Source organism: Microtus pennsylvanicus, chromosome 3, assembly GCF_037038515.1.
Source record: "Microtus pennsylvanicus isolate mMicPen1 chromosome 3, mMicPen1.hap1, whole genome shotgun sequence".
Classification (NCBI taxonomy): Eukaryota; Metazoa; Chordata; class Mammalia; order Rodentia; family Cricetidae; genus Microtus; species Microtus pennsylvanicus.
Window position 1 is genome coordinate 69790302 of NC_134581.1, and position 254699 is coordinate 70045000.

General features: G+C 41.8%; 3 protein-coding genes across 14 annotated transcripts in view; 1 reads left to right on the forward strand and 2 right to left on the reverse strand.

Annotated features, from left to right (window-relative positions):
• Positions 1-44833: 44833 nt before the first annotated feature.
• Positions 44834-154304, forward strand: Sik2 (salt inducible kinase 2). 5 transcript variants are annotated; one of them, XR_012910024.1, is made up of 17 exons: positions 44834-45113; positions 57669-57785; positions 61180-61243; positions 114361-114522; positions 126289-126413; positions 126813-126936; positions 128335-128555; positions 130285-130437; positions 135072-135236; positions 143886-144114; positions 144863-145147; positions 145280-145443; positions 146277-146387; positions 146999-147090; positions 147836-148444; positions 149757-149880; positions 150380-150513. XR_012910024.1 is itself a non-coding variant. In XM_075965924.1 (16 exons), the coding sequence occupies exons 1-16, from the start codon at positions 44979-44981 to the stop codon at positions 149779-149781; spliced, it is 2781 nt and encodes a 926-aa protein (XP_075822039.1). In that variant the 5' UTR covers positions 44834-44978; the 3' UTR covers positions 149782-154304. The 5 variants fall into 5 exon arrangements, 4 of the variants coding, with proteins under 4 accessions (XP_075822039.1, XP_075822038.1, XP_075822041.1 ...); XM_075965924.1 differs by having other exon boundaries at positions 149757-154304; XM_075965923.1 differs by lacking the exon at positions 149757-149880 and having other exon boundaries at positions 150380-154304.
• Positions 151110-188839, reverse strand: Ppp2r1b (protein phosphatase 2 scaffold subunit Abeta). 7 transcript variants are annotated; one of them, XM_075965933.1, is made up of 17 exons: positions 188680-188838; positions 187870-187960; positions 187414-187514; positions 183962-184194; positions 183239-183386; positions 179446-179601; positions 178860-178974; positions 178341-178411; positions 177947-178081; positions 176129-176302; positions 169971-170031; positions 166298-166452; positions 165610-165752; positions 164610-164701; positions 160435-160559; positions 152160-152240; positions 151110-151202 (listed from the first exon to the last, which is right to left on the reverse strand). In XM_075965933.1, exons 1-17 carry the CDS (start codon positions 188791-188793, stop codon positions 151110-151112), a joined length of 2088 nt encoding a protein of 695 aa, XP_075822048.1. In that variant the 5' UTR covers positions 188794-188838. The 7 variants fall into 7 exon arrangements, with proteins under 7 accessions (XP_075822048.1, XP_075822042.1, XP_075822049.1 ...); XM_075965927.1 differs by lacking the exon at positions 152160-152240 and having other exon boundaries at positions 188680-188837; XM_075965934.1 differs by lacking the exon at positions 151110-151202 and having other exon boundaries at positions 152195-152260; positions 188680-188837.
• A 15053-nt stretch (positions 188840-203892) lies between these two features.
• Positions 203893-254699, reverse strand: part of Alg9 (ALG9 alpha-1,2-mannosyltransferase) — a 57596-nt gene continuing 6789 nt past the window's right edge. The window contains exons 4-16 of one of the 2 annotated variants that reach the window (XM_075965938.1): positions 251896-251966; positions 246292-246380; positions 244396-244531; positions 242642-242729; positions 242385-242490; positions 237664-237786; positions 235557-235711; positions 232660-232789; positions 231747-231894; positions 229261-229390; positions 220927-221057; positions 204569-204687; positions 203893-204307 (exon numbers count right to left, since the gene is read on the reverse strand). In XM_075965938.1, the coding sequence (XP_075822053.1) occupies positions 204261-204307; positions 204569-204687; positions 220927-221057; positions 229261-229390; positions 231747-231894; positions 232660-232789; positions 235557-235711; positions 237664-237786; positions 242385-242490; positions 242642-242729; positions 244396-244531; positions 246292-246380; positions 251896-251966 (1473 nt within the window). In that variant the 3' untranslated portion in view covers positions 203893-204260. Of the gene's footprint in view, positions 204308-204467; positions 204688-220703; positions 220809-220926; positions 221058-229260; positions 229391-231746; positions 231895-232659; positions 232790-235556; positions 235712-237663; positions 237787-242384; positions 242491-242641; positions 242730-244395; positions 244532-246291; positions 246381-251895; positions 251967-254699 lie in introns of those variants that run through there. The other variant, XR_012910025.1, reaches the window with a different exon arrangement.

Below are 254699 nucleotides of genomic sequence, written 5' to 3' on the forward strand. Positions count from 1 at the left end.
GTCACTTTGGGGCTTTCCATATTGGGGACACATACAGATACACATATTCTCCACTAAAGTGAGCCAGGACTCCGTGAAGTTGGACAACTCCGGGACAAATGCAGAAAAACAATAAGAGTTACTTGAGTAATGAAAAGTACCCAAACATAGGTAGAATTAACAGGTCTATTGTTCTACAGGAACAGCAGTGGCCTGCACAACACAATAGCTTATCACATAATGATAAATAACTACAAGAAAGGAGTTCAAGGGCAGCAAACACAAAGTCATGATAAGGCTATGAGGATATGTATTGCCCTGGTTAATCAGTACACATTGTATGTATGCCGATAAGTCACACTACTGTTAAAATTTTTATATTTAAAGAGATTGGGAATGAGAGTGGTTATTTGGAAAACTACACCACCACCAAGAAAGAATGAGTGGGAATCTGCAGATTACAGAATTCAGTTTATGATGGCCCACCTCTGGTAACATGTGGGGGTAATCTGAATATCAAAATCATTACCAGTAAAAGCAACAAGAGAGTGTGACCATTAGATAAAACAAATAAATTGGTGTGTTCTGATACAAAATAAATGAATAAACAAACTTTGATGAGGAACGAGATATTTACATGATTTCAAGTCCCTCACCCACAAAATCATCATTAATTACAAAAGTGTCACATAATGCAGCGTACCGAGAGTAGAGACCGCACTGTGTGCAGTGAGAACACAGCCTCTCATCTGTGCTTTCCAGTCTATGTGGACAAGCTGATCATAAGGACGCCTTACTCACAAACAAGTTAACAGACAACCTGCGAAATAACTGGACTGCAAACTTGAAGTCTGATGATAGTGAAAGCGAAAGCAAGCCGGGAAGCTCAGTTAGAGGGCAGTGAGAGAGGAGACAGCTCAAAGCACTGCTTGATTCGGAAACAGATCCCTTCTTCCCTGCAAAGGAAAATATGGGAACACACTTGCATGAAGTCGGAGGAGTAAATGGCAATCACGTGTTAGTGCTAACTTCCTGATTTTTATGCTGCACTGAGGATATGCCCTGACAGGGGGAATGTCATTGTCGAAAATTAAAGTAATAAAGGGTGAAGGACCTCAGGTTGACAACTCTCTCTCTCTCTCATGCGCTTTGGGGATGGAGGAATGCTCTGTGCACTGTACTTGCTGTGTCTCCTCTTGGTTAGAAATTATTTAAGGAAAAGCACTTACAAATGTCAGCACTATAATTATTGATTACATTACTTCCATGGTGCCGTCCATGTATCTGAGCTCAGCACACATGCTGTGGCTCAGAGCATCTAACAGTCTTTGATCCAAGACAAAACCAAATGAAGCTCCGACAGCCATCATCAGAACCCAGGTTCTGGCCCATCGCACAGATGGCCCTCCTTAAAGGCAGCAGGGAGCTGTAATGAAGCACTTGACCCACCCCGTCAATTTAGAGACTCCTTTTCTCCAAGATTCCTTCTCTCCCATTTGGAAATGAAAATAAGTTGTGTGATCTAGGAATAAATAAACATTAACTCTAAACATTCAACTCTAAAATTATTTTATTTCAAAGTGATATTTTTCCTAACTTACTGAGTATAAGACAGACTTCTGAACTTGTAGTAAGAACATGCATAATGGCAGAGACAGATACAAATATGAGGTTATGGGGACTTGCACCCTAAGAGGTGAAACCATTCTGTATAGACCTTTGTTTCTTTCTAACGAAGATCAGTAAATGGTTACTAACTGCTAAGTAATCTTAAGTTATCAAAGAGTCCTGAGTTTGAAGATCAGAAAAGGTGACCGAAACGAGTTATCAGATCAAGGACATTAGGAGAAACAGTCTCCCAAAATATAGTAAGGGCAATTAAAAGTTTCCTAGAAAAATTGAATAATAACCTGAATAAGTACTTGAACATTTTCTAGCACTTAAACATTCTAATCAGAAAATTATTCTACATTAAGGAGCTAACGTTAGGACTGTACTGTAAATATCTGTCCTCACAAGTCCAAATAGACTTATAACTGCTTGGCTATAGTTGTAGGAAAAGTCAGTACACTAAGGACCTTGCCAGAAAACTTGCCAGAAAGCTTTAATTTTTTATACCACTAGGTGGCAGCATTAAGATGCCATAGAAATTTTGCCCACTACTAATCTTCAGTTTGTGTCAAATTCCTCCATCTAAAGCGAGAAGAGGGTCGGGTAAGCATAGAAGGTAAGGTAACACAGTAAAACAAAGTCGATAAGAACGTGGGCTCTGGGGTCAGGTGTCTAGGCTCCCAGTCTTCCTTCTGCCGCTCACTAGCTGTGCCATCTTAAATAAACTGCCTCATCATTGAAGCCTCCATTTCTCCATCTCCAAAGTAAGGATAATAGGGTCTGAGGTGATTATTTAGCCTGCGACATACTCGCCATACAAACATGAGTTCAGATCACAGGCACCCACATAAAAAGCAGGACCTAGAATGCTCCCTATCACAGGGAGACAGAGACAGGGTGATCCCCAGGGTTCACTGGCCAGCCAGACTAGCTGAACCAGCTCCAGGCTCAACCAGAGACCTTGTCTCAAAAAATTAAGGTGGAGATCAATAGAAGAAGACATTCAACTTCAAGCTCTGGCTTCTACACAAGTACACAGGAGCACATACATAAACACAGACACACACAGTACACTTGGTATATCTTAAGGGTTGGTTTGTGTATCGCTCTTAAGTTTCTCACATATTGAAAGTCCTAACCCATTTAAGAGGCCCCTAGAAGTGGGGAGGTGGACATCAAGTCCCACTCCTCACTCAGGAGCTCTTGGCACTTGATGGCTGCTTTGAGAAGGAGATTCAGTTTCTTAACATTTAACAAAGTGACTCCTAGTAGATTAACCACTCTTTAGAGCAGGGCCCACGCCCAAGGGTATTTGGGCTACATACATTGGAATCAACAGGTCTGGTGTGGTAGATCCAAAAGGAGATGGGGGGGGGGGGCGGGGAGAAATACAATCAAAATACATTATATGAAATTCTTTAAAAACTAATAAGAATTTAAAAAATCATAATAATTATCTAAGTACATAAAAGAAACATCTTTTAAGAGGCACTGAAGGTCTTAGTTGAGAGGGGGATCATTAAGATAGCTCACTAATTCCAGTGGCTAACATCGTCATAAAAAGGGCCATTTGGAAATGGCTGTGTGCATGAGAAGAACATGATGAGATGGTGAAGGCAAAGCAAAGTGATGCTTCTACAAGGAATACCAAAGATTGCTAACTAACCACCAGAAACCAGGTGAGAGTTATGCATAAGTGTGTCCTTTGCAAGTATCGGAAGGAACCAACCCTGCCATTGCCTTGATCCTGAACTTCTAAACTCCAAAATTGTGAGAGAGAAAAAAAATATATTTCTTTTGCTCAATCCATACCCAGGCTGTGATATTTGCTTCTGGGAGTCTAAACCCTAAGATAGCACATGATACGAGCTCATTAACAGCAGCTAATACCAGCCCTGTACACCTTTACTTGCACAAGACAATACAGTTTTTTCTTAACTGCTATAAACATTTTACCCTACACCACACACCTCCTGGCTGCGCCAGCCTAGCCTTAACCCCCAAGGCAATGCTTAGGCAGAGTAAATACGCTGTGCTTGAATAAGCACAACTGCACAGCGCTCCAAATCCTCCTTCCTGTTAGTCACACTGCCGGGCTGTCGGCAGCGGTGTGGATTCAGAGCTTCCTGCTCTGTGTGCACCGTACAGAGACTGTGAGGGAGTGTTACCTCCCAGGGTGGCCTCAAATGCTCAAAGGGTCCATACAAACTGCCTCAGGGACAGACACCACCCTTAGCTCACAGAAGAGAAAGAAAAAGAGAGAGAGAGAGCACAGGAACACATTAGCCCCTGGTTAGAACTTGGACTAAAAGGAATCATTAGTGTGTTATCCTCGACTAAGTCTCGACTTGAATGAATTTATCAGAAAAAAAAAAAGACATGTCAAAACAATTGGGGAAAGCTGAACATAGAATAACAAAATTAAACATTTATTTATTTTCCCACTAAGAGTGGTGTTTTGTTTAAAGAAAAGATCTTACTGGCTAAAGGTCTATCTAGGGGCTGGTGAGATAGTCCAGTGGGCAAAGGTGCTTCCTGCACAAGCCTTACCACATGAGTTGCTTGATCCCTGGAAGCTGCATGAAAGTGGAAGGAGAGAACCAACCCCACTAAGTTGTCTTTTGACCTCTACACATGTGTCATGGTATGGGAGCCTATACACACACACACACACACACACACACACATCATTTGTGCACATACACATACACAGAGAGGCAATTATTATTTACTTACTTTTTAAATTTTAAACATCTGAAGGATGCATATGGTAAAATGATTCAATTTTTGACATATCTTTTAAAACATGCTAGCAAGAACAATGACAGGCAGAGGAGTGAGGCAGGACCGGAGGACTGGTGGCCGTTCCGCAGAATAACAGGTACACGGTGGTTCCTTGTATTAATCTCCTGGCACTTACGTGCTTGAGAGTTTCCGTTAGAGTGAGTGTGTGGATGTCATGAAAGTAGAAAATGAACCGCGGGGAGCAGAAGATCTTCCGGGGGCAGTAGCAGCAAGAGAGGGTGATAGAATATATATGATCCAACATGACAGCATAAGGAAAGACTATTTGTGGGGGCAGAAAAGGACCAACAAGAGAGGCCGAAGAGAGGGTAGTAGCAGATGCAAAAGAACAAAGTATAAAGAAATACATGCATGGAATACCATAAAGAGGCATTTTTCTATTTATTTTAAAAGGTTTCCACTGGAAAGTTTTAAAAACAAAAATGGGGATGGGGGGGGAATCACAGGCCTTCCTCTTGCTGGGGGAAGTTCTACATTGGGTAAGGTAGAAAGTTCAGAAATCCCTACGAGTTTCTTCTCCTCACGGGAAGTAATCATGAGTGGTGTAGCGTTGAACGCTGGTGTTTTGTCAGGTTTTTGCCTAACATCTGCTCTCTCCCAGAGCTGAGCTATGATGAACAAGAAGATACCAATTCCCAGAGAGATGCCTCCATGCTAAGTTCCTTTTCAGCCATCGCCTCTTAATCCTCACAGTACTGCAAGGAAGAGAATACCTTTATCAAGGATCAATGGGCTAACCAGTAGGGGGTTTTACTTTTTTTGCCTGTTCCATAAATCATCCCATATACTAATGTGGTTGCAACCGGAATGTCATTGTTCTTTTAAATATATATAACTTTGCTGTTACAGAAGCACAAATGAAAATCACTTGCATTTTTTTTCAGGCAATGCCCCTACTGTTTTTCTCATTGACGTTTGTAACTTAAATACCTTCTGTGTTTCCAACCCTGTAAACACAAAGATAAATATGGCCCTACCCTAAAGTGTCCACAGTCTACCTGTAAATAAGCAAAGGTCACTGTGTATTGCATGCTGCCTTTGAAGTACATCAAAGAGGCAATTGTAGCTCAGGGAGGAGCCTGACGTAGTCTACTTTTCATAAACCCAATAGCCTTCCCAAGTCCCACCTGCCTGTGCAAGCTTCCCGGACTTCCATACAGATCAGTAAGTCACCCTGTTGCCCACAGCCTGAACATATGCTTCATCACAGCATCCCTCACAGCCACAGATAAATCATGCATCCTTCACAGTGAGTCACCCTTGAATTCACCGTTCCTGTGAGCCACCCTACTCGACTCAGCTGTCTTGCAGGACCCTCCCACAACTCTTAGAGCACTGCTTTCCACGTTACTGGTTAGGCGTGTGTTCATGTAAAATGAAAAGGCAACTACAACAGGCTTAATGTTCCACTCTCCCAGTTGCCCTTTCAATTGTGTATTTCCCTTATTTTCCTACGAGAAAAAAGTCACTCAAGAATCTCTTAGCAGATGTGAATGTCTTTTTAATAGATATAAAATCATTATTGGGGGGCTGGAGAAATGGCTCAGAGGTTGAGAGCACTGACTGCTCTTCCAGAGGTCTTGAGTTCAATTCCCAGCAACCACATGGTGGTTCACAACCATCTGTACTGAGATCTGGCGCCCTCCTCCGGCATGCGGGCAGAATGTTGTATACATAATAAATAAATAAATCTAAAAAAAAAAGAATGTCTTCTTTTTAGAAGAGATTTCCTTTCCTTCCCCCCTTTTAGATCAAGAATAGAGCTTTCTAGAATTGGCTCTTCCCTCTGATCTAGAACCACATAAAAATTGTCATAATCAACAATGGAATCATTTCTGTCAAACTTTAGTAAAATGGAGTCAGGAGGCCTTGATGAGAGGGCTCTGGTGTATACCTACTTATCGTAAGAACCGCGGCAAGGACTCTCTGAACAGCACAATCTCACCCAAAGGTCACCACCACATCTCTGGGAAGACATCTGCCCAACAAATCTCTCTTCAACCTTGGACTCGTGTACTCCTTGTTGATCTTTGTAGTCAAGGATAATGGCTTCAAAACAACTTGCTCAGCCCTCTTCACTCTACCTCTGAAAACCTTCGCTTTCCTTCGCCTGCTCTGAAACTCCTACATCCCTAACAGCACTTATTTCAGAGTTGCAAATTCCCTACTTAACCTCCCCCCAAAATCATTTCTTTCGAGTTGCGCCCCTTATTTTTTTGGACTGTCAGAGTCTACAGAATCCAGTGAAAATTCTTCAGCTCAGCGTCCAATGGCTTATGCAGTTTGTCAGCTGCCATGTCTGACTCACCATGACTTTTCCCAATTATAGTCAAGACTTGCTGCTCCGGTACACACTTGCCTATTGCTGACTTTGCTCCTTTTCTTTCCTTGGGCAAGAATGCTCTTTCCCTACATCTTTATGTGACAAGTCTTACCACAAGTCAAACTTCAGTTAAGTGTTACACACTCCTCGAAGCCTCTCTCTTCTTATAATGTTCTTTAGCTATTTCTCTTTATCTACTTTTCTCCTGGTTCTCAGTACTTTTTGCCTATAGCAAACGGAATAGCAGCAGAGAAAAAGACCCAGAAATAAAGAGGTTAATCAAGAAAAAAATCAACCTGTACCTGGATAGTGACTTGTAACTGGGGAAAACAGTTTTCAAGAGGGATGGAAAGATGGCTCAGTGGTTAAGAGCACTGTCTGTTCTTCCAGAGGACCGGGGTTAGATCTCCAGGACCCACACGCCTGCTAACAGCTGTCTGAAACTCCAGTTCAAGGGGATCTGATTTCTTCTGCCACATCTGCACACACATAGTACACAGACATACATGCAAGCAAAACATCCACTCACATACAATAAAAGCTGAAAAAAATTGGATGTTTCCAGAACATGTGATCTACACTGACCCAGTCTGACTATAGATCTATAGGTTCTGAAGAGTAAATGGTATTAATGTATTTATTCAATGGATCAACAAACCAGTATTGATCACCAGTTCTATATATGACAACTACTCTGTTAGACACTGGGGATGTGAACTGTAGAATACAGTCTCTAAGCTCAGAGTGGTGGTAGTCTAGGAAGGAGCCAGGTGACGGTCAATAAAGTATACTGTGAGAATGAATGAGGCATGAGTGCAGGGTCCAGCATCACTGAGCTCGGGATGCTGGGTAAACCAGAGCTCCTTAGACTTTTCTGCTTGCAACCCCTTTTATTTTACACAATCATAGGTATTTAGGTATAGAAAATAGCTATAGAAACCAAACCTCTGCTGGCAATGCATTATTAAAAAATTGGTTTTAAAACATTTCTTTGACATGTATATAATTTTACTACTTATTGAAGGTGAAAGCAAATTTGCATACTAATATATGAATGTGCTTGTTAACTTTTACATGAATATTAAACTTTGGCTGAACACTTGAAACTGTAGGATATAGAGCATCTTCAGGTGATTGACATTGTGATTTTATGGCCATCGATGCTAAGAATAGCATTCACATAAATATCGACTACACAGTGGCCTAAGTATATTTGGGGTCATTTCAAAAACTGTTAGAAACTCTGTCTTAACCCCAAGACAAGATTCACTTTTTTATTTCAAAAATGGTTACTTTATTAAACTGTTACATTAATAAATTCCTAGCAAATAAAATATTAATAAATTTAACTAAAGCAAACGTTCTTGGAGAGGCTTTCAATTTTATAGAGTCAAAATAACCTATAATCAAAAATTTGGAAACCATACTGCAGGATGACATTTTGACTTGCCAAAAAAAAACTGTTTTGAATGAAAGTTAGCAATGCAAACAGAAATTTTTAAAAAGCAAACATTCTAACACAATATAATGCAAAGATACACTAATATGATTCATGCTAAGGAATTAAAAATATTAAGTTGTTGTTTTCTGTAATTAAACCATTACGTAAAACTTTGTATGTGGAGTAAAAACACGGCAATTCAGAGCATAAAAAATCTCCATGTGAGCTGAGGCATTTCAGACAGCGTTTGTTGGAACAGTGTGGTGTGACAGCATGCACAGTGTAAAGTACACATATTGTGTGTTCAGACCAAGACTACAGTGAAGCCATTGATCAGACAAAGTAAGCACTGCCAAACGCACCTCGGGTTCATTATGTACTGGGTTTTGAACTAATTTCTGGTCATTGCACATTCAGAAACCTTTTACTGTTGTCAAGTTTTTCATGATCCCCAAAGTCAGTTACATAACTCCATATGGAATCTCATCCCACAATGTAAAAAGCTGTGGCATAGCAATTGAGGAGAACAAGACTAAAAAGATAGAAATAGTTCATAAATGGAGCCATGAGCCTTGCTGTATAATTTGAACTTTGGCCCTGTGCTGAGGATTTTTCTTTAGCCATATCAACACATCCCCATCCACATCCATTTTCTACCTCCCCTTTGTTGTCCTGTCCCCAGCATACTGCACTCCCAACTCCCTTACCATCTGTTTTCCCATATGATAGGGGAATGGGAGCTTGAGCAGGCCATCTGTGAGCAGGCAGGCAGGTAGTCATAGTATTTCTTCCCCCATTCCCTTCATATGGATAGCTGCAGCTGCCTCCCTGTGACTAAAGCTCCAGCCATTGACTCTCCTCCAGTTGATGCTAACTCATTCTCTTAGTTAGCTTCCAGCCGTCAACCTGACATACCAAAAGTTATTATTCACAACTGAAGGACTGGCCTATGGGCATAACTATGGGCATTTTCTTGAATGTTGTGAGAGAGCACAGCCCATTCAGGGTGGTGCCACACCAGAACATCTGGTGCTGGGTTCTATAGGAAAGACAGCTAAGCACAAGCCAGAGAGATCAAGCCAGTAAGCAGCGTTCTGCCATGGCTCCTGCCTCTGCTACTGCTGGAATTCCTGCCCTGACTTCCCTCAGTGAGGGACTGTGATCGGGAAGTGTGAGCCAAACAAACCACTTTCTCCCCAAGTTGCTTTTGTGCATGGGGCTTATCGCAGCAACAGAAAGCAAACTAAGACACCCAGTAACTGTTTCTTTTTCTTCTCTCCTCAGCTCTAACAGCTCCCCAGCTAGAATCTGGACACCTCCCTACGCACGATTGACTTCTCTAGTAGTCCATACATCTACACATTATATATTGCATAGATGAAAGTCTCTTCCTTTGAACCATGTGAGATAAATCGTATCACGTGTCAAGACCCCAACTGATATAATCCCAAAAGCTATGCAGAGGCACGTGGGTTTTAAGAAAAGTATCTCACGATTAGGTATGTACATTAGGAAGATCTTCATTTCCATAGTGCGAAGAGAGTGGAGGAAAGCAAAGGTGGGGGAAGGGTACAGCCACTTAAGAAGTTATTTCATACTGCAGACAAGAGATTGACGGCAGTAAAAATGAAAAGAAATGACAGACTAACAAGAGCTTAAGGAAGTAGAATTACAGGACTTAGGGATCAACTAGATATATAAAAATGAAAAGTAGCAATCAAAAGCAAATGGCTAGCACTAAAAACAGTCAAAAATCTGGTGATCAGTGTGTGCCTCCGAGAAACAAAGCCCTATTTTAGCCTCTTTCCCTCCATACTGCAGAGAGACAGCTAAGAGACTGGAAATCATATCCCGGGAGCCTCTGGATCACACACCTTGCCCCCAGTTCTGATGCCAGAATGTGAAGCAGCCCTCTCACATAGCTCTAATAACAAGGGAGGAAATACTCAGGCTGTCTAGGCATTCTGGTCTACAGGATGTTCATTTTGTTACAGATTAACAAGTTGCTATTTGGGTTTGTGTACAGTCTACTCATACTCTGGAATGATCAGGTCTCTGCAATAGTAAAGAAACTAGAAGTAGGCTTGTCCCCTACCCCACCAACCCTTCTCGCACCACAAGATCTCAATGTGCTTGCTACACACTCTTCTTTAAGTCTACACTCTTCCTCCTCCTCCGACTTTGTCTGGCTAACTCTGGATGGTCCTTTACAATGCAGGTTCAAGGTGTTGCCTCATAAGGCCTTCTATAGATCCTGTATTGCCTGGCTTAATGATGTGCAGAAACACGAAGTCAGGGAGTTTGTTCAGAGCTGCTACATTTGCTTCCTAGCACCTAGCTTAATGTCTGGACCACAGCTGTCTTCTTTATTAAACTGAAAGTAATTGAGTTGAGAGCATGTGCTTGACCCAACTTTATATCATTCTAGAATGATTAGAATATTTTGTGCACTGTAGATTAATAAGTATTTGTTAAGTACCTAAAGGGCAATGTATAATGTATGTCCTTTCTTTCTATAGTTAAAAGGAACATACAATAAATGAGGACAATCATGACAACAAAGCCAAGGAAAGTCTAAGGGAACCGCCCAGGAAGCAATCTTGTTTCCCCAAAGGGTTTATAGAGTAAGTTAACATGTGATTAAGAAAGAAAGGAGGGAGGGATGGAAGGAGAGAAAAGGAGAGAAAAGAAAAAAAGTGCTGTAGGACCTTGTTGTGAAATAGATCTGCCAATATCGATGCTGTAAAAGCCAATTCTGAAGTTGTATACCAACATCTGTTTCTCAAGCACTGATTAAAATAAATATTTTTCCGTTGCTATGGTTTTGGTGGGCCTATTTTTGACATGGACACCAAATGCAGCAAACAATATAGAAACTCTAGTTCACTTCATTGGCATTTGACATTGAGGATTCTAATCTCAGTAGTAAGGTCAAAAAACACCAGCCTCATGACCACAAAAGATAACTTTCCTCGGTCCTCAGCAGCAAACAGCAGAACTTTGCCATTTATACTGGCTGCCTGGGCTTTCAAAACAGAACAGCCTCAGAAAGTCCTAAGGACATGTCTTTGAAACTTTGTAGAGCAACCTCCCCACCCCCACCCCATTGCAGTTTTAGTTTTTATTAAGGGACATTAAGAACATATACAAAAACAGGAAGAAGAGCAAGTGGGACTGAAGCACCTACCACACAGCTTCAGTAGTTACCCAGAGTGAAAAGACAAACACACACTGAGGCATTAATAATTTTTGCTTTTACTATTTTTCACACTTCAGAACAACTGGACAATCCAAGGAAGACAACATCCTTTTAGGGGAAAACCTGAGACATTACAGAGACTAACCAGCTCGTCCTCATGTTGTTATAGCTATGAAGTCATTGCCTAGTCATCAGTATCACAGAGACCAGGAACGTGGGCCAGGAGATGGCTCTGCAGGTGACTCTTCATGCCCCACATGACAGAAGGAGAGAAATAACTCATAAATTTAGAAAATGTAATTTAAAACTTTTTTAAAACCAGGAATAAAATTGTTTGTATTAGGTTATGAGCAGCCTGTTTGAAAGCTTTTTTGTTTTCTTAACAATTCCAGGTGTTCGCTGGGCACAGTGGCACACCCCTCTAATCCTAGAATTTGGAAAGCAGCGGCAAGAGGATCACTGTGAGCTTGAGGCCAGCCCAGGTCTACACAATGAGATCCTGTCTCAAAAGAACAACAAAGATGCCCAGCGTCTGTGGGTCGGCTTCAGTTTCTTGTTGCTTTGCTGTTGTTTCACCACTGTAGTGCATACTGTGCACAGACAATGGCAGGTGGGCTTAGCCACATAGGGTTTTTAGAAATTTTCCGACACATCATGGACTATATGAGTTTTTCTACCCATCCAGTTCATTTGCAGATTCTACAAGAAGCATCAACAAAACTTGAAGATATCTTTTCTCTTGTGCTTTCCAGGTTAAAGCCTGGAGCTCTTGCCTGAAGGAACTCTGTAAAGTTCCTAGTCATACTTTGGTCACGGCAGTGTTGCAGGTGTGTTTGAATTGCTATTCTCAATTAGTTTTCCCTTCCTAGGCTAGAAGACTGGGCACCTACGTGCTGCTACCAAACTTTTCTTCATTGACTAATAACTAAAGGATACTCACCCTCTGCAACGCCTGACAGCTCCTGCTGCAGGAAGTGGTGTTGTATTGTTGCTGCTAATTTTAAGAATGTATCAGACATGGATCAGGTACAAGGCAGCTTCCTGGGGAGATTCTGCAGCACCATTTCCACTATGAAACACAGTTCAGTAAGTAGGCCAGACTAACTGAAACACACTGTGTAGCCCAGTTGGCCTCAACCAATGTACATATATTTCTAATTTTTAACCAAAGTAACCAACATCTCTCTCAAATTCCCAGATAAAGTTAAATATAACTGAGCCTGGGCTATTTTGCACAGACACCATGGCAGAGAAAGAAGGCCCAGTGAAGGCTATTTGTGACACAGACTTATTACATGTCTATTCTTCATTTTTTTTAAATGGCAATAATAATAGATAAACTAACACACGACTGATTTTTTCTTTTCTTACAACACATGGCTAGCATTCAACCTTAATCCCTCCACTGCCAACTCTCCAGTAGGTTATTATAAAGCATATCTCAGATACTACACCATCCCATTTGTAAATATTTTGATTTCTATCTGTAAAAGGTAAAGGTTCTCATTACTCTTTAAACATCAATGGGCACAGTGGTACACTTCTACAATCCTAGTACTAAGGAAGCTGTGGGGATATATTGTTTGTGCTCTAACAAATAAAGCTTGCCTGAAGACCAGAGGGTAAAGTTAGCCACCAGTTAACCACAGAGTAGCACACACTATGGTTAGTGGTGGCACACACTTTTAATTCCAGCACTTAGGAGGTAGAATCAGGAAGATTAGGAATTCAAGGTCACCCTGGGCTGTGTAAAAGAGAAACAGAGTTCACACCTTTAATCCCAGCACTAGGAAGGTGGAGACGGGAGTGATTTGGCTGAGCAAAGAGGGAAATTATAGGGCGGGAGGAGAGAGGCGCTCAGGCTTTCAGTCTGAGGATTTCACAGAGGTAAGAACTTTAGGGACTGACTGCTTTACCTCTCTGATCTTTCAGTCTTCACCCCCTAATATCTGACTCTGGGTTTTTATTATTCAGACTAATTAGATTTGTGCTACAGGAAACAGAAGCAGATGAATTACCATAAGCTCAAGGCTAGCCTAATCTACAACATAGCAAGTTCGAAGATAGACGACATTATACAGTGAAACCATATCTCAAAAAAAGAAACAAAAGCAAGCATAGCCATGATAAAATTCTCATGCAATAATTACCAGCAATATCTTAGCACCATCAGCTACCTAATCCATGTTGAAATTTCCCAATTCTCTTGTTAATATTTCCAGCTTCTTTAAACCAGAATCCAAATAAAGTACACTACAACTGAGCAGTATATGTCTTTAATTCTACTTCATCTTTTCATCTGTAGGTTTTAATCTGCAGGTTTCACTGAAGTCTCCCTTTCCTCACTGCAATCTTTTTTGTTGTTAAAAACAGCAGGTCATCAGCATCACAGACACTGAGAGAAACAATTAATAAATGGGACCTCCTGAAACTGAAAAGCTTCTGTAAAGCAAAGGAGACAAAACGACAACCTACAAAATGGGAAAAGATCTTCACTAACCCCATATCAGACTGAGGTCTGATCTCCAAAATATACAAAGAACTCAAGAAATTGGTCATCAAAAGAACAAATAATCCAGTAAAAAAAAAATGGAATCCATACCTAAACAGAGAACTCTCAACAAAGGAATCTAAAATGGCTGAATGACACTTAAGGAAATGTTCAACATCCTTAGTTATCAGAGAACTGCAAACCAAAACAACTCTGAGGTTCCATCTTACACCTGTAAAAATGGCCAAGATCAAAAACACTGATGACAACTTATGCTGAAGAAGTTGTGGGGAAAAGGGAACACTCCTGCATTGCCGGTGGGAATGCAAGCTTGTACAGCCTCTTTGGATGTCAGTGTGGCAATTTCTCAGAAAATCAGGAAACAACCTTCCTCAAGACCCAGTAATACCACTTTTGGGTATATATCCAAAGGATGCTCAATCATGCCACAATGGCATGTGCTCAACTATGTTCATAGCAGCGTTGCTTGTCATAGCCAAAACCTAGAAACAACCTAAATGTCCTTTGCCTGAAGAATAGATAAGGAAAATGTGGTACATTTACACAATGGAGTACTACACAGCAGAAAAAAATCATAAATCTTGCATGCAAATGAATGGAGCCAGAAAACATCATTTTGAGTGAGGTAACCCAGACCCAGAAAGACAATTATCATATGTACTCACTCATAAATGGTTTTTAAACATAAAGCAAAAAAAAAAAACAGCCCACAAATCACAATCCCAGAGAACATAGACAACAATGAAGACCCTAAGGGAGACATACATAAATCTAATCTATATGAGAAGTAGAAAAAAGACAAGATCTCCTGAGTAAATTGGGAGCATGGGGACCTTGGGAGAGGGTTGAAGGGGGGAAGAGATAGGGAAGGGAGGAGGGGAATAGAGAAAAATATAGAGCTCAGTAAAAATAATTTTTAAAAAAAGAAAAAAACCAGCAGGTCAGCTCAGCGGTGGTGACACACACCTTTAATCCCAGCCCTGGGGAGGCAGAGGCAGAGGATCTCTGTGAGTTTGAGGCCAGCCTGCTCTACAAGAGCTAGTTCCAGGACAGGCACCAAAGCTACAGAAATACCCTGTCTCAAAAAACAAACAAACAAACAAACAAACAAAAACAGCAGGTCAATTGGTGTATATTTTCCTACAAACTGAATTTACTACAGTATCATATCAACACATTCTCTTTTCCAAGTTTCCATAGATTATTAATTGGATCTAAAGGTGTAATCACATCCAGGTTCAATGTCTTGCTCTCTGGGAGTCAAACCCAGGATTTTGTACATACTAAGAACTCTATTTACTGAGGTATCTTCCAGCATCAGATTTAGCATCTTTTATTTTGCAAGATATGTGACAAAGAACTTAATTGTGCCCCCAAAGAGATCTGGCCTTTGACTTTAATTCTGAGAAATAAATTCAAAATTCTTTGAATACCACAACTGATCAGGATGTTCTGATTGCTGGGAGCCAGTGAATAAAGCTAGGTGGCACCATATAGTCAACCTGATTTTTATGGGGTCTGGAGACCTAGTCATATGTGTAATTGATCAACTAGAGTAATCAGTGGGGAAGTTCAGATGCGCTTCACCATATATATATATATATATATATATACAACAAGCTGTATATACTGTACACATCAAATATCAGAGAGAGGTAGGGTCCACAAATGCATAGAGAAAAGACACCTGGAACATCCAAATTGAAAATTTACCTTTCTTTAGTCCATCTTTTAGCTCCAATAAATCAAAACAATTAGTATGTCAGTGGGTTCTATGAGCCATTCTAGCAAATAATCAAAAACTAAAGGGGTTGTGGGGATCCTCCAACTGGCAGTGTATGTCTGAAGAGGGCACTCTTAGGAGCCTCCCTAAACTTCCCACAAGGCCATTATACTGTGATGGTGTCCATCGGCAGGGTAACATAATGATCTGGCTACTCCTTTGATGATTTAGCAGCCATTCTGATTATTGCAGAAAGCTAATTCTCAGGGACTACCAAGTAGTGACACTCTGCTTCTCTCATGTCTTCCTTATTAACATGAACTGGGCTCCTCATTAACTAATTGGTTATTTGATAGAAATAATATGAGAAAGAGAGGAAAATGCTTAATTCCTTTATCAATTTTCAAAATTAAGAGGTGGTTCTTGCAACCTGCAAAAAAAAAAACAATTTTTTAAACTTTATTTCACAAATTCAAAAACAAATCCACAGAGTTATCACCATTACTTTTGTTCATTTTAACTACCTTTGGCCAACAAAAGCTTATTTGACTCTGAATATTTTTGATAAGACTAACATTTTCGGATAACTTCCTTACTATCTCGTATCACAAATCTTTCTAACCCTAACACAGCATACTTCCTACTTCAGACATGGAATTAATCATTTCCATAAGAATCCCTATGTCACATTTCCCCAGGAAAAAGACGGATTTGAATATTTATTTGTTTGTTTGCGTCAGTGTTTGTGTGTATACATGCCACGTGTGCTGGTGCCCACACCTTTTTTAAAACCTATATCTTTTTTAAATTAGACGGTTTTTCATTGAATGACACAAAAGGAAATTTAAATTATCAATAGTTTATGTGTACGTTTGATTCTAGTTTTAAGGAAAAGTAGAAGAGAAACAGAAACCCTCAGGAAAGCTTTTATGTTATACTCCTGTTTTGTGACTCACTGCTGTTAATACTCCTGGAACCTTCGATTGTCTGTTTCTTTCCCTTGGCAACTCTTATAAAGAAAAACATTTAATTGAGGTGTCTTACAGTTTCAGAGGTTTACTCCGTTGTCATCATGGTGGGACATGGCAGCACACAGGCAGACATGGTGCTGGAGAAGGAGCTGAGAGTCCTACATCTTGATCCACAGGCAACAGGAAGTGAACTGTGTCTACACTGAGCATAACTTGAGCATATGAAACCTCAAAGCCTGCCCCCACAGTGGCACACTTCCTCCAACAAAGCCACACCTCCTAATAGTGCCACTTCCTATGAGCGTATGGGGCCAATAACATTTAAACTACTACACCAATGATGACCTTAAGTTTCTGATTCTCCTGCTTCCACAGGTATGCACCAGCACACCGGGTTTATTGGTACTACATGTTGAACCCAGGGACTTACGCATGATAGGCAGGCATTCTACTGACTGATCTACAGCCTCAGCCTCCTAGTCAGTATTATTTTTGAACTTTTGCCATTAAAGTTTTCCATTTCTTTTATAATCCCTGTAATATGCAAACTTAATGAAATTCAAAGAAGATTAACCATATGGCTTCCAGGAACATTTTGGGGGGGGGGGTGCTTAATGACTTAGCTTCTCTGAACATAGAGCATTTTATCTACACTCTTGGTTTTAAAGTGAAAATGTTGATATAAATGATGTGTATCAAATTTTTTCCTAGTTTTACCCCCTGAAAAGGCCTAAAAATAAAGACTAAACTAGTAACAGCCAGTTATCCTAGCACTTGGGATGGGGTGTTTATGTGTTACTTTTCTCTAAAAATTAGGTGTGTAATGGATGTTTGTAACTTGCCGCTAGATTCCTCTTTTAGGACTGAAGCCTTAAACTCTTATGTTACTGGGAACATCAGTACTGGCTAGTTCTCATCTTGAGACAGGAGAATGCTACTCTCCTTGAGCTACTGCAGAAGCAGTTAAAGTCCTTTGAATTATATCACTATTAAAGTTAAGGGGGCTTTATTATAAGTACCTCTTTTAATATTTATGTGACTGTTAAATAAGCCCAGGTGTTGGGAGCCAGGGCAATTTAGCTCTCTAACTGACAGCTGTTAGGTTTTCCTGTGTTCTGGTTGCCTTGAGTGAAAGCATCAAACACGCAGCCCTCGTGCACCTGGTGCTTTGAAAACCCCACAGACACCTTTCAGAAACACATGATACCTCCAGCTGGTTGCTGCGTAAGAACAAGTCTAGCTCCAGAGAGCTCTGTTAGCTACAATCGTCTCAAAACAGTTTGTATTAAATTTTTGTCATTACAGGTCTCAGTGAATTCTAGATGACCCTGTAGCCATTTCTATCCATTCCAGAGCTTGAATTTCCCTTGTTAGCCCAGCAGGTCTGTGATTGCTGCAATTTGTTTTCAGGAGATTCCTGCAGCTGGAGCAAGCATATTTTCTCATGTGCTATGGTTGGTGTAAACACAGTCCCTTATGAAGGACTGCTATAATTGGTGGGGACACCCCTGCCATAATCACTTTTTTGTCTGTGACTCAGTTTATGAGGTAGCTGGGAGAGGGCGTCCTGTGCTTCTATTTGGTGTGACAACATTAGACCAGTTAAAAGGCTCTTCTCACGTGTTCTTTTCTTGACGATTTTTGAGTTTTATCATTTGTGGGATGATCTGGTAAGATGAACGAAGGGAGGTATGATAACAGTGACAATAGCAGTAGCAAGAAAGTAGCTAAAGAGTTCCAGAGAATTCTGGGGCAGAGATGGTAAAGACAGAGGACTGTGAAGAGCTGAAAATGAGAAATTGGTGGTGCATTGATTGCTGGATGAGTTCTAGGGACCTTCCAAATTGCCAGATGTCTAAGACACACTACGCCTAAGTGGAATACAAACCATTATCAAAGGCTAGAGATATTGATACAATAGACCTGATAGTTGTAATACTTGCCTCTGTATAATGGAAGGTTCTAGTATCTGAGGCCTGTTCAAGAACTGGAACTAGAAGATACCACCGAGTGCTGCTTGCTACTATCTTCTGTCCTTGCTCATTGCTGCTGAAAGGTATGGATTACAATAGCTGCCAAGTGCTTGAGCTCCTGGTGCTTAAAGCCCGGAGAGATGAGTTTGAGTATGCACCACTAGAGTGCATACACACACACACACACACACACACACACACACACACACACACTCACTCACTCACTCACTCACTCACTCACTCACTCACTCATTCTTAGGGCTTATTCACTGGGTTTGCCTTGGGCATGCAAGTGTTTGGGATTGCCAGCAAGGGAAGAGAGTGTCTCCTTGACTACCACGGGAAGAGAGTGTCTCCTTGACTACCAACAGTTTGTTTCAATGTTAGAACAACAAGAACTCACTCAGCTTACTGGTAACAATCTGAGTCACTGCCTTAGTGTTGCCCTAAGTCAAACTTTTCTCAGTTTCTGTACTATTGACATTTTAGATTAGACATTGTTATTGGGATCATTCTGTATGTTAAAAGGTATTTGGCAAAATCTGTAACTTTTTACCTAGTAGATACCAACAGAATCCTACTCCTAGCTTTTACAACCAGGAAGTATCTTCAAACAGTATAAAGTGTCCCCTGGGGGATGATATCTCTCCTATCAGATGACAATAGCTATATCACTCTTAGGATCTTCCCCAAACCCTAGGGCATCTTACACAGAATGACTAATGCTGATTACTTCAAACTCTTTTGCTTCAGGACAGAAAATCTTATAGTATTATTCTGTGGGATTGCTGTTATTATGTTGTGGTTCAATTCTTCTACCCAAACTTATTTTTGTCTTCCCTCAACAGGTGTTGATTCTAGGGGAAGTCCCTAAGAAATTTCATGTGTCTAGATATTCAACTCAGGTCCTGGAGAGATGACTCAGTGGTTGCTACTTTTTCAGAGGTCCCAATTTGGTTCCCAGTACCCATATCCAGCAGCTCACAGCCTGTAACTCCAGCTCTGGAGGGTCTGACATCTACCTCTGATATCGAGGCACTGTTTTAAAAAAGAGTTCCCACTGTCATGGTGTCTCTTCACAGCATTAGAAACCCTAACTAAGACACTCAAGTACATACTAAATTTGAGGTCAGCCTGAGAAACATAAGAGAGTGCCTCAAAAATAACCAGCCAAAAACCTTAACGTTCTTTAGTGACCCAAACTCTTGATCTTCACAAATGAAAGGGAGGCCCAGAAAGATTCAACCAACTTGTTCAAGACCCCGTAGCTATAAGGCACCAGGACCTAACTGTGAATATCACCACTTTTCTCCAGATTCACTGCTCCAATTTTTCTCTCTCTCATACTCTCTCTCATCATGACTGATGATCTTCCTTCCCTCTGCCCATCATAGTTCCCTCCACCTCCCCCTCTCCCCCAGACCCACTCCTACCTCCCACTCCACCCGTTTCCCTCCAGAAAAGAGGAAGCCTCCCAGAGACATCAACCAAACATAGCACAACAAGATACAGTAAGACCAGGCATAAACCTTCACATCAAGGCAGGGCAAGGGAACCCAGTAGGAGGAAAGGTATCCCAAGAGCAGGCAAAAGAGTCAGAGACAACCTCACTACCACTGTCAAGAGTCCCACAAAAACACCAAGATAACAACCATAACATACATGACAAGGACCTGCCACAGGCCCAGCCAGGCTCCCCGATGGCCACTTCAGTCTCTGTTGAGTTGAGCCCCCATGAGATCTGTTTGATTTCGCAGGCCATGCTTTCCCAATATCCTCAACTCCACTGCCTCCCATAATTCCTCCTCCTCCTCTTCTTCAGCATTGGTCTTTTTTTAAAATTTATTTATTTATTAAGGATTTCTGCCTCCTCCCCGCAACCGCCTCCCATTTCCCTCCCCCTCCCCCATCAAGTCCCCCTCCCTCATCAGCTCGAAGAGCAATCAGGGTTCCCTGACCTGTGGGAAGTCCAAGGACCACCCACCTCCATCCAGGTCTAGTAAGGTGAGCATCCAAACTGCCTAGGCTCCCCCAAAGCCAGTACGTGCAGTAGGATCAAAAACCCATTGCCATTGTTCTTGAGTTCTCAGTAATCTTCATTGTCCGCTATGTTCAGCAAGTCCGGTTGTTTGATTTCACAGATCATGCTTTCCCAGTATCCTCAACTCCACTGCCTCCCATAATTCCTCCTCCTCCTCTTCTTCAGCACTGGTCTTGAGTTCAATTCCCAGCAACTACATGGTAGCTCCAACTTTTCTTTATAGCTGCAGGAAAAAACAAACAAGAGTACAGGGGAACGGACAGGGAGATGCAGCTCACACCTAACTTCACAGTATTTTGTAAAACTCAGAACCCAGATTACACAGCTACATGAAGGAAATACTGCTCACTCACTATCACTAGAAATGTTTTTGTTGCTTTCCAAAGAACCACTAAATTGTATTATGCCTTCCATACTTTCTCCTCTATGATTGTTAAAAGCAAAAACAGTTATACACAAAAAAAAAAACCCAGTTATACATTAGGAAATAGGTTGGCTAAGCTGGCATCCTCTCAGTAAAGCAAAATAATTCAATTAACCAGCATACACAAGAACAGAATGAGGATCTTGAACATCTCAGTTGGTGGAGTACTTGCTTACTTTGTTCAAAAACCTGGGTTTGATGCCCAGGACTACATAGAATCAGACTTGGATATGAATATCTGTAATACCAACACCTTGGAGACAGAAGCACCAAGATCAGAAGTTCAGGGTTTATCCTCAGCTATATAACAAATTTGAGACCTGTCTCAAAACCAGCAAATGAACACAACCAGAATGCACCATTTGCTTTCTTCACATTTTACTATCGTATACAAACACATCAATTAAATCAGAAATGTGGCATGTGTCTCATTCCTTTCGAATGGAGGAGTTGTTTTGAAATCTCCTTTCAGGGCCTCCCTAGAAATTCTAATCTGACCTTTCTTGTCCTCAGCAGTTATTATTTTTTTCAGTGTTTCTTAATCTTTTCCACATAAGTACAGGTAGAGAAGAATGCAAGCTGTATACAACACACACACACACACACACACACACACACACACACACGGGTACGGAGAGAGAAGACATGTTCATGTATGTATGTATGTACACACAGACCTGAGGAAGTAACCAAAGGCAATTTTTTTTTTGGTTTTCCAAAGACAGTGTTTCTCTGTGTAGCTTTGGTGCCTATCCTGAAACTATCTCTTATAGGCCAGGCTGGCCTCGAACTCACAGAGATCCATCTGCCTCTGCCTCCCAAGTGCTGGGATTAAAGTGTGCACCACCACTGCCCAGCTACATAGGGTTTCTATGTGTAGCTCTGGCTGTCCTAGAACTTACTCCACTGACCAGGCTGGATTCAAACTCAGAGATCCACCTGCCTCTGCTTCCTGAGTGCCAGAATTAAAGTTATGCACCACTACTGCCTGGACCCAAAAGGAAAATTCTTAAGAAATATATTTTTCCAAATATGTTTTAAATATTTGTTCAAGTTTCACAGCCTGATATTCTTAAGGAAATCCAAGCTTAAAAGGGATGCAGTTTGATGTTTGATGAACATTTTGAGAAATCTTTCCCTCCTGCTAATCATTATCTTTCACATCCCTACTAGAGAAAATTCACTTCCCCAATACATTTCTATTGCTCTGGAGTAGAACCATATTATTAAAGAGAAAACATACTGCTCATTCAACATGTATAGAACATTTAACATCCTTGCTTTTATTTTATCAAAACCAGTAATTAAGAGTTTGATATAATCTGTGTTTTATAAATACTAATGATATAAACTAGTAAAGTGTGGGTGCAGTCAAACTGTATAAAATTTTATATTTTCATCAAAAGTGTAAATTAAACTAAATGTAAGTTATAAGAGTTAATAAGAAGCCTGAGCTAATAGGCCAACCAGTTTATGATTAATGTAGACCTCTGTGTGTTTCTTTGGGACTGAACGGCTGTGGGACTGGGCAGGACACAAATGATGCCAACGTGGACAGCTAAATCCACTTAAAACCTTAAAGAGTTTGGAAAGTAATTCTAGACACAAAAGAGCAGAGTTAAGCACAGCTTCTTGGTAGCAACATTTTCTCGGGTGGACTGTTTGCTAGAGCCAACCATGTCTCATTTAAGAGAGGTTTCCTGACTCAGCTTTAGCTGCAAAAACCTTGCAGCTGTTTTTAGAGGACCTACCAGCAAACACTTAAATGGTGTTTATGAATAGCCAACAGCCTCTTGGTGGTGGCAGAAACCTTGAAACTTCATAGAGTTCTGGCAGTAATCATGGCTCCTGCCAGCACCTCCACCATGAAGACAAACCCAAATATACACATAAAAATAATTTTTTAAATAAAAAATATGAATTATTTAACTTTACAAATTTTTTTAATCACCATGTACAAAAAACAAAAGCAAAAATGTATTAAGTATACCTATTTTTACTGAAAAATGATAGTGAGGGAAAAATCTATTCATTTTTATTGAAAGAAACAATTTGAAAAAATTGTTTAATTTGTTTATCCATCTGTCTAAGCACTTTGATCATTCAAATGCTCTCTACACATCACAGTAATGTGGGACTTATCTCTGCAAATGGTACAATCCACAAACCTTTATAGCACACAGATGTAGCCACTTGCTGAGTTGAAGACATGAAAAAAAGAAATGTGGAAAAATATTCTCCTGAGGCCTAAACAGTGTTACAGAATGGATACTTAAGTTTTATGGCCATGCTGTGCTGATACTGAATGCCTAAACGAGATGGGAGCTCATGTATCCCTTAGCCGTATGTGTGTGTGGAGAGGAGTTTGGGGCATGTGTGCATGTTGTGTGTGATGTGTGAGGCTCTCCAAAGCCCAGTAGGCCTTACCTGTCCCAGTCTGAGAGCTGTCAGAAGTCTGTAGTCTGTGGATGCTCAGTGGAATAGTATGACTAAGAGTGATATCCCAACCTCTCACCACTAAGGGGAGTTGTGCTCCGAGAGGATGGAGGACCAATGAATTTACATCATATGTTTACCCACTGCGCTTGTAAGGAAGGTAGTGGTAATTATTATCTTTTCACAAATAAGGAAACTGAGGCACAAACTAAATTGAGGAACTTAACAATTATTACCTGGCTATAACTGATAGAGACAAGTTGATAATCCAAGACTCCTGAGGAATCCACAAAGCTGCCTCCTTGTCTAGCTTCTTGATGCTCAGAACTGCTGCACAGAATTTTCAGGAGTTTGGGTCAGGTACAGCAAGAGTTGAAAAAAATTTAAAACATTATGTATCCCTCCCTCTTCAGCATTAAACAATTTGAAATTTAGGGGTGGAGGGAAAGGAAAATAGTTTTAATTGATGTTTTCTGAATCTAATTGTTGAACTTGGACATCTTGGAATCAATACTTCCTGCTACATTCCTAGTCATACAATGATTATGGGCACAAGAATAAAATTACTGTATTTGGTCTTCTGGTGCAAGGTCCTTGTGATTTGGATTTCCTTGGGTTACTGAGTGAGGATGTTTGTTGCTCTGATGCAGTAATTTGAGAAGGGTAGCTAAGTAGCATAATTGTTATTTATCATGTGTATGCACTATTTGGGAGTTAGAGTCTGAGCTAACAGAAAATCAAATGTGATTTCTGTCCTCAGAGATCCTCATTTGACTCTGACGAATAGATTTGACTTGTAAACACAGGAAGAAGAGGAGAAAACAATCTTTGGTGGGGGAAGTACAGGGATATGGCCAGTAATCTGTCAGAGTACCAAATGCATTTAATACGATGGTAAGTTGAAGGAAATAGATATTTTTCCTATGAAGCAATGGCTGCCTTTGAAGCTGATTTCTATATTACTACTGTTAGTTCCAAAAAGATGTGTGCAAGTTCAACTATATAGTATCATTTTCAAGCCAGATTCTTGGTGACAATTATTTTACACACACACACACACACACACACACACACACACATGCACGCACACACACACACACACACACACACACACACTCTACAGGTTTCTCTCTCTCTCTGGGAACTAGATAAGGATGGCTAGCAGAGGGGTATGGGCTTCATATTTAGTGTTCTTTAAAGAAGAAACTAGAACCAAGGGTCCTTGGATGAGGTTCCTACACACACAAAAAAAAATTAGGTATATAACAAACCTATAGCCACAATAAGCTTGGGAACATTCTCTGTTTCTGTTTTTGTGGGGACACAGGAAAGAGGCACACTGTGCAGACTTGATAACAAATCACTTCCATCTAACAGTACAGGGCATCTCTTACTTGAGCTCTTACAACTAGATCTTATTACTACTCTTTGTTAAGATGTGATTTTTAATACAGATTTTCCACTGTGCCACAAATATGTAAATTCCTCAACACAATACAACATACTTTGTATAGCAAAAATGTTTCTATGTTCGATAAACCTTTACTTTCACATACCTAAAGATATTGTTTGTTAATAAACAACTGTTCCTGGTGGTTATTTTAGTGAGTAAAATGTGCTCAGTGACTAGATGCCTGATCCAGTTGTGAGAAGCAGACCCTAGACTTAAACAGACCTTAGACTTAAATTGAAATTCTGGATTCTACCATATGCTTGCTTCATTCCCTTAAACAAATTATATTTGTTCACTAAGCTTTGATTCATGTAAAAGGTGGATTACAGTATTAAGCCATAAGAGGATTGCTGGGTAGATCAATGACAGCTGACAGTAAAAATAAAATAGTTATGCTCACAGGCACAGAATTTGAATATCATTGGTTTGTAACAGATATATTCACAGGCTCAATTGTGGTCTATTTTACTCACATATTTATACAGATAAATATCCATGCTTATGCAGTAAATTATGTATCTCCTCACTATTATTAAAATAAGTACCCAATAAAAAATAACCAACCAATATAAAAAAATTGAACATAAAAAATCATTTACATTTACCTCAAAACTTCCCTCTAATCATTCCTCTACCTTTCATTTCTTCTCACATTTATTATTCCATTGCTTTTGAAGCTATAGACTTATCATGTATTTACATTTAAAAACATTATATTGTCTAATTGCATTTGTTTTTAATATTTATTCTTAAAAAGTAGGTCATGAAGCCTGGAGAGATGACTCAGCAGTTAAGGACATTTACTACTCTTTCAGAAAACTGTAGTTTGGTTTCCAGCAACCACATCATATGTGAGTTATGGGATATAGAAACAGCTGACAATAGACAATGCCAACCTTTTCGAAGTGGTTTATCTATAAACACTCTTGAGAACACTGCACAGGACATGCTGCTAATTCAAATTCTCTCCAACACCTTTCTTAACCTTTGCCAACTGACTTGCTATAAAGTCCTATCTTGTGATTTAATTTCACTTCCCAATCAATAATGCAGCTTATCATCTCATTAAAGCAGTATGTATGTATATATGTATTTAAGGTAAGCTTTCATGTGTCCCAGGATGGCCTCAACTTGATATATAGCAGAGAATGATGTTGAATGATTGGTTCTTATGCCTTGACTTACAGGAATTAAGTAACTTGCTGGAATTACAGGCTAGCATTACTATGGCATGCAAGGAATTGAATCTAGGACTTCAAGAACACTTAGCAAACACTCTATTCAGTTATATCCCTAGACTCATATTTTTATAAGTCATAAGTTTTCTGTTAAATTTCTATTAATATTTTATTATTTTATATCATATGGTGCTTTTTGATTTGAAAAAACGCACATAGTCTTGCTATTAATTCTTTGTTGGTGAACTAGGTTATAAACATCCTTCCCCAGCTTGTACTTTCTTATACCTCTTTTAAGGTGTTTGCTATTTTAAACTTCTAAAGATTAATATTTTCAGATTATTCAGAGTTATTAATATTTTTCAAGTTGGTTATGGTATTTGGGAGGTTTTGTTTTGAAACAGTCTCATTATGTAGCCGTGCCAGACCTGGAATTTCTTATGTAGACTATGTTGGCCTCAAAGTCAGAAAGATACACCTAGTTCTGCCTCCCTAATGCTGTGAATAATTATTAGTATTAATTATTTTAGCAATACTAGTCAGGTATTGGTTTTTGTCTGGTTGATTTGTTTGGTTTCTGTGATGGTTCAAATGAGAATGGCCACCATAAAGGATCATATATGTGAGTGTTTGGCCCCTACTGGATGAAACTGTTTGAGAAGGATAGGAAGGTGTGGCCTTGAGGAAGTATGACACTGGGGATGGGCTTTGAGGTTTTAAAAAGCCCATGCCATTCCCAGTTAGCTCCCTCTGCTTCATGCTTCTTGATCAAGATACAAGCTCTCCCCCGGCAATTGAGAGGCAGAGACAGATGAATCTCTGTAAATCCAAGGCCAGCCTGCTCTATAGAGAGTTCCAGGACAGCTAGAGTTATGGAGACACCCTGCTATAAAAAAAATAGTAAGCTCTCAGCTACTGCTTTAACACCATTCCTGCCTGCTGCCATGCTTTGTACTCTAACCCTCCAACCCGCTGGAACTGTAAGCTTCCAGTAAACTCTTTTTTTATTTTATTTTATTTTGTTTTTGTTGATAAAAGGAGAATAAAAAAATTTCCACCTCCTCCGAGCCTCCCATTTCCCTCCCCCTCCTCTCACTCTTCTCCCCCTCCTCCCACCCTTCTCCCCTCCAGTAAACTCTTAAAAGTTGCTTTGGTAGAATTTTTGGGGTCACTTATGTAAACTATCATATCATCTGCAAATAACGAAAGCTTAACTTCTTCCTTTCCAATACAAATCCCCTTGATCTCCTTATGTTGTCTTATTGCTATTGCTAGAACTTCAAGCACTATATTGAAGAGGTATGGAGAGAGTGGACATCCTTGTCGTGTTCCTGATTTTAGTGGGATGGCTTTGAGTTTTTCTCCGTTCAATTTAATGTTAGCTGTTGGCTTGCTGTAAATAGCTTTTATTATATTTAGGTAGGATCTTTGTATCCCTATTCTCTCCAAGACCTTTATCATAAAGGGGTGTTGAATTTTGTCGAATGCTTTTTCAGCATCTAATGAAATGAGAAATCTCAAGGTCCAAATCAGGAGCAGAAGGAGACGGAGCACGAGCAAGGAACTCAGGACCGCGAGGGGTGCACCCACACACTGAGACAATGGGGATGTTCTATCGGGAACTCACCAAGGCCAGCTGGCCTGGGTCTGAAAAAGCATGGGACAAATCCGGACTAGCTGAACATAGAGGACAATGAGGAATACTGAGAACTCAAGAACAATGGCAGTGGGTTTTTGATCCTACTGCATGTACTGGCTTTGGGGGAGCCTAGGCAGTTTGGACGCTCACCTTAGGAGAGCTGGATAGAGGTGGGCGGACCTTGGGCTTCCCACAGGTCAGGGAACCCTGATTGCTCTTCGAGCAGATGAGGGAGGGTGACTTGATCGGGGGAGGGGGAGGGAAATGGGAGGCGGTTGCGGGGAGGAGGCAGAAATCCTTAATAAATAAATAAATTAAAATAAAAAAAATTAAAAACAAAAAAAAGTTGCTTTGGTCAGGGTGTCTTATCACAAGAATAGAAAAGTAACTAAGATAGTTTTAACACTAGGGGGTTGAACCTACAGCTTCATGCATACTAGAGAAGCACTCTCCCACTGAGTTATATCATGAATGATTCTCTTAAAAATTATTAATATTTTTCTTACTTTATGTGTATAGGTGTTTCATCTGCATGTATATCTTTGTATCACTTGCATGCCAGATGCCTAGAGAGACCAGAAGAGGTTATTTGGTCCCTGGAATTGAAGTTATATATAGCTGTGAGCGTCCATATAGATGCTGGAAATTGAACCCTGGTCCTCTGGAAGAATAGCCAGTGCTTTGAACTTCTGAGCCATCTCTCTAACTACAGCCTTTCTTTCTACTATTTTTTTTTCAGTGCTGGGGATGAACCCAGGACTTATCTAAGCACTCAATCACTGAGCTACATTGCCAGTAATAGTTTTTGTGTGCATGTTTTTTTTTGTTTTTTTTTTTTTTTTTTTTTTTTTTTGGTTTTTCGAGACAGGGTTTCTCTGTAGCTTTGGTGCCCGTCCCGGAACTAGCTCTTGTAGACCAGGCTGGCCTCAAACTCACAGAGATCCGCCTGCCTCTGCCACCTAAGTGATTAAAGGCGTGCGCCACCACTGCCCGGCTTCATGACATCTGTCATCTTTTGATGACATCTATCATCTCAGTTGTTGCTTTCATTTGAAGTAGTTGTGCCTTACTTATTCATTTGTTAGTATCTATTTTCTCCGATGGTATCAGCTACAGGTGCCTAATGGGGATGGGAAAAAAAACCCAAATCAGATCCCAATGTGTGTCAAAATCTACAAAGCTCAAGAGGAGAGGAAGGGTGGACACTAGGATAGAAAGCTCCAAGACATAGGCTGCCATAATCAATTGCTCAGGCTAGGTATTAAACCACCACAGCTCTTCAGTATACAGCCCCACCTTTAGAGTTGCTCTTAACCCTAGAATTCCAGACCCAAAGAGAAGCAGTCCATAGGGATGGCACTGCTAGACTATAGATCGCCATTCCTGGGGTGGGGTTAGAAGAACTGGAGCAGTAGAGAGTAAGCACCCATGGTCAGCTAATTCCTACTGGTTTTCCACATCTGATTGTTCTCCTGTGGCAGTCATATCCGTAATCTGAACTTCTGCTCTCAATTTCCACAGAAGTCTCTTGCCACAGGCAATAGAAACACACACACACACACACACACACACACACACCAGTTCCAAACAAGTTCTTCCAAGATTGATCTATTTTGGAAAAATTTGCAATTTTACATAGATTATAATTAGACAAGTTACAAAACAAGTATCCCACAGGGCTTTCTCGGTTGTGCCTTCCTCGTCATCTGTTCCATCCTTGGCTTTCTTTGTATCTGCTATGCTTATTTTTCTTTATTCAAATACCCAATTGACCTGATTGCTACAAACTCAGTGCATGTGTCCCCAGATTCATACGTGAAGCTCTATCTCCCAAGGCTACATTAAGAGATAGGGCCTTTGGAAGAGGACTGGGCCAGGGGGCAAAGCCTTCCTGAATGGGATCAATGAGCTTAGACAGAGCCCAGAAAAATCTCTCTTCCTTCCCCAACTTACAGCCAGAGGACTTGATAAAACAAAGAATGAATCTTCACTAGACACCAGATACGCTGTCAACAGGATCTTAGATTTATAAGCCTCTAAAACTAAAAGTCTCCCCCCCCCTTTTTAAGATATGTTTGCTATAGATCCCAAGCTAGTCTTGAATTAATGATGTGCTTGCCTGCAGCACACAACGCCTGTCTGCGCCCTATGCGCTACCATACAGTTCGCGAGCTTCGGGCAAGGGGCTGGAGGTTGAAACACACAAACACACACACAGAGACAGAGGGACAGGGACACAGACCTCTAGTCACTGATAAGAAGCCCTTTATTCAATAGCACCATGGAGGCTTATATACCCAACACAGTCAGGTGGGCCAACAGGTGAAAACCTTATCCTCTGATCCTCAAGGCCAAGGCAACACATGCTCGGGAAGCAGAACTTGTAAATAACTTTGACACAGCCTTTAGTAACTCAAATCAGAAGGAAAATAAAGATTTCTAGCAGGGAAGAGCATCTGGAGGCCAGGACTCCAAATGGTCCCAACACTTGCCTCTCAGTTCACAGCATTCTAGGATTACAAAAAAATACACCAACATGCCTGGATTAAATTTCTATTTGTTAATTACCTAACCCAAGGCATTTTGCTATGGCCATTCCACTGGGAAAAGTGAATTGCAGAAAGGAAAGAAACTTAGAGCCATCTCCAGGTAACCAACTTTTTAATAGTTTTTAGGTTCTTTCCTTCTTTTGTTTAATTCAAAGGCATAAGGATCATGGACAGGAAGTAGCGGAATGACGGAGGAGATATTTAAGCAAGTATAATCTTCCAGCTTTCAAATCTCACTATGTAGAATCATATACTTATAAAAACGCTGTAGCTCCTACTAAAGCATACCCGCTAACAGAAATTATGTCAACTTTTCCCATTACAATCCTTAGACAAAATGCCCTTCATGACTTAGTACATACTAGACCTCATGTAAGCTGGTTCAGCTGGTTCTTCAGCCCCATGCTTCTTAATCACTCATCAGTAACAGTCTCAGCTTTTTCCTGTCCCAAGATACTTAGAGATGACTGAGTTAGCTCAAGGCAGATAAAGAGTTCAGCATGAACACGGTCCTCCTGGGTTCAGTCCCAAACACCAAAACAAGACAAAAAGGTACACAAAAAAAGTCAGTAAGTATTTCCACACATATTATCCCCTGGCTAGCTCCTACAGATTTTACAAATTTCACTTAACTGTCATTTTCTGAGGAAAATTCCTTGACCTCAAAGTAAATAAGGAATCTCTATTATGCAATGTTGTACTGTGTAGTACTCTTTTTTTTTTCAGAGAATTTGTCTTAATTATAATTAATGGATGAAATGTGTAAGAGAGAAAAAACTGGAAAATACACCAGGAGGCAGAAAGGGAAGCATTATTTACTCAGTGTTTGAACACATATATATTGAGAACCTTCTTCAGGCTTTTGGTAATTACTAATTCAGGCATTAGTAATGGAAAATTGTGGAGAATGAGGCAACTTTCTCCTCCAGTCACTCATTCTTGATGGCATTCCCAAGGTGTTGCCAATACACAGAGCAATTTCTAAGTCAAATATGCCAACACAGAACATGACTCCTCAAAATCTTTCACCACCCACATCTAATTTATTCATTTTCATATTATTATTTCAAGATATTTTATTATTTATGTATCTATGTATGTTGTATATGTATGTGGGGGGCACCCACAGAGGCTAAATGAGGGTGTTGGATTCTCTGTAGCTGGAGTAACAGGCAGCCTAACGTGGCTGCTTGCAGTGGAACACTAGCCTTCTGAAAGGACAAGGGTTTTTTTTTTTTTGGTTGTTGTTTTTGTTTTTGTCTTTTTGTTTTTCAAGACAGGATTTCTCTGTGGCTTTGGAGCCTGTCCTGGAAGTAGCTCTGTAGACCAGGCTGGTCTCGAACTCACAGAGATCCGCCTGCCTCTGCCTCCCGAGTGCTGGGATTAAAGGTGTGCGCCAAGGGTTTTTAACCACTGAGCCATTCCTCTAGCCTCCCTTCACACCAGTCTTTATACAGCCACAGGATAATGTTTTCAGTTCCGTTGCTCCTTTGACATTCTAAAGCACACACCTAGCAAACTCCAACACTGTTTCAGTCAGACGTCTAAGCTATCAAAACTGTTGGGAAACATCCATGACCATATGAACTGACCCTACTAATTCAGTGCTCCCTTGATTCCACTAGATTTTCTTGGACCTTCTTATGGCCCTGAAAGTTTTCTATGGGTCCTAAACAATTTCCTGTCCTGCTATCACAGCAATTTTCAAGTCTGACAACTCATCTAAAGCTTCCTGAATTCCTCCAACCATTGCACTCTGCAGATAATTCACTTTCTGTTTCACAGAAAAAATAAATGCCAAGATTGAACTTCTGCACTAGAAACTACCCAAAACTGTCCTCAGTTCTCTTCCCCACTTGAATCAAAGGTGAATCCTCACCCCTCTTGTCTAGTGTCTTGTGTCTCGTGTTGTTCACACCCTGCCTTCTCCAGGTTATCTCCAGTCACCTCTCTTTCAACCCTCCTCTCTACTGGCTCATTCCAAAGATATTAAACTGTCTCCCGGTTAAGAAGACAGACAAATGATAAAGAGCAAATTTCTTGTTTCACTCTACATCCTTTTCTTAACTTCCATTTTTTAAGGATGAACAGTGTTTCACCGTTGATATTTATTATTTGTGATGCTGGGGCCAGGGAACCCAGGGCTTCATACATGTTAGGCATATTACTATGGAGCCACACCCCAGCTCTACAAAAAGTTTTACATCCATCTACCATCATTTTTTCTACACTACTTTTCACCCAACTTCCAGTTTGGTTTCTGTCTCCACAATTCTGAAGCCTTTTACAATGATCATCAATTATCTCTTTATAACTAAGTCAAATGAATTCCTTTCTATTTTTGTCTTGCTTCAAAGGAGAGAGAGAGAGAAAGACTTCCTTCTTGCACCCCTCCCCCTTTAAGCTCTTTCTCTTCTAGTCTTCAAGGTGCTTCTCTCTCTATCCATCCTTTTATTTCTTCTCTGGTAGAAAACAACAATTTCTTTGATTTGCTCACCCATGAATGCTAAACAAATACTATAGGATTTCTGCCTTGAGACCTTCATTAGCTATGATATCCACAGCCTTGACTTCAACTACCTTTTAACCTCTATATTTCATCCTGGATTTTGCTCCTGACTTCCAGAACACTGTATCTCAAGCTTACAAATGGTCAATACATTTGGTTCCCAGCACAATTAATTTTGCTTCAGACACATCTATTGATTTTTCTAAGCTATTTAATGGTCTTTCATAGTATCCCAATATAAAAGAACTAAGGGACAAATGTATATATATATTTGGAGGGCTTACGACCTTATTTTACTTGTCTCTGTCTATTTAGGGCCCAGAAGGATGAACAGAAAGTAGTAAGTGCTCAGTAATTATTCACTCCTGTCAACAGCAGGGGAGCATCTTCAGCAGTTCCCTGTCTCCCACCCTTCACATCTTGCCATAGAATTCATGGTTATGTCAGTGGCCTCCTCCCAGCCCCAGCTTAGTAACTTCTCTGCAGAGGGTGTAGGAGACACTGTACTGCTAGAATTGAAGGGAATGAGAGAGCTCTCTCTGCATGACCTGTCCCAGGTATCTTTCAGTTTTGTCTGTGGACACGCTCACCACTAAATTTAGCTATTTCTGAACAGAGAGTGTTGTCTAAGCATGTCAGTCTCATGTTACCTTTGGGATTACTGTTGTTTCTCCTCCTCCTCCTCTTTTTTGTGTGTGTGTGTCTACATATGCTCATCCACTGGATTTACATCTGGCTTTACTAGACTTTTATAAATCTACTTTTTAAAAATTCAACCTTATTTACTTATCTATTTATCTGTTCATTCATTGCATGCCTTCCCGTGAACACTAAATAGAACTAAGTGTGTCTCCCATGAGGTCCCCTTAAATTATCTACATATATATCCACCCTTCTCACAATAATCCTCTGAAGTGCTAATTAGCTATGATAAAGGCCGAGGAGAGTAAGCAGTTTCCTGGAAGCTACTCTCTAATACATGGTAGAGCAGCATTCATGCTAGAGCTCTGACTCTGAACCATGCACTCTCAAGGACAGGAATGGTGTCTTCTTTGTGCTTGTGTTCCTGGCATCTAGTATGACTCCAGCATATGAGAATAATGAATATCAAACTAAATGGCATCTGTTGAATTATAAAAAACTTTAGGAATTTCGAAAATTAGTAAGCTATAAGTACCCTCAATGAAGTTTATGACTTGGTAGGGTTGGAAAGATTAGGAAATAGAAAGGGACAAAACAAAGGAGAAAATAACTAAGCATTGAATAACTAATACCAGCTTTAGAAAGCTGAAGATCCTCCTTAAATCTTACACCAGCAGTAAAACACAGCAGCTTCCCAGGGTGTGTGGCATCTGAGAACCAAATCAAGTAAGTGGAAAGCAGTGATCGAAGTTAAAGTGCAAGACATCTGACGTCAAGGTCTGAAGCTGGCCGAGGCCTTGGCCTGTTTGCCTGTTGATCAGCCTACAGTCATAAACATACACGCACCAAGGGTAATAGTCCAAGTTTATTAAGGTTTTTCATACCTCTTTACCGATAAGAATCTCTGTTTATATATATAAGCTTATATATACATATATATTGTGTGTGTGTGTGTGTGTAATAGAACTTAACCCAATATCCTGATTTTAAAAGTTCTATAAAGTACATGTATAACAGTAAGTGGTATTTAGTTAAAAAAAATCTATGTAAGTATTATCTATTATGGGATAAAAAAGACTAATAGCCATGGTAGAGATATGAAAAGTATGCTAGTGGGCTTCAAAAGCAGATCATAAACTAAAGAACAGGGTCACAGGAGCCAGCATTTGGGCTACATGCACATGAACACATGTGAACATGTATCTACACACACATACAAACACAAACACATAACACAAATACACAAATGCAAAGAAAGAAAATGGAAAAAGGTACTATTATGGATGGAAAAGCAAAGAATCAAAATGATTCTATTATATGAAACAGTGAACAAAATCAATAAGATGATATTTTTAACTCAGAATTTTCACTTTAAAATTGATTGCATAAAATTTACAAATGACCCAAGATAATAATTGTTATTTTTAAAAACCTACGGTCTTTAATTATCTCTCGTGTTAACTATAGGATGTTGTGGCTAAAAAGAAAACTAAGCCCGACGGTGGTGGCGCATGCCTTTAATCCCAGCACTTGGGAGGCAGAGGCAGGCGGATCTCTGGGAGTTCGAGGACAGCCTGGTCTACAAGAGCTAGTTCCGGGACGGGCACCAAAGCTACAGAGAAACCCTGTCTCGAAAAACCAAAAAAGAAAAAAGAAAACTAATGGGCTGGGTAGATACCTAGTGAGCAAAGTGCTTTCCTTGCAAGTGTGACGATCCAAGTTTGATCCCCAGCACCCTGTAAAAGTCAGGTAGGGTAGGGATGGGAGACAGGCAGGATCCTTGAGGCTCACTGGCTAGCCAGCCTAACATAATCGGCAAGCCCAAGATCCCAGTGAGAGACCTTGTCGCAAACCACTAAGTAGAAGGCTCCTGAGAAATGACACCGGTTGATCTCTGGCCTCCACTCACATATACACATACACATGTACCTCCTGACACATACTTTTAGACCCTCAAATACATACACATATAAAAGAAAGGGGAAAAATAAAAACATAATCATTAGCTGAATTTAAATGAGTACCAGGAGCAAAGGAAGGACCAGTCAGTGGCCAGTATTCTGCAATGCTAGATATTTCTGGATTCTCTTGTGGACTTTAAAAGAATTTTGTCTGGGGGGCTGGAGAGATGGCTCAGTGGTTAAGAGCACTGACTGCTCTTCCAAAGGTCCTGAGTTCAATTCTCAGCAACCACATGGTAGCCCACAACCATCTGTAATGAGGTCTGGTGCCCTCTTCTGGCCTGCAGGCATACACACAAACTGAATATTGTATACATAATAAGTAAATAAATATATTTTTTTTTAAAAAAAGAATTTTGTCTGTTTGTTTGGTTTGTTTTTTTTTGTTTGTTGTTGTTTGTTTTAGATAGGACCTTGCTATGTAGCTCAGGTGGCTTCAGATTAAAGATCCTCCTGCCTTTACTTCTTGGATACTGCGATTATAGGCCTGGGCACCTGTGTTGACTTTGAGAACAATATTCCAAGAGGGACATTAATAATCTGAAGGCTAGAGCGCACAAGATAAAATAATAAAAGGCTGCAAATATTTCCATTTAGAGAAGAACCATCATAGCTAAAATCAAACGCTGAAATAATGAAAACCACAGCATGGCTACCCATCCTTTAGAAGAGCCAAAGACTCCCCTCTTAGTACTGCTGCGCTGCTTTCCATAGTTTCAGTAGGTTGTGCTTCATCGTCTCTTGTCTCGGATGCTCTCAAACCTCCAACTGCCTTATATCTTTTTATTAAGGTATTTTCTATTCTTGGGGCTGGAGAGATCGCTCAGAAATTAAAAATACTGACTCCTCTTGCAGAGAAACAGGGTTTGCCTCCTGGTACCTATATGGTAGCTCACACCTTTCTGTAACTCCAGTTCCAGGGAGATCTAATGACCTCTTCTGGCTTCTTCACATACTAGATATCCATGTAAAACACATACACATGAGGCAAACACCCATACACATAAAAAATAAATCATCTTAAAAGATATTTTCTAATCTCAACTTTTTTGACCCACTGTTTTCTCAGAAATGTGTTAATTTCCAGATATTTATAAATTTTATAATTTCCTTTTGTTACCGATTTCTAGTTTAATTTCACTGTGCCTAGAAGATATAATTTGCATGCTTCAAACTTCTTTAATGTTTTAAGATTTTTTTATTACTTGAGGTGTGAACTACTTGGGGAATGAACTATGAGTACTTGGGAAGGATATGCATTTGAATAGAATCACAAAGACCCTGGGTCACCAAAACAATATTGAAAAACAAGAAGAAAGTTGGAGGTCTCAAATTTTTTGATTTTTAGAACTATTAAGACAGTACTAATACTGTCATAAAAGCAAATAGAGGTCAACGGAACAAAATAGAGCACCTAAAATAAAATCACAAATGTGTGGTCAAATAATGTTCAATAAAGTGCCCAATAAACACAAAGGCTAATCTTTTCCACAAATGGTATTAGGAGAGCTAGGTAGCAACAGACTGATGTGTGATGCCCCCTCTGTATTCTATGAATATGTTTATTATCACTGGTTAATAAAGAAGCTGATTTGGCCTATAGCAGGGCAGAATATAGATAGCTAGGCAGGAAAGCCAAGCTGAATATAGGGATAAAGAAGGCAGAGTCTAGGGATACGCCAGCATGCCGGAGAAGCAAGATGTGAGGTAACAAACCATGAGCTTCATGGTAAAATATAGAATAATATAAATGGGTTAATTTAAGTTGTAAGAGACAGTTAATAATAAGCCTGAACTAGTAGGCCAAATAGTTTATAATTAATATTAAACCTCAGAGTGGTCATTCAGGAACTGGCAGGTGGTAGAGAAACCTCTAGTTACCACAGACAAAAGACTGAAACTGGATCTTTATCTTATGCTATACACAAAAATCAACTCAGTGTGAACTAAAGATAGGTATAAACCCTGAAAGCATAAAGCCCCAAGAGGGAAACATAGGTGAAATATTCTTGATACCAGTCTTAGCAATGATTTCTTGCATATGACAGCAAAAAGCAACAATCAGAGCAAAAATTGTCAAGTAGTACTACATGAAACTAAAAGTAAAGGAAATAAGAGAATGAAAAAACAAGGTATAGAATAGGAGAAAAAATTGTACCCTATGTATCTGGTAAGAGGTGATTGGTCAAAATATATAAGAAATTCCTACAATTCCATTGCAAGACAAACCAAATAAACTGATCTAAATATAGGAAAATGAGGTGGTGAGGTGTCTCAAAGGGTAGCTAGCCAAGGCTGCTGACCTGAATTTATTCCCAAGACCCATATTGTAACAAAAGAGAGAACACACACACACACACAAACATGCTCTAAGTAAAATAAAATGCAGTAAAAGTATTAATGGGCAAAGGGTGCAAAATGATATTGCACCCAAGATAGAATATAAATAGGCATCATCTAAAAAGGTGCTCAACTTTACTAATCACTGGAAAAAGCAAATCAAAACCTCAATAAGATATCACTTCATACCTGTTCAGGTGCCTGTTAGACACTAAGGAGAAAAAAAAAGATGTACAGAAATTTTAATCCTGATGATTAGCACTGATGATGAGACTATCAGTAATGTAGCTGTTATGGAAAAAAGTATGGGTGTTCAAAAACATAAAATGAGGCGATTCCTGGGCATTTATCTGAAGAACTGAAATCAAGATCTCAAATATCCGCACTCCCAAGTTCACTGAGGCAGAATCCACAATAACCAAGATACAGAAACAACCCAATTATCTACCACCAGATAAAAGAGGGACAGTGAGGTGACTCACCAGGTAAAGGAGCTTGTCCCAAGTCTAGTGACCTGGGTTTCACCTCTGGGACCCACATGGTGGGAGAACTAAGTTCCACAAGTTGTCCTCTCACTTCCACACATCCTGACCTCCACATGAGAGCCTTGGCATATATTGCCATCCCCATAAAAGTATAAAAATATTTCTTACAAAAACAGATGAATGAGAAAGAATGTAATGCATACAGTAATATTACCTCCACCTTGAAAGTGAAGGAAATCCTGCTGTTTGCAGCACAGAAGAACCCAGAAGATACTGTGCTAAGTGAAATATGCTAGTCACAGAAGCACAGATACTATGGGAGCCCATTCATATGAAGTGTCTAAAACAGGTAACCTTACAGAAACAAAAGGCTGGCTGGTGCCTGGCAGGATCTGTGCAGATGGGGAAAGAAGAACTGTGTATGAAGCTCCAGTTACACAGATGAGTAAGTTCTGGAGAGCAGTTGAACACCATACTGAAAATTTTAGACTAGGCCTTAAGACTAGTGTTCTTATTCCTCACACAAATGGGAAGCAGGAAAAAGGTTTGAATATGTAGACACGTTATGAGTTTGATCGTTCTGATGGACTATATCCATATACATACGAATGTGCCCCAAACCACCAAACTCTACATAATAAATATACAGTTTTTAAATAAAAAAGTAATTTTACTTTAATAAAGTTTTAACAAATAGAAATATCAAGCAAGTTTCCTTCCAAAAAAACTCAATCCTCTAGTTTATTCTATAATAGTTTCTTACACATAGTGCTACAAATATTTCTGATTGATTGATGGATGCTTGTTACACAAACATCTTTATTTTATACTAACAACTACTTGGAATTGGCATGGGCTAGAGATTTGGATTTTCTCATGAACTTTCACCATGGTTATAAAAATGTAGTGTTCACTCTACTACTGTAACCCACTCTTTTCTAAGCAAAATCATCTAAACAACTATAATTAATAAACTTTGTTCAGTTTTTACTTGAATGGAATCTAAATCCAATCCTAAGTTATTAACATATTGACCTGCCTTTATTCTTGAGATGATAAAACAGAAAAAAAAATGCAGATGTTCACAATTAAGAACAAATGGTATATAACTTGTTTTCCAAGTACACAAGCTGTTTTACTTCAGCAAAATATGTGTGTCTTGCACAGTGAGCCATGAAGTTGCTTCACCCTCCAATTCATACCAGCTTTCATTAGCTTGTTGCCAACTCCTCTCCTGTCCTGTTTATACATTGACTTTATTCATGCTAACTGAGATGTAGACTTAATTCTTGTTGGTCTCTCTATACTTTTATCACTTCTTTCTCTGTATACTCACATCCTTACACCTTTGGAAGTGTTAACTTATTTTACTCAACTTAATAATAAATATAGTGGACTCACAGCATCATCTGGGAATGCTGCATTTCAAATATCATATAATTAAAAATCTGGTAATTCAATTGTTCTGCTCACTTATACTAAAAGCAGAGCTGAAAAGTTGATTGCCAGAAGTTGATACAGTCTTACAGATCAATGATAATGGTACTTCAGGTGCCTCTAACTAGGCCAGGAGCCCACATACGTATCTTGGTTCTGGAGGTGGGTTCCTTTGGGAATCAATAAAAAAAAAAACCACTTACTTCAGAACCAGAAAGTACACACAAACTCATTAAAATCAACAACTTCCTCTTAAAAGGCCACCTTTTAAACAGAAATTGACTCATTTCTGATTATTTGAATCAGATAATTACGCCAACCACCTACTTGCAGTCTGGGGATAAGATCTGGTTTGAGACCAGAAGGAAAAAAAGGGACTAAGAGAAGGCACCAAAAGAGTTCAGTGTCAGTGTGCCCATGTCTACAGGTTACAGATAGAGAGGTCAGAGGTAGGAAGAAGTGTACCCAAACCAATTTGGCCTATAGAGAAATGCAATGGGTGTGTCATTGAAAATGACTACTAGGTTGTAACCGTCACTCAGAAGGGCTCTGTGTAGCCTAGTTAACGGTTTTTAAACTTTAGACTGATGATTCAGCTTTGGTTCTCTGTTCCAAAAATGTGCTTCCTGTGAACTGTTAGCTATATATATTAGCAATTAATTCCTTTTAATTACATTGAATATTTATTCGTGTATATGTGCTTGTGTGGGGGAGAGCATGCTGTAGCATGCATGTGGAGTACAGCCTGGGGGAGTTGCTTTTCTCCTTCCATCGTGTGAGTCCTGGTGATTGAACTGACATCATCAGGCTTGGCAGCAGGTGCCTTTACCCATAGAACCATCTCTCCTGCTTCAACGTTAGCAGTCATTAATTTCATCTAACTCCTGCTTTCTCCTCCTTCATCTCTCTCCTTTCCTCTTTATATGCGCCCATCTTCAAAGGGTAAAGGTTGAGGGGAAACAAAAAGAAAAAACACCCTGACCCTTACTTGGGAACAGGGATTGAAATCCTGCCAATTCCTGAGGTCCCTGAGCACAAAACTCCACCAATCACAGCTACCCTGGAAATCTTTACCTCCCAAGGAATCCTATATAAGCTCTGTACCCTGTTCCATACGCTGGCACCTGACCCTAGAGACAGTCACCCTCCTGGATTCTTCCTTCCCAATAAATCTCTTGAGTGAGGTTTGTTGTGCATGACATTGTCGCCTGAGTGAAGCTCAGTTGCAACAACTTTCGCTGGAGCAGAGAGCAGAGCTGTAACACTTCCTCTAGTGAGAAGAGTTGTCTCCAGGGGACCTCAGCAGAGCTGTAACACTTTCGCTGGGGAACCGTTCTGCTGCTTTCCATTAAGCAGAGAAGGACAGTAACACTTCACCTGACCTGAGCAGAGCTGTAACAACTTCGCTCAGGAAACCCTCCCCTTCCAAGGCAGAGCTGTGACATTGGGAGAACCTTTCCCTGGAGCAGGGCTGTGAGCTGCTATGCTTATAGTGACTTTGTGGTGTTCCTTGGCTCCTGACTGCCAGGATGCTTTTCTATCCAAGCTGCAATGCTTACATATATAAATACACATATACTAATTATCATTAAAATTAAAGCAACAGAAAAGTTGTAAGAACAACAATTAACTACCCTTTGCCTGGATTAAGTTTAACATTTGACACCTTTGTCATTTTCTATCTTTGCTTAACTATTTGAGAATAAGCGGCCTACTGCTTTAGAATAATTCTTTTGTACACTGTGAAGATGTATTGCTCCTGTTGGTTTGTTAAAGATCCAACTGGCCAATAGCTAGGCAGGAAGAGGTTAGGTGGGAAAGTCAGACTGAGAGAATGCTGGGAAGAAGAAGGGGGTGCCAGTCAAACACAGAGGATGTGTAGATATGTAGAAGATGAGGTCACAGCCATGAGTCAAGTAGCCTCACGAAATTAATAAATATGCGTCAATTTAAGTTGTAAGAGCTAGTTAGTGTTGGTCATAAATATCACCTCAGCTCCTTGTCACACCCCTATATCCAAAGAGTCTGGAATGTAATATTAAGTTGGGGGTGTCACCCAAGCCCTCTAACACCCCTATATCCAAGAAGTCTGGATGAGTGGAGTGCCCTGGGAGTCCGGACTCCACCTCCCAGCCTGCCAAGCACTGACCCCTCCCCCGGGGAGGGTCAGGACCACTCCCACAGGCTATTTAGGCTCACGCTGGAAAAAGGAACACATTGTTTGGGTTTGCGTGGGTTTTTCTCCCTGTCATGCTGTCTCGGTCCACCGAGAGTGATGCATTCATTAAACACAGGCATTTTAATTTGGTCTAATCTGGTTTGATTGGAGTTTCTTGTGTCGGTGGAGAGGCTTTTATTAAGATTAAAGCAAACAGTAACAAGCCTAAGCTATCAGCTGAGAATTTATAATTAGTAATAAGTCTCTGTGTGGTTATTTGGGAGCTGTTGGCAGGACAGAGCTGACTGGCAGGACAGAAAAGTCTGTCGACAGCATACATCACAAACTTTTATCCATAAATACTTCAGTGTGTATCTCTTAATAAGGATACTTTCTTTCATAACACAGTACGATGATTAGAGTCAAGAAACTTAGCATTGAGGTCGAGAGAAATGGCTCAGTAGTTAAAATAGAGTACTGTTCTTGCACAGGCTGTGAGTTCGGTTCCCAGTACCCACAATCAGGTGTCCCAACAGCACCTGTAACTCCGGCTGTAGCGGATCTAATGCCCTTTTCTGAACCCTGTGGGCATCTGCACTCACACATGCATGTAAATAACCCCCCACATACATACATATAACTAAAAGGAAAATAAATCTTTGTTTAAAAACCTGTCTCGAAAAACCAAAAAAAAAAATCAACATTGAAACAATACTTTAATATACAACCCAATTCAGTTTTCAACTACTGCCCCGACAGAATCCTTGGTAACTTGCTTTCCTAGGACCTCATGCTGCCTCAGTGGCACCTCTCCGAAGACTTAAATCTAGAACCCTTCCTCAGCCTTCGTTTCATTACAATGGCATCTTTAAGTGTACAGCTTAGGGGTCAGTTTCCTCAGTTTATGTTTTTCTGACTTGTTTCTTTGTGACAGATTCAGAATACACATTTTTGCAGAGGTATCACTTAAGAGATGTGTCCTGGGTACCCCACATCGGGGGGCTCTTTGTGTCACTTAATTCCAATTGGGAACATGGGTCATTTTCTCAGGAGACTGTCAGATTTCTCCACTGTAAAGGTACCTTTCTTAATCCTTTGTAATGATTTTTAAAATCCAAAGAAACTCTGAGACTTTAAATACCCTATTCTTTAGCCGAATTTCACCCAATGACTTTAATGTCTATTGATAATTCTTCTCTGAACCAATTACTACTAACAGTCATAAAATGGTGATTTCATGATTTCTACATACATCCTCTTCTCACTTCTCCTGTCTTTATATTTACCTAAAAGTTAAGCCTGAGAACATAGCTCAGTGGTACAATATTTGCTTAGCATATGTAAGGGTCTGTGTTTCAGTTTCCTGAACAAAAAGAAAGAAGGAAAAAGGAAGAAAGGAAGGCAGGGCAGGAAGGAGGGAGGAGGGAGGGAGGGAGGGAGGGAGGGAGGGAGGGAGGGGAGGGGAGGAGAAGAAGGAGAGGAGAGGAGAGGAGAGGAGAGGAGAGGAGAGGAGAGGAGAGGAGAGGAGAGGAGAGGAGAGGAGAGGAGAGGAAAGACACTTCGGAAGGCTTATCACATATGCCAAATTTCTATCTCAGCATTCAGGAGACAGATCTTTGTTAAGTATGAGCCAGCCCGTTCTACATATCAAGTCCTAAGTTATCCAGGGCTACATGGTGAGACACTATCTCAAAGCAAGCAAACAACCCCCCAAAATACACACACAATGTAGAGCCCAAGAGATGACAAAGGCACCTGCAGCAAGCCTGACCACTTGAGTTCAATTCCCCATGATATATAGTGGAAATCGAGAACCACCTCCCACAGCCTGTCCTCTGACCTCTAAACAAGATAAATAAAATGTAATACGTGTTGTAATGTATTTCCAAAATGTTCGTTTCTGATGCTCAGTTTGTCTCAGACTGGCAACGGTGGGTCCCTTCAGCTGTGTTCTCTTTTGCCACGTTCTTCTTGCTGTATTTAAGAACTCTCCTTGCTTACTCATGTAAGTTCTTTCAAGAGCATCGTACACTTTCCCCGCCTGCCTTGGACTGAGTCATTACTCCCAACGAACTGGGCTCCTTTTAATAGAGAATGGGTACCCGGGAACCAACGTCGGGATGTATGTAATATATTTCAAGATATTAAAATGTTGCTGTTACTTAGGTCACCATATGGAAGACTGGTGTGATGATTGATAATTAGGATTTTAGCATTACCTGTGTGACGGTGGCAACTCGCTTCATTCTAGCAGCCTGCTACATCATCTGGAAATAAATTGGACGGTTTTTAAGCATTTACAAATTTCCAAATAGTTTGAGGAATTATGACAGAAGATATGGACACCTCTCCCCAGGAACACGCTCAAATAAGTAAAACACTGTGCCTACATTTCAGGGGTTCCAGGCTTCGAAGCCCATGGGCAATTTCGAATTCCGGATTTAAGTCATTTCTAGGGTCTCTTCAGAGCTGACATTATTTTGTGAGTGATGGACTGCTGTGAATAGGGATCCTCACAGACGTCAAAAAGTGCAGAGACGTATATAGTAACAAGAAGGGGGCTAGAAAGAACACAAAGAAACGAGGCTGTGAGCAACGCGTTGCTCAGCCTCTGTGCTCCTCGGATTCCCAGTTTCGCGCAGCAGAGTCCTGCGGGCGAGGTTTTGGCGGGAAAGGCCGCGGGCGGGCTGGGAACGCCAGGCGACCCTACAGGCGACGCGCGGGCGGCACGGTGCACCCTCCGCGCGGCCCACCAGGGCTCGCTCTTGCCCTTCTGCTGTGAGGCAGGCGTTTGGAACGGGGTGGAGCGGACGGCGAACCCGCCCCCGGCCGCCGCGAGGCCGGAGTAGGCTGAGGAAGGCGCCGCGGCCGGAAGCACCGTGCCCGCCCGAGCCGCGCGCCGCCTCTCCCTCCCCGCCGCCGACGTCGGCGCTGCTGCCGTAGCCATGGTGACCGGTGGAGGCCCGCCCCCGCCCCCTGCCCCGGCCCCCTGACGTCGGCGCACGTCAGCGCCGGCGCGCGCCTGGCTGGGCCCTGTGGGGCGGGAGGGAAGCAGCGCCGGAGCGAGAACGGCGGCCGTCGCCCAGAGCCCAGCCGCGCCGCCCGCCGCCCTCCTGCCCGCTCCGCGCCGCTTCACGCCGGCCCGCTCGTTCGCGCTCCAGTTGCCGTGTCCTGCAGCGGGGGCCCAGCATGGTCATGGCGGATGGCCCGAGGCACTTGCAGCGCGGGCCGGTCCGGGTGGGGTTCTACGACATCGAGGGCACGCTGGGCAAGGGCAACTTCGCCGTGGTGAAGCTGGGGCGGCACCGGATCACGAAGACGGAGGTGCGGCACCACCGGGGTTCGGCGGGAGCGTGGCGTGGTTGCGCCCAGGGAGGGGGACGGCGGGCCTGGCACTGCGGGGACGGCGGGGTGCAGGTCGGGGGAGGGGGGTTGTCCCTGGGAAGCCACACAGGCTTCCGTCCCGAGTCTCCCACCCGGGGACCTGGTCTGTGGCCTCGGCTCCCAAGCCCCAAGTTCCGCGTCTTCCCGGCTTTCGGCTGGGGGTGGGGTGGGAGGGGAAGTCTCGGTGCTCCGGGGCCGCGCGGGGACCAACGTCGCCGGCGGGAGAAGGGGACCGGCAGTTCCCAGACTTGGCGGACGCGGAGCGTGGCCCCACCAGGAGTCCCTCGCTGCTGGGCGAGGAGGGGGTGCCGCAGACCCGACCGGTGCGAACGGACCGCTGTCCGTTTTCTCTGCTTTGGGCCCTCAGGGTCTCTGATTCGGTGCCTGCCTGGCTTGATCTCTTGCCGGAGATATATCTAATACTCCAGACAATAGAACTGGTTAAAAATGGTCATCGCGGTTCTGCACAGTCTTCTGGGGTTGTCCCTTTACCAGGTGTGCGTCCTGGCTCCAAAGCACGCATTCCTTAAGCCACATCAGTTTGACTACTCAGAAAGCCCTCAACTGCTCCCTTACCGTGACTCCTGAATCCTCCCTCCATGGTACATCCTAAAGCACCGCACATATTTTCTCCGCAAGTCTCTGTTCTTACCTAGCCCACCCCCTTCCTTCCATTGCCTCAAGCTGCTCTCCTCGGGGTCTCTATTTTAAGACGTGCAAATTAAATACCTTGGGGAAAAACGATCGAAACAAAAACGTTTTTTAGACTACAACCTAGTGGTTTTGACGTACTCGATATTCTGCCTTGTGATTGCCACTGGAGTTTCTCCGGTTTTCAGTTTCTCTCCCCAGATTTCATCTCACCCGGGTTTTTTCCTTAGTACGTTCTTAAGAACATTCTAGCCTTTGAAGGTAGAACTTTTTCCCTCCCAGGATGACTTACATAAGGTGAAGGGCATTTAAAAGCCTGAGTGTTTTCTTCTAAGTTGTACTTAGAAGTTTTTTGCTTCGTGTCCCTTTTCATAATAAGGAGGATATGTCTGACATGTCTTCGCTTTTTGTTCTGCCTCACGGATCCCTCACACACCACCTAAATTTGACTTCTTTTAGGGCATCAGTACCAAGGTCAAAAATTTTCCTTTCACAAATTTGCCATTGTTATGAACCTAGATTGTTTATGATGATAATATGAGTATGTTGACATTACTAAATTTTTGCATAGCTTAATATGATCCTGGTACTTTTTTAATGAATAAAGTTGTCTCGTGCTTGTAAAGAGCTATGGTCAAATTGTTATACCTTTGCTTCTATGATAAATAAAAGGAAACATCTTAAATGGGTATCTTTATGAGTCTTTTTTCCATGACTGTCAAAAGTGGCACATTACAGAGTGTCTGGGAAAGTTTTGGTTATATTGTTGTATAGTTAGATACCAAATCTAACAGTTTATACTATTTTTTCTTATTAGCGATATTTAGTGGTCAGCTGTTATTTGTCAGATGGAGTTTAGTTAAATTGGTATAAGCGAGCTGCTTAAGTGGAGCTCACAGTGACTGCCACTTTCCCTGGAGGGTCACAATTCTGGTGGTGTCCCTTTCAAACTGGTATTTCTTAGGAAGCCTGCTAGGGGTCACTGTGGAGTAACACTGCCGGTGACTGCCAGGTCAGTTACATTTGTGATTGAAGACACCTGTCAGATCATGACCAAGCTTGCAGATCCTAAAGTGTGAGTGTAGTGCGTATGTGTATAAAAATATGTGAAAAGCTAAAAGTTTAGCCTAGAGATCCCTCTTCCCTCGAGCTTTTCTGTTTTACAGTGAGAGAGTATGAGAGTTTTGTGAATTTTGTGATTGCCAGTACTAAGGCACAGAAAGGTCAAAGGATCTAGCAGTTACTATATGGACAAGTCTTTGTGGATGTCAGTTTGAAAAGTGGTTCTGTGAAGTTTTATAGGGAAGTTACATAAAGACTTCTTTAGTAAGAGCAAGGAATCAGTTTCTAAAAGTGTAACATTTGTTTTCAGTGAGTTTTCTTTTTTTTATGGAATAGTTAGTTGATCTTTATTTACTGAATATTTGTATCTTTGATAAATAGAACCACCATGTAAACTACAAATAAAGAAGTGAAAATTTCAACTCTTACATTATTTTAGATTCTGATTGCTTAACATACTACATATAGTTACAGTGAGAACAGTTAATATACTTTAAAGAAAACCATTAGCAAAATATGATTATATTTACTGCTTATGGAAACTATATACTGCATTTTAAAATTGTAGGTTTATGTGTTTTAGAACTTGGAGATCTTTTCTTTAAGTGTGATGCTGAGCCATTTAAAAAGTAGAATCATTTTTATTATGTGTGTATGTGTGCATGAGCATGAGTGTGTTGGTTAAAGGACATCTTGCAGGAACTGGTTCTCTCCTTCACCCAAGTGGGTGCTACAGATCAAACTCTGATAATCAGGGTTGGCAGCAAGTGTCTGTATTTTCTGACAATCTTGACTCCCCCAGACAAATCTTAGGGCTTAGTTTAAACATTCAAGCTATGAATACTTTTATTTTTAATTGGCTTGTCTCCATCTTCTGTTCCATATCACTCATGAAAAATAAGATATATTTTTGTAGTGCTTGGGAGAAGTCTGTTTCCCTTTTAGGAAAAAAATAGTATACAAAAGAGATATTAATTTTGGTCGAATCTATCAAATGGCCTAATACCAAGAAATATAATTACGTCATCTGAAGCAGTATTCATGTGCTAGATCTCTGTGTAAATTTTCCGCATAAAAGGAAAGGCGAGGAGGCAGAATCCAGCTTCCTAACAGAATACTTCATAAACTCTTTGCAGAGCTGGTTTATGAATTACAGAGGCTAATTTTGTAAAATTAACACAATGGGAAAAGAATAACACCATTTAGGCTATTAAACTATTTTGGGTAATAGTGGTTGCTAGTTTTCTGTTCTATGAATGTCCGTGAGTAGTGGTTTATAAATATTTCATTAGGAAGCAACTTTTCCCTTCTTGTTAGCTGCATAGTTAGTTGGGGGGGGGGGGGGTTGTCTAAGTAAAATTCTAGGAGAATTACTTGTGATTGCCCATAAGTGCTCTGTTTCCTATTAAAGAATGTTTAGTACAGCAAATATTAAGAATAAAAGAGAGCATAACACTGAAAGTATGTCGTTTCCCCACAATGGAAATACATTGTTCTTAACATGTCACGTTGCCTTTTGGTATATTTTTAATGCATTGGTTTTTATAGGTGACAGCACACAGTCCTTGTCTGTGCCCACACATTTTGTTTATCGTATATAACTTTATAACAGCATTTTAGTAGGTTAGTATTCTACCTTGTACTTGACCCATTTTACTTATGACTGTTACTGAATATTTTATCATGTCCAGTTTTCAGCAATTGACAGGGAATACAATTGCTTATGTAAGTCTGCACTTTAAGTGTTTTTAGGGAGAAAGAGTTGCTAGTAATTTTCAGAAGAGCAATTACTAAGTGAGAGGGCATAATTTTTACATTTGAGAATTTTTATTACTTTCATGCTTATTATTGAAAAATTTAAAAGTACAGAAAAGTGAAAATAATTACCTATACTATCAGTACCCAGAGATTACCATCATTGTTATTTTCAGATCCCTCTCTATGCAGATAACTTGACATTTCCTCAATACCATACTTTTTGTGTTGCTTACCTTCAGAGTCATATGAAGGGAAGTGTACAGAAACTGTGGAGAAGTTCTGAAAGTGACCTTATTCATGGCCTGTAGAGGTTAGACTGCTTAATCACCGCTGAGAGCACCTGGACTCAGAGGGACTGACAAAGGCTGTATGAAGCTGCTTTTGCGTGCTGAAAAGTTTTCTGTGTGCATGCTGTGGCTGGGATGTTCAGGCTAACATCTCAGAGCACCACCATAAAGTGTAGAATTTCAGTTGCATTTTAAATTTTGCTTGACATTCTACAGCTCTTTACAGTATTTCTTGTGCTGCAGAAATACCCCAGATTTCAAGAAGTAGCTGTACTATGTGCAATAGGAACACCTGTGGCCAAATGTCTTACCCGCTGATATTTGAATCTATGCTTGTATATGATCTTCTCTTGTATATTCAAATAGGACTCTGATTTGTCATTGTACTATTCTCTAGTTTCTTGGCCCTCAGACAGGTAATATTTGGCAAATTGTTTTGCCAAATATTATTAAAATCATATCTTCTTTCAGGGAATGGAAAACATATACATCAAATTTTTAATTTAGTGTGTGCGTGTGTGTGTGATAACTTAGTGTGTGTGTGTGTGTGTGTGTGTGTGTGTGTGTGTGTGTGTGATGTGGAGAGGGACATGTGCATGCTATGGCACTGTAGCACACACGTGGAAACCAAAGGACAAGTTTGTAGATTCAGTTCTCTCCTTCAGCTTTCACCTGGGTCCTTGGACTTGAACTCAGGTCATTGGGCTTATGTAGCAAGCGCCTTTACCCACTGAACTGGCCCTGAGTTGTGTAATTTCTCTGTTCTGTAGAAATATTTAACTTTAACAAAGTTTAGCGTGTTCTGCTTTTAAGTCCTCTAAGGAATTCTATCTTGGCACCAAGGAATTAAGAAAACATTTATTTGGAAATCATGAAACTGGCCTCTTTGAATTCACATGATGACATTTGATTTATGGCCCACTGATTACAGTTTCCGTGGCATCAAATGGGTTACAGAATTCCTTATGATACCTCTTTTTCCTTTTAATAGACCTTTTACCTTTCTTTCCTTCTACATTTTTTAAGTAAGAGATTTCTGTAAACATTTTTCATTTAAATATTCATATAAAATATTTTCTATCCTTCATATCCAGTTACGATAGTTAAAATATTGGAAGATAAAGTAGAATTTCACCAGAAACTTTTCATTTTCTAGTTCCAGGACAGAAACCAAAAAGCTACGGAGAAACCCTGTCTCGAAAATCAAAAAAAAAAAAAATTTAAAGTTCTTTAGACAGATTAAGAGATGCATCTTTAGTAAATTAAACTAGGGACAATCCTACTATGTTTTAAGTTCTTCTTAAAAGTAGACACTATCCAGGCTGGAGAGATGGCTCAGCAGTTAAGAGCACTGACTGTTCTTCCTCTAGTCCAGAGGACCTGGGTTCAGTTCCCAGCACCCACATGGCAACTCACAACTGTCTGTAACTCAAGTTCCAGTGTATCTGACTCCCTCAAACACCAACGCATATAAAAAAATAAAAAAGTAAACAGTTTCCGTATGGTTCTGCCCAGTTACAGAAGTTAGGCCTGCTTATTATAGTCATTGTGGAAAAGCCTGAAGGAGAAACCAAACATTCTCACTTCTGCTCTCACAACTCAGGAGATGGATCAGACCCTCTTAATTCACTTGGATTGTATGTCTGCAGTAAAGTAGGCTCCACTGTAAAACCTGAGCTTTTTAGTTCACTTTTTATTAACATCTCTAACTCTTGAAAAAAACACACTGTTTAAGGCAATGATTCTCAGCCTCTCTAATGCTGTGACCCCTTTTCTATAGCTCCTCATGTTGTGGTGACTCAAGCATAAAATTATTTTTATTTCTACTTCATAACTGTAATTTTGCTACTGTTATGAATTGTAATGTAAATATCTAATGTACAGGATACGTGATATGCAACTCCTGTGAAAGGGGCCCTCAACCCACAAGGGGTCGTGACCTACAGGTTGAGAATCTCTGGTCTGGAGCAGCATTAGGAGGCATCTTACATGTCACTGACCATATTTTATTTAACTGATTCGCTATCACTGAAAATAGAGTTCATTTTTCTCCATTGCAGTACTCTACGTGTTCCAGAGAATATTCTTTTGCATACATTTGCATATCTGATTGTTTCCTCAGAGCAGTTCTATCTCAGTGGAATTCCAGATGGAAGAGTCCATCCAGAGCCTGCAGTAGGGCCTGAGGTGCCACAGTACCTTCTACGAAAGTAGGGCCCGCCAATTACCGTTAGGAAACACTCTAAGGAAGACCACTCTTTGGGGGTCTTTTTTACTTTTATTTTCCAATAGACAAAATTGGTTGCAATTTCTTTGCTTTTTTGATTTGTATTTCTCTGATTACTTTGATTGTAGTATTATGTGATGGTTATTTGCATTTCTCTTGTAAACTGCTTTTTTTGTCTTTTGGCTCTCTTTTAATTGCCTTGTGTTTTGTTTTAGAGTAGTTGAACTTTTTTAAAGTGGGAAGTTATTTTGAATCACTTCTTTTATAGTCTTAAAAATCCTCAGTTCACATAATTATTTTCAACTGTTTGTATTTTTGTTCTTAAGTGATACATTTAATAATTTACACAGAAGTCCTTATCATTAATTCAGATTATTCCAGTTGAGTTCTTTTTCAGCACCAAAGTCCTCAGGCATAGCGGAATACATGTTTTTTAAAGTCCTTTATAAAGACTGTTGAATTGCTTCCTGAGAAAGTTATAATGTATATTTATAATGTATTTATATCCATACCATATTTCTTCAAAAATGGCTATCGCATCAAAACTCAGTTCACGTGGGCATGTGCTTTTCAATCTTTGCTAATATAAAAGTGAAAATGGTAGTTTTTGTTTTAAATTCAGTTTCCTGAGTATTTCTACGGTTGATTAGTCAGCTGCTTTATAGAGGGTTTAGAGTGATAGGAATCTTTCTGATTTCTCATGTATGTCCTCTTACATTAGAGAGGAAACCTTGCTTTTGCTCCTTAGGAGAAGGAATATTACTTTTATTACCTTAAATCCAGTTTGTTTTTAAAAGACTGTGTGTTTAATAAAGAGTTAACTCTAATCTTTAGAGTTAAATGATTCAGTTAACAAAAAAATTAACAGAATCTTTTTGATATTCTGATTTTTCTCTTGCTCATGCAAATTTGTCTCAAGTGTAGAACTATGATGGTATGCAGAGAAGCTAGTACCTTTGAATAAAGTGTTTTGTAAGTTGCAGACTTTCAGTATGCTTTGAGAAATTCCAAAGTTTGTTGTTGTTGTTTTTTAATCAGTTTTATTCACCTCAGTCTCACAGACATGATCATTCCTTGAGCATAGGAATCCCATCTGATTTGTTTCTGTATCCTAGGGAGAGTGTTTGCCATACAATGAATGTGTGATGAGTGAACTTTTAGAGAGGAGACTGAATTTGGAGTTGAAGACCTGATGTTGTTTTTGTGTGTCCCCTCCCCGAGCTTGATTTGCTAGAGCTCTACAACATGTGCAGATTATGTGACTTTTTTCTTTTGGGGGCAGAGCCAATAAAGGTTTTGGAATTTGGACAGAGGGCCTCATACATGCTAATATGTAATGCCTTTTGAATCAGCTCCTATTTGTTCTGCTTCTTTCATTTATTTGACAGAATTGAAAGATAAATTAGATAAAATACATTTAAGTATCTTGTAAAATTAAGAAGTGTTATGCAGTTGGCAAAGCCACTGTCATTATTACTGCATTTCTGAGAAGTTCTTGGCAAAGAGCTCCATCAGGCTCAGCAGAGATCCTTGTGGATCAAAAGCTCCACTATTATGTCTGGGCATTAACTAAGCTGTTTCTGTACCTCTCTTACATTTAGGGCTGGGTATGTGAATGAGTGAGTCCTGCTACCAAAATCTCCCAGGAGGGCCTTTTAGCAGAGCAAACTTGGAAGCCATACCTTGACCATGGGGAAGCCTTTTTGAACCATATATTTCTGCTTGTTGGGGGAAGATATTCATTCATTCCCAGCCACTCCTACCCGAAATAGTCGCACAGAAACTATATTATTTGTGATACTGCGTGGCCACTAGCTTAAGCGTATTTCTAGCTAGTTCTTATATCCTACACTAACCCATCTCCGTTAATCTGTGCATCACCATGAGGTCATGGTCTACTGACAAAGTTTCAGGAAGCTCCAGCGGAGGCATCTATCTCCTTTGGGAGCTATATGGCTTCTCCCTGACTCTGCCTACTCTCTCTATAAATCTTTTCCAGCCTGGCTATATTCTGTTAAGCCATTGGTCAAAAGCAGCTTCTTTATTCATTAACCAATAAAAGCAACACATATACAGAAGGATTTCTCACACCACCGCCCATCTGAGCCTGCTATATGAGCGAGACATAAACTTCTGTTGGGCTTGAATCATTATAGCTGAGCTTGTTAAAGGGGTTAGACTGTCCCTGCTACAAGGATCATGGGGACACTTGCCTTTTTTTTTTAAAAGAGTATAATCATCCTGCAGGTGTCATACATAAGGAGTAATGGTGTACAACTACACTTGTAGTAATAAGAGCGGGGCTGTGTCCCCAGCACCCCAGCCGCCCACATGGCTTATGCCCTGAAATAACAACACACAAACTGTATTCTTTTAAACACTGCTTGGCCCATTTCTATCTAGCCTCTTCTAGGCTAATTCTCGCACCTGGACTAGCCCATATCTAATATCGTTTGTAGCACCCCAAGGTGCGCTTACTGGGAAGATTCTAGCCTACGTCCATCCTGGGTCGGAGCTTCATCACGTGTGTCTGCCCAGGAGCTGGGAGCATGGCATCTCTCTGAGGTGTCTGCTCCCGAGAGGAGAGCTGTGGAGTCTGAGCTCACTTCCTCTTCCTCCCAGCATTCTGTTCTGCTTACTCCACCCACCTATGTTCTAACCTATGAGGGCCAGCCAAGCAGTTTCTTTATTTTTTTAACTAATGACCTTCCTCCATCACTTCCCCTTTTTCTGTTTAAACAAAAAGAAAGGAAGGCTTTAACTTTAACATAGCAAAATTACATATAACAAAACAGTTATCAAGTAAAAATTACAATAATCTTTATCATAACTAAGGAAAACTATAACTAACTATTCTTAACTCCATCAGACTCCAGAAAAATACAATACTACCTAAGCAAACAAGAAAAAAGCAACTTTTAAAACTCTAGAAATGACAGAGACATCTCGCTGCCTGGACAGTCACCCAAAGTTCCTCTGTACCGTTGGGGCATCCATCTTCGGCCTACAGGCCCATAGTTTCCAGCAGACATTTCCACAAAGCAGGAAATTTCAAAGGCAGTCACTATCTGCTTGTCCTGAAGAATGTCTCGCAGACTCTTTCATGAATCAGGAACCCCGAAAGATCATCTCGCCTTTAGGCAAGTTCAGTAGTCCTTTCTCTGTGGGTTCTCTGTGTCCAGTTTATGCAACAGTCCAGGCAAGAGCAGTTTCTTGCCCAAATGGCTATCAAACTCCATAAGGATCCTCTTCGATGCCCATCTTCCTCTCGAAGTAGATTGGTGCCGCCAGGACCAGACATGTCTCATTGTCATGAAAAGTCCTAAGTTATTAAAATATTTTAAATGCCATATTCTGTAGCCTTTGAGAGATATGAAGAATGCCTATCTGAAATATATCTCTATATATCTAGAAAATCTAGGTAACATGACTACAAACTTGACTATTATTTATGATTATCCATCAACAACCTATATTTCCTAATTATACATTACATTTTAAAAATGAACTACACAATCACACCTTATTCAAGATCAAAAATACATATACATATAACAAAATTGACCTTAAAATCCATACCAATGCAAATTCATACCTATATCATATCCCCCTTTAAATGTAAAAGAACATTTATAAACAATATTTTGAGAACATGGGCGCAGTTTTTTCTCTCCAAACTGCTTCCTGCTGAATGGGGGCGTCATTAATTAGGTCTTTCATGGTATAACCTGTGTGCTAGTTTCATCTCAGTTGGCAGTTGAGCGAAGCAATTTTCTGAAGATGTTCACAACAACCTTTCAGGAGGGCGTGGTCTATCATACCAAATTGGAATAGAAGAAATCCAGGGTCTGGTCCTCTGTGAAAACAAAAGAAGACCCACTCCAAAGCATCATATTCTTAGACCCAAATTTTGAAATCATAATACCCTTATATCCATTCTGGTTTAGCTTGGCAGCCCGTGTAATGAAATGTCTCTCTGTACTTAGCTCCTTTACAGTCAAAAATTTTAAAGAAAGCACAGTGTACATAATCCAGACTCTCTGTGAATTTTCCATTTTTACGTGGCTTATTTTTCTTTATTCCTTTTAATCTCTTAATTATCTGTACTCTGTTTCTTTAAAGACTTTACCTTTTTTTTTTAAACCATTAACTTTATTCTCTATATTCTTTTTCTTCCCTCTCTCAAGCCTACGTACATTCATCCAACAGTGTGACTCATTTAGTGGTCTGAATCTGTCCTATTGTGAATCTGCAATTTTTTACTATCCAGGAGTACTTTTGATTTGCGCCTTTAAATCACTAGGCGCTTAAGAATCTAAGCTGTGACATTCCTAGGTCAAAAACAGGTACTGCCTGCTGGCCCCGCCAGTCCAACGTGGCGGAGCCGCTCGTGCCTCTGATCCTTGCACATTGCACCACTAGCATGGCGGAGCTGCTTGCGGCTGAGCCATTGGCACGGTCTCAGAGCACTCTCCTTTCGATCCCAAGCGGGAACACAAACATCGAGTCCCACAAAAGCAGTTGAAATGCTTTAAAGCCAGAGTTTGCACTGGCTGCACAGTCCCAAGTAACCACACTTTAAAATGACACAGCTTTTTTTTCTGCTGCTGTTGCCGAATCAGGAAATCTCTCTACAGCACGCCACCAACAAACAGCAAAATCTGTGTTAAACTCTCACTCCCTTATTTTTAAGCCTTCTCAGGTTTTTAAGTGGATTTAGTCCATCACGTCTGGGCGCCATCTGTTGAAATAGGAGCGGCGGGGCTGCGTCCCCGGCACCCGGCCGCCCCAACGGCTAGCTTTACCCGAAATAATTACACGGAAACTGTATTCTTTTAAACACTGCTTGGCCCATTTCTGTCTAGCCTCTTCTAGGCTAATTCTCGCACCTGGACTAGCCCATATCTAATATCATTTGTAGCACCCCAAGGTGCGCTTACCGGGAAGATTCTAGCCTACGTCCATCCTGGGTCAGAGCTTCATCGCGTGTGTCTGCCCAGGAGCTGGGAGCATGGCGTCTCTCTGAGGCGTCTGCTCCCAAGAGGAGAGCTGTGGAGTCTGAGCTCACTTCCTCTTCCTCCCAGCATTCTGTTCTGCTTACTCCACCCACCTATGTTCTAACCTATGAGGGCCAGCCAAGCAGTTTCTTTATTTTTTTAACCAATGACCTTCCTCCATCATACACTTCCAAGAGATCCAGTGACTTCTGACCTCTGCAGGCACCTGCATTTACATGGTACACATGCATACATTTTAAAAATTAAAGCTTAAGAAAAAGATATATACAAAATTTCTTAATAATTATGCTATTTTTAATGTTATTCCTTTCTCTTAAATTCTGTTATATGGTTTTGACCCATCTCACAATAGAAGCTTCTTGTTGGTGAAAAGGTTTGGAAACTGTAGTAAAAGACATTTCATCGAAACATGATGTCTGTGAAACTGTTACCTTCCTAAAGAAAGTTGAAATTCCAACATTCCCTTGCCTTTTTTTTGGCAGTTTTTATGAAAGTTACCTGAAATAAGTGATAATACTTGTTCTGTCATACTTAGTAAGAATGGGCTCTCTTTAAATAATGTGGGTTAGAGGAGGTTCACTTGCTTCTTCTCATAGTAAACACAGACTATCAACCTAGACTACGCAGTGTTTGGAATTCTCTTGGCTAGAATGTGAAGTGCACTTTAGACTTCCTTTAGAACTTTTAATAGAATTAAAAATGGGGAATTTCCAATTACCAAATACCTTTTTAAAATAAGATTACCTTATTCCAAATCTATGACTTTCTAAAAGTCCTTTTTAGTTACATGGGGGGAAAAAAACCACAATTGTTTCTGAATACCTAATCATTCACCTTCAAAATCACCTTCTTTGGATTCCTATTTAGTTATGACAGTTCCTATTTTGTCATAACAGTTTAATAAATTTTAATTCAATAGATGTTACCTCACATAGATTAGTTTTAAGATTTTACATTTCAGGTTTTTCTTTTTCAAAACTGTACCTCTGTGGGGAGGATCTGGTAGGAGTTGTAACAGGGTAAAGAATATAATCAAAATTATATTGTATGGAAAAATTAGTAAAGATTTTAAAAGGCTTTCAGAGAGCGGAGAAAAGTCTACCTATATATTCCTTGGATCCTGTCACTTTCCTAGAAACTGCCATCGCAGCTGCTTCCCACTTGGCAGATACTTAGTCCATAGGTAATTTACAGTGAGACCATTGATTGAAAAGTGCTAAGACTTTTTCAGTTTAAAGTAACTTTGAAAAGTTGTTTTCCATAACACACTAAAGACTCTGCCAGACAAAAATTTATTGTGCATTGTAAATAGTAGAAGCTTAAGAAACGTGTGTTGCATAAATAAACAAATGATCATTGAATTAATTAAGCTAGCTGTCAGTGTCACAGACACCTACAGCGGCATCTCATCTCAGATAGCATTTGCTAAGTCTTTACTGGAAAATGTTAACAGTTACATACTAATTGTATTTATGTGTGTTTTGGACTATAGGTGGCTATAAAAATAATAGATAAATCTCAGCTGGATGCAGTAAACCTTGAGAAAATCTACCGAGAAGTACAAATAATGAAAATGCTTGACCATCCTCACATAATCAAACTTTATCAGGTATGACTTAGCCTTATTTCTCTTTGTGATTTTCCACATTCAACTGTTTGTTTTCATTGTGATTTTTACTTTTATGCTAGCTTTTCTAGTCTGTAAAAGAAATGTTTTCTTAAGCTAAACGTTAACTCTTTCTATATATTTAAATTTGTAAAAAAAATGGAACTAGGAAGCTACTTAATATTTAACCTTAAGTTGTCTTTAGATTACCTGCATTTTAAAAATTGGCGATTGCACCTGAACTTGCTAGATTTGCAAAGGTGTTGGTACCACAAATAAAAATGCCATACTTTTATTTAGAAAGCTATTGTTTATGTTATAAAATACAAAGGCTAACATAGTATGTATCTTAGAGACAAACTTTGTAATATGTAGATTCATGTCTTTTGTTCTTTTTTTGTTTTTGTTTTTGTTTTTTAGAGACAGGGTTTCTCTGTGACTTTGGAGCCTGTTCTGGAACTAGCTCTTGTAGACCAGGCTGGCCTCGAACTCACAGAGATCTGCCTGCCTCTGCCTCCCGAGTGCTGGGATTAAAGGCATGCGCCACCACCGCCTGGCCAAAATACACCATTTTTAAAAATCAGTTTTATTAAGAAAATTTTTTAAGTAAATTGCATATAAATTTATGCCATGTGTTTTAAAAAGAATGTTTTCTTAGATTTTTTTAAGAGCAGTAATTCATGTTTAATAATCAATAAAATATTTTTTAAAGTTTCTGTTAATTAATGTACCATACCTTTAAATTGAAACTGAAAGGCCCCAGTCTACTGACCTGTGACTTTGATGCCCTGTGATAGTTGTACCCATGGGATGCTGGACTTAATCTGTCCAAGTTTTTAAGATCAACTGATAAGTTTTCAGAAATTTTGTGAGCAGATAAGCTTCACATTAGTAGCTCAAACTCACACATATTTATATCATAGGAACAAAAAACTCGGAGCCCTTTTCTCAGAGGTTCAGTTTGCTTTTACACTACTATTCTCAGGTGGGCTACCTAAATATCCTTGGGATTGTAAGACAATATTAAAGCTTCTAGTTTTATTTATTATGTCCTTGAGTGCATTTTATACTGGGTACACACACATAGATTGTTAGATAGATAGATAGATAGATAGATAGATAGATAGATAGATAGATAGATAGATAGATATTATAGATATTTATACATATTGTACATGTGTACATATATACTTGTAAATAATCGTATTGATTTTATACTGGGTACACACACATAGATTGTTAGATAGATAGATATTCTATATATTTATACATATATGTACATGTGTACATATATACTTGTAAATAATCTTATTGATTTTATACTGGGGTACATATACATAGATTGTTAGATAGATAGATAGATAGATAGATAGATAGATAGATAGATAGATAGATAGATAGATATTCTATATATTTATACATATATGTACATGTGTACATATATACTTGTAAATAATCGTATTGATTTTATACTGGGTACACATACATAGATTGTTAGATAGATAGATAGATAGATAGATAGATAGATAGATAGATAGATAGATAGATAGATAGATAGATAGATATTCTATATATACATATATGTACATGTGTACATATATACTTGTAAATAATCTTATTGATTGAAAATTTCAACTTAAAAAGTTCGAAACCATCAGCTTATGATAATCCTCCCATACATGCAATAATATGTATATTGTACCACTCAAAGTATTTCCTAAAATTCTAAAACTATACAGATTTAAGTCAAATTTGCATCAGATTTTCCCTATAAGCATTTGTTTTACATTTCTGAAGGAGATAGGTCTATAATCATTTTAGAAGGACTAATGAGCCATGTCCTAAACTGATTCCCGTAGGTCACATGGTACAAATACATGTATTTGTAAAGTCAAGTTACTGCCTAATTTTTTTAAATTCCAAATTTTCAACAGCTCTTATTTCTTTACTACCGTACTTATTTACTTATCTGATGAAGCACAGTCCTAAGCCTGTGTGTTAGTGAAAATTAGTTTCAGTAGACGACAATTAAAAGGGTGTTAAAGGGCTTTGAGAAGGTATTTGGCATGCATTCTAGATGACCTCACTTTGGTCCCCAGAACCTACATAAAACTAGGGACTTAATTTGATCTCCAAAACCCATGTAAAAATGACAAGAATAGTGGTCGTACACACTCAAGATTCCAGTAAAGGGAGATGTAAACATGGATCCCTGGGGCTTGCAGGGCGGGTCAGCCTAGCTGAGGAAAACCTGAAGCTGACCTCTACCTTCCACACACTTACACACATGTTCACATAACACACATAAACATACAATGCACCCACACATACATAGGAGCGGCGGGGCTGCGTCCCCAACACCCCAGCCACCTGCTCGGCTAGCTTATGCTCTGAAATAATTACACGGACACTGTATTCTTTTAATCACTGCTTGGCCCTTTAGCTTTTGCCCTTACTGGCTAATTCTGATATACCGATCAACCCATCTCTAATAATCTGTGAGCACCAGTCTTACCGGGAAGATTCTAGGTCGGAGCTTCATCGCGTGTGTCTGCCCGGGAGCGGGGCATGGCGTCTCCCTGAGGCGTCTGCTCCCAAGAGGAGAGCTGTCGAGTCTGAGCTCACTTCCTCTTCCTCCCAACATTCTGTTCTGTTTACTCCACCTGCCTATGTCCTAACCAATAAAATGGGCCAAGGCAGTTCCTTTATTAGCCAATGACCTTCCTCCATCACACACACACACAAAGTATACAGAAAAATAGTTTTAAAATGCTTATCTTGAGTCTGAGTAGTGTTTGTTCATATAGTGGAAAAATCAAATTGGTAACAATGATATACTTTCTTTCTGAATCTAGAAAAGCTAATTTAAATGAAAATATAAAGCAGTAGAGCTATGAAGAAGCAGCTTGCAAGCAATACTTTAAAATTACAAGTACCTTGTAACAATATTAACCAAAGCACAGTAGGAAAGAATATAGATACTACATTGTGCTAGCTCAGTTAAACAGCCTTGATAACATAGCACTCACAGCCTCAAGTGAAGAGTTCATGGAAAGATCTTCAGAACTTCTTTAGCCTGTGTTCACCTCCTTTAACCTGAATAGGAATGCATAGGAATCACTTTTGTTAAATATATATATATATCTCAATTCTAATTCTGCAGTACTGGAATCAGGCTTGAAATTCTGCATTTCTAGCTGAGCTGTGGATCCAGATTTATAACAAGAATCTAATAGTCACAGGAATGATGGGTTGAGTATATGAGGCTTGTAAATACTTCTGACTTCTGAATAGTTCATAACTTACTCTTTCACTAAAAATTTTAATTTATGTAACCCTATAGAATGTGGTAAAGTAATCCTTTCTGTCTGACTAATATAGGACCATTTATCAATAGGTAATGGAGACCAAAAGTATGTTGTACCTTGTGACAGAGTATGCCAAAAATGGAGAAATTTTTGGTAAGTTTTTTCTTTATTTTTATTTTTTTGTAACTTGAAGTCACTAGCCTGCATGAATGTGCTACTTCATATTAATTTTTCTGGTTATTTAGTAATTAACAATATTTCAAGTCTTAAACTATTAAAATTCTAGGTAATTTAAAATATGGAATATAACTTATTTTCTTACATACATGATTTTAAAAATACTTTTTAATTTTCTTATTTGCATTAGAGAGTAGATAGTAAAAGAAAAGGAGAAACTTGTCATCTGATAAGAGACATTTTATTTCTTTTTACTTTTTACCATTTTGTTTATTGAGTCCTGCTATGGCTTAGCTTTGAGGGGATTCATTGGTGGCCTGCGTGTCATCTTATGGCTCTTATGCTTAAGTCAGGTACTCCCTGTAGCTGTAAGACCTCAGCTTCAGTGGGTTTCTTTCAGGCATTTGACTGCTTTCAGTTTGGGCTAAGATATATAGGTTGCTATGGACATTCATGTACAAATCTACCCTGAAGTAACATTTGCCCTGAAACCTAGTGTAAGAATTTTAAGATAATAGACTCCTGCTTTGCCCTGCCTGAACATTATGGTTTTGTCATATTGTGCTTGGATCAGAAGACACCACTTTTACATTTCTCTGTATACGTGAATATTTACACCTTTGTTTCTTTGGGTGGGTACTTAGTTTCATGTAGAGTCATTTTCCTTTGGCCTGAAGGATGCTATTAGTATTTTTTGTAGTGCAGGTGATGAAATCCTTCCATTTTTGTATATCTAAAATAGCCTTTATCCTTTTCTAATATGGAGGATTGAACTGGAGGCAATTTTCACCAATTTTAATAATTTGATTATTTTGTGTGGTTTTCTTCAAGATTCTTTGGATTAGCGTTCACAAGTTGTTTGGATTTGTAAATACAGTGTTTTTATTGAATTTAGAAATTCTTCAGCCATTGTTTTCTTAACTTATTTCTGTCCCACCTCTTTCTCCTCTCTTTAAGAGTCTAGTCCAGTCTTGCCTAGTCTTTTTAAAGAATTTCCTTTTCCTATGTTTCATTTTAAGTAGTTACTCTTCTGTGTCTTCAAGCTCACTAGTTCTTTTATTCTGCAATATCTAATATATTTTTCCTAGTTAAATGTATTTTTCACCTCAGTCAATGAATAGATTACAATCTGATTTGAACCCTTTGCATGTGTATCAGGGGGCTCATGTCTTTACTTGGCTTTTGAACATCTGAGATACAATAAATTTTTACTGTCCATGTCTGCTAATATCCCGTATGTCTGTTCAGCTCTGGATCAGCTTTGATTGGCTACTGTTCTCTTCTGTTTTGCTCATATTTTTCTGCTTCTTTGCATGAAGGATGGAGGGATAGGGTGAAAGACAAATGGTCAAAGAAAACCTCACTGCATGGGTCTATATATATGGAGAAAAGAGGATTATCAGGAGATAGAGAAGAACAAATACAGAGAGTCCTTGAGGCCACAGAGTTCTTGGTATGTCTAAGGATTAGCAAAGAGGCCACCATGATTGGAGAGAAGAAAGCACGAGGGGAACAAGAGGGAGCAAAGAGAAAGACTAATAAGAGAGGCAGTCAGAAAGGTAAACGGGAGGAGGAGTGAGGAGCAGATTTAGGGACTTTGTATCTATTGTAGATACTTTAGCTCCTACTCAGATTTTCAGTAGTGATTCTCATTAAGAGTTAAGCATGGGGCTGTTGAGATAGTTCAGTGGGTAAGACCATTGGCTGCTCTCTCAGAGGACCCAAGTTCAATTCCTAGCACCTACATGACAGCTGGACTGTAACTCCAGTTCCAGGGAATCTGACACCCTCTCTGGCTTCCATGGACACCAGGCACATATGTGATGTACAGACTTTTGTGCAGGCAGAACACCCATACAATAAAATAGACTCAAACAGACGAGTGCCTGGGTCATCGTATTCAAATCATCACTGAGACACACTGCTGTTTTCAAAGTAGATTGTAACCAAAATCTGGTTAGGGGGTTTTGAAGTAGTTAGTGTCAGCTCTGGTTAGAATGTACAGTAATATAGGGAGTCATTGGTGTGTGTGTCTGTCTGACTATCTGTGTTGCACTTGTGTAAATGTGGAGACACAGATTGACATCAAGTGTCTTCTTTAGTCACTCTACACCTTTTGAAATTGGAAGCATGCATGGTCTTACTGAACCTGGAACTTGCTGTTCAGCTATGCTGGCTAGCCAGCCAGCCCCAAAGATCCACTACCCAAGCATTTGGTTTACAGGTGCACACCACCATGCTGGAATTTTACATGGGTACTAGGAACTTAAACTCAGATCCTTTACTGAACCCGTTTTTTATGTAGGTACAGAGGATCTGGATTCAGATCCTAATGCTTGTACAATAAGGGCTTTACTGGCTGAGTCATCTTCTCTTTAGCCCTTCAGTACATATTTTTAAAGTAAAATCAATTTGATTTCTTGTCAGATAGAGACTACTTAAAGTAGTGTGCATAATTATGGGAGTAACTAAGATCTAGTTCCTGAGGCACTTAAATTAAAGAGTTAGGAAAAGAGGAGAAGACAGAAGATGAGACTGGAAAGGAAGAAAACATGGTTTGCTGGAAAACATGTGAACCAAGTAGTCTCAGGAGGATGAGTGAACATCTCTGTCAAGTGATGCTGGTAGATCAAGAACTGAAGAGTGGGCATTGATATCACCGTTTTGAAGTAGCGAGAGCAAATTTGAAGGAGCAGCTGGACCAAAACCTTGATTAAAGGTGTTTAAAGAACAAATAGAAGAAAATGGTGAGTGCAAACAACTTTTCAATGAGAGAAATGGGAAGTAGTTCACAGGATCAGTGAAGTCAAGAGAAGGCTTTATTAGGTCGTTACCCATTTTTAAAGCTTTTTTTTTTTTTGTTTGTTTGGTTTTTTTGTTTTGTTTTTTAAGACAATATTTCTTTGTGTAACAGCCCTGGCTATCCTAGACTGTAGACCAGACTGGCCTTGAACTCAACAGAAATCTGCTTGCCTCTGCCTTCTGAATGCTGGGATTAAAGATGTGTGCCACGGTAACCAGGCTAGATTTTTTTTTTCTTTTTTTTTCGAGGCAGGGTTTCTATGTGTAGATTTTCTTTTTTTTAAACTTTAAGCTGTAGTTTAAACTAGAAATGGTTTTACATGTTAGGTGTTATTTTTATGAAAAGGGGATGGTCTCAACTTTTCTTTTTGTTGAGATCTTTGAAATAAGCTTGAATCACACTCAATTTATATTGAGACACACTTTGTGCATTTTCACATAAAAAGTTTATTCTTAATGTAAATTATCTAGGGTAAATGGTCAGTTTAAATTCTGAAAAGGAGACTTTTTAGATAGAGAAGCTGGACAGAGAGTGTTAGTTAACGTTCCACTTTGGTACAGTTCATTTGAGTACTGAAGCCAATGAGTAATATAATTTAATTTTAAAATATGATGAAATCCTTGGATAATATTTACTGTTTAGAATGGAAGACTCTAGAGGAATCAAAGACCATTTAGTATGATTTATTTTTATTTATTTTGGCTTTGTTATTTATGTGGGTTGTAGCCCAACAGAACTCAATGTGTTTTCTCACAAAAACTATCTCTCTCTCTCTTTCTCCTCCCCCCCCCCCCCTCTCTCTCTCTTAATTTTAACTTGGCTTCATCATGTGCCAAATCTTCTAAGCTGAGATCCTTGGTGTCGGTATTGATTTCATCTCCAGCATCCCTCTTTGGATGATTTGAAATTCTGCCGGTGCTTCCTACATGTCTCTCAAAAAACATGCATCTCTCTATCCTCCTTTCTCCTCTGTCTGTATTATACAGTTGTTAATTGATTTATTTAACAAGGTCTCCAGGATGTTTCTAGAATTATCTGTTTTTTCCTATTCCCTTTCTTTCTCCCTCTCTCTGTTTAAAGCCTCACCGTATAGCACAGGCCTCAAATTTTCAAATCATCAATTCTCCTGCCTCTGCCTCCTTCATAGAGGTAGGATTCAGTAGTGTACCACTAACCATGATCAGGGTGTCTTTCTAAAACACAAGCGTAATCATGTTAGTTGTCCTCATTTTCTAATTTGTTTAATGACCATTAAATAGAGGTGGGTACGGGGGAAGGAGTAGTTTTGAAAGTAAGGTAGTGGCATAAGAACAGTTGTTAGAAAAAGATTAATTTTCATGTAGCTTCTATATGTGATAATATGCAGTTCAAGCAACATCTACCAAATAGTGAAAAATATGTGTAAGATTTCAAATGAATTGAGCCAAAAATGTGTTAAGTCAGCTGGAAATGTAATAAAAAGAACCACATAGAAACAGTAGTGGAGTTTTGTTTTGCTATATTTTAATGTTTTATCTTTTAGACTTAGAACTTCGGAATCACCTTTTACCTTTACAAGTATTGTTTTAGACCTACTCTGTGCTGGGAGGGTGTGGTATTCCTCTTTATTTCATCTTTTTTCGCTCTTTTATTTTTGTATTTAGTTGGCCAGCAAACCATACTATGTTCTTGCAAAATGACTTGAAATTGAATCCTTCTGTTTCTGCAGTCATCACCCTAATCTAGGCTTTCATCACCTCATGTCTCAATTTGTGAAGATCTCAAGTTTTACCATACTCTATTTCTTCGCTAGTTAAGTATATTTCAGTGTACTTAGTCCGATCTTCCTGAAATAGCTTTATTATATTACAACTGTATTAATAGCTTTCATGTATCTCACTGTTGAAAACTAAAACTCTCCAGTCTATAACTAGGTGAACTCCTAGTTGTGCCCAGCTATTCCTTGCATAATTTATTAATAATCGTTAATCTAGACAATCAAATTGCAGATTATACTATCTGCTTTACTTAATAGGTCAACTTTTTTTCTCATTTCCTCCATCCTTTCTTTCACTCTCCTTTTTCTTCTCCCCTTTTCCCCCTCTGTTTTTATATCCAAAATTCTAATTTTTGCAAAAGTATGCTTGCGCTAGTGTAAGGATAAACTAATTTTTTTTTTTTAAGGTTTGTTCTTTTTACCATTCTGCCTTCATTTCTACTGACATATTCTTCTCTTCCTCTAAGGCAATGACATTCACTTTAGCTCAATTAATTTGGATTTATTTCCATTTCCCTTGTGTGCTAGTTCTGTTTCTAATTTTACTTTTAAGAACAATATCTTCAATGCATCATGAATTTTTCCCCTATATGTAAAAGAAGTATGCTAAGGAGGTGTGTAAGGACCAATTGTAGAAGACCTTGTGTGTTAGAATAAAAGGTTAGCATTATTTCTTAGAATGACCATCCTTCAGCCCAAAGGTGCTAGTGTGTAAATGATGTTTCAGGAAGATAACCCAGTGTGGTGTATAGTCTGAAGTTGAGGAGAAGAGGGGAGGAGACACAATTTAAGAGACTGTTTTATTTACATGGGAGGAAAAGTCTGAATTAAAATGTTAGATACCAGGATCACATAAAAATATTTTAAGTATGAAATAATTCCAGTTCTAAAAATAAGACAGTTGATATTTGTTAAGCATGTCCAAGTTAGGTGCTAAAGTATTTAATATGATCATGTAAATCTCAAAAAAAAAATAAATAAAAATAGAAAAACCTTCTAAGGAAGGCTCTGAAAGATTTAGAAATTTGGATTCAGAAATTTGGCTAAAGTCACACAACTGTTAAATGACAGACTAGCCTTGGATGAGTCAGTGAGGCAATCCCAGAGTCAATACTGCCAGTAATTATACTTTACCATCTCCGCAGGAGGTCTTACTGACTCAGGGGTAGGATTTGGAGCAGGTATAAGTGAAGAAAATGCTTATACTATTGGCAACAATACGTAAGTTTGGCTTCAAAGTGGAAAATGATGAATTAGATGTTAATGTGTTAGAGGTAATAACCCGGACATTTAGTTTGATGTAGATAGTTGCCATTTGAAGATATGAGAAAAAATTCAAAAGTGAATTTAGCTGCAACAATAAAAATATAACAGCTTAACAGTATGTAAAATATTGGAACCAGATCCTTCACTGAAAAAAATATTCAACAATATTAGTTATCAGGGACATACTAATAGAAAATCCCAGTAAAGCAACATTCCACATCACCTAAAATGGTTAAAATTAGAGATGGAAGCACTAAATGGAAGAAAGACTGTGAAGCAACTAGAACTCTCATACTACAGGTGGAAGTGTAATTTGTGTAACACTTAGGAAAACAGATAATTTCTTATAATGTTAAACATGCATTTTCCCAATCACAAAAACAAGAAAAGAACAAGTGTTCTTCCAAGTGATTTGCCCAGGGATGTTTATATCAACCCTTTCATAATGCCCAAAAGAGGAGCAATCAAAATCTTCATCAGTGGCTAATGTATCCAAAGCAGTCTATGATATGGTAATGCAAACTAAGATGGCTCTGAAGGCAAAAGGCATACAGTAGCACATAAATAAACCTTATAGGAACCACTGAGCAAGATCACAAGACTACAGTTTATAGCCAGGCATGGTCACGCATGCCTTTAGTTCCAGAACTCAGAAAGTCTAGTCTACAGAGTGAGTTTGGACAGCCAGGGTTACACAGAAAACCTGTTTCGAAATACAAAATAAAGCAAAGGCATGCATTGTATGGTTCCATCTGTGTGCGGTTCTACCACAGGCAACAATGATGGGTGGTTATAGAGGTTGGGAAGTGGTTGTCTTTAGGGACAGGAGACTGTAAGAGCCTTTTTATCACCTCTTGATATACAGTGGGAATCTCATAGCGATATCTGATCATCTGTCACAAGACCCTTCTGATGCTCGTACTGGTTATCAACCACCCAAAGGTTCCTCTGCAATGTTGGGGCATCCACCTTCAGCCCACAGGCCTAGAATATTTAACAGACTTTTCTATGAAGCAGGATTTTTGAAGGATTTTCCTACCTTGTCTTTACAAGGTTTTGCAGCCACTCTCTTTTGTGTCCTGCTTGTCCAATTTGAACAGCACACCATCAAGGGTCAAGGCAATAGAACATACAAATTTCAGATTTGTACTTGTGGTAGGTTGAATGTATGGCCCCCATAAGCTCCTAGGGAGGGGCACTATTAGAAGGTGTGACTTTGTTGAGTAGACATGGCCTTATTAGAAGAAGTATGTCACTGTGGGGGTGAGCTTTAAGATTTCCTATGCTCAAGATATCACCCACTTCTGTAACAAGAGGGCTTGCTTGTTGGGGTTCCTGTCCTGCCCAGTTCCCACAGCCAGCAAGTCCCAAAGAAAATCACACAGAGTTCTCCATAAGTTATAAACTGATTGGTTCCTTAGCTCAGGCTTCTTGTTAACTCTTATAACTTATATTAACTCATTATTCTAGTATATGTTAGCCACATGGCTCGATACCTTTTTCAGCGGGACAAGTCACATCCTGCTTTTTCGGTGTCTGAACAAGACTGCAGAGACAGCTTCCTTCTTCCCAAAATTCTCCTATTCTCATTGTCCCGCCTCTACTTCCTATCTGGTTGTCCCGCCTATACTTCCTGCCTGACTACTGGCCAGTCAGTGTTTATTATTTATTTATTGACAGGATACAGACAATTCTCCCACACCACTTCCCCTTTCTTTCTTTCTTTCTTTCTTTCTTTCTTTCTTTCTTTCTTTCTTTCTTTTTAAACAAAGGAAAATATGCATAGTCCATTTTTTGGGAATGTGGGCGTAGTATTCCAGGCTACTTCCAGCTGGTTGGAGGCACTGATAATCTTATGAGGACCTAAAGAAAATTTAGAGTTATGATCAAGTCCTGACTAGAGTGTCCTAGTCTTGAATCTGTTCTGGATGTAGAACTCAGACATCTGGGCTATCTCTTCCTACTGGAGATTTTTCAGGTGATCTTCCTTGATCAAACCTGATTTTTCTTAACTCAGAATGAATCCACAGCTTCTTATTTCCTGTAGAAACAAAAGCAAAATCTCTTCTCCAAGGTAATATACCTTTTGGCTTCAATTTTGAAGTCAAGTATTTTCAAAATACCTATCTTGAATTAATTCAACAGCATTTATAAGCAAATATCTTTTAGCAGCTGTTGCTCCTTCCACAGCATGCAAACAATTCAAAGAGAGCATAATAACATAAAATATCCAGATTCTCTGTGTATTTTCCATCTTTATGTGGCTTAACTTAACCTGATTCTCTGTATATCTTTGGCTGTCCTGGAACTCCCTCTGTAGACCAGGCTGTCTTTGAACTCACAGAGATCTACCTGCCTCTGCCTCCCAAGTGTTGGGATTAAAGGTGTGTGCCACCACACCCAACTACTCTCTCTTTTTTATTTTAAGGACTTTAACCTTTTTCTTTTCTCTCCCAAACCAGCATATATTTTTAACACACAGTAAACCATTTAGAGGTTTTTGTTTTAATCTTTGAATTTATCTTTACTGTATATCTCTCTCTTTTTCTTACCACATGAGTCTTTAATTTGCTAAGCAGTATGGGTAGGATTAAAGCTGTGGCTTTGATGACTGGTTCCAGCCCATTCCTTGGCTCTCTAAAATTCCAGGCTCATGGCAGAGGTACTGGCCAGAGCCATGTTTATTGCCTCAATTCTATGGCGGTTCAGGGTCCTTGCCAGCAAGCAAGCTGCAACAGTGTGTCCACAAACAACACTCAAATGCTCTCTCTCTGTAGCCAGACCTCCTGCCTCAAAGAGTCAGAGTTTGCACTGGCAGGATAGCCCAAAAAGCCAGCATTTTAAAACTGCACAGCTTTTTTCCTGCTATTGCTGAAAACCAAAAAGCATGCGGTCAGCTTTTTGTCAACACTATTTAAGTGTTTCTTGGCTGGACCTCTTAAAAGAGCTGCAAAGTTTTACAGCTAAAGCTGAGTCAGGAAGCCTCTCTTAAATGAGAGCGCTTGCTTGCCTCTAGCAAGCAGAGCAGACCCGAGAAATTGCTGCTACCAAGAAACCATATGTAATACTGTTATTTTGCGTCTAGAATTACTTCCCAAGCTGTCTCAGGCTGTCTCAGGCTTTATGTGGATGCAGTTGTTCACACGTTGGCGCCATTTGTAACATAAGGACCTGCTTGTTGGGGTTTCTGTCCTGCTCAGTTCCCACAGCCATTTAGGTCCCAAAGAAATCACACAGACTACTGCATTAGTTATAAACTGATTGGCCCATTAGCTCAGGCTTTGTATTAGCTCTTATAACTTACATTAACCCATTATTTTAGTATATGTTGGTCACATGGCTCAGTACCTTTTTCAGCAGGGTAGGTCACATCCTGCTTCTTCGGTGTCTGGACAGGACTGCGGAGACAACTTTCTTCTTCCCATAATTCTCCTGTTCTCATTGCCCTACCTATACTTCCTGCCTGGCTACTGGCCAATCAACGTTTATTTAAAACATGATTGACAGAATACAGACAATTCTCCTGCACCACACCTCCTATTGCCTTCTAATCAAGAAGTAGCCAAGCACTATGTCTGCACACCACCATGCTTACCACCATGATGATAATGGACTGAATCTCTGAAACTGTAATTGTCACCTCAATTAAGTGTTTTCCTTTATAAAGCTGCCATGGTCATGGTGTCTCTTCACAGCAATAGAAACCCTAAATAAGACATTGCTAATGTTGATCTGGAAATCCCATGTTCTCTATATCTTCTAAGCCTCCTTTCCTTCCTTCCTTTTCTTCCTCCCTCCCTCCCTCCTTCCCTCCCTCTCTTCCTTTCTTCCAAACTAATTGAAGTTCTCTCTAATCAAAAGTTCCTCTCAATTAATTATATCCTCATTGATTTCCTTTTAGAAAAACATTCTACATTGTTTAGTATAATTCATATTGATAACTTATCTACAAACTGCTTTTTATTATTCTTAAAGTCTTCATGGCTTTTTGTTGCTATTGTGTTTTTATTGTTTTTGTTTGGGTTTCATGTGTATGGTGTATGTATGTATGTGTGTATACAAGTGGATGCCAGAAGTCAATATTGGGTGTACTCTTGTATTATTCTCCTCCACATTAAAAGATAAATAAAAAAATAAAGCAGGTTCTTATACTGAACCTAGAGGTCAGACCAGTTTTTGGGCTACAGTGGCTATCCAATTGAGTGTCCAGCATCCTACCTGTCTCCACCCCACTGCATGGGGATTGCAGATCAAGGGAATTATTATGTGGAAGTTGGGGATCCTTAGGCTTGCACAGGACATACTTGACTCACTGAACCATCTCTGCCCTGTTTTTTTTTTTTTTTTTTTTTTTGAGAGAAGGTCTCACGTAGCCCAGGTTGTCCTAAAGCCTTGAATTTCTTTGTGCCTTCACCTCCTGGGTGCTTAGGATCAAACCAGGACTTCTTACATGGCAGGCAAGCATTCTACCAACTGAGCTATTTCTAGCACTTCACGTCTACTTTTTCTCTCTAACAGATTGAAGTTCTGATGAGGATTTAGCAAAATAAAAATGATTTTATAAATACCTGTTGAATGAACAATGTAATAGTCTACTGTGGCCTTTATAAGACTTATTTATTCAGGGAAGCCAAAGAGCATGCTGCCAGGTTAAGTAGTCTCAGGCACTTCTTTGTTCAGATTTTGAAAGGAGTGTTTACTCTTGGGGAGATAAACATGAATGAGGAAATACCAACTGCATCAAGGGAGAAATTGGTTTCCTCTAGAATCCTAAGCAGTTTCTGGGTATTTAATGGTAGTTCTACCTTCTACTTAACTTTATTCTGACTTCTACACATCCCTTAAAGTTTCTTTTTTGGAATGTCATGGTAAATGAGAGCATGTGGATTTAATCATGGTAGCTTTTATTTTCTGGTTTTTAAAATACCTGATAGATATAATTTTCTGGGTAGCCTGGAATATATAATAGCAAATAAATTTGCTTTAAAAAACTGGTTTTCTCGTACTGGCTTTGTGGGAGCCTAGGCAGTTTGGATGCTCACCTTACTAGACCTGGATGAAGGTGGGTGGTCCTTGGACTTCCCACAGAGCAGGGAACCCTGATTGCTCTTCGGGCTGATGAGGGAGGGGGACTTGTTTGGGGGAGGGGGAAGGAAATGGGAGGCAGTGGCGGGGAGGAGGCAGAAATCTTAAATAAAAAATAAATAAATAAATAAGACAGTTTAAACTGAGACATTGTTATGTAACATGAAAAAAACTGGTTTTTTTAATTTGGAGTTATAGGTGTGATTAATGAAAGTTATTCATAGTTCTACATTCTTTAGAACTATTTCTTATTTATCCAGGTGGTCACGTGCAATAATAAATGGTGCAAAAATCATAGAGCGGTTGCCTGGGCAGACAATTTGGGTTCTGTTCAAACAATTAAACCGGCAGTCAGCAGATTCCGGCCTGGTAATTAAATTACCCAGAGGCTTTGTTTTCAGATTTCTGCCTCTTGATATGCTGTGTCTTTTCAGGCTGAATTTGTGCCTGAGGTTTATTGATTCATTTCCTGTCTTTCCCTTTCAATGGTAACATACTGGGATGCCAGCTGTGATAATTGAAAAGGGCTTTGTCTAAATCAAAATACCTTTAGACACTTAGTTCCCCAGGGAGTCAGAGACAGTTTCCATGGCTATTGCCTAAAAGTAATGTTAGGAAGGCAGTCCCATTTACTCTCTGACTTTAAGTAAACTCAAAGGTGTTACTCACTTTCCATAACCACTTGACTCTAATTTAACTTTTAGGTTTTGAAAAACTTACTAATTGAGGTCCCAAGGGACAATTACTTAAATTTATCTCCATCTCTCCATTTTCTTCCTTCATCGCTTTAGTTTAGACCGTCATTTCTCATTTTAATTACTTCAACAGACTAGGGTCTCTTTGCCTTTCGACTAGTCCCTCTTGAGTTACGATGTTACTATCAAAATGATTCTTCAATCATTTTGAAGGAGACTGGTAAGTCTCCTCTTTGTCAGTTTTTTGCTTAGACTATTTCTGTACCTCCCATTGAATTAAGTATTAAATAAAAAATTAATGTGATATAATTGCCTATTCCTATCTTTCTTTCCAGTCCTATCCTGGGCACTTGATCTTTTGAGTTTTGTTTTTTTTTTTAATATTTATTTATTATGTATACAATATTCTGTCTGTGTGTATGCCTGACGGCCAGAAGAGGGCACCAGACCCCATTACAGATGGTTGCGAGCCACCATGTGGTTGCTGGAAATTGAACTCAGGACCTTTGGAAGAGCAGGCAATGCTCTTAACCTCTGAGCCATCTCTCCAGCCCCCGATCTTTTGAGTTTTATTGACTGGACTAAATCTGCTGTGCACATAGATCAATGGATAAACGTTGTTCTTGTGCATTTGGTAGATGTCAGTGTGGGAAGACTGAAGGTGTGTGCAAATGTTGAGGTAAAATTAAACTATCCTTAGAAAAATTTGGATGGCTCCCTTTGAATATTTATTAGTTATGTGAAACACTGTTATCTTTGAAGATGTCAGACCTAGTTGAATTATATGTAAATTTAGTCAGCATTTAGAGAAACTAGGAACTACACAAAGCCCCAGCATGGTTCTTGATTCAGTTGTCATTGGCTTTCCCTCCTGCTTTTGTTTAAATTGGGTCACAAACTTAAAATGCCCAGTGAAAGGTCTCTGTGTTCTAGCTTGAGTCCCACCTTTAGCTGCTGATGTAAACATCCTTGGGCAAGCTGCCTGACATCTGTGAACCTCTGTTTCCCTTAGCATGTCAACAAGCAAAAGTTTGAGCTGTTTGAGCTTCCTAAGTGCTCTGTGATTGGCACTGTGCTGGAGATTACAAAACACAAAAGCAGGAGTGGCTTGACCCATCCATTACATTAGAGGAATTTATAGTCGATGGTGTAGGTCTGAAAAACTGTTGTCTGTAAATCCCAGGAAGTAAAGTTTCTAAAGATATATTTGATGAATGGACTAAATTTCACAGTAATGAAATGTTTTGAAACTTCACGTGCTTGGAAACATAAGTCTAATAGACCATAATTGAACAGATGAGTTTCTAAAGAGTAGATTCCTTGTCCTACTGACTCCTGGTTTTATTTCAACTATCTCTTGATAATTCCTGGCAGCCTGCCTTGAGTTCCGGCTAGAGTTGACCTTTGGTTGTGTGACAGGTGAGCTGGGCCGTGTCCAGTGTTTCTAGCTCAACCACCGTGAATGGAGAAAAGCATTGGCCCTGCACTTGGCTGCAGCACAGCCAGCCAGATTCTGGTCATGTGAAAACGACACTGACAGTCTGTTTGTAATTTCTTTTCTGGTTGTTTTTTTTTTGGGTGAATTTCTGTAAAGTGAATTATCGTATTAAGGAATTTGAATCAGGTTGTATTAATTCAGGGGAAGGGACTGTTGTGAAAAGGGAGAATCCTATCTGCTGAGGATGGATTTCCTACTTAAGGTAAAATGAAAAGCTGTGTCTACATAGGGGGTGACCTTTTTAATGCCCTTCAGCAAATATCCTTTCTGCTTCCACAAAGAGTTAAGATTTCTAAAGATGTTGTATTCCTAAAAATAGGATGCTTTGCTTTATTCTTAATGAATAATCTGATTGTGTGGTTTGCATATGTTTTAAAAATTATATCTTACTGATTCAAAGTGATACATTACTTGTGGGAACATTCTAGGTTAGGTAGGTTCTAGGTGTTGAGATTGCATTGGTGAACCAAGTCCCTCACTTCATGAAGGTTCTTGTGAATTAGTTTTGTGTCTTTAAGCTTATAAATTCTTTTCAGCCCAGTGTTCTGAAATGATGGCCTCTGAGTGAGTGTTCGGACTTCTGGTGCTGGGGCTGGCAGTGGATCCTTTCAACCCTGAGCTCTCGTTGGTTCTGGTGAATTGCTTTAAATCCCATTGATGGTTACTTTCAGAACTGGCTTCTGAGACACTGAGCCATCTTCTGGTCTCTCCTATAGCTTCTTTATCTTTTTGCTCAGCCTTCCAGGGCCATTTCTTAAACTTCATCCTTTAATCTTAGTTGCTGTTGTATTTTTAACACTGAAGAGCTTAATTTGTTTGCTGGTTATTCCTTTTAAAAATAGTAAACCTAATGGTTTTACATTATCTTCTGTTAATTCTCTGAGAAAAATTAAATTTTTTTTCTCACTATATAATCTTTCTTTTGCCTCCAGGTTGAATTTTATTTCTGTTTCAGATCTGTTTTCATCTGTGTATTTTTTTTTTACATTGGAGAGGTTTTTTTATGTTTATGTACATATTTAGTTGTTTTTCTCTACATAAAAGCAAGGAACCATAACAATGATTAGAAAGCAAGTCAGTGGGTGGGATTTTTCTACTCTGGGCTTTATTAAGGTGATTGGCTGTATTCTTTTATTTGGGATTCTCAATATTTTTATCTTTACATTTGAAATTATAAGATTCTTTGAGTCTTTTATCTAGACGTTAGAGAGGCTTGGTAACAATAGCTTTCCTGAGTGAAGAAGGCTGGGGCATGTCAGGATCCAACATGTCTGTATCTACTGAATCATTTTTAATGTGACAATATTCTTTCTCCCCATTTGTTCTTGGGGTCCTTATGTCTGGAAGTACTACTTTAGTTTCAAGACTCTAGAATTGTACTGGACTAGAAATCAGTGTACTCACCTAGTTGCATAGGATCAGAGAGGAGATCTGATGAAATTACTTCCTAACCCGTCCTGCAACTGATCATGTTTATTTCACCTTCACCTTGTACTAACCTTTGGAATTTCTTGTGCCAAGCATTCCTGAGTGTTTAGGGGACACTACAGTGTGAATTATTGATCCCTGTTGTTTTTCATTGCTGAGGCTTTGGTTTTCTCAAGTTACAGTTGATATTTTGACATATAAAGTCTTTTCTAGATTCTCTAATTTGCTATTTTTACCGTTTGCTGTTATGGTATGAGTGTGATATAATCTCTCTTCTCTAGGAAGCCTGTCTTAGGTTCCTTTTTCCTCAACACAGTGTCTGCTTTACATCTTTGAGGGTAGTGACAGCAGCTATTGAAATGTCTTCTGGTTGTTCCAGTCTCTTTCTCCTCCTAGGTCAATTTCTGCTGTCGTTTTTTCTCTTGATTATAGGCAGCAGTCTTCCACGCTCTGTTGTCTATGTTGACTGATTTTAATATTGACCATCATGACTTCACATTGTCAAGTTTCTGTATATTTTATTTATTTATTTATTTATTTATTTATTTATTTATTTTTTGGTCTACTTTTAGTGCTCAGATTTGGTAGGGAGTTGTTACTCCTAGCTTAGTTTGATCCTTCTGGGCTTTGTTAGGATGTGAACAACCTTTACTCCGTTGGTTTAGCTTCCCTGCAGAGGCTACCCAACCATGCTTTTCATGGTCTAGGTCTCTGATGGATGTTTTGGTTGACCATTGAAAGCTCTTACTGTGCCTGTTAGCAGTAAATGAGCTCAACCTTGCAGGAGCCCCAAATGTCTTTCAACCAATCTTAAAGAATTTCAGCCTAGTCCTATGTCTTAGTTTTTACAAAGATCTGCTGGTACCTCGGGCAGATTTCTGGCCTTAGTATTTTCCTGCAAATCCAATTCCCTCCAGAACTTTGTCCCACATCTTAGAGAAACCGCAGACTTGGATTCTGAGTTCTATGCCTTCTAATAAGAATAGGAACGTGTTCTGTTTAGCATCCCTATCAAAATTCACCCTCTTCAGAAAAGCCAGGCGATCATAGGCCTCCTTTAATTTTTTTCTTTCCTTTTGGAACCAGAGTCCTTTGTTGCCTTTTATCCAGGGTCTAAGAACAGTAGTTTTGTTTTGTTTAGTTTTTATTTATTCTTTGTATAAGAGTGTTTATTCTGCATGTATGTCTGTGCACCATGTGTATGCCTGGTGCCAAGGAGACTAGAAGAAGAAGACATCAGATTTCCTGGGACCACAGTTATAGATGGAATGAGACACTATGTAGGTGCAGGGAATTGAACCTGGGTCCTCACTGCTGAACTGTCTCATCTCTCTAGCCACTAAGAAGAGTAGTTTTATATATTGATCAATCTTCTAATTTTTCTAAGGATAAATCTAGGTCATGACTACAAATGAAAATCAAGCATTCTTAGTTTAAATCCTATTCCATTTATGTTATAACTTTATTTATGTGGACATTGTCCTCATTTGTTGAATTCATTTTCTATCTAAAGTGGAGTTTAGCATTTCTTAGAAGCGTTTTCATTCTTCCTTTGTGTTTGTACCTTGCCACTGAAATTCCTTGTTACACTCTTTCCTACCTCTGTTAGGCAGCCTCCTTGGGACTAGAGCTTGCTCTAAGACCTAATATGTGTTACTTCCTTCTGTCTGTCCAGGGGAGTATTATCTAGGGTATGAACTTAGACTGATTTGGCTTGATTCTACCTTCTGGGCTATTCCAACCAATATTACTGTTGTGGTGCCTTGGCCTTTTCTAGTCCAAAAGACATTTGGATATTGAACACTGGCAGTGCCATTCCTGATTCTTTTGGTCTGTATTATTATTTAAGTGCCATGATTATTTTAAACTGTGATTTTCCTCTTCAGTTCAGTTGGTCTGTTATAGATTATAAAATATTCTATTTCTAGCCCATCAACTTTCTTTCATGTGACTGACTGCAAATTAAGTAATCAATCTTCTCACATTTCTAGGATTTGATATACAAGGAAACTAGCCATTTCTTAGTCTGCCATCTTAAAACAAGGAAAGCAATTTCTTTTAACCCCATCTGCATTCAGTTATTTTTAAATAGATTTACTTTTTATTAAATGTCAGGGTTTTTGTAAAGATATAAATACCCAACTTTATTGTTAATAAACTAAACATTAAACAGTAAAAAATTTTCTCTTTGTATCTTGATCCCATTGTCAGTCATTCATTTGGCTGTTCATTTTCTAAAAAAAAAAAAACTATATTATTAGATACCTTTGCTAAGCATTTGAGGAAGGGGAGTATTGACCAAAGGAGAATTTAAACATAACTGAAGAGTACTATACCTCATGAGAGGTGCTATAAAAAGTCTGAGAAAAGTTCTTTTAGGAAGTCAGGAGGGGCAGTTACTGAAGTACAGAGAATATTTGCAGGGTGGGTAGTTACAGACTTAGTAACAGTAGTGTGTCTGTTGAAGATCACCAGGGTAGGAGCAAATCTACCTATTTCCTTTTAGTCCTCATTCTTGGTTTACCTTGGCTGCAGCAAACTAAAGCTTAGAAAGCAAAACACACACACACACACACACACACACGCAAAGGCATTCTCTGATGGAAAAAACAGTTCTAGGCACTCTCTCCCTGTGAGAACCTTTGTTCCTAAGGCTTTGCTCCCTTTAGGCATTGATTTTCAAGTCTTTAACTGGAACCTTGAAATTTCCCTGAAGTTCAGATTCTTTCTTGCTGCCATGGTACTTAAAACAGATTACAAACTGAGCCGTTGTCTTCTCTTCCAAATACACTCTTCCTGTGCTTAAAATTTTCTCACTAATTAACCATTTTTCTTAACACAAGGTTATCTTTAACTCATCATTTACTTATTTATTTATTTATTATGTATAAAATATTCTGTCTGCGTGTATGCCTGCAGGTCAAAAGAGGGCACCAGACCTCATTACAGATGGTGGTGAGCCACCATGTGGTTGCTGGGAATTGAACACAGGACCTTTGGAAGAGTAGGCAATGCTCTTAACCGCTGAGCCATCTCTCCAGCCCTAACTCATCTTTCTTTAGTCTATGTCTAGTTAGTTGTCTAGTCTTACAGGTTTTTTTCTATGAGATACTTCTCATTGTCTCTTTGATTTGCCTTATGTTTCCATTGCCATACTCCAATTTAGTCCTTCCTTCATTTACTCCAGTTTATTATTAACATTCAATTAGTCTCTTATCTAATATATTTTCCTCACCAATCTATTTTATGCATGGATGTCCATTTAATATAAAACACCATTTGAATTACTATTTCAGAACCCACATGGTGGAAGGAAAGAACTGATTCCCACAAGTTATCCTCTGACCACCTACATAGAATGCCTACACACGTACATACATACACACACATTCACTAAATAAATATGTGTCTTCTTCCTTGTCATGAATTGGTATAGCAACAGTTAAGATCTCCTGTAGTACAGAGCAAGCCTTTTTGAAGTTCTGGTTCCCATCCTTTCCTTCTGTGTATTATGTGAAAGATCATTATGGGCTTTGGAATCACACATAGCCTTAAACTCTTATCCTAACTCAGCCACAGACTGAATAATGCTGTTTGATTTAAAGCCACCTGTGTATATAACTTGAGTTTGCCCTAACAGTTTCCCTATTCATAGTGAACTGTAACCTAACTTAGATGTATAAACAGACTGTAACTTAGTCTTGTAACAAGAAGTTTGAGTCTCAGCCAATCACAAATAGCCAGCTGTTGAACCCATTTTTACCAAACCAAGCCCATTTTCTTCCCTACAATATATGCCAATCACTGAAACCCCTCAAGTTTCACAAAAGAAAGAGTTTATTCACAAGGCAAGCAAATGTGAAAAGACAGAAGACCCAAGCCTCAGATCTGCCTCCTCAGGTAGGATTTAAGAGTGTTTATGGGACAAGGCAACAAGATGGTCTAGGAGCTGGGGAAACATGATTGGAGAGAGTGGAGAAGAGTAAAGTAATTGCTGATCTATACATACATAATCAAACTAAATGGCTCCTTATTAGACACATATTCAGAAAATGGCATCATTATCCTGATTTCAAGGTAGTGTTTTAGGCATGTGGGGTCAAAAGTTACTCACCGAACACATGTATAGGCCTGGGTGAAGAGTCAGTCATCTTAACCTGGTTTGAGTTAGACAAAAGCAGCCTCCAAGTTCCTGAAAACTAATTTCGGATACTGTTACTATGACCCAGATGTCAGAGGTGCTATCTGTAGTAAAGCTAATGGAAGTGTTGCTGCTTAGCCTTGTCCTGTAAAATTAGTGATAAAGGCAAGTAATTAAAAGCAAGTGAAGCTACAAATTTTATTCAGGCCTTCTGTCCATTCTCCCCTGTTCTAATAAGACGGACTCAAGCTGTAACCATTCAGCTCTCTTATCACCTCTAACTTCTGTAGGTCACTTCCGCTTCTTAGCTATAAATATAACCTGCCCATGTGGTAGCGCAGGAGTTTTCTAAACCATTTTGGATTCAGACTGCTAACCAATTCTAGAATTGCAAATAAAGCTAATTAAGATCTGCAAAGCTAGATTTTTTAATTTGGTCTTTGAACAATAAGTAACTTAGGAAGTTATTTAACTTCTCAAAATCTCAGATTCTTGTTTATATAATGGTTGGTATTTAGAATGAATAAATAACACCACAGAACTTTGTCCTTTTCTTTCCTCAAGTCAATTTGGATGCTCTACTGTTCTCTGTATAAGCACCCTTCTAGCTGGTTTCCACTCCCAGGCCTTCTCTCAGTGCATTGATGAAGTCCCCTCTACACTGCTCAGTTCTCCACCACTAGCTGACTGTCCTTTAGTTTGTCTGCCCAGAAGTGGTTACTATCAGACCCACAGGCTGAAGGGCTTACCCACAAATTTGTCTTCACTTGCAGCACAGTCACAAGTAGTCATTACCCGAACTTCTGTCTGCTTGGCTGCAAGCTCAGGACTTCTCACAAGTCTTTGCATTTTATAATTTGTTAGATTGGCTTATAGAATATGAAAAATAGTTTGCTTATGTTTCCTGGTTTGTTGTAAAGGGAACAATTGATGAACCCAAATGAAAGAGGTGTCTAGAGCCGGATAAGTAAATAGATCGTGTATTATTTCCATGTCCTTTCTGGACATACCACCTCCTGGTGCTAGTGTGTTCACCAACCTACAACCCTCTGGGCACAGTCCTGTGTTTTTAGAGAAGTTCTGTTATGTAAGACAATAGATTAAGTCACTGGCCATTGGTGATTAACTCAATCTCCAACACTCTTCCTTTTTAAGACCTAGAGGTAGGACTGAAATTCTAAACTCCCTAATCTTAGTTGATTCCACAGGCAGGTGGCCTCATTTTAAAGATTTCTAGAAAATGATCAGAGTCCCCTCAGTTAGCATAAATTCTGTATGGTTGAAAGGAAGATACTCCTGTCACACAGGAGCTCCAGGAGTCTTTAGGAGATATGTGTATGGAATTGCACACAGAAACCAAATAGACATATTTATTTTCACAGCTGAAGAGAATCCCCTCAATCCCATCTTACCAGGCAAACCCCCTCATTTTCCATTCACATTTCATTTGATTTTTAAAGCCGCATCTGTCCCTCAGTTAAAGAGGGCTTTCTTCATTCATGTTGTCCTCGTGTCATCCGCTTACAAAGTAAGTTTATGTTTCCTCCCGCACAATGATTTCTCCAGAGCAGGACCAGTCTCACTCTGTGTCCTTGATACCAGTAAGTGTATGCTTTGTAATATGAGCTCAGTGACTGAATGATTAAGTGGAATTGCTTTTGCTGTTTAAGGTTTTATGTTTTAAAATGTAGAGTAGTCAGGCAATCTTTACAAATCTTTGAACATATTATTTCTCAACAATTATCTGAAAGCTGTTAATTTTTAATATTAGTATTTATTGACTTAGGGGATTAGGCAGTATCTTGAAGGTAAAAAGTAGAACACTGTTGGCACTATAGTAAAACAATGTATTTGAGGTCTGCCACACTATAAAATTCAGAAAAATCTCTGTGTTCCCAAAGGAACTTAAAAAAAAATTGTAACATATTGACAGCATGTATCTCATTTTCTAAGTGACTGTTCTCATCATTTCTCCTGCTTAGCTCAAAATCATTTGTAAGGAAGCTAACACCTTCACCTGTTAGTTTGTTTCTAAACATATACATTTAAATGTACAATATGTCTCATGTTGCAGAAGATGAAGACAGGAAAATTAAAAGGCTCAAATTGTCATGAGCTTTTGCTTCCATAGTGTATGAAGAATTTGCTTTGTAAATTTCATGCTTCTTTGTTAACTGATACACTTAAAAGCAATCTAGACTACTATTTTTAACAAAAAATTAAATGAATGAGTGGATAGGAACAAAAATGGAAATGGGCTTTATGGGTTTTAGGATATTTTTAAATTTTAAAGGATAAATGGTTAAGAAATTGAAAAAAAACAGGTTCTAGAATAATAAATAATATATATGGTATAATTGCATTTGTGGTTTAAATATATATTATTAGTATTTAATACAGTTTACTTAAAGCAGTTTATAATTCTTTTGTGCTACATAACTAAATGCCTTGGACTGGCTAGTATAAACAATAGGAATGTATTTCCTCATAGTTCTAGACACTGGTAAATCCAAAATTGAGGTGCCTGTGGTATTGATAAGGGCTGGTATCCTCACAGGCTATCTTTTCAGTGTGTGCTTACATGGTAGAATGGGTGAGGTAGCTCTCTGGTATCTATTTTACATTGGTACTAACCCTTTAATCGTGTTAGAAGTGCCCACTTTCTAATACGTCACATTGGAGACATATAGGAATAGGAGTTTCCACATAGAAATTTCGTTTTGTTGGAAGATATATAAGCCTGTACAATTTAGAATATTTTATACTATAAATATGCTTAAAAATAAAATGTTGAATTTATTTATATATAATTTTTTTTTTGGTTTTTTGAGACAGGGTTTCTCTGTGGCTTTGGAGCCTGTCCTGGAAATAGCTCTGTAGACCAGGCTGGTCTCGAACTCACAGAGATCCGCCTGCCTCTGCCTCCCGAGTGCTGGGATTAAAGGCGTGCGCCACCATTGCCCGGCTATATAAATTTTTCTTATCAACATGGGCCAAAGTTTGGAATCAAGGGCTATAGTTGGTTGTTTGAGCACTGGGATTGAGGAGCCTTTGTTTTTACATTGAGTATTTCTGTACTTAAATTTCTTCATCGTAGGTATTTGTAGCTTTTACTTTTAGAAAAAAAACTAAGGTATTATTTGGGGAAAGTCAGGCAGCTCTCCAGTTTAGTCTAGATATACTTTAGAGTGTAGTTTCTGGGTTTTTTGGGTTTTTTTTTTTTTGGATATAGTCCAAACGGACAGGAGACTGTGGCAACTGTATCTTATTACTGAAATATATGTCTGTTTTCCAATTACGGCCTCCCAGTCAGCATGTTCTTGAATTGTTAACAAAAATGAATACTTTTTTGCTCTTTGCTAAATTGTCAGGCTCTACATATTTTATAATTGATACGTTATGTTGCTTGTCATCCCCACTGTTGTAGCGCCTATTATATTTCAGGCTGGTTAAGGGAGTGTTACATAGCTTCATTCTTCTTCTGCGCATTTGTCTCTCCATCTGTGAGTGCAGCATTTTGTTGATCCTTGCACATATTCCGTGTATCTGTCTATACGCTGACTTTGAATCTGTTAATCAAACACTGTGCACTGGTTGGTGACCATTGTGCTCTAAAAGTGATGTATTGCTATTGCAAGTACATGGTGATTATTTTCCCTAATCATCATCTTGTTTGCAAGTGGACATAACCAAGTAAAACAATAGGAATCCGTGACATTTGTGGTGCTATAGCGGCAGTTACTCAATAAGACCCTGAGGGATCCTTGTAACCATCTCAGTTCACTTATGTGCTTGTGTGCTTGGGATTAATAATACTCATTGGTTGAAATAATGCAACAAGGAATGAGCGTTCTTTCATTCACAAGGATTCTGTAAGACAATGTATGTCAGATTGTGTTATAAATGGTGGTACTTGGTGGAATTGTAGGTCTGTCCTTTTGTCGCTGTGTTCATTGAGAGCACAGATGGTAGTGGCAATGTCATGCTGATGATGGGAACAAAGAAAGACTGTTTCACTACTGCTTTTTTCACCCTTTCTTGAGACTATCATTTCTCCAGAATAACGCTTTCACAGTTTTTTAAGTTATCCCCACAGCAGTCATAGAAGTGTTTGCACATCTATCTACATCTAGGTGATGAAAAGATGCAGAAAGTAACGTGTAGTAATGTGCTAGCAAGCACACGTTGACACAAATGTACTATCTTCCCAACATTGCTAATAGTTCTAAGCCTTTTAATATGATTTTTCAATGTATAGATCATCCCCCAATACAATATTGGATTAATGGTTATATATTCCTTTTGTGACTGTGTTAAAGAGCTAAAATTATAGCTCAATATCCTTAATTTAGTTACATTTCAGATCTTTGCTTTAACAATTAATTATTTTTCCAAGCAATTAATTTTTAATTTGTGACTTGCCTAAACCATCTGTTATAAACTTTCTTTAAAAGAAGAAGAAAACATGGTCTTTAAAGGAAAACACAAATGTAATTGGCAGCAAGTTATAAATTCTGCTGGTTGCTGTTTAAAGCCTAGGAAAGAAAAAAATTTCAGCCTCTTTATTAAAAGTCAGTAAGGAAAAGATTTTGAAAACATCTTTCTGGGCCAGTGAGGTGACTCATCAGGTCGAGGCACCTGCTGCACAAGCCTGGCACCCTGTGTGGACCCTTAGAGCCCATGTGAAGGTGGAAAGGGAGACACAACTCCACGAAGCTGCCCTCTCACTCCACATGCACTCGTGGCAGGAGTGCCCATCCCTCAAATGCATTTCCTCTGAAAAGCACAAATGCTCCTTTGCATTATTTGAATGCTTGCTGTTTATCCATTGCAGAAATAGTGATGGCAAAAATGCTCTAGTGCCGTTATAAAATATTATAACTATTAGTTTGGAGGAAATAAAGGCTGAGCATGTATATCTAAAATTAATACATTCTGTTGCTCTTCTAAGACAGTCATTTTTAGTCTCTTGTATTTTTCCTATCTAGGTGTCTGGTAATTAAACATCAGAATATAATTTTTTGAATAACTGTTGCTTGCTTGTTTTTTCCAAATTAGTATATAATTAAATTGTGAAAACTGATTTTCATAAAATTATGTAGGGTAAATGAAAAAAATTTTAGAAGCCTTGAATCAAGGTAGTAATCAATAGAGGTAAAATCAAAGTGAGATTCACTTTCATGTTTACTCTGAAAGTCCTAATAATATGGCTAGTCTTAGTTCAGCATGAATTTTCTAGATATAGTGTTGTGAGTTTTACTGTAGAGGTAATGTTGTCTTTCTTAACTCTGTGTACATGAAAATAAAGTGATTTTTGCAGCCTTTACTTGGCCTCTTTTGACTTTTAAGAACATTCCAGAATTTAAGTTAGATCTATATTACTCAGTTTCCTTAAGCTGCATATTCTTTTTTTTAATTTTTTTTATATTTATTTATTTATTATGTATACAATAGTCTGTCTGTGTGTATGCCTGAAGGCCAGAAGAGGGCGCCAGACCTCTTTACAGATGGTTGTGAGCCACCATGTGGTTGCTGGGAATTGAACTCAGGACCTTTGGAAGAGCAGGCAATGCTCTTAACCACTGAGCCATCTCTCCAGCCCTAAGCTACATATTCTTAACTGAAATATTTACATGTGTAAGAAAAATATTCTTTGATAAATAAATACAGTTTAAATTTGAGTTGTTTCCATAGTGGTCCTAGTGATATTGATATTATGGGTTCTAATGGAGAACTTGCTTGTATTTAGTTTTAGTGATTTCTTTTCGTTTTGGTAGGGATATGTGGATAGATAAGTACACGTGTATGTATACATATGTGTGTATTTATATGTGGAGAGCTGAGGTCAACTTCAGGAGCTGTCCATCCCCTCCCCCCTTTTTTTAGACAAAGCTCACTGAACCTGGAGTTCACCATATATAGCAGACAAGCCACAGGGATTCACCTGTCCTTGCCTCCACAGCACTGAGATTACAGATGTACACCAGCTTGCCTGGCTTTTTTGTGTGGGTTCTGAGGGTTGACCTTGAGGTTCCCTCACTTGCATGGTGCATTCGCTACTTTTCTGTTGCTGTGGTAAAGCTCCATGGCCACAATTCCTTATCAAAGAAAGAGCTTATTTGGGCTCATGGTTCCAGGAACTTCAAGTCCATAATGTGGGACAGCATGAGCAGGGGCAGAAAGCTGAGAACTCACATCTTGGACCTGAAGCATGGAGCAGAGACAGTGAACCTGAAGTGGCAGGAGACTTTTAATGTCAAAGAGTGCCACTGGTGAAGCACTTTCTCCTGCGTGGCTGCACTACCTAAACTTGCCCAAATGCTGCCACCAACTAGGGACCAAGTGTTCAAATGCCCAACTGTTGGGGACACTTCTCATTCAAACCATCACACATCATACACAAACACTTTACTGCCAGAGCTATCTCTCTAACCCCCAAATTTTAGTGACTTTTTTTTAAAAAGATAAATTAATATGCCTACATGCATATGAAGGTAACCATTGCTTGTACATTTGTTCACTTGTCAAAGATAAACTGGTTGCCTACACTCTGGCAGGGACTTCATTTTCATTAGTTTGCATTAGTATGATGTGAGTTCTGGGATTTTGGTTTTTCTGTTTTGTTTTGTTGTTTATTATTGTTTTTTGCTTTGCCAGTGTCAAATATATTATCCTGGCCAAGATTACTTTTTAGGTTCAATAGCTTTCATTTTTGTGTGTTGATGACCCTGGTGGAAATAATTTTCCATTCCTGAAGCTTTTTACAAATGTATAATGGAGTCAGAGCAGCTCCTTATACTGATATGTGTCCTTCCTAACCACATGGCTAGAGATTCTACATCAGTGTATTTTGTACTTTCTTAGAGAGTTTATCAGATTTATTAAGGGTAACCCCCAAAACATACAGAAGTAAGAGGAATAAATAACACATGTCCTTATGCAAGTGTATATCCATCTGTACATTTGAAAAGTAACATAGTTAATAGTGATTTAAAACAACTTTGTTTGTGTTGTTTGTAACTTTAAATCTTGTTTTTTATATACTGCAGCTGTGGGAAATTAGTGGTTCAGAGTTATGACCAAAGTTGATCGCTTCCGATTTTAAGTCTTTGCATTCTATTGGAACAGTCATAGCATATGTTCATGGGTACGGTGGTGGGTATGGTGTGGTGGAAGTTGGTAGAGCACCAAGATCAAATCATTCAATTGGCAGTTTTGCCAATAGCCCTGGTGATAGACTCTGTGTTGTTAATATCATCTTAGTGTTCCATTTTGACACCACCCCATTTTAAAGCAAGTTATAAAAAATAAGGAACAGTAGATATGAATATAAGTAACATGAACTCATGTAATTGGACATTTGATTAATGTTAATTCTTTAAGAAGCAGAACCTACCAGATTCAGTATGGCCTTAATTAGGAAGTATAATTTTAAAATTGTTGTTAATGATACTAAAAACAGTAAGTAATTGTTTATTGACTAAATACCATGTGCTAGGTTTTATGTGAAATCAGTTTGCATGCCTATTTCATGTAAACCTCTTTCAGGTAGATGTTTTCTTAGTATCCTCATATAGACAAGGGATGGCAAATAAATTGGTTGAGGACATAGCTAATAAATAAAAGTAATTTTAAACAAATGTAGCCAATCCATATTGTTTTTAATAAATAAATAAATGTGCTTTTAACCATTTTGGTAGTGTTTTTCAAAGTGTGTTTTGTAAGTCTCTAAGCACTGAAATTACAATGAGTAACTGAAAAACACCCTAAGTTCCCGTAATAAACCCACTGGCTCAGATTCCTTGGGTATAATAGGATCCAGGGCTCTGCATTTCAAATACTTCCTAGAGTGTTTCTTAAGGACACTGAAATATGAGACCCTTGTACTACGCAACTGCTACCTAATTGAAGTGTCTAAAAGAATGCTAATGGCAGCTGAATAGCAGGATGAAGGTCCTGGGTGTGAGTTAAGTCTCACAGCGGCTGATGATATGTGCATGATTGGATGATATTAGTTGCCATGGAGAGTGGAGAGGCTCTGAAGCTTGTCCCTACTCTGACAGCCTTGTTCACACCTGTAGCATGATGCTGAAACATTTTTCGGCTGCTGCTCTTTCCTTAACTAAATATTGCTATTCTTGTCTGGATATATCATCTCCTAGTCTGTCAGTCTTTAGGACATATAAATCTTTAATAAATAGCCAATTCTCCCTTAAAACTCTTGAATTGAGAAAGGAGGTAGAGTGCTCCCTAGACAGGCTGACAGCCTGGACATCATGGTCCATGTCGTGAACTGTCCTTCCTTCTCAGTATGCCCCCTTCACTTAGAAGTTAACTAAATTTTTATAGTGTGAATATCTCTTTGAAGTTCTTGTGTTCTGTTGTATTTTATTAGCTGGACATTCTGTGGGACTTGTGTGTATGTGACTTAAAATTTGAAAACCAATTTTAAGATGGGATCCATCAGTAAAGATTTGACTAAAAAACTGTGAGGAAAGCAAAAATAGAGGTTGTTTAGGAAGGACATGATTATGGTAAAATTTGTTATTAAATATTTTTATGCTGTATTTCAGCTTTCAGAATAACAGAATTGCATTTGAAGGAGACAGAATGCTCTCAAAGTCTCTATCAAGCTATTCAATCAATTTTACCAACAAACAGAAAAATTCCATAGGGTTTTAGTGACCAATTTTCTTTTCTCTGCAGAGCATTTAATTTAATTTTTATTTGATCTTATTCTTTTTTTTTTCCACTTTAAAACCCTCCAAGACTGGCATGTGGCCAGTGTCAGGTTATTGGGTCAGATAGGTATTAATGACCTGCCTCTTTCCTTTCTTATTTCCAATGATTCAGCTGTGTGGTGACTGAGCAAACGCTAAATGCTTGTAGTTCTCGCTATCTAAATAGCCAGTTATGACATTTCAAATTAGGGTAAATTTTTTAATATGTGCATGGTTTATAAGTACTAGTGACTTTTTAAAGTGTTGCTGTAGAGTTCTAAGACAGGCATGTTAAGTAGCTTTTAATTAGTTTCCCACACATAAATGCAAGTGAGAATTGTGCAGTTTTCTGCTTGTCATCAGCTGCCTCTTCTCCTCAGTCTTCCCCATGTTTCACTCACCATGTCCATCTGTTGTGTCTTATTAAGAATCTGTACATCATCAACGCCATCCTTGTAGAGGAGCCTTGTGTAAACGCTCTGTGTACAATGTGCCTGTTAAACATGAAGTGAGGCCCCAAGGTTGGGACTTGTTTTCTTTTTCACTGGAGATGTGAATAGTTCAGAAGATAATTTGAGTATGAAATCTGATTTCAGAATACATACAGTCATTTCTTGGAGAGAAACCAAGAAATCAGAATATATGAAGCATTATTCTACAATGCATTAATAACATCTGTCAGTGGATCCTTCAAATAGGTAAATGACACTAGAGAATTAATTTTTAACCAAATGTTTCTTGGTTTTCAGACAGCAGAGTCTCACTATGTACCCTAAAATACTTTAATCTGTAGCCGTGAACTTAGTCATCCTTAGCCTCCTAGTGCTAGTGTTACAGACATGCAGCACCAAACTGGCTTAAATTTTATGTTAACTAATGCTCTATGTGGAGAATGTGCTCCATTTTGGCTTCTCTACAATGATGGGGCAGGAGTCAAGATGGTATTGAAGGAATAGCAATAAGAGATTCATTCTATGGTATAATGTTAGCACTCTAGGCTCAGAAGGAACAATGACTGTGAATACGCCCCCCCTTGCTAATGGAGTTCTCATCTCTGTGATCTTATGTCCTATACATGTCTCCAAGCTATACTTGCTGTTACATAAATATATGTTGCAGTTCTAGTTCTCTGCCAAACTGAACTCCTTGGGGCCAAAGAGTATTTCGTTCTTGTAATTTTGTCTTCAGTACCTGGCAGAGTGCTTAGACCACATTGTCTATTAAGTGATTGAGAAATTGAATCTTTAACATTAATAAATACTGATTTGAAGTAAGATAGACTTACTTGACCAAGTCTATCTCATATGTATATTGATTTTTGACTATTTCTCTGTTGCTAATGGCTCTAGAGAGTATGTAATTTCTTTTTTCTTTTTTGTTTCAGAATGTTTTATTTTGTTTTGTTTTTCATGACAATGTTTCTGTTTACCCATGGCTATCCTGGAACTCCCTCTGTAAACCAGGCTGGACTTGAACTCAGAGATCCTCCTACCTCTGCCTTCTGAGGCCTGAGATGAGAGTATGTACTTTCTTAAGTGTCAATGTCCTAAATGTAGTCATATGAAGATAAGTTTGTCCAGATCCCAAGTAAGGCCCTAACGTAAAGGTACTAGTGTCCTGGTTCTTATGTCACTTCAGGCTATACATAGGGACAACACACTAGTTCCTCTGTTAGTACTCTAAAGTACTTGGTAAAAAATCTTTTTAGAGAACCTCACTGAGGTTGGTGGGAAGAAACAGGAGCAGCAGTTCACGTGGTGCAGAATGGCCTGTTCAGTTTGTTTCTGAAGTGCTTTTCTAATTGTGCCGAATTCCCTCTGCATCTTTGTTTCATGTTTTAGTTTACATACAATAAGCATATGATATTTAGTGCCATAGTTACTTTGACATTGCAAATAAATCGTGGTATGAAGTTAAAACTTGAGTTGCTAATAAACTAATTGTGCAATTCTCATTCAATTTTCTAACTTATCTCAGAAACTTTTGTAGTAATATGGGCGGCGGGGCTGCGTCCCCAACACCCCAGCCGCCTGCTCGGCTAGCTTATGCCCGAAATAACAACACACAAACTGTATTCATTTAATCTCTGCTTGGTCCATTTCTATCTAGCCTCTTCTAGGCTAATTCTCACATATTAATTTAGCCCATTTGTAATCATCTGTGTAGCGCCCCTAGGTGCGCTTACTGGGAAGATTCTAGCCTATGTCCATCCTGGGTCGGAGCTTCATTGCTTGCATCTGCCCGGGAGCGGAGCATGGCGTCTCTGCTGAGGCGTCTGCTCCCGAGAGGAGAGCTGTCGAGTCTGAGCTCACTTCCTCTTCCTCCCGGCATTCTGTTCTGTTTACTCCACCTACCTATGTCCTAACCAATAAAATGGGCCAAGGCAGTTCCTTTATTAGCCAATGACCTTCCTCCATCAAACTTTTTTCTTAATAAAATAACACATTTTATTTGTGTTCTCATACACTGTCTCAGTCTGGTTTTGTGCTGTTATAATATCTGAGTGGATAATTTATGAAAATGAGAAATTTATTTCTCACATATCTGGAGGCTGAGGAGTCCAAGATCAGAGCTCACTCAAGAGCACATTTCCTACTCTGGTGGGAAGTAGTTCTGTGTGTTTAAATAATAGAAGGTAGAAAAGGCTACAGACCAAAGGCTATGGGAAGCTTCTTTCCTAGGGTCCGTTACCCCATTCACAAACTAAGGTCCCATCTCCCAGCACCGGCACACTGATAGTAAGTGGCAACCCTTGAATTTCAAATCACAGCACACACTACACTTAAAATTCACCAACACAAATTACACTCTACAGAGTGAAACTCTGTTGATGGAGGCCACTTGCTCATTCCCGGCTGCCCAGACCCAAAATAATCACACTGAAATTATACTATTTGCAATAAATACTGTTTAGCCAATAGCTTAAGGGTATTTCTAGCTTACTCTTTTTTTTTCTAGCTTACTCTTATATCCTAAACTAACCCATCTCCATTAATCTGTGTATTGCCACATGGCTGTGGCTTTAACAGGTAAAGTTCCCGTCTGGTGTCTGTCTCCGGCAGGGCTACATGGCTTCTCTCGACTCTGCCTTCTTTCTCTCTATATATCTCTTCTAGCCTGGCTATTTTCTGTTAAGCCATTGGTCAAAAGCAGCTTCTTTATTAACTAATAAAAGCAACACATGTACAGAAGGACTTCCCACACCAAAACTCCTTGAAAAGAATTTTCTTGGTTTCGTCTGAAGATAGAAAAGGAAACTTCATTGTCCTTTTGTTTTCCAATAGCTTCATAATAAATTTATGAATATGTTTATTGAGCATTTATGACTTATTAGTCATTATTTGTGTTATAAACATCATTTTAAGTAAGATTTTGTTTTGTTGGGTTTTGGGGTTGGGAGTATTTGTTTGTTTGGTGTGGATTTCATTTTCACATATCTTAGAATATCTGAGACTTACTCCTGTCTCAATAAGCAAGCTTAAAGAGCAAGGCAGGATGTTTTGCATAAGATGGCGTTTGATTTGGAACATGAAAGACCGTTGAAAACGTGTTCTGCTTGATGTATAATAGTTGCTTGATATTTGGGTTACTACTGTGTTTTTTGGTAAACTTCTTGTTTTGATAAAGTATTATAGAGAATTTGATGCCTTTTAGGGATTTTTTTCATATTTCTGCTTTTAATCTGTTCATATGTTGATCTTATTAATCAGAATAGTATATATATAGCTGCTTCAAAATTCTACAGCCCCTACTTATGAAAATAGTTTAGATTATGTGCGGTGGGGTGCAGCTTCAGATGAAGGTAAAAATGAACAAACTACAGAAATAGAAAATTATGAGGTTTACCTGGAGAACAAAGCAGTTCAACCTGATTGGGACGCATGGGGGCGGAAGGGTGGGTAGTAGGAGGAGCTGGTAATAGGAGAGTGAGGGCATAGAAGATGGTGAAGCTGGTGATGCAGGCTCTGCATGCTAAATAGACTAAGGAGTAACCTGTGCTTGTTTGATCTCACAGGCAGGAAGAGTTCTTCAGTTTCTAAATGGGGAAATGACATGTTCTGAGCTCTGCTTTAGAAAGACAAATCAGTATTAGAATTGGAAGATCTAAACCATAGTGATACCCTGTCAGGAACCTGAAGGAATTTAATCAAGACTAATATGGGATAGCATTGACAGAGCTTACTTGGAGAGGAAGAAGTGAAGAAAAGAGACACGTGATGGAAAAGCAGTTGCAGAGAGAAGTGTCAGGCTTTGGTGTGACTTTTAAAAGCATAAGAATGAAAGGAAGGTCAAAATATGGGCAGGTAAAGATTTGAAATTCTAATGCTGGTTCAGAAATCTTCCTGTCATGCATGGAACACTTTGACACATGGTGCTTTATTGTCTTTAAAGGTCAGTTTATATTGCACTAATTATGTAAATCTTTTATATTTTTATGTGTATAGTCTTCCTTGTTACATTATAGTGTCATTGAAGCCATTCTTAAATCTTTTGCCTCCCTCAGCTGTTGTTATTTTCCTTTGAAATTTTAGCCTAGTTTTTTTTTCCTTTTCTTGTAACCCCGTGTAGCTTAGCTAAATGATGGAACACTCTTAGCCCAATCCTTTTTATGGGGTGCACAGTACAGATTTATTGAGATGTCTCCTGAGAACTCAGGAGAAAGCAAGGCAGCCTAGCTGAGCTATCTTGGGAATTGGACAGCCAACTGAAATCTCCCCCTAAAGGAATGGCCCTGCTCCTTATAACAGCCTTTTTGTTTCTTGCTACTTACACTCCTCCCTGCCTTTTTCCTGTCTGGTCTTATAAGCTCCCTGTTTATATATACTGTTTCAGTTCAGTTTTTTACAACTAACTGGCCGCCTCCCTCTTTATCTCTCATTTTCCCAAGAGCGAAAATCTGATACAACTCCCTTTTTTTTTTTCTTCCATTTTTCGTTTTTCAAGGCAGGATTTCTCTGTTTTGCCCTGACTTTCCTGAATCTCACTCTGTAGACCAGGCTGGCCTGATTCACCTGATCTCAGAGATCCACCCGCCTCCCAAGTGCAGGGATTAAAGGCCTGTGCCACCACCACCACCACATGCAAAACATTTCAAGCCAGCTCACAGTATCCCTTCTGGTCAAGCAGCTTTTCATTACAAGTACTAAAAACTGAGTCAGACTGCCTGAGGTGTGAGGAAATGTCTTAGCTTCCACAGGACGAAGGACAGCCTTCAGTTAGTTGGTAAGAACCACACATTCTAAACATCCCTCTCTTTGCCATCAGCATCACCTGTGACTTACTGGTAGTACAGCCCCACTAACAGTACTTTGAGCAGAAAGATGTTCCTAAAGCCTACTTAAAAATGAGCATGTTTCCCCCCAGGTTTGTCGGCTGGGTTTGTAGTTAGAAATGTGCCTGAGCTCAAGGGACTGCTGTGAGAGAGTCAACCAAAGCACCGTGGTCCTGAGCCAGCACTGGGGCAGGGTAGTGTAGGATGCCTGAAACCAGCCAGGCCCTTCTGTGTGGAGTCATCACTCTCCTCTAAAATAAATGGAGGCATACCTGGAAAGAGGAAGGGAATAGTAATGGTGTATCTTATCTGTCCTCCCCTCCCCTGTCTCTCTTTCCCTCCTCCCGTTTTGTTCCCTCCTCTTTTCTTCATCCTATCCGCTCTCCTTCTTCCTTTCTCTCCAGGGCCTCATAAAACCTAGGCCAGCCTCACACTTATACTATATAGCCAAAAATAAATCTGACCTCATCATTCTCCTACCTCTACCTCCTGTGCTGGGATCACAGGCAGGTAACCCCACACCTGGCTAATATGCTCTTTTAAAGTGAAAGTCACTGTGAAGTTGCCTGAGAATATTAGAGTGCCCTCAGTATAAAGACAGTGTGCTATAGTTATTATTTGGTCAAGTGTGTGCATAAGTATCATATGCTACATACTTAATACATAAGAATAGCATAATATATGCAGTGCTTCAGATAAGCCTGCCTCAAAGTCCATGTGATAGCAGCCTGGTCCCCAGGGAAGGGTTATTGGGTATCAGTGGAATCATTAGGAGATGGGGCTTTGTGTAGGTCCCAATGTTACTGGGAATGTGCCCTGAAAAGGGATGTTGGGGCACCAGCTCCTTTCTGTTTTTCTTTCACTTGCAGCTGCCACAAGGTGAGCAGCTTCCTCCTCCATGTGCTCCCACCAAGATGTGTCACCTCCTCAAGAAGCTTAAAGCAAGGGGTCACTCAAAACTGGGGTAGAACTGGCCAGAAGTAAGTTATTTCAAAAGTGTTAGAATTTCTTGCAGCTGACTAATGCAGCTTACATGTGGCATAAACCAAGACTGCTTTGAATAGTGAGGCAGGCCTTCCAGAGGATTTGTGGGTCCCCTACAGTATGTCTGGTACATGCCTCTTTAGATCTATCTTCTAAATTTTCTGTTTGTTTGTTTGTTTTAATTTTTTGAGTCTCACTGTGTGGCTGAGTAGCCTAAACCTCTCATTGTGTAGAGCAGAATCAGCCTGCTTCTGCTTTCCAAGTGCTGGTCTTAAAGACTTTTGACACTATTTCTGTCTTATCTTCTACATCCTTGAAGACGCAGTTTTCTTGAAGACACAAAAGATTTTTTTTTCATAGTAAATGGTTTTAGTGAGTAATGCATCTTACTCTTTTACATAAAAATATCAGTCACATAACAATTTTGCAAAATTTGTAATTTATGTAAAACCCTTTGCTCATAATGAGCACACCATACAAGGGAATAGTACCAATAAAGACATAATTTTCTAAAATTTCATCCTAATATATTTAATATCCAAACATGTTATCTAATACAATTTTCAGTTTTAAATTCTCGAAAGGAGAGCCAGTTTCTTCAAGGTCTGTATCATGCTAAGTTTGTGCATGCTGTTTGTTGGGGTGAGTCTAATAGTACTGAGTATCTGCATTTACCCCCATCACTTTGATATAGTGTATAAGCAAAATTTTTAGACTACAACCTCACTGAAGCATAAATCTGTAGAGGAGAGCTAGGTGTAGTGGTGCATGTCTTTACTCCCAGCACTCACGAGGCAGAGGCATGGGGTCTCTGTAGGTTCAAGGCCATCCTCATCCACATAGCAAGATCCAGAGCAACACAGACTCATTCTCAAAACAACAACAACAAAAAAAAACTGTGAAGAAAAACTTCAAAAGGAAAGTTAAAATAGCTTAGAGACTCTCTTTTCAAAGATCTGTAATATATTTCTAATTTGGGCCTGATTTTGTTGTTGTTGTTGTTTTAGGTGGGGAGGTAGGGATTAAATTCAGGACATAGCTCATGCTCAACAAGGCCATTCCTAATTATTTTCTTAGTAGCCTTTGTTGGTAAGAAGGAGAAGCCATAAAATGTAGAGGATTGGGAAGGGCACCAAGATCTTTTTGGGTTCATCTAGAGCCCCAGTGGCTATTTTCTTTCTTTCTTTTTTTTGTTGTCATTGTTATTTTGTTTTGTTTGAAAAAGGATTTCACTTGCATGACCCAAGCTGTACTGTTTGTAACTCTGCTTCTGCTGTCTGAGGACTGGGATTATAATGCTTGTAGCACAGCCAGGTTTGATGATTATTTTTCCTTCTCATTATTCATTCATTTGGAAACAGGGTCTCACTATATAGCACTGGTTGAACTAGAACTCTCAGTGTAAGCCAGGCTTACCTGGAATTGAGAGATCTGCCTGCCTCTGCCTTCCCAGTGCTAGGAATAAAAGTGTGTGCCACCACTCCCAGCTGATGGTCACTTTTGAAAATGACAGATATTTCTGTGAGCTAGTATTTCCTGTGGTGTGTTCCAACATCCTGCCAGTCCTTGACCTGATCCTTGCAAAAGGATTCTATCATCACAAGTAGAGAATCACACTGTATATGGGTAAATTAAAGACTGGAAAATCCCTAGTAATAAAAAAGGATGTCTTTTACCTTGTGTTTTCCAAACTACCTTAATCTCTCAGATCACTTAGGACCTGCTTGGACCAGAGAACAGTGTTCTTGAGCAGAAGAATTACATTATGAAAGCAGTGTGCCAGTTAGAAGAATTTAGTAGCATGTAGGAAAAACAGTAAATAGAAGTAAAAGAGCAGTTGCAATTATATGGTATAAAGAACATGTCCTAGCACAATAACAGCAAATATTTATTCATTAAATAATTCAAGAAATATTCATTGAGCTTTTACTGTATTCCTAGTACTGTTCTAGACTTAAGGAATTAGTGGTTGGGGTGAAACCCAGCTCCCCCAAAAACATTATCCTATTGAAGTTTATGTAGATAGGTAGATACAGAAGAGAAAACAAGGCCAGGTGATGGTAGTACACACTTTTAATCCCAGCACTCGGGAGGCAGAGGGAGGTAGATCTTTGTGAGTTCAAGGCTAACCTGTTCTATAGAGTGAGTTCCAGGACAGCCAGAGCTACACAGAGAAACCCTGTCTCAAAAAAACAAAACAGAAAGAAGGGGGGGGGAAGGAGAGAAAAGAAAAGAAAGCAAACATACAACATGACAAGTGATGAAGAATGCTAACTATAGCCAAGGGAAAAGTAGGATCCTCAGAATGGTGCTTAGAGCAAAATCTTCTTGATGAATGAATTTACAGACTTGAAACTCTAAAGAAGAAAACAGTGTGAGCCTCTAGCTCTCTAAGCACGGAGAGCAACAAGGACTTTGAGATAGGAGCCCAGGATGACACAGTGAATAGGAGTTGCTAAAGAGAGAGGCAGCGAGGACTGGGGATGAGCAGTGGTTAGATCCTGTAGGGTTTAATAGACCATGGTAAGGACTTGAAATTTGATATTGAGTAACTGGAAACCAGTGAAAATTTTTGGTCTAATTAATGACATGATGTGGCACTTAGTTTTCAGTAATCCCTCTGACTTGTGTTTGGAAAACAGTGGAATGGAGACAGAGAGACAGCAGTATTTCTTAACCTTCCTAATGCTGTGACTATTTAATATAATTCCTTATGTTGTGGTGTCCCCAACTATAAAAGTATTTTTGTTGCTACTTCATAATTAATTTTGCTTCTGTTATGAATCGAACAATAAATACCTGTTTTTTGATGGTCTTAGGCAACCCTGTGAAAGGGCCATTCAACACCCCCTTCCACAAGGGGTCTCAACCTACAGGTTGAGAACCACTTTTTAGGGCCATTCCCGAGATTCAAGCATGAAGTATTAATGGCCTGCATTCAGTAAATGGTGATGCAGGGTATAGTAAGCAGTCATCTTCAGGGTAAATTTTGAATGAAAAAGTAAATATATAGTCATTACAGTGTGCACATTTATTTTAAACGTTTAACCCTAACTACTTAATTCTCTATAAAACCTTCTGAAATAATTATCAGTAGTTTGCAGTGGAAACCACAGGACAAGAAAGTAGCCTGCCCATAGTCATACAGCTAACTGGTGATGACAGCTGAATTTGAAACCAGCTGTTTAACTGTGGAGCCTGTGTGCAACCATTATATAAACCCCGTAGCGAGAAAGCAGAGGAAAAGTAAGCCAGGATCAAACCTCCGTTTCTTCGGACAAACACCACGCAACGCTTTTTGCTCTTCTTTCATTTAGTTTGTGCACAAACTCCTGCTCAATTTAGTCCCTGACTAGTTTCATAGCCTTGACCTTTCCTTGTTTCTCTGTGAAACTATTTTTTTGAAAGACTTGCAAAATTTCTTGGAGAAAATTATGTCTTCAGACTATGTCTCATAGGAAAATGTTGGTGCACCATGAACTGGAGTGTGGAAGAGTAAGATAAAGTCAGGAGTTCTTTTGGAGTTGATTCTGACATTTCTTTGATACAGTATTCCACCTTCTACCCCATCCCACCCACATATACACCTCCTATTAGAGAAATGGACTAGAAGCAGGGCACTGCAGCACTGTAGGCTGCCTTTTATCTCTGCTCACAAAGGCCCAGCTGCCTGGATCCAGATGAACAGCTAGGAGAAAGCTGTTACTGCTGTTGATCATACCACCATCATCTTTCCCACTTTTCCTCAGCAGGTGGCCTTTAGTACACTTTCTGGAAGGAAGAACTAGGCCTAAGAATTTATAATTTTATTTTTCCCAATTGCAGAAGCCCTGCAATGCCGATCAAATTGAAGTTAAGCTCTCTTCTAAAACTTATTGAACTCTAAGTCTAAAATAATGGATGTGAGAAATAGTTGGAGTATGAAAAGAATAGATTGGGGTATCTATGGCAGTACACCAGGAGCCCATGAGGCAAATATAAAGCAGGTTGGGTTATAATTGGATGTGAGTCATGAGAATGAAAATGTAGAAATGGCCAGGGACCACTGATTGCCTGTTTGCTGAGGACTTCAGTTATGCTCCTACTGCTTCCTAGGATGCTAGACCACCCTTGGGTGTCAGAACCTTGGAGAGTTCCAAATAGCCTTGTTTAACTGTGACTGTAATTGCCCTCCTGGCAAGAAGCAGCCAGGGCAGAGGCTCTCATGTATGATGCTGAAACAAACCTAGTTATGCTTTCTCAAGGGATCCCCTACATGTACTAGCAACTGGACCACATGAGGACCTTTAGGAAGGGTACCCTGGAGATTTCAGCTTATCTTATGGAACAAATCCAAAGCCATTTTAACTGCCATAGAGTTTCTGATAAACTGTGATGTGACAGAAGGCTGTGGGAGTTTGTTTCAGACATCCCCAAGACCCTGTGTAGAATATGGCTGTGCTCTTTGTTCATGACCTTTTGTAAAAGTTAACCGAAATCTTTGTGGGGTTAGAAAGGGACACTCTTAATTTATTTATTTCGTTGGTTGGTTGATTGATTTTCAGGACAAGGCTACTCTGTGTCATGCTGGCTGTCTTCTTGGAACTGGCTCTGTAACTAGACTGGCCTCAAACTCAAAGAGATCTGCCTGCCTCTGCCTCCTGAGTGCTGAAATTAAAGGTGTGTACCACTACCTCTGACTGGGACACTCTAATTTAAATCGGCTCTTGTATTTTGGTAAATAGGTATGTTTGAAAATAAAAGATTGTGAAAAGATAAGTCATCCTCTGACCTCCACATGCAATATGCAATGTATACATGCACAGAATAAGTAAATAAAAATACAATCTGTTTTCTTAAGAATCTACTTTGTAGCCAAGTGGTAGTGGCACACTCCTTTAATCCCAGCACTCTGTGAACTCTCTGTGAGTTCAAGGCCAACCTGGTCTACAAGAACTAGTTCCAGGGCAAGCTCCAAAGCTACAATAAAACCCTATCTCAAAAAACAAACAAAAAATGAATAGTATATTTGTTTTTTCGTTGTTGTAGGAAACAAAAGCAAAAAACAAAAACCTTGACAAAAGCAACTTAAAGAAGGGTTTATTTTTGGCTCCCAGGTCAAGGGTTCTGCATTGTTGTGGGACAGTCTTGAATGCCTTGCAGAGGAGCTTGGGGCAGCCTGTAACCTTGTAACTGCTGTCCAGAAGCTGAGAGTGATGGGTGTGGTGCACACTTGCTTGCCCCTTGTTATCCTTTTCAAGCCCCAGTCCCTGAGATGGCACTGCTCCATTAAGAGTGAGTTCACACTACAATCATATGAATCTGAATAATCCCCATAGAGGTGCCTAGAAATTCATTTTCATGATGATTATAAATTCTACCAAGTTGACAATCAAGATTAATCTTCACAAATAAGTAACTTGTATGTTGTGTGTAATGGTTAGAGTAACAATGGCTCCCAAGGACGTATATATTTGAATGCTTAGTCACTAGGTAGTGGAATTGTTTGTAAGGATTAGGAGGTGTGGCCTTGTTGGAGGAAATGTGTCATTGGGGGTGGGCTTTGAGGTTTCAAAAATTCACACCAAACCCAGTCTCTCTCTCTCCCTCTCCCTCTCCCTCCCTCTCTCCCTCTCTCCCTCCCCCTCTCCCTCCCTCTCTCCCTCCTCCTCTCCCTCTCTCCCCCTCTCCCTCTTCCTCTGTCCCTCCCTACCCCTTCGTCTCCCTCCTTCACCTCCCTGTCTCTTTTTCTCTTTCCCTTCTTCTCCCTCTCTCTCTCTCACCATCCCCCTCTCTCCCTCTCTCTTTCTGTCTATGGATCAGGATGTAGCTCTCAGTTTCTAGTCTAGTATCTACCTGCTTACTACCAGGCTTTCCACCATGATGATAGTAAACTAACCCTCTGAAACTATAAGTAAGCCACCAGTTAAATACTTTCTTTTATAAGAGTTGCATTTGGTGTTTCTTTGCAGCACTAGAACAATGACTAAGGCAGTTGTTTTAATTATATATTAAAACTATGAAATAACACCTCCTTATTGCAACACATTTCCATATGCTGTTGTTTAAGATTACTGGAAAGGGTCATAGTTCCTTAATCAGTACTAGATGCTGTGGCATACAAATAAATTATATTAGATTCAAAGCAAAACCAGAATAGATACCAAGTGATATGCATAATAAAAATTTCAAGTTAGTTAAAGTGTGTGTGTGTGTGTTTTATGAGGTATTTATTTATTTATTTATTTATTTATTTATTTATTTATTTATTTATTGAGACAGGGTTTCTTTGTGTAGCCTTGATCCTCCTGCCTCTGTTTCCTGAGTGCTGGGATAAAAGGCATGCAGCACTATAACCCAATGTTCACGAGCAAGCATTCATGCATGCATATTACGGGGGTGTGTGTTTATTTTATCCTTTATCCTATCTGACAAACATTTTAAGTAACTGATTCCTAGCAAAGCAGAGGGGTAAACTACTTCTTTAATGAGATGATGTTTTGGGATCAGCTTCTTGAAAGGTGACTAGAAGTTTCTTCAATGAGGAAGGTATTGATTGCAGAAGGAATGGGTACATAAGACGCAGAGGAGAATCCCCCATGGTAATGTATACACATCATGATTTTTAACGGCTTCATGGAATTCTATCATATGCCCTTCCTTTACTGATGGGTTTTTAGAATGTTTCTTGGACTAATGGATTTTTAGAATGCTTTTGGTTTTGATTTTTTTCAAATAATAATCCACTGAACATACTTAGACTCTTACACTTTCAAACTTGTAAATGTAATCCTGCCTTAAAGAGATTGACTTAAGTAATCGCCATTAATATATTTGATACATATCTTTCTGACCTGGAGTTAATCACATTTTGTTATATTAGTATAATCTTGAGAAAGTTTATTTTAAGTAAATCAAAGCTATTTTCAGTGTTGCATCATGTAGAGGCCTTTACTATGATCTACCCGTATGATAAGGTAGTGGGAGAGTGTAAGCCAAAGACTAACAAGATCACTGGGAGGTCGAGGGCAAGCAGCAGTAGGAAAACTAGCTGAGAAATTATTTCAGTAGTTTGGGCAAGGAAATGGTGGCCTGTACTAGAGAAGAACTGATGGAATTAAATAATAATGGCAAAATGTCAAAGTTGAAGTTGAGTGGATTTACTGATAGGATGGATTGAGAAAGAGGAAAAAAAAGTCTAGTGATTAACTTTAGAAATAAAGTAGTGCATGGCTGTGTCAGAAAGAGGAGGGAAGGCACAGGCTTGGGAGTGATGACAGGGAGTTCTGTTGGGGCGTGTTCAGTTTGAAGTGTGCAGAAGATGTCCGTGTGGGCTTAGTGAATACCTGGCAGATTATGCAATTTAGCAGGGTGCCAGTATTAATGAATGAAAAAGAGTGACAGATCTAAAAAGAATATATAAAGTAAAAGCTTGAAAGAGAACAAGGATTGTACTTAATTTCTATTATTATTTATGTTGCGGTGCCAGAAAGCAAATCGGATCTTGTGCCTGCTAGGCAAGAACTCCTCCATTGAGTCTATCTTTTATACTCCTGTATGGGTCATTTCTGTCTGCTTTCTAGCCAAGTCTTATTTTGAGTAATAAAACTAAACTGGCCAGAATTTAAAGCAATAGAAGAAATACATTTGTGTGTGTACATTTCTTTCCCTAAGAATTTACCTGTATCTAAAAATGCTTCTACTACTAATATGTAGAAGCCAGATGCAGTGGTTCATGCCCCTAGTTCCAGAATTTTGAAGGCTGAGGCAGAGAATGACCATGAGTTCAAGGCTAATCTGGACTTAAGAGTGAGAGAGATCCTGTTTCATTAAATGATAAAATATCTATACTATTTATGCGATTTTAAAGAGAGGAAGAGCATGAAGTTAGGGTAGGGAGGTAGGGGGAGTTTTGGAGGAGTTAAAGAAGAAAAAATATGGTTAAAATATATTGGGTTTTGGTGGGGTTTTTTGTTTCTGTTTTGTTTTTTTGGTTTTTTTGTTTTTGTTTTTTTGGTGGTGGTTGTTGTTTTGGTTTGGTTTTGGTTTTTCTCCATATAACAGCTCTGGTTGGCCTGGAACTCAGTTTGTAGACCAGGTTGTCTTCGAAGTCACAAGAGATCCACCTGCCTCTGCCTCCTGAGTACTGAGTTTAAAGGTGTGTGCCACCATCCCTGATAATCAAAATATATTGTATGAAATTCTCAAAATCTAATAAAAAAGAAAAGAACTGCAGAGAAAGGACTAAGATGCCAGGGTAAGGTGACAAACACCTAAAACTGGGCTTTCACAGAAACAGAATAGCTGCACCAATCTCAAGGGCCATCCCATTCCTCAATGACTGACATTTTCCGTGTAGCTTTTTTTAAATTCAAATGTATTTCTTCGCTGGTGCATGTACTCATTCTGAAAAAGAGTGCAGATGTCTACAAAATATACAAAGTGAATTCTGCTGTGCTTCTAGTAGGGGAAAATGGGGAGGACAGAAAAGATTGGTAGAAAGATAAGTCCCAAACTGTTGGAACTGCTGACTAAACAAGGTGTAAAATGCACACAGTGAGACACACTTAAACTGGGTATGCCAAACCTTTGAGCTGTGGACCACATGCATCCCAGGATAGCTATGGATGTGGTCCATCACTTTTGTAGATGACAGCATCATATCACAATGGTCAAAATGCTGACATTCCTATAATTCTGTTGATTCCACTACTATGAGTTTGAACTCTGGCTTTAATAAAACTTAATTAACAAAATTTTTTTTCTAATATTTCAGAATTTTTATTAACAACATAGCATTTATAAGCCACATTTTCCTTCCACAAACAGCTCCCTAACCTATGTTGCATTTATAAAAATACAGAGCTGAACATACTATATACTCTTCTTAACAGAGAAGAAAATAATACTTTAAAAATGGAAAAAAATAAGAGTTACCCCAGTCTCTCAAATTTAAAGCTTTTTGGAAGAAAAGTGATATATTTTGTGTTCAGAGTATAAAAATATTTATATCAATCTTAAATTGAGGTTTTGTGACTGCTCTTCCCTAGTGCTTGGATGTCCTGTAGACACTCTGAGGGTGAAAAGCTGTTGATGGTCTTACCTACACATGAAACTTCTGAATGATAATTCCAACCTTCCAGGAAAGATGTAATTCCATGGCAGTAGTACACCACCTCTTTGTTTTTGATTTGTTGCACAATCCATTGAAGGAATCATTGTATATTCATTCAAAGTTAATGGTGGAGGAGGTTACAGACCTTTGGAATCATTTAATTCTTTTTTTAACCTAAACTGACACAATATGGAATTTCCTCTTAAATACATTTTTCTATTTTTTTAATCTTGTAGGATTATAATGTAATTGCATATTTTCTGCCCTTCCTTTTCCTTCCTCCAAAATCTCCCATGTAACCTTGCTTTCTCACTTTCAAATTTATGGCCTCTTTGTTAATTGATACTAAACACAGTCACATGCACACAGAATGAGAGAAAGAAGAAAGAGATGATAGATAGATAGATAGATAGATAGATAGATAGATAGATAGATAGATAGATAGGCAGACAGATAGATAGATAAATGCAACCTATTCATTATATATAGTGTTACCTGTATGTGTGTTTTATTGACTGTCTATTCAGAAACATAAAACGATCTGCCATGCTCTACCCTGGAGTATACCCTTTCTCCCTTTTTTCATAAACTTTAGTTGCCTATAGTCTTCTGTTTAGGTTTTAGGCCTTTCTGTGATTTATTCCATCTACTTTAGCATGTCTAGAGTCACTGTTCCTTATCATTTCATGTTTAGGTATTTATATTGGTGAGACTTTATGGGGGTAGCTTCTGATATTCCTAAGAGAAACAGTCTCACAGCAAAGCCTCTAATACTTTGATTCATATAATCTTTCTGCCCACAATTCCACAATGACCACTGAGCCTTAGCTACTTACAGTTAATTACCATTATCAAACTTAATCATAATAACCTCTCCTTCCAGTGAACTGTTGTGAATCCAGATATTTATGGCTATATTCATGGCTGAGACTATGTGGTGGTTGAATGTTTATAACTAAAAGAGAGATGTATGCATGTATATCATCTTTTCTAAGACTTGGGTAACATTAAGAAAGAGAAGGTGGGAATAATGTAAGAGTTAGAAGATGGTAGATAGAGTTCAGAAATGCCTTCTTGGCAATAGTCATTATAATCAAAAAATCATCAAGGAATAGAGATAATTGTACTGTCTAAAGAATAATGAGGCCATTAACAGTCAACCATGACTAGCATAGATATCTGGAATTTATCGCCCACAGTTGATGTATTTTTTTTTATTTTATTTTACTAAAAAATTTCCACCTCCTCCCGTTTCCCTCCCCCTCCCCTGCTACCCCTCCCTCTCCAATCCAAAGAGCAATCTGGGTTCCCTAGTTTTAACAAAATTTAAAGATTGCAACAAAAATGTGTTATAGTTGTCCTGTTTCAAACTTTGTTTTAGCAGTACAGGGTAATAGTGTACTTCACTTTCCTCTGAGTGACAATTTGATTAATCTCTTTCCACATTGTAGCACAAGACTAACCATTTGAACCACCTACAGACATCATTTAATGCAGAAGTTAAATTGCAATTCAATTCTATGAAGTCGTGTCCTTTTGCCAACATTAAAATTATAAAGGTTGCAAAAGGAAACCTGTTCAAAATTTTATCTGTTCCTGTAGTCAGGATCATCATCACCAGGAGGTTGCATAAACATGAACAAACAATTTCTTTGCTGTCAAAAGGCGACATTTGTTGAATGACTACAAAGTTCTTTTATTTGGTTGTGTTTCTTTCCCTCCAAACATTGCCAGTAGCTTCATGAGATGCTAGATCTTAGTTTCTGATGCTACCCTGGGTAATAGCACAGTCTCCACTCCTGTGTTAGATTGCCCAAACTGCAGCCATTTTATTTTTTTGGCCTTCCTGTGAACGTCTTTGATCTGTTTTTTTCTAGCTTCTAGCAATGGATCTTTACCATCCAGGATTTTGTCCTCTTAGACCCACTACTTAATTACAAGTGGTTTTAGAGATCCCCAACAATATATTTGATGTTTTCCAGAACTAAATAAAGACCCTGGGGGAAGTTGTACTAGAAATTGTAGGGTACTCAATGAGATATAAACACACCAAGGGAAATTTGCAAACCATGTTTTTTTTTCTTTACAAAGCTAAGATCCATCTAAATATTGATATTGAATTAAAGGTAAACTTGGAGGTTATGCTAGTTAGATATGCTTATATTAACCGAGGTTTTTGTCCCACCCAGTCCCACAGTCATTCAGTCCCAAAGAGGCACACAAAGGTCTACATTAATTATAAACTGATTGGCCTATTAGCTCAGACTTCTTATTAACTCTTTCATAACATCTTATATTAGCCCATTACTCTTGTCTGTGTTAGCCACGTGGCTTGGTACCTTTCTTCAGCAAGGCATTCTCTTCTTGCTTCCTCTCTGTCTGGGTAACAACCGCAGACTGACTCTTTCCTCTTCCCAAAATTCTCCTGTTCTGGTTGCCCCGCCTCTACTTCCTGCCTGGCTACTGGCCAATCAGCGTTTTATTAAAAATAGTACAAGTGACAGGATAAAAGACCATTGTTCCACAGCATGCTTAGAAACTTAAGGTTCCAAAATTTGATTTGTCCAAGAGCTGAGAACATAGCCCAATGTTTTTTAAATTGATTTACAGTGTTTTAGAGATGTCTGTTTAATTACTACTCTGGCTAAGTTAGTTATAAGTAATGTATTTGTGTCTTTTATCTTCCTTCTGAAATTGAATCATACTTTATTCTTCAGAACCTGCCTAATAATTTATGCTCCTTCCCACCATTGAACCTGGAAATAAAGGAAAGCAGAGGATAAATAGCTTGAAAAAACACAGGGCCAGACTTTCTGTTAACTTTTTTACTCAAGAACCCTAATGTACTGTTCTGTTGTCTTGTTTGCAATTGCTTCACTGAAAAACTGTTCCTGCTCTGTCCAGCTCAATCTGTAATCTTAACTTCCTAATGCACATTTCTCAATAAACCAACCCAGCATGGCCTCATCCTTTTAATCCACCTGACCAGTTCAATGATAACTTAAGGATGTGTGTGTGTGGGTGGGTGTGTTGCCCCTTTCTCTATGAGTGAAAAATGACAATGCCTTATATCTGTTAAAAAGTGTATTTTTATATACGGAGATCAAATGTCAAAATAACATCTTTCTTTCATCATTATTTTACTCTCCTGGTTTGACATTTGGATCATAATTCTTGAAATTACGTGATTTGCAAAACCGTAATATTTGAACTACGTTTCTTCCCTTCTTAAGAGATAATTGCATATCAAAATAGCTATCTGAATGTATTTATCTGTGTAAAGAAATGTTGACATGTGACCAGATTGCATTTATAAATATTAGTATAACACTAGCATAAGTTGAGTAAATAGCACACCACATCAGTACAATTTAGAATGACTCATTTATCAGTCCAGTCAAATTCATTACTCAGAAATAATTTATAACAGACTTTGAGGCCCTATAGAGATGATAAAAATAAGTAGGATAAAAAAAATACCTGTTTAGGGGAATTGTCTAGAATGTTGAATACCATTAAGATGACATCATCATCAAATATGAATTGTAGCACTTTCCCACACTATTCAATTACCTTTTAAAAAATAATAACTGCCTAAGACAGTTTGAAATAATGAAACTTTACTGCATAGAATCAGTAAGCATACCCAGTTATTTCTCTGGAATTAATGAGAGTTTACCATGTTTCAGACACTATCTCATCTTGTCTATAAGCCAGCATTGCTTAATGATGGCTCCTCCGTGTTTTTCTTAAAATGGTGAGATTTTTAATATTTAGCCTTCTTTTCTCACATGAGCTATAAATCTGTATGTGTTGGTTACTGAGTTTCCCTATGGTCCCAGATCAGCCATCAAGTTCTGCAGGGCTGCCTACATTTCTTTAACATTTCAAATGTGCAGCTTTTTTGTTTGTTTTTGTATTTCAAGGCAGCATTTCTCTGTGTAACAGCCCTAGCTGTCCTGGAACTAGCTCTTGTAGACCAAACTGGTCTCATTTTCACAGAGATCCACCTGCTTGTCTTGTCTGTTGATTACTGAGAATAAAGGCATGTGCCACCACCTGAGCAGTGGTACATCTTATTTTTTAAAAGAAATGTCTAATTATTTTTCAATTTGTAATATGTAAATCACATTAGATCTCATGCTTACTACTTCAAACCCTCCCATAGTATCCCCATGTTGTAAAATGGCTCCTCCTTAGGCTCGGATGCGTTTTGTGCCATCCCCTTCCTCACTCTTGGTCCACTGCCCCTGGTTCTCCTTTGGTTTCATGTGTCTGCTATCTCATGCTGGCATGCTTGTCTCCCCAGCTGGGATAGGAGCTTCTTAGAGAAATCTCTCCCTATCATTCCAGGGGAGGACACCTCATCTCTGACATTTACCGTACTCTGTAGTTGCCATTTTTATTTGTGTAGTTATTGTCTTCTTTACTGTTGACATAGACGAATAATGAAGATAATGAAGACAAAGTTCCAAGTACTTTGACAAGAGAAGTTATTCAAATATTTGAAAAACAAATAAATGATTATTCTGATTATTCTTACTCTTTAGCTTCATAGTTTAACCTCATAGTGATTCAACTTGCATCTTTAATTTGATTCATGGGGGAGAAGCTATTATATTTTCAGATTGACTTGCTAAAGCAATGTAACTAATTTTTAGAAAATATCTCTGCCATGAGTGTGGGAGAGATCCCCCCCTCCATCAACACCTGAGGGAGATGGGAGAGTTGTCCCTGCCCCTTACCAGCTCTAACACTCCGAAGAGCAGGCCCTACACCTCTTCTGGGCAGCACAGCAGAGCCACCCTCTTGACAGAGGTGTGGGTGAGCCAACTCTGATGGTGTGAGCATGAGAGAGCTGTCCCCATGACTCACCTGTCTTGTTCTTGGCATGGGGAGGAGAGAGATGCCTACCCATCAATGCCTGAGGCAGGTGAGAGAGTTGGCCCTGCCCCTCATCAGCTGCAGCACTGTGGCACCTACACCTAGCCTGGGCAACACAGTAAAGCTGGCCCTGAAGGTGTGGGTGTTGGAGAACCAACCCTGTAGAAGGGAAAGCCAGAGAACTGGCCCCACCCCTTGTTCATTGCTGCAGGGGTTGAACTAGCCAGGATAGTGCTGGAGAGCTCACTCTGGTGGTGAAGACGGTAGAGCTGTCAGGCTGATCAACCCTGCAATTTACCCAGAACCAGGCTTATGTGTTGGCCCACCCCAACATCTACCCCATCTGTGATCTGCTGGCCTGTGGGGTGGCGGTGCTGTCAGTCCTGTAGACCCAGGGCTACAGGATCCCCAAGACAGAGTACAGCAGTGGGATGTCCAGCAAGAGTCCCAATTAAGGCCCAACATCAATGCTTCAGCAGAGACCAGGGACCTCAGACTAGACCAATGATTCTTTGTGATGTACGCTGTATCTAGAAATATATGGATATCCTTTGCCTTATGTCTATTATCTATTTATGAGGAAGTATATATTTCTCTTTCTGTGTCTGAGTTACCTCACTCAGGATGGCTTTTTCTATCTCTAACCATTTGCATACAAATTTCAAGATGTCATTGTCTTTTACCACTGAGTAGTACTCCATTGTGTAAATGTATCATATTTTTATTATCCATTCTTTGGTTTGAGGGGCATCTAGGTTGTTTCCAAGTTTTGGCTATTACCAATAATGCTACTCTGAACATAATTGAGCAAATGTCCTTGTGGTGTGAGTGTGTATTCTTTGGGTATATGCCCAAGAGTGGTATTGCTGGGTCTTGAAGTAGATTGATGCCCAATTTTGTAAGAAACCATTACTGATTTCCAAAGCTTCCAAAGATTTTACTCCCACCAGCAATGGAGGAAGCAAAGGACAACCAGCCTTCAGGCCCCAACCCCAGAGAACCTAGGTAGCAAAGAGGACCCCAAGAGAGACATACATAGATCCTCCTCAGAAGGGGAAAAATATAAGATTTGCTGAGTAAATTGGGGGCATGGAAGGCAGGGGGTGGGTGGAAGGGGAGAGGGAAGTGGGGAAAAAATGTATAGCACATTGGATAGGTCCAAACAATTTAAAATAAGAAGGATTTAAAAATGTATAGATAAGGGGTTTACTGTGTGAACCACTCTGTGCCATACTACAGCTTCCATAAGATTTTCCCCCTTCTTCCTTTTTTATTTATTTTTTCCTTTTTTTTTCTCTTAAAATTGTCTTGTTTTATTTGGGGGTGTATGGATGGGTGGGATCGGGAAGCATGATGTGAAAGACACAGAATTTTTTTTAAAAAGCCAAAAAAAAAAATCTATGCCATGTAGTTGGAAACTGGACCACTGTCATGTTGTCATATTCTTTGTACATTTATCTTTATAGGCCTTCATTTACCATTAAATAGTTCAGAATTGGGATTTTTTTTCCCTAATAAGTATTTTGTAAGGTAATTGCTAGATTCTTGCAATAGAATAAAGTATTGTGTGTAACCAAAATCAACAGAATACATGTGTAATAAAAACCCATTCCCTAAGCTCTTTTCCATTTGGTTAGAATTCATGTGCAGAACAGTTTAACCCTGAGTTTTATCATATTACTAGATAATCCATGGCTAAATAATTTGCCACTGTCACAAAGCCTGGGACATATAGCCAGGACTCAAAATAAGGTATGGCTGACCCTAGAACTTTATTCTATTATATTTAGGGATTTTCTTTTGGTTTTTTGAGACAGGGTTTCTCTGTAGTTTTAGAGCCTGTCCTGGAACTAGCTCTTATAGACCAGGCTGGCCTCGAACTCACAGAGATCCGCCTGCCTCTGCCTCCCGAGTGCTGGGATTAAAGGCATGCGCCACCACTGCCTGTCTAGGTTTTTTTTACTTTAAAAATAGTCATAGAAGTTTATTTTACTCCTGTGTTTTATTGGGAAAAATAAACACTAGAACATGGAAGCCAGTAGTAAATAACCTTTAAAATAAAAAAGTGTATAATTAGATAGGCATGGTAGCACACACATCTTTAATGCCAGCACTCTAGAGGCAGAAGAAGGTAGATCTCTATGAGTTCAAAGCCAGCCTCATCTGCATAATGATTCTAGGGTAGGCAAAGGCAACATACTGAGACCCTGTCTCAAATAAAAAAGTATGTAACTAAAACCTCATTTTACTTCTTAGAAGAGCAGAGTTTCCTTCAGTAGCTCCATGCAAATAGAACTGAGTGAGGAGTAACAGATGTGAACAGCCTAACGGAGGGAAATTGCTGAACACAATTAAACTGCCAGAGTATACCACAGGCAACAATTTCCTTAATTTTTGTCAAACACATAATTTGAAATAATTATGTGCTTACAAAAATAAGCAGAATAAAATGAGGTTTATAATCTGTAGTTTATATTCACAAATGTCTCAGTGTTAAAAGTTGAATGTAATTTGATTTTATAAATTATTTTTAAACCAAATATATAAAATTAAGATAATCTAGACTATTCTATCTCAACACAGGTCCCATACCTAATTTATCTTCTATTAGAAGTCACATGCTATATAGTACATCTAATATGTTAAAATATTTTTTGGGTTTTACTTAATAGACCTTCCTTTCTTGCACTTTATCAAAGATTGGTAAGAACCGGTGAGAACTAAGTTGACAGACTGGTGTCTTGATTTAATAATAATGTGATCTTGTTTTATATAATATTTTAATTCTAATTAAAGGAAATAACTTGGGAAAAATATAAGATCTGATTATAGGAACTGAAAGTAAGGAGGCGATGGCTCAGTTCTCTTACTCTTCTTGCAGAGGAGACCTGAGTTTCGTTCCCATACCCACATCAGGCAGCTAATAATTGCCTGCCACTCCAGCTTCAGGTACCCAGTGCCACCTTCTGAACACCTTGGTTACCTGCACTCCTGCATACTGTGGTACACAAATCCACTTAAGACACATACAAATATATATGTAGTTATAAATAAATCTTTTTTAGAGGAGAAAATAATGGAACTTTAAATTTTTTGAGAAAAAACTTGTCAAAACTTTGGGGTTTATTTCCTCCATATTCCTAAAGCACTGTTTCTCTGCAAATTGAGTCACCAGAAATAGGAAATCTTCGCAGATTTGCTGGTTAAGAACTTCTGATCAATTATCTGTAGCATGAATTCTAAAATCCCAGAGTCAGATATAGGGGTTAATGCTGAAGATCAGCGAAGCAGAGAAGCCAACCACTAGAGAGTTGTTTTACCTCTACCAGTGCTCAGACCGAAGGGGTGATCCTATCCTTAGACTGTATCTCCAGACTCCCATCTGTCTCCACCAAACCTCAGACTGCACTGAGCCCCTGTCTCCTCCCTCATTATATTGCTCTCTCCACCCCACCCAGCCACATCACTCCTGTCTCTACCTCCCTAGTGCTGAATTAAAGGTGTGTGATCCCTAGTGCTGGGATCACCTTTGTGTGATCTCTGTTCCTCTTTTAGACACTTTATGTCACAGCAGCACACATACATGTGGCCTACATACACACACTCATGTAAATAAAAACTAATACAAATAAATCTTCAAAAAACAAAAGACCCGAGGCTGGAGAGATGGCTCAGCAATTAAGAGCTCTGGCTGCTCTTCCAGAGGTCCTCAATTCATTTCCCAGCAACCACATGGTGACTCACAGCCATCTATAATAGGATCTGATGCCCTCTTCTGGCATGCAGACAGAGCACTCATACATTAAATTTTTAATTAATTAATTAGTAAGCCTTGGGGCTAGAGAGATGACTCAGCAGTTAAGAGCACTTGCTGCTTTTGCAGAGAGCCTGGCTTTGGTGTTGCTAGCACCCACATGACATCTCACAGTCATAATTTCAGTTCCAGGTTATTTGATACCTGCTTCTGGCCTCTGTGGGCACACACACAGAAAATAAAAATAAATCTTAAAAAAAATTCCAAAATAGTGTACTAGACTGGGATGAACCTTGAAAACATTGTTTTAAAGAAGGAAGAAAGAGCATTCCCAGCCGTCAGGAGACAGAAACAAGCAGATCTCTGAGGCCTGCCTGGTCTACAGAGCAAGTTCCAGGACAGCCAGGCCTACACAGAGAAAACCTGTCTCAAAAAATCAAAAAGAAAAAAAAAAAGGAGAAGGAAGAAGTGATGACCCAACTAGAATGTAGTAGCTTCTTGTAATTTGAAAAGGAGTAAGAACACATTAGTGAAAGAAATAGAAGACAACCAAGAAATTACAGAACCAATAGAGAGAGGTGTTTAAGTTGGAGATCAGCTAAGTGTTAATATAATTGAAAGGCCTTCAAAGTTGGGAACTGAGAAAGGATAATGGATTTAACCTAGAGGAATTACCCTTGACCTTAAAGCAATTTCAGTGAGGTGTGAAGCATAGAAACCACATCACAAAAGGCAGACGGGTAGAAAAGGGAGGTAGCCTGAATCAACCCTGGTAGTGTAATAGCAACAACAATAGTAAGTTACCGTTGGAGTAATGCTTTTTTTTTTTGAAGACTTCTATACCTATACCATGGTTTTCTCCATTTAAACTGAAAGTTGTTGTTGTTTAATCTTTATAAATAACCTTGTAGGAATTCTCTTATGAGCCCATTTTTGATTAGCAAATGGAGGGTTATCTTTATAAATAACCTTGTAGGAATTCTCTTATGAGCCCATTTTTGATTAGCAAATGGAGGGTTATAGAGATTGCATTTTGTTCAAGATCACATGGTCAGCAACTATGACAGATTTTAAACTCTGGCAGCCTGGCTCCTGAACACGCCACCCCTCATTTTTGAGAAAGTGTTGGTGTGAGGTTGAGACAAGGTCTTATGTAGCTAAGCCTGGCCTTGAAATTATTTCCTGGGGACAGAGATAAATGTCAACTCACCCTGTCTGAGCCCTCAGTTTTACATAATTATATTAAATATGAGAAATGTTTATAATGAACTAAAGGAAAAGAGAAGTTTTTGTGAAGTTTGAAAGGGAAAGTTTGTTTGTTTGTTTGTTTGTTTGTTTATGGGTTCTTATGTAAAAGGTAGGAAAAAGACAATTGTAAGCACATTTTTTATTATTATAAAATGAAACACCAAAAGACACCAAAATCCAAAAAGTTACCTATAGACCGAAGAGGGGAACCAGAATGGAAGACTTCTGATTATGTCATATCATCTAGTTTTAATGTTGACCTCATACTAAGTACCAGGTTGTTTTATATATTCAAAGTAAAATTAGTTGAGATTACTTTTCCAAAGGCAAGAAACTTGGAAAACACATTATTTGTGTTATTAGAACAGTAATTTTTCATTAAATAAACTTTGTCAAAATTTTCTTAAATGCTAATATTGAGGTTATTTTATTTTGGTAAATGATTCTAAATGTTCTCTTTTACAGATTATCTTGCTAATCATGGCCGGTTAAATGAATCTGAAGCCAGGAGAAAATTCTGGCAAATTCTGTCTGCTGTTGATTATTGCCATGGCCGAAAAATTGTGCATCGTGACCTGAAAGCTGAAAATCTCCTGTTGGATAACAACATGAATATCAAAATAGCAGGTAACTGGGGTGCTGTGCCTGGGAAATGACCAGATGAGAGTCTTTGTCTGTGTGGAGAGAGCCCTGCAAGCTGAGTCAGTCTTCAGCAAGAAGATTTTACCTGTGTGTGGCTGTAAAAAAGAAAACGTGTTTACTATTAACGTATACAGGGCAGGACTGTACTAAGGGTCTGATTTCTTGGGAGGTTGTTGGACAAAAGTGAGACTTTTTGGATGGCTGGAGAGGGCCAGAAGTTCTGGTTACTGACTCTAACTGGCTTCTCTTCTAATGCTAATGGCTGTAGTGAGGATGCAAAAGGAAAAGAAAAGGCGATGGAAGCAGATTGAGAACAACACAGAGACATATCACACGCATTTCTGTGGATGTGTGTGCGGTTCTGTTGATGATGGGTGTTTGTTTGTTTATGGGTCTCATCTAGCCCAGACTGGCCTCACACTATGTAGCCCAGGCAATCTTAGGATAGTTGCTTCCCAAGTTCTGAAATTACAAGCATGTACCACTATGCCCAACTCAATTATTAAAAAAAAATTAAATTTCCTAATAGGCGTTTCTTTTTCTTCTTCTTTTATTAATCTTTGCCTTTTGAGATAGTGTCTTACTATGTAGCCTTGGCTGGTCTGGAACTCAGTATGTAGAGCAGTTTGTCCTTGAACTCACAGAGATTTACCAGCCTCTGTCTCCCAAATTCTGGGATTAAAGTTAACAATATGAATTTCTTAATTCATATAGTCAAAACTCACTCATATGTGGTAAAATATATGCCAGGCATTATGCTATGCTAAATATAATGGGATATGTATAAATTATTTCACAGCATATACATATATCAAAATTTCACATTGTGTGAAGTTTTTTGTCAATTATACCTTCAGTTGTACATATACAGAAAAATAGTATGTACAGAGCTGGGGATATATAGAGCTCAGCGAGAGAGCATTTGCTTGACATATGCAAGAACCTGGAATTCAGTTCCCCTGTACCACATACAAAAGTAGCAAGGGTCTAACTATGTACTAACTTGGACAGAAACTTAAGTGATGGAGCATCAGTCAACCTGAAGAGCCAGGGAAGCATCCCAGATTAGGAAGTGTTTGAATTTATGCCTGAAAGAGTTAACTGCTTGCCAGAAATGCAGAAGCAGAAACCATAGTCAGGCAGATGGAGACTGGGATGAAGATCTTAGCTTCATATTCACAAAGGGAGCAGTAGAGGAGGAGCAGCTTAGGAGACAGAGTAGGAATGGTCTTGAATGTCTTGTCAGAGATTTGAGCATCTATTTCATAATTAATGGGAATCAAAGCTATTGAAGTTTAGAGTATGGATAAGTGGGATTAGAATACAAAATTAACTTTGCATATCAGCAAACTCTGGCAATAGCATGGAGATGGTTTGCAAGCATGAGAGCTGAACACAGGAAAATTTAGTGTATGGAATAGTCCTGGAACTGCACTGGTGAAGGGGAGGAGTGTCTTCTGATTTGTAACTTTTTGTTATAAAATTGCAATACATAGTAACAGTGTTTCCATAAGGGGTTGTTGGTTTAAGATCTTAGTTTTTATGTGTTTACTACTTTCATTTCTGGGATTTCCTGCCCCCCCCCCATCATCTTTTATTTTATTTATTTGTTTGTTTGTTTGACTTTCTGTTTGGCCTCATTCATTTTACTTATTTTTGTCAGCCTTCTCTTCTGGATTATTTTTTTTCATTTTCTTCTTAAAAGTATCAGCTGCCTTAAAATTACCTTTTACAGAAAAGCCCTCTGTACAGAAAAGGGGAAGGTGTTGAGACTTTAAGTTTGAACCCTGAGATTTACAAGGTGTTCAAAAAACCTTGTAAATACGAAATACAGACTATTGCTCAAGGTGATAACAAACTTTTGTCTATTTTTACTATAATACTGCCTCACATATAGGTAGGTCAGTGCAGTGTGCCTAATGTTATACAGCATTTAAGTTTGCATTTTGTTGGGGTTTGCTGTTTTTATTTTTGCTTTTAAATAAATATGAACGCTTCAAGGCTTTCTTAATTATATGGAAGATAGGTAAAATGTCAGGTGTCTAGAATTGTTCCCTTTGGTTCAGATAGTGACAATTAACATTGTATTAAGCCCTTGCTATTTTCAGGTGCTCTGCTGAGTTCTTAGTCATTCATTTACACAGCACACTTGGAAGCCGCATAGCTATCACCAGCATTTTTGTTTGTTTGCCTGTCTTGTTTTTTAATGGGAAAACCAAATGCAAGAAGGTCAGATAACTTTCTGAGGCAGCACAGGTAATCAGCAGCAGCTCTACAGTTCCAAGAGAGATCTCTGGCCACTCCTCTGTTCTTTCCAGGCATCATGTGTCAGTCATCAAGTGGAATCCCTGTGTGGGTTTGTGTTCCACAGTCTGAGAACTCCAGACTACTTCAGGCAGCTACAGGCCCCAGCTAGGGAGCTATGCCAAGTACCAGTGAAAACTGATAGGAAAGAACCTGAACTGGTCAGGTTGTTGGTTGGGACAGATCATGAAGGACTCCATGTGTAAAGTTTAGACATATTTTTTAAACAAATTTCTCTCAAGTATTTGTAGGGGTTGTAACTGTTTAAGAATTTCATAATACATATAATGTATCTTGATCAAATCTACCGCTCACATTCCCTCCCAATGTTATGTGTTGCCCCCCTTACTGTGTCCACCTAGTGCTATTTGTGCGTGGGGTCCTCTATTGGAACAAGATAGCCTTTCAGGAGCTATATGTCCCTGAAGAAAACTGTCTCTACCTCCCCAGCAGCCATCAGTTGTGAATAGCTCTTGCTGCTGGGAGTGGAACTTCATGAGTCCCCGCCCCTGTACATGCTGAGATTTTGGCCAGCTTGATCTGTACAGGTCTTGTGCAAGAAGCCATAGCCTCTGTGAATTCATGTGTATAACAGCAAGTACTGTTTTGCTACAGAGATTCACTACCTCTGGCTCTTACATCCCCTCCCCTCCAGGATGATCCTTGAGCCTTGAGGGGAGGGGGTGTGGTATACACGTCTCACTTAGGACTGGACCACAGCAGTCTTATCCTCTGCAGAGGACCAGAGGTGACCTCTGTATTACTCTCTATTGTGAAAAGTTTCTCTGGTAAGGGCTGAGATGTACTGCTCTATCACTGGCAGGAGCTGGGTGGGCCAGAAGGGATAGGTCAAATTAGAAACTTGTCTTTTAAATAATCCCCCACCCAATAATTGCTCTTTATCAAAAGAACTTACAGCTTTAATGGCCCTGCTTACATTTAAGAACATAATCCTTTGATATCTTGGAATTCTTGACTTTTAAAGAAATGTACCACACTTGTTCTGTGGGACTATATGTAAAGAAATCAAAAGAAAAAAATGACAGAATTATTGCTAAATTTATTAACTTTTCCCCTGCTTCTTCTGCTTATTAAGATCTCTATAATTTGCTAAGTGTGATCTTTTAGGCCACATGTGTTAAAGTTCAAAGAGCAAATCAAAATCAAATTTTAATTTAAAATGTGCCTATATTTAAAAGACAGAAATTGAAGTATGAATTCCCCCCCTCCTTTGATTTTTCAAGGTAGGATTTCTCTGTGTTAACAGCCTTGGCTGTCCTGCAACTCATCTGTAGACCAGGCTGGCCTTGAACTCACAGAATCTGCCTGCCTCTGCCTCCCAAGTGCTGGAATTAAAGGTATGAGCCACCACCGCACAGCTTGAAGTATAAATCTTGGTTAGTTTTCATAAATACAGAAGCATGGCTCTGAGATTAATTTTTAGCTTATGCTTCCTGTAATAATAACTCAACAGTGCAGAACCATGGGTTCACCCTCAGCTCTGTTCGGGTTGTCCCAATCATGAGGCCTCCACCCTTCATGAAATAGGAGCTTGGGGCATTTGAGGGGAAAGGCTGAAACAGAGCAACAGGATTTCAGGGATTCTGTACTCGCAGCACTGCTCCTTCCTCGACATCATGGCTAATGATTTTTAATGCATTAAAGTAAGTTATCTTTAGTTTTAGTCTCCAACTTTCACATTTTGAAAGTTTCATAATAATACCTGTGATTCAAATATATTAGTTACTTAGAGGAAGTTTTCAGAAAATAACTACAACTCAGAGCTAGAGAGATGGCTTAGCAGTGAAGAGCTCATGATGTTCTTCCAGGGACGCAAGTTCAGTTCCCAGCACCCACAAAGTGACTTACAACTGTCTGTAACCAGCTCCAAGAGGTCCAGCACACTCTTCTGGACTCTGTACACATACATGTACATATGCACAATAGTTTAAAATAATAAAAATACATCTTTTTTAATTACCATAATTCAGAGACTTTTAGGACTTATCAGTACTTGGGTCCTGAGGTTGGTAACAGGCAATGCCAATACAAACTCTGGTGATGCCATCTGAATCTGTCACCTTGGCTAGGTTAGTTAACCTCTCCAGGCCAGGGCTTCTGTTCTGTTAACTGGAAATTATTATGCTTTTCAGGAACAGTGTATAGAGATTAATAATTACTTAAGAACAGGAGGCAATTCCGTATAGTAGGTAATAAACAGGCCACTTGAGAATGAATCCTGGCGTGCAGCTTACTGGCTTACTGACCTGGAGACATTTTCTCACTACCCGCCCCACCCCCGTTCTCAGTTTCCTTATCTGTAAAGGGGGAATGGCACAAGTTCATATCTCATAGTGGTTGTTACTTGAATTAATATTTGCAGAGTACTTAAGACCAGGGTACATGGTCCTGTTCAAGTGTTTGCAAAATAAATTGTTGGTTAAATTTCTTGGCACCAAGTAAGCACTCAGTAAAAGGAGGCTGCTGCTTGCATTTGAGACATAATTGATTCCATTAAAATAAAGCTGTAAAACTTTGATGGCCAAATAACCTCCTTCAGCACATAAAATAAAGTCCACTGGCCTAGAGCCTTGTCAATGCCGATAATAAAGGAACACAGAAAGTACATCACTTGCATTTGAAAGTATTTGTCTGATACAACATTCCCTCTGAGCAAAACCTTAAATGTAATTAGTAATATAGAATTAGCTAGATTAGTATGACCTGTGTATCAGAAGTCACTTATCTTTAGCTCAAAAACATTTCTTTTCTGACTTGACTGGTAGCCTGTCACCTCTGCCATTGCTTCTACAGCTTTTCACTTACTAGAAGACTTTGTGATAAGGTTTCTGTGTATACAGTTTCAGTCTTCTGCCCTAGAAATTAGAACGGATGGAGGTGAAAAAGGAAATTATTAAGAAATACTTACTGACCTTCCAATTACTATTGGCATTGTTTAAAACTGGCAAGTGGCCTTGCATATGAAAGCCTGATGCCATACGTCCATCAATCAGTCCTGCTTTCCAGCTCAGTTTCTAAAGCTGGGACTGTGGAGGAGTGCTCTAGGCCTCCATTATTTCTGTACCTTCCATCTTGTCTCCACTAAGGCTAAGGATGATCATTTCTTTGTTTCTTAGCTCTTGGACTCCCTGATTGGGCACAGTTCAATGGTTCTAGATGATCATACTGGTCTGAGGATAACATTTCATCCCAGCTCTGGTGCCCTCCTGTTAGACAGAGTGATTGATGTTTGGAGATAAACAAAGCAGCAAGCTTTTTCTTGCTGTTGGGCAACAAAATTTGCATTGAAGTCAGTGTTGGCTAATGCGTTTTCAGTTTGTGCATGGGTTGGCCTGTCACTCTCTACCTTTCATTTGTCAGTGTTCATTTCCTTCTGATTGTTGTCTTCGCTCCTACAGAGATAATTACAAATGTGTTCCCTTTCATCAGGCTAGATAGCCTAATTCTATTGGTCATTTAAGAAAGGTTAAATTTAACCCTTAGGCCATCTGCTTCTCAGCAAGATAATTATTTTTAATTTTTAAAATCATATTGATTGGTATGTGTGTATGTGTTGTATGTTGTATATTGGAAGGGAAGGGTAAGTGTGCCAGTGTGGAGGTCAAAGGACAACTTGGGAGAGTCAGTTCTCAACTCCCACCACATGGGTCGTAGAAATTGAACTTAGGGCATAAGGTGGCATCGGGCATCTTTTCCCACAGAGCCTCCTCATCAAAGGATTTTTGTAAAATTTTAAAATAGACATTATAACACAAAGAGATTAAAAACTGCCCGAGTTGTGGTTTATAGAAATTACTTACTTTTCCTTAGCTTAAAGTAAAGATTTAAAAAAAAATAAATGACTTATGGAGTACTTAAAGATTGAAAAAAAGATTACTGAACAAATTCTTAATTACAAAAAAAGCCTGAATGTTTGGTAATTATTATTTTGCGACAGTAAATATTGACCAACAGTTAGTTGTCTGTTCCTTGATGCTCAAACTCGTGGTGACCCTTCCGAGCTGGCCAGGGGGACAGAAGCTCGGGCCCTGCTCAATCAAAATTTGCATTGTAGCAGTTCCCAGCTGCATACTGCTGTAACAAACAACAGAAGTCACTCCTGTGCTTGGTGTTTCCATTACGCAGTAATCAACAACAGCTGGTTTACTCTTTATCTGGCTCTTTTGTGCCTAAAACACTGGTCTTTCGCTAATGGTGCTTGGGCATTGGTAATTCATGTTATTTATGATGACAGTAATGGTGGTTTTTGTTATCAGAACGATAAAGGTCAGTTATCTTTCAGAACACAGGGCAGAAGTCACTACTAGCCCTAATGTGTGATAACTGGTTACATTCGAGACAGTTCTGTGACTCGGCTTTTGAGGCCTGGTTTGAGACCCAAGAGTGTTAGTGACTTAACTCTGGTTAAAGATTCTAGCCCAAACCCTATCTTTTATAAATACTGAAACCATATATAAACCAAATGAGTGAGTGTGGCTATACTGGGAAATCTTGAAGCTATTGTGAGAGTAAAACTTCAGAGTACATGCCTTAGTGTCACAGGGAGGAAAACATGCATCATCTTGACATAACAAGGACAGGGTTGTCTGCATAGCCCATCATGCACTCTTTATTGGTTTTTAGAGACAGGACTGTATAATCATGGCTGTTCTGGAGCTCACTCTGTAGACCAGATTGGCTTCTAACTCACAGAGATCTGGCTGTCTCTGCCTCCCAAGTGCAGCCAGTGCTACCCAGCATGCACTGCCGCTGCCACCGCCCAGCTCCATCATGCACTCTTAGAATGAATATAGCTTCCGAAAATGAATGTAAGTGTGAATTAAGATAGAGCTCTGTAAACATTCTAACTTCTCATTCACATGGTAAGGTGCTGATAAAAGACCCAGTAGGTCAGCATTGCCTGGCACAGAAATGAATTTAAAATCCTTCTTTTCTGTTTAGTGGTAAAGATTGATCTGGATTTTGGGCAGTCTTACCTCCAATTTTAAGTTATATTAAACTCTGCCTAGTGGCATACTTAGGGCTTTGATGGAACAGTTTAAACAAGCACACCTGACCTGTATTTGAATGCAGTTCTACTCAGTTGTAACTGATGATACTTAGCATATCAGTGTACAGATCTAGGGCCTAATCTAGGTTTATTACTCAACAAAAAGAACCATAGTATCTTGGAGAAGTAGTGGTAGTAAGGGTTTGGGCAAAGAAGATACAAGATGAACTTGGGTAATCTTCTGGTGTCCGAAGATACAGGAGTACTTAAAACTAACTTTATAAAAAAAATGTTAAATGAAGCAGGTTGGAACAGTTGGAATATCAGAATAAATAACAGCAGCATTCTATTGTAGCTCAGAGTCAGGTGTTTACAACAGTGAGTGCACAGCAGTGTGATAAATAAACATCTCTGTAGCAGGGAATTGTAATCAATGAGGTAGTAGACTTAACTTGTGAGATTTGACCATTGGACAATGCAATCATACCAGAATATCACTTTATAGTCCATAAATATGTATTATTCAGTATTTGGCAATTTAAAAGTGAGATTTAGGACCAGCAAGATGGCTCCCCATGGGTAATGGGGTTTGCTGACAAGACTCATGACCTGAGTTGAATCCCTGGAATCCCATGGTAGAAGGAAAGAACTGATCCCAACAGGTTTTCACATGTGGGCCATGGCAGGCACATGCCTCCACACATACATAAACAAGCAAATATTTTTAAATGAAATTTTAAAAGTAGAAATGAGGCCATGCTCGAAAGGAAACATTTCCCCGTTTAATTTTCTCATCCAACATGGCCTGAAACCTAAGTCTAGATTAAAGAAAGGAGTGTCCAACTGATTGTTTCCCTGATCCTTGCCCAAAGTTGGAGATGATGGGGTCTGTAACTATTCTGAGTTGTTTTGAGACTTTGCTCTGGGCTTTGTCCAGTGGCTAACAACACACATACAGCATTCATGTGTATAGTGAAGAGACAAGGATCTGTGCTTCCCACATCCTGGGATTTAATGAAGCACAATTGGAAATACTGCCCATGGGTACTATGTCGATAGGTCCAGGAAGGTTGCATCTCTACTAAACTTGTGCAGCCTTGTTTTTTGGTTTTGTTGGTTTTGTCATTATACACTAAGCAACTATTTAGATTATTAGGTTTCGTACGTAATCCAGATATGATTTAAAGTATGTAGGAGGATGTGTGGGGGTTGTATGCAAATATTGCCCCATTTCATATAAGGGGTCTGAACATCTAGATTTTGGTACCCACTGTGGGTACCAGTCCCCCAGAGATACTGAAGGCCAGTTGTATAGTCAATTCTGTCTTAGTAAATGGTAATCAGAAATCCTGAATATTCCTATTTCATCTACATGCTCACTCCTTACTCGTTTACTGTATGCCATTTACAGAAAGCTATAGGCTGTGAATGAAGAAAATTATCCAAATTTCTATGAAGAAATATAAATGGCCTTTTAAAATGCTTTTCATTGCCATTTCTTTAACCTGACAGTTATTAACTTGGTCACAAATCGCTACGATCACTGTGTCATGGAAAGATGTAAAGGTGTTGTTAAACCTGGTTTTCTGGTCCATGTCTCCAGTGTCATAGCCAGCCACGTCATCTCTCACAAGTGCTTAACTTTCTCTTGAAATCAGTCTTTTACATTGCTTTACTATAGACTCCTCACAGAGCTTAGATTACCACATGACATGCTTGATAAAGCCCCTTTAAAAGGTGTAAAGACTTGGGCTGCACCTGTAGCTTTCCTTGCATGCATGAGGCCCTCGCTGCCATTTGCTCAGTACACAGTATGTCTCAGTGGCATTAGTGCTTTTTCTACTTAACTGTTAAAACACTTACCAGGTTATCACAAATGTAATTTTAGAAGTGCTCTGGTAAAGGTTCTCGGATGTGGGCAGTTATGGTTCTGTGACAATTTAGTGAGTTTGGCTGCCATTCAGTATGGCTCTGATTGTTCTACAGAATCGAATACATAAGTGTCCATAAAGTACCACCTTTTTGTAATGGAACAGGATGCTTTCTCTGCCCAGATATGTACGATTAGATTGGACAGAGCTACCCTACTCACAGTGATTCCTCCTCAGTTCTTGCTGTCTTACTAAGAAATGTACCAATGAGTGACCTCAAGGCTACATGCCAGGCTGTCTTCCTAACAGGCTTGTGTCCTCCCTCCACAGAGTTCAATTCACCTGGTTGTTCAGAAATTCCATTGACTCTTTAAGACATTGAAACTTTTACCATGCTGCTTGGAAAGTATCTTCAGTTTACATAGACCGAAGAACTCATCTTGCTATTGTGGTTTAAAATGCACACATCCCTGTGCCTACTTCAGGTTCTGCAATCAGTCTTCCATTTCAGAGTTGGTTGTATCTCTTCTATAGGAAATTAATATTTTCCTCTTTAAAGTAGACCTGAATATCTAATTCTTAACTCATCCTAGAGTAGTTTTTCTAAAAGATTAGAAACATCTCTATGCATGAGTGATCCGGTGGCAGGAGTAGCTAGTCATTGAGTTCAGATAAAGAAGACAAAGATCTCTGGGGTGGTGTTACATTGTAAAGATAGATGTGGTTGGCACCCCTGACCTCCTATGTCCTCATATACCCCACAGGCATGGGCTGAGGCTTTTTCCCAGATGCACCATCTTTTCTCTCCTGGGCCTTATGCTCCTGCTGGCTTTTCTACTTCTGTGTAGTTCCGTGTGACCTCTTTCTCCCGAAGGCAGTAATGGTAACAGTGGTCTCACAGAAGCAGCACTGACATTTCACATCTGTGTTCTGGGCATTTTACATCGTTAATCATTCATCTTCACTGTATTTTATCTGGGCAGGTTGATTATTCTCACTGGTATAGATTTGGAAACGTAAGCTTCAGAGAAGTAAAAACCTTTCCTATGGCACTAGAGTTAGAAAGAGATAAACTGTAAGTCAGTTCTAGTTCTCCTTAATTTTGTAGTTGTTTTTCTCTTCCATGAAGCAGAGATGAGATGGTTACAGTCATTACTGTGCCTGCTGCCTACCTGTTCTTAGGTCAGCAGGCTGAGAGACTATTTTCCCCAAGTTACTAATGTGTGTTGTCTTAAGGCACAAAGCAGGAGTTTATGTTAGCACATTGGTCCCGCATAACAGCTGCCATCTGGGCATGTTTATGATTGCAACTTTGCAGGTGGGAAAACTAAGGTTCACAGGTGCTGACCCTGTTCCCAAAGCCAGTCTGTCTGACAGTGGAGACTGGATCCACTCTTTGAGTCTTTGCTTAAGCTCCCTGTGCATGCAGTATTGTGCACGTACTAGTGGAGAGCCAGATCCTCTCAGTTTAAGGATTCAAAGCACAAGAGAGTGTGAGCCTAACTTGTACAACAGTAGGAATTCGTTTCTTGAGTCTTAACGAAAGGGCAAACATACATCTAAGACAATGTACACTGAAAACTTGTATGCATGTGCATATTGAAGACTATGAGTACAGTGTTTGCAGAGTGCATTCTGGATATGAAAATTATAGATTCAGTGTGACTAAGATTAGCAATTATTTTGAAGTATAATGCCACTGTATCCAGAAATGAACATAAGTGACAGTGGTGATGGGTGACTTGTGACTAGGCCATATGCTATCATTTGTTAACGAGATAGTCAGGTGTATATCTGCCTATAGTAGGATGTATGAATCAACATTTAAAGAATTAGTATTTATAATTCTTGGTTGACTCAAAACTGGTATATGTTATTACTTAATTGGGTTCTACTCATTCACCTCCTTTGGTTTTTCGAGACAGGGTTTCTCCATGTAGCTCTGGCTGTCCAGGAACTCACCCTGTAGACCAGGCTGGCTTTGAACTTACAGAGATTCACCTGCCTCCCAAGTGCTGGGATTAAAAGTGTGTGCCACCACCACCCAACACTCATTTAACCTCTTATAGACTATACAGAATAAAAAGTAATCATCAAGTAACCAAGTAACTTACATTCTACAATAATCAAATCCACACAAATAGAACTTTCAGAAAAAAAGGGGGGGGGGGGCGCATGGTTTAAGAACTGGGTTTGTTGACTCACGTCTATAGGTAAGCCCAGCACTTGAGAGGCCAAGGCAGGAAACTGATGAGTTCAAAGCTAGCCCAGGCCACACAGTGAGATCCTGTGTCAAAACATCAAGAACCACGGTTTAAAGTAATTTTCTATCTTTCACATGTTCTGTTTGAATAGAAAACTCAGCATATATGCATTCATTCAGCAGTGTTCATTTATTGTTAGTTTATCATTGTGGTAGTTACTAGGGGAATAGTACAAGATAGATGTCATCCTCATCTTTATATATTATGACCATAGTGGTCCCAAATTATAAAATTAATTACTGAGAAATGCAGTGTAGTTTGAGAGCAGAAATGAAAGTAACATTTATTTCCATCCCAATAGATTTCGGTTTTGGAAATTTCTTTAAAACTGGTGAACTGCTGGCAACATGGTGTGGCAGCCCCCCTTATGCAGCCCCAGAGGTCTTTGAAGGGCAGCAATATGAAGGGCCACAGCTGGACATATGGGTATGGCTTTATTTTGACATGTTAATGTATCTATCATGATAATTGATACTCTGACCTATCTTAGAAACTCCTGGTACTCAACAGATGAATAAGATTTTATATTCTCCCCATCCAGTGGACTGTAATTAGTCAGAGCATCTGGAAGTGGGTCCCTAGGAAAGAAATTCTAGAGACAAGTGTTATCATTCTAATATCAGCAATGACATGAAGTAATATGGCAAGCAAAATAACCAAGTTCAGATCATTGGGTATTATTATGCTTACTCTCACCACAGGAGGTGAGAGGGGAACTTCGGAGAGGAAGCCGTCAGTCCATGTGATTTTAAGAGCTGTGGCAGTATGTGGGAAATGAGTGTTTGATGTTCTCTCTGAAAGCGACTGCATCGTTTTCTTCCCTAGAGCATGGGAGTTGTTCTTTATGTCCTTGTCTGTGGAGCTCTACCTTTTGACGGACCAACTCTCCCTATTTTGAGGCAGAGAGTTTTGGAAGGAAGATTCCGGATTCCATATTTCATGTCAGAAGGTAACAAGCTGTTCATCATATTGGTCGTGTGTTACAGAATTTGTGCTGTATGAAGTTCTAGCCAAAGTTAGTTTCCCTGCTGAGAGTTTGGGTGCCAGATAAAATGACTTAGTCATTTTAAAAGCCATGGAGCTCTTCAACAGCCTCTATGTAGACAAGACAAATTCCAGCCTTCCTCCTTGTAACTGAGAACAGAAGCTACCCAGATTAAGAGCAGCAAGTCTTCCCATTCAGCTTAGGTCTATAAATGGCCCAGTTTATTTTAGACTCCATAGATACAGGCTTATAACCATTTTACTCTATATATGAAATATATCTGCAGAATGAAATGTTTTTAAATTCAAAGTCAACTGGTAGAACGTTGGTAAATTCAGTTGAAATGCCATGATCCCTACCTGTCTTGTTTTGGTCTGTCAAAGGGACAACAGTTTGATTTACTCCTTAGTTGTGGTTTTAGTTTTCATCCTTATCTCATATTCCTGAAACAATAGATGTAATTAATGCTCTTGGGAAGGCAAGATCACATAGGCTCTGGCGACAGACTACCTGGTTGGAATCCTGAGTTCACTACTCACCTAACCGGGCAGTTTGGCTCATCAGTGAAGTGGAGTTGACAGTAATTCCTTCCCTAGAGGTGTTGCGAGGATGATGAAACTATTCTGCACAAAGCACGTAGCACAGGGCGTGAGAGATGTGAGTGGCAGGAATCTGAGTTGGAGGAGGGTGGTGAAGAGCTTGCGGTTACTCATAGCTGCAGCTGCAGTGTACATAATGTAATCAGAATCAGAGCTGCATCCATGGTCCTTGGCAACACTGATGAGAAAAGCAGCAGCTCACTGGAAAAAGCACGATACTCTCCCAGCTGCCTTTACTGAACATGCCTTGATACTACTGAGGATCAGTTCATAATCCCTGCTCCGAGAATGCAGCTTAGCCTTGTTTTTCCTGAGTGTGACTAGATAAAATGCGCTCGGAAGGGCTGGAGAGCTGGCTCAGGGGTTAAGAGCATTGCCCGCTCTTCCAAGGGTCCTGAGTTCAATTCCCAGCCACCACATGGTGGCTCACAACCATCTGTAATGGGGTCTGGTGCCCTCTTCTGGCCATCAGGCATACACACAGACAGAATATTGTATACATAATAAATAAATAAATAAATATTTTTTTTTAAAAATGCGCTTGGAAGGCTCTTGTAGTACATAGAGACTTATACTCACGTGTGTTAAAGTATTTGTTTAGCATCTGAGCTTGACCAGTCTATCCCACATGCATTCATTTGCTCATTTGTCCTGCTTTCCAGTGAAGGATTCGAAAATTAGCATTGTTGTGCAAAATCACATGGGCCGTGCTAGTATGCCTGGAGGTAATCTATGCAACTTTTTAACATTGTGTTTTCCACAGATTGTGAACACCTTATTAGAAGGATGTTGGTCCTAGATCCTTCCAAACGGCTAAGCATAGCTCAAATCAAGGAGCACAAGTGGATGCTCATAGAAGTTCCTGTACAGAGACCTATTCTCTATCCACAAGAACAAGAAAATGAGCCATCCATTGGAGAATTTAATGAACAGGTTCTGCGATTGATGCACAGCCTTGGAATTGATCAGCAGAAGACTATTGAGGTAAAGTGATGGAGATATGTCTAGAGATGTTTGAAGGTTGATCGGCATTTGCCTCCTGAAGCTTTATGCTCATACCTGTCTTCCGAGTTTTAGCACATCCATCCCCAGTGCCTGAATGTACTGCCCAGGGTACCCAGATGATTACATAGAGTCTGATTATAATTGCTGTTACTGAATCTCTAAACCCTTCCTTCACCCTCTGCCAAAAAGTCTAAGAAAAGAATTTTTAGAGGATTTGGAAAAGGCCAAGTCTGAAGCTTAAAAATAGAATGTAAGCTGAACATGATGTTGTACACCTTTAATCCCAGCACTCTGAGGCAGGCAGGTCTCTATGAGTTCAAGGACAGTCAGAGGTACATAGTGAGACCCTATCTCCAAAGAATACAAGGTTTTTCTAAAGTGAAATATGAAGTTCCATATTGGTATTAAACTAGTTAATATGGACTACAAATGTATATATATATATGGAACAAGACTGAGTTGAACCAAGAACCAAAAGGAAAACATTAGATTAAAGGAAGCCAGTGGGGTTTAGGAGAACCAGAGAAACTAAACAGGCAGAAGCAAGTGAAGTTATGATTTAGAAACATTAATGGTTATAGAACGAAGAAAGCTTTGAACCTGGAAATTTCCTCTTGGCTTTTCTTTCCTATCTAATAGTTAGCATGCTTGTAGAACATACAAAGCATACACAGGACCTGCACAACAGCCCCTCCCCCAAAGCAGAACAGTGCTTTTATGGAGACTGTTTCTTGTCTCACTTTGTGCCTTGTGCACTCAGTGATGTTTTCCCATGCTTATCCATGGAGTAGATCCTGGATAGTAGCTTCTGTAGGGTGTTTCCCTGAGGATTTCCTGGATCTGTTACCCCCAAACAGCACCCACATGGATTGTCAGGTGGGATTAGAAGCCAAGAGAAGTTTCTCTGTTGGATTGGCATCCCAGAAAAGCTGGCAAGCCAGAGATGTGAAAAATTTGGGAAGCAAGTTTATTTTCAAGGTTTCCAAAGGGTGGGACTGCAAAAACAAGGAAAATATTACCTAAGTACGTAGACACAGTGTCTCTCCATCTAGCATCCAGATGTCATTCTCCAGCCCAGAATAATCACCAGCAAGCTCAGAAAAAACTTGGTTCATTCACTTCAGAGTTTTCAGTGATTGGATCTTTGCCTGAAGTTACAGAGTTAGGACTTTGGGGCACAGGGTGCTGACCAGTCTTAAACCTAGTGCTGGGAGATGGATGTCTACATGGGGCATTGATGGCATTTTTCTCCTAATGCAGGAACATGAATGGATCCTAAAATAAAAAGGACCCAGATAGTTGCTTAAAGATGTCACCATTGATTGAGCAATACTAGAGACCTGAATGTACGCCTTCCTGTCTAAAGTCTAGAAAGGGGTTTGTTGTGAGGTATACTTTGTCACTGGATTTTTTTTAAGTGCCTTAGTATCCAAAATTAAGTGAATGAAAATACAGATCTAAAATCTCAAGCCAAAATTATTGTGGAAATTCATGTGAGTAAATCTGAGAGGGCTCACCCTTAAGCTAAACGTCATGGCAGCAGGAGCACATGTCAAGGGCTGTTCCTCACTTCTTAGAAAACGAGAGCAAGGGGGGGCTTTGTGATTTTATTTTCAGGACACATAGCTTACCCTCCCTTTTAAGAAGGTAACGACCCCCTGGTTGGTTTTTATAGTTCTATGCTTTCAGCACCTGTTTTCTCTTTCAGTCTTTGCAAAACAAGAGCTATAATCACTTTGCTGCCATTTATTTCTTGTTGGTGGAACGTCTGAAATCACATAGGAGCAGTTTTCCCGTGGAGCAGAGACTTGATGGCCGCCAGCGCCGGCCTAGCACCATTGCGGAACAAACAGTTGCCAAGGTAACGACCCATGGAGTCATTAGTCTCAGCTGTGCATGAGGCTTTTTATGTTGGACACATTTTTCATCATTTGGTACAAAAGGTTAGGATCTCATCTTTTTTTTTTCTTCGATCTCATCTTCTGAAGTATTTTTCTAGAAAGTTTCAACCACTGTCATTCACTAGGTTCTCAAAACTTTTAGCACCTTCCTGCTTCTAAGGATTAACTTTATTTTCAGTCCTTTTCTTTAAGAGATGTGTTATCATTTAATCATTTGCTAATCTTGAGAAATAATATAACTAGCCTGTACTTTCAGTTCATTTAACAGAATTTTATTGCAGATTGACCATGTGCAAGCTGCTGTTACTAGGTGCTCTGGGAGTTTGAATGTATGGAATGCCACCATGTTTCTCAGAGCTGTTCGGTAGAAGCAAAATAAGGCCAGAATCACCTGAGGTCTTGGGCAAGGGCAAGAGGCTCATCTGAATAGGGAGAGCTTCCTGGGAGAGATGACATTTAAAACAGATCTTCACGGAGGTGTGAGACTGATAAAGACATCATTCTGACTAGAAGGAGATACACACAAGGTGAACAGAAGTGCTCACATGGCCCACAGTAGGCTTTGTTCCTGTGAATTTAGTCCATTTGAACTGAAGGCTAAGAAAGTAAAAATTTGAAGTGGTAAGTGGAAACCATACTGTGAAGAGCTCTAAATGCCAAGGATGACTTATAAATAAGGAAGCAATAACAATCTTATGAAGGCCATAAGCCAGTTAGTACGGGAGCATTGGATAGGATAGCTTCTTAGGGAAGCGCTGCAGGAGATAGTTGCTTGTTTTGAGACAGAATCTCACTGGCTGGTCTTGAATTTGTTATATAGACCACGCTGGTCTCAAACTTAGAGACATCCACTTGCCTGTGCTTCCCAAGTACTAGGATTAAAGACATGTGCTACCATGCTCAGTCTGGGAAGAGCAGGAACTTCTGAAGAATACTTCTGAGATTCTTATGCTAATATGAGATGCAGGATGCTGAAGACTTATTGTGGTCCTAGTAGAAAGTGAGGGAGGGCTATGAAAGGTGGACCTGAGTGAGCTCAGCACTGACTAGAAAGCTCCCCTTAGTGGTGAAAGCGAGTCCCAGATTCTGTGCCTCACTTTACCTGTTCTAAAACAGGAATGACACTGAATGCTGTGACGAGATGAGCTGCCATCTGTGAAGCAAATGCCAAGTGTCTGTTCCACAGCAGAGTTAGAGTGACATTGTCCTTGAAGGCCTGAGGGCACAGTGAGGACATGGCTCAGTGCTAGGAAAGCAATGTGGTCTGAGAGATCTAGGACTCGTGTAGAGGCTGGGAATGGAGGACTGTCTTCCCATTAAGATGCCGGCCAGCATCTGTAAGTAGCACTCCCTGTTCAACAGAATCATAAACATACAGGAATATAAAATTTTACATTGATTCTACAGAAGATGAAAAATAAGGGAATAAAAGTTCTTGATTATCTAACATATTGTATCTTCTAAATAAAATAATGTATCAATAGAAACGTGAGGGAATAGTATACCAGTATAGCTCCAGATATTTGGATCAGAGTATTTCTGAGCACTTGAGAACTTTTAGAATTGATAACACTGCTTTTAAATAGGTTGGGAAAGGAAAAAGAACTCCTAAGCTGTGTTGATGATACTGAGCTATGGTGAGGCCCTTCCTACATACAAGTGTGGCCGGACAAAAAGATAGGAAGCAGGATGCCCCTAGTGCAGTAACATACTTTCTCAGCTAAGTTTCTTTATTCTTCTTAAATAGTCCACAAGTGGTAGGTGCCTATAATCCCGCACTATGGAGAGGAGACTGTGATGATGTGTGCTTGTAATCCTGCACTATGGAGAGGAGACTGTGATGGTGTGTGCTTGTAATCCTGCACTATGGAGAGGAGACTGTGATGGTGTGTGCTTGTAATCCTGCACTATGGAGAGGAGACTGTGATGGTGTGTGCTTGTAATCCTGCACTATGGAGAGGAGACTGTGATGGTGTGTGCTTGTAATCCTGCACTATGGAGAGGAGACTGTGATGGTGTGTGCTTGTAATCCTGCACTATGGAGAGGAGACTGTGATGATGTGTGCCTGTAATCCTGCACTATGGAGAGGAGACTGTGATGGTGTGTGCTTGTAATCCTGCACTATGGAGAGGAGACTGTGATGGTGTGTGCCTGTAATCCTGCACTATGGAGAGGAGACTGTGATGGTGTGTGCTTGTAATCCTGCACTATGGAGAGGAGACTGTGATGATGTGTGCCTGTAATCCTGCACTATGGAGAGGAGACTGTGATGGTGTGTGCTTGTAATCCTGCACTATGGAGAGGAGACTGTGATGATGTGTGCTTGTAATCCTGCACTATGGAGAGGAGACTCTGTGATTGTGGGTACCTGTAATCCTAGCCCAGTGAAGCCTGAGACGGGAGGATTCAAGGGCCAATGCCAGCTGGAACTCCAGAATAAGACTTTGTCTCCAATAAAAGAAAAAATTGTCAAGGAAAATGTGGTGTGCTTAATCTGATACAACTCAGTCCACCATAGAGAGTCAGAATTCTAGGGAGACAGGACCTTGTGATCAGATGTGGGCATCTCATTTCCAGTACAGTATTTTCAGGTAAGGCTTTGCCCACTCTTAGGTGGAAGGAACAGGTAAGAAACTGGAAAACTAGAAATCATACCTTTCAGTTCACTCTTTGATTGAAAAACTGGTGATGAGGTAAGAATGTACTAAATGTACTTTATTAGGAAATGAAAGTATTGCATGGTAGCCAAGAGATTCAATTGACTAATTGTTGAAAGAGAAAAAAGTACCCAAGACATAAGCCCAAAGAAGGATGGAAGAAAAGCTGCTCCGTTATCGTGCTCAGATGGTCTGTAGCATTATTTGTGGTGTTTCCCATATACTGTTGTTTTGTTCTTTTTTCATGCACTATATATGATGATATTAATATCAGAATATATCCTATATAAAGTATATTTAAGTATATACTTTAATACTTAAAAATTCAATTAAATACTTAAATATTCAAATGTTTGAAATGTACAGTAAGACCATACATACTCCTTCCTACTTAAAAATGACCAATTTAGCTGATCATGGTGTACATATTTAATCCCAGCATTTGGAGACAAAAGCTATTGGATCTCCATGAGTTCCAGGCTGGCCTAGTCTCCATAGCAAGTTCCAGGGCTACATGGATAGACCCTGTCTCAGAAACATACAAAAAAAAAAACCAACAACAAAAATCAGCTTAAAATTCCAACTGGAAGCAATGAAACACCAAAAGTGCATCCATCTTCCTGTCCAGTTGTTTTGTCCTTGGAGTCATTTTAAGACTGGAAGGGAAAGAGAGAATTAACATTGCTAAGCTGAGGGCTTCACATGTTACCTTTTGGTCTTAACTTCACTATGAAGTAGATATTACACTTATTTTTACAAATATAGAAAAGGTTCAGAGAAAGATTGCCTGATTAAAGCCATCGTACAATTAATAAGTGACAGAACCAACAATCAAGCCCACACCTTGAAAAAGAAATAGAATTTCATAGTTTTGTCCCTTTTATTTGTCTGATTTTAAAGTCACCATCCTTTATATCCTTGTAACTGTAGCAGGGCAAACAGAGGCTGTTCCTATTCCTGATATCGTCTGCAGTGACAGTTGTCCCCTTTGATGCTTCAGTGTCTGTTATGTTCAAGATATATCTAAGAAATGATTCTGCCAGTTCTTAAGGGCTGTGGATAGAAGGACCATCCAGGAGCTTCAGCAGTAAAATCCATCATGGCCAATTGTGAAAAGGAAAGGCTCTTTTAAATGATTTTTTAAAGAAGAGTATGATCCTTGTTTATTTAAAGCACTTAACAAAGGAGACAGAAGAATGGATGAACTACCCACAGGAAGCCAAGGGTGGTGGTGGCACCCTATACCCCAGAACTTAAGAGGTAGAAGCAGTAGCCCCAAGTTGATAAGAGAGAAAAGACAGACTAGACCGAGAGCTCTGTGTAGAAGGCTGGTTTCAGGAACAGGATTCTGTAGCAATGAGTGTTTCTTCAGACTGCATCTTTTCAAAGGAAGGGGATCTTCCTGTCACCTGAGTAACTGCTTCTCTCTCCTTCTTTTCATGAGAAGAAATAGGAAAAAAAAAAAAAAGACAGTTACTTCATGTACCTTCTTTATAGCTAGCTGTGGGGCTTGTGTGTATCTGGCCCTGGCTCATTGTTGAGTTCCTTTTTTTTTTTTTAATCTTTCAGTTAGTATATTTAAAGAAAGAAAAAAATAGAACTTTGTTGAATTGACAAAGATAATTCTTTGATTCCTTACAAAGGCTATCTAGATTGTTGCCTGTGTGAAAGGTATATCTCTCATTATGAGATAGGAACAAAATTCTGTACAATTTATTTCCGAATGTCTGATTATTGAGACTTAAATTAGTGCTTACCGTGCATGTGCATGCACACATACATACACACTCACAACCGAGTCTTCTGGAGTTCCAGTGAATAACACTTTATCTTTTAGTCACCTTAAGAAGACTTACTAGTTGTAAGAGACGTGTGCATGTGTATAGAACAAGAAGTAATAATGTTTCCACACTGTCTGTTCTTGCCATATTTTCAGGCACAAACTGTGGGACTCCCAGTGACCTTGCATTCACCGAACGTGAGACTGATGCGATCTACCCTCCTCCCACAGGCATCCAATGTGGAGGCCTTTTCATTCCCAACATCCAGCTGTCAAGCAGAAGCTGCCTTTATGGAGGAAGAGTGTGTCGACACTCCTAAGGTACAGCTGGTGTGCTTGAGATGCAGTGCAGAGTGGCTGGAGACTTGAGTTTGGAGTATAGTGTTGTAGTGTGGTTCTGCTGGATGTGCTTTGGTGAAGAACTCTATTAAAATGTTTAAAGATCAGCTCTCATCAATTCAGTAACAACTCTCAGGCCACAGAAGCCTCTACTTTTCCTTCCCTGACCAGTTCCTCTTCTCTCCCAGATCCTAAGATCTCTCGTAAGTGTTTTGGGTGCATAAGTGGAGGGGTAGGGTATGTTGGTTGATTTTAAAACAAAAGATCACCTTTTCTACTGATCACACTTTGTTATTGTTGCCTCTCTTCAGCGCAGCAAACTGTAAATACAAAGTGATAGGATCTCTTTTTGACTGAGCAGACATCCTTTTCGGTTCAGCTTGGGCATGCCTTAAGGGTTTAGTTTGTATTTGGTGCATTGTATAAAGTTGACTGTTAGGAAATGGAAGATAACTGCTTCTTTCATACAGTGGCTTTTTTCTGACTTCTAATATAAGTGGTATATACTCAGTACCAAGTGCAGTACATATGATCATATTAATAGAAGACTGTCATAAAATAGAGGCCTTGGAGTGTGCTAAACTGCTCTTTACTAAGCTGTGTGAATTTGGACAAGGTTACTCTCTTTCCTCTGTATAAACTAGGATACCCATTTTAGGAGACTGTTAGGAGAATTAAGTAAGATAATCTGTGTAGTTGAGGGTAGATTTTAAATAGTCAACAACTAGTTTTCCCATGTTTTATTTTAGCCTCTTTAGATAATAAAAACATGAATCAGTCATGAACTTGCCTAACAGCCTGCTAGACTGTGGTCTAACAAAAAGGATATTAGATGGAACTGAAACAGCATGCCAGCTGCTTAATAAATTGATAACATTGTCACATAAGTCAGAGTGAACCTCAGAAGAGGCAGAGGATTTAACTTTGTACTTGATCAGGAAAATTGGGGGTAACTCTCAGAGCTGGAGCTGCAGAGTCAAGAGAATCCACAGGTCTGGAAACGAGAATGGGACATCTTCAGTGAAGGGAAGAGCTGTTCAGAAGCAAGTTATAGGTAATCAGGTTCAACCAACTCGAGTAGTTTTTCAGTCTGAAGGAAAGGGCATGTAAAAGAAAACTGTAGAAGTAAAGATGTATGTGTTAGTTTTGAATAGCAAGCAAGCAGTTTAGGTCTCTGGGCAGTGTTCTAGGTGTGGAATGTGGTAAAGTATAGGTGAGTCAGCTGATAGGATAGTCAGCACAACTGAAGATTTCTGAGCAAGGAAACACTACATGCATCCTGTTCTTGGAAATTCTGCCTGAATGGTTCTCTAGCAAGCACAGGCTAGGGGACCAAAAAAAAGGTGGGGGGGGGGGGGTAAGCATGGTTCAGCAGGGCCTGAAATATGGGAATGACCATTGAAATGAGAGAAGAGGGGATGGTAGCAGTGGGGTTGAAAGGATAGAATTCCAAACCTCCAGCAATATTTTGAGCCTAGACAAATAGGAAATGCCATTCAGTTGAGACCTCTGGATGTCAGGCAGACTCCTAAGTTACACAAGCCTAGCTGGAGCACAGTGGCAGTGGCAGCTCCATGCCAGACTGTCAGAGCAGGTGTTAAGCCAAGTTGCTGAACAGGAATAATTACTGTCCAGCTCTAAAGATGAGTCTGCTTCCTCTGGACAGTCTGTTTTCTATGCCCTGTGTTTGCCTAGCATTACACATTAGTGATATATCCATGCTCAGCATTTAGACATAAATTAGGGCAGCATAATTCGTTTTTAAGATCTAATTCTCTTGAAGAAATTAAAATGCAGTGTGTTGAAGTCTTGTCTGTAAGGGCACCAGGCCCAAAACACAGATTGGGCACTGTCTGCTATAATATATAGGGCAAGCTATTTTTAAAGCTTGTGATTGTTACAGTTACTAGGAAACAGACAGGAAATGAATGGTTTTGCAAAAAATATAGACAGTTGCTAGATGGTATATTCTCATTTGTAGGAATAAGAGTGTCAATCTGAAACTGGCTCCCACTCTGGCAATGCCACCATAAATTCATACAAGCCATAAACATCCACAGGACTTACTGTGGATCGTTTATTATGTCCTTCTGGCTGCCTCTTTCTTTGAGGCCCATAATCAAATGCACACGCAAAAGAACCTTTTACTTCTTTTGTTCATATTGCTTCATATACATTCACTATAACCCAGCTGTTTTCTGAAAGAAATATCATAGCTGTATATAATGATAATTCCATTTCTGCTTGCAGTCAAGGACTAGTACTGTACATTTTTTTAAACATCACCTCTCCTTCCCTTAATTGTTAGGAAAATCTCTTAAGGAGTCTGTCTTGAAACTTTGACTTGGGATTTCTGGGGCAGGAGGGGAAGGCATCTTTCTGAGAAGTAACTGAAACCCTAAGGACATAGGGCCCATAGAGGAAAGACAGTTGCACAAACTGTAGAATAAATCTCCCGTGTACACACATTTCAGTCCATGTGGAACACTATTAGAGACTGGAATAAAAAGATTTCCAAGTTCACACCTTCAGTAGCTGGTTGACGAGGAACCCATGAGATAAACCTTGCAAATGCAAGTGTGGTGGAGACATCCTGTGTCTAATTGCACCTTAATACCTACACCATGAAAGTGGGACATATGAGAGAAGACTGGAAAAGTAAACACTCCTGAATCTTATTAGTGTTAACCTCTAGAGGCTTTAGGGGAGAAATTTCACTTTCACTTCTGAATTTAAAATTTCAAATTACAATTTGAAATAAAAATAAATAAAACTAGTCATAATCATGCATGATAATATGAAGAGAATAAAGATAAAATTAATTTAGCTATAATCTCACTACTCAAAGATAACCCATTTGATGTCATACTATAAATTGGTGGGTAAGATGTAAGACTCAGTAAATGGGAAGAGTCTTAAAATTATTCTCTGTTGTGTGTAATTCTATATCTTCTATATCTTATGAGAATTTTTCCATGTCATGAAGTAGTATTTGTAGGCATAAGCTTTAACAATTATGTACTCTGTTGCTTTATACATCTCTTTAGCTGAATGCTTTAGCAGGCTTTTTCTTTTGTGCCACCAACCAACTCCCAAATCATGACATGGAAACTTATTATTAGTTATGAATGCTCGGCATTAGCTTAGGCTCATTTCTTGCTAGTTTTTTAACTTACCCTGTTTCTCTTCATCAACATTTTGTCTCGGGGCTTTTTATCTTTTTCTTTCTTTCTATATGGCTTGTTTTCCTGCTTCTCAAGTCTGACTGGCAGCTGCCTGGCTTCTGACCCTGTGCGTGTTCCTCTCTTTCTCCCTCATTCTCTTCTCTTCCCTCTTTTTATACTTAAGGCTAGAGATCTCCTCTTATTTGTTCTTCCTGCCCACCAACCCCACCTTTTCTGCCTAGCTATTAGCCAATCAGCTTTTTATTAGGCCAATCAGATGCCTTTGGCAGGCAAGGTGAAACAAATGCAACACATATTTACATAATTAAACAAATGCAGCATAAACAAATGTAACACACTTTCACATAGTCAAAGTAATATTCTGTGGTTGGAGGCTGCTCGTTTGTTCCCTGCCACCCAGACCCAAAATAATCACACAGAAACTATATTAATTAAAACACTGCTTGGCCAATCATCACTTAGGCATATTGTTAGCTAGCTCTCATATCTTAAATTAACCCATTTCTATTAATCTGTGCATCACCATGAGGTTGTGGTCTACCGGCAAGGTTCCATCAAGTTCCCATGGGCATTGTTCTCCTTTGACGGCTACATGGCATCTCTCTGACTCCACCTACTTTCTCCAGCATTTAGTTTAGTTTTAAACCTAGCTCTGTTCTGCCCTGCTGTAGGCCCAAGTAGCTTCTTTATTCATTAACCAATAAATTAATAAATTGAATAAATTCATTAACCACTGTAAAAACAAATGTAACACTGATGTAGGAGGGTCTTCTATCTATCTGTTGTTTCATTGGTTAATTAATAAAGAAAACTGCTTGGTCTGATAGGTTAGAACATAGGTGGGTGGAGTAAACAGAACTGAGTGCTGGGAAGAAGGCAATGAGGCAGACGCTATAGCTCTCCTCTCCAAGATGGACGCAGGTTAAGATCCTTCCCGGTAAGCCACCACCTCGTGGTGCAACACAGATTATTAGAAATGGGTTAATCAAGATGTGAGAATTAGCCAGTAAGAGGCTAGAGCTAATGGGCCAAGCAGTGTTTAAAAGAATACAGTTTCTGTGTAATTATTTTGGGTAAAGCTAGCCAGGTGGCAGAACGCAGCCCCCCCCCTTATCACTACATAACACATCTTTGCTTGGTTAACCTAATATTCTACAGCAAAACACCTCTTGTTGAACACAGTTATTTCCTTTATCTTGCAGCCTTAAATAGGTTGATGATAGTTAATTTTAGGTCCAAATCTGTAACTACTCTGCCCTGATACTTAAGTACACATTTCTTTTTTTGTTTGTTTGTTTGGACAAAGTTATTCATTTATTTATTTATTAAAGATTTCTGTCTCTTCCCCACCACCTCCTCCCATTTTCCTCCCCCTCCCCCAATCAAGTCCCACTCCCTCGTCAGCCCAAAGAGCAATCAGGGTTCCCTGCCCTGTGGGAAGTCCAAGGACCACCCACCTCCATCCAGGTCTAGTAAGGTGAGCATCCAAACTGCCTAGGCTCCCACAAAGCCAGTACGTGGGGCACCGGACAGAAATCTCAAGGTCCAAATCAGGAGCAGAAGGAGAGAGAGCACGAGCAAGGAACTCAGGACCGCGAGGGGTGCACCCACACACTGAGACAATGGGAATGTTCTACTGGGAACTCACCAAGGCCAGCTGGCCTGGGTCTGAAAAAGCCTGGGATAAAACCGGACTCGCTGAACATAGCGGACAATGAGGACTACTGAGAACTTAAGTACACATTTCTAAGCCAAGTGTTAGTGCACATATAGCCAGGACTTAGTAGAATGGGGCAAAAGAACAGAAGTACAGAGGCACTTGGGGCTCTATAGCAAAGCACCGGCTTTAAAAAGAATTTTCTAGCATTGTAATTCCTTTCTTTCCTTCTTCACCTGTTTAATTTGACTCAAGTCAGGGGGGAGAAAGTGTTGTAACATTATTCTTATGCTTTGTTATTGAAAAGCACTCCCCTTTGTTTAAAAAAAAAATATCAACAAAGTGTATTGAGCTGTAAAGGAACTATTATTTTTTTTCTGAATTATATTAGCTGATTCTCCCAACAACTTTACAACTATTTTACAAATGAAAAAAAAAAGAGCTTAATTGGAGCCTAAGCAACTGACTTGCAAGTGACGAAGCTTAGCACCTGCTCAGCATGTGCCCCATTTGCCAGGCACATGGAATGCAATGGAATAAGGTCCATTTCTCTCTTCCAACTCACTGGCTTATATTATGCTTGGTGCACTGTATGGACCTGCTCACCTGCCCATGAAATACCATAAGCTGCATAGCTTAAACAACAGAAATTTTGTTTCTCATAGTTCTGGATGCCAGAAGGCAAGATAGAGTTAGTTCCAGCTGTTTCTAAAGAAGTCTCCCTCCTGTTTTTAGACAGTCACCTTCTCACTCTGTCTTGAGACATCACACAGCCTTTCCTGTGTGTCAAGGGGTAACTGAGAACAAACTCTCTGATGTTTTTTCTTTTTCACTTTTTTTGAGACAGGATCTCACTGTGAAGCCAAGGCTGGCCTCAGACACTTAACCCTCTTGCCTTAGCCTCCTGAGTGCTGGGATTATAGGTATGTACCACCATACCTGGCTTTGTTTGTTTGTGCCCTTTCTTATTTTATTTTTTTAAATGTGTTTTATTTTGAATTGTGGGTATGTGTCTGTGGGTATGTACATGTGAGTGTTGGTGCCCACAGAGGCGAGAGGTATCAAATTCCCTAGCGCTGGAGTTACAGGTGGTTGTGAGCATCTTGAGTGCCGGGAAGCAAACTTGGATCATCACAGTATGCATCTTAGCTGCTGATCTTTCTCTCTGGCCCTCAATGTGCCTTTTCTTACAGAGATGCTAATCCTATTGGGCCAGGGCTTTGCTCACTTACAGGCCCCATCTCCAAATATAGTCACCTTGGGAATTAAGGTCAACATACCAATTTAGAAAGGCAGGTTCGAAGGCTTTCTGAGTCAGTGCTGGGGCCTCTGAGAGCTTTGACTGCTGTATGTATATCATCTATTGCACATGAAGTCTCTGGAAAAGAAAGGGTTAGAAACTATACATTTTGCCCACATCTTGAAATCCTCTCATTTAATCTGTCTAGAGTATTTCTAGAGCATAAATTCTTATTTGTAGCAGCTATGTCATTTATGTAGATTAACCCAGCATTTTAGTCATACATCCTTGTAGACTGTCTTAGTATATGGGTGAGGGGCTTTGAAGTTTGAGTTCTGCTCCATTCTTGCTCTCAGGAAGATGATGAAATACACTAAAGAGGAAAACTTATCTGGGTTATTTTACAGTCAAGTCCCTGGGCAAATTAGCATGGTTGCTGTCCTGGTTAGTTTTTTGTCAACTTGACCTTGTGTCAAGTCATTTGGTAAGAGGGAACCTCAGTTGAGAAATGCCCACACCAGATTGACCTTTGGAACATTTTCTTATTAATGATTGATGGAGGAAAGCCCAGCTCACTGGAGGCAGTCCCACCCCTGGGTTGGTGATCTTGGATGTTATAAGAAAGTAGGCTGAGCACACCATGGGAGCAAACCAGCAAGCAACATTCCACTGTGGCTTCTTTTTGAGTTCCTGCCTTCAGGTTCCTGCTCTGGCTTCCCTCAGTGGACCATGCCCTGGGATATATAAGCCAAATAAATCCTTCCCTCCCAAGATATTTTTGGTCATGTTTTAATCACAGTAATAAAAATTCTAGCTAAGTATGATGGTCAGCTGCTTCAGGAAACCTACTCATGGCCAGAGATGCTTACCCATAACTGTCCCCAGATGAAAAGTCTTCAGTGAAAAACCCAGCCATTGTTTTATATCTGGAAGAGACTTTATTCAGACATATTTCCTCTTCTGGTTTAGATGAGATAATAAGGTTATATGGTGACAGTTTACAAATTCATAGGAAGCTGGCTTGTTTGACTAAGTCAGGAAAAGGTAACATCTATGCTGAGGGAAAGAGCTTGCTTACACCACGGGAGGTGAGAAGTACATTTGACAAAGGCTGCACATGTAAGGGTGCTGAGTAGATAATTGCTTTAAAAGGTCTTGAGAGCCTTAGCAAGCTGACAGTGGACTGCTAAGGAGTCTAGAGTACGAGTTGTTGGTCATTCTTTCTTGTAAGAAAACTATTAAATATAAAAGATACACGTATCTGGCCTGGGCCAAGAAGAGAATGACAGCTGCTGGCCAGATTTCAGAAATCCTGCTTTCTGTACCATGAGAAGATTGGTGTGATCTGGGGAGAAAGCATCAGCTACCTTACCAGCATGAAAGCTCTCCCCTCAGATGCTTGTGGAATCAGCTCCTCCAAGCAAACAAAGCTCTGAGTCACCCTACTCCCTCTCCATAAAAAGGACCTTGCAATGCCTTCTGCAACTGCCTTAAGAGGAAAGCCTCCTGTGCCTGGTATAGGGCAGTTCCACGTCACTTCTCACATATATGAGCTGCCTCTGCCTCAGTGGAAACAATAGTTCTACCCAGTGGGTTCCAATTGAAAGTACCACAGAGAACTGACTCCTTTGCGGGCTGCTCCTGAGCAGCTATTCATAGGAGAAAGCAGATTGATTTCCACAGGGGAATAGTTAAAGTAATGAGGTAAATAATTGCCTGCTCTTTGGGGCTTTTACCAGCCAGAACTTGAAACCACAACTCCCCTTTGTCTGCTGTTTTGCTGCCCATTAGGTGGTTTGCTTGGCAACTGTGGGAAGGCAGTGTGCTCATTCAGGATCTGTGCCGAGCTCTCCCTATGGGATAGGCCCGTAGATGGTGTGTGAACTGCTAGTGGGTGAGGATTCCGTGCGCTGGGGCTTATTAACCTCTGCTGGAATTAGGAGCCGTGAGTCATTTGTTATTCTATAATGGAAGGTCTTGGCTGTTTGCCATTTGAATTTTTTCAGTCTTTTTTGTGGTATCTGTCTGTCTACAAAAAATTCTTACTTTCCATTCCTTAGGCACATTTGAATCAATTTAAAAACAAAATATCAAATAGATCAGTACTTAAGGTATGAACATAAAAGTATACCCAGAATCAGTATGTTTTGTGGTTGAGAATTAGAATGTCAGTGACTATTCTCTCAGCTATGAGACATTTGCTCTAGAAGTAAAAAGGAGCTCATCTTCCTCTTCTGTTTTCCTTATTTAAAAAATAATAATAACTGGTAAGCCTTAAGCCAGCACATTCTATTCATCTGTAAACCACTGGAAGAGTGGTTATTGTAACAGTGATGACTCAGAGTAACCTGGTGGCAGTGCCAGTCTGGGTCTCTGCGCATTGTAGTTGACTTGCCTTCATTTCTTATGGCTGTGCTGCCATTGCAAGTAAATGCATACACTTTAATATTTTACTTTATTTCTCATTTGCCTTAATTAAGTCTTGGACTATTTTTCTGTTGTGGGTGTTCCTCAGAGAGCAGCAACTGAGTTTCCTCTCACACTGACAGGTGAATGGCTGTCTGCTTGACCCTGTGCCGCCTGTCCTGGTGAGAAAGGGATGCCAGTCACTGCCCAGCAATATGATGGAGACCTCCATTGATGAAGGCTTGGAGACAGAAGGAGAGGTTGAGGAAGACCCCAGTCAGGCCTTTGAAGCTTTCCAGGCCACACGGAGTGGGCAGCGACGGCACACTCTGTCAGAAGTGACTAACCAATTGGTTGTCATGCCCGGGGCAGGTATGGTATCCACCAAGTTAAACCCTTACAGCATCATTTCATACTTCATGCATTAAGAAATAGCAGCCAGCCGGATGGTGGTAGCACACACCTTTAATCCCAGCACTCAGGAGGCAGAAGCAGGAGGATCTCTCTGAGTTCAAGGCCAGCCTTATCTACAAGAGCTAGTTCCAGGAGAGGCTCCAAAGTGACACAGAAACCCTGTCTTGAAAGGAAAAAAGAAAAGAAAAGAAAGAAAGAAATAGTGGTCATGCTCACCAAGTTCTGAATTTCATCCATAGTCCCTTCCTTTACAGAGCAGATGCCATGGACTGTGGATCAGGTCTACTCAGCAGCTGATAGAAATTAAAAGGCAATGTCTCTGAGTTGACAGTGTACTTATGGCTGTCTTCAAGATCTTATAACTATAGTTTCCATACGGTTTTCCTCACCAAATTTGAAGATGGTTAAACTAACCAGTAAAAGCATTCTGGAAAGATGGAGGATGGTTTGTGGTGTTGGACTGTTCTTGAGCATGTTAGGCAGCTCTTCTGCCCCTGAGTTACACTTAGGATCACCAGCCCTGATAGGAATTTTTGTTTTAGGTGAGTTTTCTGTTTTCTAAACTTGTGAGTACTCCAGTCGTCTTGCCCATCCTGAAAGATTGCAGCTGTCAAGACTAGAGTCTGCCATTTTGTCTTGCTATTTGTCAGTGTGTTTAAAGAAGTTCTATCGGTTTAGGTAGTATCTGTTTTACTTTTTTCTACAGGGAAAATTTTCTCTATGAGTGACAACCCCTCCCTTGACAGTGTGGACTCTGAGTACGATATGGGGTCTGCTCAGAGAGACCTGAACTTCCTGGAAGACAGCCCTTCCCTGAAGGACATCATGTTAGCTAACCAGTCTTCACCCCGCATAGCATCTCCTTTCATAAGCCTCAGACCTACCAACCCAGCCATGCAGGCTCTGAGCTCTCAGAAACGTGAGGTCCACAATCGGTCCCCCGTGAGCTTCCGAGAAGGGCGCAGGGCATCAGACACTTCCCTTACCCAAGGTAAGTGCTTTCTTTTCTGGCTTTGAAAACTTGAACCAGAGATATGGAAGAAGGTTGTTGTCTTGCTGGTGTGAATGTATAACTAAAAGGCTTATTTTGCTTTGTAAACTGTTTGATGTTTGTACTTTGCAGGAATTGTAGCATTTAGACAACATCTTCAGAATCTTGCTAGAACCAAAGGAATTCTGGAGTTGAACAAAGTACAGTTGCTCTATGAACAAATAGGATCAGAGGCAGACCCTAACTTAGCATCAGCTGCTCCTCAGCTCCAAGACCTCTCAAGCAGTTGTCCTCAGGTGAGTGTCCAGGCTCTTCCGAGCGCCACACTTGTCCCACGGATGTGTGGTTTTCAGTTAGAGAGTATCCTCCTAGACCTAACTAAGCTAGCTTTATGGGAAATCCCAAGGTCTCAGAGATTTTCATGCTGCTCCCAGATGCTCAGCACCAGACAGAGGCCTATAGACTCAATGTGGTTTGGGTTCAGAAAGCAGGCTGATTATATATGGACGACTCATTCTCCCTTCACCACACACACACACACACACTGATGATGATGAACATCAGCCAGTTGAGAAGCTTCTTGCCACTACTTTTGATGTGAAATCACTATTAAATACGAAGATTAGTCACATTAAAAATATAACAAATGAGGCTGGAGAGATGGCTCAGTGGTTAAGAGCATTGCCTTCTCTTTAAAAGGTCCTGAGTTCAATTCCCGGCAACCACATGGTGGCTCACAACCATCTGTAATGAGATCTGGTGCCCTCTTCTGGCCTGCAGACATACACACAGACAGAATATTGTGACATAAGAAAAATACAACAAATGTTGCTATTATTTGAGCCAATGTTCAGTGCATCAAAGATAGTATCATCTTCTGGGCTCACATGTAGATAAGCACCTTCTTATGATACCAGGCAGGTGCTTCTGTTCTAATCTAATACTGACTAGGTAGTAGTTGTTAACTTTGTATAGATTCTCTGAAAGTGGCCTTCAAGCTACTAGTTAGGTAAAAGCTTTGGGGTATTAGGTCATGTGGAGCCCGGATTCCACATTTGCAAAGGTGCTTAAACTATAAACTAAGACTTCCTCACATAGAAATTGAAATGTCCACTGCCTTGATCCTTAGGAGGAAGTCTCTCAGCAGCAGGAAAGTGTCTCTACACTCACTGCCAGCATGCATCCTCAACTTTCTCCACAGCAGAGCTTGGAAACCCAGTACCTTCAGCATCGACTCCAGGTGGGCTCCTTCATGCTCTAGGTTTATCTCACTTTGTCACAGAAACCTGGTTTGCATTATTTAAGGTGACTGCTTTATCCCTTATAGGCAAGTAGATTTAACCCTACATGAGTAGTTTCTAGAAACATGTTCAGACTTAGCTTTATGTCCTGTGCTGGCAGTAGGAAAGGATATACCACTGAATGCTAGAAAAGAGAGACGTGGCTTGTTTCTAATTCTATATTTGTGAATATTAAGATGGGATCTCTAATATACAAAATGCTAACAAGGCTGTCTACATTGGTGCATGAAGATCCTAAGAAATGGTACAACATAGATCCCATTCAGAATGAGTCACTCTGCAGGCACTAGGTTTCTCATTGTTCTCCATGAACTTCCTTGTCCTGGAGGAATTGCAGAAGTAGGAAACAACTAGGCTAGCACTAGACGCCAAGGTCTGCTGACCTGGTGCTCTTCCAGGGTCTTAGTGCACAGTGCAGTGCCTTCACTCTGGATTCTGGAGGCCACATCTGGATTTACCATCCAGACAAGCATCCAAAGGATACACATGAGCTGCATTCAACTGACAGCATATGGTTAATTAAGATCTTGTTGCTTTTCTGATCTTCCAGAAGCCCAGTCTTCTGCCAAAGGCCCAGAATACTTGTCCAATATATTGTAAAGAACCACCTCGGAGCCTGGAACAGCAGCTACAGGAACATAGGTAAGGAAGTTTTTGGCTAGTAAAGTCAGTTGTTTTCATAGCATCCTGGAGAATGGTATATTGTCCTTTTCCTTCTAGTTGCTTCTCCTAGGACCATGCACGGGCACGTGGTCATTTTCTGTTCAGACATGGTGTTAATGAGGCTGTTGAGAATCCTAGAGTATAAGCCTGTCAGACTACGGTGACCCCCTATGTACTTTGCCATTTGTATTTATCTGGGATATGATCAGTCCTAAGATTTCAGAAGCAGTGACCTAAAGCAGTTGGTTACGCTGATGAGGCTTTCCCCTTGGTGGTGTTCGTGCCTGCTGGCCCCACTAGTAGAAGCTGCTTGGCTAAGATAAAATTGCCCTAATCATCACCCCACCTACTCACAGAAGCCAAGATGTTACCTTTTTTTGAGCAATCTTCATGAGTAATTGGCCTCTCTAGAGCAAGAAACTTGAGAGAAAATGCATCAGTGCTCACTTGAGAGGAGTCAGTCAAATAGGGGCAAATGCACAGTAGTGAATTCTTACTCTGAGTGGAAAAGAGATGAGGGTGTCGCATGTGATGGAGCATGCCTGGAATTCCTAGCACTAGGTCAGGAAGATCACAAATTTGAGGTCAGCCTGAACTATATAGAAGATTCTCAGAAATAAAAACAGAAAAGAAAGGGAAAGAGAAGTTAATGCCTGGTATTGAATTTACATTGAAATTACATTCACTTGAGATGTAAAATGCTTTTTCGGTGTTGCCAATTTAGGCTCCAACAGAAGCGACTCTTCCTCCAGAAGCAGTCTCAGCTACAAGCGTATTTTAATCAGATGCAGATAGCCGAGAGCTCCTACCCTCGACCAAATCAGCAGCTGGCTCTTCCCCATCAGGAGACTTCACCGCCATCCCAGCAGCCCCCACCATTCAGCCTGACCCAACCCCTGAGCCCAGTCCTCGAGCCCTCTTCTGAGCAGATGCAATTTAGCCCTTTCCTCAGCCAATACCCAGAGATGCAGTTGCAGCCCCTGCCCTCCACACCCAGCCCCCGGGCTCCACATCCCTTACCCTCACAATTGCAGCAGCCACCCCCACCGCCTCCTCCTCCTCCACCTCAGCAGCCAGGAGCTGCTCCAACCCCCTTACAGTTCTCCTATCAGACTTGCGAGCTGCCAAGCACCACCTCCTCTGCACCAGACTACCCTGCTCCCTGTCACTATCCTGTGGATGGAGCCCAGCAGAGCAACCTCACAGGCGCGGACTGTCCCAGGAACTCAGGACTTCAGGAGACCCCATCTAGCTATGACCCGCTGGCCCTCTCTGAGCTCCCTGGACTCTTTGATTGTGAAATGCTAGAAGCTGTGGATCCACAACACAATGGGTATGTCCTGGTGAATTAATCTCAGCACAGAAAGGAAGGTGGCTCTAGTGAAGGCAGGCTGTTTATCTTTTTATTCCAGCCTTTTAAAGCTTATTTTTTTCCCTTTTCCCTGGTAGGAAAAAAATCAAGTTCCCAACTGGAATCAGGGTGTGACTGGGGTAGATGTTCCTCCTGGCTCTGCCCCACCACAAGATTGTCTGTGGCAAGGGCTGAAGCACATGCCCTTCGATAAAGTGGAACACACTCTCAGGGGGCTACCAAGAAATGTTCGTATAAAATGACAACATACAGACCTAGGTTTTACACCAATTTATTTCCAAGGAAAGCCTTGGTAAAAGCAGTAAAAATGTGTATGTTGCATATACACACATAGGGTAAAGGAATAGGCAGCACATTTCACTAAAGCCAAGCAATAGCAAAGTACTTCAAGGCATGCCAAGAGTACATCATGAGATCTGATGCGCAGGGAAGAAAAGAGAGTTGTTCATTGTTGTAAAATCCTAAGTTCTTAGCTGTTGATGCAAGATGTCGCAGAATAGTGGGGCCTGAGGTGTTTCGGGGACACTAAGCTGACACTGACCCCCTGAAACCTGCAGTCATCTCTCTGGGAACACTTGATAATGCCTTTTCAAAAGTGCCCCTGGGTGGCTAAGTATTAAAGTGCTCAGGACTCCAAAGCTCTCACCTGTAGAGACAACAGGAGACCTGTCACAGTAGAGACTAAAGCAGAATCCAGAAAGCGTCAGGAACTCAGGCCCGAGCTGGGAAGCCAGGCTCTTCCTGCACAGCCTCCTGTCTGCTACCCTGTAGTAACCCCTCTGTCTCTCCGCTCCGTGTTGTTAGGAGCTTATGGAGCTTTGCATAGTTGGACAGTTTTGTATAGTTTAGATGTCTTTTAAGGACACACATAAAAGGAACTTTTATGTCCTGTGTGAAGCAGCAGTGCTGTGCCTTCCCCAGCCTCATCAGACTTTCTTTTCTATAGAAACCAAGTTTTCCATTCATGTCCTTGGTTAATCCAAAGTCACTTCAGTTTGCTTTCCACCATGTGGGAATCAAAAGTCTTAATTTCCTTAAGGTTTTGATTTGTGTGAAATGTTCAAGTATTATAGTAATATTCAAAGAACCACAGATGTGTTAGCCATTTACTAGAAAAGCTTAACCTTTTAATTCACTCATCAAAAGAACTGAAAAATAGATGCTATCGCTAGTCGACTAGATAGCAAGAAGTAATTAGTAATGTCATTTGCACAGTCATCCAGGTGTTCCAAACTCGGTATTATTTATAAAAATTATAATTTCTATTCTTTAGAGTGGCTTGTCCTATCAGCAGATGAATGCACTAAGCACAAAGCGTCTTCCTTAAAGCACAAGAAGAGAGCTACTACACTGATGCTGCATCTAGAAACACCTATAAGTTGCCTTTCCTCTCTGTAGTAAGTGTCCAGGCAGGCAAGGGAAGACTAGGCATGGGAAGTCTACGGAGAGCCATCCTGGTCACCAGCCCAACCCCTGCCAGTGGTGGCGATTCAAGCATCTTTGAGGCTGGCCAGAGACTGTAGTTGTTGGGTCCCCACTGGTGCCAGGCTGCTTTGCAAATGCGCTCTGCTTAGAATTGGGCTGTGGGTATCAACAGGAATGGATAGCAGGAGGAACTGTCATTTTTGTGACTTAATAACTGAAAATCCAGTAAGGATAAATTGTGTTTCTTTTATTGATTCTGTTCCTCCTCATGCTTAAGATTGATGATTTTGTGAGATAAAGAACATCATTTCATTGGAGAGATCATTTCATTAAGATCTCTAATACGTTTTAAAGCTTTGCAGAATAAGCCAGCTATAAAACGGGGCTTGATTTGTTTAGACTGGAGGAGGATGTTTTCCCAAAATATACTGCAGAAGCGCTGTAATATTGACAAATGAAAATGCCTTCCAGATTGAAAATGGGGGCCGCTCATTTCAGGACTGCAGGAACAGCACCGCTACAGATTGGCATAAACCCCTGCCCCCCAACAGGGCTGTGAGCTGCTTAGCCCAGGAGACCTAGCAGCTATGGCAGGACAGTTAGGCGACAGATGAGGGGCTGCGGAGAGGCTGACAGAAGGTTAAAGGCTGCAGAGAGAAGCCGGGAGCACCCATCAACAGCCAGCCTGTTAGGCGCTGACACACAGAGTGGAGGTGAGGACAGACGCCTGGCGAAGAACACGAACCCTCCTGCTGGATCCCTCGTAAGCTCCCGTGTGCTCCTCTCACTCTTTTCCAGTGGAAGTCCCTAACTCCATGGCTACCTTTACTTCCTGAGATGGAAGCCGGTGAGAGCAGATGGGCTCTGGTGGTCACTCGTCTGATTGCTTCTCTTGTTGTCCCCTAACTAGTGACCATGGAAGCTTCCAAGCCATTTCTCCTCACAAGTACTAAAGTAACACTAAGAAGGCTTAGGCCCACTCTTGCTGAGAGGCAGCTTTGAAATACTGACATGCTCGCCTGTCAATTCACATCAGCAGTGTGTACACTACTGTATAGTAACCCTTAGCTTTGTTATCTTGTAAACCAGCCTCTCCAAAGAGACTGGTGATTCAAACATGAGGTAAAATTTTCATTTGGCAAAAGTGCAATATGTGTGGTACTTTTTTTATTTTTGTTTATGCTCTTTTGTTATCCAGGTATCACTCTCTGCTTTGGGGGAAATGCATTAGTTCTGCAGTCTCCAGTTGGGCAAGTGTGTCTCTAGTATTTACATGCAACTGACATGCTGGTCCCTGTAAGGCAAACAGAGGGTGTTAATGCAACAGGAAGATGACAGGTTGTGGGGTCCCACTCCTCTGTTCCCGGGGAGCTGCCTGACCAGTGCCAGCCCTCACTGTGCCATGACTTGGCCTATCTGAACTGCCACCTTTAGAACAAAGACAGGGACAGTTCTGTGTTCACAACCCTCCAGAACCTACCCAGTGGGAGATACTGAGGACCCAGGAAAAGCCTCTGGGACTGATGGGAGGTATGAGAGCTAATCTGAGCAAAGCCCTTTCTTTCACTTGGCGTCTTCGGAAAAAGAAAGCCAGGGTCCCTCTGTCTCAGAAATCAAGATCAGAAGTGTTTAAACCCTGTCCTGGTATCGGGGAGGTAGGACTTCAACCTTTGCCTGCCATACCCCCTCCTAACTCCTGCATTGTTAAAGGGCCTCTACCCCATACCTCCAGTACAACCCAACCAGTGGAGAGACACCTTCTACCCTGCCCCAGAACTCTAATAACTAGGGCACTCAGCAAGGACTTATGGCAGGCCTCTCTACCTGTCCCCCAGAAGCCATTATACCTAAGGCAGAGAAACTAGAACTGGGGGAAAGGGTGTGTTCTCAGCTGGAAAATGACAAAGTGAGAAACCAGAAACTGAAGGAGCCCAGAAAGTAGCAGTTTCTAGGCCAGATGATCAAGGGTCCCAAGTGTGTGTGCCAGCAGCTCAGAGCATGGGGACCCAGTGGGCTCGCCTCCCTCTATGGGATTCCCTAGAATCTAAACAAGCCTGCTTCTTAAATATATGAGGAGCAGAGTTTTCACTGCTCTGGATTACACTTTTACACATCAGCAGTGAGTTAAGCTCTCTGTTGGTTTAAAGAAAATTCATAGTCCAGGTGACTTTTTCACTTCCTCCTCCTTTAGAAACAATATATAGTGTCATTTGATGACACCGATCCCAGTGGGCCCTGTGCCGGGGCTGACCTTTGCTGCGTTTGTACCCCTAAGCTGGGCTGCCTCTACTGCCTCCTCGGAAGCCACCCGAGCCGCTCGGTCTCTCTGTGCCTAGACATCAAAGGTAAAAACTGGAGAACAGGTAGTAAGTTGGAGTCATTGCCCAGGCAGGGATCTTTTATCATTTTGTTGCTTCTGGAAATTTTTTACAGAACTTACCTTCAAATTGATTTGAGGGAGACAAGAGCAGCAACATCTACCTGTTTCAACACTGGACAAAACCATACTCCAAAACTTAAGACACATACACCAAGAGTAGGGGAGGGGAGAGAGAGGTCTTCCATGGGTGGGGTCCCAGAGAAGTGAGCCTCCATGGCTTTTCCACCTGCCCTCAGTGGCAAATGGAATGAGACAGTGACCCTCCGAGGGTCCTTTTGGTCCTAAAGTCTCTACCCTCACAACAGCTTCTCACTTATTTGTGTAGCCATGTTTGCCCAGTTAATTCTGGAAGACTTCCAGCCTTCCTAGTTGCACCATATCTTACGTCCACGTTATATGTGAGCAGATTTGGGTATGTGACTGCATGGGTTGACAAACAGGTAGGGATAGTGCCCAACAGTGTAACCAAGGATGGTTCTTGCAGGTCCTGCCCTCTCACCTTGCCTGTCCATTTTCACAACAACGGACCAAGCACTTTCACAAGTCCTCACAGTCCTCACTCCAGTTCTGTGGAATTAGCTAGAGAACTACGGTCCGTAGTTATCACAGCTGAGGGAAGCAAAGCTCTCAAAGGATACATGACTTAGCAAGTGGCAGTACAGCGACAAGCACCTTCGTGGCCTGGCTTCTGGCTTCTGTGCTGGAGCCCTGTCCTACAGCCCCCCCCCTTTGGTAGCACATCATTTCATAGTACACAGCTATATAAACAAAGCCCTGTCCAGACGCTGCACCCTCCATTTGACAGCTGCCTGGCTTTAAGTGCCCAATGCAGTTATCCAGGTGACTGTACTTAGGCAAGCAGGGGGAGACAGACACCAGAGATTGGCCATCTTGCTGTCCAATAAATTGCAGAAGTTTAGGCTTAAATTGAAGTTGTTTGCTTATTCAAAGTTATGTAAGCCGGTGCTTTTTCTTTTCAGTACATATGGGAAAGACAAACTCCTCCCTGACTGCCAAAGGGCTTCCTTAGTCGACAGAGTCAATCCCAGAGAAAATGGCTGCCCAGAGAATTGTGAGCTCAACCTTTATCCTAAAGGGATGGCACACAGAACCTACCTTCTTTCCTCCCTTTCTTCCTTTTTTCTTTCTTTTTTTTTTTTAATAATCTTTTGAAATGGGGTCTCACTATGTAGTTATGACTATCCTAGGATGTCCTGGTTTACTGTGTAGACCAGGCTGGCCTCGAACTCACAGAGATCAGCCTCCATGAGCCCAGCACATTTCTTTACAATTAAGTTCTGCCAAGTAGGAAAACTTATTAAACACTTTCAGGATTACAGAATGGTAATGGGCTTTGATGATAGAATGCTGGGTCTTTTCAGAACCAAAATGGGTGAGTAGGGGTAGCTTTAATAATAGAGACACAGACAACATCCAGGTGGGTGCAGCGATGTCACATTACCAAGTGCAGATAAAACTGATGCCTGCCCACCCAGGATTTGCTCAGTCAAGGAAATTCATATGGTTGAACATCCCCACTACCCGTGGTTTTAAAAAAAGAAAAATCTGCCTCTACCAGAATCTGTGAAGGAGAAAGCAGGGAAAGGGGAGGTTGGCTTGCCTCTGGGGACTGCAGTTAAGAAGAGTGGTGGAGATTATTTGCACTTTGTAGAAAGGAAGGGAGTGGTCTTGCTGGATTCAGCTTGGTAGTTGAGTTACTTTCGATAAACTTAATCTGATTGTAGTCATTTTTTTTCTGTGTGCTTTTTAATTTCTAAGAAAAAAGTGTTGACTTCGATAGCTTTGGTATTTTGAGTGCAAATTCTAATAGCTCCAATGTGGAAAATCAAAGTGTAACCTGCCACTCAGTGTTAGAAAATTGCCTAAAATGCAGTTTAATAAATGATCTTTGTACCAAATGGTAATTTAAATGGAGTAATTTTCTGCAAAGAAAATGTACTGTCTTTATGTTTCCAACCCTCCTGAACTAAAATAAAAACACCTTGTTTTCTAAAAGCCTGGTGATGTGAATGTCAGGCTAATGAGATTACAGGCAGATCTCACCTCACTGAGTACTGGGTAGTTTTCAAACTGTGGAAGGTGGCTGTGTTCTCTGAGCTCCGGTGCTCATTTCACACTACAGAAAGGACAGTGGATAATATGTTCTCATTGACGTCAGCAGGGTAAATAATACCTCGCCCCGAATTGCCTGGGTACACGATAGCCACTCCAGATCGCTGATGGAAACACTGCTAACCACAGCCTGCATACAGACAGGGCCCCACTGGGCTTGGTTAATGCTCCTTGATATTAGTCTCAGGACAAAGCTCATCGCTGCAGGTAGTCTGCAGGAGGAACAAAGCCAAGCTCAACGTGCTCTTGTTCAGCTTCCACAGAACAAGTCACGGAAAGTAAGGTTCTCTAAACTGCCAGGAAGGCCAGCAAAGAAAACTGCTACTTACTGACAGTGTCACCTCCTCTCTGGGTCTGTGAAACAGACACACACACATCTTTTAAGATACAATATGCAACCCTTTGCCCTCAGGGTTTTGAAGAATTCCTTTGCCAAGCTGCTTTCATATGTTCTAGACTCATGGGGCCAGACCCCAAGTGAAAGGGCAGGATTAAATCCTGTTCTCTGGCAGTGAGTGCAGCTGAGATTTGGTTTCCATTGCTTAAGCCATCCCCTTGGGCCAGTATTATACAGAACTGGAACAGCTCAAACTGAGGCAAGCCTGGTGGCTATGAGGGTGTATATAGGGTGTATATAGGGCTGGGAGCACAGAACCCTCACGGCATGTGCACAGCTGTTCTACCTTCAAACAGCTCTTCCCCTTGGAGGAGAATCTACTACAAGGTTTAATTTTCTTTTTCACTTTCAGTGACTGTTTTGCAAACTTGACCCTTGCCTGTTGGATCACTACATCACTGTAGTGTTGTCATAGGCAAGCACCCAGGCCTCCCCTAAGTCTAAGGACACCTTCATTTCCATGACAAGCACAAAAGCCCCATGAAGAGCCACAAAGAATAGGCCATACCCTGTGGCCTCTGCTTGGCCAACTCAGAGACACAACAAGCCAGCAGTAATCACGTTTCCAAAACTACCAGTCATCCTGTGGCCAGGTATGAATGAACAAGCTTCATTCTTGAGAGCGGCCCTCTCCTTTTTTCTCCATGCCTTCAATTGTGGATTCAGTCCTCTGATATACAGAGAAATCTTTGGACTCTTCCCCAGAAGCCTCACCGACAGAGACACTCAGCCTCTAGGAGGACGATGGATCCAGTATCTAGAGGTTCACCCTGGGCCGCTGGCAAAACCCCTTACTCTGTACCTTCTAGAGTTAAAGATTCTGACAATGACACTCCTGTCTAAGGGGTGCTCACACCTCCCACTGGATTCAGGAAAGAAGCGCCAATCCAGCCTGCAGTTCTCAGGGGCAAGGCTGGGCTTTGTGCGCTAAAGTTATTTTTCAATTTTGGTATGATTATTATATAGCTTTTTTTAGTGTATGAAATACCAGCTTTAATTATGATGTCTTCACACCTATCTATGGATATGTATGTTCTTTGTTCATTCCTCCCATCCCTCTCATAACATATGGACCATTTCATGAACTTGCATGTAGGAGCCATGCTAATCTCCCTATACTGTTCCAGTGTTTATCAAATGTGCTGCCTGCAAGCACTGTGCACTTAATCTTGAGTGCTATGTGGACACATAGGAAATCACACAGACCATAGTTATTCCACTGTGGGCTCATTAAAGCATGGCTCCACCCTTTCACTTTGGCTCCAACCAGGCATTTAAGGCTGAACAGCTCTTGAGCAGTGATTTCTGTACATAGATTACTTTAGGCAATGTCCAGTAAGAGGAATTAGAGACGGGTCTTGAACTGGAGTAGATGCCCCTTCACTTCAAACATGGAACTGTCATCAACGACATACCCGCCACCATCCGGGCACAAAGCCTGAGACCACAAGTCACTGAGGCAGAACCTGAGGGGGAGGCAGGAGTCTGAATTCCCCTGCATCTATAGTCACAGGGCCAGGGGACACCGCCCCCTCCCTTTACACGTGTATCTATTGGGCTTTCCTCAGGATTGCTGGGCCGGTTGGCAGTGAGGGGGTAAACAAGCAAACACTTCAGTGGAGGAGCAACAACTTTGCAGACAGGCAGACTGCGCTGGAGTCAGTCCCCAACGCTGGCTGGGCAGATATTTCAGAAAATGAGGCAGTTGGGTGTTGAAGCTCTTGATGTGCTGAGTCACTCCCTCCACAGAGAGGCGTCTTACTCCATTTTCCTCCTCCTCATTCCCCAAAGATGGAATAATGAAACCTGAGTTGCCCAAGAAAAGGCCTGACTGAGAACCCTGACCCCGAGGCTGCCCACCAAGCTCAGCTGAACTAAGAGGATGACACAGCCTTTCCACAAAGCATGCCGTCCACAGGACCCAGTGCACAGTCTTGCTGTGTCTAGCCTGAGACCCACTCTAACTGTCTTAGGTCACTACAGAAACCCAAAGTTTAGTCATCAAAGTGAGAGCCGGAGGACAGGCAGGCAGTTGGAAGGGTCCCAGGAAATGAAGGGCCAGTACAGAGCAAGGCTTAGGAAACAAGAGGCTGGCTCCCCAGCCCCATCCAGAGGGGAGCCAGACAGGCGCTGCAGGAGGGTGGTACCACCCCTTACTGCAGAGACAACATAGGAGGCAGCAAAAACTCTGGACTGTCTTTAACCCCCAGGCCTGCCACTAACCTTCAGATCACTGTAAGGGCTCATTGTCCCCAACTGTGATAGGAACATGGCCTGACTCCACACTGCCCTCTAATAAAACATTACGGTTCTACTAACTGCCCTGACAGCCTGTCATAATGCTCACTCTGCACGACACTGCGGTACGACATGGTGATGCAGTTGCCTGTGAAGTCTCTCCTCACTGACTGAAGGGTGGTTACCTGTTCTGACAAACTAGCCCCGGAATTTCTGAACTTTTGGTAATGAGTTCTGGGTAGCACTAGTCATGAGTACCACAGTGTAAGACCATCCAGAAGAATGTGATGGTTCATCTTGACTGGATTTGGAACCACCTAGGAGACACCCTGGGTCTATCTGCGAGGACATTTGCAGAAATGTTTAACTCTGGAAGGAAGAACCATCCTAAATGTGGGCAACTTTACCATAGGCTAGTGCCCTGGACCGAATAAAAAGGAAAGACAAGGAAGGCAGCAGAGTATCAGCAGCCATCTGATCAGACTGCAGGCGTGTGACACTGCCATGCCTTACCCACCACGGGCTGTCCCCTCAAGCTGTGAGCCAGTCACCACCCTCGTGTTGTCTTGTCACAGTAACAAAGGTCAGTGATACACACATCCCATCTAGGCAGCCTTTTCCTCCCCAGCTTTGAAGTTAATTAAATTTGTGGATGGAGAAGGCTAGAAGGCCTGGGGGAGTCTTTGCACAGACAGCTCCTCGGTCCTCAGGGAGTCAAAGGAGACCAGACCCTAGGGGCCTGCTCCAGCTGGCCTGTGACCGATCCATTTACTTCTATACTTCTGACCTATCAGTGGCCTGTGGGATCAAGTTCCTTAACTGAAGGGCTCTAGGGTGATCAGACATCCTTGGGCTTTCATGTACAGCAGTCCTCTGATTGGACTGGGGCCTCATGGAGCCTCCTCTCTCTGGGTTCAAGACTAATCCTCTGACTAAGAAGCTATGCTCATGAGCTCCTGCCCTTCAGACACCCACAGCTGGGCTCCTTGTAGTTGCCCTTAATCCCCAGGCAGCCCTTATGCCCCTCAATCTGAGGAATAAACCAGTTGCCTCGCAGAACAGCCTCGTCTCAGGCCAGCCAGAACATCCTAGGTCACCAGCAAGTCCTGGCTTGGACTCCAGAAGAGACAAATGCCTGAAGACACAAACCAGAGACTGAGTGATAGAAACGGGCAAAACACCCATAAAAACCAGCAGTAGAACCAAGGGTAGGGGGAGCCAGGGCCAGCGAAGGTAAGCTCTTAGCTGAGACTCGGAGCAGGGACTGGGTCTGGTCAGTGTCTGTACAGAACAGACTGTCCAGGCAGAGAGAAAAGGAAGAGGAGGGTGGATTGTCAACCCAGTGTCTGCACCCTTTATTTATGAATGTTTCGCTTGATCTCGTCTCCAAACCTGGGCTCAGTGAGGAGACTCAATGTCCCTCACAGCTGCTCCTCCCTGCAACGACAAAACTGACATCACTGTTGTCAGGGAAATGGTGTTTTGATTAAAACCATGTGACAGCTACTTCATGATTCAATAAACAAATCCACTGTTAACCCTCGCCAGCCGGGCCTGACAAGCTCGCCAGCAGCTGTGGTCAGAGCACCCTCCGCCCAGGAGGGAGTGACTAGGCCGACCTGGAGGTAACAGAGTGTGAGAATAGCTCAAGCTGTTCCCTGGCAGGTCCTGCGTGAGCAACACAAGTCAGCAAACACACAGAAGACCATGCAACTTCAAGAGCCTCTCTCCATGGCACTGAGGCAATACCCTCTTCTTCACGAGGAAGAGCCCTGAGCTGCTCTCTTGAAGCACGCAGGAGGCACAGCCCTAGGACATCAGATGACTCCTTCAGGGCTTTGAGACCAGTCAGGAACTCATTTCCCAGAGTTCTCAACACCCAGATACTCTCCCCATGAGCACAGTGCAGTGAGCTGGCCAAGCAACATAGAAAAGGGTTAAGAATGATTTCTGGTTTGCAACTGGATGACTTCCTGGATCATTTACTTGGCTGTGGGCCCCTGACATGAAAAACTGCCTGGCAACAGGCAAATCCCTTTCCATTTCACCCCCAGGGCATTTGCTTTAAGTGAAACAAGAGCAAAGAAGGCTCCCTGAGTCACAGAGAAGGGGAATTTTGTGGGTAAAATGAACTGCAGCCTCAGAGAATTAGCACAGCTGGCTTCTAAGGAAGATTCCCAACCACCTGAAACGTGTCCATGTAAACATGTACTGCAAGGGAATAATATGCTCAAAGGCTTGTGGAGGTATTACAGTAATGGAGACTCAAGGATTGGCGGCTAGTGCTGTTCTCAGCTGGAGCGCCTTCTTCAGAGGAACCAAGTCAGCTGTGGCAGGGGAATGCCTCAAGTGGTCAGGACTCAGCTCAGGTATTCTCCATGAATTCAATGGCAGGGCCAAATGGTCTTGTGTATGTTGGGAAACAACTTAAGGAGTGTGTGGCTTAGGCCCCTAAGAATCACTGTTCTTACTACCCCAGGCAGGTTTCTGCCGTCAATGAAGTTCTGTAAAGTAGACAAAGGGGCATGAAGGGCTGGCACCGGGCATCTGCCAGGGCTCAGGCTGTGGAGGCTTTGTAAGCAGCAGTCAGCCAGCCAGCCAGCACTTTGTCCCATCATGCAGCACGCAACAACGCCCCTGGGGCTGACTGAACCAGAGACAGCTGGGCAATTCAGACGGGACAAGTGTGCACAGACACAGAAGAGCGACTGTTCAGAACAGGAGAGATAGCATGGCCTACACTTAGAGAAGATGAAAAGTCAGGTGGTTTAAAGTCAATCCTTTTATCAGTGGCAACCACACAATCCACTGGAGTGGTATGAGAGCCCCAGCTTCTTGCAGTCACTATAACTAGTCTGACGTCAGCCACTAACTAGGTAGCCCAGGCATAACTACCCTTCTACCACTGGCCACAGCTGGAACCCCTGGGACTGATGAACCGAAACTCTGCATCCCTTCTCCATGTAATTGTAGACAAAATGGGCTTATAAAACAGCATGGACTCTTGTCTTGAATAGAAATTACTCCCTACCTAAGTAGAACTGGGCCGATAACTTCCCAGCCTGTGTGGAAAGTATGCCAGCTCTTCCAGTCTATCCTTTTGTTGTGTGGGTATCATCTCAGACTGAAGAAGATTCAAAAGACCTTAAACCACAGGAATGATTCTGGACAAGACCACCACTTCAGAGGCAGTGAAACAGAGCAATACTTTAAAATATACTCTCCCAACCCCTAGAGAGGTTGTCTCTCCAGGACAGTGTGGTGGGAACTGCTTCTCTGCCCACCTTGCCGGGATTCCCTATAGCAGCAGCAAGCTCTACTGGCTACTCTCAGCCCAGAAAGGACAGGGCTCTGGCCCCAAGTTTCAGGGGCACTTACCTTCCCAGTGTCCTCTCCAGGCACTCGGGGTCTCAGGAAGAGATTCTTGTCACCCCCAGGGATGCTGGACTCTTCTTCACTGTCCTTCACAGGAAAATCTAGCTTCCTCAGCGTTTGTGCCACCACTAGAGATACAGACAGCAACCCTGTGACTGTCCCTGACCAGGGCATGTCCCCTCCCAAGCCCACCTGTGCTTCCCAGCCAGGATGCCCTCAGCTGCCCTGGCACCATGATGACCCAACAGTACACAACGTTCTAGGCAGCTGTGCAGAAAAAGCCAACCCTCACCAGGACTTTACTTAAGGTGCCTTTTTGCTCAAGAATCACCCCACTGGATCTAACTGGGGGCTCCCCCACATCTTGGTCATGGGTAGCCTGTAGGACCCTGAATAAACAAAAGATCTCCTTTCAGAACTGATCATAGCAGTTTAAAACGACAGCTCCGAAGAAAGAAATGACTTGGCTTTTCTTCCCAGTAATTAAGCTCCCTTCATCCTCCAAAAGATTTCCATCTCAACTGAACATGATGTCATTTCCTGGAAACAGCAGGCCCATGGAGGCAAATGAGGAACAGCAAGGCTATTCAAGGTACAGAAGAGGACTGGAGATTTGTGAAGGAATAGGAGGGACAAGCAAGCTAGAGGCTATAAGGGGGAGGAAGCAGTGAGAAAGGACGGCAGCCACATCACAGATTTACGAGGAACACCAGGGTGGCAGGGCCTCCTGTGCACCTGACATTCACGTGGACAGTAAATGACAAAGAACAGCACCTGGGGGTAGGGGTGCACACAGCTTGTCTGGCCACCCTGCCCCACATCCCCAGTGTGATGGATCCAGGGACTCTTCTGTAGGGAACACCAGGCTTTCGGCTCGGGTACACACTGGTGTCAGAAAGACACACTGGTCTTCCGGGGTGTTACACAAGCATCCTGGACACTTAAACAAGACACCTCGGTCAGGCTGTCTCTTGAATAAGGACAAGTCCTCCAGTAAACATACTCCCCACCCCCAGGCCCACATCACCACAGTCAAACTTGGTATTTCCGTGAACTGAAGATTGTCCTTTATTTTGACAAGGCTTCATTCAAAATCACACATTAAGCTGCTTTTCCTTATGAAACAGAATCCATCTCTGGGCTCCTATCTCATTGGCAGCACATTACACACACAAGACCTAATATTTTAAGCTCATGATGGGTAAATCCTAAATAATCTGTAGAAGAAAATCACTAAAACTTCACTATTAATGGGGCAATTTTAACTGGCCTAGGATGTATTAGTTAGGCTTCACTTCCCGAAAAACTGCTCTACTGCCCAGATGCAAACAGCAGCAATACGTGTTTAACGCAACCAGACAATTCCAAAAGAATGATTCCTCAAGCCAGGCATAGTGGCATGCTTTTCATCCCAGCACTCAGGAAGCAGAGGCAGGGACAGCCTGGTCTACATAGATAGTTCTAGGACAGCAGGGCTACAGAGAGAAAAATCCTGGGGCTGGGGACTGGCTTAGGTCAAAGGCTATTACTTCCTAGGAGCAAAGAAAATCTCTATTGTATCCATTACAGAGTGAGACAGTCTCAGTCTGGTGACTCTGTTCAACACATCAGAGGACAGACTTTAGAAATCACTCAGTGAACGGAATTTTAATAGCACCAACAATACACACCAGACACTGGTCTAGGCAGCAGTACAACACAAAACAGACCAAGCCAGCATCAAGGAGCTTGTGAAGAAATCAAGTATAAACAGTAGTATGTGAAGAAAATGGCCAGAGTGCAGCTGAAGAGCAGCTGCTATGCAGGTACCACAAGAGGAAGTTCACTGTGTACATCAGAAAGAATAGTGAAGCCTGTAACAGCCACCCAAAAACAGACCCTGTATGCTATATGACCTTTATTTGAGAAGACAGGGTTCACTGCCCCCCCCCCTTGAACATTCAATAGTCTTTGGCAGAAAGGTAAATGCACAAGGCTGGAGGTAGCAAGACAGGGATGCTTTCCAAGTTTATTCCCAAGTGAGTGTAGCATGTGGCATTTCCAACCAAAATCAAGACAATAATCTTCCAAACATAAAACTCAATAAAAAGGAATATAGCCTGCAGGTGATGCCAAAAAGAAACTATAATGTTTACAGCACAGTAACTTAAGGCACTAAAATGAGAATCTTTTTGCTTAGGAAAATATTCATACCTTCACCCTAAAACACATAAAATGGAAACTTACCACAAAGTAATCCAGCAGTTTAAAATACAGGCACACAATCTCTGAAAGAAATTTTCTGTTCTGTTTTTCTAAGGTATGATAAAAGCATTTACACAAACTTGGTTTTCTGTAACTTATGTTTAATGTACAAAGTTTTGTAGGTATCTTTGGGCCTTCACAAAACAGAGCAGGGCTTATTATATCTAAAAGAGTTTGTAAGTAAAATCAACAATTCAGAAACCAAAATGGAAACAGCAAACTACATGGTGAGGCGCACTGAGAAAACCAGGCTGCAGACGAACCCCATTGACTGAGTCCACTGGAGACAAGGAGTCTGTTGGGTGAGAGACACGTAAATAATCCAGAAGAGTCACCAGAAAAGGTGGGACCCTGTCCGAGCTGCTCACGGAAAGAGGGCGTTCTAACTGGACAGGGTAATGGGCAATCAGCATGCCCACTGATAAGCGGATGTTTCCTAAACAGTGTCAAGTAGCCTTCCATAAACAATTTGCTTCAGCAAACCTTCAGCTTTACCTACTTACTACCTTAAATTTCAGGACAAATTAATGAAGTTTTTACTGCAAAAGTAAAAAAATGTTCCAGCATCACTGACACTGAGCAGCAAAACTTCAGTTTGATACTGCACAGTGTAGCAACGGCAAGATGCTAACTAACATCGCTGGAAGCAGAACCAGGGATCAGTGGTTCCTACGCTTACTTGAAACATAAAACTTCACAATGAAACAGTAGAATCATAGTGTAGTAGGAGGCACTAAAGTTCCTTATGAGTTTTGAAGGCAGTCACAGTGCTGAGCCGTTGAAATTGATACCTTTCAACATCACACATTAGCAGCAAGATAAACCCACTTCAGGCTTCTGCATGACATGATTACAGCCAAAACTGAGCAAATGAAAACCAGAACAACCAATACATTAACCTTCCACATCTCCTTTCATGTGAGTCACTGATGCGAACCATTGTCACCAGAAAGTGGCTTTCACTACAGTCAAGTCTCAGTATCATCTCCCAAGAGGACAATTATAAGTAAGTTATTCTAAACCATTTACTTTGAATGCTACATTGGAATGCTAGAGGCACAGAGACGTGTAAACATAAGAATCACTCCACTTTGTAGGGGTCCAAATCCATCCAGGCTCTGTCTGGAATCTTAAGTGGCTGGGGCCTGACTCAAAAAGGAGGCAGGAGCCTCGATGGTGCAGGAAAAAGCACTGGGGGAACTGTGCGAGGGGTATCAGTGCCTGGTCAGTAGAAGGCTTTAAAGTTATCCCGACAGAGAGAAGAAAACCATTCTCAGTTCATGTTTAGAAAGGATCAAGTCACTGAAATCTGATTTCTTCTAAGTTGTTGCCATTTGCTTGGATGAGATCTTGAAGGTTTCCATGTTTCTCCACCCAGTGTAAGAACACATTGACTAGAGATCTGTGATAAGAATTTAGTAAGGGCTTTTCCCTCCTGTTCCTCTTTTATGCCAACGCAAGAACTGGAAAATTCCAAACAAAATCATGTTAGTGGTACAGAAAGTTCATGAACGGTTGCTATGTGAACATTTAGTATGTAACACTGAGAAAAGCATGAACCTGAGCTCTCACTGTGGCCCTGCACTCTGTCAGGCTGTCTGCAAACCAAAACTGCTCCTGCCAGTAAGAATCAGCATCCTACACATAGAACTGAGAAAATGGGTCAAGACATTTCTATTTTAGACAAGGTCTCAAAATGTTGCCCAAACTCCTCTACTCTGACATCCTCCTGTCTCAGGCTCCCAAGAGCTGGGAATACAAGTGTGTTCTCCCAAGCCCAGCAAGAGCAGAGAAATCCCTAACCAAACAGGCCCAGTATAAGCAGGTGTTGCCACCCTCTGTCTCCCATCATGCCCGACACCTGCCATTTCCCACTGCTCACAGAGTAAAGGAAAACTCCCACTAACCAGTCTAGCACTAAACAAAATGCATACCACTTATAGCTTCCTGGGCGAAATACTTGACATCCATGTCTTCATCCTGACCTAACTTCTGCAGCACTGGTTTCACTTCCCCCTGCAAGGCACTGAAATTCAGAAGGAACTGTGAAGAGATGGCTGGTGGGACAGAGAAGTCTGCTATCATACAGTCTGCTATGGAATTTGGAGTTTGGGACCTATGTTAATTTTTTAATTTAAAATGAAAATACTTTTAAATACTGACAAATATGACAAGTTGTAGTGGCATTTCATTTGTATTTTAATAAATAAAGCTTGCCTGAGGATCAGAAAAGTAAAACAGCCGCACTGGCCAGCCTTACAAATCATACAGCAATGACACACACCTTTAATCCCAGTAGCCACACTAGGGTGCTACAGAAACCAGGTGGTAGTGGTGCACGCCCTTAATCCCAGCACTAGAGAGGAATATAAGATGGGAGGAGACAGTTTTCACACACAGTCTCACTCTGAGATTCCCAGAGGCAGGATCGCCATTTTGGACTGAGGTTGAGGTAAGAGCCAGTGGCTGACTGCTTTGCTTTTTCTGGTCTTCAGATTGAACCCCAATATCTGTCTCTGAGTTTTTATTAATCATGCTTCAACAAGTATATCAAATAATTTCTAAAGAAGTTCTTGGTGAAATTCGCTTTGGGGCAGTGTTCTATACATACCCAGAACATAAATGTAAACGTCAAATTAGACAGTCTCAAAACTGAGGGCTGAATTCTTTGAATAAGCCCAGATTCTAGGGAGAGAGAGAGAGAGAGAGAGAGAGAGAGAGAGAGAGAGACAGAGAGAGAGAGAGAGAGAGAGAGAGGAAGGAGGAGGAGGAAGAAGGAGGAGGAAGAAGGAGGAGGAGAAGAAAGAAGAAGGAGAAGAAGAAGAAAGAAAAAAATAGGAGAAGAAGAATTCCCTGCGCTTATTTTAACTATTACTCCCCACCATGAGGTGACACTTTCAAACCAAGAGCAACACTGCAACACTAAACTCTTACTTGGTATCTAGAATTGGTCCAATTTTTTGTAGTGACTTGGCCACATTGAAGCGGACGTTGGCCACTTGGTCTCCTGCCATTTTCAACACGATGGGCAGCATTTGCTTAGTGGTTATTTCCTGACCACAGGCCTCAGACAGGGCCTAGGAAAACAAGTAACATGGCACATTTAAAACTTTCTTAATACACCCGAACTCCAGAGAAACTAATATTTAAAGGCAAGGCAATTGACCAACAGAAAACTGTTTCCTACTTGAACATCCAAGGAACATGAGGTGGCTCTCATGAAAGACCTACGCCAAAACATACAATAAAATGGCAGTATTTAAAATACTACAAGTTTTAAATATTTAGTTTTATCTCACGCTGTGTGAATTCATGGGGAGGAGGATGATGTGGGAGATGAGAGGAGTCAGAGCCACCAGCAGCAGCAGCTGCAGTTACAAAAGTTGTGAGCTGCCTGACAGGGGTGCTTGAGACCAAACTCAGGTCCTCTAGGCGAACAGGGGCACTCCTGTCCACTGAGCCATCTCTCCAGCTCCGGATTTTTAAATCAGCCTTTTCTCTAATTATCCAAATTTCAGTATACAAAATGCACCTCAAAGAGAAGATAGCTCATTCAGAACTTAAAAATATACCAAGAATAACTTGATGCCTGAGTTTAGGAATAGTACTGTGTAATACTTACATTAATGCAGAATAAAGTGGTCATCCTATGCAGGTAATTAGGATCATTCGCCATTACTAACACTTTAGGGACGATGGTATTCTGGGCCCACTCTGTACCAAATTTCTGCACTAACTTCATGAGGTTGTTGGTGGCAGCTTCCCGGATGGCATATACTGCAGGAGAGAGCAAGAGAACGTCTTCAGCTTCTTGCTTTTCACACAGACCCAAAACAAACTCTGTGCAAACCTAAGGTCGCATATTTGGTGATAATCCTGCTGAAGCACAGCCACCGCAGTTCTAAAATGCTCGCGTCCAAGGACGAGAGTGCCATGTTTTTCTCCTAGCTACTGGTTTTTAATAAATGTTTTATTTTAATAAAATGATTGTTCTTACTACAATGTCACTAACACAGGGTTCCACTGCCAAAGTAACCAGAGACAGAGCCTTGACCAAGACCTCAACTGCACTGAACTCTACTTGGCCAGATGCCTACTATGTTCCTGGCACCTCTAACTTCTGTTTTCAGAGGAATGCAAGCCTTTCCCGAGTTCTGCCAGTTTTCACTCCTTGTTTTATCTGTATGTCTGTCTTTCCCCTCACGGTCAGACTGATCTGAAAAGCTTTTTTTAACTATCTAACTCTGTCTATTCTCACTTTAATATTTTCTTTGTCCTATAAAAGATAAATTAATAAATGAAGTGTCCCCACCACTCAGAAAAACAAAACTCAGAACTTTTGTTTAACTTCCTCTCATGGAGCCCTCCCTTTGTGTCCACACTGCCCACTGACAAAAACACAGCCTTCATGTTCTCTTCCTCCCTCAGCTTCTCCACTGCTCACAGTGGTCTTCAGCAGTTTCATGCCCAAGGAGGGTAGGGGACGTTCCCAAAGAAATCTGCTCACTGTGAAAAACGTAATTTTTCTCCCAATTATAAAATTCTAAGTTAAAATGCAAAAGCTGTAGGATGCTGTGTTCTGCTGGTGCACACCTTTGACCCTAGCACTTGGGAGGCAGAGGTAGGTGGATCTCTTGAGTTTCAGGTCAGCCTGCTCTACAGAGCAAGTTCCAGGACAGCCCAGGCTACACAGAGAAACCCTGTCTCACTGTCTCATAGAAGAAAAGAAGGAATATATAATAATAATGATGATGATGATGATGATGATGATGATGATGATGGCAGAGATGGAAAGCCCACGGTGAAGTGGACATTCTCAGCCACCATCCAGCCATGGCATCAGGGAGTCATGAAGTCTCTATACCTAAACTCCACCAGTCCTCAAGTTGGAAAAAAATACTCAGGTTGCATACAGCAAGCACTCCTACACAGAAGAGGTGTTATTAATCTCCTTGTAGAATATTGGACCTTAAAGTCCTTCAAAATTTGAAAGGAAAAAATAAAAAAGCCTGTCTTCATCCAGAAGGCTAGCTTTCAAAGGAGGTAATAAAAATGCCACTCACACTAATATTTACCAAAAATAAACCTTCTTAAATAGATAATTTCTTAGACTGGGAGATGGCTCAGTGATTAAGAAAATGCATACTGCTCTTCCAGAAGACTAGAGTTGAGTTCCTAGCACCCAAGCTAGGAGGTGTGCAAATGTCTGCAATCCCAGCTCCAGCTCAGGGTCTGATGCCCTCTCTGGCCTCTCAGAGTACCTGCAAGCACATGCACAACCTCACAGACACACACACACACATACAGAATTAAAAAAAAAAAAAATGCACCTTTCCTATGATCATTTTTTTATCATTTTTAAATGGTATAAAAACTTAACTTTTGAGAAAAAAAGAAGTCTTTACAATGGAGTTTAAAAGCACCAGCTGTATCCATACATATGTCCTAACAGATTGTCATACACAGCTTCACAACCTTCCTTTCTCACTTAGACATATGATACAAATACGCTGTTAACAAAACCACCTACAGATGTAAGCAGACACAAATACTCTTATTCTTTCCTGGTACCTAGTCACAATGCCTGCCCACAGATAAAATGCCCTCACTACATAAAGTGTAGTTTACTGGGAAGCCACAACAGGATGCTCATCACACCCACCAAACATGGACCCAAAGCTCATAGGGAAAAATCATATGAGAACTTGAAGGGACTCACTGGAATGGGGCTCAGGCAGAACCAAAGCTACCAAGTCTGAGACCTGACACAGCCCCTCCCACACCAGGTGGGTGGGGACAAAGGAGCATGTACACTGTGCACACATCAGGTGGGTGGGGACAAAGGAGCATGTACACTGTGTACACCAGGTGGATGGGGACAAAGGAGCATGTACACTGTGCACACATCAGGTGGGTGGGGACAAAGGAGCATGTACACTGTGCACACCAGGTGGGTGGGGACAAAGGAGCATGTACACTGTGCACACACCAGGTGGGTGGGGACAAAGGAGCATGTACACTGTGCACACACCAGGTGGGTGGGGACAAAGGAGCATGTACACTGTGCACACACCAGGTGGGTGGGGACAAAGGAGCATGTACACTGCACACACACCAGGTGGGTGGGGACAAAGGAGCATGTACACTGTGCACACACCAGGTGGGTGGGGACAAAGGAGCATGTACACTGCACACACACCAGGTGGGTGGGGACAAAGGAGCATGTACACTGCACACACACCAGGTGGGTGGGGACAAAGGAGCATGTACACTGTGCACACACCAGGTGGGTGGGGACAAAGGAGCATGTACACTGCACACACACCAGGTGGGTGGGGACAAAGGAGCATGTACACTGTGCACACACCAGGTGGGTGGGGACAAAGGAGCATGTACACTGCACACACCAGGTGGATGGGGACAAAGGAGCATGTACACTGTGTACACCAGGTGGGTGGGGACAAAGGAGCATGTACACTGCACACACACCAGGTGGGTGGGGACAAAGGAGCATGTACACTGCACACACACCAGGTGGGTGGGGACAAAGGAGCATGTACACTGTGCACACACACCAGGTGGATGGGGACAAAGGAGCATGTACACTGTGCACACCAGGTGGATGGGGACAAAGGAGCATGTACACTGCACACACCAGGTGGATGGGGACAAAGGAGCATGTACACTGTGCACAGAAAGGCACCTGCCCATCCCTGTCCAATGAGACCTTCCCTGAGCCCATGATCTCCAGCCCAGCAGCAGCAGGCAGAGGAAAGCCTTCTTCTCACGAAATCAAAACCCTGGCTCTGTTCTAGGGCACAGGAATGTCCCAGCTCCTACTGTACCTTTGCACATCTGAGGACACCAAAGGCAGCAGGTCAGCTGCAAGCCGTGTGGCTGGAAGAAATGTACATCTAAGAGTCTGAAGCCCACAGGTGGCATGAGATGGGAGAAGGCAAAGAAATTTCTCAGCACAGAAAGTACAATTAAAACAGAAAATAACAGGAAGTACAAATGTCAAATTTGTAGTCAGGTTGGGCATGGCAGTCCTGCCTCTGCTCCCAGCACTCAGTAGACAGAGGCAGGCCAGCCAGGGCCACACAGTGAGAAATAAGTGAGATGTTTATACAGTCAGAGAAAGCTGGTGGAACCTCAATGACCTCCCCTCAGCACTGTGCTGTGAAGGCAAAGAAGGTGCCCTGCAGGCCTCTTCTCTAAAGGGCCATGTGTGACCATCTCAGACACATGCGGAAGCCTGGGCGTCCCAGAATATCTGCTTTAACTTGTCTACTCACCATGATCCACAAGCCAGGCCATACACAAAGAATTCAGCTTTTCATCAAAAAACTCCACACCCTATGGATACAGAAGATTCCATTAATAAACATTTCCAAAGTTAGAACAAGAGGCTCTATTTACGTTGCTCAGTAATTACCTAAAAACTAAAGACACACACGCGAACAAGCTGACGACAAAACAGTGCTGTAGACTTGCAACTCTCTTACTAGGCAGAAAACAAAAGCAGGACAGGACCTATGTCGTGCACAGGACTGAGATAAGCAGGCACGGCACAGCAGAAAGTCTGCCCAGCAGATCCAGATGCCGTGGGAAAATGAGTTTCCCAGAAAAATGGCCACTGAAAGGCTTGGTAATTTGCATTGCTCCTTTTTGGTTAACAGCAAGTCCTTCAGAATGTGGCAAGTGACACCAAGATATCTCCCACAGAAGATAGCATTGGTGGGGCATGACAGAAAGCAAAAGAAAAAGACAGGAACCAAATGTGTAGGGCAAAGGGTAGAAGTGACAGCTGGAACCATCCTGGCTCTCCAGCTGCTGGTCACCTCACACAGACTAGGGACAAGAGGTCTCTAGACCTCTGGTCAAGGGACATACACAGTACACAGGGACGCTCCATGATGCACATGTTCCTGGTGCCTCCTTCTGAAGTCATTATGCTTATTCTTCTGGTTCAAGTCTAAGACATTCCTGGCCAGTGACGATGTATTTTTAAATAAAGACCAAGAAGAACGGTGCTATGCTTTATACCGAACGACTTCATCTTGCTGTGACCAATCTGAAAGGCACTTTGCCTCCTACAGCAACAGCTCTGAGTTCATTTTTATTCCAGGCTGAGGATTTTCCTTTAATCTCCTTCAGATATTTTGTGGTTTAACTTTTTATTTACTTATCAAAGCCTATAAACAAGATGGGATAGTCTTAAGAGAATCCTATAAATTGACTAACTTAGAAAATTTTACACATAAAGAAAAATTAAGAATGCATAAACTGAGGTGAGAGAGATGCCTCAACCATTCAGAGCACTTGAGACTCTTGCAGAAGGCCAGAGTTTGCGTCCTAGCACCCACATGACAGCTCACAACTATCTGTAACTTGAATTCTAGAGTCTACAATGCCCTCGTCTGGCTTAGACAGGTACCAGGCCTGCATATGCTTCACATTCTTGTGCAAGAAAAACACTCAAACATAAAAATAAGTCAACCTTTAAAAAAAGGAAAATCAAATGAATAATATGTGATGTGGGATTCCCCTCTGTATGCTGTGAATACCACTGGTTAATAAAAAAAAAAAAACTGCCTTGAGCTGTGCAGAGCAGAATAGAGGTGGGGGGGGAACTAAACTGAATGCTGGGAGAAGGAAGAAGGAGTCGGGGAGACTGCCATGTAGCTGCCAGAGGGAAAAGACGTAAGATGTCAGCTGGAACCTTGCCGGTAGGCCATGAGCCTCATGGTAAAATATAAAATAATGGAAATAGGTTAATTCTAGATGTAAGAGTTAGCTAGCAATATGCTTAAGTGACTGGTCAAGCAGGGATTTAAAAAATATAGTTTCTGTGTGATTATTTCAGGAGTCTGGGAGGAAACAAACAAGCGGCCTACAACAGATAAGCTAACAAGACAGGATGGTAAAACACAATGTCTGTTCATGACTGATGCATGTCACCCCAGTCACAAAGGTGTAAACCAGCCAAGACACCATCTGTCTTCTTTCCACTCTGCTCTGCATATCACTGGCGGCCCTTAGACACTGCTCTGTATATCACTGGCGGCCCTTAGACACTGCTCTGTATATCACTGGCAGCCTTAGACACTGCTCTGCATATCACTGGCAGCCTTAGACACTGCTCTGTATATCACTGGCAGCCTTAGACACTGCTCTGTATATCACTGGCGGCCTTAGACACTGCTCTGTATATCACTGGCGGCCTTAGACACTGCTCTGTATATCACTGGCGGCCTTAGACACTGCTCTGTATATCACTGGCGGCCTTAGACACTGCTCTGTATACCACTGGCGGCCTTAGACACTGCTCTGTATATCACTGGAGGCCTTAGACACTGCTCTGTATATCACTGGCGGCCTTAGACACTGCTCTGTATACCACTGGTGGCCCTTAGACACTGCTCTGTATATCACTGGCAGCCTTAGACACTGCTCTGTATATCACTGGCAGCCTTAGACACTGCTCTGCATATCACTGGCGGCCTTAGACACTGCTCTGTATATCACTGGCGGCCTTAGACACTGCTCTGTATATCACTGGCAGCCTTAGACACTGCTCTGTATATCACTGGCGGCCTTAGACACTGCTCTGTATATCACTGGCGGCCTTAGACACTGCTCTGTATATCACTGGCGGCCTTAGACACTGCTCTGCATATCACTGGCGGCCTTAGACATTGCTCTGTATATCACTGGCGGCCTTAGACACTGCTCTGTATATCACTGGCGGCCTTAGACACTGCTCTGTATATCACTGGCGGCCTTGGACACTGCTCTGTATATCACTGGCGGCCTTAGACACTGCTCTGTATATCACTGGCGGCCTTAGACACTGCTCTGCATATCACTGGCGGCCTTAGACATTGCTCTGTATATCACTGGCGGCCTTAGACATTGCTCTGTATATCACTGGCGGCCCTTAGACACTGCTCTGTATATCACTGGCGGCCCTTGGACACTGCTCTGCATATCACTGGCAGCCTTAGATACTGCTCTGTATATCACTGGCGGCCTTGGACACTGCTCTGCATATCACTGGCGGCCTTAGACACTGCTCTGTATACCACTGGCGGCCTTAGACACTGCTCTGTATATCACTGGCGGCCCTTGGACACTGCTCTGCATATCACTGGCGGCCTTAGACACTGCTCTGTATACCACTGGCGGCCTTAGACACTGCTCTGTATATCACTGGCGGCCTTAGACACTGCTCTGTATACCACTGGCAGCCTTAGACACTGCTCTGTATATCACTGGCGGCCTTAGACACTGCTCTGTATATCACTGGCGGCCTTAGACACTGCTCTGTATATCACTGGCGGCCTTAGACACTGCTCTGTATATCACTGGCGGCCTTAGACACTGCTCTGTATATTACTGGCGGCCTTAGACACTGCTCTGTATATCACTGGCGGCCTTAGACACTGCTCTGTATACCACTGGCGGCCTTAGATACTGCTCTGTATATCACTGGCGGCCCTTGGACACTGCTCTGCATATCACTGGCAGCCTTAGACACTGCTCTGTATATCACTGGCGGCCTTAGACACTGCTCTGCATATCACTGGCGGCCTTAGACATTGCTCTGTATATCACTGGCGGCCTTAGACATTGCTCTGTATATCACTGGCGGCCCTTAGACACTGCTCTGTATATCACTGGCGGCCCTTGGACACTGCTCTGCATATCACTGGCAGCCTTAGATACTGCTCTGTATATCACTGGCGGCCTTGGACACTGCTCTGCATATCACTGGCGGCCTTAGACACTGCTCTGTATACCACTGGCGGCCTTAGACACTGCTCTGTATATCACTGGCGGCCCTTGGACACTGCTCTGCATATCACTGGCGGCCTTAGACACTGCTCTGTATACCACTGGCGGCCTTAGACACTGCTCTGTATATCACTGGCGGCCTTAGACACTGCTCTGTATACCACTGGCAGCCTTAGACACTGCTCTGTATATCACTGGCGGCCTTAGACACTGCTCTGTATATCACTGGCGGCCTTAGACACTGCTCTGTATATCACTGGCGGCCTTAGACACTGCTCTGTATATCACTGGCGGCCTTAGACACTGCTCTGTATATTACTGGCGGCCTTAGACACTGCTCTGTATATCACTGGCGGCCTTAGACACTGCTCTGTATACCACTGGCGGCCTTAGATACTGCTCTGTATATCACTGGCGGCCCTTAGACACTGCTCTGTATACCACTGGCGGCCCTTGGACACTGCTCTGTATATCCCGGGCAGTCTTTGGAGACTTTCCAGGTCTGGTGAAGCTAAGGTTCAAAGAAATGGTAAATATAACCACCTTTCTTCCAGACAGATGTTTCAGTCCAACAAACCCATTATTAGCCACCACTGCTTTCCACTCCAGACAATGACAAAGATCTGAAGAGCAGATCAGTATTTGGAAGAGATGGTGGAGAAGCGTGACAAAGTGACTTCACCTGACACATGGATATGCTGGGATCTTTGGCATTCACTTTGAAGAACAGAGCACTTCAATGCTCAAGAGGGGGAAAGGACAGAGAGGGAGAGAAAGGAAATGTCTCCCTTGATTGAGGGAGACATTAAAGGGCTAGCAAAAAAACATGGCATTAGGGAAAATCCCAGGAATCCACAAGGATGACCCCAGCTAAGACTCTAAGCAACAATGGAGAGGACACCCGAACATGTCATCAGATTGATGACTATCTTAATTGTCATCATAGAACCTTCATCCAGCAACGGATGGAAGCAGATATAGATATCCACAGCAAAGCACTGGGTCAAGTTTCCAGAGGCCAGTCCAAGAGATGTTAGAGGTAGAGCAATAATATGAGCAAAGGGGTCATGACTATGATGGTGATACCCACAGAAACAGCTGACCTGAGCTAGTCAGAGCTCACTGACTCTGGACTGATAGTAGGGGAACCTGCATAAGATCAAAGTCGGCCCTTTGAATGTGGAGGACAGTTGGGAGGCTTGGGCAGTCTGTGGGGCCACTGGCAGTGGGACCGGGATTTATCCCTAGTGCTTGAACTATTGTCTTGGAGCACATTCTCTTTGGAAGGATACCTTGCTCGGTCTAGATATAGGTGGTAGGGACTTGGTCTTGCCTCAAAGTGAAGTGTCAGACTTTACTGACTCCCCATGGGATGCCTTACCCTTTCTGAAGAGAGGATGGGGGAGTGGGGTGGAGGGAAAAGTACGGTGGGAGGAGGGGAGAGAGTGGGAACAGGGATAGCTATGTAAAGTGAGAAAAGATTGTAGTAAAAAATTCTTAATAAAAAAGGAAAAAATTTATTAAAACACAATGCCGTGGCCATCTATAAGATGCATATTCATAACACCAAAATTAGCAATACGATGCAGTGGTCAAGAAAATATGAACCCCATATGGTGTGATCTGAAAGAAATGGAAATAAGCCTTGGGGGTGGGGGACAACAAAGTATAGTAATATCAGCAAAGAACTGATATTATGAGCATTTTTAAAAACCATGCAGGTCTCCCTTCATCCAAGTGTCTAATTAATAACTCACACTCAGTGGCCACTGGACATTACACACCACACAGTTCCTGCCCTAGAGCAATCACTTGTCCATCTCCCCAGCTACACATTTAACAACTCCTGAAGCCCTCAGAGTCTAGAGGCTCCCATGAGGTGAAGCTGTCGAGCTTCCTGTTTGTATGCACCTAGTAATAAAGAAAGGGAAGCATGTGGCTATAACGCCCAGCTTTGACATTTTAATTAGTCATATTCATTAGAATAAAAATAATAATGAAACCCAAAGAATAGCAGCCAGTGTGGTAACAGGACTATTCAAAACAACCAGCGATATGAGCTCTTTGTGTGGTGCAGCCTCAACTTCCTGTCATCAGGATGCAGGAAAAAGCTACGTTCATTATGCTTAGGACAGAGACAAACAAAAAGGTACCTGGAACAAAAAGTTAAACTGACTTATCCTGAACCTATCTGTTTGCTTCCATGGATCAGTTCTTAAGTCACAAAGGTTTTTTGGTTTATTTTTTGGTTTTTTCGAGACAGGGTTTCTCTGTGGTTTTGGAGCCTGTCCTGGAACTAGCTCTTGTAGACCAGGCTGGTCTCGAACTCAGAGATCCGCCTGCCTCTGCCTCCCAAGTGCTGGGATTAAAGGCGTGCGCCACCACCGCCCGGCACAAAGGTTTTAAATAATACAACATTTCTATTACATGAACGAATATACTTTATCATGAGGAGGGCAGCAAGGTAAATGTGTTTCTAGAACACCATTCTGTTAGGTCTTACTGCACTACTGAAAATAAAAACCATCCTACAGCCAAAGAATTTACCTCGGTACATCTAATTGAACCAGACCAGACAGACTACCTGGCCTCCTACTCACCATGCCCTGCTCCATGATCTGATAGACCCTACCATTCACAGAGCCCATGAACTCACCAGCTGGCCCGCCAGCAGCGGCATATACTCAATGATAGCCAGGCGGACCCTCCACTTGGCATCTTCAGCCAGTTCCACTATGGCAGGAAGAAGAGACTGAGAGAGTTGACGGATTCCAATCACCTCATTTACACAATCCAAATTGGAGATGATATTCAAACGAACTTCCGGACACTATAAACACACAAGCCCCAGAGACTACATGTGAAAATTAACTCCTTTGCCCAGTACCCTCCTGGCATGATAAAATAAAAAGTGCTAAATAAAATTTAGTACTGACTCAGGCTTAAAAATCTGAGGGGCAAAGAGCTGAGACACAGCTTAGTGGTCAAACATTTGCCCAGCTTGCACAGAGCCCTGGTTTCAACAGCCAGTACCAACGAAAAGAACTACAAGCAGAAGGAAATCTTAAATGCAAATTACACAGATAATTCAAGATACAATGCAACTGATCTTAACCAGAATGTCAGTAAAAAGCCTGAGATTTCATTACTTTGTATGCCAATTTTAAAAATTAATTAACAAATTGGCAGGCAAGATGGCTCAGCAGGAAGGTGATTGCCTCACACACCTGGCAACCTGGATTTAATCCCCAGAACCCATGGAATGGTGGATGGAGAGACCTGAGTCTACAAAGATAGCCTTTGAGCTCTGCGTGAACATGTATATGCACGCACACACACACAATTAAGTTTTTAGACATTTAATTAATAAATAAGCACGAAGTCTATGAGATGGTAAAAAGCCCAGGCCCTGGAATTAAATTCTAGATCTGCACTGCCAGCAGACCTCAGACATCATCTTATCTCTCTCTGCCTCACTTCCTCATCAACATCTGGGAGAAATATATACAAGACCTAAGCCTACTGTGGCAATTACGTTTAATGACATGACAAAGAAATTAGATCATGTCTGGCACCAATTTTTGAATTTTTAATTTGTGTACATGTATTGTCTGTGTAATACATACATGTACCCATGTACCCACGAAGGCCAGAAGAGGGAGTCAGATCCTCTAGAGCTGGGTTACAGGTAGTTGTGGGCCACTCAATGTAGATGCCAGGATTGGAACCTTGGTCTTCTATAAGCAGCAGGCCTCTTAATTGCTGAGCCATAACTCCAGCCCCTAAATGGTAATATCTGATGCTCTATTTTAAACTTAAATAAAAGATACTGTTTAGGCAAAGATATATTAGCTTTAAAAATAAGGAACCATTGACTATAATATAAAAAATTTAAAAGATAGCTATTTCTGGGGTGGTTTTAAGCCTTATTTATTTTACATGTATGAGTACTTTACCTAGATGTATGACTGTGCACCACGTGTGCCTGGTGCCTGCAGAGGTCAGAAGAGGGCATCAGACCCCTTTGAACTAGAGCTGTGTAGGTGTTGGGAGACAAACCCAAGTCCTCTAGAGCAGTCAGTGCTCATAACCACTCAGCCACCTCTCCAGCCCCGAGTTTGTAGTTTGCTTGGGTGGTTTTGGATTTTGAGATAGGATTTTACATTATAGCTCTGGCTGTCCTGGAGCTTGCTCTGTTGACCAGGCTGGTGTTGAACATAGAGTTACTCCTGCCTCTGCCTCCCCAATGCTAGAATTAAAGGGCCACCATACCCAACTACATTTGTTTGTTTTTTAATAAGTCCTTGGGCCCATTTTTTGGGAAACCTGTAACCCTATACCAAACAGAAAGACTATCAAATCTCTAAATAAAGGCTTCCCCTCCACCCCCCATTTTTGGTCCTATTTTAGTAAAGTCACCAAAATCACATCAAATCAATAACATCAAAACAAAATAATTCATAGCTGGACTCACCTCATCCTTTAACTGAGCTAAAAAGAGAGGCAGAAGATGTTCAATGGTATTCTCTTTGCCCAAAATTGTCGATAGTCCCATAATTACAGAAGCTAGAGCTGATTTCACATGCTGATTGGTATCAGACACTAATTCCTAAAACAGAATAAAAAATTAAAGACAACAAAAGCCTCCACACCCCTCCCAAGAAGTCGACACAACACTAGTCACAGAGGAGATAACCCAGACACCTCCTGGTGAAGTATCGGCAGCAGTGTGCAATTATGATATGCACAAATTAACTATAAATATTGTCACAAATGTTATGTATTTGACTCATTTATGCCTCATCCTTGTTTAAAATGCTAAGAGCTTCATAGGCAGAGTAAATGAAATAAAATGCAGTCACATTCACCTTTATATAGGGCAGGATTTGATTCATAATTATGGTCTCTCTACCTTCAGTGGGTAGATTCTCACAAAGTTCTGAAACATATAAACAGAAAATGCAATGCTGTCAAGGAACCAAAGAGAGTTAACCAACTCTTTCCATCAGCCCCAAATGAAATCATATGTCTAAGCAAATAAACTCTAATGGGGAAAATGAGCCTCCTTCTCATTGCATGGTCTAAATGCCCTGTGTGACAAACTAATTCAAACTAAAGAAACAAGATACAGTGGGGGTTTGATGTGAACTATGGAGCAGTAGCTGCATGCTGACACCATCTCTGTCTGCAACATCTTACAAATCCAAGCTATGCCAAACTTCCTGACCTAACAAATGCATCAAAGGGGGTGGAAATGTGGCTACATGAACTGATTTTTAATTTTTTTCTGATTTATACATTTTGGGTCCTATATTAAGTAAAAACACAAAACCAAAATCCCATCAAATCAGTGACATCAAGGTCAAAGGGGTCACAGCCAGGCACACCTTTTACTTTGTGGGCAGCAGCTGCACGGACTTCAGCTTCGCAGTCTTTAAGGAGGCTCTGGAAGGCGGGGATGAGGTCATTAAGTGTGATTTTAGGTCCCACTGCTTTCTGGAGCTAGAAAACAATTTCTACAGGTTTAATGTATACTAACAAAATACTGTACTCTTCAAATGTATACTGTAACCACAACAGGCTGACAGGCTTGCATGGCAAACACTTCACCCACTGAGTCATCCAACTGGCCCCAAAATGGAAAGATTAAATTTTTGATGTTATATCCTGCTACCCAGCATAATTTATAAGCTATATTTGTTAGAAAATCTGTGGGGCAAATGACTTTGAGGTTTGGTTTTGGTTTTTTTTGGTTTTTTTTTTTTGGTTTTTTTTTTTTTGGTTTTTCGAGACAGGGTTTCTCTGTGGTTTTGGAGCCTGTCCTGGAACTAGGTCTTGTAGACCAGGCTGGTCTCAAACTCACAGAGATCCGCCTGCCTCTGCCTCCCCAGTGCTGGGATTAAAGGTGTGCGCCACCACCGCCCGGCACTTTGAGGTTTTTTTTTTAATACCTGAAATGTCAGTGCATTTTACCTCTGAAAATTTGTCAGCTACCATATAGCGAACCCGCCAAGATTTATCTTCTGCTGCTTGCCGAAGTGTAGGCATTACCAAGGCCTCAAGGTCATCCTGAGACAGTAACTGAGCAATACTGACACAAGCTTCCACAGCTAGTAGGCGCACAGAATCCTAAAGGAAAAACATTCTGTTCGGTCAGTCTGCTGAAACAGGGCACACTGGGTTAGTGTGAGGCGATGCTGTCACAGGTACCACATAAGACAGAGGGAGAGAAACACCACCGTGCTGGCTAATTTATGTCAACTTGAGAACAGGGAGCCTCAACTGAGAAGATGCCTCTACAAGATCCAACTGGAGGCAAGTCTGTAGGTCACTTTCTTAATTATTTTTGGGGAGGACCACTGTGAGTAGTCCCAGCCCTGGGCAGGTGGTCCTGGGTTCTATAAGAAAACAGGCTGAGCAGGCCATCAGGGTGCAAGCCAATATGTAGCACCCCTCTGTAGCTCCTGCCTCCAGGTTCCTTCCCTGTTTGAGTTCCTGTTCTGGCTTCCTTCAGTGTGTTTCATCGCAGCGACAGAAACCTTAACTAAGACACCCTCCGTATGTGATGGGGTGTCTTTAGGTCTTCAAATGGCTGAGTAACTTCTTTGCATGTCAAAGGCTTAAAAGTGACACTCTGTTCAAATTATATTGACTACAGTCAAGTTCTTATTCAGGACAATGAGAAGGATGTTCTAAATGTTATTAACTGCATATGAATAACGTGTGAGGAAGTCGGAGGACAACATCCTGGAGTCAGATGTTCCACCTTTCCATGGGTTCTGAGCACTGAAATCAGGCAAAAACTTTTACCACTGGGACATCTGACTGGTCTCAAAATATAAAGATTATTTTTTTAATTTAATGCTATACTCAAACCCTTATTATAATATGAAGTTGAAAAATAGACTTACACAAATAACTAATAACATAATCGAAGAGTTTAAAGGACAAGGGAGATCACTTTGAAAGCTATTTCCAGCTCTCATGGCCATAAGAGTAAAACGAGACGAAGTGTGCGAAGGAAGACACGGAAGGAAGGAAAGATCAACAGTCGAGTAACAGTTGAAGTGAAATGCTGAAACTCAAACTGAGACAGCCCTGTCTAGTAAACAGAGAAGAAAATTGGAAAGGCAGAGACAACCTGCTTTTCCATATATAAGGCTGCTCAGTACCAAATGGGACACAAGAATGTCTTTTGAGTAAGAGAAAACACAAAATTAAAGCTCAATTAGACATTAGGAGTTACGATTTCAGACTTGGGAAAATCAGACCTATAACCCTATGAGCACCAAAGAGAAATGGAGCAAGAAAAGTTACTGTCTATGTAATACAATCGAACATGCATAAAACACACATAATACAATACATATGCAAATTCAACACAGTACACATGTACTCTCACCACCTGCCTAGTTTATCAATGTCTCCTACCTGGCCTTCTCCTTCTATTCTTATCCCTCCTACAACTTGGTGTCCACCCGTAAGCCAGAATGACCTTTCAAAAACATAAATCACATATCACACCTCTTCTCCAGATCTAGGTAGCCTCACTACATCAGAGAAGAAAATCCAAAACCGCAGTCTTCTATGGGCTAATGATGCTACCACCCCTTCTTTCTTCTCCACTCCCATGATTATTGGACCCGTCCAACTACCATGGTCCAATGTTGATTTTTCCTATCTCATGTCCTCTCTTTACCAGACTCTTACATTCCTGGAAGGAGTGGAGACAGCATTTTTCTGTCATTGGTCACTTCTTCAGAGCCCTATACTGACTAGCAGTGGAAGTCCTACTACATACACTATTTTTCTAACATTTATGTCTGATTTTTAGCATGTTTTTCTCCATTAAAATGTAAGTCCCATGACAGCAGGGTTCCTCTATGCCCTTAACACTAGAATTGTGCCCCACATATGTAGGCACTCAACGACAAATATTTCTGTCAATGAGTAAGCCAGGAGCAGATCTTCTACCAGTCGTCAGAGAAGGCACAGTGTATACATATTTCCTAACAAAGCACTTAATATTTTCTGAGCACCAAATGATAACAGCCTGCCCACCTATGAATGTATGAGTTTCAATGTTCATTGGCTTCCATACTCTGTGGCTGCTTCAGCAATGCAAGAGCAAAGTCCAACAATTAACAAGGACCTATGACCCCTAGAGCCAAAAATATTTTTTGGCTGGCCTTTGCCAGAAAACCTGCAAATCCCTAGCCTATACTGCAGGAAGTATAGAAAATAAAAGAAAACATCAAATTATGCCATGGGAAGTATAACCTGCTAAATTCCAAATAAGGATTCTAAGCTTGTCCTGCTGCAACATGGAAACCACCATGTATGTGTGGCATCTGCATGTTGAAATGTTGCCAGTATTCAAACTGTAAGACTTAGAAACCTGGGGCCAAAGTCATTCAAACCCCAACTGAACCACAACTAGCTAAATATATAAATATAGCCTTGAACAAGCTTCATAAACTAGGTGGGCCTCCATTTCCTTGAGTATCTGTGCCATGGGCTGTTAGAAGAACCTAGTTTCATAATACATGTAGCCACTTAAAACAGGCTGGGAGATACAGTCAGTCTGGCCATGGTTCCCCCCACATCAATGGATTCAGCTAACCATGGATCAAAATATTTGGGAAACTATTTTTATCTGTACTAAACACATACAGACTATTTTCCTGTCACCAATCCCTAAAGAAAGTAGTATAATAACTATTTATTGATCATTTACACTGTAGCTTTATTATTTATTTATTGTGTTTGTGAGAGTGTGGGTACATGCACACTACAGCACATATGTGGAGGTCAGAGGGCAACTTTTGGGATTTGGTTATCTTCCACCTTTCTGTGGCAGGGTCTCTCTTGTTTCTGCTGCTGCACTGTGCACCCCAGGCTGGCTGGCCCATGATTTTCAGGGTGATTCTCCTGTCTCTGCCTCCTACCTCACAACTGGAGTGCTGAGACTGCAGATGCATGCCACGACATCCAGCTTTGCATGGGTTGTGAAGATTATGGGCAACTGTCACCTTCACAGGTTGAGCCACCTCTCCAGCCCTGGCTTATGCTGTATTAGGTATTGCAAGTAGTCTAAAAGTGGCTCAGACAAGAGGATGTGTACAAGCTGGCGATGTACACCACTTTACACGTGGACATCAGCTCTACAGACGCTCCTGCAACCATCCCCACTGCCCATACTGAGAAACAGCTGGACTTCTATCATTTCTACACCAAAGAAACCAGACCCTTGAGTCAGTAAGACCATACACTAGTGCAGAAATTACCAAAGTCTCCATATCACAGTACAGTCCACAAACCTGAAAGATATTCTTCCCTGATACAGCCCTGGGCTTCCTAGTTACCAAACCTAGTTCTTCTCTAACTCTTCCTAACAACCACTAAAGAAAGTGGAGCCTGGGCTGGAGAGATGGCTCAGCAGTTAAGAGCACTGACTGCTCTTCCCGAGGACCCGGGTTTAATTCCCAGCACCCACATGGCAGCTCACAATTGTCTGAAAATTCAGTTCCAGGGGATCTGACACCTTCACACCAATGCACATAAAATAAAGTTAAATAAATTTAAAAAAAAAAAAGTGGAGTCTACTTAAGAAAGACACATAGGACCGTTAGGATAAACACCAGGCCAGAACTGAGTTTTAACTTAGCAAAAGGACCCTACATTAGAGTCAAAACTCCCCAAATAAGTGGTTTTTTAATTACTAAAGAGCATATCTGTATCTCCTAAATCTAAAGCCTAAAGTTACCTGTTCATCTGAAGCTAGATTCGTGAACAATGGAACAATTTCAGTTTTCACACTGTCTAATTCCAAAACTTTTGCAAATTCACCCAATTTGGAAGCAGCAGCACGTCGCACCATTGGTGTGTCATCTGAGCACAGGGAACGGAAGTGCCTGCAGCATGAAATAAGGTATTTCTTGTCAAACACTTGGTTAAACATGCCCCAAAACCAGGAGATGGCCATTTAGAATCTTTCCCTTATAAACATTAATGGTTTCTACTTACAGGTGTAAAGAAAGGACCGGGAAAATAGCTCAGTCAGGAAAGTGCCTGCCTCCCAAATGTGACACCCACTCAAGAGTCCCCAGGACCTACGGAAATAGCTGCACACAGTGGCAGTGCCTACAACCTCAGAGGTGGTAAGATGGGAGGCAGAAATGGGAGGACCCCAGAAAGCTCGCAGGTCAGGTAGGCTAGTCTGTGGTGAAGGTCCAGCCAATGTCTCAAAGAAAAGGAGGAAGGTACCTGAGCACCAACACCAGAGGTTGCCACATGAAACACACACACCCATACTCATGTGCGCACCCACAGACACACACATACACAAAAGCCATCAGTATATGCAACTACATGAGAAAGCATCACCAATCCTGGCAGCCCAGTAAGAAGCGCTGAGGGCAGCAAAACATTCTGTAAACTCTAGCTGTGACTCCCCAATAATCCCAAACACTAAAAAATAGTCTCTTACTGTCGAATTTCTGCCTTGACAGCATTTGAAGCTCTGGGATAGCAAACGCTGAACAAACCACATGCAGATGTGCGAGAGGTAAACCAATCCCCACTTGCCAGGCGCTTCACCAGAGGTACAAAATGAGCTTCGAGAGCAACAGGCGTGTGCTCCTGAGATATCTGCCTTAGGGACTCCACAGCCTTGTCTCGAACCACAGTCTCCTCCACGGTAGCCAAACTTTCCAAAGGAGGCTGCGGAGATCAAAAAGGAAAAGCAGAGATAACAACTTATTAAATCCGGTTAGCCACAGATTGACACCTTTTATGTGACTGAAGGGAAACGGCACGTGTAACCAGAATGTCAGCTACATCAGACCAAATGGTGACTTTCAGTTCACACAGTGGTAACATATGGTGTGGCCAACCTGAAGACACGACTTCTGTGGAAAAGCCAAGATCGCGTGTCCCAGATGGCAATCCCCAGATGGTGTCTACAAGTGACACCGTGGAAGAGACTTGACACAGTATCACTATTGTTGGGAGAGGACGTTTAAATGATGTGCAGCCACATTCAGACTTAAGAACAAGTCTAGGGCCGACTGTAGGTGCCACACTGCACGGTGATTTCTGGCCAGGCTCCCTAGTTCGTACCCTTTTGTGCACTATCCTACCGTTCTTAGAGGTGCAAGCAATCTATCGATGAGCGCTTGGTGGCATCAATTCATGCAACCAATAAAAAGCTGAGTCAACACCAGGTTTTTTTCAAAATACATTCAGAATCTTTCTAAGAGCCATATAGGAGTTTCAGACAGAACAAGCAAATATTAATTAAATGCAGGGACAGGGAGATCGTGCTACAGAGACATAAAAGACAGGAGAGGTTCAAGGTCTGGCACTTTTCAGTAATTGAATGTGGCGGCCTGGCAGAAGTGGAGATGGGCTGTTTCTCTGAACCTCCAGCTGACTTTCTCAATTTGCATTTGATCCCAGTAAATTCAGCTTAAGGCACAGCTGCAGAAACTAGAACAAAACTCCACAGCAGAACTGACCAAGAGTGAAGGTCAGAACTTAAGGGAAGAAGTGTGCCTGCTTGATATGGTTCAAAAAGGTAGACAGCACTGCTCTTTCCTAGACAGGATGTCAGAGGCCCACTGAAAAGACACTACGTCTTACTAGTCGGTCTCTCGTGATCTGTCCTCTGTCTACGGCAACATCCTCTCACTTCTACAGGAGAAGGCCAAACTCCAGAGAATGGCTTGTTTGGACTCTGCCCATTGATGACCATTCCTGCTTACTTTCACTCCAATTTTTTATACACTAGCAGCTTTGAACCCAAAGTGCCACAGTTGTAACCCTCTAACACCCGTTCTTTCCACAGTGAATTCTGTTATGCTGCAGCCCTAGGCTCCAGAAGCAATAAGCTTCTCACTATGAAGGAGTCTACATCCAATGGTGGAATGCGATGAGAACAGGCTGTAGGGCAAGGGGGTGATCATGAGGCTACTTCAATGGTGGTCAGGAAAGGCCTCTCACACAAAATGCAGTTGTCTGACTTACAAGGAGTCAGCTGTAGGAAATTCTAAATAGCATCTCTCTAGAGGTAACACCTACAGCCAATGTCTTAAGGCACTATGAGCTGGGTTTACAGTGAACAGAAAGACCAATGTGTGTGTAATGAATTATCAAGAGGAACACAGTGTATATATTATGAGTTTTTTCGCTACTGTGAACCAAAATAGCTAACAGAAACAAAGGATTTAATCTGGTTCAGTTTCAAAGATTCATTTCATGGTTGCCTGGCCCATGAGCCTCAGCAGAACAACATGGCAGTTACAAAACGGGGCAGAAGAACTTCCCTGCCTTACTACAAAGAAGCAGAGAGTCCAAGGACAGAAGCAAGACACGCTCCAGAAGCTGTCCCCAGCATCCTACATCCTACAGCTATTCTCACCTCCTAAGGCCTCCAGAACCTCCCAAAATAGTGCCACTAGCTGGAAACCAAGTGCTCAGCACACGAGTGGGCTTTCTAAGACTGACTGGGATAGATAAAAGTCTACAGGAAGAGGTGAGGAAGGAGGGAAGGGAGGACTTAAGAAAGCCTTCTAGCCCAGTGGTGAAGGCATATGCCTTTAATCCCAGCACTCATGACGCAGAGGCAGGTGGATCTCTGTGAATTCGAGGGCAGCCTGGTCTACAAGAGCTAGTTCCAGGACAGGCTCTAAAGCTACAGAGAACCCCTGTCTCAAAAAAAAAACAAAACAAAAAACAAAAAAAGAAGAAAGCCTACTAGTGCTGGACTGCAGCTCAGTGAATGAGAACTTACCTGTAGTAATAAGGAGCGGCGGGGCTGCGTCCCCAACACCCCAGCCGCCTACTCGGCTAGCTTTACCCAAAATAATTACACGGACACTGTATTCTTTTAATCACTGCTTGGCCCTTAGCTCTAGCCCTTACTGGCTAATTCTGATATCCCAATCAACCCATCTCTAATAATCTGTGAGCACCGGTCTTACCGGGAAGATTCTAGCCTAAGTCCATCCTGGGTCAGAGCTTCATAGTGTGCGTCTGCCTGAGAGCTGGGCATGGCGTCTCTCTGAAGCGTCTGCTCCGGAGAGGAGAGCTGTCGAGTCTGAGCTCACTTCCTCTTCCTCCCGGCATTCTGTTCTGTTTACTCCACCTACCTATGTCCTAACCAATAACATGGGCCAAGGCAGTTCCTTTATTAGCCAATGACCTTCCTCCATCACTTACCCAGCATGCAAAGGCCCTGGCTTCAATCTCTAGCACCACTAAAAACAACAGTTATCTTCTAGGTTGGACATGTATAACTGGGTAGCTGGAGACACAACTAAAGAGAGGCAGATTCTGAGGGGGAAATGACAGCCATTTCTAACTCTACAAGTCTCCACTCATCTAACATCCATCTACGTCTGGAGTTCTAAAGAACAGTTCATACTATAGCTAGAAACCATGGCAGCCAGTATCATATATATAATATTTAAAGCCCTACAACAGCCAGTCCGGCATTGTCCAGGTGATCCATTTCTAGTCATCCTTTAAGGCCTCATTCATCTGCATGTTGGCGCACACCTTTAATCTCAGTCCTCCAGAAGCAGAGGCAGGAGGATCTCTATGAGTTTGAAGCCAGCCTGGTCTATATAGAATTTCAAGCCAATCAAGGCGACATAGCAAGACCCTGTCTCAAAAATACAAACAAACAAAAGAGAAAAAGACAGCCAAATCAAGTTCCCTTCCTCCTCATCTCTAGCAAGTCTTCAGCAGCAGACACGAGTTCTTGGATTTGGCTGATACAAGAGCTGAAGTGCCTATTATTCATTCATCAACATAATTACCACCTGCCCATAAAAAGAACTGCATGAAAACGCTGCTGCATGTCTATCCCCAGAAAATAAAGACGCGGTTGAGTCAACAGAGCTCCAAAAGGAAGGTAAGTCATAGATAAGAACTCACCAGCAAACAGTGGGCGAAGTCAGGACCTCCGACCAAACCAGTGAAATTTCCCAGCTGCTCAGCAAGAGCCAACAGCACCTCATCTTCGTCATAAATTGTATCTGGAGATAACAACAGTTGGTTAGACCACAGGGGCAAGTGCCACTGAGCTGGTACCCACACAGCTGCTGCAACTACCCTCCTAAAAGCATTTTCTTCCTTGTGCGAATCAGAAGTCTTCCGGAATGTTTCACAGAATTAAGGAATTCACATCTCACATCAATTACCTTTCCATTAGCTACCCGGCTTATGTTTGCGTTTGTCTGGCCTAACATTTCTAGACACCTGGCAGAAGGCACCTGCTCCACCTAGTACTTATTTCTACAGTAGGTAACAAACTAAAAAAAGAAAAGAAAAGAAAAAAAGTAGTTTGAAAGCCAATGGAAAATGGAACGGGTTTCTTTAAAGGACACATACCTGTAAGGAAAGGCAGCAGTTCAGTTCGAGTCCTTTCCACCCCCAGGGCTAGAGCAATAGTCGATAACTTCTTAATACTGTTGAGCCGGAGCTTTAAAAATAAAGTGGGAAGAACAACAACAAAGCAAAGAGATGCTTGCAACTCAGGTCGAGAAAAGCTAACAGGTGAGACACTGGCATACAGTATATAACGAAGATGAGCCTTTCACTTACACCTTATTCCTAAAAAGAACTCAAGGGCCGTTTAACACGTCATTAGCCAGAGGCTTTCCCAGGGAGGGCACTGAAGGGCCGGCAAAGAAATGAATGAATGAAAACACAGGGGCAGTGGGAGATTCTGAAAAGAGAGAACTCCGGACGGAAGGAAGCAGGTGAAACGGTTAAACACAACTCCTCCCTTTTCAGAGAAAAGTTCCATCACATCTGAGTTAATCAGCTGGGGCGCTCTTCCCACCCAACTAGCCGGGCCAGTTTGCCGGCAGAGCCAGACACTCGCAGCACTTCAAAGGGACCCTGGCCGCCGGGCCGCTCCTCCGCTCCCGGGCGGTTCCGCAACCCACCGGGGCTCGCCCACCCGACGCGGGAACTGGTTTCCCGCCCACTGCCGGAGCCACCACCCGGAGGCTCGAGGTAGGGCTGCTGAGAGTTGAGGCGGACCACCGCGGAGCCGCCGCCGCCCCCGGGTCCCGAACGAACGCCGACTAGGGTTCTGCCGACCCCGGAGCCGCCCCCACGGCTGAGCCGGCCTTCCCGCTTCCCTACCATGTGCGCCTCCGCGCTCGCCTCGGCTCCCCAGCCCCAATCTAGTACCTGCACATCCTCATTGCGGAGCTCGTCGATTAAAACCGCGATCGGATAGAGCGAATCGTCTCCATCTCCGCCCGCTGCGCCCGGACCGGCCCCGGGCCCCGCCGCGCCCGCCATGTTCTTCCTCCTCTGACTAGTCGCCGCCGTCCGCCCTGCGCCCCGGCCACGCCCCGCGCTCCGGCCACGCCCCGCGCCCCGGCCACGCCCCGCGCCCAGGCAGGCGGGGCTAAATCCAAGCCGCCCGCTTTGGGGAAGCGAAGGAACCGAGTGTTTAGCCTGCGCGCTGAGCCTCCGGGCTGACCCGCATTGCCTGAACTGGGGATCTGGACTCCAGTAGAAGGGCGGGCTGAGAAAACCAATGGAACCCTTGCATCCTTTCCCCAGCCGAAAGAAACATGGGCAGGGATTCATTCTCTGCTCGCTGTGCTCTGACAGAGAGGGGCCTTCTTGAGTGATAGGTGCCGAACCTCGGTAGCCAAAGACAGTAGCCTAGGCCAGGAGGAAGAAGCTTTAGCACCACCCCCAGACTCCAGGCTGGCCTGGAGCCACTGGGTCTCAGCCCTAATTTCCCCCTGGGCGAGAAGCCTCCGCACAACCCCTCCACCTCTTCCGCTGGCCTGTTTGCCAAAATCTGGGCTGGCTCCCGCTCCTTAAGACAAATAATGTGTGCGGTGAGAGAAAATGAACAGTGCTGTCCAAACTCCCCAGTCAATATTTTTTCCACGCAAGCTGTTCAAAACATGCTGCTCCCTTGTTTTTGTGTTTCTTTTCAGTGTGGTACTGCAATGGCGCCTTCTGTTGTATTGTCTTCCTTTTTTTTTTTTTAACCGCTCTTTAGCAAGAAGCAGAAGCACCAAGCATAACTAGGCCCAGTTTTAAATCTCCCCAGTTCGGTGGGGTGGAAACTGGCCTCCCTAGACCTCCAAAAGTCCTCCTAGAGGAGAACTCATGGAAAGTTTTCACTTGCATGAAGTAACTTGAATGCGCCGTCTTTTTATGTTTTAGACTGAGATGTAAGCGACTCAGACTGGTAGTTCTGTAGACTATCAGTTTCTCAAGTGACACTGTTTTGCGCTTTCATGAAATTGTCAAGTTATTAATAAATGCAATTTAAGAGGTAAGATTTTTTTTTCTTTTTAAAACATGGGACCCTTAGCAGGAAAGAGGAGATGGTTAGCCCTTAGTAGTCAAAGCTCGAAAACCAACAGACTTTAGCAGTTTAGGTTTTTATTTTGTTTTGTTTTGTTTCAAATTGGGCCCACAAATGTTTGCTTGAAGGCTTTCGTTTTATTTTTATTTTGATAATTTTTAGAATCATGTAAGGCACAGTCTGGACTGCTGGGGGTGACTACTTTGTTTTTTAAATTACAAAAGTGTGTGTGTGTGTGTGTGTGTGTATGTGTGCGCGGGGGGGGGGGGGGCGCACATATAAGCCACTTAACAAGTATGGTCAGGGGACAACCTGCAGTGTGGGTTATCTCCTTTTACCACCTGGGTTCCAGTAGCCGCACTCCTTCACCCACTGAGCCATCCAGCTGGCCCCAGGACTGCTTTGACCAGCCCTGCCACAGGGTGCAGCACACACACCGGCATCCGTTTCCGCACAGCTTTTATTGTGCTGGGCTCATAAGAAATGAACAGAGTGAAAAATACGTGTTTATGTACAAAATGAAAGCCAGAGGGCATCATGCAATGACACCGTCTCAATGCTTCTAAAAGTGATAAGAGAATGAAAAAACTGGGGGCTGAGCGTGGTGAGGCCTAAAGCAGCCTCAGCTCACAAGGTGTGGCTTACTTTTAGTAAAAGATACATTTGTCATACTGAATTGCAAAAATACCAACATTATTACTTTTAATAGTATTGGCCTTGTGGTTTTATTTGTATTTAACTTGTAAATTTGGTTTTGTAGATGGATAAAGGCTGTAATTTTAAAAGAACATAATATTATTAATTTGAATTTGAAATTTTAAGTAGCATTTAATAATTTCATGGAGTTTGCAGGACTTTTGTTTATTCTTTTCTCCTTAAAAGTAGATCCAAAGCTGGCCATGGTGACACATCCCAGCACTAGAGAGGCAGAAGCAAGCAGGCATATCTCTGTGAGTTCAAGGCCAGCCTGGTCTACACAGCGAGGAGGACAGCCAAGGTTACACACACACAAGAAAGAGAGAAAGAAAGAAAGAAAGAAAGAAAGAAAGAAAGAAAGAAAGACAGACAGACAGAAAGAGAAAAAGGAAAAAACCTGTTGGGGGGAGCAACACTAAATAAAGAAAGAAAATTTAAAAATAAAAGCCATGCTTAAGGGTACATACCTTTAATCCCAGCACTAGGAAGATAGAAGTAGAGGGATCTTTGTGAATTTGAAGCCAGCCTGGTCTAAACAGTGAGCTCCTGGTCAGCGGAAGCTACATAGTGAGACCCTGTGTCCCTCCCCCAGAAAAAAGTGCACCCAGGTGCATGTTCATAATCCAATGGGTAGGAATCAGAGGTGGGGATACATAGACAGTTTTAGGCCTGCCAGGGTTCACAGAGAGACCTCGATGGATCCAGCCCGGCATGGGAAGCTCAAGCCAGCGATCCTACCTGTGCTTGCCCATCGCACAGCGAAAGAGAAACAGAGGGCTAAATTCGGACTTGGTATTTTACCAGGAAGAGGATCAGAAGAGTTCCTACGACCTGGAAGCAAACATTTCTATCCCCTGATCTAAAATGTATTCAGAAATGATAAAAGAGGCAAGCACAGAGGAGGAGCAGACCGTCATTCCCACACTTTGATAGGCTAATAAAATCGGCACGCCGGCCTTAAGCTCCTCTGCTTCAGCGTCAGATGTGATCTGCTCAAGCGGGCACCATCAGGTGGAGGCCTAAGGAATAACTATCATTAAAGATGAAATCACAAGCTGAGGAAATAGAACCCAGAAAATTGCCTGCTTTGAGAGTCATCGAGGCCAGACTTCAATCCACACCTGTGTCTCTGACTCACAGCGACCCACATACCTCTCCCCAAACCTCGGTCACAGGCTCCACCCCCCTCCCCTGTAAAACGGAGCTAACCACCTGGTTCCTACTCCAGTAACTGTGAGGCTCCGAGAACAAAGCAGGTAATAAACGCAGAGATGCCAATAAACCCTTCAGGAAAGAATGCGGATGAAAATGGGCCACAGCCAGGAGAAGCTGCTTCCCAAAGGGGGCTAGGTTCAAAGGCAGGCTTTGAGGAAATATGATCTACTGACCATTCAAGGGTTTTGTCATAAATGTAGATTCCTGGGCCTGTGGATAAAATGTGTGTTTTATAGGCTCAAAGCTTTTGCTTCAATCTACAGGATAAAAAAATGAAAAGTTAGCTAGGGAGACAGTTCAGTAGGGAAGAAGGCCCGCTACATAAACTCCTGAGATCAGACCACCATTTAAAAGGCTGGATGTAGCAGTAACATCTTGTAGCCCTAGTGTTGTGATAGGGAGAGATGGGGGCCCTTGGGGCTCACTGCCTGACAGCCCAGCCCTGAGTTGAGTGAGAGATGCTGCCTGTCTTAAGGGAATAAGTGCTGGAGAATGATTGAGGACTCCCTCACATATGCCTCCTACACAAACACACACACACATACACACACATGCTACATGCACACATGCATGCAAGTACACACATACCCTTTTTAAAAAGAATTTAATTTAATACATCCCAGTTCTCAGGAGGCAGAGGGAATTTGATCTCTGTGAGTGCCAGGACAGCAAGGGCTATATAGTAACACCTGGTTGCAAATAAATAAATACAATTTTAAAATCTTTTTAATGCAAACTCCAGGCCTCTCCCTCAGACTTGCTGAGTTAGAGTCCTTAAAACTGGAGCCAGACATCTTACAGGGCTCTCCAGCGACTCTAGTGTGATAGATGGTTGAAACTCACTAAAAGGTTTAACTGGAAAGACAATTAATTACCAGGTCCAGCAACAGGCACCAACTCAGAAAGGATCTACAATCTTTGGAGGCCACTTCTGTCCAGGAAAAACAACAATGCTAACTGCTTATCAATAAGCAATTCTGTCCCTCCTGGCTATGGGTTTTGCCTGATTAGAAAGATAATCCCTCTGCTGCTGATTCCTGGCATCTGGCCACGCCCTACCAATCCAGCCTGTGGTACTGGACTACTTTCGTACCCCACTATCCTTCCCAAGGCTGCCTCTACCCTTCTCTCCGCTTCCCACACACACCACAAGAAACTAATGACCAGGGAGCCCAGAGGCAACAGCTGAGTCTAGGCTGAGGATGGAAGGCAGCTCTGAAATGAGACTGTCCCAGCACAAAGCCAGAGCTCCGCCGCCCACACAACAGTTCACTCAACCAGTGTGAACGAGAGAAGGCAAGGCTAGACTTGCCCAGGTCCTGAACAATAACGCAAGGCTATGATCGCACAGCTTGGCGGAATCAACAGCCTTCATAGCTCTCTGTGTCGCACAGAAAAGGACCAAATCTGAACAACACTGTCATCCACGATGGGCTCTCTGCCTCTTCCTCATGGACACAGAGGTTTACAAACAGGAGGAGTGGCAAAAACGGGTCCCCTCCAGTCAATGGAAGAAAAAGCTAGAACAGAGGGAGACCTGTAGGTTAAAGCACTCCTAGACCTCTGGCCCACTAACAACACCAGAAAGAGAGGAATGAGGCTCAGTTCGTGAACTGAGACGTACAGGTGCCTTCCCAATACAGCCATCCCTTGGCATGAGCTAAGGGCTTGGTTGCAGGACACACCCCTGTGCCAAAATCCAACAATGCTCAAGGTGCTTCTATAAAATGGTTTGGTACCTGTGTCCAGTCTGCACCCAGACATCTCCAGATCACTTCACCTAACAAGTCAATGCTGGAACAACTGAGCATAATGAAAAGGAAATATGTCTGCTCATAGCCAGTAAACTTTCATTTGGATCTAGGGATGCGGGTCCTATGAATAAGAGATCTGCATCTTCATTTAGCAGGACGATCCTGTAAACTGACTCCCAGGTCCATGTTTAATTCATTCCAACGTAACAGTCGCCCTGGTGGCACTCGGGACATCTCAAATTCATATTCAAATACTGCCTCATTCTAAGGAACTCAAATGTTTTCCTCCCGGTCTCACATATCGATCTTTTCTTTGAGTCATATTTCTCCCCACCCTCTTCTATGAATGGCAATAGTCCAACAGTGAGAGGCAGCTTTAGCTGAGGTCACAGAGCAGGGAGATGAATGCAGCCCTCACAAGCATGACAACTGCTATTCCCTCCCGTGTCCCCTCAGCAGCTAAGGTAAAACATTACCTGAGTTCTTGTAAGAGCAAATCAAAGAACCGGTCTAACCGGGTCTGGTTTAGTGTTCTACAAATGAAGGTTGGGAGGACATTTGGGAGTCAGGGACACTGTGGGCTGCAGTGCCATTTCTACCAGTATGGCAGTGTGCGTGACGCAGGGCAAACAACTTCCTCCCTATGAATTTATAGCCTGCCCGGCTTCTTTGTGTGGCTGTTCAGAAAATTAAATTCATATAATGCTTAGAGCTGAATATGGCAGCATGCACCTACAAACCCAGCACTCGGGGGTCTCTCCAGGAAGATCAGGGATTCCCTCTGATCCAGGCTACACGTCTTAAGAAAACTCAAGCCAGTGTAGTGCCATTCAGGAGGAAGAGGCAGGTGGATTTATTTATTTATTTATTTATTTATTTATTTATTTATTTATTTTGGTTTTTCGAGACAGAGTTTCTCTGTGTAATTTTTGAGCCTGTTCTGGAACTAGCTCTTGTAGACCAGGCTGGCCTCGAACTCACAGAGATCCGCCTGCCTCTGCCTCCCGAGTGCTGGGATTAAAGGCGTGTGCCACCACCGCCCAGCTGAAGCAGGTGGGTTTCTGTTAGTCTGAAACCAGTCAATGCTACATCTCCCTCCAGATTGTATTTAAATATCACCTATTTTCCCATATTTCTGATAATGTCCCTATTTGGTAGCTAGACTCACTGTATTTTGAAATTGAAACATGAAGACTGTTACACACATTTGGGTCTTGATTACCACACTGAGCCTCCCCAAGCTGGTCTTACCTATGGCATCCACAGATGCCCAGCTCTTCTCTGCTCAGTTCCGTTATGTCTACAGGATAGAACCCAGCTTTCCTTCCCCTCTCTTATCTTAGAAAATTCTTATCACAACTAGGCCCAGGCAACAGCACAGTAGCCCTCAGCAGACCAGCACAATTGCCCTTGGCCAGAGATTTGATCTCACAAAAGCAGGGCTCACTTTCACGCCTTCCTGCTCTCCAGGGAGCTCTTGCCTGCACCTCCCCTGAAGGTGATGTTCCTTCTCACTTCCTTTTCAGAACTACCCAGGAGAACTGTTAGGAGAAAAGTCAGCAGGCATAAGAAAGGACCTGTGCCAAAATCCCCTGCACATGCCTCTCATAACTTGGCAGAAATACAGCCGGGGCTGTAACCACAAGCCAGAATGTATACTAATTTCTAGGACTTCAGGAAATCCACTCTCTCTCTGATCTGGCTATGAGATTAATGTATCTGGCAGTGTTCTAGAAAAGCCCCAGCGAAGACTGAATGTGCCGTCTGCAAACTCCAGGCTGTGGTCACTGACGAGGAACAAGGAGCTTAAAGAAAAGGGGTAAGGGCCTTGACTAGATCTCATTCCCTTTGCTCATCTGTTCTTTCCAAGTCCCCCACCCCCTAGCATCCCAAAGGAGGTGAAGGACAGCAGACTTGGAGCATGTGTCAGGACGGATGAGGATGTGCCCAGTGGTAAAGTCTTGTCTAGCAGAGTTGGGTCCTGAGTTGGATTCCTAGGAGAGGGACAGATGGGGAGGGGATTTATGAGGGTCAGTTTTCCCAACTAAAAGAAAAGAGGGCCAGGCAGTGGTGGTGCATACCTTTAATACCAGCACTTGTGAGGCAGAGGCAGGTGGATCTCTGTGAGTTCAAGGCCTGCCTGGTCTACCAAGCGAGTTCCAGGACAGCCACAGCTACAGTGACACACTGTCTCAAAAAAACCAAACCAAACCAAACAAACAAACAAAAAGAACGGAATAGAATCTTTCAGGCTATGGTGGTATATGTCTTTAATCCCAGCACTCGGGAAGCAGAGTTCGAGGCCAGCCTGGTCTACAGAACAAGTTCTAGGACAGGCTCAAAAATTACACAGAGAAGCCAGGTGGTGGTGGCGCACGCCTTTAATCCCAGCACTCGGGAGGCAGAGGCAGGCAGATCTCTGTGAGTTCACAAGGCCAGCCTGGTCTACAAGAGCTAGTTCCAGGACAGGAACCAAAAGCTACGGAGAAACCCTGTCTCGAAAATCCAAAAAAAAAAAAAAAATTACACAGAGAAACCCTGTTCTGAAAAACAAAACAAACATGGATTATATACATGGATTGTAGGTGCTCTATGACCAAGATACAAACCCTGCTAAAACAGTAGCATAAGCTGTTATTTGTATGTTTTCCCCACAAATCCAATCTGATGATCTAGAGGATACAAAAGAAAAGAAAAACCCTCTCCGAAATCATAAACCATCAGTCTCAAACCATACAGTCTCCATGTTTCTAAGGTTAAGCTGGAAGGATGGTGTCAGGTGGCAGAACTGACTCTCATCCCATCTGTAGCTGCATAGCTGCCCTTGTTCAAATCCCAAGTCCACCTACACAGTTATCTGCACATTTAAAATGTGAACACTGCTTCCTTCTGCAAATGTTTGCTTTTCACCTCACGGGCTAGGCATGAGGAGTAGTCATAACTGAAGGTGTTCTAAGGCCTTTTACTGCCCAAGGCTCACACCCTGCTAAACACCATTACCTTCCATGGAGCTACTGAGCTGTAAATGACGTGCTGGCATCAGAAGGTGAGAGCGCTAGACAATTCCTAGATCCTCCCGTCCCGTCTGCCTCTGTCAGTATCAGCACGGCAGCAGTGGTACCAGTAGGAATGTGCACGTGATTAAACTGACCATCTGGGAAAGCCTGACAATGGGCAGGTAGCTGGTAGCTGCCCCCCAGGAACAGCTGTTCCTCTTCTTCAAGAACACGTTTTTTTATCATCTACGGATACAAGCAAGGACATAACAAATACAACTGAAATTAACAGAGAAGTGTCACCTTGTAGGATTGCCTATCAACCGGGGGATGCTAAACGTGATGGGCAATTCACCCACACAGGAAACATCTGTGGCCGTAGAAACACATGAAGCAATGTAAGGACGAGTCCCAAAGCTCCCAGCTTGGCTGTTTCAACACATCCTGGGATTACAGCAAACTCCAACCAGCTAAATTCCTGGAGAGAAAGGACCTCTGTGATTTTTAGTGAGAGGAGGGTGCCCTCTGCTGGACACTGAGTCCCCATGATGGCTCTACAGATAGGGTGCACCTAAAGCAAATGCGTGGCAACAAATTTAATCTCTGGCATTGCGTGTGAACACACACGTACACACACACGTGCACTGTACTGTCTTCAGCCATCACGGGCTGTGAAGATGAAAATATAGAAAAAGCCCGACAATAGAAATAGGAAGGATGAGGAAAGCTTCTAAGATTCTCTTCTAAATGTCACACTGAGAGACCCACCTGTTTGCCCATGTAGCTCCACAAGTATTATTCGGGAAAGAAAGAATAGAAACACCCTCTAAGGGATCCAGGGAAACTTAGAGACATGCTGTTTATAAAGGAACGAGAAAGAGGCACCACGAGCTCCTGAATGGTACACGGTGTCTTCTTAGTGGTTGAGTGAACACGCTTCAGGTCACTTCTCCTGAAATGGGATTAACCTTTGCTCCCATGCCTCGGCCAGCCAGCAGCTGCTGCAAAGAGGCTGTCAGCAAACGGTGGCAAAACAACAGAGTGGGGGCTTCACCACACTCGGCTCAGTGAAAAGCTAAGTGCGCCTCCCCCTGACACACACACACAGAGGATTTCTCTGTGTAGCCCCGGCTATCCTAAAACTCACTCTGTAGACCAGGCTAGCTCGAACACAGAGATTCACTGCCTCTGCCTCTTGAGAGTTAAAGTCCTGAGTTATCAAGATCAGCTAAGCTAAGTGTGTCTCTTACTGACCATACAAAGCTGGCTCCAGGGTGTGCCTTGAGAAGATGGGCTCAACACAAGCACACATCTTTACTCCCATTGTCCTGTTCGACATGCGTTCTGGCCTGATGAGGCCAAGCAGGGTCAAACCCTACAATGAAGGTTGAGACTGACTACTCAAACTTTCTTTTCCTACCTAATAAATCCATATATGGCAAAAAAAAAAGTAATTGTATTTTTTTTCTAATTTTAGATGTGTTAACTAGAACACTCAGGAGCCCTCAAGCATCCGTTAGCGTCTATCAGTGTCTGACTAGTTAACTGGTTTTCCAGTAAGGATTCCAGAGGGCATGAGAGACAGAGCAGGTAGGGAGGCTTGGGGCCAAGAGAGGGGAGAGACCCAAATAAAGGCCTGGGAGACTGGGAGTTAAGATCAGAAAAGGATAATGGCATTCTGTCGGCTTTGTTAGTAATGGTCTCTGGCGTGAAGCTTACCTAGTCTTTATCAAGGGCAGTGGTGTGTAACGCTTGCTACGCACTAGAAGGCTCTAAACACAATGAAGCCTCTGCTCACCCCGAGCCGCTATCTCTTTATTCCTGAGTGAGGGCTGTGCAGTGTGGCAGCTTGACGGCCTCCCCCATGTTCCTACCCTTCAGCTCTGGCTGAGAACTGCTGCTCCCTTGGTTGTGATTTCTGCAGCACTGAGTGCAGTGTTTCTACAACAGCCAGCCAAGAACCCAGACGCCCTTCTTTATTTGGCAATGCAGCTGACGAGCGAGCTTAAGGGACTGACCGAAGGGCAAAGGTGCCAGTTGCCCAACTGTTCCTACAAATGGAGATCAAAGAGCCTTCTTACAGCAGATGCTGCCTGCAATCCATGACGGTCCCTGAAAAGCCCTACTCTGAGGAAATCGGTCTTGAATCATCCACTTGGGCTTTTAAGACCCATCAAAAAGTTACCTAGTTTATGCTTTTTTTTTATCTCCAGGTAAGAAACTACAGAACAAACCCAGAAAGTAAAGAGAAAAACAAAAGCAAACAGAAAGGCCTGATTTACTTTGAAGTGTTTTAAAGATACTGCAAGATGCACTTAAATTTCAAGAAAAAAAAGTTCAAACTTAAATGTTCACTTAAACTCAAATTGTTCAGTCAAACAAGGTGTTTAGTTTACAAGGCTCCAACAGGAAATGTCCAGCTGTCCTTGCCACTACAGCCCCCCACCGTGACTTCCCTAACTTCAATTTCCCTCATTTCATTGGTTGGACGTATTGATTTGAACTTGTTCAAATGCCAGGTCTAGGCAGAATTCCACAGCTGGGAAGATCCAGGGAAGTTTTCAGCTTTACAATATTATTTGCTACTTAATATTCAATCTGAATGTCTGACCACAAATCCAGATTGCAGCTGAGCATCTTCTACAGAGGACAGGGGACAAGAAGAACCTAACACCTCATCACATCAACGAGAAAGTCTTCTAAGCCAGACTCATTCGGAAGAAAATCTGTGCCAAGTCTGACCCTCCAAAATCAGGGAATAGAGAAATGTAAATATTCCATACAGGGCCTTGTTGCTCTTTTTAGAAGCAACCTCAGGAATGTGCTCTCGTGCCAAAGTCTGGAGTTCAGAACTGCTAAGCCCCACATATACATGAACAGGCTGACTTAAAAGCTGCCCTTCTGAGTTCTCAAGACTTCTGACTTGCTGCATTTTCTGTGTCTAAGAATTCAGACCAAAATGCTGGGCACAGTAACTCACACGTCAACAATGGGAGGTTGAGGCAGGAAGATTGCTGTGACTCCTAGGCCAGTCTGGGCGATGTACTGAGTTACAGACCACTCTAGGCTACAGAATGAAACTATGCCTCAAAAAATAAAAATGAAAAATCTGTGCCAAATTGAAAGCAAGAGCTGACTGTTAGTAAAAAGGTGTCTTTTACTTTCCTCGTTGTCAAATGCATGGGAGCAAAACAACGTTGGGGGATTGCTGAGCCCTGAATAAGACGGTACGGAGCCTGCTCCATTTTGCCAGTTATCATTCCTGAAACAGAGGTTTACAAGGTTTCTGCTTAAAGTTGTCTGCTCCTAACAAAGGGGTCTGAAGTCCGGAGGACTCTAAATGAGGCTCTGAAGATGGAGAAGCACACGGACAGAGAGCAAAGGTGGTGTCCTACACAGGACAGAATAATGACTCCAGTGGCCTTTCCCACCTGGGACTAGATTAATGACCATGTCTAAAATAATGTGGGAAAGATAAATTAAATCTCAAGGACACCTGGGTCAGGTGGGAAGAAAAGTGAAAAGTAATTCTGCAAAGTCAGGTGATGAGGTGGCATGAGAAGAGGAAGACAAGGATGGAGAAAGCTCCCTTTCTCCCACCCCCCAAATCCAGCACCTCCCCAAGGGGGAAGTTACCCAAATGCCAGTTGTAACTGGGTCATGATGCCAATGACAACCAGACTCTTGGACTCCAGAGGCCTGAAGCCCAAACCCTAAGATAAGCTAGGCATGTGGCACATTCTCTCCAGCACAATGCTCAAATTCCTGTGCGCTCAGTTTCCCCTGGAAGGAACGAAATTACCACTGTGATTCCGGAAGGCGTCTTCCCTAAGTTTCAGGGAACACATTCTGGACTCTTTGACCTGTGAAAGCTGCATCTATGAACTGCAACATGGGGATGGAGGACACAGAAGTTGTGCTGTTTCCAATTCCAATTCCCAGTGAAGATTAGAAGCTGAGTGCGAATGAAAAAAGTGACCTTAAGAAAGGGGAAATCAGGCTAGAGAGTTGGCTCAGCGGTTAAGAGCACTGGCTACTGGCTGTTCTTCCAAAGGTCCTGAGTTCAATTCCCGCAACCACATTGTGGCTCACAACCATCTGTAATGAAATCTGGTGCCCTCTTCTGGCCTGCCTGTCTACCTGCAGGCAGAATACTGTATACATATAAATAAAATCTTTTAAAAAGGGGGGGATCAAGCTCAAGGTGGGACCTTTAATCCCAGCATTTGGGAGACAGAGGCAGGTGAGTCTGAGTGGGCTACAGAGAGAGTTCCAGTTCATACAGCACTACACAGAGAAACCCTGTATCAAAGGGAGGGGGGGCAAACTGCCAACATTTATTGACTTTTTTCCTTCACAGAAATACAGTAGGCATGCAATGTAAACACTGCCATGGAAAAAGCACAAGGATCAGGAAGACGGTGAACTGGATGCACAGGCTTCGGCACTGTGCTGCTTCCTGGTTTCATTGGCTTCAAGAATCCCAGGGTTACATGGGATAGATACTCCAGCGAGCCCCTGAAACTCCAACAGTGCCTTGAGCTTCTTGTTACAAAGCCATTGTCATCCACTTACCTGAAGAATTCAACGTGGGAGCCTAAAAGTAGACGCCCGTGTAAGTTTTTACTGCATCTGTAGAGGCGAAGATTTAAGTGCCTCTTTGCCTCTTTGATGTAAACAAAAATAACTACATGAGAAGCCAAGACGTCTGGTGTTAGCCAGAAGGCTATACAGCCACGGTGCCTCCCATTCACTCTGTCCTAGGAAGCAGAACACACAAGAGAGGGTTCCCACTGGGGATCCTCACCTAAGGATTCCAAAGCTCTTTCCCAGAACTCCAGACCTAAAGAAAAGGGGACTGGGATCAATAACCACCCTGCTATAAAACCACATATGCTGCAAGCCTGATTCAGTAATAAGGAGTACAAGCTGCAGCTTTCCGCACTTACCCAAGAGATTAAGATAACCTGTGTTTTTATCAGATGACAAGAAAAGGCAAGAGGCAGATTTTTGTTAACAGATTCCTATCACGCTGACTGGCTCAATAATGGCACTCAGTGTCACAAGATTTAGGTTCGGATAAAGCTGCTTTCGGGGTTAGAGAGCAAAGAAGTCTGGATTTGCCAAGTCTCCCTACTACCTTGTCCTGCCCACAAAGGAGATTATGGATCATGTGTGAGCTCCATCCTCAGCAGCGACATCTACACATGTGTACCTTACTCCAAGGACCGAGCAGAGGTGTGTGCAGAGCGGTGCTTGGCAGAGATGTGAGACTGCCCATGACACCCTTCTTCTTCCCAGGGGAAGCTAACCAACCAAGTGTTGAGAGGTACCTGGCATAGTGTCCACAATGTACTGTGCCCTCACCAGAAACAGAATGGAGAAAGCCAGAGTGGGGTTTTCAAAGGGACTGGAACCGACAATCCCAAGAGAGCTCTATGCCCACTTGGCCTTTATAATTACTTTATAAATTAAGTTCTCACTGAGCTGACTGTGTGTACGTGTGTGAGTGCACGCACAGGCGTACGTGGAGGCCTAGGTTCATGTCGGGCACCTGTGGAGGATCGTTACGTTTGTTTCAGACATGCAAGATGATCAAATAGCTCAACTCTGTACCATTTTGGGGGGTGTTTGCATATGTTAAGAACTGAACCCTGGGGGGGGGGGTGGGCTGGAGAGATGGCTCAGTGGTTAAAAGCACTGGCTGCTCTTCCAGAGGTCCTGAGTTCAATTCCCAGCAACCACATGGCGGCTCACAACCATCCGTAATGAGATTTGGTGCCTTCTTCTGGCCTGCAGGCATACATGGAGGCAGAATGTTGTATACAAAATAAATATATAAATAAATCTTTAAAAAAAAAAAAGAACTGAACCCTGGGTCTTCCACACAGTAAACATGCGAACAACACTCTGAACCCCGTCATCGACTCTTCTGTGCATCCCACAGGGCCTCGGCTTCTGAGATAGATAGGCTTCACTGCAGTTCTTTGATTGGACAAGAGCTGCTCCTCTCTGAACCCCGTCATCGACTCTTCTGTGCATCCCACAGGGCCTCGGCTTCTGAGATAGATAGGCTTCACTGCAGTTCTTTGATTGGACAAGAGCTGCTCCTCTCTGAACCCCGTCATCGACTCTTCTGTGCATCCCACAGGGCCTTGGCTTCTGAGATAGATAGGCTTCACTGCAGTTCTTTGATTGGACAAGAGCTGCTCCTCTCTGAACCCCGTCATCGACTCTTCTGTGCATCCCACAGGGCCTCGGCTTCTGAGATAGATAGGCTTCACTGCAGTTCTGGTCTTCAGATCACACCCCACTGTTTGCCTTGGAAAGTGGCGATCAGGTGCTGAGAACAGAATGTCAGGGACCATGCGCACGGTAGGGCTGCGGTCTCTCCTTCCTGTGCAGCTGTCATTCTGTATGTCTGAACCTGCTGCCTCAACTTCATCAACTCCAGTCGGTATTCTTTCAGAGGGGAACCCCCAAGAGTAAATATTTTCATTTAACTACTTATTTTTCTGGCCTCTTTATTCTTTTATTGAGACTAATTCACATTAGAAAGTTACTTTCCTTAAAAAGAAAAAAAAAAAAGGAAACAGGAAAATGGAAACCGTGAAAATCAGATCTACCCTCTGCACTACTAGAACCTGTCACCCTTAAGGAAATAAGGCACCTGTAACATGGCCCACGGGGACAACAAGAAGTCTGTATGCAGAAGATCCTGTGGGTTATAGAGCCATGACCTTCCTACCGAGGTCTGGCAATACCACACAGCACTGCTAAGTGAGTTGTCACCCACAGGCTCCAAAGGACTCAAAGAACTGTACCTAAACATCTTCCTTAAAACAGAAATTGACAAAACAAACGTGGCCTGTGGTCAAGTTAATCCTCCTCCCAAGTCGTGTTTCATAGGTGGAGGAGAGGCATGGACAGTCTGAGAACGTGAGAAGTCAGACAGCCTGGATTCGACACCCAGACCTATGACTTCCTGCCCACACATATGACAAGGGACAAGCCACTTCTCCTCTCCCCCTTCATCTGCTTCCTCTTTTGTGAAGCAGGTCCTCGCAGTGGCTGAGGATCAAATGAGACACTGAGGAAATGTCTTATACATTGTGCCGTATTGAAAGGGAAGGGAACTAACGGGCAGCCTTTTGTAGTCCTTACCACCGCCTATGCAACTAACTAGACGAGCCTGCTCAAGGACACCTTGCAGCAGAATTGAAGTGTGGGTGCTATATATGCACACTGTCCTTTTCATTTCACTGGGGCTGTCATTTTACACAAAGGAATTCTCAATGTCTGCAAAATGGCCTCAAGCTACTTTAAAATATGTCACCCAACTCTACTGATATATTTCTCTCCAAAGATGCCCGATATAGTTGTACAGAGTCTAGGATTCAAGATATATCATGCTGAAACTTTTTTTAGAATCTTAAAACCCTTCACAAATAGCCATATGATTATTATTGATTTTAAAGAAAATAAAATGAAAATTAGAGGCATCATAAATAATAAGATTAGGTCACAGTTCTTCAGTGGTCGCCTTTTTCCTGAGCTCCCAGGCCAGGGTTGTAGTCCTGTGAATGCGTCTTGCTGGAGGTGAAAGGACATGTCACTTGGCAACTAGGCTGTGCTTTTCAGCACTCGGATTTGAACAAGGTCTGCTAGGAGCTGCCAAACAGCTTTGGTGGAGAAACCAGGTACCCTAAAGAAGGCTTGCTAGTTCCCAGACGCCAGGCCAGAGTGTGCAGAACTGCTAGCACACACACCCAGTCAGGGGCTCTCAGCTCTTCTGGGAGCGGCTTCTGCTCTCCTCCACTCTAGAAAATAATTGAAGAGAGAAAACAATTGACAAGTGGAGCAATGCATCTCCCCAGGCGCTCGGGACTCTGCCTATCTGCAGAAAGCTCACATGCGAACACACAGGGGCAGGAAGTGTGTGACTCTGCCAGACGTGATGAGTTCAGAGCACCCGGAATCTGGCATTCTTGTCAGGTGACCTTTATTACGAGCGTTACAGCTCAGTGGAACCACTAGTTAACGTGATGGCTGTCCGCTGGAGCCACGGGGCTGTTGCTAACCTCCACTTTTCTTCCTGCTTTGCTTTGCTTTCCGAGGCTTAAGGATGGTGTAGTTCACATACACCGTATACTGATCCGACAGGAAGGGGACATAGAATGCCCGAAATAGCTTTGAAGACCTGGAAGAGAAGAGAAAGGAGGGGTAGGAATCTCATCATTTTACTAACGGCTCTGAAAATAGTTTAAAAAAAAAAACCAAGGTTACCTCAATGCTTATATTTTATATAAATACGGAAAAATCTACTATTCAGATATCAGATCATGATAATTGACCTTGTTACTCATGTCCCCCAAAAAAGTATGTTGCCCTAATAAGCAGCTATGGGTCTGCATTTTGCATTTGAACGTGACACACAAAAGTTCTAGGGCATACAAAGTTCCAAGTAAATTTTTGCACCTAAACAATTACAGAAATGCAAAATGTTCAAACAATCCTGGCTCCCTAGAGAGACAAGGAAAACCGTGTCCTGGGACCCCGTGCGGTGCTGCAGCAGTGCCTCAACCAAGGCTAGTCTACACACAAGCTCTTGCTGGCACAATATGTTCTGGAAAATTCTCATGACTGAAGTATGAGAACTGGAAACAATCTACCAGGGGGTTTTGAAGCATGTAAGTGATTTTGTTTTCAATTTGTTTATTCTATGTGATAAATGTATGAGAAAGGTGACAGTGACATTCCTGTCTCAGAGCTCAGGATCATGCAGATTAAGCAGCTTGTTCAAGTTCATTGTAGTAACTGATAAGAACCTCATTCAAGAGCCTCATCCATGCTTGATTCTCGAGTCTACAAGCTTAACCATTATGGCTTATCTTGCAGCCTATGGATTTCTCCTTTCCTGGAAGAGGGTAATGACAGCTTCAAATACATCAAGTATTACTTCCTGATTGAGTTCTTCAGTCTGAAAAATCCCAGCTGGCCCGGTTACTGATACCGGAAACGAGATAGCTGAAGGTGTCCGCGGCCAGTCCTTTTCCAGACTCTAAACTTGTAAATGTCACGTCGACGTGGCATTTGCACTGGCAGCCTACCTCTGGGCTTGGCAGACTCCTGTGATGCCTGCACACACAATGATATTGCACTTGGCAAACACCCCTCTTAGAGAGACTTCCCGACTGAGAGGCTGGCAGTGCCTTGTGCTCTACAGAGATGCAGTTCACTCTGGAGCCAACAGCTTGGTTAGAGAAAAGAGGTGGAGAGGAGAGGGGCAGATAAAGCAGGACTCTTGGGAGCAGACGAACAGGAAGAGGATGCATCTGTCCCAGACAAAAGACGTTCATTTCCTCCTTTTGCTCACAACACACGGAAAAGGTGATGTCTAACACCTTTCAGGTCAGTGGCCGTTCCAGATTAACACAGTCATACACTCTCCAGTGGACTCGAGCCCTCAGTGTGACCTCAGGGTCTGCAGAGCCAGCTGTGGTGTCTTCCTTCTGGAGCAGCTCATGCGGTTTCAGCACAGAATGAACCGCTGGAGGCATTTCTATCTGCTTTGGCCTCCACTGAACACTGTTCAGAATCCTGACTTCAAAATTTCCATCTCTAATGGCCTTAAGAAAAAGTGGCACAGGAAGACACTCCACAATTCCAAGACAAATCAGATACACACAGAGATGTGAAGTGTACAGCAGATGTCCAATGGCAATGAAACTGATGGCAGAAACAAATTTCACTCTATGATCTTTGGTGACAGTAGACTAGATGAATGTCCTCAAATTCAAGAACTGCTGAGCTGGGCCAGCACCTCCTGCCAAGCCTGGTGACCTGAGGTTGATCCCCAGAACCCACATGGTGGAAGAAGGGAACACACTCAAGTTCTCCTCTGACTTTCCCACGTACGTTCCTTCCTCCCAGAACACACAGAATACATAATAAATGTGATTTTAAAAAAATTGAACAGTAAACAATATATTCCTAACACAAAAAGAAGCGGCATACTCTCTGCCCAGTTAGGCTTTACCAGGAAAGATGTCGTCATGCAGTATTTGCAGTACGACCTTGGATGGCTCCTGTTACAATATAAAGACACACCCTATCCTTTCATTTTCCATGATGCTGTGTGTAAAACTGTATTTGGTATAGTTTACAGGGGGAAGGTATACAATAATGACAGAGGAACACAGATGACAAAGACATTTGAAAATTATTGGCTAGCCAGATGGTGGTGGTGCACACCTTTAACTCCAGCACTCAGAAGGTAGAGACAGGAGGATCTCTGCGAGTTTGAAGTCAGCCTGGCCTACAAAGTAATCTATAGTCAGGGCTACACAGAGAAACCCTGTCTCAGAAAAAGAAAATCATTGATTACTCTACTCCAGATACCAAAAAAAAAAAACCACCCAAAACTTTGAATTAGGAAACAAAGCAGCTCTGTGAATCACCAAAGGTTCCACACAAAAAATCCAAGTGCTATTTTTGATGCTGCAAGAATGAGAAGAACTAGGAGCAATGCTAAGCCAGACCTGAGACCACAATCAGCCTTTCAGAAGGGATGCAACAGCTAATGAGCAGTTAGCTGTAATCTGAGACACATCCATTTCAGGGGTAACACATGTATGTGTGTGCATTCCCAACAAGGACAATGTAGAATAAAAATTCAGAATATATGGCCAAGTGTGGTAGCACACACATTTTATTCCAGCACTTGAGAGGCAAAGGCAGAAGGTGTTCTGTGAGTTCAAGTCCAGTCCAGTCTACATATCAAGATCCAAGACAGAATTATATGGTTATACCCTGTCTCAAATACAACATATCAAAAGAAGTAAAAAAAAAAATTAAAATTTTAAAAAAAATAAAACACAATAAAAAACCCTAGTATATGTGTGTATACATATGTTATGTGTGCATGTGTGTGTTTACCCATAACCAAAAGAATGTGGAAAACTTACTTCATGTATTATATATTTTAAAAGATTTTTTATGTGCACAAGTATTTCCTTACATGTATGTACATCATGTGCAAGTCTGGTGCCCAAACAGGCCCGAATGAGGCATCGGAACTAGAGTTACAAACAGCTGTGAGCCAGGTCCTCTGTAAGAGCAGCAAGCACTCGTGACCAATGAGTCGCCGCTCCAGCCCCCATTTATTTTATTTTCAAATGAGTTCTTCATTTCGTTCCTATTCCTAGTTTTGTAAATAATTTATAAGATAACTAGTGAACAAAAACAGACAGGGTCTACTGGACCAAAGACAATGGATGCTGGTGATGATTTTCCTGCCGTGCTGACAGAAGACACCACAGAGCCCCACAGACTTCAGAACGCTCTCTTGGCTGCACACAGATACCATAATGTACCATCACCAAAAGTACTGGGTTAGACTGAAATGGAAGACCCACTACTCATTACTGTAGGGTTTAAAAGGCGAGCTGAAACAACAGAAACATAGAAGAGAATGAGACAGATATCATAACAGAGGACTGCTATGCAGAGTATACGAGCTGACCCTACAACTCAGGGAGACAAACGACTCAATAGGAAAAGACCACAGAGTACATGAACAGCGAAGAGAAATGCAAATGGCTAATGTGATGTGACAAAATGAGGCCTGGACATTAATTCACTAGCCAGGCTTGCAAAAGCTGTGAAGTCTGACGGTACCAAACCCTGGCACAGAATAGGAAACAAATATGTCAGTGCAAGTTAAGTCTACACAGCCAAGTGGACGTGCAGAATCAGTTAAAACAAACTGCGCATCACGGTATATAGGGGCTGTTATTACAATGACTCATTTACTTTTTTCCTTCCTAAGTAATTTACTTTGTCTTCTGATTATTATACCAGAAAATTTCAAACAGATAAAGAGGCAAAATATGTTACTTATAACACTTAAAAGGAACGGAAAAATTTGTCTCAAATTTAGAAAAAAATTACTTTTTCGTTTTGTTTTGCTTCGCTTTATTTTTTGAGATGGAGTTTCTCTATGTAGCCCCAGCTGTCCAAGATTTGCTTTGTAGACCAGGCTGGCCTCAAACTCACAGAAATCCACCTGCCTCTGCATCTGAATGCTGGGACACTGAAAGGTGTGTGCCACCACTGCTCTGATACATTTTCATTTTTTTAATTAATTAATTAATTTATTAAAGATTTCTGCCTCCTCTCTGTCACCGCCTCCCGTTTCCCTCCCCCTCCTCCAATCTAGTCTCCCTCCCTCATCAGCCGGAAAAGCAGTCAGGGTTCCCTGCCCTGTGGGAAGTCCAAGGACCACCCACCTCCTTCCAGGTCTAGTATGGTGAGCATCCAAATTGCCTAGGCTCCCATAAAGCCAGTACGTGCAGTAGGATCAAAACCTATTGCCATTGTTCTTGAGTTCTCAGTAGTCCTCATTGTCCGCTATGTTCAGCAAGTCCGTTTTTATCCCACTCTTTTTCAGACCCAGGCCAGCTGGCCTTGGTGAGTTCCCGATAGAACATCCCCATTGTCTCAGTGTGTGGGTGCACCCCTCGCGGTCCTGAGTTCCTTGCTCGTGCTCTCTCTCCTTCTGTTCCTGTTTTGGACCTTGGGATTTCAGTCCGGTGCTCCAATGTGGGTCTCTGTCTCTGTCTCCTTTCATCGCCTGATGAAGGTTAATATCCAGGAGGATGAATATAGTGTGGCGGTTTCTCAGGAAATTCGGGATCGACCTACCCCTGGACCCAGCAATACCACTCTTGGGAATATACCCAAGAGATGCCCTATCATACAACAAAAGTATATGCTCAACTATGTTCATAGCAGCATTGTTTGTAATAGCCAGAACCTGGAAACAACCTAGATGCCCTTCAATGGAAGAATGGATGAAGAAAGTATGGAATACATACATATTAGAGTACTAGTCAGCAGTAAAAAACAATGACTTCTTGAATTTTGCATGCAAATGGACGGAAATAGAAAACACTATCCTGAGTGAGGTAAGCCAGACCCAAAAAGAGGAACATGGGATGTACTCACTCACACATTTTCATTTTTAAAGAGTGTCTCACTGTGCAGCCCTGGCTGGCCTGGAACTCAGATCTACCTACCTGATGAACAGAATACATACTGGAAGGATGGATAGGTAGGTGGAGGACAGACAAATAGATAAAGGAAGTAGGCAAAGGACATTATAAAAATGAGGTCACACATCACCAAGCACTATCAGGTGACAGCTTAAATAAATGCAGGAATACAGAGATGGATAACAGGCAATTCCTACTCCCAAGGTTCAAGAAGCTGTGGTTTGGGATAATCATCCTGTCAAGGACAAACGTGAAGTGAACCAAGAGACACCCCAATTCTGCCCTGTACAGAGCCCCTGGAAAACTAGCACTGAATTCTAAACATGGCATTCAAGCAAGGCCCCTTTTTTAGGGAAGGCTGAGCACAAAACTGTGTAAAAGTGGGGGACCAGCATAAGGAGAAAGCCGGAGAGTCAGAGAGAGTCCTCTGAGAACACAGGGCTCCTCTCCTGCACTCTGCTGTGATCTCTGACACAGAGCCACCAGCCAAGCGCTGGCAGAGGTGAGGCAGAAGCTGGCAGCAGAGGATGCATGCCCACCTCTGACCTGGGACGGGAAGAAGTCTATGGTTGTCTGATGCTGGTTTTTAGAACAAATTAGCTGGAGTCCTCCCATCTGACATAACTGCTGTCCTACAACTCTTCCTCCTTTCTTTTGCTTTGACGTTGAAAGGAGGGAATCCCTGATTATATTTGTTTCTTAACCATTAGCAGCTGTAGCAGCTCTAACAGTTAAGGAAGGTCAGAAAGACTTGTTATATTTTATTGTTTCTGAAAAAAGGGAAATTAGATTTATATAACAGAAGAAGCTAAGCACTGGAAGACTGAGTCTGTACTCACTCACTTCTGTGGGAACATGCATCATCACAAGCTAGGACAAAAGAAAAACCTATCAAAGCCAGTATCACAAGGCTTGTAATGAAATGAAACGCCACCGGTGTGACCTGAAAGAACACGGGCATGCAACTGGGGAGACACAAGATACATGTCACCATCACAGAAACCCAGACACTCGGCCCCAGGAGGAAAGCCTCTTAAGCAATTCAGGCATGGAACAGACTTGGACACAGCAACTGCCTGAGCAGCACGATTAGCTGACAGCTCAGAATATGTCCTGTTTCAATAACCAGCCCATTTACTGGGGCTTGGGAGCATTCTGCTGTGGAGACATTTGCTGGCATCAACGGAAGACAGTCAGCTAGTCCCTGACATCACCAGGCGCAGGCACAAATGGAAATCCTGGGTCAATTTGTCAGCTTTAAAAGAAAACCTTCTGGTACTCTGGTTTCCCCTCCTATTTTTAACTATCGGTCCACCCACCTGCCCCTCATCTATCCAGTCATTCATCCACCTGCATCCAAACATTAAAATCACGTTTAGCCTTGCCGGTTCAGCCCCACTGGGCACTTTCTAGAGCTGCTCCTTGCTCCTTCTCTTCCATGCAGTGCACATTTCAGTGAGATCTTACAGTCCAACCACAGTTCTCCCTCCTACCCCATCTCACTTCCCATCCATTCCTCCCAATGGGCAAGGGTTCCCATGGGGAGCCAGCAAAGTCTGGCACATTAAGTTGGGGCAGGACCAGCCGTCCCTACTGCATTAAAGCTAAGCATGGCATCCCACCATAGGGATGGGCTCCAACAAGCTAGCTCGTGTACCAGGGATAGATCCGAGTCCTACTGCCAGAGGCCCCTCAGATAGTCCAAGCTTTACCACTGTTGCCCATATATGGAAGGCCTAGTTTGGGCCCATGGAGGATCCACAATTGTCGGTCTAGAGTTCATGAGTCTCCATGAGCTTGGTTCTGTATCTGTCAGTGCAGAATTGGCCCTTCAAAGTACCTTCAGTTCTAAAGAGACTCTGAGAGATTGAAGCATCAGTCACAGAGCCTGTATGGGTCTGCACTAGGTTATGCATATGTTATATATGTATATATAATGTGTTGTGTATATGTTATGGTCATGTAGCTTGGTGCTCTTGTGGGACTCCTTATATTGGGGGTATCTATGATGTTTTTGCCTACTCCTGAAACAGGGTTTGGCATAGTCTTACTGTAACTTGTTAAGCTATGTTCAATAGATATCCCTGGGAATCCTGCTCTTTTCTGATGGGAAATGGAGGAGTGTATCTGGGGATGGAGGTGGGGGATGGGAGGAGTGAAGGGAAGGGAAACCGCTATCAGGATGAATGGATGAGAGAGTAATAAGAGACAGAGAATCTGAGCTCCTTTAAGATTCAGTCATAATCAACCTACCAACCCTCTGAGCAATTCTAATGTTCAAAAGGCTGGTGTTGGGCAAAAACAAGAGTGCTTATTAATGTAGCCTCGAGCAGGACATGGGTGAGGGCCACTGCTCTGCAGTCAGGATACTGCAGAGATGACTAGCGTCTCTGCCCTGAGAGTGCACACGGGAATAACGGTTAACATGCTGCACTTGCTGCAAGGCTGCACCTGCAGCTTTTAGACTGTACCACAGGAAACACGATTCTGCAAATCAAAGAGCATGCCACCCTCAAATCAGATGACCTAATCTGCTTCCCTAGCATCTAAGGTTCATCTCCCCCCCCCCCAAACATTTTAGTCCTAAAGTCATGAGGCAGAGTAGAGCAAAGCAGGAACTTACACGGTATGGGTGGAAGAAAGGAGGGAGCTACGGTGACCATGGGATGGTAGGTGCACGTGTTGCAGAAGGGGTCCATGTTAATGAAGAAAATGTTATTCTAGGAGGTCAAACAACCTTTTCAAGTGACAGTTCACGCAGAACTTGCCAAGTCATGGCCATCTCTGTGACTTAAGGTCCAGGCCATGTGGTTACAGTAACCTACAAAGACCCATGATGCGGCATGATCAGAAAGTCTGCCAAAGCACAGACAGGAACCACAGCATCATGACATAGGCACACAGTGCATCATGCCACTGATGTGTACAACATCTGGCATAACATCACAGCCTCTGCACCAGTCACCTTTAGCCAGGATTCAGAACAGCAGAGTTGAGAAAGACTTGCTATTAGGCAACTGGACACTCGTGACCTTCAGCCCCAAGGGTTGGGGCGAAGTGTCTTCACCAGTCTTCCCCATCTGGGAGCCATTGAGAGATGGAGGTAGTGCCACTCTGGTGGGAAGAGCACACAACGGTGCTATTAGAGTCTCTACCCTTGTCTGGACTTCATCCATGTGGCAGAAGAACAACGGAAGCCATGTCAAGAAAAAGGCTCTGGCAAGCTTTAAAGGTCTGAAATAAACAATGAGTATACTTTGTCTCAACAACTTTTATTTCATTAAGTGCAAGCTTCTGACAAGATCCTTATCTCACCTCCTTTCCTTTCCACTGCTGCATAAATCCAGAGCTAAAGAGATGGCGCAGCAGTTAAGAGCACTTGCTGCCCTTGGGGAGCATCCATATCAGGTGGCACACAGCCACCTTAACTCATGGTGCACATACATATATGCAGGCATTCACATGTGAAATAAAAATTACAAATAAACCTTTCTTAAAAGAATGTAAACCCCACCAAATAGTATCGTTAAGGCCCCACAATGCGCTGAGAGTCAGAAAGGAGGGAGAACAAAGACTGATGATGCCGGCTGCTCGGTCTACTAGCTTGAAGCAAGGCTGTCCCGAAGCACTGTGTCTCTTCAAACTGAGCACTACCAGTGAGGAGATGTGGAAATGGTTTTTCCAGAGAACTCACTCCATAACAACAGAAAGCAGAGCTCTCTGAACTCACAAGGGATAAAAAGGTTCTTTTTACTCTTCCTAAAGGTCAGCAGATTTCAATGATTGAGGAACGGAATATGATATCAGGCAACATGTAATGTCTTCTGAAGCCAAATCTGGCCTAGAGTAGCTGCTATGTCCATGAAGGTCTTGAAAGTGTCTGGGAAAGGATGAGGCAGGTGGATAAGGACGATGGAGAGGAAGGAGAGGCAGCAGGCAAAAGCTGACAGAGAATCAGACTGTGAGAGCAGTAAGCTGATAAGGGAGTGGAAGAGCACACCAACTCTGCTCTTCCTGTTTCCCAGCATCCTTGGCGGCAAGGAGAGCGGCAAGGTCACCACCATGACGAGCACAGAGGGAAAAGGCAAGAACCCATCACTTATTGCTCAGGAGGAAGAACTGATTCTTCCAAAGGACCAGACACCATCTGAAGCACGACAGCCGTTGGCCAGCAGATCCTATCATGGGTACGGTCTCCTTCCCACCTGGGTATGAAGGGGCAATGGCCCATGGGGCTGCCTTTTTTTTTCTTGTAAGAAACCTTTGGATTGAAAATTTTAGAAGGAGAATGGCATTTTAAAGGCTGTGATTTTCTAACATGTCCATAGATTCTTTGATACTTCTGTCATAATAAAATAATCCTAATCTCCATCAGCTGGGCATGGGCTGTGGCTTCCCACTACCACCACGAAGAGGGCGAAGTGACACTGTCTGGCTTCTAAGGCTAGGCCATAAAAGCAAAGGAGTTCTTGGAATGGAAATGGAAAAGTCACAGGAAGGTATGTATTCTGGGTGGCAGCCTCAGCTGGGATCTAGGCAAACGCTAGTCTCAGCTGCCAGGTGTGTGAATGAGAAAGCCTCTGGGACGCCTCCAGTCTCCGTTATTGTCTGATGGCCGATGCAAAAGACATCCTGAGGAAGAAAGAGCTAGGCGAGCCAGCAGTGCTTTTCTTTTACAGCTTTAAGAATGGGTGATTGTTACACTGTGATAACTAGGCCATAGCTTCCAACTGCCCTACCTTCACAACCATAACTCCAGTAACCTTAGTTTACAGAAATAAATAGTTCCATCTACGCTGGCGCCCATCAACCGGACCACTCTCCTACACACAACACAAAGGGATATATGTATACAGGTGGGATAGTTTCAGGCCTCAGAGCTGCTGGATTCACTTCTTGGAAGATAATAAAAGGTCATGCAGTCTACAGAAATTCTCTAGATTAGCCCAAGTTCAGGGCCCTGTACTGGGCACTGAAAGAACAAAGCAGCAAATATTATCAGGCACTCCCTACCTGGCTACAACTGAGGTCCTTCGACTCCACCCTGTCAGCTGCTGTTTTAAGCTGCCTTGGTTCCTCAGCTGTAATTACATCTGCAAGAGTTTGAAAGCCTGTCTAAGTTCTTCCCAACTGTCTCAAACCTCTAATCATGCAGGCCTAGAACCCAGGTAGATGGTGCTCCAAAATGGGAGGAGTCATGTGTGGGAGCAACACAACCAAGACAGAGGGCCAACGAGGAGCCTCTGCCGGTGGAGAATGCTGCACAGTTTCCAAAGCTCACAACTGACCCCACTGTTCATGATGCCAACAACCTGCACAGGCTTTCCCACCAGGTTCCCACAGCCCCACCCTCACTACTACACGAGCTGTTAATTTATTCCAGCTCCCTCCCATCAGTCCTCTCAGGGGACTCTTAGAGGAGGCATTACATCCGCCCACTTGTCAAGATATTCTATACATGCGGGAATTGTGCCCTGGTTCGAAGAAAGGAAAATTCCCTCTTGTTTCATGAAGTATGTAGTATGAGCTGGCCATTCGATATTAAATCTCCACTCTTTATGGCTGGGGCTAGAGAGATAGTTCAGCAGTTAACAGCACAGGTTGCTTTTCTAGAGGACCTGGGTCCAATCCCCAGTACCCACATGGCAGCTCACAACCATCTTTAACTCCAGTTTCAGGGGACTGACACCCTCTTCTGGCCTCGGAGGGCACCAGGCTCTTGAGTGATTTAGAGACAAACATGTAGGAAAAACACTATAGAAGTAAAGTAAAAACAAAACAGTTTTAAGTGTTACTGCCAACTAGATTGGATCCATCTCCTCCGAGTCTGATAGTCCTTCTAAAAGCAGTCAGACCCTACTGTGCTGATGTGGGAGGTGATGTATGCTGTGAGTATGTTTTATTGCCATTGGTTAATAAAGAAGCTGCTTTCGGCCAATGGCTTAATAGAGTAAAGCCAGGCTAAAAGAGATATATAGAGAGAGCAGGGGGAGTTGGTGAGAAGCCATGGAGTCATCAGCTGGAACCTTGCCAGTAGGCCACAAGCATCATAGCAATATAAAATAATAGAAATGGGTTAATTTAAGATATAAGAGCTAGCTAGCAATATGCTTAACTGATTGGCTAAGCAGTGGTTTAAATAATATAATTTCTGTGTGATTATTTCAAGTCAGGGTGGTTGGGAAACGAACTAGCAGCCTTCCCCAACACTGTGACAAGCTCAAAGTCAGGAAGCCAGGGAGAACCAGCACCAGTGCACAGCTGCAGTTCTAGGCTGGTCACTGGAGGCTTCGGCTACTGGGCACAAGGTCTGGAGGCCTCAGCAAAGCAGACAAATGATTTAGGACAAGAGGACAAGGATACAGGCTGCCATGCTCCCAACAGCTTCATTTAGTGCATCTCCTGCGTCCAGCAGCCAAGCTCTGCCTTACTTACCAACCCACGAAGAATGGGTGTCTTCACGGTCACTGGCGCCCCAATCACAAAAATGTCCCAATAATCTTTAAGCTGCTTCGCTCTTGCAAAGACTCTCCAGTAACATTCTCTCATGAGTGGTTTTTTTTCCATTGGCAAATTATCCTGCTTGCTTCTCTCCGTTTCAGAGAGCTGAGGCCCTATTTAGACTATGTCAGCAAGGAATGTCAGCAAAATGCGTCAAGTAAACTGCACAAATCTACAGAGAAACGTACCGACAGTAGGATCGGGAGCTGCAGAGCTTGCTCAAAGGTCTGACTTGCTGGAACACTTCCTAAGCTCACAGCACTTTTGCTCGTTCTCACCGAACCCTACAAACGTAGAAAACACCCTTGCTTTCCAGATGTGGAGGCACTGACAGCAAGCAGCCAGGATTAAAGTCCCAGGTCCTCCGACTCCACGCTCTCACTATACCCCACGTCTCTGTGAGAACCTGACCCCTTTCATTCACAAGTCAGTGAGTTTTCTTTCCTTCTCAATGTACTATCTGGAAAATCTACCCCGTACACAAGTTATAAGGAATAAAAACCCTCTGGGCGCAGTGGTCCATGCCTTTAATGCCAGCACTCCAGAGCAGAGGCAGGTGGCCAGCCTGGTCTACATAGTGAGTTCCATGATAGCTAGAGCTACATAGTGTGACCCCATCTCTAAAAAACAAAAATAAAAACAAAAGTGAAGCCCCCTGAAGGCATCCAGCTGACAGGAAGGTTGCTTAGGTCTGCTGTTCCTCAGAGATGAAGCTCTTCCCTAGCCTGAGTCTTGCTGTCACCGCTTTCTCAGCACGGTAAGATCTAGCTCAAATGTTCTACCAGGCAGGAGTAGGCACTGTGAAGCACACGCACTGAGGACTCTGACGCCGCCACTGCTGCTTCCCTCTTCCAGCAAGCTCCTCCACTCACAACCTGCCACCCTTCACCATCTCTCACCCCCTCAATGCCCTTCCCAGCTCACTTGTTATCAAATTAAAGTCATGACCACTAATTAGAAGATTCCTCACGTATGACTTTCGGTCTCCCATGCGCTGCTGTGGCTTCTTAACCACGATCAACCCCACATGTGTTTATAGCGTCATTATTCGTACTGCCCCAAAGTGGAAAAAGTCCAAGAGTCTATCAGCAAGAAGAAGGAATGAACAACAGAAAGGAACATGTTCAGCAATAACCAGGGACAAGGGCTGGTACCTTTGATCGTCTGAATGAACTTCAAGAACATGCTGAACAAAAAGAAGCTGTATCAGTTACCTTTCTGTCTCTGCCACAAACTACAAACTCCATGATCAGAAACGACTGACGGAAGGAAGCTCCTTTCGGCTCATGGTGTTAGGGGTAGAGCTGTAAAGGCAGCAGCATTACAGGTGAGCTGGCAGATCAGCCCAGAAAGAAGAGGACGCCAAGTGCAACTGGGACGAGACTGTAACTCTCAAAGGCCACCCCTGTTGGTTCCGGAGTATTATTTTAAGGTGTGTGCCTTTTGTTTATGCTGCATTAACTCTGTGAAGCTGTGATTCTTTGCCTGTCTGAAAAACCTGATGGTCTAATAAAGAGCTGAATGACCAATAGCAAGGCAGGAGAAAGGATAGACGGGGCAAGCAGAGAATATAAATAGAAGAACCAAGGAAAGGGAGAACAGAGAAAAAGGGGAGGAGGACGACAGGGGCCACCCAGCCACAGAGTAGGAGTGAGAGTAAGACAGACAGAAGGAAGAGAAAGGCAAAAGCCCAGAGGCAAAAGGTAGTGGGGTAATTTAAGTTGAGAAAAGCTGCAAGAAGCAAGCCAAGCGAAGGCTAGACACTCATAACTAAGAATAAGTCTTTACGCGTGATTTATTTGGGAGCTAGGTGGTGCCCCCCTAAAAAGCTAAAAGAGCAAAAGAGTAAAACATCCAACAGCACGACCTCAGCATGCTTCCTCCAGCAAGGCTCGACCTCAGGAGGTCCAAACCTCCACAAACAGTGCCACCAACCGGGGAACAAACGTTCAAATTTGAGCCTGTGGGTGACTTTTCTCATACAGACCATCATGGAAACCAAACACAAACTACACATATTATATGATCCCACTTATAACAAACGGCCAAAAATTCAAACCTATAAATATAAAAAAAAATATGAGTTGGAGCTGGCAAGGTAACATATAATTGTGGTTATATAATTTGGCATGTAAATTATACTCCAATAAAGTTCTTTTTTAAAAAAAAATGGTTAATTGCCTTATTAGTTGGCTACAATCTATACATAATTGAAGAAGAAAACGGTCATTGAACTGGCAAGATGGCTCAGCAGGTACAGGTGCTTGAGAAAATAATTGTTAAGATGAACTTTATTAAAATTGAAATATTTGCTTTTTGTAAAAAAAACATTATCAAGAAAACAAGAAGAACAGGACACATTTAATTAAAAATGAGTCAAAAGAGCCAGGTAATGGTGAAACACATCTTTAATCCCAGCACTCAGGAGGCATAGGCAGGCAGATCTCTGTCAGTTTAAGGCCAACCTGGTCTACAAAGTGAGTTCTAGAACAGCCAGGGCTACACAGAGAAATCTGCCTAGAAAAAAAAAAACCTAGCAAACAAAAAAGTCAAGGGAGCTAGAGGGTTGGCTCGATGGCAGAGCACTTGTCTAGCAACCATAGGCCCTGAGTTCAAATCCCAGAGCCAGAAAAAAGGAAGGAGGAGGGAAGGAAGGAAGGAAGGAAGGAAGGAAGGAAGGAAGGAAGGAAGGAAGGAAGGAAGGAAGGAAGGAAGGGAGGGAGAACAGGCAGGCAAGCAGGCCCCAAAGACTTTAAAAACACCTCATCCAAACAGACTTACAGATGACAAACAGGCATATAAGAAGATGTTCCACACCAAATATCACTGGAGAAAAATAAACTAAAGCCACATCAAGATACATACTACGGTCCCTACCACAAGCAGGCAAATCCTCACTCTCTGCGGGTAGGAACGCAGAACGGCAGCTTCCTACAAAGCTAAACATGCTCACGCTGTACAGTTCACCAGCTACACTGTTCAATACTGACCCAAAGAGGAAGAAAACTCACCTGCCCAAAACATGCCAGTGGGTATTTATGAAAACTGAGTAGCCTTGATCTGATTGTTTGAAATTTTCCAAGAGCCACACCATTAACTTGTTTCTTAAACAAATCATGTAAAATTACCACAGGGCTGGAGAGACAGCTTGGCAGTTAAGAGCAATGCTGTTCTTCCAGAGAATCCAGGTTTGATTCCCAGCACCCACATCAGGTAGCTCACCGCTAGCTGCCTGTAAGTCTAGCTTCAGAGGCTCCAAGGCCTCTGGCCTCTGTGGACACCACCCTCGCTCCCACATCTGATTGAAAATCAAATATCTTTTTAAAAAATTTACCAACAAGGCATATGTATAAAGAATATATGAAACATAAATGAATTTTGTGAGTAGACCTGGATCCTGTCCCTAAGATATCTTATTATATATATTTGTACACATTCCACAATCTGACGGCTAAAACACTTTTAGTCCCAAGTATTTCAAATAAGAGAAACTTAGTCTATTACAGCTCTACTTACAACTGCTATTCTAGACTACACGACTCAAACCTGTAATTCCTCAGTTGGGAAGTGGAGGCAGAAAGATTGCAAATTTAAAGCCAGTCAAGGTACATAATAAGACCCATCACAAAAAGTGTTTTTCCTATGCTCCAATTTGACCCCCAGTGCGATGGTGGAGAGCCCTCCAGAATGGAGTTCATCCTCTTTCTCACGTTAGGTAGAAGGAGGTCCTGCACCAGAATCTGACTGCTGGCACACTGTCCTTAAACTTCCAGCCTCCAAGACTATGCAGAATAAAGTATCTGCTGGTTTAGCCACTCAGCCTCAGGTAACCGGTTAGAGTAGCATGAATCGAGCCAATTTGTTCTGAGGCTTCTATCTTCTTGGACTGACCAGCCACTTCTGGCCTCCAGTGTGCTCCTAACAATCCCCTTTCATAGTTACAAACACATTCAATAGGATCTCTTCCTCTAAAGAACCTTTATATATAAATCTAGTTCCTCCTTTTTTTTCTTGGTTTTGTTTGTTTGTTTTGTGTTTTGTTTTGTTTTGGTTTGGTTTTCAAGACAGGGTTTCTCTGTGTAACAGCCCTGGTTGTCCTGGAACTTGCTCTGTAGATCAAGTTGGCCTCAAACTCAAAGAGATTCGCCTGCCTCTGTCTCTTGACTATTTCCTCTTTTCTTATGTTTATTGGCTGTCTCTCTCTTTCACCCTCAAACAGTAAGTTTACAAACACCCTCACACTCCAATTCACGCTTCCCATCATTCTTTTTGCACCTAATTCCCAGGCCTTTCTGAAGAGTCAGCCAAGTCCTGGGTCTTTCTTTTAAAACCTTCACTATAGCTGCCAGGTGAGGCAAGGCATACTTGCAGTCTAGCCAATGGAGGCTGAGGCAAGAGGATCACCACCAAGTTCAATACTAGCCTTGTCTATCCAAATGAGTTCCAGGCCAGTCCTGAGCTACAGAGTGAGACCCTGTTTCAAACAACCAAAATAGAAGTCCTACCAGTACTTGCGGAGCTTTGATTCTGATAGTTATGGACATCAAGCTCCTCAAAGCACAGTTAATCTTGTTAGCAATGTCAGAACGCTCGGTTAAGTCAGTTAAAGTCAGTTACCAAAACTAATCAAAACCTTATTTGAGTTTCCACATAGACCTACCTGTACTACTCAGGACCTTTCATTACGATAATAATAGAATGTACTTTGCATTCCGAGGCCTCAAGAAGAGAGTACTCTTAAATTTCTCAGTACACATGGACAAAACTGTACCAAATAAAAAGGAAATAAGAATTACTCAAGACAGCCAAGGACTGGATTCGCTCAACTCCAGCATTCATTTTTACCACTGATTAGGACATCTGCCACAATTGAAGTCACATACCTAGATGCGTCCAGGAATGGTCTATGGGCCAGGCTGATCCACTCTTCTTTGTTGGATGAATAGTTTGGCTCCCAGGGTGTCTCTCTCATGGTATCCAAGTCCACTAAGTAATGGCATTTGCTGATGTCAATCTGAAACGGAAAAGGTGAGCTCTTCATCAGAAATTATGAAGATTGTTGCAGAGTAGAGACCCAGTTATAACCCTAAGAATTCCCACAGGGCTGTAGAGGAACAAACACCCACGCGACCTAGGCTAAGAGCAGGGGCTACCCTGAGGCAGCTGGAGTGGTCTGCAGTCAGCCTATGTTTTTAAGTCCCTCCAGCACCACAGACACTTAAATAGCCAACTTGGGTGTACAGCCTAACTCTAGAAAAGCAGTCTTAGCCGGGTGGTGGTGGCACATGCCTTTAATCCCAGCACTTGGGAGGCAGAGGCAAGTGGATCTCTGTGAGTTCAAGGCCAGCCTGGTCTACAGAGCTAGTTCCAGGACAGGCTCCAAAGCTACAGAGAAACCCTGTCTCGAAAAACAAAAAAAAGAAAAGCAACCTTATGTTCACTACTGCTCCCTTCATCTATCTTATTCTAGAGGTCTAAAGGACACGCCTGATGGAATCAGAGGTGGAACTGCACCTTCTAACAATACCGCAAGATCAGGAGCATCTCCTGCAAGAAGTGAAGAGAACGGACAGAGGCCTAGGACTGCCTCTCCAGCAGGCTCAGCACAGCTGAGGAACTACAGCGGCACGGTGAGGAACAAGGGAGTACAGAAGATTGGCAGCAGTCGTCCAAGTGCTCACAGCCTAAGGAATATCAATATGCTCTATCTGAAATCAAATCCTAAGTGCCGACTAGAAGACAGATGACACACATCAAGCAGTCGAGGTTCACAGTATATAAGATGAGCTCCTGTCAATCAGTGAAATAAACCACCCAACAAGAAATGGGCAAGCTCCTTTAATAGGTATTTCAAAAATTTCTATATGAAACAAATGAAAAGTGCTCAATCTCACTAATAAGCAGAAAATGTAAAGTTAAATCACCATGAAATAAATTGCCATAGAAGCCAGGCAGTGGTGGTGCATGCCTTCAATCCCCGTACTCAGGAGGCAGAGGCAGGTGGATCTCTGTGTTCGAAGACAAACCGGACTACAGAGTGAGTTCCAGGACAACCAGAGAGAGCTACACAGAGAAATCTTGTCTAGAAAAAAAAAATTAACATAAAAAATGTTGGCCATAATATAAAGCAACAATTATACATTAAGTTGTACAAAATTTTTCAGAAAACCATTTGGTACATCTACCAAAACTGAACGTCTGTATTTCCTATGATCTTAGAATTATAGGAAACCATCTTAATATCCCCAGGTATAATAATAATACACCCAGGTATAAGATCAATATATGAAATCATTAATATTCAGTGTCTGAAATAAAAATGATAATTTCATATAACTCAACCTAAAATATATCTAACAGAAATACCTGAACCATAAAACAAGTTCAAGAATGTTTGAAGTTGGGCGGAGATCTGAGTCTAATCCCGGGAGCCAAATGGTAGAGAGAACTGACTCTCACATGTTGTCCTCTGACCTCCACACACACGTGTCCACACACGTATACACAAGCAGCTCGTGTACACATATAAAGAAATGGGAAGAAAATTTAAAATAAAGACAAAAGCAAGGAAACTATTACTGTAAAGCCAGCAGACTACTCAGAGATGGTGTAGACCTGATCACGGGAAGCACCAGGACCCAGAAGGGTCTGGGATATTCTACTTTTTGTCTTTTGAAGTGGCTCCACAAATATTTTCTCTTAAAACAATTAGCTGTATACTGACATTTTATATATTTAGGTTATACCTAAGGGAAGATTTTTCCCAGTGCACATAAGAGCAACCTGGTTTTCAATAGCTTGCAGCAAGCTGTTCTCTTCCAACTTCACCTCCCAGCACTGTTCTCATTCCCTCTCAGTTTTATTTCTATGTAAAGAAGACTTTAGTCTCACATCTGTCTTTCCATATGGGCTATTCCTCCAGGGAAGAGAAAGCACACTGAGAATTGACGTCAGACCCAATTCCATTCCGCATAACTCTCTAAAAATGGTCCTCTGCATAAACACTTCAGGAAGTGGCCTTTTTTCTGTCTGCACACCCACTCTGCAGCTCCTGGGCGACTGTAAGAACATGATGCAATTTTTTAAAGGCTTTCCAACGCCATGCTTCTAAGGAGAACCAGCAAGAGGCAGAGGGCCTGACGGTCTTATGCTTGTACTCCTTCCCACAGGGGGTCCAGTTCACACAGTTACAATCCCTCACCTCAGCCTGACCTTTCCTAGTTAGGCACAGCGCAGGTCTAATTATGGAGGTTTGGCTGGGTACAGTCTACTGTAACTGGAGGTAGTAACTAATTTAGCAGTCAGCCTAGGCTCTACTCGCCAAATTGTCCCTAGAGAAATTCTAAGTAAAGGCCTCAGAGAGCCACCAGGGCAGAGCCATATTGAGATAGCAATGCATTCTCTAAGACTTTAACCTCTGCCTTATCCTTTGGCAAACAGTTGCTGCAAACTAAAAGCCATGACAAAGGCCTCCAGAAGCAAGGCTCTTCATTCAAGGACAGACAAAGTTATTAGAAAAGGAACTTTAACAGAGCAGGCTTAGTTTCATTCAGGTCTAGGCTCCACCACCAATTATGTGTGAACTGTAGTCATTTAAGGTTTTTATATAATTTCTTTGCCTGTAAAATGAACATACTGTCACTAACCTTTAAGAGTTGCAATGAAGATCAATGACATGTCTAAACAGAACTTACCAACTAGGAGTAACTACACTAATAGCTCAAATAATAGAGGAATATTTGACCACCTCTGCAAAATGAGAACAGGAGAACCTGAAGCAACAACGTCCCAGAACCAATCATCCCATTTTCAACTTGGTCTGGTGTCTACTGCCAAGTCAATAAACTCAGCATGTAAAATGGAAGGGGTGCAGCCACTGACTATCCCTGACTGGACCAGAAGCATCCACTAAATGGTATCAACATCAATCATCTGAGAGCTGGCAAGATGGCTCAGTAGCTAACAGTACTTGCTCTTGCAGAAGACCCAGATATGATAACATATGCCTGTATTTCAGTTTGGGCTGAGGCAGGAGGATCAAGGGTTTGATGCCACACTGGGCTATAGCCTGAGGTCCTGTTTTAAGAGACTCCCATCCCACACCCCTTAAAAAGTGAAAGAGGATAGAAGGAAGAGATGAAAAAGACATAAGAATTAAAGAGACCATTTGAGAGGAAGGGATGTACACACTAGAAAACAAATCCCAAGCCTACAGAAAGGCCGTGAGAAGCATAATGACTGAGCAGAGGTAACTTCTGAAATGGCAACAGTTATACCAAGTGTATTTATCTCCACTAGAATGTTGTGTGAGGACAAGGAAAGAGTAGCCCAACCTCCTATTCTCGGTGACATCCTCTAATGTCCATCCATTAGCTTGAGCCAAACCTCCTAAATCCTAAAATGTAGCACAAATAATAAAAACAGATACTGGGGTTCAAGGTGAAGATCAGAAAAGCAAAGCAACCAAACCACTATAGAGTTCTCTCTTCTACCAACGCTCAGATCAAACGGGCAATCCACCAAACCTCAGACTAAATTGTTCTCCACCACACCGCAAACTAAGACCAAGACTAAGACCCTGAGCTCCTGTTTTCTCCCTTCTTATATTCCTCTCTAGTGTCGGGATTAAAAGTGTGCACCACCACCGCTCGGCCTCTATGGCTAACGAGTGTGGCTGCTGGGATTAAAGGTGTGTGCCACCACTGCCTGGCCTGTATGGCTGACTAGTGTGGCTAGTTTTGCTCTCTGATATTCAGGCAAGCTTTATTTATTAAAACACAATAAACTATCACTATGCTAAAATAGGAAGGATGTGAGTTTGCCCTCAGGCATGTATCAGCTGGAAAGGACAGTGACACACATACTGGGAAAACAGAGGTCTCTGTTGAGGGCCAGTGCAGAGAGGATCACAGACAAAGTATCTCCATAAATACCACAGATCTTATTTCTCTACTGTCACTCAAGAAAAAAATCTGATATGTAGGAGCATAAAAGAATAATGTGACAATCTCTGGAAACCAAATGTCCTATAATAAACATTCAAGACAAGGATTAAAGATAGAAAAACACAAAACAAAACAAAAAAAAAGCCAGGACATTTTTTCCCATAGCTAAAATTTGGTACGTAGGCTGCCTAATACAATAATGGCTAACATGAGATATTAATTTAATACTTAACCTCTGAAAACAATGTCTTTCTAAACACAGAATATCTGATTAATGTCTCCTCATGTGCCTCTGTAAGCAACTGCAGTGAGGCCAGGCTTTCCTACAGCTCAGTCCTCCAAGTTCTGTAAAGTCAAGGACTGGGTTTTTCTTGGTCATCACTATCCCCCTAGTGCCTTGAGACCTGGCAGGTCTCAAACATCTAGGAGGCTGTGCAACAGGAAACAATAGTCACTACGGTCACCACCCCCTGAGCCCCCCGGTTTACCAGATCTTACTGTACTTGGCTCAATACATCAAACTTAAACTTAATGTTTCCACTACGTCATGAAACGGGACAGCCAAACACCCTACCCTCCTACTTACCCTAGAGGTTTTACCACCTCTTCAAAAGGTTTCGGATACAAATGGTGATAGCTCTCTCAAGTCTCGAAAGGAAATAATCCCACCCCTAAAGGCACATGTTTGTCAATGGGTGGAGGAGGAGGATCAGGAATACAAGGCTGCCTTTGCAGCAGAGCAAGTTTGAGGCCAGTCTGGGTTCCATGAAACCTTGTCTCAAAAGACAAAACAAACACAATTCGAGATTTTTATAATGTTCCTCAATTTCAGACATTTATCAACAAAAAGGTACGATTTGGGAGAGGGGCTACGGCAGATGAGACACGCCTAGCACATACACCCGAGCCCCCATGAGATTGAAAAGACAAGGACACAGCTGCACGAGTGGTGTGGGTTATACAGCAGGAGGCAACAGAAAGAGACTGGTGAAATCCCAAAACACTGGAATTCAGATTTGTGACAGACAGGAAGGAACCTTGCACTGGATGCTCTGCAGAACTATAGGAAGAGGGACATTTCCCCTCAGCAAAGCTTCAGCAAGAGAGAAGACGGACCTCCATGGTGAGCGCCTAAGATGCAGGATCTGGTGTGATGCAAAAATGTAGTTAAAACAGATCTGGCCAGGTGGTGGTGGTACACACCATTAATCCTAGCATTTGGGAGGTAGAGGCAGGTGGATCCCTGTGAGTTCAAGCCCAGCCTGATCTACAAAGTGAGTTCCAGAACAGCCAAGGCTACACAGAGAAAACTTGTCTCAAAAAACCAAAACCAACCAATCAAAAAAAAGCAGAGATCTGCAAAACAAGTAGCAGGTCTGGAGGGGCCTAGGCTTCCTACCTTACTCACTGGTGTTGCTGGGGAATCTTACCATCAGACCTAATGACAGAAGGAACAGAGGCCCTTGCTTTTCTACATCTGCAGGTCCCAGTGACCTCTGTTCTCCCCCAGCTGAGTGAACAGCCATCCTGTGAGTATGGATCCAGGAAATCAGTTACAGGGGGACACTAATTCGGACAATGCATCTATAAGGGAGAAAGTATTCATCGTGCTCCCACTTGGGAAGGGCAGAAGAAATCAACTGTGTGTGTACAAGTGGAGCCTGGGACAGAGACTGGAAGCACCGCAGTCACCCAGAACTTGAGTCTCAGCCCCATCCCAGCCCCAGGGCAAACTGTTCTGGTTAGATCATCTTCTTTCTGAAGGTCCCAGAGACATTAGGTGGAAATGTAACCTCTGCCGAGCTATTTCCCACCCCCACATATGCACTGGCCTAGCGCCTCCGGCACAGGGAGCATCCAACCAGATAGTCCTCAGGCTGGACCAGCAAGATCAAACTGAGGGATTCCTGAACACATCTGCCTATCCCCTTCCCCTTCCGTGAAGGTGCTGAGTCAGCTCTCAGTCCTGCACATCTGCCTTCCCCACCACCCTCTGTGAAGGTGCTGAGTCAGCTCTTTTGAAGCTAAGCGTCTCTGACAGGTGCTTTCCTGTACTTCACCTTTGACTCTGAAATTCCTTCACTTCTAAGAAGGAATTTTACAGCCATAAGCACTTACATTAAGATGCCAGAGAATCACAAATAAAATTGTCTCATGATACTACTCAATGTTTCCAGAAAGTAACAGACCAAATCAAAAGCCAGTATACTGAAAGGATATCAAACCTAAATCAATAAGATGCAAACCAACAGAAATGACCTATGCTGAGGTTACGAAAACTTAAAGTGCAGTAAATATTTTGAGAAAACATATTCACATAATTTTTTTACTATATTATACTATTAAATTTTTTCTACTATATTAATGTTGAATTAGGGGTGTGCAGAGAACTGGAATTCATTCTGTAGTCCAGGCTGGCCTCGAACTCAGAGACCCACCCTGCCTCTGCCTCCCCAGTGCTGGTATTAAAGGCATGCGCCACCACGCCTGGCTATTGTTGAACTCTTAATGTGCCTAATTTGTAAATTAAACTTTATCACAGCTGTATGTACAGAAAAATCATAACACATCCAGAGTTTCAGAAATCCACTGGGGTCTGCTGGATAAGAAACTGGCAGAAGGCCAGACACAGTGATGCCTGTCATTAATCCCAACAACTGGGAGGCAAAGGCAAGTGGATCACTGAGTCTGGGGCCAGCCTGGTCTACATAAAGAGACGCAAGACAGCCAGGGCTGCATAATAAAGAAACCATGTCCCAAAAATTAAAAAATAAAGAGAGAGAGACTGGCAGGGTGATACTAGCTGTAATCACTAGATAACAGCAGCAGGCTGTGACTAAGTTGACAAGCCTATCCATCCTATGCGCTGTGGGGAATCCAGAAGGAACAGGACAAACATAAGAAACAAATCAGAAATATGTAGGCAACAGAAAGAAAGCCAATAACTCGGTGACTGCAGACGCATCTCTCATGTACTAACAGAGAGCCTGCTACACACGGTGAAGACGGTCACTCCCATCTGAAGAGAATTCGGATAGCATGAGGTGGAGACTAGTACTCCAGGCATGGTCACCAACACAAAGACACTGATAAGGAAAAGACAACAACCATGGACAAACTGAAATCAAAGCTAGGTTGAGATTAGTGACAGTCAGGACGGTGAAAGGTCTGGGCAGATTATAATTTCTGTAAGGGATCCTTTATCAGATGAAGAGCATTTGTGAGATATGCCTCAGTGCCAGACACTATGCTAAAATGACAAATGACAGGCTGCTGGGGATGTGGCTCAGTGGCAGAGTACAGGCCTAACACACAGCAGACCCCGGGTTTGATTCCCACTACTGCATACATCAGGATGCTCACACAAGAGAGATTCTCATTATCTGGCTGCAGGTCAGCTTCTGTCTCATTACACTGTATCTTGAGTACATAGCACAAGAGAACCTAAATTAAATATACTGATATTTAAGCTATTATCTATTTAATAATACATTGCCAAAAAATGGTGCTTTCCAACCATTTAATCAAAGGGCCTTTTACTATCTATGAATTTAATTCTATCATTTATATTTATTCATCACACGACATTTAAACAATACACACACACACACACACACACACAGTTTTTGTGTGTTTATCAAGGGGTTCACAAACTCCCACAGGCACCACGTTGTAGAAGTCAGAAACAACAAATGCCTTTACCACTGAGCCATCTCGAAGGTCAGCTCTCAACTTTTTTAACCAGAATTCTACCAGTATCAAACATCAAAACCGTTCTCTCTCAAAAGAGCTGAAAAAAAAATTCACATGACTTGAAGGCAAGTAGGTAGAAGATCATGGCACTGACAGGGATTGCTCCATGGAACTTACTCTGAAATAGCCTTTCTGAGTGCTGTGCTAGCAAAAGCAGAGCACAGCAAAAGCCAGGTCAAAGGTAACCTGGTCACTTAGAAGCTCCCCACCAAGTATTTCAGGAGACCAAGGAATGATGTGAGTTTCAGGGGACTCAGAAGGACAGCTCAAGGTTCTCTCAGAAAATCTCCAGCCCCTTCAAAACTTTGTAAACTGAATTATATGCTTTACATAGAAAATTAAACAAGATTTGGAAAGAAATGATCCTATTCACTCCTTCCGCACATGTGTTATTTCATCTTTCACTCTCAAGAAACCATATTCTGAGACACCCATTTGGTCAGTGCACCAGTGGAACCCGCCTAGAGAGCTACAGTGCCTTTTCTCTAGCAGCAACAAGGGAAGACTGGCAGCCCTTACGTATCTGGAAGGCTCCTCTCGGTTCTGGTCATTCATGTGAGCAGGAACAATCCGAGTGGCCAGTGGTCCCTCTGCAAAAGGCTTTGGTAGCTGACCTCTGAACTCTGATGGAATGAACTGAAGTTGCCAGCTGTCAGAAACACAGATGAGAAAAATGAGAAAAACACAAAGAGATCATATTGCTAAATAGACTTGAAACAAACAACCCTTCACCCCAGATCACGAGGAACAAAACATGATTTCTGCTAAAACTTCACCAGGGAGCTGAGGCAGAGGTCACAAGTTGGTCTGAAATCATCAAGAAATTTACAACTAAAGGTTTCCCCATCCTTTTACTCAAGTCTCGGCTTCAAAACTTGCAACTTGACAGTCAACCACAGAACAAGGAGTGTCAACATGTTACTGCCTCCCACATGAATTAGAGAATCAAAGCCAACTCACCAGGTGTACAGAAGAAGATGGCAAGTGCACTAACACTAGGAGAATACTATTTTGGTCTGAATAATCCTCATACTAAAGGCAAAGGCCTAGGCCAACATTTAAAAGACAAGTTTATGACCGAAAATCTTCATTATGTAACAAACAAAAAAACCCAGCTGCATTACCAGGTGAGGAGCTGGCGAAGTCAGCAACATTAATTACTCATCTTAGCCAGACTTCTTTCTCTCTGAAAACAGACCAAATAAGAAAACACAGAAGTCCAGGGGTGTACGCTACCACATCTACCAGAGTATAAAGGGAGTCAGAACACCTCGATCGTAGTTCTCCCTACTCCTATAAATCAGTGTGGAAATTTATTGTTGAAGGGAAAAAACTCCTTTCTAAATCCATTCTTCTTGCCGGGGTCTCTACACCACTGCTAGTGTTTTAGTGTCAACTGCAGGATGATAAATACGTGCCCTCAAAAAGGGGCCTGGATAATGTGCTTGCTATGCAAGCAGGAGGACCTGCGTTTGGAACGCCAACAGCCAAATAAAAGCTGCAATCCCAGCACAGCACCGAGGAGACACACAGGAAGATTCTGGAGGGCTTGCTAGTTGAAACCCTGAGCTCTCAGTATAGCAAGGAGAGAGACCCTGTCTCAAGAAATAAAGTGGAGGTAGGCATGGTGGCACACATCTTTAATCCCAGGACTCAGAGGCAGAAGCAGGTGGATCTCTGTGAGTTAGAGGCCAGCCTGGTCTAAGTATCAAGTTCCAGGCCAGTCAGGGCTACACAGTAAGACATTGGCTCAAAAGCAAAAATAAGTAAACAAATAATACAAAGGGCAGTAGAAGATGATACAGGTATCAACTCCGGCCTCCACACAGGACATGCAAGAGTATGAGCACACAGACATTCACACACACACACAAGTTACCAGCCAAGCCTAAGGACACACCTGTGACTAGGAGAAGGGAAAAGCACATGACCTAGAACACCCGTTCATGAAAAAAGAGGCAGGCACACAATGCAGATTCTGCAGCACTCTAAGAAGATAAATGAGTCAGAAATTCCTGTAAAAACTCCAAAGAGGGTCAGAAGACTGTCCAGTTGGTGAGAATCTGAGGTCAAGTGAAAAAGCCACGTGTGGTGGGGTGCACTTCTAATACCAGTGGTGGGGAGGCAGACACAGGACGATCCCAGGGACTCGCTAGTTACCCAGTCAGCCAGCCTAGCCTAACTGGTAAGTCCTGGGTCATGAGAGACCCTGTCACAAAAACCAGGGCAGACCCAAAGCTGACTTCTGACCTCCTCACACATTTACACATGGGTGCATGTGTCCCAAATATACACACATATACATACACTTCCAAAGAAAAAAATTAAGCCTTTCAAAACAAACAAACTCTAACACAATCTTGCCATAGAACTGCTACTTTCTGATCTAAATTTCTGGGAAATGGGGGTAAAGAGACGGCTCAGAAGTTAAGAGCATATGCTGTTCCTGAAGTGAACCTGAGTTCAGTTCCCAGCACCAACATGGACGCTAACTACTCTCTTCAACTTGAGTTTCAGAAGATCTGATGCTCTGTTCTGGCCTAGCTGGGCACCAGCTAGGTACATAAATATATGCAAGCAAAACACTCATGTAAAAAAAAATAAGTAAATCTTTAAAATAAATATATAAAATGTGAGAATTAGGAACTGGAGAGATAGTTAAGTGGTTAAGAGTTCAATTTGTGCAAGTCTGAGGGTCAGAGTTCAGACGCCAGCACCCACATTAACACACCAGCTATCCCGTGCATGCCTGTAATGTCAGCACTGAGGCCGCAGAGACAGCAGGACCCCATTGGGGCTTGCTGACTGCAATCCAGATTAGTTGGGGGGGGGGGAGCAGCAAGCTCCAGGTACAGCAAGAGACTCTGCCTCAAAGAACAGGCAGAGAGTGAGAGAAGAGGACACTCTGTCCACCTCTGACATTTCTGAACACACACATGCACATATACAACCCCACATATACCCTCCACACATTCAGAAATATTATGAATTAAAGGACAACTTACTTATCAGGCAGAAGGAAGCTACTGGGAAACCGATACCATTCTTTTCCCACACAAACATTCACAGGCCTGCCTTCTGGGACAGTGTGGATGGTTGGGTCTGTGGCAATTCGGTAAAATTCTGGATACAGATCAAGGGGCCCATGATATCCTAAAAGGGAAAAGAGTTCATGAAAGCATAAGATGAGGTTCTAGCTTTTAGTTATAATATCCCACTATAATCCACATGAAATTTCTAAGAGTGTGAAAACCCACAGCAGCTCAGTGGAAAGCCAGCTCTACCAGCATAGATGTCTCTCTTGGTGGGACAACCACCACAGGGGAGGCTTTATTTGCCAAATGTAACCTGCTTTCTTGTTCTTTGTATACTGTTTTACCCTCTAGATTTTCTATTCCTTGGGTATATTATACTATTATGACCCCAATAATAATTATTAGGAAATATTTAACCAGGAGAACTTAGTTCCAATTTGTATAACGTATTTAGGTTTCATTACATTAGCAGCAAACATTAAAAATGGAAAAGGCTGAGAGATGGTTCAGCAGTTAAAAGCACTAGCTGCTCTTTCAGAGGTCCCTCCTTCATTTTCCAGCACCCACACAGCAGCTCACAATTGTCTGTAATTTCAGTTCTGGGGAATTCAATGCCCTCTTCAGGTCTCCACAGGCACTAGATACCCATGTAGTACCTATGCATTCAGACAAAACACCTATACACATAATAAATTTTTAAATTGAAAATGAGGGTCGGAAATCAATGCTATTGGAGGGGAAATGTGTAGCGACACGAAGATCTAGCAATCTCCTTTCAGTCCAGAGCCACACCCCACCCAGCATAAGCCAATCACACGCTACAAGTAAACACTAAGGTGAAGTTCTTTGTAAGTACGGGTTAAGACACTCCCAGTATGTCTACCTCTGAACAGAGCCACAGAGCGAGAGAATGACAAGAGCCCAAACAGGAAGACTGTTCCTAATGCAAGCCAGCTGGACGTCACAGTGTAATGTTCCAGGCGATATCGTTGAAACACAAAGTGGTAACATTTCTAGAAGAAAAGGCAACCGTATTGATAAATAAGATACACAGCATCACAGAAACAATATACATAGCCACACACCATCACAGCCACAACATGCACAGCCACACACCATCACAGACACAACATGCACAGCCACACACCATCACAGCCACAACATGCACAGCCACACACCATCACAGACACAACATACACAGCCACACACCATCACAGACACAACATGCACAGCCACACACCATCACAGACACAACATACACAGCCACACACCATCAGACACAACATGCACAGCCACACACCATCACAGCCACAACATGCACAGCCACACACCATCAGACACAACATGCAAAGCCACACACCATCACAGCCACAACATGCACAGCCACACACCATCACAGCCACAACATACACAGCCACACACCATCACAGACACAACATACACAGCCACACACCATCACAGCCACAACATGCACAGCCACACACCATCAGACACAACATGCACAGCCACACACCATCACAGACACAACATACACAACCACACACCATCACAGCCACAACATGCACAGCCACACACCATCACAGCCACAACATGCACAGCCACACGCCATCACAGACACAACATACACAGCCACACACCATCACAGACACAACATGCACAGCCACACACCATCACAGACACAACATACACAGCCACACGCCATCACAGACACAACATACACAGCCACACACCATCACAGCCACAACATACACAGCCACACGCCATCACAGACACAACATGCACAGCCACAACATGCACAGCCACACACCATCACAGACACAACATACACAGCCACACACCATCACAGCCACAACATACACAGCCACACGCCATCACAGACACAACATGCACAGCCACAACATACACAGCCACACGCCATCACAGACACAACATGCACAGCCACAACATGCACAGCCACACACCATCACAGCCACAACATACACAGCCACACACCATCACAGACACAACATGCACAGCCACACACCATCACAGACACAACATACACAGCCACACGCCATCACAGACACAACATACACAGCCACACACCATCACAGCCACAACATGCACAGCCACACACCATCACAGACACAACATGCACAGCCACACACCATCAGACACAACATACACAGCCACACACCATCACAGCCACAACATACACAGCCAAACACCATCACAGACACAACATGCACAGCCACACACCATCACAGCCACAACATGCACAGCCATACACCATCACAGCCACAACATACACAGCCACACACCATCACAGACACAACATGCACAGCCACACACCATCACAGACACAACATGCACAGCCACACGCCATCACAGACACAACATGCACAGCCACACACCATCACAGACACAACATACACAGCCACACGCCATCACAGACACAACATGCACAGCCACACACCATCACAGCCACAACATACACAGCCACACACCATCACAGACACAACATACACAGCCACACGCCATCACAGACACAACATACATAGACCCACACCATCACAGAAACACTGGGATATAGAAGCAGAACAAGGGGTGTGAGGAAAGATCTGAGCATGTGCAAACACTTGGTGTGGTACCCATTCCAAATTCAAAGACCAAAGTCAACTCTTTTAGCTCTGTCTGCAGGTTTGCTTAGCCAGCCAACTTTACAAGAATAAACTCTAGTGTCAAAAGAAAATAAAATGTATATTTTTGCTGGTGCGTGAGGTTCTAATGTTGTTTTTCTTTTTTGCTTCTCAAGACAGGCTGTTACTCTGCATTCCTCAGTAGCTTGCTACCTTCTTGCTTCTGTCCCTCAAGTACAGGACTACAGACGTAAGCCCCAACACTAATAACTTATCTTAAAATATCTGAATAAATCAGTATTTTAGATATGACAACACTGACAACATTATGACAAAAGTTAAGATGATATGAAGTTATAGGTGTCTTGGTGGAAGAGGAAATGCTTTCAGCAATCTCTAAACTATCTCACATAAAGTTATACCTTATAAATAAAGTTATCTTTTAAAACGATCACCCTGATGGACATGGTAGCACACACCATCAATCACAGAACTACAGAGGTAGAGGCAGATGGATCTCTGTGAATTCAAAGCTAACCTGGTCTACATACCAAGGCTACACAGTGAGCCTCCCTATCTCAAACAAGTATATGTAATATATTATGTATAACCACATAATACATATTATATGTACTTACTAAATATAATATCACCCTAACATAGAATAACCTTAAAACATTATGCCATGTGAAAGAGAGCAGTCATAAAAGAACGCATATTTTAAGATTTCACTCACATGGGATGCACAGAATAGACAAATTGATATACAAAGGAGACAGTGACATTGTACTGTGGATATACCATGACAAAGGGGTGGGGGCTCGAGGTAATGGGCATGGAGCTTTTGAGGTGATGAAAATGTCCTAAACTTGTGGCTGCAGACACCTGCAAATACGCTAAAGCCACTAAGTTATACACTTATGGATATGTTCCGCAGCAGGTTTCATGTTATGGATAGAGGTACACTCTGTAATTTATCCATAAGGGTCTTTGTTGTTGCTGCTGCTGAGATAGGGTCACACTGAGCAGTGCTGGCTAGCCTGGAGCGCACTATGGAGACCGGCTGGCCTGCAACTCACATCCACCTGCCCTCAAAGTTTCACAAGCAATCGTGTCAGAAATGAATCAAGAAGAGGCAGACAAACGTTTCCCAGAAACTCACCTGAAGTGCAGAAAGAGCAACAGCGCCACAAAGACATATAAGTGGATATACTGGGAAAAGAAATCGTTCCTCTTTGTGAGGTTGGATGAAGAAAATTAGAAACCAAATATACATTGGTGCCAAGGTAAGCCAATATGGATGTCCTAAATTCTGAACTGCAAGACAAAATAACATCCTCCTGTCATCATGTGAGAACCAAACAGTGTATTTTGTTTCAAAGTCTTTTTTTTAAATTTAAATTTGATACTAGGAAGACATCCCATTAAAATGTTTCAACTTAGGAATTTACTCTCATTCTAACATAAGGAACATACTCCTGGGTTTTTCCAAGAGACCCAAAGCTTAGAGGGAGGAACAACAGTTAAAACACAGGGGAAGTACAGCTAATGGATAACAGAGCTTAATAAACTGTAGGTGGGGAAAGATAAAAAGCATATTCTCTGTATGGGTTCTGCCACTAAGACCAAAGATTCCCCAAATTAACCAAATCCACTTTGAGTAATCCTTTTATCCACACACCAGTGGGTCTGTTAAAACAGCATGGATGAAAGAAAGAAAAAAATCAGTTAAATTCTTGAACCCTATTCATCAAGCCCCAACCCAGTCTGCCTTGTTTTGTTCTGTTGTCCAAACTTGACCCAAATGCCTCATTCTCTGGAGTGCTAGGATTACAGGAGTGTCACCAAGACCAATGACAATGCTTCAAAGCAAACACAAAATACTCTAAAAGGAAGTTTTCTGTCTTTACAATCCACATCTACTCTGAATCACAAAACTGAAACCAACATGTACTTAAAAGACTCTCAAAATAATAAAAGGAACATAGAGAACACTGTGCCCCAAGCACCTGCTGGAGAATTCCTGGCATTACAAGAGCCTTGAAAAAAGGCATCCATGCTAGGTTGGCATTACTGACAATGAGGGAGGTATCTACAAAATGCTGGCAAGAGGTGGGCAGACAGCACCCCCTGGTGTTCATTATGTCTACAGCGTGACAGTCAAGAGCCCTCCCAGCTGTCTGATTTAGTTACTGAACCATTGGTGCAACTATAGAACTCTCTGGAGGTAAACACTCCTGACCTTGAGCCAGTGAGATGGCTCAGTGGGTAATGCGATTTACCCTGCCATATAAACTTGACAACCTGAGTTCAATCCCAAGATTCCACAACAGAGAGCAAGAACTGCCTCCCAAAGGTTGTCCTCTGGCCTCCACAATATACTCTCCCTGCCCCCTCCAATCATTTTCCAAATCTTTCTAAATGAGTGAAGATCCCCTCACTGTCCAGACAGCACATGCTATATAAACCATTAACAAGAAAAGTTGAGCAGGTGAGAAGGGAAGATCATTCATCTGGCACGAAAACCCAACAAAGATGTCTCGAGTTAAACCTTCCCAAAGCTCTCATGAATTTCTGCTCAAATTTGTCTTCCATAGTGCAGATACCAGAAACCCAGCTCCACCGCTCGAGAAAGTAGCGGCTGTATGACAAATAGTCAGAGTAAGGTGAGTGCCACACAGCAGAGGAAGCCGGGAGCATTGGCCCCTGGCAAGCTGCTTCAGTTCCAGCTTCACAATGTTTGCCTGCAGCACAGATCACGGTAAACAATCATCCAAGACTCTTGCCTACAAGGGGAATGGTTCAAACAGGCTGATCTCCTGTACTTTCGCCAAATGTCTCTGCTTCCTTGGTAATGGTAAAATCACACTGACTTCCTTCCCTTAAGGCAGTGATTCTTAACCTTACTAATGCTGACCCTTTAATACAGCTCCTCATGTTGTGGTGACCCCCAAACATAAAGTTATTTCATTGCTATTTCATAACTGTAAATTTGCTACTGTTATGAATCATAATGTAAATATAGATTATGCAACCCCAAGGGCTATGACTCACAAGTTGAGAACTGCTGCCTTAAGATGACACAAAGCTTCATCTTGTTCAATTCGAACAATTAACCAAATAATCTACAAATACAAACTAAAATCTCAGTTATTCAACCATTTTCACAGAGAGAAAGTGGAGACTAAAATAAGCAGCTTTCCACTTGGTGTTTAACCTGTTACCTGCTTTCTCCTCCTCCAAAACCTGCCATATCTCAAACCACTCACCATGGAACCTCTGCAGCAGGTACTCCATAAGAAAAGTCAGTGGCAAGACCAGAAGAGCCAATGCAAAAGCAACGTTGAAATTCAGAAATCCATTGATTAAATAGAAATACCATGGTTCTGTACCTGAGGGAGAAAGAGATAGGACGCCATTAGTGATGCCTTCAATGCCTGCTACAGTATTTGGCCTTTACTGCCTTCTGCTCAAGAAGCACTGGCAATTCAACACTCAACTAAATGAAAATCCACAAGCCTAGGCATTCTTCAGTGCTCAGGCACATGAAGGCACATGAGCGGAAGACAGGAAACGCAGACGGGTTAAGAAGCTCTGGATGAGAATTACCGGATTTTAATTATTTCACTTTATTCCTATCAGTAGGAATTTAGCCATCTTCTCCTCTACCACAGAAGATGCAGAATTCCTTTCCTCTAGAGTTCAGTAACTTGGTGCCACTGCAGAAGCATAGGCCCAGCTCTCACTAAGCACTCAACCTGCAAGAGTTTTCATACTGGACTCCTAACCTCCAGCAGAAACACATTTCTGTGCTTCATAAATTGCCCAGTCTTAATATTCTGTTAAGGCAGCACCAACAAACCCAAATGAGAAAAACGCTTTAACTAGTATTAGTAGCTAAAGAGCACAGAGCACATGAAGCTAAAACATCTTAAGACATCATTTGAATTTAACTGTAGTTTCAATACTCAGAAGACTAAGTAACAGATAAACTTGCTTATAGCTATGCATCCCCTTGAAAAGCTCAACTCCTATTTTACAGTCACACATATAGGGTTCCATGTGTTTCATAAAAAGCAGTAACTCAGGGTTAGTGATATAGCTGAGTAGTAGGGTACCTGACTAGCATGCATAAAGCCCTGGGCTCAGTCCTCAGTAGAACCAGAAACACACATACATACATACACACACACACACGTATATACGTGTGTGTATGTGTATATATGTATATGTGTGTGTCTGTGTACATATTTAATTTAAAAAACAGCATGGCTTTTTTGTGTGTTTTTTTTTAATGTGTATGTGAGGGTGGGTGCCCGCAAAGGCCAAAAGAGGGCATCAGATCCTCTAGAGCAATGGTTTTCAACCTAGAGATTGAACGACCTTTTCACAGGGGTTAGACACCAAATATCCTGCATATCAGATATTTACATTATAATTCATAACAGTAGTAAAATTACAGTTATGAAAGAATGACATATTTCAATGAAAATAATAGTTAGGGGTCACCATGACACGAGGAGCTGTATTAAAGGGTCGCAGCATTAGGAAGGTGGAGAACCACAGCTGCAGAGCTACGGCTATAGGTGGTTGTAAGCTGCCTGACACGGTACCAGGAACCAAACTTGGGTCCTCTACAAGGACAGCAGACACCTTAACCACTGAGCCACCTCTCCAGCCTCCTCAGCTCCTGTCCCCATTATGACCAGAGACCCAGGTCCTGCTCAGAACTCAAAGGATTCAGAAGGAAGAAAAATGGCTGAAATGCAAGTCTCACGATGGTTTTATTTCATAACTCAAGGTCCTTAAACCTGAAAGATAAGAAAGAGCTCCCCTCCCTCAACATTTAGCCGTTTTCTCATCTCTTTTCCCTCTGTGGGATTACTTCAATCAGGCAGTGAATGACACGTGCAGGTTTTAATCAGTGTGCGTTGTGACATCCGCCTTGCACCATAGCAATTTCCTGCAATCAGCATTGCTTAAAAGGATAATCAGGAGGCAGAGGCAGAAAAACCGGACTCTTTTGTAGCTTGCACAGCAAAATAAGGTTAGAAACCAAAGTCATAATGCTAGAGACACTTAGAGGAGTAAGAGGGAAGTGGTCCGCGAAGGAAGGGCCCTCGTTCAATCGTGTGCCACCTCTGGGGAAAGCTCATTCCTATTCAAAGACAACTAAACCGTTAGGGGCAGAAGTCCTGTCCTGAGTCATTCATCTGAGACATCTCTAATCTTTCATTTCTTCCCATTTATCTTTGAGTTGTAGAAAATTTCTGGGTGGTTATACTTTCAAGATAGAAAAATGTTTTCTCTGGGTTTCAATTAATGACTTCACAACATCAAAGCATTCACAATGCTGGTCCCTGAGACTGAGCCAACAGACAGCCAACAAGCATCTTAAAATAATTTACATGTATTATTCTTATTTGGTATCAAGAAAAATCCCAAGTCAGCACTCTATCAGGTCCAACCAACGCAGTTCTAAAACCTGACAGCAACGAGGATCCTGACTGATTCTATAGAAATCAATCTTCTATTTCTTCTTGATGTTTTACTGTGAACTTACAATGTACAAGGAGTTCCAACTCAAAGCTAAGATAGTATTCTCTCCACGGGAGGCATCTAAACAAGGAGAAACTAACACTCTTAAAGAACAGTAATCAGCTCAGTCCTTAGCTCCAAGAAAACAAATAAACTCTGAAAATCAAGAACTGATATCAGACTTAAAACAATTATCACCAATTGTCACAGACCGGGAAGATTTGCTGAAAGAGGTGGAGGCAGGAGGATCACAAGTTCAAGGTCAGTCTGGGTTACAGAGCGAGAACTATACAGCTAGAACTATACAGAAAAATACTGTCTTGAAAAACAGAACAAAAAAATAATATCAAGTTCAAATTCTGAGCAGAGTAGAATTTGTGTTCTTAGAATACTTCTATCAAGGAATTGTTAAGGCCAGCTACCTACAGCAATACACAATCACTTTCACGGCTGGTGAGACAATCCCCACTACTGACAGAGTAACCAGTATTCTACTTCCATGATAGCAAAACTATATTGAGTGAAATCAAAGCGGATTTACGAAGTGGCACAAAACCCTAGGACTCTTCTCAACAAACATTGTGTGAAATGAACTGCAGACACCAGAGTCCAAGAAGAGACTGGACATAGGTCTACTGTAGTCCCAGATCTACCGCAGCCTCCTTGACCAACCCACTACTAAACGGGAACATCAGGCCTTTCTTCTCCACTTCCCCACTAGCCCAATCATCTCCAGAGCCTCTAAAGGGCTACAAAAATGCATCGCTTTCATATTTTCTTTAGAGTTTAATAAGCAGTCAGACTACCCAGCATATAATGACCCACTTACGAAAGTGAGAAGCCAGTTTTTCAAATTAACCCATTCACCAATAAAGAATGGATAAATTTCTAATTGGGGACATGTAAATCAATTTTCACCACGCAGTCTGGAAGTAGTCAAATAAAATCGTATAAATAAACCAAACTAAGGGGCAATTTAAAACATGTGAACTTTCCCTAGCTGAAGGGAGACATCTAGAGGCTGCCAGAACAAGCTACTGGTTTAACTGGCCAGGCCGCCCAACAAACACTAATCATAAGAGCTGACCTGAGACACAGATGTAATATCAACCTGACTCCCAACCAAGCCAAGGCAGTCAAATGCAGAGAATGCTCTGGAGACACCTAGAAGATTGATAAAGAAACCACACTGATTCCAAGGGGGAAATTTGCTCATGAAGTATTTAGTGGCTTAGTTGATCTAGAAAAGCCTCTAACATCTTTCGGTAACTAGCCAGCCCAAATGCATTCAGGGGTCAAATAAAACTAGACTGGGGAGGGGTGGGTAAGAGACGGAGGTTCTCGGGTACCTGGAGACTACATCACGGAGGCACAACAGGCAATCACTTTCTCTCAATCTTAAACAGGCCAGTCTGCTCATTCTCTCCTGCTGACGCGAGTCTCCTCTGCTCACTTTGCAGATTTTCCAAACTTTCTCCCCCCCGCCCAAAAAAAACTAACATCAAATGTATATGTATAGAAAACGTATGTAGGAATATACTCCTAAAAGTTAATACTACTACATGGAGATGACGGAGCTATTTGTTTGTTTTCTTTTTGTTATTATATTCATTTTATGATAATAGAAGTTTGGTTGTTGTTGTTGATTTGTATTTGGTTTTTGTTTTTTTGTTTTTTGAGATGCAGTTTCTTTGTATAAAAAACACAGCCCTGCTGTTCTGGAACTCACTTTGCAGACCAGGTTGACCTCTAACTCACAGAGATCCCCCAGCCTCTGCCTCCTGAGTGCTGGGATTGAAGGCATGTGCCACCACACCCAGCTGCTGTTTTTTTAAGATAGGGGTCTTATGTAGCCCAAGCTAGCCTCAAACTTGCTATGTAGCTAGCTCTGAACTGCTACTCCTGCCTCTGCCTCCCCAGTACTGAAATTACAGGCATGTACCACCACAACCATCTCAAAAGTAGTTAGATTAAAAAATTTAAAAAGCGTCAAAGCCATGACCAGACATGGATGCTCAACCCTACAATTGTGTCACTTGGGAGGCGGAGTCAGAAGGATTGCTACAAGTTTAAGACTAGTTTTGGCTACACAGTGACACCACGCATAGCCAACACTCCTTCAAGCTCCCTGAGTCTAGATCTGGGGATAACGTTCAGCAGCACCGAGGGAGGGTCAGCGCTGACTACCGCACCAGTCAGGAGACATGGGCTAAGTTTTCATTACACTGCAGTCAAAAGCTCTGTGTTCAGTAGAAAAAGACACAGCTCAAAATGCCACATTTGGCCAGTGCAAGAGTGTAGGAGGAGGATCAGGAGTTCAAGGCCAACTTGGACTATGCCTGAAGCCTGCAGGGAAGGAATGGAGAGGAAGGGATATATGTGAATTAAAATTGTAAAGCTCAGGTGAATTAAGCTGTTTTCTACTTTTTCCTCAAATTTTCTGAAGGCTTACCATAAAGATCAGGTCCATGAGAAGTGAACACATTATACAGAACAATGTTGAGAGGAGCAACCACCAACTTCCCATAATAGTAGCTGTCAATGACCACCACGGGCACCTAAAGTAAAAGAAAAAAACAGCATTGGTACTTTTCAAAATGCTGATGGAAAAACTTCAGAATGAAAAATAAAATGAGCTCCTGATGTTTCCTTCGCCACATCAGAAGCTACTTCAAACATGAGAGCAAACGCAGAAAACAGGCAACTCACCAGGAAGAGAACTAGCGCCACCAGCGACCAGTGAAAGAAACTCTTCCACCTGTGTTTCAGGGCCAGCCAGTCAAAGGCGATGGGTAAACTATTCAACAGAAACACAGGAAAATGTTGGTAAAGCACCAAACACTTGGGACAGAGTCACACAGGTCTATGCTGAGCAGAGAACCAAACGGCTTTCCCAGGGGCAGAGAAGAAAGGAAGCTGGTAGTGACAAGACGTCTTCTCAAAAACAAGCTGGTCTTTCCAAGGACCCATCAGCGAGGCTAGCTGGCCAGTGAGCTCCAGAAACTCCTCAGTCTCCATCCTAGCCCTGGGATTTCAGAAGCACCATACCTGCCTTTTAAGTGGGTGCTTTGCCCAGCAAGCACTTTACTAAGTCATCCCCCCAGTCTCCAAAAACCCTTTTTACCTCATTAAATCTGCTCTCTGGTTACTTGTTGCTGTGGTGAGGTCCTATACATCCCAGGCAAACATTTTACTACTGAGCTATATCCTATAGGTACTTTTAAAAATATGGAATATTATATTTAAAATGTTAATAACAACTATTAAGATGTATTTTTAAATTATGTATATAATATGTGAGTGCTAGTGCCTGCAAAGTCCAGAAGAGGGTACCAGATTCCCTGGAACTGCAGTTACAGGCAGTTGTGAACCACCTAGTATGGATGCTGGGAACCAAATTCCAATTTCTCCAGGAGCAGCATGCGCTCTTAACCAATGAGCCATTCCTCTAGTATAGTCAAGAAGTTAAGGTAGACCAATGGAGAAAGAAGTAGTAGAAACAAAGAGGAGGGAAGGAAGTGGAAACACACTTAAACTTGGGGAAGGAGCTGGCGCAAGAAAGGAGAAGGGATGCAGGGGAAATTGCTTAGTGATTAAGAGCATGGGCTGCCCTTTTCTAGCCTACAGGAACATAGACAGACACACAGCCCATGCACATATTTTTTTTTCAAGAAAAGAGAAGGAGAAAAGAGAACATTACAATCCAGGTGACAAGGAAAATGCACAGCACAGACTGCAGCAGTGTGAGAAACATCAGCAAGCTTTAGAAGACAGAGGAAAGGGGTCAGCAGGAGAGAGAGTAGACAAGAGAGAGTAACACGGCTGAGGAAAATGGCTGAAATACAATCCATACATGTATGAAAATGTCACAGTGAAACCTGGTATGTATAATTAATATATGCTAGTAAAAGCATTTTTTAAAAAGCAAGCATAATGTTAATGGCAAATTATTCCAAATCTTACTATCTATGTTCTCATTTATAAAAATACTAATTATTGTCAGGAAGTGGTGTCACACACCTTTGATCCCAGCACTCACGAGGCAGAGGCAGGTGGATCTCTGTAAATTCAAGTCCAGCCTGGTCTACAGAGCTAATTCCAAGACAACCAAGGCTACACAAAGAAACCCTGTCTCAAAAATCCAACCCACTCAAAACTACTAATTATTATAGCTTCTTGCAGAGTTGTAAAATTTAGAAATAAAAATTGTGATGGCAATTTAGAAAATTTAGAAATAAAAATTGTGATAGCAATGGCAGCATTCAGCAGGAGCTTAGCAGTCATTACTCTCATTGGAATAAAACACACAAAGAAGCAGTAATATGCTTTTGTTCCCAAAGTCTTCACCAGTCAAATCAATTCCTTTAGCTTTCGTTGCTGGCTGGGAAATCTGCATCTGATACAACATCAGGATTGACCAGATGCCCAGGGTATACAGGGGAGGAATAACTTAAGTTTCTTACCCAAGGGCTGCACTAAATGGCCACCCTACAATAGCCCCGGCTGCTACTCCCAGCACAGCAATGGGTGTCTTGTCCATATACCATCCGGTCATGGCGATCAATGTAGTGTACATGCAGAAGCTGCTAGGAAGGAATGCTACAAGAGCAAAGAGAGAAAGGAACAAGAGAATGAGATTAGATATTGATTTTAAAAATTCACCTGCACTGCAAAATGAATCTACTTTGGAAAACACTACTATAAACAAGCACTAAGGCTGGAAACATGGCTCAGCTGACAGAGTGCTTGCCTACAATGCACAAAGCCTGGGGTTCAATTTCTAGACCACAACTGGACATCGTGGCACATGCCTACAGTCCCAGCCCTCAGGAGGTAGTAGCAAGAAAATCAGAAGTTCAAGGGCATCCCCAACTATGCAGCAAGTTTGAGGCCACATAAGACCCTGTCTTGGACCGTGAGACCCTGGGTAGAAAGAAATACACACAGAAAGGGAGGAAGTGAAGGAAACAAACGGGTAGTCAAAGGACATCCCTTTTCAAAACACAAAAGGCACTGTGGTTTTTATTTCCTCAGACCTTTTTTCCAAGTACACAAGGCCCAAGTTACACAATACTAGCCATCCATTCCTCTCCTGGCCTGTACCTACATTTAAAGCTTAAACAAATCCAAGACTCTCCACCTTTATTTCCACGCAGAGAATATGGTTTAAAAGACTCAGACCCATTGCGGACGATGTATTGGTTTCTTCTGCTAAGATATCCTGGTTCACACTTGTTCTCTACAGGGATTCTAGGAAGCCTCAAGGCTCAGAGCTACACTCTGGCTTTGGCATAGCCCTTAACCATTACATCTGCCATAACTTTGTCATGGTATATAAGAGTCTGAACACACTCAAGGCTCTTGCAACGGCAGCAAAATATTCCTAACAACTAAACAAAAATGTGGCTTCTCATGCTTTATAAGGCCTGAAGCAAAAAAATCAGCTGATTCTAACAAGAACTACAATGAATATGCAGTGAGATTTAGGACACTCAGCAAGGGCCCACTTCAAAGGCTCCGCAGTAAAGACTGAATTCCAAAGTGCCTCAACTACACCGCAATACTAAGGGAACACCCCACACATACAAATCTGTTTCCAGATTAGCAAAGTAACTAAAACATAGAACATGTGAGATGCGACTTTCACAGACAGATGCTAAATAATATTGAAGTCAATTCTGGCTGCCAGTGCAGAGTACAAAAGAGCAGAGAAATTTGAGGTCTCTGCTGATGCTGATGAAGCATTTATGGCACATTCACTACAGTGGCTCTCCAAGCTGGTCCAGGGTGGAGCCCGGAGGTCCCTGCAGAACATTCATTTCCATATAGTCAATGAAGAAAATGCTAACCATGAACTCTGTGCAAGGTGCTATCTTGTATATTTAGTGTACCTACTAGATTCTTGGTTAGATAAGCATAAACTAAAATTGAGATAATTTAGCAAAATATTTTTTCTGGAGAATTGGGAACCACCTATCTTTTGAGCAGGCTACCTTAGCTCAGTCCACAGAATATAGGCGTTCAAAGGCAACACAGCTGGAAAGCTACAAGTCCTACCTAGAACCTTTATTCTAAGTGTCCAGAAGCTAACTATAAAATAAATGCCCAAGGGATACAAGCTCTATAGAATACATCTCAAATAACAGGCAGAAAAAAAAAAGCCATCATTCAAAAATACTCTCCTCCCCAGTGGCCATTAGGAAGAAGGAACAGAAACTCTCTACTTCTCATGAATCTGTGCAGGTCACACAAGTGCCCTGCCAAGCATTAGTCTACATAACCTTGCTGGCCAAGTGCTTCCCTCAAAGGCAACTGCATAGGAAGGTGAACCTGTGACCCACACCTGCCCTCCTACTTACCGGACGATGAACAAAACATGCCGGTGCTGAGCACCAAGAAGGCCAGCATCATTCGACTCACATGCAGCCCAAATTTCTTGCACACAGCCCTCAAAGAAAAAATAAAAACTATTAATATTGTGGCTACTAAGAGACAGATGTCACAAAGCAAAGAAGAAATGGAGGTGTGTTTGAGAAGTAACAATGAGGAGCTGAAGCCAAACACAGAGCTGTCTAGACTGTCAGTAACTTCATATGCATGAGAAACTCAAACTCTTCCTCCTGATACAGAAGAGATCCTTAAGAGGAAACGTGTTTCAAAGTTGTTAGCAATTTCATGTGCATAAGAAACAGACTTCTTATTCTTGGCACAGAAGGTGTCTTCTTTAAGAAAAGCTGCATATTTAGAATTATATCTGCTATCAATAGGGAGATAGCATGATATAGTAAGAAATAGCAGGCCTCAGGATCAGGCAGGTGTTGACCAAGTTTTCTGTCCCGCCTGGTCTCACAGTTGTTCAGTCCCAAAGAAACACACAGAGGTCTGAATTAATTATAAACTAGTTGGCCTAGTAGCTCAAGCTTTTTATTAATTAATTCTTACATATTAAACTAGCCCATTATTCTTGCCTGTTAGCTTGGCACCTTTATCCTTGAGGCGTTCTCATATTGCTTCCTCTACGGCTGGGTCACGACTGCAGACTGAATCTTTCTCTTCCCAGAATTCTCGCTGCCCCGCTTATACTTCCTGCCTGGCTACTGGCCAATCCGCATTTATTTAAAATACAAGTGACAGGGTACAGGCCATTGTCCCATAGCAGGCAGATTCAAATTCTGACAAGCAGTGGCTAATTTGATAATCTGCAATTTTCCACATCTCTAAGAGGAGGATAGCAACCATGCCTACATAAAGTTTCTGTGAGGGTTAATGTTGGAAAAATGCTTAGTAAAGTGCCTAGCACAGAGCTGTCCAGCAAAGGCTGTTCTCAAAACAGATGATATAAAAGCAGAGAAGGATGCCTTGTGGGATGGCACGTGCCTTTATTCCCAGCGCTTGGGAAGCAGAGGCAGGCGGATCTCTGAGTTCGAGGCCAGCCTGCTCTACAGAGTGAGTTCCAGGACAGCCAGGGCCACACAGAGAAACCGTGTTTCAAAAAATAAAAACAAAAGCAGAGAGATAATACAAGGAGTTAAAGGTTTTAGCAGTGACTGGGCAGAGGAATGAAGAAGAGAGGCAGATTAATCAGAACGAGAATGTATGGATGCATACTGGTTTACAAGCTAATCAAAATGTCTTTATTTAAAATAAAAAATAAGGTTTCAACAGAGGTGCCTTGCATGAGTAGATAATGTTGTTACCAGACGACATGGATTATTAAATGAAAATATCAGCACCAGGCACAGGACTGTTCCCTATGAGTTACTGATTAGGGAGGTCCCAGAGGTCCCCAAAACAACCCAAGCTATTTCCAGAGATCGCTTTCCCGTCACAGTTAGCTCACATCCTATATACTGAAGGCACCATATACTTTGTTTGCAGGACAGAGGGAAAACTAAACTAGAACTAACCTGAAACTGTCTCCCTGATAGCTAGCATTCATAGTGCTAGAAGGTTCTCTGGACAACTGAAGGAGAAATCATCAATGGCCTTCTCCAGCAGTGGACCCTAGGTGCTGTAATACAAACCTGCCAGGCAAGACGTGCCCACAGGTGCAACAGTGACAAAACTGCTAAGGGAACCAGCTGCTTTCTGACTGACCTGAGTCCTCCTTCACGGGAGGACTTCATGCCTGATACTGTAAACCTGGCTCAAAGCTGGGGAAGCTCAGAGGTTGTAGTGGGTAAGCTTCTAGTTTGGTTTTGCTAAATGGACATGTTGTCAAGTGCCTTCTGGGCTGGAGAGATTATCCAATGGTTAAGAGCACTGGCTGCTCTTCCACAAGACCAGCTTTCAATTACCAACACCCACATGGCTTACAACCATCTGTCACTCCAGTTCCTGAGGACCTGGCACCCTCTTTTGGCCTCTCAGGGCACCAGGCACATACAAAGTGCACACGCATATATGCAATCAAAATACCTATACATATTAATTCAAAGAACCTTCCTAAACATTTGTTTATAACCACAGATTAGTGCTGTACTCAGCCTTGGGCAGAGAAGCCTCTATTTACAGTGGTCGGGGTTAATGGAGAGCCCAGGTGATGAGAGTAAGCGACTACTGATGCTCGGCTCTAAAAGGACAGCTATATAAAACCACCACCACCACCAGCAGCAGCAGCAGCAGCAGCAGCAGCAGCAGCAGCAGCAGCAGCAGGAACAGCAGCAGGCTTAAGGAATATTACTGAAGAGTGGTGGGAAAGGATGTAAGAGCCAGAGGATGGGAGGAGTGCTATGAAACCTGTCTTCTGGACATGACCATGCCTCACACAGCAAGCTGTGGTGACTGGAACAACATTGTAGCATGAGCGAGGGAGGGGTTCATGAGATCCTCGCCACAGCCGAGGACCTATCCACATGGATGGCTACCAGCAGGGGATGTAGCTGGTAGGTGGTCCATGTTCTAGACGATTGTTCCACAGCCATATGCAAGTGTGCAGTACTTACTGAACTCAGTGGGAGGTTTTTTGTTGTTGCTGTTGTTGTTGGTTTTTTGTTTTGTTTTATTTTGTTTTGTTTTTTTGAGACAGGGTTTCTGTAAGTAGGCCTGACTTTGCAGACCAGACTGGCCTTGGCCTCAAACTTAGAGATCCACCTGCCTCTGCCTCCTGAGTGCAGGGATTAGAGGGAGTCACCATTGCCCGGCTCAGGGGGTTATTTAAAAAAAAAAAAGACATGAAGATAAAAGGGGGATTTAATTACAGGCAGCTACTAGAGGAAATGGTAGGGCAGAATTAGAGTGGATATGCTCGAGAAAAACTGTATACATACATGAAAGTGTCAAAGAATAAACTTTAAATATCTTAAAAACATAAATAAATGTTAATTCTCATGGGAAAAAAAGACTAGAAAATAACACAAAAAGCCACGTAATTTACCCATGTCAATGTTTTTCAGACTTGGAAACTACATCTGTCCTTCTACAACATTTAGATTATTTTGTTTTTTTCCAATTCCACAAATTCATGCCTTTTAGGTGTTGCTATTAAATTTTTTTCATTTTGTTTGTTTTTCAATACAGAGCTTCTCTACATGACAGCTCTGTCTGCCCTGGAACTTGCTCTGTAGGCCAGACTGGCCTCGAACTCATGCCTGTGTCTGCTTCCGGGATGCTGGACTGAAGGCGTGGGCCCTCAGACCCAGCACTGCTATTGACTTGGTCAGTATTTGTCCATGTGTAGGCGTGGCTTCACTAGGGCTTATTTCATGTTTCTTCCTGAAAAGGTTTTGATCCTTCCAAAGTACATCTTTTAGAAGTTCTTTCAGTAAGAACATATTAATAAAAATTTCTCTAATTTGTAGGTGGGTTTTCTTTGTGTGTGTGTGGTTTTTGTTTTTGTTTTTTATCACAGAGTTTCTATGTGTAACAGCCCTGGCTGTCCTGAAACTCGATTTGTAGACAAGGCTAACCTTGAACACACAAAGATTCTCCTGGTGTGTGCCACCACCACCCGGCTGCTTTTCTTTCTAACTGGAAATCTATACTTAGCTCTTGATCTTAAACTTAGTTCACTTTTGCAAGGCTGGCATTTGCCTGGGCATTCTTTATTTTGTTCTGCTGGGGATGACCCCAGGGCCCTGAGAGTATTCAAGCACTCCACACCCCAGCCCACAGCCTGCTCTCTCGGAACTATGAAGTAAGGGCTTCCGTCTCTGGTCCTGCTCTCGCTGCCACTGGTCTCGCTGCTCAGTGCACCCTTACAGGGACTCCATGAACTCCTCCTCCAGTTTTAAGACCGGTTCTTTATCTCTGGTGTTTTACACAATTTCACTAAATTCTTTTTATATTCTTGGATTAAGATGCATGATTTACTGAATTTATGGATTACCAACCTTTCCCAATAGCTCTAAAAACTGTGAGCTACACTTCCCTGAATGTTGCCTCCTCCCGTTCTCTGTATCAGAGCTAGAAACCTTACACATTAACTTCCTCTCTATTCCTTTTTTATCTAACTTTATTCCTAGCAATTTCTTCAAATTTATCCTTCATTTTACTACTTTGCTTATTAGCAGTCTTAATCTGTCTAGACTATCTATTGAGTCTTAAATATCAAATTATATGAATGATATTACACACACATATGTTTATATGTGCATATATATAAAGTCAACATAAAATAACTACATTTTTGTCTCTATACGTTCTTACTATTTTTCACACCGGCCTGGTCATTTCTGGAGGTTCTTGTTTCTCTTCATGTTTTCAGTTCTCTCTTTCACTTCTCTACACACAGAAAATACTGTTTTCATTTTAATAATTCCTAATAAATGAAGATTTACAGGCCAACCTTTTTTTTTTTTTTTTTATTTTCGAGACAGGGTTTCTCCGTAGCTTTTGGTTCCTGTCCTGGAACTAGCTCTTGTAGATCAGGCTGGCCTCGAACTCCCAGAGATCCACCTGCCTCTGCCTCCCAAGTGCTGGGATTAAAGGCGTGCACCACCACCGCCCGGCCTTACAGGCCAACTTTTTGATGACTGCGATTTCTGCTAGCTCTTCAATGTCTTGTCTCTTTTTGTGACTTCCCTGATCTGTGTGGTACTTTGGTGTGACTTCTTTATTCTGTTTCTCACGCCCTCCCAGGAACTAAACCCAGACCCTGTGGATATGAGGCACGCGCTCTGCCGCAAAGCCACTTTGCAGCCTGACTTCATCATCCTTTCTTGTGTATTAAGACTACAGTCCTAACATAGTCCTGGTGATTTCCTGACATCTGGGTTAAGAGTCCAGTTCTCTAGGGAAATTTTTTATGTGATGCATGGGACCTCTACTAATCTAATTCACCATAAATCTCCATCATGGGTCTTAGGAGATGAGATGGTTGATTTGAATTCAGGCCCAAATCCACATGAAAACCAACTTATAGCTACAATCCCCAGAGGGAGTACTGGTTTTATTTTTACCTCTAATCTTGTCAGAGTCAAGGACAAAAATTAATTTTACTCTGGCACATCTAGCAGTGGGAAAACTTTTAATAATGATCCTTAAGTCTGAGTACTTTCTTTTAATGTGTTAAGGCACTATTAAATTTAATGGGTTTTATGTGTTACATTTTTTAAAGACAGCTATTTTATTGCTAGAATACTTAAATGCATAATGGATTCATTAATATTCAATCAACTGAGAGCTTGGTGTGAGGCCATGTACTGAGTGCAAACGAGAGCAGAGTCTTACACTGGGAATAGTCTCCCATCGGCTCAGCTCTAGGGAAGAAGTGAATCAATCAATCCTTCACTTAGAACCAAAACTAAGGTTTCACTAAATCCTATGAAGATGAGCAAGACATGCACTACAAATTAAAATCAGGGACACTCCAAGGGAACGGCAGCTGGGGGCACTGCTCCTCAATTCCTCTGCAGACAAGAAGTCGCCCTTCAGCTGGAGGACCAGAGGAGAGTGCTCTCTGACAGCTGTCTGAGCTACAGCAGGGCCCCTGACGCTTTTGGATGCAAAGCTTTGATACTTACTTATAAAAGTAAAGTTCACAAATACAGCTCACAAAAGCCAGGAGACATCTCAAAAAGTAGAAGACAAGAATCTGAAAGAAAGCCAGAGTGAGAAAACAGAAGTCAGCAACAGGAGCCTAGACGCTTGTGAGGACAAAGTCCTCACTTGTCAGTAAACTGTACTATAAACTGGTACAATACCTCTGAAGAGAACCACACAAATTTTCATATCCCCAGACTCACTGCACCCACTTCTTTACTGTAGGAGGGGTGGGAGCCTCCATTCATAAAGGCATCTATTGTAAAAACTACCAAATATCCAATGATGCAGGCATACATCTGATCATGCTACTACATCTATTTTGGAGAGTATAAACACCTGGGGTTGCAAAGATGAAACCTGTGATACCTTGTTCATTTGTTGCTTACTCAACAAGTCCTCTCCTCCCTTACTCTCCCCATTTTTACTCCCTAAGATTGATTTAATTATTATACAGTGTTCTGCCTGCATGTTTGGCTGCAGGCCAGAAGAGGGCACCAGATCTCATGACAGATGGTTGTGAGACACCATGCATTTACTGGGAATTGAACTCAGGACCTCTGGAAGAGCACCCAGCACTCTTAACTGCTGAGCCATCTCTCCAGCTCCTCTTATCCTCTTTTAAGGGTCTTACACTGTAGCTCAGGCTATCCTGGAACTCACTATGGATCTCAGGATGACCTAAAACTTACAGGTTTCCTCTTGCCTCAGCCTTCTGGATGCTGGACTGCACATATGAGCCACCTCACTGGCTGTGAAGCACTTGTTCAACAGCCATAAAAATTTAAATACTGATTATTTACAAAATACATCAGCATTACAGTTATGGAAACTACACGCATATGAAAGACTGGAAAGATATACAGTGGTGAGAGGAGATGTGGCAGCCTACTGGGATTAAGGTGTTTAACTTCTATCTGTACTATGGACTAATCAATTCTATAATTAATGGCATAAGCTTAATAAAACAGCAATAAGGGTTGTAATGACTATCTCTTAAGATTTACTTATTTTTATTTTATGCGCATGTGTGTTTTGCCTGCATGTATGTCTATGAGCTACTTTCAGGTAGTGCTCCCAAGGAGATCAGAAGAGGGCATCAGACCCCTGGAGCTGCAGTTACAGATGGTTTCAACTGCTATGTGGGTGCTGAGAAGTGAACGCAGGTCCTCTGAAAGAGCACCCAGCACTTTTGAAGCCACTAAGCCACCTTTCCAGCCCCTTGATTAACTTTTAGATAGACTACAGAGCATACAGAGTATGTTAAGAGTGCTGAATTCTCACAGTACAACTCTGCTTCCTACTCAGCAGAATAACTGCAAGTAGCCAGCATGGAAACAGTGCCCATGCTTATCACTACAACCAACCAAATTCCCAAATGAGTTTTAGAAAGAGCCCGTGAGAGTCAGATTCATTCATTAATAAGACACAAAAATCCTATACCACACGATAAGCAACTGTACAGATGTCACAGGGACAGATAATTTGAGACGAGTCTATGATAAGGACTCCTCACACTATGGAGTATTTGAAAGTCTAGGAGATCTGACACTTTCTTCTGGCCTGTAGACACCTGCGCTCTCGTGCACACACACAGACATATACTGCTCAGCAGCAGGACAGTGATGCCATCGGCTCCCCTATCAGCACTGTAACTCAAAGTCCCAGTCAGTGCAAAAGGAAACAGAAATGAGGCCCAAGGGGCAGAACAAGAGAAAGAAAGCGTATAGTTATGGTTTGTCCCTAAGCATTTGATTACTAGCAGCTTGGTCTCCAGGGCAGTGACATTAAGATAATGAACTTACAAGAAGCAAGTCCTGGTAGACAGCAAGGAGGCTTAGTGGCTTCTGCTCACTGAACAGATTACTACTCTCTCAGCAGGGGCAGGTCCTCGTGGGGCTGCATTAGCTCCCTTGAGAGCAGGCAGCCACAGAGTGAGCATGCTGCTCCGCCTTTGCCTCAGGTATACACCTACTTTCTTTCTGCTTCTCCTTCAAATGATATAGCCAGGGTACCCTTGCCAGAATGTTGACTCTATATTATTTCAATTCTCTGCTCACTATGTACATCAGGCTGGCCTCAAAACTCACTGCAATCCACCCACGTCTGCCTCCCGAGTGCTGGGATTAAAGCTATGCCACTACCCCCAGCTGTCTGTTCCCTTTATGACCTACCCAGCCTCGGGTACTTTACTATAGCAACATAAAATCGATAAGGACATAAACCCAAGTGAAAAACAACCCAGGAGATTCAGCTGACAAACCACTGGCATCAGCCTGGAAATTCACCGAGATATTCAACATAAAGATCAAAATACAAACTCGATTACATTCCACCAGGATAAAAGGGGGTGGGGTGGGGGAGACAATGACAGAAGTCTCGTAAGTGACAGGTAAAAAGAAAGCTAACAAGATAATGGAATAACTATTACTGTGGGATGAAGGAGGTCTTCATTTAGAAAGACCTAGGACCCTAAAGGAAGAACTGACTTGACTTTATCACAGGTAAGGATTTCAGCCAAGAAGCTGGCACTTGAAACAAAATGAACCCACATCCAATGTCATGAAGGATCATGAATGTCTACAGACCAGAGGAAAAAGGAGGAAATCTAATAGCAGCTAGTTGAGGAGGCTCACATATTTTTTTCTTCCATTCTTTCTTATTTTTTAAATAAATTTACTTATTTTACATCTCAGCCACAGTTTCCCCTCCTTTCTCTCCTCCCAGTCCCACCCTCCAATCCACTCCTCCTCCTCTGTTTAGGAAAGCAAATAGACCTGGGCTG

Excerpts from the sequence above, each read along its gene's own strand:
- Sik2 (XM_075965923.1), top strand. The coding sequence starts at position 44,979 with ATGGTCATGGCGGATGGCCCGAGGCACTTGCAGCGCGGGCCGGTCCGG. Across the intron at positions 128,556-130,284 it reads ATCAGCAGAAGACTATTGAG|TCTTTGCAAAACAAGAGCTA; the intron begins GTAAAGTGATGG and ends TTTCTCTTTCAG. Across the intron at positions 130,438-135,071 it reads CGGAACAAACAGTTGCCAAG|GCACAAACTGTGGGACTCCC; the intron begins GTAACGACCCAT and ends CCATATTTTCAG.
- Ppp2r1b (XM_075965933.1), bottom strand. The coding sequence starts at position 188,793 with ATGGCGGGCGCGGCGGGGCCCGGGGCCGGTCCGGGCGCAGCGGGCGGA. Across the intron at positions 187,515-187,869 it reads ACTGCTGCCTTTCCTTACAG|ATACAATTTATGACGAAGAT; the intron begins GTATGTGTCCTT and ends TGTTATCTCCAG. Across the intron at positions 178,412-178,859 it reads TGCTGCCCACAAAGTAAAAG|AACTTTGTGAGAATCTACCC; the intron begins GTGTGCCTGGCT and ends TATATGTTTCAG.